The sequence below is a fragment of the Haemorhous mexicanus genome, chromosome 8 (genome assembly GCF_027477595.1).
Source record: "Haemorhous mexicanus isolate bHaeMex1 chromosome 8, bHaeMex1.pri, whole genome shotgun sequence".
NCBI classification, from domain to species: Eukaryota; Metazoa; Chordata; class Aves; order Passeriformes; family Fringillidae; genus Haemorhous; species Haemorhous mexicanus.
The window spans coordinates 31,050,553-31,330,301 of NC_082348.1; the positions used below are offsets into that span (position 1 = coordinate 31,050,553).

Consider the following 279,749-nt stretch of genomic DNA (forward strand, 5'->3'; position numbering starts at 1 on the left):
TCTATATCTAGTTTTGAGGCTCCTCTCAGTTCAAGCACTGACTCTGATTTGATCGCTAGCCCTAAGCTGAAGCTTTATTTCACTAGTCTTCTAGAGGACATAAACTAGAACTAGCCCTACTGTTGCCAGTTTCTAAACCTATATAATTACCTTAGTTTATAATCTCCTGCCATCTGAATCCAAAACCTCAGCAAAATCTCACCTACATTCATTGAACATTGTTGGTTAAACATCTTTACTCTTGGCACCTCATTAAAGCAGCTGAATAAATGGACTCAAATTAAAAGAGCTAGGTTTTGAAGAATCTGCCTTTCAGACTCAAAATCACAAACTAAGCAGAGGGAATGAAGGAGAACTTTCATTTATCTCACTTGTTTCCACCTCTGACAGAAGCTCACAGGTTGTGCAGCCTGCTGAGACCTTTACATCGCTGAGCTGACAAGGCTCTGTGGGCTGAGCCAGCGCTGGAAACCTCCAGATCTGCCTGGGAGCCTTACAAAGAATGAGCCCTACCAGCTGGCCATGGTCAAAGAAGTGACCACTTGGCAACCTAGCTTGCCAAGGTGACTTTCTGATTTCAGGTGATTCCTCATTGGGATTTTTTCTCTTACTCTTGGCAGCTTGAGTAGTGCTGTTCAGACCAGCTGAGAGACACGTGGCTGTAAATTTTTTTAAGATATCAATGCAACTTAGTTCTTTATGAAAAGTAAAAATTCAAGTTGAAAAAGGTCAGGTGAATGATCAAACAGAAGGACCACAAAATATGATTATAATTATAATTATATAATATAAATATATAAATATAATTATATAATTATAATTATAACTCTTACAAGCACTTATTTTAGTATATCCAGTGCCCGTTCAGATCTTTAACAGGAAGATTTTAGGCATGAAATCTTCTAGTCAGCGACAGTCACTAAAGTAGAATTAACTGCAGAAAAGTATACAAACCCCTTGAAGTGTAAGAATCATTTGAGTTCAAGAAGGAAAAAAAATAAATAAATAGTAACAGTCAAGCCAAGCCAATATGAAATGTGGTGACAGGGAAGCAAAGCTGTACAGATTGGACTGCTGTATCTGAAGTGATGAGAGGCCTGGCAGAAAACACAACAGCGTTCTTAACCACTCCACTCCCCACAATCCTAAGGGTTCCTTCAGACATTGCAAGGTCCCAATGCATTTTGCTTTTTTACTCTAGAGCATTTCTGGTGAATGACTACCCCATGAACAGTTGCACTGTAGTGGGAAACCCCAGTGCTGATGGCATTGCAGTCAGCAGGGATGGCAGAACAGAGATGTCTAGACAGGGAAAGGATCAGTATCCTATTTGGTCAATAGATCATCCTCTGATCCTTTCAGAGGTGGGATTGCTGCTTTCTGCATCTGATGCCCAGCTGAGGTGCATCACTTATACTTTGGTAAGTTGGTCATTAGTGCCATATTTCATTTGCTGTAGTTCCTTTTCCTTCATTTGTAATTATTTCAGCCATTGGCTCACATGATGTTAGTCATTCCACAGAGCAAATGTTACACATGCCAGGTCCAGACTGTTCTAGTAAACCACAGGGAAATGGTTTATTGCAATAGAAATGCTAAGTTTACTTTGACTTGATGTCATTACTGAGTAATGCACAAGGACAAATTTCAGTACTATTCAAGACTATCCAACAGAAAGGTGGTAGGCAGCAAAATCTGAAATTTAAGTAAGACTTCGTGGAATTTTAGGTCATTATGGACAGCAAATCTATTTAATGGGGAATGTCCTTTTTGGTATGTCTTTCATCTTGGAAGTGGGAACACTTCCCATTGAGATCAAAGAGAAAATGTTACTGGCACTCACGACACATAGCTAACATCATCAGCCCTTCAGGGCTTAATTAAAAGAAGAATTTTGTCCACAAGAAAAGCCAGTAGTCATCCAAACCATGGTGTGTTTCACAACTGGATTCTCTCAACAGATTCCCAGATACTGCTGAGATTAGTAGCCAAAGCCAAATGCAATACTTAGATAAATACCAGATGCCAGGTGCTTGGTGTCTTTGGGCTTAATATTCCCTTATACAGGGCTACTTTCCAGTTTGTGGTTTCTACTGAAGAAGGTCTCATTTTGGCTTGCATTTGGCAATACACAATTGTACTGCTCTTAATGAATAGATCCCATCTGGAAAACTGCCATCATAAGGCCCCGTTAAGAAGCCTCTCCCTTCAACTGAAAGAAAAATTGTAGGGTAGGACAGTACCTATAGGGTGCCTGTTAAACCAAAGTGCAAGCACTGGTTTCCCTCATGCAATAGTCTGCTCACAGTAATTGTTGTGACAGACCCTTTAGACAGGGAAGGTTCATCTCTCAGTTGCAGTGGCGCAGCTTATATGTGCGTTCCAGTTTTAAGAGGCAAGAGATATGCAAGGTTGTATTGCTTGCTCAAGAATGCATTCAAAACTTTGCACCTTTCCAAACTCTCTGAGTCACTTCTGACTTATTCCAGCATGTTATTAATCACCATTCTGTTAGTGAAGATCATGAAAGAGATTTTGCACATAATGAATTTTTCAAGATTATACAAAAGCACCTATAAATTAAATGGATGGCAGAGCCCAAGTCTTTGAGGGAAGAGATAACGTGCAAGACAGAAGAAGAAATAATTTACAAAATACTAGAACAAATAGTTTCTAACTTCTTGAATTTCTTTTACCTTTGGAGAAAGAAACCTGGACAAGGAGTTCTGTGAGGAAAAGCAGATATGACAGGCACAGATTAGGAGGAAGATGGAGAAGCAGTTACAGAAGAGCAATCAGGAAGGGAGGAAATCATTCTGGAAGAAAAAAATAGAGCGTCACAATTCATAGGAGTAACAAAAGATAAGAAAGACAGAAAACAGTGAAGGGTAGAAATAAGCAATCCTGATATATCCTGAAAATAAGAAATAACAAATTGTCAGAGGGCAAACCAAACTCAAAAAATAAGGATTCAATACAACTCTGCTTAGGTATCCAAAAAGACCTTTACTGTTAATGCTGCTCTTGGCCCCAGAGTTTCTGACTCCTGCTAGTACCAAAAGCAGTGGGAGGAAGAGGCATTTTACTGGCCCTTGGTCTGGAAGCCAGCCAGCAGCACTGCAGAACTTCTACGTTTTTTCTTTTTTAATTGTTTTTGCTAGTGATTACAAATATTTCTCATTACGTGCTTTCTAGGAGGAAGCTTGGTGTAAATAACCCTTTTTTTTTTTTTACTCTGTAAATTCTTCCTCTTACACTTCTTATATTTTGGGTTTCCTTCCACTAAATAGTCTCAAAATATTCTCAGTAATTCTGTCGACCACTGAGGCACAAATTATTCCATGTCAATAGACTGGACTTTAGTTGGGAATTTTATATATAGCAAACATTTAAAAGTATTAATGTATTGCTTGTACATTCACTTACCCTTGTCATATCAAGACTAGATTCTTCACTGAACTTCTGTGGGTGGTTTTTCTCATTTGGTTTGTGACAGAAGTCTCCAAATGGCCAATCTGTTTTTTTAACTATTTCTTTTTTTACCAGAGGTAGAATATGTCCTTCATCAGTTAACTTTCAGTCAATTTTTTCCTTCTTCCTGAGGATTTCTAATAAGTTTGTGGACCTCCAAAGTTCTACTAAAAACTTTGTGTGATTTTTATTCTTTTCAGTACTCTGTGACCTACCCTTTTAAGGCCCAATGTGTAGCCAGAGTAATGAGTTTCTTTTTCAAACACATATTGCCCTGAAACTTCAGGATAATTTTAGTTTTTTTTCTATTTCTCATTTGCAACAACAATGGAGCTCAGCAGATCTGTGGGGAACTGAAATAAACTGGGACAGAGGCCGAGATGGAAATATTTCAGCTGAAAATAAAAAATAAGGGATCAGTTGCAACCAAGTTGGAGAGAGAACCCTTGGTTAATTTGGTATGATACCTGATATTATAAAAATCACAGAGAAGCAGATGTTCCTTATCCAGGAGACTAGGTGTTGAGTGTTCTTGTTTCCAAATAACCTTCCAAGACAGCACGAGGCATGGGGAAATATCAATTTCTTCTGTTTCTGGTAGAAGTTCTTCTGGCTATATGTGCTCCAGTAAATGAACTTGGCCTGAGACTGTTTTTGGGTCTAAATGAACTGGGATGGCCTTTGTCAGTGCTGAACAAATGCTTTCAGTCTCCAAAAGAAGAGGTTCCAGGAGGCCTGCCTGGAGGGAATGGCCACCATAGTCATTTAATTCTCAAAACAACAAAAAGTGCCCAGGAATTGTTTGGGTACAGCGCTGTTTGTGAAAGGATGAACTCATGCCAGGCAAAGCTCTCTTTACCAACACAGATGTTCTCAGCCCAGTGCTCAGAAATGTTTCCAGGCATGCTTGGATTTGGTCATACAGACACAGCCTGAAGGTATAATATTGTCTCAAGGGGGCCCATGTGTTAGAGATGTGTTTTATGACCTTTATGTAATGTAGATCTTCTCTTACTGGTGTCTTGAAATCTCCACGGGAACAAATAAAGATATAAAGGTGTTATCTGTCTTTGTGTAACACAAAGAGAGGGAACAAACAAACATGGGGTGTTTGGGCTTTTTAATAAATCCTTAGTTTGCATGAAGCATGTTCTGACTAAGCCACACAATGGGCAAATTAGAAATCTGCAAATTAAAATATATGTGATTGATGGTGGTCATTAAACAGGTCTTTTCAATCAATCATGTGCTAAGACTGTTCCTGCTCACCTTCAAAGCAGTTGTGAAATTTACCATCTTAATACATGCAAAAGTTTCCTGTTGTGGATCCAGCAAATACTGCTAAGCCACCCACGCCACACACATGTTCACAGGCTCTATAAATTTTGAGATGGTGCAAGTTCAGATCCATTCCAATTGCCAGAAAAAAAACACTAAAAAAAGATCAGCAAATACAAACCAGAACAGAAACCTAAATAAAATACTTCAGAAGGTTCCCTTTTCCCATTGTATTCCAGTAAATTATGTGTACTTTTCTGGGTGTTTTGGCACCAGAAAAAAATACAAATCTGTCTCTTAATTATGCAAACACAAGGAATATGTGAGTCCTTGAAAACAAATCCCATGAGCTGTGCTATGAAACTTTTAAAAAGATTTGTGTCACCCTGACACCCTGTCACTTCAAAGCAAGAACAAAATATTTCATCACAGGAAAACTGGTTTGTTACATTGGGCTTTACAAGTTATAACTAAATCACAGTGCTGTACAGCATCTTTCAGGATTCACCTTGATTTTCTTTTAGAAGTAGAAGCACTTCAGAGAAATGCTTTGCCAAAGCCTCCGTGGTGCAATCTGGACATTTTCTGGTATGAATAAAGACATGCATACATACGGTTTGTGCCTGAGTGTGGGACCTGCAGGAAATGGCTGAAGAAGAAACAGGACTTACTTAGTGGATTGTTATACTTAAGCTCATTAACAGGAAAAATTAAATTATTTTCTACCTTCATCCTAGTTCATTTGAATGTTCTGCTAAATGAAATTGTCAGAACAACAGACTAATTTTTGAAAACCAGGCTGCAATCGGTCTGGCTGCCATTCAAATGTATATAATTGTTTCAGAATGAGCAAAGAGCACGACAAGACCATGTGAGGCCAGCAAGAGGAGAGAAGGGAAAGTTTGGATTAGAGGCTTCCTGTATGGAAAACATCTGCACTGGAGCTGGAGAAGCTCCACTTTCACTGGAGCCTGGGTCAGAATTACAGGGCTGAGGCAGCACCCACTGCTCACCCAACCTATGCAGACACATCACTTTGGGTGATCCAGAGGCAAGAGCAAGCTCAGAAGCTTGTCCCCTTTTCCAAAGGCAGTTACTCTATTTAGTGGTGGTAACTCAAAACAAACTTTTGAAACAATTGTGTTTTATCATCATATCAATTTCCCCCAAAAATAAAATCTTGTAAACGATCCTCTTTATATTTCATTCAGGACAGATACTTGAGACCTGAAGGTCTGCATTTACACAAAATGTAATTATCAGCTGAAAAATGAATATTTTTTGCTACACATTGTAGCCAGTTCTAGTAATCTGGGGAGAATGGTGTTATTAAATTAATGTTTTTAGGAACTTCTCACTTGTCTCTCACCCGAAGCAGGTCATCAAAAATCAACTCACCTAACTTGAACCAACAGCAATAGAGGCCATAAGAACCAAAGAAAAAGACATACAAATCCAACAATTTTCCAAATTTCTCTTGAAAAGTTGTTAACTTATTTTGAATTATCAGAGTCCTTAGATTTTCCATTTCATTAACTACATATTTCTTTGATGATATAAAAACACTGTTAGATAGTTTCTCTCTCTCTATAAAAACACTTTTCACTCAAGTCCTCTCCCCTTTCACCCCAGCACCTCCTTCCCACTCCACACAGTCTATCAAAGTAACAGGAAAAGGAGACAACTTGTTCAAAGTTATGCAGCACTTAATTTCAGGAAGACTGTCCCTCAATCCCATAATTAAGTAACAACAGCATAAGCAAGATGGATAAATGCAAAATAAGATCTAATAAGTGGCTTTTGAAACATTGAAAATAACTAAAATAGAATAAAAATTAAGTAATAAAATCATGAGAACTGGATTTTTTTTTTCCTCACATGTTCAGGTCCTTGGAGATTTTCCAACAGCATTTGGTATCTCCTAGAGCTGATAAAGATGTAGCAGGAATGATGGACTTGCCACTAAGCTTGCTCAGAAGAGGTTGCAAGCCAGAATGGTCATGTTATTCACTTTTGACCTTACCCTATGCATAGGCAGTGCATCCCACATAAGTTGCAAGATGCATTCTGCCCAACAAATGGACCATCTGAGTATGAAGGAACGCCACATGTACAAAAGGATAAGGTCTCACCCTGAAAAAGAGCATTAAGAAGGAGCAGGAGAGGCACTGACCATTCCTGCACTTCTCTCTTCCCAAGGCAGGCAGAGATGTGGCTAAGAGCAGGTGCCTATTGCCAGGGGGAATAACCACGTGGTGAGGGGGAACTGAAGGAATCTAAACACATTTCCCCCTAAAGCCACCAGGTCCCAGTGGAAGGAGCAGCTGTTTTCTCAGGAAAGGTACCTGAGAGCCTCCCCACCTGTTTTCTCATTGTGGTCAATTGAGGCAGAAGCCTGTTCTGAGCCAGCTCTTGGTGGCCTCGAGTGACCCTAGGAGGGAAAGCTGATGAGAAGGAGCCTAGCTAGACAGAGCTTGCCAGTGGGTGGAGCCATGGAGAAATTCCGTGTCTGATTGAGTCCTTGAGTGTCTGCCAGGGATCCGGCATGCCTGGACACTGCCTCAGACACGTGGAGTGCTCAGAGCCTTCGGCTGGGGGCAAACAAGATTGATGCAGCAAAGGATGCTATAGCTTTTTACATCCAACTTGGTTTGAGTCCTCTACATCCAGCTTGATTTGCAAAAAAGAAATATTTCTCTGAGAAACTGCTGAATTCTTTCTAGCTGAGACAAGCTATTTATGTAAATTGTATTGCTCTAGCAAAATCTAGCCAATAAAACATATTTTATTCCTTTTATTGTATATGACATTTACATACTGCGCAACTTCTGATTAGTAACATGAATATAAAATCTAAGATTGATTTCTAAGTCTTTATTGCCATTTGCCATTTTAGGATCATCATTCTACAAAACTGATCCATGTGCTTTTAGGCTGGAGGCATTATTGTTTATATGGCATGAATTGTTTTTCTGAATCATAAAATCCTATGAAGAAACCCCAATTTCTGCAATAATTCTTTCCACTTTAAAAACCAGGTCATTGCCAATCACTCTGACTTTGGTGAGTGACTTTGGAATTGCCTTGTAGGATGAAATAATACCTTTTGTGTTTGATACACAAACAATTCAGTTTAAAACACAGGACAGCATCCTATTCCCTAAACACTGGATTACTGGAGACCAAACTGAAATCCTTTGACTTGAATTCTCTTTCCATTTGAATTCAAATTTATCTCCTTAGGAAGACACAGTAACAAAGAATGGAAAAACAACATTGCATCTAATTTTAACTTAATTAAAAATCAATACACATTAATCTGTACCTGGGATCTTAAGACCTTTCTTTAAGTCTCCTATCACATTACTTCTACAAATCTGGAGACTTTTGATTGCTCTCCTTCTGCACAGATTGTAACTCTTGTCTTGGAAAAAGCCTCAGGAGCAGAAGTAACAGCATTAGAGAGCTGCCTGCTGATGCAGCAAAACTTTGATTTGCTCTACAGCTCCTCCACAAGCAGCAAGTATAATCATATGATAAATCTCCTCTTTTGGCAGTCTCAAAAACTGCAACCAAAAAGGAACAGAAAGTTCTTTGCTACCCATACTCTGCAACATGGAATGTCCCTACACAGATTTGATTTGCTCTGACTCTTCTTGACCACATCTGCCCATCTTTGCTGCGGTGAAAAATGTGATCCTGGAGAAAACATATTGCTAAAACTGGAATAGAATATTGCGTATGATATGTATGTTTCTGAACTTAATCATGGTGGGCTGAGAGCTTTAATTTCGGGACACTTAGAAAAGGCATTGTTTCCTTCATCAGACTGAGGAAGGCTTCAGAAATTAGAGTGAACAAATTTTCCTAAAAGCATAGTCTTTCCTTTACCTTCACTATAGAGAGATGCAAATATTCTTTGTTCCTCCCTCTGATGAAAGAGAGTGGACAGCTCTCTTTATGAAGCTTCTTTTACTGGCCTCTCTTGTTTTCCATGGCAGTTTCCCTGTCTCTTTTGCATGGAAACACTTATTTTCTGCAGCTTGTTCTGTTTTGAATGGAAGACTGAAGTGGAATTATCTGTGACCAACAGAAGGCAGCAGGAAGACCTTTTCTGCTTTCTCATGATCCATCTTGTAAATCAGATCTATTCATTACACTTGCAGCCTAGGAGTGGGGAGACTGGAACTGAAGAAAATATGGATTAGGAGTTGAAACAAAATATTGCACAATTTGGTCTCAATTCTTAAAGAAGCAACATCCTTAAAACCAGATAACTGGGATGATTAAATTCCTGCAGATTATTTCTTAGGCATATTCCACAAAATCAGTCATTAAAATGTATTATTATCTTGGTGAACCTTTGCTACCTGAAGAAAAGGGCAAGTTTTAAAATAAGGCAGGCAGAGTTATAAATAACTGGGTAAGAAGTGTAAGGTTTTGTAGTAGAAGTGCTCTAGCTATACTGGCAGAATGTATAAATCACTAGCAAGAACCTTCGGGGCTGGCAATTTGTCTACATATGACTACATCACTTGCAGTTGTCCTTAAATAACAGCAGAGAATGAGGGCTGGGACACACAACACACAGGCAGTGCTTCCCACCTAATACTGCTCCGGAAAGTGATCTCAGCCTTCTTACAGTAAGGGTTTCAATGAAGCAAAGCAATTGGCTGCTCCTGTGCTGAGAGCAGACAGTGAGCAAAGAAAGGCAAATGCAACAAATCAGCAAGATGTTGAAATAACCTTTCCAACAGGGAAAGAATGTGACACAGAACAAGTTAAAATGAGTAAAAGTATCTGTTGTGTGTTCTTTCTTGGTAGAGAGCAGTTCAAGCTAAAAGGCTAAAAGCACCCTCAGCTCAAAAGTAGCTATGGTTGTCAGCAAGCCATGAAAGTGCAAAAAGCTGCACAGCCCAGAAAAAGTCAAGCCACGTGTCCCACCTGACACCCAGCACAAGGCTCAGAGCCTCACAGCCCTAGATCAGCACATCCAACACGATGGCAGGAGAACTGCCCCAGCTCAGAGCAGAAGCAGCACAGCTGGATTCCTGCAGGGCTGTGCCCAAGCCCTGCCTTCTGGCTGCCTGAGGACAGAGCTGTTCTTTGTCCTCCTGCACTTTGTTTGCTTGTCTGGAACCCCCACATGGGTCACAGTGTTCTGACTGAAGATGCACCCCAACTCTCTGAAAACCTCTGGAAAATGCTCTGTGTGAACACGCTGAACATTAAGGGCCAGGATGGGTGACTGTCACAGGACAATTGCTATGATCAAAGCACTTAGGAATGTTCTTCAGCATTCATTTGGGTTGATGTGGAAGCTTCTAAATCCTGGTATCACAGGAAGGTTTAGGAGGCAGGACATCATTATTACTGTGGGACTAGGCTCCTCTGCACTCTATTGCCTCACTTCCCTGTTTTGCACGTAGAACATGCCTTGCATACCAAAACATATTGGTTTGTTTTGGTTTGGTTTGGCTTTTTTTATTGTAAAAAAGATAAGAATAAGTATATTTATTAGAGTGTCATCCGTCTTTGTCTGGGTAGCACAGCCCAAAAGTGAAAGCAGAATATTCATACTGTGTGTTTCACTATTTTTAGAAAATAGTCTTCACATCCTCTGTAGACTGTTGCAGGGAAAGATACCATGAAGTCCAAAACAAAGTACTATTCATGGTAAAAAGGGCTATTTTGTTTGGGCTCAGCACTTTTTTGTGTTTATAGAGATGGCTGGATCACATTAGTTACTTAATAATATAAAGCTGAATTGGAATTTAATATATCTGGAGGGATTTCTGGTTTCCTTGAAGTGCCAAGCATATTCACTCTTTAAAATTGAAAAAAAGAAGAATGACATTCATGATCCTATTGGGATCTGCCTTATTCAACACAATTTTTCTGATGGCAATCCACCTCTTTAGCTGGAGTTACTCTGTTCTCTGTAGTGATGCCTCCTGCTCACTTGTCACTTCCAAGAGTCTGAGCCATGTTTTAAGGCTGGGGAGAAGACAGGTGTATTGCTCAGGTTTGGGAAGCGGGCCCGAGTGCAGGAGGTGCCACAGCAGCTGCTGGATCTGCTGAACATCTTAATGGGATCTCTCTGCACTGGGAATGTAGAGGCACATTATGGCTGTCCATCCATCTGTCTGTCCATCCATCCATCCTGATACTTCTGCTGGGTGGGTGGATGGATGCAAGGCTTTCCCTGTGACCCAGCCAGTCTATGGCTGTCACCTCTGCAGCAGCACCAGAAGATGCTGTCTGTACTCTGTGATCATCCTCCACTGATTTGCTAATGTTAAAAAAGGAGAAGCTGTCCCTGCCACACACACACACACAAAAAAAAAAAAAAAAAAAAAAAAAAAAAAAAAAAAATTAAGCCCACTTTCACTAAATTACAAGTAAATGTGTAATCAGACCAGGGGAGACCCAAAAGAACAGCCCAGATCCAAATGATGGGCCACTTAATGACTATCAGCTCTGTGTTTCATTAATGGCTTCCAACAAATGCCTTTTTCTTACTGAGTGAGCTCTCTCGTCAGTTAGGAAAAGGCCAATAAAATTGGTCATGACTGAATGTCTCTCAAAATATCATGTGCTTGGTCAGTCACACATTGTTTCAATAAATTAAAAAAAATAATAAAGTCTACAGCATTTCCTCCATAAGGTACATTACATTATTTTAATGCTCTCTTTAAAGACCATAAATTAATCTGGAAATGGTGGTACACATGCAGGGTGCCATGGTTTTTCATTCATAGCCCATATGAGATAACATTAGAGAAAACAGGATAATAGAGTACAGTTTTATAAATATGTACCAATTGTACATTCCCCACACTTTTGTATTTTTATTTTGTTAGCCTGATGTTTGTCCCCTGGGAAATCTGTTTTATTATACTAATCAGGGAATGGTTGCTTTAGTCAAACAGAGAGGTGTGGAATGACTCTCTCCCATTTCTTTTTCAGTGGGGAGGAAAGGAAGCAAGCACACCAAAGTATGAAGTTTGTTTTCATTTCATCTGACCCTTTTTCTGCTAGTTAACAGGTTTTGTTTTTATGTATGCATAAGGCAAGAGATAAGAAAGTTAAAGTCCTGAACTTTTCAGCCCTTGGCTGAAAATATATAAAAGAAAATATATAAAAGAAAAGGAAGCTTGGAATTGCAGTATAAATCAAATCCAGTATGAGATATTTTTAGAATAGGGAAATAAATGAAGTACTAAGGAAAAAAATATACACTTGATAAGAAAACACAAATATTTAAATTTATAATCTTTCAATGCAGCATTCAAAACCTCTCTACCAGGAATGACAAAATCTGTGCCACATCATTCAAGGCATGACCAGAGTTGGTAATTAATTCACCTAAGAAAAAAGTGTTCTTTGACTTTATTTTTAAAGAGTGCTGGGAACTGCACTTCAGACATGGACCATTTTACTGGATTAAATTAGTTTGTAAAATATGTCTTCAAAGATAATTTTTTTCTTAATACATAATGGGAAATTATTTAAGAAATATTTATGTGTTATGGCATTAACTGTGGTTCAAGCAAGGATTTTTGCAGACAGAGAATTTTACCTTATTGTGCTTTAATGATGGCAGCCTGTTTAATGTGCAGAGAGAGACATTCTCAGTAAAGCTGAGACAAGAGGGGAGCAGCAAATGTCCAAACCAGAAGGATATTTAATGTGCTATATCTATTATTGCAGTTCAAATGATAACTTCTTAACTTGACAATTACTTTTCAGGTACTTTTCAGGTTTTAAGCACACTTATTTTTGAACTCATGTTAAAAGCCTGTTTTACCCTTCTTGATCCAGTTTTGCTCTTTAATCTTTCACCTTTTCATTCTATTATGTTAAAATGTACAGCTAAGCATACCCTCCCAAGCTTTTTCTTCATCCCTTACTCATATATACTTAGAAATTCTTGTGATTCACCCTGCTCAAAAGAAGATGCTGTAAAATCTCTTTTATCAGCACTTCAGCAAACTCTGCACCTGACTTCCCAAACAGGTTTTCTGTAGTGGACCCATGTAAATGTGGGTTCTCACCTCTACCAGTCAAAGCTGACCCCTCTGAGGTTGTTGAGGCTTAAGTAGCTGAGTCTCTGAGGAGCTCTTTGCTTGCTAAAAGCAACCCAGACTGAAAAGTGCCATTTTCCTCTGTTTGATGACTCGAACTGCCTCGTGAATTGGAAGCTCCTGTGAAGGTATTTAAATCTATCTATCTATCTATCTATCTATCTATCATCTATCTATCTATCTATCTATCTATCTATCTATCTATCTATCTATATCTATCTATCTCTATCTATCTATCTATCTATCTATCTATCTATCTATCTATCTATCTCTATCTATTTATCTATCTATCTATCTCTCTATCTATCTATCTATCTATCTATCTATCTATCTATCTATCTATCTATCTATCTATCTACCTACCTACCTACCTACCTATCTATATCTCCTGTGAAGATATTTAGACCATGTGCATGCTCTTCCACCAAAGAAACCACCCCAACCAACCAACCAACCAACCCCAAAAAACTCTCAAATCTTATCTTTTTACTACAGATATCCCCTTAGAAAGTCATGATAAATTGTAGAACATAGTACTACTGTTTTAATTTATCAAGATTTATTATTCATCTCACAAAGTTGCGAGATAGATAAAATTGTTATTAAAAGGTAAATTGGAGACTAGCTTTAACTCAGCTGACAGAACAGGAAGAGAAGGCAAGATGTAATTCAAATGCCTGGAATTCTCTTTAGGTACCGTAATTGCTTCAAATAGTTGAACAACAGGATTTAAAAGAAATTAATAGGATAATTTTTTGTATGGGTATTATTGATCTCTGACATTAATCTCTGATCTCCAAGATCTCTGTTCATTTTGGGAGGATATTATAGACTGGAGAACCCAAATATCTACTTTGTGAAATGATTTTCTGCTGTGGTAGCAGAACAAATGACACAGTGAGTGTTCCCCAAAGTGTGGAAAGGTCACAGTGGGCAAAGTGGACCTACAGCTCCTACACTGAAGTGCTTTATTCTTTAAAGAGTCCTCAGTTTGCAGGTTTAACACTTTTAACTGTCAACAACTAATATCCTTGACACTATTAGCTAATGAATTTGACTCTTACTCAAAAAAAATACAAGGAAATGTAAGGAAAAAAAATTGTGTTTTAATCAAATTAGGACTCACTAGCAACAGGGGGATGGCTAGAGAAATTAAAATTGCAAATAAAGTACCTTTTAGAGAAGAGGCTATGAAAGTGATCTAACAAACTGCACATAAAAATGTAAGATTTTGGCCCTCCAAATGCTTTGGAAATAGGCAGATATGTTCTGTGCTGATTACAGCATTAAAGTTTACAGCGTGATACTGATAAAACTATCAAAGATTTACACCAGAAGTGGAACGAAGCATTTCTGCCCATTTAATTAGGCAAGCAAATTGCAATGAGTACTTGGGAAATGTCTGTTGGTGGCTGTGATGGATGTTCCTGCTGTGTGATGATATTCCTGGGACAAGGAGCTCACCAGCAGAAGCTGCCCTGTGTTTTACTGCTAGCCCTGCTGAGGGGGGACTGTGTGAGGCATGGGGTAGCAGGCAGCACATTTCTGTCCCAAATCCAAGAACAGCAACTGATATAACAGCCATTCTCTGTTTACATCTTTATAGTGCTCTGCAGATGGCAGAGACCATTCCCATCCTAAACAGTTCTTTGCCATCTCTCCATAGCTCCTACCTGTGTCCAGTGGATAGCTTCCCCATTGCTCCTGGCAGTCTGCCAGGTGCTTTCACACTTGTGTGAGGCTTCATTGGCTGCTTCAAGTCAAGAAATTCAGGGTGATGAAACTGCCTTCCATGTGGTCATCTCTTTTTAAGGAAAGCAAGGAACTCCCAGCTTCAGGACCTGTTCAGTCATACAAGGCAACAGCATGTGCTGATCCACACTCATCTCTTTGGCTGCCAGGCACCTGGATAGAAACACAACTGCTGTGAAAAATTTCAGGATCATGCCAAATGTAGCTGTCCTATGCATGTCTTTGAGCAAGATACCACCCAAATGAAGAATGGATCACCTTTTCAGCTAGCAGTCCTGTTGTGCAGGATGCTGGAGAGCTCAGATGAAGCGCTGCTTTATGGAGGAGGCTCTTAAACCAGATTTGAAAGAGTCTAATGTTGCTACACAAAGCAATTTAGAATTCAGTGGCTGAAACGGAAAAGCAGGATGCAGAACAAGCTCAGGATCAGTGCAGTGATCAGTCCACCCCATGAGATGGCTAAGACAACACATGAGGTTAATCTGGGCACTTGAAAATACCATCTTAAGCAGAAAATTGTGCACAGGTTTCATAGGAGAGAGCAGGACAGCTGAATGCCAAACAGGGGATCTGCAAACACAAGCAGCTCCAGTGGGACTGAGGCTGGCAGGCACAGTGCTGCAACCCAGAAAACTCAAGTGCCCCATGGAGAGAGCAGGTGAATAACCCAGGAACACCAGGAACAGATTCCCAGCCCTGGAGCACTGACAGGTCTGCAAGTCCAGGCTCCATCTCTCACACTGGCCAAAACTGCCATCTGCATGACCTGCATGTGCTTCCAGCCTTTAAGGGAGTTGTTCTTTCAAGTCTCACTTTTATAGCTCAGAAATATAACATTTCTGTCACACACAACCGAGTTAGAAGTAGCAATAAGCCAAATTTCCTATAAACATGCCAGCTATTGTTCTTTTCTTATACTATTTTTCATTAGGGTTGGCAAAGATTATCTGAGGAGCTGGGTGTCTTTATCACACATTATTTATCCCACACCCAGCACTCAGCACCATACTGACTGTTATGGTCAGCGAATCCATGTTCACCAATTCAGGTCAGCTTGTGATTCTCCCTGTAAAAAAATTGCCCATCAAGGCCCCCTTCTCTCCTCAAAGCTCTTGACCAGCTATAAGCCATGTATTATTCCACAGTCACCCCAAGACACAGCTGTGTCAACGGATCCATCTTTCCTAACATCTTTTTCTGTCTTATTTTTGGATTTTGCTTCTGCATGTCACCAATCTGTGACAGGATTCAGTCTGAAATGGGGAAGGGAAAAATGCCCTGTTCTCTCACCACAGCATTGAGCAGGTCCTACAAGTACCCTGAACGGTCTAGCTGTCACTTGCTGTGTGTGATGTCTCTTCATCTCTTCTGGAATGGAACAGTCTGGGGAGGTCAGTAACTGTTTTTGCACACACCAGTGTTTTGAAGTGTCTTTAAAACACAAGTAATGCACAGAATTAAAGAAATGTTATTTTTCAGACCAAAGGCAATCAAATCCCAGTGTCCTGCTCTACCACTGGTGGCTTGATTATCCATTTTACATGTTTGCAGTTTGTCATTCACACTTTGCACTCTTAGCAAAACAACAAAGTGGAGAAGCACATGTCGACTTTGTCATGAATGGAACATGAATTTATAGATTTTTTTCATCCCTACTGAAATCCCCTATACATTAAAAAAAAAAAAAACCACCTAAAAAGGATCCTGATTAAGAGTTTTTAGTTTATAGCCAAGACTTCTCTCAGCTCTAGGACAAGATTTAAACAAAAGAAGTATCTAATTGGCTTTTACTGCACTAAACTTCTCTAGTTTTATAAACAATAATAATCATCCCAGATGGTGGGTTTGGTTTTTTAGAGTTTTTTGTGGTTTTTTAGGTTTGGTTTGGTTTTTTAGATTTGGTTTGTTTTTTCTTTTTTTTTTGTTGGTTTCTTTCAAATTAAAGAATAAAGCTGAAGTATCCAGTTTTTTAGTAAAATTGTTAATAGAGTGTATTTTTATGTCGATCAAATTCAATGCTATAACTAAAAATGCAAATTAAATAAAGCAAAAAATGAGTGTAGATGAAAAAAGATTGAATTCACTGTTCCAAGATGTTCTGTAAAATGAATCTGTACATATCCTGAGCTTTCAATATAAGTCTTTTCTAGTAGGTAGTCTGGGGTGAATTCTGTCCCTTAGAGCAGTTTTAGTGGAACATGCAATATGTGCAGGATTCTGATGCAGATGAGGAGGATTTTCTGCTTATCAGATGTCTGATTTGGTCTCAGCAATCCAAGCTGACACAAAGTACCTCATCTTTCCCATTGCTGGCTCTGGCCTCCTACACAATCAGGACAATTGTGGGGTTTGTTGGTTCAAATTCTTGCCCATTTTCCATAGGGTCTGACCGTCTTCTATGAGACTGAGATGTTTAGGGAGGAACTCCAAAAGAAACTTGCATGTTTGTGCATATCTACTCATAAAATCTTTAGTGGCCAGAAGAGTGTTTTATATTTACTCCATTTGCCAGTTTTCTATGAAAGCCAAAAGGATCTGAAATTAAATGATCTGCTTTCAATACAAGCCAATAATGTATTCAAGCACTGTTGGATGTTGAAGCAGAAAATAACAGCTTTGCTTGGTAATGATGTCTTTCAAAAAACAGACACCATGTTTTCCTTAGCTGCGGTTGACAGAAATAATTGCTATCGTGGATATATGCAACCTCTTACAAATACATTTCTTTATGCTTTTATCAAACTTGGAGCAAAAGATTTTCCTGACCAATAGTGCTTATAGCTATAAGTTCTCATGTAGCTTAAATAAAGTTAATGGAAGGTTTTTAGACAGTTTAGTTGAATCTATGGACTTAAGACCATGGAGTAACAATATTTAGCACTAGGATCAAATTCACTGTCCCTTTTGGTCACCTAAAACCAATCTACAAAAGAGAAGTAGACCTTTTAAGATCCCTTACTCACATGAGTAGCATGCATGCAAGTGGACAGGCCTTTTGTTTGTTTTAGTCTGCAATGGAAACCACTGAAAACTTAACAATGTGCTTCCAAACTGACCCCTAGCCAAACCCAGTTGCTGTTTTTTTACTAGCAAACAGTGCTGGAGTGAGGTGAGTCAGTAATAAAGCACTGAGCAGGAGACAAAGCTGAGTGGCTGCAGATCACAACATGGGATGCTACAGTTGAAGACAATAAACACTAGCCTTTTTTAAAAATCAGAACATGTCAATTCAAAAACCTTTTAGTTTTGTTAACAAAGGAACTAAATTAAGCAGAAGGATTGCTTCGGCTTACGGATTAGCAGAAAAATCACAGGAAAGGAAACCAGAGTTCAAATAAAACACACCTCAAGAATGAGATGCCACACCAGGTTATAAAGCACAGAGATATTTTTGAATTACCCTCTCTGAGTGATACAAGTGACTTTTCAAAGTGTGTACTGCAGGTCTGCCAACTTGCAAGTACGCATGCGTACGCTTCTGCTCTCTGTGCTGAGCCAGCCCATCCCTCTCAGCCCCTCTGTACATGAACATGGTCCCATCAAAACCATCTGGGTGGAGCTCTGACCACTTGTCAGCATCCCTCCTGTCCTGGCATGGCCCAAATGGGACACAATAGTTATGGTGTGACTCCACAAGTGCCACACGGAAAGGAGTAATGACTTCCCTCAACCAGCTGGATATGTCTAGACTCCAGATATTGTCTGGTTTAGACTCCTTGAGGATGTGGGACTCAGCCTGGGCTACAGTCCAGCCTCTGTGTTCTCAACTTTTCTTTCAGTGTCTCTTCCAGCATTTTGTATAAAAAGAGAAGCTTCTCCTTATCTGCCTCCTGCCTTGGGGTTCCTGCATTTCTTTTCATCCTCCAGCCTGATGTCTAGCCTATCCTTTCTGGAGTCACTCTGCAATGACAATAATTTTCAGCTTTCATCTATCTGACAGGGTCCCAGCCTCATCACATACTTTTTAGTCATGCTGTGTAGCCCAGAAACTGTAAACTCACATGCTTGCTTTATGGCCATATCACATCTTTTCATGCTAAAACATGGAAGAACTTTGTTCAAAACCCAGACATAATACAGGGGTTCCCAGTACAAAAAGCATGTTTGTCAACAGCTTTCACACAATCCCCTTACATTGGAAAAAGGAAATTTTGTGGTATCTCAGCTATTGCCACATGGAAGACTTTTCTAAACTCTTAATTCTTAGTAGTCTTGGGTATTTACCAAGTTGCTATATTCATCTTGGCTCCAAACCACAGAAAATTCCTTTGTCTGATATGTGTGTTTTTGTGTCAATATGGAGGACCTTAGGAAAGAGTCAGGGAAAATAGGTACTGTGCTCATCTGTGGTGATATTGCTTCAGAAAACTCTTGCAACAGAAATGGATGAAAAGTGTGCATACATTACCTCACACAAAATACATTTCTGTGGCTCAGTAACTGCAGAAAAATGCCATCTTTTTGCAATGCATCCTTGGTATTGATACTGAAATCTGAACAAAATCTGTTCCCGCTTCACCAGCAAGTTTTTTCTTCACAAGCTATAACACACTTCTCCTAAATGCAGGAAAACAGCTGTGCAGGATAATTGTAGTTTTCTTGTTAACATTAATGTGGCAAAAGCAATGCCCATACACTCAGCCCTGAGCTGTGGACAGAAAGGCTGGCCCAGTACCTGGCAGACCTTCATGTTGTCCTGCATGGGATGAACGTGCTAATCATGATTATGTAAACCTTGCACCAGGTTTTGCAGGTTTCTCGGTACAATTCTGGTGCTGTAAAGTGCTGCTGATGTTACCTTAGGCCACCGGAGTTTTCCCATATTTAGAAAACAGACATGCTTATTTATAATGCAGTTGGGGTAAATTCCAATGCAGTCACGCTGGCCCTCTCCACAAGGTTTGCCATATTAAAGCTACCTTTGCCTATCAACTATCTCTGATACCTGTGCTCTGCTTTGAACACTGTGAACATCCCCTTGTGCTACCTGCTTTCCTGCTGTGCAGAACCAGAGATGTTCCCTCTTTTTCAATGTTCCCTGTTCACAGACATAAGTGGGCCATCACTTGGGCCCATGCAAATCGGAGCCTTGCGTTTGGAGCAGAGGTCGCTCATTTGTACGTGGGTGTTTGAGAAGTGCCTCTCTGCTTCACGCCTCTCCTGTTGTTTTGTAAAAGCAGCTGGCCAGGGAGAGGGCCCAGGCGCTTTGCTTCTCAGTAATGAAGCCCCGAGAGGTTTCATGACTCACGCCCTCTGCGTTCCTGCAGATGCTTTCCATCAGCAGCCATCAGGCAAGGATGTGCCTCCAGGAAGGCTCCCAAGCAGATGCTCCGCCAGGCTGTTTCTGCTTCTCCAGCACGTCCTTGCCTAGGAGGGTGCTTAGGGCTACAAACGCCTGGAGGGGGAAGAAGGGCAGGGAGAGGCAGCTAGAATTCACCAAAGTCCCAGCAAACTCCTGCAAATCAACGGGATGCAGATCTCACAGGCAAAGCAGAGGAAATCACAAGATGGCTCAGAGGGATTTATAGGACTGCTGGTTAGAATCAGACTTCCAGGGACTTGAGGACTGTCATGAGAAAACTGCAGATCAGTGAAAGATTTCTTCATTTCATTGTCAGAGTCAGAATGCCTGTTCTGCAAATTTTATTGTCCTTAATTCCAAATCTGATTTTGGCTCAGTTAGAAACTGTCTCCACTGGCTACATATTTGAGGCATGAATACACACACATATACATATATATACATATATATATATATATACATATGTATACACATATATGTCAAAATGTTTTTACAATATTTTTGTTTGAACTTGCTGCAAAATGAAGCTATAAAACCTCAGAACTATACCTCAAGCTGAATGTTTTGGAGCAACCTAAACAACACCCAAGATTAATGCAAGCTGCATTAATCCTAAGACAGTTTATATTTCTATTTTTTAAAGCTAGCCTCCTTGTTTTGTCTAAATTTCCAAAATTGGAGTATTTTTTAGCAGAATAGGATGCTTAAGTAGTAAGAAAAAATAATCACTTTGTATTTGTTTACTCTTTTTTCCATTACACTTTAGCCTAATCTTGCTAATCAAGTTTCAATAGCAGCTGCACTTTTAAAAAAGATGATACATGATTTAAATCCCAGTGAAAGGAAATAAAAGTGTCAATATTACATTAGCTTTTATGCTTCCATCTATCAATATTAATTTGCCTCCCGTTTTAACTAAGATTTACAATTTAAGTGATACAATAGCAAATATTTACCAACACAAGCTTTTCCAGTAAGCAAGAACATTTCACTCAGTTTTCTTTTCCCCAAAGAGTTTTACTAGATGATGCTTTTGTGTTAGAACTGATAGCTGTAGCTTTAACAATCAGAAGGCAAAATCTGCTGCATCTGACTATGAATCCAAAAAGACAATTGACAAAATTATTGGTATTGAATGATTTAGGATCAGCCTCATTCCCACCTTCCTGTAGACATTTGACAGCCTTAAATTTCATCAATATTGAGTAAGAAGAGTTTTAAGACTTGTTTCCTTATGTGCTTTCCCCCCCACCCCGGGACTCAAGAACTGATTTAAGCCTGAACTATTTGAAGGCTCTTACTTGCTGCATTTGATTTTGTCTGCAGTTCCCCTATCTGCCTCATAAAGTAAATTAGAAACCTTCTCATGTCTAACAAATTTATGGAAGGCCAGCTTACAGAAAGTTGCTATCTGCATGACACCACTGTCATAATCTGGTTTATTTGGCAGTGCTGGTCTGGAACTTGCCCTTTTTATGTAAAGCAACCTCTTTCTTCTAAAAGTTAAAGATGAAAGACAGGTCAGTGTGGTCCAGACAATCTCTGTGTTATCACATGTCAATAATTATGCTTCATCCTTTATCCCCTGAGTGATACATTCATTAGGCCGAAGCATGCATTGCTTAATGAGACATTTTGACTTTATTACTCTTTCCCAACTGTTCAGGGAAATTTATATTTGTAAGTTTAAAGCACAGCCAAATTGACAGTGATAGACAGTTTGGCATTAGGCACTTTTTTCCAAGATTTAGTCCAACACTGTCTTATTGAATACAGCTGCAGAACTCAGATCTTACAGATGGTCACCACAATTCTCAGAGACTAGAAAGCCAAGACATTGGTGCCAGCTTATGTAATGACCCTTAAAATACTGACATGTACAAGAAAATCCACGTGTCTTTACTGTGCCTTTTTTCGTAAGAAGGCATGGTTGAAAGGGAGACTTTAACTGTGAAATGTTCTCTGAGAGGCTGGTATTACCCAGGATGGATGGGAGGGTCTCACTCTGCTCCTGTGCCCGGAAGGAACAAAGCCAGACTGTTAATGACAGCTTCCCCATGCTGGTGGGAAAGAAGGACAGCAGACATTGCTGGATTAGTTTCTCTCCAGGACACATTGACCTTCTTATGGCAAAGAATGGTAATTTTTTTTTGCAGCTGAACACATAAACACTGTTTTCATTTTCTGTGGGCTGTTCTGCAGGGAAAGAAAAAAAAAAACGCCAAAAAAATCAAGTTGCAGTCAGTAAACCAGTTTTTTATTCCCCTACTCTTTCTGCATGCATGGCTCCTTAGGGCTCATATTTTCATGGAAGACCATAGCAGTAATCATTTGTAAAAAGAAGAGGGGCAGTTGTTCCAAGGTTTCTCATTTTCCTTCACTGCAGTTTGGAGTCCATCTTCCAGTCCTAGTGGTCCCACTCCTCACCCAGCCACTGACACCTTAACATGCAGCTGATCACTGTTTGATGTCACAAAGGGACAGTTGAACAGTGACATAGAAAATGAGAATTGGACAGGCATAAACTTACATTAAAATAAGCAGTCCAAGTTTTATCCATAAATAAGGGTTGTTGAACTTCCTCCTGACAAAATATAATGATCTATTTTTGTCTGATGCTTCTTTGAGGCGTCAGCACCTCCCTGAGAAGGAGGAGGAAACTGCACAGTATTTTGTATGCAGATGATCCAGCAGGCAGTCTCCTACAACCTCCATGCAACACTTTCTCTAGATTTTCACTAAGCAAATTAGTATGAGTGTAGATTTTATATCAATACGATAAAATAATATTCCTTTGTTTGCCCAGTTGCAGAGATCTTATTAAAAAAAATTCTGAGAACTGAATTTCCTGATGTGCTTTGCATTTATTAGTTGTATGTGGTTTAAATATGATTGTGAAATAATATTTAGATTCTTTTTAAAATTCAATATTCTATTTTAATTACAATTTTATTCTATCATTAAAAATGATAGAATTAAAAATGACATGGTTTCACCTTAATCTAATTTGGTCTATTAACTGGAAAATATAGAATTATATCTCTATATATTTTTTTGAGAATAATGTTTTGAGAGCAGGAAGCAGGATGGAGAGCTAGATGCATAGCTAGATTTCTTCAAAACTCAGCTGAATAAAATCAAACCATGCCAATTTAAATCAGCTGCAAATCTGACTTCTGACTATGTTGTTTCCCATTTGGACAGAGGGATGTGCAATGCATCAACCAGTCATATTAAAAAACGATCCAGGGTTATTCAGCCAGAGAAATCATTAAGCTGTTTGATTTTGCTCTGTGGGTGATCATACACTTTTTATTCCTAGAAAGAAAATAAGAAAATTGGTCTAAATGCTATATCCTTTTTGTCTGCCCTATTTAAAAGAGGTTAGCAGCATTAAAAAGTCACCCTTGAACTAAAAGTCACTACCATGGTGCAAGGCTGAAGTCTTTGAGGAAATCACTGGTGCCTGGAGAGGTGGAGAAAGTTTGGAAGGTGAGGGAGGAAGGGGATATGACCATTTGGGATAGAGAGAGCTAGGCAAGGGCAGAGGAGTTCTGAGGAGCTCTAAAGGAGGTCTAAGGAGTTCTTCAGGCTCTAAAAGAAATAAAGGAAGAAACTTGGATGCAGAGACCACACACTTTGTAGGTACCTAAGAATTAGACCTTAAAATAACGTGCATTCGAGACGTTTGCCAGAAGAACGTGCATTTGAGAAGCTTGCTTTCTGTCCTCATTGCCCTTCCACTCATCACACTGAGCTCTCTGCACCTGCAGCCCCTGCACAGGTGAAGCATCCCCTTACCTGCACCCCCTTACCAGAGAGGCCTCCCCCTGCTCCTTCCCAGTGCCCTCCCAAAGGCCCAGATCCCAGACAGCTGGCCTGCTTCTTGCCAAACATCACATTCATGTCTGGGTCACCGAGGTGTCACAGTTAGCACAGCAACCAACCCAAAAGCTCTTCCACAGCCTGCTCCTTGGGAATGCCCTACAGCACAAAGCACATGTGGGTGCACCTCCACACCAATGCTGGCAGACACAGATGAGCCACACGCTGTGGCCCCAGCACCTCACAGCTCCCTGTGCCTCTGGCTTCACTCCAAGCAGCCCCTCCAAAGGGCACATTTGTGCCCCAGCCCCAGGGGCCCTTTGGAGAGGTGGCACCCTCATACCCTGAGCCCTGACACCCTGCTTCCCACCAGGCTGCCACAGATACAACTTTCAACAAACAGAAGCTCCTGGAGCTCAGCCCCTTGTGTTTTCCTCAGCTGGATGTGTCTCTTGCTGTTGCACTCCCCAGGGATTGTGCAGAATATTTTAATATGTCTGACACGGTGGCTCAGTGCTGACCAAAATATTCACGTTGCTTTGTTGCATTTTTTTTTTTTCTATTTTGGTAAGTCATTATTTGAACATCTTTCTTACCAACCTGTTAGATTGAAGGTAAAAATTAGAATTAGAATTTACCCCATGCTACATGGAAAACTGTGAAGTTGTTCACTAAACTGCTGCCATCTGCCAGACGCTCATTTAAATACACTGCATATAGCAAAAGTGGATTTGATTAAACAAGGTCTTGAAAGTATATTCTTACTGTCTGAGATTAAGCCAAATACCTCTTTTCTTTCCCCAGCCCCAGCCTAAGCTTATCTGTACTTATTCCAAGGAATTGTACTGACATGGTCTCCTTAGAGATTTTTTTATAATCTTTGGCACCAGCAAAACCCTTAATAATTTCCTTGACGTTTGCTGTTTATTTAGGGCCAATGAAAGCCATCTATTATATATCCCAATCCTTAAATGACCCCTAAATGGCAATTTAATCACATTTTTCTCAGAATCAATACTGTTGTTGGAAAAAAATCCATCCAGGACTGCTAGGGACTAATATGGTCATCTAATGACTATGACTACTCTAATAAATTCAATCCATTTTACTGTCTTGTCCTTCACAGGGGTTCCAGAAATTGCAGTTTGGAGTCTAGACTAGACAGGTTTATAGTTTTTGCATAAACTTGAGACATGTAGTTTCTCACTCCTCAAGTCAGTACATTTCTGCCACACACAAGGAAGAGCTTCAGCTATCAGATACCCCACATCCTTGTATTCAACTTGCAATTTCCACACCTGGGTCTAAAAAGCAAACTTTTTATGAGTTTTTTTTTTCTTTGTCAGATGCCCAAAGGTCACTTAGAGGCTCCAGTCCTTCTGTTCCAGTGCTCCAACCCCCCCCACCCCTGGATCTGATGACTTTCTGACTCTTCTTGTCCTCTTAATTTCATTGTTCCCAGCATCACTGACATCACTTGGGGTTACAAACCCCTGTTCAGTTTAAAATCAAGAAACTTTCCATTTTCTATTGAAATAACAATTGTGCCATGCTCTGGAACTTATGTCCATGGACCCCTGCTGGCAACCTGGTCTCTCCAGAGATGTGGAGCTGTGTGCAGCTTGCTGGGCTCCACAGGGAAGCCTTGGAGCAGGGGCTGAACAGAGAGTGAGCCCACAGCTGGGACAGGGCAGCAGGCAGGACACTGAACCATGGCAAGGCCTCAGTGGGGACATCAAGAAACTTTCCACAAGGGAACTCTGTAACATTCCTTGCAATAGAAAGTTTCTTAACTGAGAGCAGGGAAATGGCACACACGCTCTCTTTCAAGGTCAAAGAGGGCTGGCAAAGGCTGTGTTCAGATCCTTTTATTTTTATCCATGTCTTTTGAATTTCCTCTGTATCATATATGACCTTGTTCCAGATATTATACAAACAAATCTGATTTTTTGTTTTTGTCTGCTTGCTTTGAACAAGGGTGCAGACAGATCTCAAAATCTTGGCTGGCTTGGGATCCTGTCACCCTTCCTAAACTAAAAGTGCTCCTGTCAGGTGATTGCCAATGCACTAATCTCCCTTCTGGCACTTCCAAGCCACCATATGCTTCCTCCAGAGGGTGACTGCTGCTCTGGTTTGTGTATGATGTGAAAAACATGACATGTGATATGTTCTGTGTTGTGGCCTCAAACTTCTGCAACTTGGACAGTTTTGGATTCTCTATCATCCCCTGGATGTGAGAAGAAAATCTGCTTTCTACACATGCATTCTGAACTGCACCGACTGGCCAAACTCTAATTATTTTATCAGGGTTTTGCTCTGGTCCTGCAGTAGTATCCAACAAAACTTTGTCCTAGATTCCAGTTCCTGTCTTTTATTAGAATTTCAGCACCCTCTTTCCACATGGCTTTTAGAGATTTCTGCATTTTATAACTTTCTTCTTCTCTTTTCCCTCCCCGGATCAACATCACTTATTTCTTGAACAACACACAGAAAACAGTTACTAAAAATTAAAATGGGCTTTGTTTATTTGTTTAGTAAGGAATTTTCTGGAAGAAGATAATTGTTTCATAAGAAATTATCTTGGTGACTTTCATGAAAAAAATTTGAGGCGAGAGAAATCTGGAAAATAAATTCTTTAAATTGAACCATGAGATGAAAAAAAGAGAAACCATGACCCAGAAACTGCAGATTTTCTGCACAGCTGTCTAAAAATTCTCCAAGTATTCAATCTCTAAATGGAGATCTGGATGAAGGTGAAAGATTGTATAGGATGGCTATTATTATCATCTGTGGCAATCTCTGCAATGCTGTGGAGTTTTTACCACTGACTCTCTATGGGAACTTTCTGTGGTTTTATTAAAAGAATAATAAGATTCAACAGAAATGTTATAAGAATCTAAAAAATTTAATTTAGATAATCCTAGAGGATTTAATTCTTGCATATTTTTATTGACATATTTGAATACACAATTATGCAGAGTTCCTGTTTTAGTCACAAGATACCTCATAAAATAGATACAACATAAGAAGTACAGACTAGCTTTCTAGAAGCATGGAAATGCAAATGTTCTTATGACTATTTATTTTCTCACTTGTGATTTTATATACTTACTGCTATTATTTACAGTGCTTAAGTTGAAAGCAGATGTGACTAAAAGACTGCAATCATTGTATTTGCTTACCTTATTTTGCATTATCTAGTGGGTTTTTTTTTGGTACTCTCTGGATGTTACTCATCACTGCAGGTGCTTTCTGCTGGTGTTTCTCCCAGTATGTGTTCTCTGGCTCACACAGTCACTCACATGCAACAGTACAGCAACCTGAAAGTGGATTAATGGAACAGTTCAGGTGAAGTATTCTGATTCAAGCCAAGTGGGAAACAAGAGAGATGGAAAGTAAGGAAAGAACCTGAGCAAAATTATTATTTAAGGGCTCTGCCAGGTTCTGGTAGAACCACAGATGTGAGTGATATATTGATATAAGACAGTAGGACAGATTCATTAGGGCAACAGTTTACACTGTGAGATTCACAACATATAGGGAAGACAGAATTCCTTGGAGCCTCTGATAATGATTACTTGAGAAAAGAAATTAGAAATTATTATGGGGGAGTTTTCTTGTATAGATCTCAAAATCACAAAAACCCTGGTGAAGTATCTCTAAGCATAACTATTTTATTATTACACTTTTTATTTTTTAACTCCATGAGCTGTTCCCATTAATACTTTTTTTAAAATTTCTTGTTTAATTATCTTGTTTACAGTTCTAGTGAGAGATATAGATGAATGGCAGTGCTGGTTTTTCAATTACACTTCAGTAATTTGATTGTGGCATAATATTCCATCTCTGCCTCACAACAGTGAAGAAATCCACTATGTACCAAAATAGATGGAAGAAGACCCTTTCCTCAGCAGGGATTAAAAGCAAATAAATGACTAATTAATACCTCATTTGGTACCATCAGAAAAACCCAAAACTTGGCACCATGACACCCAGCAAGGCTGGGTTTCAGAAGACTCCTTATTGCTGATGCATTGTTTTCTAAAGCTTTCCCTCAAAATCAAAAATCAAAGTGTCCAGCTCTATTTACTTCCAGCTGTATTCTTTACACAGGAACTCTTTGTTTTTATTTTTGTTTTCTTGTAGGGAAAGCATGATCAGATGCAGAAGAGTTGACCTCACCTTCAGCAGGTTTAGGAGAGCCTACAAATCCTGAATCTCAAAAGCAACCCTCAAAGCTTTTGTACAAATCAAAGAATTCTGTTCAGGCTTCAATTCCATCTGTCCAGGAGTGGAAGAAGGTGGCCCAAACACCTCGTTCAGGCATTTCCTCAGAGGCCTGGCACGGGTTGTGTGCCTGCAGTCAGTGGGTGAGAAGAGGAAGGGGGGAAATCCCCAACCCAGAGCACCCAGGAAAAGGCTGGCTGTAGCAGGAGGATGCACAAGCCAGTCCTGAGGCAGTAAAATGAAATCCAGAGGTCAGGCAAGGACTGAAAGGGTTCAAATGGCTCAATGTACCCACAAATACTCAGGTTCTGCCCACAGACCTCTGAGTTGCACCTCTGTCTTTTCACTGCCCTACCTGAACTTTGTTGCACAATCTGGTATTTTCCATTGAATTTCTGTGGAATTTGGATACTAAATGCTCACTGAGTCATGAGAAAGCCACTGGAAGAACATAAGAAGAAATAAATCAACACTGTAAGTATATCTGAGTGGGGTCACACCTTAAAGGAGTATTTTAATGCAGTATTGATGATGGTAATTTTCAGAAGTCTCAGGTTTGTAACACAAGGACTCTTCCAGACAGAAAATTTTCAGAGTGAACCACACAATGGCACTTTTAAAGAATAAAAGCAGGAAGTTGCACTTTCTCTTAACAAATAGAAACAGCAGATGTGCCCAGATAATTTAATAATCTGTGACAATATTAGCTTTAGATCCAAAGCAGTCTGAGAAAAAACACATCGGATTTTCCCCAAGGACATCAATAAAATAAAAATCAACTAACACCCAAATAGAAGGGCTAATCAGCACATCACTACATCTATTCATTTGGTGCAGTGTCACCTTGACACAGAGTGCTGCTGCAGCAAAGGAAGTCCCACAACAAGGGACATCTGCATGTGATGGAAATCAGACTGACTGCCCTGTGGTCAGCATGTCACCAGGCAATTCTTTAGAAAGATTAGATTGGGGGTCTGTATGTAATTGTGTAGGACTGCAGCTCTGTGATGTGCTTTACTGCAGAGTTGTACAACAGTGGGATAAAATGGGCAATCCATCCAGAGAAACAGAAACAACTGGACTGGAGATCCTGGGCCAGTTTAGGATTTTAGCAAGCAGAATTGATAATTGCTCCTTCTGCTCCTTTCCCTGCTGTTCGCAACTGTGCAGCCTCTTACTGAGCCTGCAAGAGGGCTTCAGTGTCAAAATATGCTGCAGCCTGCTTACACATTACAGGCATTTTAAAGTAGTAGGACAAAGTGGCCTGCAGATATTTTAGTGTCTTGAAAGAACCAGAATTACATCCTGGACTCTTCTGATAGGAGTCCTTTAACTAATTCTTGTTCCATCTGCTATAAAATAATGACAGGAAGCACAAGTATTTTAAACCAGCATAAAATCGTAGGATATCTTATTAGGAAACCTTTTTCTTTCATTTTTTTTCTAACTCCAAAGGCTGTTGTCTTTAAAAGGGTTTAAATTTCCTCCTTTAATAGCAAGTGGTTTGAATTATTTTGTTTACAGCTCTAGTGAGATCTATAGATTAGAGGCAATGCTGTTTTTCTCAGAGCTCTTCCTAGCTGTCTTCTCCAACTCTCATCTTTCTTCCTTTCTGTCCTCCCTTTCTGTAAAGGAAACATTCCTGCCCAACTCTCCTCCCTTCAGACTGCTTCACTCCTAATCCCATGGGAAGATCCCTTCCTCATCTGTTAAACAAAAGCCCTTCCCAAATGCCAAATCAACCCAGCAACAACCCCCACAATCGCAGCTTTAGCACACCTGGATGAGAAGGGACATTGCTGCTTCCCAGTACCCCCAGAGGCACTCAGCTCAGCCCTGCTGAGCCACACGATGTCACTGTCACTCCCCAGGGGACACACTCCATGCTACCCTACAGAGGTCAGGAGCCAGAGAAGCTGATGTCTTTCCACACCCCCCTGTGCTTCCCCTAAAGTCCCCTGTGCCTTTGGGCACTGCTGCTGAGCTCTTCACCAGCACAAACACCCAGGTTTCTGTCTTTGCCATGGCCAGGTCCTGCAGGGCCCCCCAGCCAGCCTCAGCCTGGCAGTGCCACAGGGAGGGGGGTGAGACAAGGTTATTTCTGTTTGCAGCTGTTGGAGGGCAGAGTCTGTGGCACCTCTGTGGTTTGGAAGGGTTTCTGTGACTCTGCTTTCACACGGAGGTGTCTCAGCCCTCCTCAGCCTCCTGCTGTGTGCTTAGATAGGATGGGACATCCCAAAAAATAACAAACCACTGCTGTGGTGCCATGGCTGTAGAGTGAGTGATGACCAGATCAGTGTGAGCTTCTCTTTCTGCCAAAAGCTGCTAAAAGACTACAGAAATGGGACAGGCCTGATTTGACTCCCCTGGTGTGCCAAAAGCTTGGGCAGTGACTAAAATAACCTGGGATTTTGATAAGTAAAATGAAGCAGATGCTTGTCAAGGCTTTCCTAGCAGAGCAGCCTGAGATTTGCAAACTGCATGTTCTGACTTAGATCAAAACCACAGAGCATGTTGGAGTTTAGCTTGGATTTGAGTTTTTCCAGAAACAACGGAAACTTGGTATCACTTCAGATCACAGATGAAACAAAGAAGTAAAATCTTCATTGCAGAGTTCAGTTTGTGGTCATGTCATGTGAAAGAGGGTCAGATTACCAGTGACCACACTGAAAGCTTTATTCATAGCTGGGTTCACGTATCATGAGAAGTAAAAAAGCTCTCCAATATGTGACCAAAAATCCATTGCAGCCTAGAAGTATTAATGAAATTAACTTAGGTTAAAATTTGCTAAGTAGATACATAAAGACAGCTTAAATATCAAATCAGAGCAAAGTAATTCAGCTCAACAGAAAAAACACCAAGGAATGCTTCCATTGCTTTTGATGGTTTGGGCTTTTTTGCCTTGAAAATGCTGGCTGCAAATGACCCACATACTTTTGTGGCTAGATTAAATGTATTGCTGAAGGATAAAATTAAAATTACGTTCATGCCATTAGATTATATAAAAGCCTTCTGAACAATTTTTAGCTCTTTGTTCTTAGTATATTTGAAGAAAGAATAACATCTTAATAATGTAATTTTCCCATTTCCCTAAAACACCCCTTCCCCCCTTTCCTTTGCTCCTTTACTCTGCCCTTACAGTGGCAGCCCTGTGTGAAGGAGAAGGAGCACCCTTATTGAAGGAGGTCTAGGGCTTACAACATGTTACATTCAGAAGTTGGTTCTGGCCAATTTACCAGTCAGGCATGCTGAGGAGAGCCCTCCCTGCTCTGTGGCACACCCTGCTCAACCACAACACAAGCTGTTTGGAACACGAGACTCCAGGGATGATGTGAAAGAGAAAACTGGCAAATAACTCTCTAATGCTCACAATTTGACTGATAAAACCTAAGTACTAGGATGTACATATCTGAAAACAGATTCAGGGAACAGAGAATGTACCCTGCACATAATTAGAGTTAGCTTTGCTGAAGTCATGTAATGCACTGACTTGCCTTCCAACAAAACCTTTTGAAAATATGGTGTTTATCCTGACACAATTGCCCTTTCACTGGAACTCCTGATGTGTAATATTTGGTTTTGTTTCTATGTAAGGCTGCATTAGCCAGTTCAGAATAACAGCATGTGTCACACATCCTTCACAACTCGTCTCAACCTGTAGCAAGAACTTTGCATCCTTGATCCCTTTCTCTCACATTCCCCTTTGTTCTTCACTGAAAATGCTAGAGTAAATAAAAATATTCCAATTTTCTCCTACTCTGACCATATCCATAAAGCAAATTTGGCATAAACTATGTATCAAATGTATGTAAGAAATGCATTTAAGTGTCTATGTATATAAATCAACTCATGAGGGTTTCTAAGCTGGTAGATTGTAGCATCACTGATGTGACAGCAAGGAAGACCACAGCTCTTATATCTATTTTTGTGGATACTCACTCTGCTACTGTGGGCTTTTGCAGAAGGTTTTTCTTGGTTGTTTTTGTTTGTTTTTGGTTTTTTGTTTTTTTTTTTTTTTTGAAGGTACATATATATACCTATATATAAGCATCTCCATTTAAACATGTGCATATATAAATATTTGCATGATTAAAGGCAAGAGCTGGAGTTTACTGTGTTGATTAGCCAGTCTTGCCATATTAGAAAGGGAAAAGGTTCTTTTTCTTTTCCAAACTGCAGGTTGATTTCACATAGGCAGAAATAATGATATAATTATGAAATGTATATTAGTTCTTGTTTTCCCTTTCTGAAAGAAAGAAAAAATAACTAAATTTCCTGGAGATGGGATTAGAAACATGTTTTGCTAATTATTCCAGGGAGGAGCTGGCTGCCAAGCCTGGAGGAGCAAAGTATTTACATTATCTGTCAAGTATCTAAGGGTACCTATGGGACAATGACTGGGAGAACCACTGTTGCACTGAAATTTATTATACTCTGTCAATAAAGGTTAGTGTGAAACAATACCAATTAAATTAGATGCATAGCAATCCATGAAAGAGTCACATAAAAACATACTGCCATTCACCACCATAAGTCTGTGTCCCTCTGAGCAAGGGATTCCTTGCAGATAAAATTTCCACAATTAGGATGCACTAAGTGGAGAAGGAGTGCTTTCCCCATGCATTGCCCTGGGCTCTAAACACATCAACCACTGGATATGAAATCAGGCAGCAAGAACTGGGAAGGCAGAGAGGATGGATGCCCCAGTGCCACAGAAGTCCAACATCCCTGTGCTGTGCACATATAACCTCACACAGAATGTGGTTCATTGCTTCTCTGGCAGCTGCTGAAAATGCTGACACAAGATGGAAAGTGATTGAATAATGGAATTGCCCAGCTTTCCCTCCTGCCTTCCCCTGCTCTGTCCTCAGCTGCAAGTCTTTCCTGTTCCTCTCCCTTTTAGTGACACTAACAGGCTGCTAAGGTGAGAGCTGATAATTTTTGTCCCCAACCCAACCTCCTCTCCAGCTCTCCATGCTTACACTGCCCAGCCACAGTGCCCCGACACCAGTTGCAGCCACAACTTCCTTAGAGAGCTGACAAAGCTGTTGGGACCTGACCTGGCCCAGCTCAAGGCCAGGCAGTCTGTGCATGAAGTGGTGGCATCCCTGAGGCACACACTGCCCTCTTCTCCTCAGAGACATCTCTGACTAAAGAATGCTTCACCCTCAGCAGAGATCAGGAGAGCCTCTGGCCACAATGGCACAGACTCAGAAGAAAAACTACTTATACCTAATGCAGTTGAGGAGGGAAGAAGATTGTGCAAAGGCCTGGACCACAAAAAGCTTCTAAGAGCTCTTTGCACTGGATCCTGAGTTTCCTGGAGTTACCAAGAACTGAGACTGCTCTGACAGAGGCAGTGGTCTGTATGGAAATGAATTCATCAATCTGGAGTGCTGGAGGTGAAACTGTAAGCCTTTCAGTCTGCTTGGATGGGTGGTCTTACCCTGAGTTAAGACATAAATTTGGAGGAGGCACTGTTGTTGGTCATTTTTCTGAAATTCCTAGGACACAGCATACAGGCCTTCAGCAATCCACAGGAGGTTCAAAGTATTAGCAGGAATATTGGTCACGGAGAATTGTGTGGGTGGCAGAGTTGGGATGGTGCAGGCAGCCAAGTCTGTGGGGCAGCAATTCACTTTTCCATGTGCATTCAATCTGCCATAGCCACAGACTGGTCCTGAGACAGCCCTGGGGAAAGCAGGAGTACATTTGGCTTGGCCTCAAGCAGCATCTCCTCAGCAAATGAACTGCTGAGGACCATGAAGGCAGCCACACAAAGAAAGTCCTTCCAGACAGACTTTTATGGGAAGCTGGGACTGATTCATCAGAAGTATCTAGTCTGCCTTTCATGAGGTTTAAATGATCATGCTTCAAACAGCAGTGCTGCTTGGAACTCCTGTTTCCCTCTCAGCAGATGCTCCATGGGAACCAATTTAAGCTTTAGGGGAAAAAAAACCCCAACTAAGGGCTATCAAGTGAGAGTCAGGACAGGATTTCTTTTCTGGAGCAGAGCAGCAAGTCCTGTGTAAACTGTTCAAGAGCCCAGATTAATGAATGGCTGTGGCTACGTAAACATGATCCTGGTGTGGGCACAGAAACTGCTGGGGGAGGAAGAGGAGAGCTGAAAGAGAAGAGAGGAATCCAGAGCTGAAACATCAAAGGCTTGGTTAAGTTCAGAGTGGGGTAGAGACACTCCACCAGTTTATGCAAGGCACATAAAGGTGTCAGAGTCCTTGAACAAGGCTGGAATTTCTGGGCTTCCTCCTCCTCGTTTGCAGAGCTGGGCACCCATGTGCTGAGCATCTGAACAGACAAATCCAGAGGTCATAGCCCACCTGCCCTCAAGGTGCACACTGGGGTTCCAAAGCCCAGAGGGAACCCCCTGGACACTGGGGCCTGCTGGAATTTGGCTGCACAGCAGAGGGCCTTGAATGCCCTAATCCTGTTCTTCTGGCAGTTCAAAGGAATAACAATCACTGCAGTGGAACCGTGCAAAAAGATACAACTTATAAAATATAAAATCTTATTTATGTCTAAATCTCAATATGAAGATGAAGGAATGGCCTGACATCCAGTGACACCAAGAGACTGAAAAAGATGTGGAAGCATTTTTCTGTTTCTATCTCATCATACTTACAGTGGTAAAAAAACCTGGGAAACATCCAATATAGCAGTGCAACTGAAAGGTAAACACTTTCCCCTAACAAAACAGCTTTGAAAAGGCAGTTTGTAGAAGACAATCCCAGAGCAGTACATGAGAATTCTGGTAAGAACTTATTTTTATAAAATAAAGGTATGGCAGGTTTACCTGCTTCCTAAATTTGGCAAGGTTTTTCTACCATATCCTTATTATGCACTGATGGGACGAAAACTAACACCAGAACAAAACCAACAGTCACTAGCTGGTTGGATAAAAACAAGGTACACTACAAGGTTGTACCAACATTTCCCTTAAAAATAATTTGAGGCATTACTATATCTTGAATTTTCCTTGCCTTTGGTCAGGTCTCAGGATGCACAGAACTTGCTTCCCTGGGTGCCCACAGGAGCAAACTCCTCACAAACTCCTGCTGTGTTCTCCTGGAAGTGTCCTCAAGTGCTGCTTTCCAGGACTGTAGCCTTGGATCAACTCTAGCCAGAGCTCAAGTCGTGTGATGCTGTTGCATATGGTGTGGGGAGGAAAAGTACAGCTCTAAGGAAACAGGGAGCTGTAGATCACAAACTAGCCCAGCGTTCCTGGAAAACAGCAGGCTTCTTGGGGCCAGCCACAGCAGTTTTTCCAGCTTTTCTTGGAGGCTTATTTGCCCTTTGAAACACCACCATGCAATCTGTGACTCCCAGGAAGAAGACAGGATGTTAGGTCTTAAGAAAAAACAGTCTTGCCACTGTTTCTAAGCAGAAGTGTCAGAATGTTGAGATATGCACCTACGACATATTTCACAGCCTTCCAGAGAGCTCTCTAGGAAGACTGAAATTGTGGAAAATGAAAATGAATTCATAAAACCAAAGCAATTATGAGAAAAGTAAGTAGTATTCAAACAAATAGAAGCTAGAATACTCTAGGGGCTTGCAAATAAGGGCTTGCATTTTTAAAACACAGGGATGTTACATTTTTTATATGTTTCATTAAACTCTCTCCTGCTTATTGTTTTGCTGCTTTTTAATCAAATTTGGGGAGTCAGAATGTGTCCCTATTTAATCTACTTTCTGCCAGAATGTACTTGAAAGTGCCTTTTCCCATGGGTTTCCCCTCAGGCTGAGAAAAAGCAAGTTTTAAATGGTCTCTGTTTGGTAACAGCTGAGAGAGGGGCCAATGTCTGGAGTGCATTCAATGTCTGTCTGCACCTATTTGCCTTGTGCTTGAACTTCTGATGGAGATTGACTCGACATTTCCACAAACTGTCATCTCTGTTAATCTGTGTTCCTGCTCAGCAGCTGCAGGGATGAAGCACCTCCCCACTGAGCCCCCAAACTGCCCCTCCTGACCCCAGAGGTGCCTCAGAAGCATTAGCCTCTGAAGGAAAGCTTGCAGAGCCCCTGATTTGCAAGTGTGCAGCAATCTCATTCCAGTGTGGACAGATCAACGAGCAAATACCATTGGAAATGTTGTAAACAGTTTGTCCACATTTCTCTGAAAAATTAAAGCCATCTGCAACACAGTGGTTTTAGACCCTTGATGGATACTGCTCAGTAGCATTTAGCTATACATTGGCAGAGGCTCTAAATGTCTTCTCAGAGCAGTTAACCATCATGGGAGTGTTTTCTGTGGGCTGTGGGGTCATGCAAACTCAGGATTTTCCTGAGTTATCACCTAACACTAACTTTCTCATCCTATATCAGCTTTCTCACTGCTTCCCTGTATCTTTTCCCACCATAACAGTTTGCTTATGAGCACACACAAGATTCAGGATGACCCCTGATCCAGAATAAAATATTGCTCAGAATGTTGTGTGGGATTTTTTTTCCTTTTGGCATTCAAACTTCTAGCCAGGGAGGTCTGTGAGAGACTGAATCAGTGGTCCCGAGGAAACAAATTGCTGTTTTCCTAAGTTTCAAGTAAATTCATTATGGCTTTATGACTCATGTGGCTTTAATGGCCTTACTGGTTTATTTATTAGAATGCCAAGAGGCAATTTATCTTGTTTACTTAGCTCTCTAGTTACATGTTTCAGACTTAAATAAGATTCCATTATTTTAAAATACCTACTTTTAAAGGGGCTATTAAATAGTGGAATCTTCTATGAGATTATATTACTCCAAATTTCATCCCTCAAGCCTTTGCCATGTTACCACAACACACAGCTGTGATGACACACATCACAGCCTTGTTCAGTCTTTTTACATCAAATGTTACACAATCTACAGGTTCTGTCAAAATACACACAGTGAGTGATAAAAATCCTTAACACCCTCAGGGACAGCGTTTAGTGCAGACTCCTAAAACCTTAGAGATGTGAAAACAGACAAGCAACTTGTAAAGTCAATATTAACACTTTTCATCAGGAGACAATCTGACTCAAAATCTGGAAACAGCCTCATGATTTAAATGTTTTTGTTAATTTTTTTCTTTTTTTTGCTTCTCAGCAGCAGTACAGCAGATCATCAGCTAAGCTACATGAACACAGCCTGACTCATGAGAGCAGCACAGCTGAGCCCAGGCACACAGCAATCCCACGGAGCATTTCATGCTCCTCTACAACTTCTCACTCACTTACCTTGAAAACTCTTACTTTTATTGTCAAGTGTAGTTGCTTATTTTACATCCCAGGTTTACCAACCACAAATGATACGCGATCATTTTACAGGGTTGAAGTGTTTAAGAAGTTTATTCTGGCTTTTTCATAGTATATAAGGTGGCAAAAACAGGGGAACCCCATTTCTCATTGTTTGCACAGTAGGTGACTTTAATCTGCCATTATGGGGGTCTCTTCCACCACAAAAACAACAGCAAAGTATGTACTGGAGTGATAATGTTCTAACATACTCTAAACATTAATGAAGAGGAGAAAAAAATCTCAGATTTCTAATCTACCCAGGCCCTTCGAAGAAGATTTGTTCCTTTTGCTCCTCCAATGAACTCTTATTATATTGAGCCTTATCCCATTGCAATGCACAGAAGGATTTTCTGTCTTTTCAGTGTCAAGGATTGCTTTATTTGAAAACAATGAAGTTCATTTAAAAACCCGAAATACAACACACCAAAATACTTAAAATGCACAATAATTTTCCAAAGACAACCAGTTTAGATCCCTAGAGAACTCATTCAGTTATTTTCAGTGAAACATGTTTAAAATATTCCAATTCTGATATGGTACAGAATTTCAAAAAGCATCTTGTTTTTACTGAATAAAATGCTTACAGAATACAATCATATAAGAAATAAAACTTGCCACAATTTGAATGTCACTCATGGTAAAACCAGAGGTAGCTTTTAGAAGTACTCAAGTTGAACAGAACTTCTGAGTTCCTTTTTGGTCAGAGAAGCTTGTGTGTAGCATGAAGCTGCAAAGGAAACTGAACCAATAAAAATTTGAAAGGGTCTACCTAAGACTCCTCATTTGAGAAAGTTCTTACAAGGAGATTAATGTATATAAAGGTTTTATTAACAGGCATTTAGAAAGTACGGATGACTGTCATGCCTTCCAATCAGCATTAGAGTAAAGGCAATTGGCTAAAGAACTTTTGTGATGGCTCAGTACAGCTTCCTTCTGGAAGCCTTTGTCAGATATGCAATTTAGCCAGGTTTTTACTATGGTACTAATGACTAGAAATTAGGATAAATGCATGAAAACTGGAGCTTGCAGCAAGGAGCATCGTGGACAAGGCTCACTGTGGTTACCTACTCTGTGTGAGGCAATATTCCTTGCTTCTGGCACGCTCCAACAGCTCCAAGAGCAGTTCTTGGGGGCTGCAGACATGGCAAATCTGCTTCTTGGCAGCCCTTGTGCAACCCTGAGATAGCACAAAAAGTGATGGGGCAGAACGAGAGAAGTTCTTGCATCAGTGAAGTTTCACAAAGAAATGCAGTGTGACTGAACTGCTTAATGTTGCACAAAATGATATTTTATTCCCTTTTGATTTTCTTCTATACTTCCTTCCTAATCTGTTTCTGCTCCTTCTTAATCTTTATTGGAAGGCATAAGCTCTGCTGAAATAAACAGTGAAAAATGTGAGGGAAAAAAAAAAACAAGAAAAAAAGAGTGTAAAGGCTGAAATCTGCTGACTTTGGTTACTGTCATTCATATGAGACTTAAAATAAGTTCAGTCCATTCCAGAGTCCACTTTAGGAGACTTAACCTCAGGGTTTATTATCCCCAACTATACAGAAATTAGATTCCTGGGAAATTTCTTAAACACAAAAGTTAAATTACATACTCATATGTTTGGAAAGCTTTACCCCATCATATACATGAACTACATATGCACTCCATGAATCCCACTGTGTCTTGTACTTCCAGAAAGTGCTTTGGTCTGATGAATAAATAAATGTGCAGTTTCTTTAACCTATGCACCACCACTGGATGTATGCTGAAGCATTCCAGGAAGGCAGCATGTATTACAAATATCAGGCTTTCCCTCAGACACTGCCTTACCTTTCTGAAATAACTGAACAAACCCAGAGAGTTGAAATCCTGGTCTCTATTTCATTTATGACCATTGCTCACCAGTTTTTCACCAGCTCACTGTGCAACCCATGCCTCAGTCTCTCATTAAGAATTCATCTAAAAAGAAAGGGGGGAAAGCAGACTAATGAAGTACCAAGGCTCACTTGCTGCCTTTTAGCTGAAGCTCACCAAACACCTATTAGCAGGCATTTTCAGTTGCATTTGAAAACATATGGCCAGTTATTCTGAGGGTTTTTTACTTGTGACTTCTGCATCCTCTAATTTTAAAAAGCAACAACAAAACTCCTAAGTGTGAAATAAGGAAACTGAGAGCTTGCCTGCAATTCTCATCACACCTCCTCTCTTTAGAGGGTGTCCAAAGGGTGACAGTAGTGACAGATGAGATACAGTGCAGATAGGGGCTCTGTGTGTTTAAGCAGAGGTTTCTCAGGCAGTGACTGTCTCCTTTGCAGAAGAGACTCTTTCTGTGAAGCAGAGCTGCTCAGTGAGAATGAGACCATGCTTAGTTCCACAAACTGAAAATTAATCATCATAATGAAGTCTCAGAGCCAGCCCCATTCCTTGGCACATTCAATCACCTCTGGGATTACATGACCATGCTTCTGCAAGTGTGAGAATTTCTCCTTCTTTTCTTCCTCTCCATCTGTGAAGCCAGAATGGAATAGAATTCCTTTCACCACATGAAAGATTTGGTCTTTACCAATTTGAGCAATTTGATTAATTTTATGTTTAGCACAAATCCCATCTGTCACTGGAAGGGCAAGAGCCACTTACAGACCCGCTGAAAGTAGAGTTAGGCCAAGAACATCCTGCACTGATGCTCAGTGATTTATCAAAGGTTAAGAAAGGAAAACACCAACTCACCATACTTCAGCTGTTTGACTTCAGAATTCTGACCTAAGCAGCCCATTTACTCAGGTATACCATGATAGGCAGGCAGGAAGAAAAAAATAGTTCATTTCATAGGAAAACAAGGAATGTAAAGAATCCTGCTTCTTACCATACCAAGTTAATATAGCTTGGTATGACAGGCCAGGAGAGTAGCTGGACATTCAAGTGGAACCAAAATCTACTATTACATGTCCAGAAGTGATACAGCCACAGTTAGCATGGTCAGCAGAGTGATCACAGTTTATAGAAGAAAAAAATAGAAATGGAAGGAAAATGCATCCAAAAGAAAGAAAAAAGTGTTGGCAAAACGGGCAGCATGAAGCTGAATAAAATACATGAAGTATTTTATTTTTGTTGCAATTTAAAAGTAAAAAAAAAAGTCTTGTTCCTGACTCATAACACCATATTTCTAACCTAGTAGATGTGTTTCTCTCTCTCTGTAACAACTTCCACAACCAGCACTACGGTGAGCAGCAGCAGCAGCATCCCCTTCCCTCTGCCCAGAGCAAGAGCAGGGGCCTGGGCTCCTTGGGCTGCTCCCAGACAGGAATTTCAGAGCAGCAGGGCAGGTGTGGCACGGGGTGCTGCCCTGCCGGGGAGAGAGCACTGACAGCAGGAGGGAGGGACAGCTCTGCTCACAGCTCACAGGAGATGATGGCATGTGCTTCTTAACTGCCAGCACCCACTCCCATGGCTGTTCAAGCCCCATTCCCACAAATCCAAGTGCTTAGATGGGTTTTGAGCAATAGCTTGAAGGGAAACAATTACCAGATGGTTTCAGATCACTTCTCTCAGAAGCACTGACACCATCTGCAGCAGCCTGTGCCATTCACACACCTGGGTTACAGAGATTGTTTTCTAAGGCTCAGGAAAACTTCAGTTATTATCCTTCCCTCCTTAAACAGCCAGTCAGCAGCCAAGTATATTGAGCAGAGAAGTATGGGGGAAGATTAGGGCAAAGAAAAAAAGTCAATTAAATCCAGGAAGCACTGCAGAGTTACTCCCTAATTGTCAGTATTATACAGCTGCATTTGGAACAAGATTTTTCTCTGCTGATTGCAGATTAGCCCAAACTGTAAAATAAAAGGGATTGGAGTCCTTTTACCCTGTCTGAGATCAGATCCTTTCCAATGGTGACTTTTAACCCATTCCAGCACTAAACCCTCTTTTGTGGCAGATCCAGCCCAATATTTAAGCACCAGCCCACCCTACCTTCCAGTTGGGCATTTTATTCAATGAACACTGAGTTCCAGGAGGCAATTTATTTAAAAACATTTATTTTAGGCAAAATTAAACAGACAATTGAGATTACATAGAAATACAGTTTCCAATTGGATCACATAAAAATTAAAAATGCACTGTTGTGTTGATTTAAGTATTTTTGTATGTATTGACCAGGTAGATAAGATTCAACCATGCCATTTGCAGTCAACTATCATAAAAATCAGTAACGAAAAAGGTTTCTTAAAATGTGCAAATATTATCTTAGTGTTACCATTGATAATAAATGATCACTAAATAGATGCTTATTATGTAAAGCTTTTTAAAGTACAATAAAAATACAAATTCTATTTGTTAAAAAAGGCCATTGCTATGGCTACTAAACATTCTCATTATACAAATTCGAAAATACTATATGACAAACAAAATTATAAAGACTTTTCTTTATGAAACATATACTATCTATTTGTTAGTGATTTCATATATTTTTTAATATATATATTTCTCTATAATACTCTATATGAATGATGAGCTCAGAATGAAAGAGAGGAAGACAAATGTAATGTAGGATGTAAAGCCCCAGTTCAGCAAGGTACCTGAGGATGTGTCAAACCCAGCAAAGGAATAATCCCATTCTTTTAGAGGAATCCAAAGGTACATGCACAAGTACTTTGTTGAACAAGGCATAAAAATACTCATCATGAAACTGAAAAATGTGGTTTTGGTGTAAACTGTGACTCTTAAGGACAAAACTATAAGTGTCAGCAAAAATCCTCATTGAAAAAAAAAGTGAAAATTTTGGGGCAGGGAGGTTTCCACATTTTTATGTTTTGAAGGGAAAATACCAGAGGTTGGAAAGTTTTTGAATTGAATTCATGATAATAATTTTCTGAGATAGGTTTAAGATGGTGTTTTATTGCTCATGAGAAAGATTAATGAAGAGTATGCATAGACATGTCAGCATTCATCTCACCAGCAGCTGAGGATTTTGGTGTTCAGGTATTTCTGTAACATGAACAGTGGGTACAAAGGACTTAGAGCTGTTTCTCTGCAGAAAGCCTCAAAAGTAAAGACATGGAACACTAAAGAGAGTAAAAGAATTCTACTCAACAGAGCCTGGCTGTAAACACTCAGGTGTTGAAAGTAGTTACAGAACTGAGCCCAGTGCCTGCTTATACACAAAATTATTTCAGCTCCTAAGTAAATGCAGGACCAAAATCTTCCTTTTAAGTTATGGCTAGCATGTAATGGATTCCAGGGTACATACCTTACACTTCAGCTATAAAATATCAAAACAAAGGGCAGCTGCCTTGCCATTCTGCAATTCTTCTAGGCTCATTAAGCACTAATTAGCAGACTAGCACCTTGTTAGTTTCTCAAACATGAATGAAGGACCTAAAATCTGGATTGTATAAACCAATGACAATAGATATACCCATCACACTGCATCCAGATTTACTTCTGAAGCACATAGTAATGGTTAGTATTTTATGCTTTTTTCACTGCAAATTAAAATTTTTGTAGCAGATATTAATAATTTTACTGCTTGAATATTAAATAATACCTTAAAAGCATAATTTCAAAATGCTGCCAGGTAAAGTATTATGTAGAATTCATGCCTGCACATTTGCAGAGAGAGACAGAGAGAGAGATATGAGTGACCTTTCTGAAGAACTTCTCCAAGCAAAGAGTCGTAAAGCATAGTAAACTGAGGAGAAAATGTGACAGAAAGAAACACAACAGCATAATTTCATCCATAATTCATAACAAATACAACTTTTTACATTTGTACAGGGAAAGACTAGAAATAAGTTGAATTTTTACAGAAGCAAGCCTCACAAGAGTTTACATGTTGAAAAAAGCAATTTTTTTGGCACATGGATAGTATCTGCGAGCAAGTGTTCAGAAATAAAAAAAAAAACCCACTGTGGAGGAAATTCACATTGACTTTCTTGGCATCAGCACCTGCTGTCTAGTGGGTCAAGACAAAATACTGTGCCTTCAAGAGTTAATCCCATTTTGAACCCCTCCTGCAATGAAACAAGACATCATTAGTAAAGAGCCAAGGGAGTTTTGGAGGATTACATTCTCCTTGTAAAGACATTTAAATCCAAGCATTTCTTTAGGCAGACAAACTGCAATGATACTTCAAGATTTCACAAATTCACAAATATTTACATTATTCAGTCAGCCACTTTTTAGTAAGTCTTCGTAGTTAACTCCTAGAAGATGCACACCATACAACAGCACAGCTACAGTACGTACATAAAGTGAAGAAAATACTATAGAATAACAATATTGAATATTCTTGTACATAGGTCAACAGAAATCCAAACAAGTTTGACTTGCACAATGTTGTTCCTGAGAAAAATTCAAGAAGATTTATATTAAAAAATGGAGGTATGACATGGACATTGTTACTGATACAAGGTGTCTCCTATGTTCTGTGGTGCTGTAAGAGCAGCCCAACAAAAAGTGCTGACTCCCCCAGCTCAGAGGGTGCTCTGAATTGCTCCCAGTGCAGTTAAATTGACAGGGCTTTACTGCCCACTGCCATCTGAGCTTCATGGAATAGGCAGATAAAATCATTCTTTCTCAAGGGCAAATGAAAAAACGGTGCATTTTAAAGGCATGTAACTCAGTAAACTAAAACACAGTGGTATTTGAAAATGCAGTGAGTTGCTTTAAAAGTTCAGACCAAGATTCCTAAGTTCGCTCACATTCATTTTATTGATAAAAACACAAAGATTAGAAGTTGGATGCTACCACCGCCTCTATGGAAAAGGAATTCATTCTACAAATACTTCTTCTTGTGTATGCTTTCATAGATGTTTGGCTTGCTAAAGGTACTTTGTTCACACCCGTCCTGAAGTAAAAACTGCACTTTTAATGCAGGAAAACCACTCTTATCTTCATTTCTCTTTTTGCATTAAAAGAAGCTGAATAATTGTGGCTTGACCCTCAAAAGTCACCTTGGAGTCAAGAAAATTTCAGTCTGTAGGGTGAAAGTACTTTGAAGGTTTAAGCAATTGGAAATGGGGCTCTGACTAGAAATGCCATGAGAACATCAACTCCATTGGCAGCTGTCTCAGTGCTCTGTTCAGTGAGAGTGCTGATTGTGTGCTGTGAAATCAATAACACCTCCTTTCATCAAGAAAATATCTTGTAAACAAGATAAATCTTTTTGTAAAACCATCTGTGTGGGGATTAGGCACAAACCCAAGTCTTTCCCTCAGATGCAGAGCAGTACCTCAAGACCATACCTTTTGGGTTTAGAAGATAAATCCCATGTCAAACCAGCTTAATTTCAAACAAATTCAAATCACAGGCTAACACTTGAAAAGTATATGAATATCTAATAACCCTGCCAGCTACTGCTATCAGGAGAATAATGTGGAAAAACAGAACCAACCTCCTGGCAATAGTTACTGAACGGTCTGAGAATTTCCAAGTAAAAGCTGCATTTTCCTAAAGGCAGATCCATACCACGAGATGCTGAGCAAGTAGCAGCACTGTGGTGTTAACATTCCTCAAGTGTGCTACCCAGTTCGCTCTGCCTGGGTGACACAGTGCTGCCAAGGCTCACTGGTGTATTTAGGATTTTTTCTTTTTTTTTTTTTTTTTTTTGCATTTTCCAAAGGATTAAAAGGAAGAACATTCAATGCAGAAGACATTTCAAGCGAACAGCAGGTGAAATTCCAAGTGAAACACATCCTGTTACAAACAGACAGTGTTCATTTCCCCAAAGGTAAATTAATTGATGTAACTGCAGTCAAAGGAGAACTGCTTACCCAGAAGGAGAATTCAGAGAATTAGCCCTAGGGTCTAATCTGTTACGTTTTAAAGCCTGCAGTTACAGTGTGCCTAGGATGCTCAGCTTCTGAAGTATCTGAAGGCCGCTTCCAGTTTTGAGTTTGTAAAGGGATAGAGCAACAAAGGATCATTGTTGGTGCTCCAACCTGAGGTTGCTTGATGAGCTCCAACAGCAGAACACCACCAACAACTGTTTTGACAAGGATAGAGACCTTCATCCTGAGCCAGCCAGAGCCTTCACTGAGCATCCATCCCATTCCTGTCCTGCCCACTCTTATTTTTATGTTATTTTTACTGTTAAGCACAGTTTGCTTGTGTCTTCAGTGGCTTCACTTTCAATGCCCTTTTTCCAGCAGGCAAAGAGCAAATCAGATGATGCATTTTGGAAGTACACTCATCTCACTGCTCTTATGCTGAGCATGTCAAGTTTTTTCCACACAAGCTGATATTCTGTCACTTAGCACTTTGCTTGTGTTTGCTATGATTTGACTTAGAGCTATTTCCACTTTCTTGAAGAGCTGTGGTCTCCTTGGCCTTTCCTTCTGCAGCTTCACTCCATCTACTTCCCCCCAGGTGCTGTTTAGTCCTTCTCAAGCTATGATATTTTGCATTTAAAACAATTACATTTCCACATATTTCCAACGTGATCAATGTTAATCTATTCAGAGATTGCTGCTCTTTATAGATGATGATTATTAAAAAAGCTTTTTAACTTTATTACCAAATTGAACTGTCTGGGCTGAAAGAAATCAGTGCTGTGGTTGCCAGGTGCTGTTCCTGAGAGCAATGGCTCATGCACCTTCCTGTCTGTAGCAGGGACATGGCACTTCCATGGTCACTCCTGAGCCACACCAAACCCATGGCCATCAGTGTCAGATTCTGCACTTCCAGGCAGACTCCAACTTCCATGACAACTACAAGGCCAAAAAGCTCAACAGCACAGAGAGGACATCAAAGCAATCCAGCTGGCTAGATGGGCATTCCTTTCATTAAAGGAATGCAAAATCTAGATTTTTTTTTTTCTCTTGGGTATTTAAGTGGAAGACATAAAGTGAATTTTCAGGGAATACTGAAAAGGGCCACCCCGTGGCACTGCCCAGGAGAGGGAACGAGAAGGGCTATGAAGTGTTCATCTATACAGTGCCTTTTGTTTCTGTGTTTGTGTCCACCTCAAGGGGCTTTTTTACTTTAGAGGCATTTTAACACAAGGACTGAGCAGGTTAGCTACCTACTAAGTAATGGTATTGCACTAAGGGATGTGATTGATGCCCTAAAGAGAGGATCAAAGCTTGTTTCCACTCAAATCAGCTCAGACACAATCCCTCTTCCAAAACCAGCCTTTTCTTGGAGTCAAGGATAAAAAAGATGTGAGCTACTCTGGTTAGAACCAGTAAGCAGTATAAGACAAAGAACTTGCACTTTACCAGAAAATAAATTTGCCAGAGTCAACCTTATGGCTCAGAAATTCACTCACTTATCACTTCACAGTGACTTCTCTCAATGAGCCTAAGTCAGCACAAAACCAATGAAGCAATGACAAATTTACTTATCTCTGAAAAGAGCATTTAGAGGGCTGAGCATAACATATTTGAGATGGAAAGATGTCAAGTCTGCTGACTGCTTCAGGGCATGCAGGGAGAATGGCCTGCAGCTCCTGGAAGCTCTCTGATATTAACTACCTTGAGATTTTAATAAATTAGAGCAGCTGCTGCTGGTGTGATTCATGATCCAGGGAAACTTCTCCTCACTGCATGATTTCTGGGAAAGTAGACATTCATTTTATTAATGTCTGGACACAGTCAAAGTAAAGATGAAAATATGTTTTAGCATAAGGGTGCAGGGAAACAGGAGGTTGGACAGGCATCAGAGAGAGGCCTGAGCTATAAAAGACACATCTCGGCAAAGGTTTGAGTTTTAAGCTCTCCAAAAAGATCAACAGAGACTGGACTGAGAAATGGAACAAAAAGCTTAACTGTGAAATTTGGATCCTCACTGAAGTTCAAAAATAAGAGTGTTCCCCTAGAGGCCAGGGAACTTTATCTGATCTCACTAAGTTCAGAACGCAGGATGCAAAGGAAAAGCACCCACTACCCCAGAGTTTATTCTCCAGTGCCTCTTCTGTGCTGGGCTCTCCTCTCCCACTTTGTTCCCAAAAGCACAAAGCCAGATCAGGACAGCTTTTCTGCACACGGGGTGTGTGCTGAGGCACCTCACGTGTTCCTCACAAGAAACTCCAACAGAATCCATCATTATTGAAACCCAGGCTGTGCTTCCATAATGCAAAGATGACAGATTCATCCACTTTGCATTACAGGAAACAAGAGAGGCCCACACTTCTCTTCCACGTCTCATTGCTGGATTTCCAGAGCATGCTATGTTCTGTGCCCTCACCTTCCTCAAAGGCTGTGTCTGACAGCTGTTGAGACTAGCACAGCTGCTTCTGCTCCTTGAAAAGTTTTAAATCACTCTGTCCAAACAAAGACTTGCTCTCAAACATGATTGTGCGAACTCAATCTCTGTAACTAAAGGTTTTACCTAAACTATTTCACTAGTGAATCTGATAATGACAACCAGAGATTTCACAAGAACACAGGGAACACAAACAGCAGTGAAAGCAAAGGCTTAGTATTAGCACCTGCAAGACAGAGTAAAGAAAACAACCATCAGCTGTCCTAACTTAAAGATTGTAGGCCCCTAAAAATGAAAACAGCCCTGACTCAGAGTTCTATGCCCAAAACATAAATGTTGACATTTTTATAAATAAACAAATATACATAAAAATAGAAACACAAGACAAACACATGCACATTTCAACTGTAAATGCTTTAAATACCATTATTAAAATATGATATACCAACCATCGCTGACGCTGTGCACCCAGGAAAGCACAAGGAGATAAAAGAGACATTAGGAAAAACATGTTTTGATCTGTATTTTGCACCAATCACACAGTAAAATAACTGTCCACAGTCTTTGCTTTGGCTCAAACTAGAATATGGGGGTTTTTCATACCCTTGCAGCTGTACACTTGTTCTCAGCTGGATCAAAAATGGCAGGTTTTGTGCCTACATAAAGGCCCACTAATTAATTTTTAGTGAATGGCTCATATGCTAGGGGGGAGTGCCTTTCTTCACAACAGGACACAGTAACACCCTAATGCTTGGGGGTTTTGTTATAGATTGGTTGTCTCCTTTTTTTAGATCAAGAGAGTACAAACAATGATGGGAGATTTTCATTTCATGACTTCAAATATCTTTGATAAATTCATTTAGAATTCCATTCCCTGATGTTTTATGAGGTGATAGCACTCTGTAGTGTTATAGTCAAACAATTCCAAATATTGTCAAAACATTACCTGTACAGGAACTCCTAATATGTGATATTTAAATATTGACATACCCTTACTAGTGGTAACCACAGTTGATACAATTTATTTTTCCTTTAAACAATGGAAATATTGGTAATATCTCAATGGGAGGTGCTGTAAGATTTGGGCTTTGTGTTCCAAGGGCTTGGTAACAACATTATTGCATTCACAAAACACCAGCATGTTGTTGGAATTGCAAAGGAAACAGTTTGGGCTTTTAGCTGCTCTTGGAAATTATCTGGAGGACCAAGAAGCTAAACTTCTTACTTCACTGTGAGTAGAGTTTGTCAGTGGAACCACCCTGAACTGACAAAGAAAAGGAAATGCACTCAGGAAAATGAAGTGGTATTTCAATCTTATGTAAGCCATTTTAAATTGCCTCTGCTGCTCTCTAGGCAGGAGACAGGAACAGAAGGAGCCTGAAAGCAAATGCTCTTGGACTTTGTGGGCTCCTAAGAGACAAGAGGACTGAAAACCCTGAGAACACTTTCTGCTGAGGAGCCAGGATCCTAGAAATTCAAGTTACCATTATTTGCAGCCTCTTCTTTTGCTGGCAGGCTGCTTAAAAAATACTAGAGATAAGCTGGAAAGGAACTAGAAGTTTTGAAAGTCTGACCGCAAAGCGTAATTTGTTCCAAAACTTGAGGACTTTCTCCTAGAATTGTTTCACAATTGGGTCAATAACTGAATTGACAATGTTGAGTGTTTCAGAATCAACAAACATTTTCGATAAAACCACAACAGTTCAGAATTCTTGAATCAATTCTCAGGAGTTTAATTGATCCAGGGTGCCATGGAGCTGTTTTTAAAGGCAGCAAAAAATTGCCATGGCCTCAGAAGCACCTAAGTCTGCCCAATGCTGGGAGAAACCAAAGTGATGGCATTGAGGAGGGTACACTGAGATGGTGGAGATTGCTGTAGCTGAAGATCAAGGGATCTGGAGGGCTCAGCTCTCTCAGTCCCTTCCCATGTAACAGCTCCCAAACCATTTTGGTTACACTGCTGAGAAACCCTTCATTAGTATAGCTGATTGTATTGGTACCAGGTGGGGCTCTTGAGGCAAACCCAAACTCCAGCTCCAGCTCAAAGATCAGGAGATAAACTTACAGAGGGAATGGTCAGAACCAGGGGTTTGTCTGTGCATTGGTGTGTGCTTTGTGGAACACATTTTCAGAATATGGCAAGCACATATTTCAAGAATAGGCACCCAGCCATCAAAACCCACGTCAGACAGCAGTTACCTGCATCTCATCTAGTTTGGACTGAATGTCTGGAGGGAAATCTCCTGCTCCACAGCTAAAAGGGTCAAAAGGTTCTGCTCCAAAAAGGTCTCTCTCTGCAATGACAGAAAAGTGAGTCACTGGGAGAACAGGTATGGGCAACAACAACAGCACTCTGAAAAAGCCACCTTAAATCTCCTGAGCTGAGTAACAGCACCACCAAATATGCCACTCATTAACCACAACTTTTAATATCCCAGTGTGCAAGCCAGCTCTTGGGCAGTTTTCCAAACCTTAATACTCAAATATTTTCCCAAGAACACCACTGGACTTCTGTTTAAGCGTCTCTTTATCCTCCTTTAATGCTTGTGCCTTCTAGAGATCCGGGAGAAGCTGCTGCTCTTGGAAGAGGGCGCCATGTTCTGATGTGTGCTCTGAGTCTGTGTGTAGGAGTTTCAAAAACAAAGAGGAAGCAACTGGACATGAGTTGCCAAATTTCATTTCTACATAATGTCAACAACAAATTCCTAACCAATTAATCTTCGTGTCCCCTGTCTGCCACTCCTCAGGTTAAGGATGTTTTTGTGAGACAAACAAATATTCTTCCTCAGGCAAGGCAAGGCCTTTGTTTGACACAGTTCCTCAATGAACAACTAGCAGTAATTAAAACTAAGAATCATCAGAGTTTGAAAATCTTGGAGAAGATCACATTAAGAAAGAAAAAGCAATTTAAAAAAAAACCCCAAAACCACAACAGGACAAAGAACTGTCATGCTAGAATTCCAAAAAATTTGGGTGCATAAATAGAATGATTGCAAATTTTCACTTTCTCAATACCAAAAGCTTCTCACTTTTTCTTAACTGCAGTTTGCATTCTAGTGGTCAAAGGGAGGGTGATGTTTCTTTTTTTTTGGCTGGATAAGAAGAAACACCTCCAATACAATTGGGTTCTTTTCTCATATTAGACCAGTATAGTTCTTTACATTTGCCTGCTCAAATATTTTTTGGTTTTTCAGGTTTTGGATGTTTTTTCCTTCTTCTTAGTAATAGATTTTTCTTTCCTACAGTCAAAAGTTCCATCTCTAGACACTTTTCCCATCTCACACTGGATTAAACCACAGCAGTTTAAAAAAAATTTGCTAATCAAACCCCACTGATTGCAGAATTCACAGAACCAAGCCTTGTCACTGGTGGAGAGAAAACCAGAACCATGAGGAGATATCCTCTCTCCTAACTTCCATGGCTGCTTAGCAAGAAACCTGACAAGCACTCTACCTGTCTCAACACAATTTCAGAGTGTGACAGTAAGGGGGGCAATAGTAACCCTGAAGTGACTGGACAGCTAAGCACAAAATTCACCCTTAACACCTGAGCTCTGGGTGACAATTGGCTGTTGGAGCCACTCCCCCATGCAGTGTTCCCAGTCCTGTTATCAGTGCTGCAGCCCCTGCCTGCAGCTGCACACCTGGTTTGGTTTCAGCATCCTTAGAGGCAGAATTTTACACCTGTGTTCTCTGGGCTTTTCAACAGTTGTGCATGTCAGTCTGTCAGGGCTTTGCCCTTATCAGTTAGGTGTTATCAGGCTGCACAGCAGGCATTTTAAATTACTGGCAAATACCATCATTTGCTCCCACAATAAAGTACAGAAATCTCCATAATAAAGTACAGAAATTTGAGCAGAACTTGATTGATTACATATTTAAAAAACTGTGGCTAAGCAGCTACAAACAGTCACTCGGGACCAGGAGATGGCCCAGATAAGAGAGCCTTATTCCAAGAGCCCACTAGAGCCAAGAAAAAATCCAGTCTTTCCTGGCAAAGGCAGACCACCTGCATGCAAGAGAGACTTGAACTCAGATAATCTAATGTAAAAATTAGGTTCTCCCTCATCCTTTGCCCCTTTCACAGCCAAAATGGGTCTGTTCCAGTATAACCAGTGTCCTGAAATGCTCTGATGCTCCTAGCAAATAACCTTCAGATGTGTAGCAGCTTTGGCCTGCAATCTAACCTCTACTGGGCAAAAAAGTGATTCAACTTTATAACCCTCAACAGTCTATGGTTCATTATGTAGGTGCATTCTCCTGCTTTGTACCTTTAAAAGGAGCTGACAGTTTCTCTGTGGTCAGACAATGGAAAGCAGACAGTTCCAACACCAAGGCTTAGCAAACATTCTATTGAATGTATTTATGAAAAAACAGTGAAGGACAAAACTCCTGCATGTAATTTGTACTGAATTATGACTTATGACTATTTTTAAAAGCAAGTACTTTCTACACTACTATGGCTATTATCTCATTCATGCTTCATTATCGGGCTTTTATTAATGAAAGCCCATTTGAGCTCATTAGCAGGAGAACAGCAGAAGTTTTAACTCTTTTAATGTCTCTCCTTCCTTTAATGTGAAAGATTTCTGAATTTGTACTGTATACAGTATAAAGCAGAATTTAAAACAAACAGAGTGTGACTTATTCCAAGTGACAGAGCCTAGTAAACCCTGCACAGAATCAAATTCAAAACAAAGAGGCATTTCCTAGCTGGGTTTCTGTGCAAAGCTATTACTTAGGGAATTATCTGTATCATACCTTGCCATCCATTCCAGCTGAAGAAGTTCACAGAACAAATACTTTTCTGCATTTAAAGTTGGAGTGTTATAAGAGAGGCTGCACTGCTTAGAGTCAGGGAGGCACAAAGTTCCATGGAATACTTTCAGCAGAACTGTCATTATTTGCCTTGAGAGCAAAAGCTGAAGAACATGTGTAAAATGGAGAAATGTGAAGATTTCATCCCTGCAGGGCTGGGATATTCCTTGGGATATCCATAGGCTTATCCACCACTGTTCACTCCACTCATTGCAGGGGGTGGGGGGGGAAGGGGGGCTCCTTTTTAGCACAGATGGGATAAATTGGTAACTTTTTATTTCAGGCCAGAGTATTTGCATGAAAATTACCTATAACAAGAATATCTTGCCTTTCACACTCCCCAAAATTACTGTAGCATAGACAGGCATTTCTTTCTCCAATAAACAGCAACCAGGAAGCCTTTGAAAATTATCCTTTCAAACAGTACAAACAATTTCCTTTCCCTTTCTCATTGCTTTCTGGATGGAAATAAATTCACAGGCTGAAAAATTGACCCACAAATTCAAGAGCCATGAAATGTTGATCTGCAGCTCAAACCACAAGATAACAGGAACAAGTACTAAATTCTGGGACCTGACATTCAGGAGAACAAACAAATACTGGAGAACAGCAACCTGCACTCTATGGTAAATTCAAAATTGGCAATTACTAAGGAAAAGTACAAATATTTGGTTTTTCTGCTGCACTTGACATCCCAATCTCTACCTCAGCTCTCATCCAGGCACACAGCTATGCTGATATATGCTTTGCCCAGACGGAGCAGCTGTGATGACAAAAATGAATCACACTTAGAGACAAGCACCCAAAGAAATATTTGGAATAAACTGAGACAGGAAAATCCAGAAAGCCATTCATTTAGCTGTAGGCTACTCCATATTTTTTTCTTTGGAAATTATTACAGCCATTTTTCTGACAAAATACTCTTTAATATCTGCAGAAGAAGAGCACCTCGGAGCAGATTTCTGCATCTGCCACTTGTGACCTTGGATTGTTCATGATGAATTCATGTGAAATAAATATTGAACAACTCAATAGAGAATAATCCTCTACAGTTCTTTTCTGAGATATGAAAATAATTCTACGCCAACAAGAAACATAAGTTAATTGCTCCTTCAATGAAATAAAATCAATGAACTAATTCTGGCCATTCAGATAACTAATAAGAACACTTAACAACACCTTACTCCCTGAGGAAGAAGCAGCATGCAATCTCTAGCATTGCATTTTTGGTTGCATTTTGGTGGCAATTATTACCTAAAGAGTCAGCGTGCATTTGACCAATCTGCAACCTCCTGCACAAAAATGATGCCACTTTACCCTTTAAATAGGCAAACCCCATTTGTTTGCTATGGCTGATACAGCCAGTAGTGAGCATACATTTACTGAGTATCCCCGTTGGAAGACTGCTGAATATGAACTCAAAATCTCGAGATTTAATAGATTTTTTAAAGCCTAAATGCTTTGGAAATAGCTGTCCTTCAAAAAAAAAAAAAAAAAAAGTCACTGTTGCTCTGCTCTAGTGTTAAAAGGTGGGGTATCATGAACTACATGCTGTGACCTCAGCAAAGCCAGAGGTGCCATTTATCACCCCACCATTCTTTTTCCTGTGAAATTACCAAAGGAAGAACTGGTAAGCAAACTTCTAAATCTGGGCATTTCTCTGTATGGGAAGCTGAACTGTTATCCTGGTGCCAGAAATCACCTAGGGAACTATTCCTTGGAGGAATGCAAAGTGCTTGGTATTGCTGCAGGTTTCCTACAAGTGCCCAGGCCTTTCTGGGGCACTGTTATTTTTGGCTGGTTTCTCAAACCGACCAGTGGATGAGTAAGATGAACTTTGGCTTTTAAAAGCACATTTTGCTTGAGCAGCACAAATGCCCTCCCTGGGTAACAGGCCCCACTTAGGCAAAAGGAATAAAATGAGGTGATACTAACAAATAGAGGGAAAACCCTCATCTTTCTCCTTCTTTACTACTGAATGTGAGAAAGCTGAAAGTTACAAAATTATAAAATCCAACAAAATCACCCTGTACTTGCACCAAATCAACTCTGCTTGAGTGCAGTGATAAAGAAAGTAGAGATAGGAAGAGGAAAAAATGATCTCAGAAAATGGAGACCCAAACTTTGGCTTCTCTTGGTTGCCAGCCCTCTGACTTGTACTGGAGAAAGAAATGCCAGCCTGCTAGTGCTGGCAGCAGTGACGCCACAAAGCAATGCATTATTTATTGCACATTGTCACAGTAAGGGGACATTGCACAGCCTGAACAAGCTGATGGGAGCTGAACTTTCTCATCTGGAACAGTAAAGCCCTTGTTTGATGACAAAATATTCCTCTCATGTTTCAATGACACTCTGAAACATGCCAAAAAGCATTAATAGCTGATGAAGACAGTAATTTTCAGCACAGAGTGCCATGACACAGACTGAAAGAGCAGGGATCAAAAGTAGAAAGACCATGATGGGCTTTGTAATCTCTCCCTGAAGTGGGATCTCTGAACTCCATCATCTCAGCTGAAGGCAAACCAGTGAAGTGCAGAAGGAGAAACTACTTAAACAATAGATATCACTGTTAATAAGCAACTTTTTTTTTCCCTTGTATTACAAAACCCACTGCCTAAACAATTACAAATCCCATATAGCTGGAATTTTCAAGATCCCTCAAGACTGACTGCTGACCCCCACAAGATTTCTATGGAACTGAGGTAAGACAAAACGTAAAAAAATAAAATCTTGACCTATAATTCAATTCAAGTTGGCATTCTTGAAGCTGTATATGCACATCAGATTTATTTTATAGCATTGCCTGTAGCTTCAGAAAAGCAATCTTTCAATTATTATTGCAAAGCCATAAAATTCTCTCAATAGAGCTGTTCTATTATTTTATTAGAATATTCAATATTATTTTAAATTATATGAAAATAGTTAATACTGATTATACTTAATAGACATAAAATTCTGTTAGTTCATCTTTTGAGAATGCCACAGAAATACATTAATTATTTCAAAATATTCTCTTTAAAAAAACCAGGGCTCTTTATTGAATGAAGAGTCTGAACATTTACTTTCTCTTTAGAAGGTGACAGACATTCTGAGCCATGGAACCAAACAATGCATCACATATGGGCTCAGGGATGGAAGAAATTCACTGACTGAGGTTATAAAAGGCATTTTTGGTTTTGTGCACAGCTCCCATTCACAGCTGAAAATTCTACATCCTAGAGGCATGCCTCAAAACAGCACAATCTCCCCTCAAATGCATTCCATATGGTGTCAGGCAGTAACATTAATGTCCCTTATCCACTCTAAAATAGGCATCAGGAACAGAAGACACAAACACAGACCCATATTTCATGCACAACCTCTAACATCACTTGTGCATGCCCATGCCCCACTCTCCTCTCCCTCAAGAGATTTACAAAGCTTTCAGAAAGACTTTCTGGACTCCAAAAAGATTTCCAGTGAAGTCAAGAACCTTACCCTAGATGCTTTCAAGCCTTTGCAAAATAAAATTGCTGTTGTTAATAACCGTTTGAAGACCTTTTAGGAGTGGTTGGAGATCTGGAGAGGTTTATCAACCACAGCTAAACAAAGCTGTGCACAATATGAAAAGCAGTGTTGAAAGCAGCATTCCAAGTCTCCTTAAGGGGTTTCTTCAGCTCTCCCTCGAGCATCACCATCACCAAACTTACTCCACCTGCTGCCTTCCCCAGAAATGCAGGCTCTACGTGCTAGAACCATGGCTTGACAAGGAAAGAACTAACAGGAAGTAAAAGTATTTCTTGAAGTACAGAAAAGAGACTGTAAAAGAAAAGCCGAGTTAAAATCCCCAACCCAACTCCTTCCAAGTGTATATGTAACAGTTTCACAGAAAGTTTGTTTATAATGCAACTTGGCAGCAACATCAAGGGCTTTGGGAGGATGGTATAAAGATGAAACAGCATTAGTGAACGTGATTTACAAAGACTGCATTTGGCTTTTCATGCAAAACGTACGTCAAACTTCAAAGATGCTTTATTAAAAAAATAATGTAAGCAAAAAGTAGGTCAGTTGTTACAAAACTTACTGATCTCTGTAGATCTACTGGGCACTGGAGGAGGCTGTGTGCCATTGCGAGTAGATGTTGATGACTGAGGGGATATGGGAGAAAAGGGAACCATATCAAAGATGTCAGTGGAGGGTGATTTAGGTGTCACACTGCCTGCCTACAATAAGGACAATAAATATTAGGGCAATGTTTCACATTAAAAAAATCACAATACTGAATTCTTCAGCATGCAGACAGAGTCACATTTTGAAAAGAAAAGTTAAAAAAAACCATAGCATGCAAACCCCAGCTCCCAACACCAAGCAAATGGCATTTGCAGTACAGACTCTGACACATGCTAACACTCCCCAGTACAAAAGCAGCACTGTAATTTTTCCATTTTCAGTTGAAAATGTATCCCAGTTACACCTGCCAAAGCTGTGACAAGCAGCTCTCTTGCAAAGATATGAGCACAGACACCTTCATGAGACCCAGTCAGGTAATACGGCAACAACAACGTGCTCTGCTCTGGAGAGCACAGGACCAAGCTCAAAGATACAATCCCAGTATTTTTGGTTTACTAATTCTTCTTTACATGGTTTCTTATTTGGCAGCTTAGAGAAACTGGTATGATCAAAACTCTAAATGTGTTTTTCGATAAGTAATAATCTAAACATGATACACTGAATATTAATATCTGCAATAAACCTGTAGTCCTCAAAGGTAAAACTGAAGAGATTTCATTCAAAAGGCACAAGAATTTGGAAGGGTTTAAAAAAATACTGGGCAAGAAAGAAACCCCAAACCCACCAATTACTATAGCTCTACAGCCATATTTGGTTTTGAATGGCTCATTCCTCCTGCCACCAGTCCACTACTTCAGGGCACAAGTGAGGCACAGTCTAGTTAAAATGTATTGAACATTGAAGCCAGAGGATGAAATAGATTAAAACTGAGACTGACAAACTGAAGGCAAAACTAGCTTGCATGTTCATGTTATTGCTGAGACAATACAGAAACCCCCACACCCTGTGTATGAGAAAGGCCAGCCAGGCACAGCAAAAGCCTGCAGCTTTGAAACAAGATTCAGTTTGCACAAAATATCCACGCAGAAATTTTGAAGCACAACTTAAATTAGTCCCATGGATCCTTTTATTCAGAATACACAAATATGATAACCTGGCAAGCAGGCAGTCCTTAGCACTGTTGTCCATGAGAGTCCCATGGATAAACCCTTATTTTGGAATGCTGCTTTCCTCAGTGCCTGTGCTGCACTAGACTTGGCTTAGGGATCTGTGATGTGAGCTATGCCACCAGACCTGCTGGGATAGCTCACATCACAGATCCCTAAGCCAGGTCTACAGGTGGCCCTGAAACACACTTTTTCTCTGTGGAGGTTCTCTGCACTGGCTGAAAAGGAATATTGATCCACAGCCTTCCTCTGAATGCACTGTTAAAAAAGGAAAAAACCACAGGGCTCTTAAGTCCTACATTTCCTATTTCTTGGAGGTTCTCTGATTCTTAGGGGTTTTGAATTAATATTTTAAATTTAGATTAATATATTAAAATTGGATTAAGAGAGATCTGTAACTGTTCAATATCTAAAACAACCTGGGGTATTTCTTCACAGATATACAGAAGCATAGCAAGAAAAAAAAATCTACATTTAACACGCTGCTTTTAATTTCTGCCTTAAAAAAAAAAAAAAATTCTCAGTCATTGCTATTCCCAATCATGACCATAGGTGAATCAACTTCATAAAAAAACAGTTTTCAAGATTTTAACACATCCAGAACTTTTACTGTCCTCAACTTGAATTACTATTGGAATTTCAAAGATCATGTGTTGTGAAAAGGTTTCAGTGCAGAATTTAGACACCACAGGCTCCTGTTGGTGCCCATGGACCTTGCACCAACCCTGCAGAGAACCAGGATAACCCAAGCCTGGCAGAGGGCTGGATGCCATCTGCTCCCACTCCAAGCAGGGCAAGGGATGTGCTGGACCCAAAATGAACACAATAAGGAAGCACACTCCTTCCTTCATCCAAAATTGCTCTGATTATAAACAGGCTTTTGTTGGCATCAGGAAGATGGGATCAGGTTTAGGGCATAAATAAATGCTTACATCAACCTCCATTTCCATCAACATCCATGGGCAACCCTAGAATGACTTGGAGATCATATGTGCTAATGGAGAATCTTATTATTTGCTAAATATTTATGGCTATCTAGAAGAGAGATAAACAGCACTTACATTTAGTTATAAATGTGCCTTTTAGGCAAAAAAAAGAAAACCCAAACTTTAGACTTATTTCCCATTTACATTCAATGTTGTTGAAGTCACTTACTGGCCATTTTGATTCTACTGATATGGTTTAATTAAAACTGTAAGTGAATTAAGAAATGTGTATTTTGAATACATATGAGCGCAAGAAGCATTTTTATTTAGTGAACACATGCAGAAAGCCAGGATGGTCGCTAACTAAAGCAAATATTACTTGCTAATGGAAGAAAAGTTGAGAGTATAAGCACATGAATATGAAAAAGGAGGCAATACCCCCATTTCGTATTTGAGAATAATTTTCAACCTTCATTTTGCACAGTTTTTATAAAGTATTCTAAAAGTTATTTAATGGTTCATTGTTTTTCTATTAATTCCTGGGGGGAAGAAGCCCTTGAAGTTGGCTTCTAAACCTTAGAATTGTTTTGAATTGCTATTCTTTGTATAAAAAAAAAAATTAACAAAAGATTGACAGATAACAGAAATCATTCATTAATGGATTAATTAAAACATGTAGGAAAAATAAGAATTTATGTTTTGGTGATGGGAAAGAAAAAGCTCTGTAGAAATAAGAATAATTCTTCACAAATTCCATATTTTAAGAGTACCCCTAGAGAACCTGAGCTTCATCTGCCCTATCCTTTAGCCACTGTACAAAATGCATATTTTTAATACAAGTTAATACACAACAGAGAATGAAAGAAAGCCAAAAATAAAAAAACTAAAACTGAAAAAGCTTTTGCACAGCAAGATTACACGAGGTCTTGGGCAGCTGTATTCACTGGCAGGCTTTGGAAGACCACTTTTTGAAGGTGGTGGTATTAACAATCCAGGTGGTAGTCTAGAGTCAGGAGAACTCCTAGGAGTAAGCGTAATGGAAGAGATATCTAAACAAGGAGGTGAATCCTCATTGTTACACCAGAAAAAAGTAGAGGGTCTTTGAAACATATGTTCATCATTATCACACTTTATGTGCAGCAGCTGAAAAGGAATCACAGAAAGAGAAAACATTCTGAGGAACAGAACATGGTAAAGTCAGGGAAAGAAGAAAAAAAAGAAACACATTTCATATTTCAAAAAAGCTTGTCAGCAACTTGCTGTTCAGTGCTATAGCTACAAGATACAGAACTTGAAAATACTTCAACAAAATATAAGGATACATTACGAGGTAACCCAGTACCAGTTGGAACAAAGACAGCTTGATCCTTATCATCAGCAAATAAAATGAAGTCAGACATGTTTCCAATAGAGTGTGTGTGTGAGATGCTAAGAAATATCTAAATCCAGCAAGGTATCAGCAGTCTCTCACATCTGCACTTGTAAATTAGCAGTAGGCACAAGTCTGGGGGAAGAATTACTGTGCTGGTTAATGCACAGGTCAGACTTTAACTGACTGAGGAAAAATCTACCATTTATATCCCACCAATGCTGAAAGAACAGCTCATTATTGAACTAAAATCTTCAGAGGACAGATTAATCTTTGGATCTTAACTGAAGGGATTGCACACTTGTGCAGAAAGTTCTTCTTAGCCACAGCCAAGAGTACCACATGGAGAAGGCAGGAATGGCACCTGGGCTGCAGGTGTCCTGCCTAAACCTTAAGCCCAGTCCTGCTTAAACCCCTGTGACTGGCCCAGGCTGAGGCAGTGGCAGATGAGTGCAGTAAGAATCCTGAACCTTGCTTTTGCTCCCCTCGTAGTGTTACACAATAGATGTATCATGATTATTTCATTAGAAGTTTGCATCACTCGGTAGAGCAGGATTCAATTATTTTAAACCAATTCTTTTTCAGTGTTATGTAGAAAACAAAACATTTAATACCATTTTAAAATGAGTATCAGCTTCTTTCTTTACAGATTAACCTGGCTAAGGGTACAGGTGACTAAATGTAGTAACAAATGCCATACTTGAGAATATCAAAACAACCCACAAAATTCCCTATTCAAAACTTACAATTCAGCATTAAAGAATAAAAAAATTATTTTCATCCCAACTTCCAAGATTTCCATACTGGAATTGTGAAATGGAGGGTTTGGAATGGTAATCAATAAAAAGAAATAAAAAAACCTAAAGGAGGGAATTCTGACTATGATTTCAAGAGTATCACTAGACTACAGGTAGAACAGTTGCTGTGCTGCTGTGCATTACTGCCATTGAATCCTTGCTGCTAGACATAACTATGGGAAAAAACCCCAGCCCTCAGAATAATAAATGCTCAAAAAGACTAAACACAGTGTAATTAAGAAAGCCAAATACCCTCCTGAAATGCAAATACAGCAAAGGATAAGTAGTTTTCATAAGAAGGCATGGATGTCACATGAAAAAGTCACACAGAAAGCAGCAAAATGCACATAGGACACCAAGCAGCAAAGCCATGAGGATGATGAACATACATCAAATCCAGGCAATGGAAAAATTCAATAAAAAACCAGAATATACAGCCCTGGTGTCATCTGAGCCCTGAACTGGAGCAGTCACAGGCCTCACAGTGACACTTAGGACACCACGCACCCTGTGGGGTGGTGAGCTTCCTACCACAGTTTTGGGAATGCACCTGCTCAGGAAATGGATTTTCCCTGGGAATTCTTCATTTGCAGAGCAGCACAGAACCCATCAGGTGCTGGGAGTGCTGCTCTGTGTCTCATGCCAGGGCCCAGAAGGACCTGCAAGGCTGATGGGCTTTCTGCTGACAGCCCCCTGGAGCCAAGCAGCCCACAGACACCACAGGGGCAGCAGGGAAGTGTATTTGACAATGGAAAACAGGGAATGCCACCAGACGCACAAAGTGCAGCAGGAGAAAGGCAGAGACCCTTATTCTAAAGAATACAACCTGAAGAGGGTGTAGCTTCTGAAAATTAATACTCTCCCACCAAATTATAAAGGAAGAAAATATAGTAAAAACAATTACATTGTCATTTTATACAGCAACTGTGTTTTGTCTGAGGTTCCCACTCAGACCTGCAGTAATGGTGGCATTGATACAACAGGTTCCAATTTGGGCCTCGTTCCACTGACATAAGAAAACAACAAGAAATGATACTTCATGAAATTAAAATTATCATACTAGTTCAGTGGACTTGGTCTCTTTTATGGTTAGATGTAACTATGTGCCAGCAAATGATTCATTTTTGACTCATTCTACTGAGAAGGGTGCTGAAGATGAGCTCTTGTGCTGCATCATAGAAGAAAATGTAACATGATTGAGGTTTTATTAATTGGGAAATCAGTTCAAATTTTTTTCTTTTTACAAGGTGTCTCTAGACACTGATTGCAATCTCTGTGTCACACCCACACAGCAATCACTTCAGTGTGAATTAGAAAAAATTAGAAAATGGTTTTTTTCCTTAGAATATTCAAATTAGTAACATACAGAACCACCACAGCAGGAAACTGCAGCCATATTCCAGGGAATGGTAAGCAACCTTGACTTGAAAATGATGCATTTAGTCAAGAAGCTGTTCATTTCCTGAGGTTTGGGACTGCTAAGAACACTCACTAATCCATAACATTCTTATTCATAAAATACTGTGTAAGCATTAGCAGTTCCATTAATTAACTGCTACATCTTCAGTTCATTTAGTACTTTTTCAGTGACATGAAATGTGTCATAGGAAATTTCAAATCCATTTTCTTTAACATTATAAATGCAACAGAATTTTATACCTTCACAAAGAGGTGCTCAAACAACTGAACACAGAATATTATAAATCTAAACAAGCTGAAGATAGGGAAAAAAAAAACCAAAAAAACATGTGTATTTTCCCACTTGGCAATCTTGGTGGAAACAGGAATCAAGTGATATGCATAAACGCATTCCAAAATGGTGTTTGAAATCTGCATACAGCTCCAACGTCTCTCTTGGGGTTTTCCTGTGAGTGCGGTGAAGATTTCCAGTGAGGGTCACAACAAAACCTTGGAGCAAAGGGCTAATCAGTGTCTTTAATACCCTGCTTAAAACTGGAGGGGTTTTGCACCACCTCCATGGAGGAGTGTGTATTCCACACTGCATCTTTGGCACTATTTCTGGTGCATGGAAGAACACTGATCCTTCTGGAGCTGCTTCTCTTCCTGCTGCCCTTCAGCTCTGCTCCCCCCCATTTCAGTGCCCTCAGGGAGCCCTGGCAGCTTTGGGCAGCACTGGCAATGGGAACAGCAGCAAGTAAGACACGATGTGAGCCTGCTATGCCAGGGCTGTGCTGAGCTCTGGAGGCTGCAGTTACACAGCAGCAGCATCCAAAGCCTCCCGGGGACACAAACTGCAGCAGTGTCCTCACGGGCAAACAACAGGATGAGAATCCAATGGTCCTCACATAATCAAGACCAAATGCAACAAAGATCAGTGATTAAAGCATTGCCAAGCCACTGAAACAGATGAGAAGTAAACAACAGATACACAAGTCACAGAAACTTGAGCAGTGCGTGCAAAGGAGTGAGACAAAGGAAACATTCCATGCCAACATTTCCCATGGCACATGGAAAGCAACTCCAGAGGCAAACTAAGAAAACTCAGTTTGGGGTTGCATGTCCTCGACAGAGCGACTCAGGACACCAAAAAAAGTGACAGTTCCTGTTGCATAACACTTCTGCACTGGCAAACACACTCATCTGAGGGACTAACTTCTCAAAGTTCTAGGAGGACTGCTCAGAACTGTCAACCCAAATGCAGAGAACATGATCACTAAGCACTTTATTATTTACTGAATGTGCTGAGCAAATGGAAATCTAATTAGCTACAATATCCTGAGAGAAAAAGCGTGAAGATTGATAATTTGATGTTCAACTTTCACAGTATATTTTATGCAAAAGTATTTCATTATACAATCCAGTTTTCTCTCTTTCATTTCCAACTATGATCTCATTGCCTTAATGGCTTCTTTTATGGGTTCAGAAAGAAATTTTATTTTTCCCATAGAGTTTATGAACTGACAGAAAAAACACCTAAATTAGATTGATGTTGATTTGGCCATATGGCTAGATTTAGAGCAGCTACAGGAAAATGTTCCTAGTGATGCTGACACGCAAGCAAGAAGAGAATCCTGACAGCTATTGTATCTCTAAAAAGCAGAACTCGTGTTTCACCCATTTACACACTGCAAAAATGCAAAGGCTAGGTAACTGCATTATTCACACACATATTTTGCACCCATTTCACTCTGTCAGTATTATTTTAAAATATGTCCTCAAATAAACCCTTAGTTGGCCTGCAAAATACTGCAATTCATGCAAGAATCATCAGAAAGGGAGTTTTTGACTGAATTTCCCTTTGCACATCCCAATCAAGCCTTTGACTTGCAGTACTTATCAACTGGAGAGAGTAAAGTCATCCCTAAATTTTTAAATTATTACTGCTTTTAATTTTTATATGGAAGGTTTTTTTGTTTGTGTTTTTGCTTTGTTTCTGATTTTTTTTTTAAGAGAGCAACTGAGGATTCACAATAAACTCCCTAATACTCCAATTCACTATTATTACTTAAAACATGATTTAATTAAAACAATTATGAACAGATATTTCAGCTGGAAAGATGCTCTCTTATGAAATTATCAACTCAAATTATTTTTGATTCTGTGCTTAAAATAAAACTTTAAGCTTACTTAAAATAAAATGCACTGCTTGCATTTTCTTCTCTTAATTAGACCCTGTATGGATTTTTGGACAGGTCATCAATTTGTACACATTTTGATGTGAAGGATTAGCAAATTAAGGTGTTGTAGTATTATGTTTTGCAAAGAAAGTGTTCAACACTATTACTCAAGATTTCAATATGTGAGCACAGGGCAAATTCCTTTTAGAGAAGTGACATCTGTCAGCAAAGCCACACATTGCAGTCTAGCCTGGCATATCACATTTTGTCATAGTTTGTGAAACTACAAAGACAGAATGTTTTTAAAATATTAGAGAAGTAAAAGAGGACCGGAATCTTAAGTATTGATAGTATTACATTTGATCCTGAGCAAATAGTTTTACCTCATATTTAGCTACAAACCTGTTATCAGTGACAACAGGAAGATAGAATTTGTTTCAAATGACAGCCTGGATGTATCTGTTTAGAACTGAAACATGTTGAAACAATTTTTATTTTTTGTAAACATGCAGTGAACCAGAGGCTTAAGCCCATACAAGAATTAAGTTATCCATCCACAGTTTAAAGATGCTCTCACATTCTATTTTCTTTTGATACTGAAGTGAAAACAGGAAATGTAATCTGGTCCTGCTTGTAGGAAAATGATCTGTGAGCTGTCAAAAAGAGCAGAATTGGTTTGCTTTTTAAAGAAAGAAACCAAAAAAACCCATGCCACACAAATCAGTGATACAATAAAAAAAAAAACCTGCTGCTGCACTTCCAATTTCCTGAAGTGTTTCTCCCTTCTTCATTTTATTAAAAACTAACAGGAAGACTACTGTGTCCAGAATGATTAATCAGTGCACCTCAGAAGCAGGAATAAAGAAAATATAGACTGGCACTGCATGCAATGGGACCATGGCTTCCCAGTGCCTGCCAGGTGGGAAAGCCACTCTGTCCTGGATCAGTGCCTTACCACAGAAAGCATGGCAGTGACATCATGTGCTGGCTGTCACAGCTCTGTGTCACACTAGAGATGCAATCAACTCCAAAAGCTCCTAAGTCCCTTCTCCCATTGCCAGCCTGACTCTGTGCCTGCTTAGCCCCCCTGGCTTCACTGGGCTGGGCTCTGAGAGAGCAGAGGACACAGCCCAGAGTGATGCCCATATTTCTGCTGCCCTGTTTGTGCCCTGCCTGCACAGGCCCTGCAGCACCCCCTGCTCTGGGAAGGGGATCCTTGTTCAATCCCATTGCTGGTAGGGCTGTTGCAGCCCTACCCTGCTGACTGCCAGGGGCTGAGCAGCAAGGGCTCAGCCACCAACCTGTGTGACAGGGGAGCACTGGAGCACATCTGCCCATGCTGAGAGAGCACACACAGCATGCAGACAGTCAGACACAAAAAGGAAAGCACAAGCTGTGAAAACCCAAGGTACTGTTTAAGCACAAACAGAAGCAACTTTTAACTGTCTGTAGCTGGCTTCTGAAACAGAACATTTCTTCACAAACTGCTGTGATGCCACTCAAAGGCATGTGTTCTTTTATCACATAAGGTATGGAGGATCAAGGCTTAAATTTTTCTTTGACCACTGAACAATCCCTTCTCTAGACCTCAGCACGCAGAAGTGCTGGACTGCCAGAGAAGGAGCTCCAGCCATTAAAGATTAAAAAATATCAATAAACCAAAATGCTTATTATGGCTAAGAAAAGCTTCAGAAAGCTGTTGTATGGCACTGGCATCCCTGCATGACTCAACAGTGTGATGTGAAAAATGCAAGAAAACTTAAAACTTATAGTTTAATAAATCTGTTCTAAATCACAAGGACAATTGTCTTACTTTCACAGCATGTAATACCAAGACTATCTGCATGGAAAGAAGCTTTCCCTATCCACCCAAAAGTGCTTAGAAAAGGGCTCAAATAAGGTATTATTCTCATGTGGGATATTCAGCTTCATTTCAGCTATTTTATTTCAGGAAATACTATCAGCAGACTTGAAAAGTTTACTCTGAAAATAATCACAATATAGATCTGTTACCTTAATTTGAAGACAGAGCAGCAGCAGTATAGATATTTTTAGTTTAAATTCCAGAAAAAAATCACCAGTTATTTATTTTAAAAGTAAAGTAACCTTTTTCATTACAGAAATTGTGTGGAAATAGGGGGAAAGAAATTTTTGCACCACTTTTTTTTCTGATAGGAATTGAGACTTTGCAGAATCATACTTGAAATTAAAGTTGATTTGAATGAAAAGGATAAAAAAGTAAATCTAAACTACAAGAGAGAATCAATTGTCTTATGAATTGTTTGGAACTTTGCTCCTTCATACATATTTGTTGCTCACATGGTACAAAAGCAGATAGATGTCATCACATTCACTGCTATTCCAGCACATTGACTGATAATCCTTTTAATGGACTCAAAATTCCCCCCAAAAATATATTTATCTAAAATATACCAATTTTATCCTTAATGAATATGATATCAAATAAAATATAACAATTTTATTTATTAATTTGTATAAATGTAATATTTTGACCTTTTTCTCTGCACTGAAGTCACTTGACAGCCTCACCATCCCATTCCTTCATTCATTCTCAACCCCCCAGCTGCACTCCATGGAGCTCCTGCTACAGCAGCACAGTGAGAGCTGTGAGTCACCATCTCCTCAAGTCCTGGTGTGAAAGGACCCCCCTGAAAGCTGCCTCCTGGTGAGGTGCCAAATCTGCAGTGCCTGGGGGGAACGGCTGTGGGCCTGGAGCTGAGACCTTTTCCTAAAAATGAGCTTGCTTTTGGCTGGTTGGTTTTGTTTTGTTTTAGTTTTTGGCTGCACAGCTGACGGAAGAACCCTGTCCAAGGAAAGGAGCTTCATCCAGACTCCTGCTTGAGGCAGGATCCAGTTTGCTGAGGCTGCTGAGGACCATGCTCAGGGAAGGCCCAGCATCTCCAAGAGTACAGAGAGCCCCAACCTCCTGGGCATCCTGTTCCAACACCCATCCATTTATAGAAATTTCTCATGTCAGAATGGATGCAGATATTGAACAGGCTCTCAGGTGGCTCTTACTGCAATTTTAAACATTTGTGACAGGAAATGCTTGGCACTTTCATTTTAAAGATTAAGGAGTAAATAAAGCAATAAAATACAAGTGCAAATTAATAGCCAACAGTGATTATTGAAATGAATTAATTAAGATCAATAATTATCTATAGTTTTGTTGCAGCACAAGTGCTATTTAAGCAATATGCCTATTCACTGTACCAATAGTAATTGACAATAAAACACCCTCTAGGGAAAGAGTTCACAAGTGGCCATCAAATTAACAAATTTAGATCTTAAATCTTTAATATGGAATGCAACACCATTGTCTTGGTGTTAAAAGACACCAAAAATCAAAACTATTAGATACATTTTGGGCATTATTAGTAATTTTCTTTCATTTTTTTTCCTCAATGAAATGACAAAGTTCTTTAAATGAAAGAAAATAATTTCTTGCAATGCACTTAAAAGCCTATTTATTTGCATTCAAATATACATTTAGGTATTGTATTCATAAATAAAAAAAACCTGCCATCCCAATTGAGGAAAATAAAAGATGAAAAAATTTACTAACTTGATATTAAATCTAGAATTAAAATTGATTACCTATCACTTCATAATGCTTCATAAGTGAGAAGACATTCATAATTTAAAATGTTCACTGAGGTGGTTACACAGTATTTATAATTTATGGTGCATTCTCCTCTAAGTAGATTTTAGTGAAATGAAATGCAGTCCCTCATGGGAACCAGCATCCCACCAACACAAACAGTGTGCAGACACTGCTGAGAAACTGTCAGCACCACTGCAAACTGGCTTTTACACTGCCCACATTTCTGAACATCCATGTAAGGGCAATGGTGAACATGCAAGGCAGGAAGGAGGCAGTCCAAAATGCACAGCTGAAAGCAGTTCCTCTTGTACCATTTTGTCACACATACATTAGGAAATTGGATTTTAAGAGCTGCCTAAAGCTGTACAGATGAACACACTTGTGAGAAGAGGGGAGTCATTAGGATCAGTCTGCAGTGCAACCTGCATTGCTGGAGGCCCTGCCTCGGTGTCAGGAAGTGTCAGCCAGCAATTTAAACAATTCTGATTATCTAGAGGACCTGAAGAGCTGGAATTTGCAGAGAGGAACCCACCCTTGCTGCTCCTTCCCAACCACCCAGCATTAGCTCCCAAGGCCTAAGGACTCCTTGGCAGGCAGGTTGTCATCACAGGTGACCATGTGCTCGTGACAAAGGGAGGAGCTCCCAAGCAGCATTTTGGAACCAGATCCTCTCAGTGCAGAGCAGTTTTTCACCCTCAGCTGGCACATTCAGCTCTCTATTCGAGTGTGCATTTATTGTTCTCAGGCAGCAACAAATAGGTATGGGAGAGCCACAGCTGCAGAGACTGCAATTTGCACTTCTGCTGGCTGGTCCCTCTGCCACTGTTACTGACACTGCCCTTCAGCAGGTGTGCTCCTTGAGCACTGCATGTAAATGGCAATCTCTGGGAACAGCAGGGATGCTCAGAATGATCATCAAGTGATTATAAATACAGAGTGACCCCAGACACAAGGGTTATGTCAGGTACTTACTGGAGATGGGTGCACTTGTGTTATTCTTAACTGGTTTTCCAAATCTTGGACTTTATTTTTCAGTTCTGCATTTTCAGTTTCTAATTCTTGAATCTACAAAGCAAGTGGTTATTCAACAGCTATTGGGATAGTCATGGATTTCAACAACAGCATCCACTGAACATAAGTTTCATCAGAGATCTGATGATTTAGAGTCAAGCTTAACTCTTTATCTGACTATAAAACATTTTCAGTATCCTCCATATTTCAAACTTTCTTTTCCATGTCCTTGAAGGACAGCAAAACATGAAATATTTTTTAACAGATTTTTTTTCAGTCTTTTTTTTACCTTAGCGATCTGAGAATAATGCTGGAAAATATGCTTCCATAACAAGCAGTTAATACAAATACAGCAGCATGTACTTTTAGAAAGAACAAAAAAATTCAGAACTTACTCTTTTCTGTAAACCTGCAATTTGTTTCCTTGTTTCAACATCTTTTCCTCCGGATTCCAGAAATTTCCTGTAAGCTAAGTCAAATGCTTGACCAATTGTTAAAGTTATCTCTTCTGCCTTTACATAAAACATAAGACTGAAATTAGTAATTTAGGAATGTTTGCTGGAGATGCTTTAATTTCAGAATATCACAAAATTATTTAACCATGTATCATATCCAAAGGCTTTGCTCCATCCACCATGAAGCCAACACTACAAAGGAGCATCATAAGCACCCTTCAGCAAAATACCTTGGCAAAATGCTATGAAAGAATATAAAAGTACTTTGGATAAAGAAAGGAGACTCAGCAGTATAAATTATGTCTTCAATTTCTATAAACACAGATACCATACTGCACAATGGTTTTTCCTGATGATTTCTGAAGCATTTGCAGGCTGTTCAATTGTGAAATAAAGTCTTTTAGATTTAATGAAATAATGTTTTCATGCCAATGGATATTTTGGCCCCTATTGATTTTAAATCTGGATTCCAACACTTATTTTTGTGAGTACTATAAAAGCTCACTCAGGGTACTGCGGACAAGTATTTAAGTGCCCAATTATTTCCAACTACATATATCCAGAAAAAAAATCCACAGATATTGTATTTGTATGTGAAAAGTATAATAATTTACTAGTTCTCTGCTGATACATCCTATGTTATGGTGTGTTTATACAGTCAGTGCAGAATATCTATGTCAAAAATGATGGGGGTAAAATAAACCTACAAGAAGCTGCTGGAGGACACCCAGGTTTCAGAAACAAGTGATTCCAAAGCAGGACCAATAAAAGGTGAACATATGGATACACCATTTGCTTAGAACGTTAGCAGAGAAAGTAAACAGACTCTCAGACACCAGAGAATGTCAGTTCTTGGTGCAATGACTTGTCTGGGAGTGCTTTGTGGTGCTAAACTTGAGAGATGTGGCAGGGAAAGGGGTGGACAAAGAAGGGAGGACCTTGCTGTGATAAAATAATAAAAAAAACCAAAAAACAAACAACACACAAAACCCCCAACACTAAAACCAGAGACAGACACATCAGCAGAAAAGCCTGCGAGGGTATCTCAGCCCCAGAGCTGCAGTAATCTTTGCAAACAGCTGTGCAAACATCTCCAGCCTGGTGGGATGGAGCCTGTTCTCCCAGAGGATTGCAGATGCTTCCCCCAGGATGGGAAGGGAAATTATCCCAGAAAACCAGATCACTGAAGAAAGGGACTCTTCCTTAATTTAATGCATCTAAGTTGCAAGACACCACAGTGGCATGCCAACCTGTGTCCCAGTGAAAAGGCAGGTTGTCCCCCTCCCTGCAGGGCAGCCCCACCAGGAGCACAGTGCCCCCAGCCCTGCAGAGCTCCCGTGTACTTACACACTTCTCACTGTCAAACACATAGCACAGGTGCTTATTGGATTCTGAGTCTTTGCAGATGAAAGTAAATATTCTCTTGTCAGTTTTGTCATCAGCACAAAAGGATATCCTGTGGAGCTGACAGTTGTGCTGGACCTCCTGCAAACAGAATGGGAATTTTAAAGAAATTCCTGCCCTTGCTGAGGATAAAGATGCACAAAGGAAAGCTCTGGATTTCCTCATAAGAGCAGGCAAGCTGCAGTAATGTTTTTGAATGCCTCTTATTGCACATGAGAGGACCCAAAAATGGACTTAAAGCATAAAAGAAGTTAGCAGACTCATCTAAAAACTGCTCCTGTTTTTACTGGATGTAAACAGGAAGTTTATTTGGACAGCATTTATCTGGAAATGTTTATTTGGACAGTAATTTCTGTTCTAGAAAATTGATTTTACTGTTGCATTGCATCCCTCTGTAATTTATTTAGGGCCTGATTATGTAAAATAATCTTTTCTTTTTCCAGGTGCACAAGATCTTTAAATTTCATCATCTCCCAAGATTTGTTAAAATGCATTTACTGAAATGAGTCCTTACTCTGCTACATTAAATACAGAAAACAGAAATAAAATGACTTTGCTAACCAAGTAAAGAGAAATAAATCTGACACACAAATACTTGTGTACTTGAGGTGCCATATAAGCAGCTTTTAAGCATTATCATTTGTACATTTCTGCTACTGTATTTAATTTTCCATTAAAAAACAATTTCCAGCTATTTAAAAAGCTGCAATGGCACTGCTTTTCAGTTGCAAGAGCTTGACGAGACTGAAATAAACTATCTCAGCTAGTTTTTTTTGTTGTTTTTCTTCGACAAGTCTCTTCTTGGTATTTTATTTTATTTGGCTTATTACATGGGAAAGAAGTATTTGCTTTAAAGGAAAATATGTCCTTTACATGTGAACTATTGTCTATTAAAAATGCACAGCACTGGGGTTCCCAGCTTGCTGCCAGTCCCATAAACAAGGCCATGCCCTCTTTGCAGATAGCCACATAGCCAAAAACTGCACCCTATGGGCAATCTTTTCCCCTTGCCCCAGGTGAGTTCATCTCCTCAGTCTTTACAGCTGCTCTGAGTATCCAATTTCTGCCACGTCCCAAGTGTCTGTCCTGTGATAGCTCTTGAACACACAGAAATAATAACATGGGCTTGTCCTGGCACTGTGAGGTTTACAGATCCATACAATTATTTCATACCATTTAAGGACAGAATCACTTTTCTATAACCCTTTTTTTGAGTGCTAAGTATAGAATCAGGTCCTGATATATGAGCTGGCCTCCTGCTCCTACTGCCATTAATAGTCACTATCTGACTAAAACCCAATATTCCTACTGAAGTGCTTTGTTTGAAAAACACATTGCAAAAAAGAGTTTAATTAGTGCTGATAACATGAAATTGAATTTCTTAAAGCATTTATAAACTGTGCAAAAAGAAGGAAAACTCAATTGAAATTTACATGCAGCTACAAGAAATGAAGTGGGGGAGATAAAAAGGCTGCTCACAAGTTGATTACTACTTGAGTTGTAATAACATTGCTAAGAGATCAGAATGTTCCTACTCCCCCAGGAACATATATCCCACAGATTTCTGCTAATCTCTGCAGGAGGGCTAAGATCTTTTGGCATTTCAAACTGTTATTTTAAAACAGTTTTTGCCAGGATTTGGGGTTTTCCTTATGCCCTACTGCATAAGGAAGATGCAAAAACTCCAATTAAATGTGACATGGATATTTCTTGTCCCTTCTGCTTATGGGTGAGCTGTTGAGTTCTGGTTGTGGGAAGAGCCTGAAGCAAAAATGGGCTGCAAGCTTTAAACTACAGCTACCATTGGAGAAAAGGCACTGCCACGGCCTGAATGCAGCAACTACTCCACAATCAAGAAGCAGGAACAAAAGAATCTTCCAAATTCAATATTCAACATATGTATGGAAAGATTTTTGTCATATGGAGTGTTAAGAATTATTTAGGTCATTGTTTTCATCTACTCCAAAGTTTAGAAGTCCTGCTGTTAAAGGATTAAAAACAATTGAATGCCACATTAGATACAGTGTGCCTTCAGGACAGGACTATCATGTACCTTCCTGGGAAGATGTCACCCAGGTGTTGTAACAAAACATGGGGTTTTAGAACATTTTTTCCATCAACAGAATAGCTTTTGTTATAATACTTTAAAAAATACAAAACACTGAAAACCTTAAAATCAGTGAAACAAATATTTACTAGTTTAGCATGAAAAAAACCCCATGTAAGTTTCTTACCTTTGTTTTTGGCTCTAGAATTTTTACACCATAGATTGAGATTTGTAACTCAACTTTGGGTGTCTTTTGGCCTTCAGATTTCTTGATATGTCTTGCAAACTGAAACACAAAAAGCACAACAGAAATCACATTAATAGAAAGTTGATTTGTTTTTATTACTTCTCATTTTCTCTCAACTCCCTCCACCTGAAGTTGCTTCCTCCCTTTTCAATAAGCTCCCCATAAACAACACCAACTACTCCAAGAATCTCAGCTGGGCACAGACCAGTGTTTCTAACTGCACACTACAGGATGTTCCTAAAATTCAGGGAGAATTATTTTAAAATTACTTAGCATGTTCCCCTGACACTTTTATTTGTTTTTTATGCACTTAATTGAAGATTTTGCATACTGCAAATACTCGTCACTCCCATACTTGTGCATAAAGGAGTATCTGGAAGTACCCTACAAGATATTCCATCAATTGTTTTGAATGGGATCAGTTTGAAAGCACTACAGTTGCCAAGGCCTAAGAAGTACTTGATCTATTTTATTCTCAGAATTTATCTGCCTGCAGCCCACTAGATAGTGGTTAGACAGCACTTTATATGACTGGGTTGGGTAATGATTCCTATCCAACACATTTTCCATCCTTTTCCATCTCCCTTTCAAGACTTACCTTTCTCTCTTTCTCTCATGAACAGTGTCTATAAAATCAGCACAGGATCTCAAATTTGCCCCTGCATGACAGTTAAGAAGTGCCCTACATTTGGGTATCTTTCTTAGCAAATATATGTGATTGTCTGTAGTTTTCTCTGCTACCAGAGCAAAATGCTGCTCTTTTACTCCCAAGCCTTCAACAGCCTGGAATGGCATTTTCAAATGCATAGTAAGGTGATGAGCCACTAAAGGCCAGAAGTTGGAGTCTCTGCTTCAGAGCTCTCTGTTTGAACACAACTATCTCCAACATTCCCATCCAAGAATGAACTGGGTGTGTGATCCCCACCGGCACAAATGCTCTGTGTCAGAAGCCAGTGAGGACAATGGCTTTCAGGGCCAGCAAGAACCCAGGGTGTCACCAAGGATGCTGTCCTAGCAGACCTGGAAGACACAAGCCTGAATTGCCTTGTGATTATGAGGTGCTTGGCTGCAGCCAACTGACACCTCTCCCACTAATCCTTAAAAACTCTGATTGCAATTAATTATTTATTTAAGTGATAGTTCAGGGTTTGGGTTTTTGCTCTGATCCTTTTCCAACTTGTACCTGGAAAATTTTCCCATAACATAAATGGTTTACACAATATGACTGTTAATCTCTTTTATTTCATTTTGCTTACAGGCAGCTTCTTTCATGGCAAATTATTCACTAGTTTGCAGAACCACCCTAAAAACACAAAATGAACCTGTTTTTCCCTTCTTCTCAATTTTATTCCTCATTTTGAAGGCATACTTATTGGACTTTTGATTAATTTATAGTTGGTCCTATTAACTTTACACAGTAACAGAATTACCCAGACACTTCATTACTGATTAATGCACCCTAATAGCTGATAAGTATCACACATTTGGTAAAACAAACAGCATCCTTCCACCTCAAAAACCCCAAACAACTATCCCCCATCTAAACCACTCTGTGCCATTCTCAAAACAAACTCTTAAATATAAATACCTATTTTGCATTTAAACATCTAGAAATGCAACAGTCACTGGCCAAGTATTTTATAAAATATAAAGAATTTTATATTTCATACAGGATGACTTAGTTGTGAAAACTAGTTAGTTGAGAGTCAAGAAAATATAATTTCTAGTTCTGCCTCTTCAGCATCATGGGTATGCCTCTTGCAACACATTCTTTTCCCATTGGTGAATTTAGCTTCAAGCCTATGTCTTGCTAAATACACTTTTAATACACATTAATCCCTGTATCTTAATTAAGGTGTACCATTCCATATGCATATTTTAGGTTTTTTAAAAGAAATTTTATAGAGAATAAAATTTTAAAAATCACAACTGCTGGTTTACAGCATTTTGTCTAATGATATCTGCTGACTTTACAGAACAGTTAATTTCACTACAGAGCAAAAATATGTTTTATTTAATAAAAATCACTCATTAAACCACACAAAATCTGTCCTAAATTTTATATTGCAAATTTAGCCTTTAGTCTGTGCTTAAAGAAAAAAAAGACAGGGCAACTAATGCTTTATTTGAACAGTTGTTTTTTTTTTTTTTCCCAAGATGAATATAAAATTTAAAGTGTCTTTAGATAATTTTCAGATCATGGATTTATTCATTAGCTGCATCCATCAGCTTTCCTCTCTGATTTGTAATTTCCTGATGTCCTTTCTGTGCGTGGGACTTGGAGGACATGTGTGACCCCTTTTCTCAGTACTCTGTACTTTGTGAGGTGAAATGGAATGACTGCAAGATCCAAAGATCACCCAGACAGGTTGGGCATTTCAATCTCCAATGCACTCGATGGTGCCCAGGGAGACACCCAAGGAACAGACAACCCTGGGGCACAACTCATCCTGGAACAGCCTGGATCAAATCCTGACCTTTTGGAAGTGTCTCTTTGCCAAGAAGCCATGCACAAGAATTCCTGTGCAGCAGTGAAGAGAAAGCACAAATACTATTGGATTTTGCTGCATGGTATATGTTGAGAATGATGATGGAATGCTTGATTTTCCAACAGTAATCATCTCAGAGTCTCCCACAACAGCTACAGCATGAAAAAGTTGTAGTTTTTAAAGAAAAGAAGTTTTAAAGAAGAAAGTTTTAAAGTAAGTGAAGTGAACAAGTTTTAGAACAGCTGGCCAAAGCTTGCTCCAAGTAGTCAAGAAGACTTACAACACTGAGGAAGTTCCAGAAGGCAGTTCTGTGCCAATTCCAAAAAAAAAGGGTGAACAAACTGACCCTACCGTGTCTGCACTCTCAAAAAGCAGAAATCCAGTTCAAGAACTAGATAATTCAAGTGAGATGAAATTAATGATGATCAATATTTTACAAAAAATGCAGCTTGTCCAAGTAGACAAAGCATCTGCATTTTGTATGCCGCTTATATTTAAGAAAGTGAAGCTACAGAAAGAAGGTATGAGTTAAGTTAGTTACATTAGTCTCCAGATGTAGTTATAAACAGGAAATTGTCATTGGGAAGATATGTTTCTAATGTATTCCAGCAGGGTTTATTTCTTCAGCATGACATTATTGAACGATGACCAGAAGAAAAAAAATTACTGATACAATCTGCAAGCAGAAAAACTGAGAGGGGAAAAATGGAGAGAAAACGAACTAATGATCTGAAATCTAAAATTGCTACAGAGGAAGCTTGCAGACCACAAACCCTGATGAAGGGGCAAATTACAGAGAGAAGCCTCAACAAGCAGAACAGCACAGGCTGGTATCCCAACAGAGCCCCCTGTTTTCCTACAAGCAATCCTGCACACCCCACATGTGGCAACAAACTCTAGTTCTTGGGAGACTACTCTGTGAGGTTGGAAGAAAGAAGTCTGATAACATTGCAGGACTTCCACTAACTGAGGAGCTCCTCATGAAACCAAAACTAGGGGGGTGTTTCAAAGAGATCCTTAAGATGACAGCAGTGGCTGCACTGCATCAGCTGCTCGTGAGAAAACACTCAAATATTATCTGCTGAGGGTTTCAAATGCAGAAGGATGTTGACAAAACGGAGAACAAATTCACAGGATATTTACCAAAGTTAGCAGAGGGCTGGAAAACCCACTTTAAGACACTCCATAAAATCAAAACCAGGTCATGGTGAAAGAAACCAATCACCAAAGAACCTCCTCCATACAAACATCCAGACAAATGAGCTTTTTAATCAAAGGTTTACAGGGTACAGTGAAAACACAGAGATTAATTCAGAAATTTTGTGGCAGTTCCTTTCTTAGCATTTCCCTGCCCATGGCCTGTGCAATACCAGCACACAGATACTGATCAGCAATGTCTTTTATAGCTGACATTCTCCAGAGTGCCACATTCAGCCACCTCCCAGACTTGTGCAGGGTTTGACCAGCACATCCCATCACTGAGTTAGGTCTCAGGAATTTTCTCTTTTATTTATTTCTACTCATTCCTTCTACCTAAGGAGGACCCCACGGGACCTCTGGACCTGGCAGGCATACAAACATTATATTTTCCTATCAGCACACATTTGAAACCAAATAATATTTCTATCTCACACAGTAACAAGATTATTTAAGAGGGTAAAAATCTGCAGCCTCCCATTGGCATAAAAATGGAAAATTATATAAAATTATAATGAATCACAGCATGGCTTGGGAAGAGACATGATGGGCCAAATTCTTAAACTGTTAGTTTATACATATAATATTCTCAGGCACAAACTCCAGGTTTGGTCCAGCTCAGTGGGATGGGCTAGTTGGTGTTCAACTGCTTCAGAATTAACATTATATTTTCATGGCATTTTTAGGGAAAGGAACAGATACAAATAAACCTATTTTCTACAGTTTGACTTAGCTTTAAAAAGAAAAAAAAAAGAAAAACCATTCATAAATTTTGTAATTTATTAGAGCAGCAGGGGAAAATGCATACTCTGAGAGTGTTATTAAAATTAAATTTGATGTGCTTAGGTATCGAGTCTTATCAAACCACAACCAGCAAAAATGCATGAAGAAAAAAAATCATGTTTTCAAGACAGCCAGGCATTGGAGCTAAAGAATTAATTGTTAAGACTAATTACCTCTATAGATCTATAAATCAATTTAAGCCATGCAATCAAAAACTATGTGCTTCTCTTTAATATTTACACCTCCCTGCACAATTTAAGATTTAATTAAAAAGAGTTGAGACATGAAAAGGGAGATGTTCCTGTGATTTGGGTGCTAATCTTCATGCCAGGGAAGAGAAGACCAGTGACAAGTCAGACATTGCACCTCACACCTAAAATGAGCCCTGGTTCAGGGCAGGGTTGTTGGATAAGCTGGGAAACAGCTTTGTAACCTGTCTTGGAAAAGATGCTTCTCCTCCTTTTTATCATGAAAACATTCATTATAAGGAAACATGTCTGAAAAAACCTCAACATGCCCCATTTCTTTTCAGTGCCTTCACATCATCCAGTTGGTCATGTTATGGTCCAAACTCTCATGGACATTTGATGTGGGCATAAATGAAATTAAGGCCTCTGAGAAACAGCTGTCAAGAGAAGGAAAATGGTGAAATGACATGCAAAATTCAGTCTCTCAATAATCATCTTTGCAGGGTAGAAGCCATCCAGAAGTGTATGTGCATGGAATAGGTTGTATTTTATTTTCCAGACACACAATGGACTGACAGGAATATCCATTTATTAGCCACAGTGTAAAAGACAATACAGTGCAGTCATTTTTCCATCTCTCACTTCCTGACAGATTTTTTTGTTTTTTTTTTTTTTATTTGGGGGTGGGCTGCATTATTGTTGCTGTTTTGAGATCTTTTGGTTATTCTGTTTGGTAGCATGGAGTTTTGGGGGTTTGTTGGGGTTTTTTGATGGGGGTTTTTGATTTTTTTTTCCCAGTTTGGTTGGTTGGTTTTGGTTGATTTTTTTTTTTTTTTTTTTTTTTGGGGGGTGGGGGCAGGGTTAATTTTTAGGGTTTTTGAGAGGCAGGGTAAACAGTTATTTTCTTATTCAGCTCTTCTCATCTGACTTGCTTTGGTCTTCAGGATGTCTTTGACTGGTCCTGAACCACAAATTCTGCTTCCTGCAGTACTTCAAAGAGAGCAGTCATGGCTGGAAGGCTTGGCTGCAAATCTTTTTATCCCAATATTAAAAGCTTCTCTGTACTCCACCCTCCTCCTCTGTCCTTTTAACAACAAATTAAACTGAGCTTTAACATGGGAGGGAGCTCAGAACAATATCCACAGACTGTCCTTTAAGGGCAGCAGCAGGACAGCATCTCTGCATGTGTGTAAGTGTGTGAACCAGCACTCTTCATTCTGTGTATCCTTAGAGGTCAAGGACATGATGTAAAATATTTCAAGTGGTTTCAAAGTGATTCATTCTATTTGCATTTTGTCTGGTCATCTCCACTTACAGAAGAAAAATGGAAGAAAAAAAGGATAATGAATTGAAAGCTGGGTAAGCAAACAGCCTTCGGTTTTGCCCTCACAAAACATCCCTTGAAGACTGTAGAAGAAACAGCCCAAAACTCCAGTGTTTATTCTGGTTTCTCCTTAACACTCCTCCATGCAGCTTTCTTACCACTGCTCTGCTTATGCTGCTCCTTCCACCTGTCCTGCTACTCCTTCTACCTGTTTCCACCTCTGGCAACCCTTCCAACACTTCATAAGAAGGATCAAATTCATCCTTACAGTCTGACTGAGAAGTTACAAACTTCATTAATCAAGACAAGTAATCATTCCATTTGCTAAAATAAAGTACAATTTCACAACAAGTAGACATTTGAGTAGCACAGGCATGTTTGGATACAGCATCTGGGTGCCACTGCTTTAGGTTTTGTTTCATTCTAGAAACCAGTTTGACTAGAAAACTTGAAGGAAAACATGTTCTGTAATAAATTATGGTAATAGCTCATCTTATCTTACAAATAAATAAACAAACACATTGTAAAACATTAGTGTTCAAGCTTCCTCTCTCTCCTGCAGTGCAGCTCCAAGCACTTGGAAAACATAAGGGGAAATCCCACCTAGATAAAGCCACTGGAGAATCCTCTAGAAAAATTAAACATAGTTGCTTGAAAAAAAACAATCTTGTAATTGCAACCGTCCCAGAAAAATGGTCAAGAAAATATAAAAGCTGTGTTTGGGATAAAAGTACAATGAAGCATCAAGAAAAAGTTTGTCCAAGATACTTTAAGTTTCTGCAGAACATCAGCTCCATCTGCTGGGAAAATTCAGTTTGTGGCATGGCAGCTGCAGTTTCTGTGCTGGGCAGCCCAAGTTTTTGTGCTGAGTTAGGGGCTTTTAGATGATTCAGAGAAGTAAACAGTTGTATATCAAATCTTGACTCTGACAGTTTGGTGACATGAGGGCTTAAGAAAAATGCTTTCTGGTGGCTGCACTTCATGGGCTGTATATCACTGGAGCATGTGACTTCAAATGCTTATTAGAGTGATGCATGTCACTTGAAAAAATAGCTCTAAAAGTTAAGAAAGTGTCAGTTGCTTTTATGCCACCTATTCATTTTCATTAAAAACAAATTATGATTAATAACATTGCAATTAAAAGAAAATTCAGATAATTTAAAAAATATACATATGGCATCAGAATCTACATGTCTTCTAAAAACCTCTCCTGCTCCCAAACCACTTTATATTTCTTCAAAATTTCTTTCAATAAGACATTAGTTTTTCAAGCTGTTTTAATTGCTTAAAAATTTTTAATTAGCATTTTACAAAAACAAATTGGGGATTGTTTCAAACATAAAAGTGTTTTCATTGCTCTCTGAATTCTGTTCCAAGATTTTTCAAGTCCTTCCTAAAGTCATGTTTATTTACTTTGGAAGGTCTCAAATAAACTTGTGATTATGTAAGATCACATGCAATACTTGATATCTAAGCTACAATATTCCAGACTTGAAGACAATAATGTAATTCTGGCAGCAGCTATTCAGACTTCTATCTCCAAGGTGGTTTATTTAGGGAAGGTGTGTAGGAAGTTGGAGCAGGTATCTGCATGCTCCAGTGACACCATAAACACACACACCCCCACCACATTTCTGGCTTTGCCCACACCTCTGAGAGCAGCAATTTGAAATCCTTTCTGGACCCTCTCTCAGAGGGGAAACAATTTCCTTGTGTGAAATCAGAGAATTCAACCCACCCAAAACCTCCAATGATCAGTGAGAGCCCAGGCCAGCCTGGGGTTCCACCAGTGAGACAGAGACACTTAACACTTTGTTTATCCAGGAGTCCAATAAAACACCTTTAAAACAGAAGCAAAGCTGCTCCATAGCAAGATATCACTGTGACAGATTTCTGCACAGAACTGATTTTTCTGGGGGCACTGGAATTTTATAAAGACAAACTACACAAAGTGCACACAAACCTGCTTTGCTTCCACTGATAAAATGCTGCAATGCTTAAAAAAAAGGGTCAAACTTAGCCTAAAACTCTTGAAAACAGCTGGGCAATAATGATTCTGACTATCTGCAGCACAATAAAGTCTTTTTGGCATAAAACACTCCAAGAATCAGCTAAATGAATCTTTAAAGGCAGCTGTACTATCTTGGTAGAGTGAAAACAACAGCAAAGAATGTGTTTCAATGCCTTAATAAGATTACTGATCCATCTTGTAAAGATGGCTTTCTCAAGAGAAAACTGAGCCTTGAAAGCTGAGCTACAAGAGTAATCTCATGTTTCCTTCCTGCATTTCTTTAGTATGGTAAGAACACAATCAATTTTTTCAATATTGACTCCTCACATCTCCTGCTCATTTCCAAGGAACCTGTTTAAACGAATAATGAAAAGTCTGCAAGAAAGTTATGAAAAATGCAATACAAGGGAGGAAGATTTTTTACATCTAAGTAAAGTGAAGGGCTGATAGCTCAGAGCAGCTAAGCATGAAGCAATTCCACGGGAACAGGGCAGTGGAGTGGGCTGGAACAATCAGCACTCCCTGCCCCAGCTCACGGTGTCTGAAGAGCTCAGAGCAGCCAAGGCAAAGCCATGTTAACTGAAAACAACCCTCAGCAAGTCACTGCACTCGGGTATTTTTAGTTGTCCACCAAGTCCCTTGGTGCCCAAGCACATGTAGCCAAGAGGAAATTGCAAAAGCCTGATTTTCTCAGCCATAGCTGGGGATGGCAGAGAAAACAAATTCTTGCTACCTCAGTTTGTATTAATGAAGCCCTAAACCAGCCTGAAGAAGAAGCATTAGCCATTGAAATACAGTAACTTTATAAATATTTCTGAATTATTGTAAAATCTGTAGGACAGCTAAATGTTGTACACAGCAGAACACCTGACCAAGCAGACATAATAAGGAAGATGCTACACACTAAAGAGATTAGTAAAAGCAACTACTTCTACAGCCAGTGAATTCACCTAGACAACCTATAAAGTGTCTTAGAAAAGAGGTTAAGAGTACATTCCATTTATGTCTCATTAAAAATTCTTACCTTTAATTTTCTAACAGCATCTCTTACAACTTCTGTGCCTTTGGGCTGCTCCACTTCTGTACTGCCTAGAAACTGAAAAAAATTGTCATTTGTGAGCAGCAAGTTATGCATTTAAAGGCCTCATGAACTTGAGTAATCTTATTTTCCAATTATGTTCAAGCAGCATTTTGGAAAGGCAATTGTGTCAGTAGTTGATAAATAAAAAACCTTCACACAGCTATTTCTAATCAAGAAAATAACAAAAATTACATTCTATACTAATATTAGCATTATCAAAATTGACTTTAAAAAACCATCCTATGCAAATCTGTAAATTAGAAGTTCAAGTACCTTTTTCCACAGGGAAATGACCACTTTGGTAATAACTCATTTTAAAAAATAAAAAAATGCACACAAAATACAGATGGAAGATCCTTCCCATGAATCAACACGAGCCAATCATTTGGATTCTGTCCCTGAAACATTCATACACGATGTAAGATAAATTAAAGGAACTGATTTTCCTCTCAGAGCTGCTTAGTATAGTAACATATAGGAACTAGGCTCCAGCTTATGTAAAAGAAGATTCATATTCAAGTAGTTTCTATTACAATTGATGTTTTTACCAAGTAAGGCTTTAATGAAAACCAAACATATGTTTTCATACACAAAACATAATATTGCAAAAGGACCTTATTTCTTTATTTGTACACTGAAATACTTTTGTTTTCTGTACAGTCACACTTGCCTTCTACTGTGCTGCTACAGAATGTATGATAATCCTGCCTGAAGCCCATCTGTGTGATACACTCATTGATTTTCTGTTGCCCAGGTTTCACACTGAAGTCACATCATGTACATGTATATGTTAAAATAACTCCAAGAAAAGAAACCCTTCCTTCTTTCCTAAAGTACACTTTTCTGTGCACCATGACACACAGAGGCATGTACAATTTTTAAGTCCTAGCCATTTTGAAAGGGATTTAAATTTGCCAAGATACAGACAACTTAAACAGAGTAACTCTGGAGTTTTTAGTTCTACTAAACCTTCCAAACATGTTTAGTGCTCAAGGTACTCCTGCAAAGAAACTCTGCAGCTCCACCAATAATGAAGCCTCATTAGATAATTGCTACTGACTCTGAAATATGTAAATCAAAACACCACACACATCTGCTGGCAATATTCTCTGACACTTCTCTAGCCAGGAGACCAAGGCTTTGGAAGAACAGAGCAGAAGGCTCTGCTATTGATTTGATGTCCTTCACACAACATCTCTGATGACTTTAGACCGAGAGGTGATCTTGCCTGGAAAGTGATGGCTGCACAAAATGCCTGTAGAGAAGGAAGAATGATTCTTGGACATGATGGATACTGCACATGGCAGAGACAGAAAGGGAAAGATGAGTGAATATATGTGAGCAAAAAGACCCAAACCAGCAGGTAAGATCAGATAAGAGTCTAAGAGGAAGGTTGAAGCACCCACATTACCAGATATCTGCACACAAGCAAACTTATATCCACCACACCTGGCAGAACACAAGAGGCAGAAGTTTAATTGCTGAAAGTTTGTGAGCACCTCAATGTATGTGAGACACAGAGCAGGAATCCTGCAGGACCACAGGAAACAAGAGCTGCAGGTGTGGACAAGGCTCAGGGAGCAGAGCAGAGGTCACGGCTGCCCATGGAGAAGCTGACACAGTTGCTTCATCCCTGGCTGTTTCCTAATCCTTGTGCTGTTTTCAAACTGGCAGCACCAGCACCAGTGTCAGCAGCCCAGGAGTTCTCAATGCAGATTCAGGCCTCTGGTGGAACTGGGTCATGCACACAAAGAGATGCCCCAGGTTATGCTGCCTTGCCTGCAGCTGCTTCTCCAGAAGGGCACAGGGCTGCCCTACAGTTTTTATTTATTTACTTCCATCCAGATGACCAAGCTCTGATAAAGCTAAGAAAGAATCAGTCATTTTCCCAGAACTCTCCTCTGCTTCACAGTCCAAGAAGGATGAAGGTATCTTTGCTGTATTCAGTAAATCCCAGCAGCAGACCAATCTTTCCACAAACAGTACCTTCCACAAATACAGTTTTCCCAGAAACTTGTACCTCATGCTAATTCACACTACTGCCTCAGAAAATCAAACTCCCCAGCCACAGCTGGAGAATCTGTTAAATGTCACTAAATTTTAAAGCTTATAGTAATGTTCCCCAAATCAGAAATTACCATTTATGATCATGGAGGGGAGGGAGAAGTAGATTTCTAAGCAGAAAGATAAACTGCTGAAAGCACTTTAAAATACTGACAAAACCTGAAGCAAAAAATCAGTGTGTTTGCTCAGTAAGTTACGAAAGCAATAAACAACCAGGACTCAGAGAATATAGAAACACCATGAGCCTTAGATCAGCATTTACAGCACAACCCACTAGAATTCTGTAAGTCATTCACTCTCTTCCAGATCAGTGTTGGTTTTGACATTAAGCATCACCATTAAAATTTGAATTGCTCTCAGCAGTTTTGAGCTGGATGTGGAATTCAAGCTTGTGCATAATAAACTATTAAGCAGAGGAAAATAATTAAGATACATTTAATACAGACATACAAAGAAGAATTGTAGCTGTTAATACCAAGAGAGAATTCTAGTGTTAATACCAAGAAAAATTACAAGGCTATACCATGGATTGCAGTATTTGTATCTATTTCTAACTCTTTCAATTGCAATTGTACTTTTTGTTAATTCAGGTGTGTTAAAATTGCTTACACATTTCATGCTTGACTTTCCTTCTTAATTTGGTGGTAAGAGTAATAAAAAAAACCCCAACAGTTAAGGGGAGATATTCTGAATATTTGTATTAATTGGACCATTCTGTTTGGGGAAAAATATAAACAGAATTTCAGACCAAGACAGGTTTGTAACAATAGAATGACTATGCAATAAAGCCTTAACAAGCAGCTAATGTTTTAATGGGAGGCTTTATATTGCTTGCTTCTTTATATGCTCTGTACCTTTTCCATTTCATCTATCATCATTTTCTGTTTAATATGAGGTACCAATTACTGTGGTATTACTGATGATAGCTAAGCTAAGCAAACAGATGCATTTGCAAAGTTGGGGCTTCAGGTGCCAAGGTCACTGTGCAGTTTGTACAACCCCTGGCACAGCAGACACACTGGCACCAGGGTTTCTGGGGGAAGCCACCAACAGCTAACTCACCACCCTCATGAAATGGGAAGGTGGCCATTTCATCACGGTCCTTTCAGCAGATTTTTCTCACCAAATCTCACACAAACACAAAGAACAAATATTTCTTGTATCAGGAAGTCGGTCCAGCTGTGGCATGAATAATACAATTATTCAGCATGGGAGAGTTTCTGCAAGAAAAATTTCAGAGCAAAAGGGGTAAATGTGAAACCTCCCTTTCCAAGCCCAGGCTCCTTTAGGAAGTTTTAGATGGGAACTTGGCAAGTCAGTGCTTGTTTTCAGCATTGGAGGTTCCCTTCTGCAACTTGACTCATGCAGAACAAGCAGCATATGAAATCTAAGTGGTTCCTGAGAGTCAAGCTAACACAGCTCCTACACTTCACTGCAGAAGAGGGAAACAGAAAATAACAGTTTCCCTTTAGATCATTCACTATTAATCCTAAATGCAAACTAATAAACACATTAAGTGCTTAAGTGCTCTTTACATAAGCAATGTGTTCAAATACAAAATACACTGAAAAATGTTTACATATGACTGCTACATCTATTTACTGTCTGCAGCTAGCAGAAAGATTATTCTTGAGGTTGGTGTACTCCATGCATAATATGCCTACTCAAACAGACACAATACATAATTTAGGCACGCCACGAGACTCAAATATTTATGTGTTGTTTACTGTAAAGTTCATCATGGTCATACAGAATTTTTGTTCGATACTTAAAAAAGTTGGAAGATGACATTTAATATTTTGTATAACATAAAGCAAGCTAAAGCAATTTTCTTTACCACACATTCTTCACTGCAGTCTGCCATTTTTCCAAACATATTCCTGACAAAACTGACGAGCAGTTATTTCCCTAATATATTACTCATTCTTATTTCACTTGCAGCTGTCTGCAATCAGAAATAACTCTTTTGAGGCCAACACTCCTATCAGTCAGGACCATTTAAGTGTTCCTTTAATGTACAGTGATGTTTGCCATGAAGAAAGTGAGCTGTTGGCCAGCCACATACAAGACAAACTCCTCAGATCAAACTGTTTCTGATCTAATATTAGCAGACAACCAGATGTGTTCACTCCACATGCAAAGATCTGCAAGATAAAGAAGCTGCAAAGAATTAACAGAAACTATTTCAACATATTGAATCAACAGAGGTTTTATCACTGGCAGCAACTGAGAGAAAATTCAGCCCTGTAATGGCCAGGAGGGCTCTCTAACACAACAAGCTATCAGACAGACCCTTTGTGAGGAATATGTCAGAATGTAGGTGTCATTTCCCTATGCATGAACATGAACAAGACATTTTTTGGTCCAATTCCATTGTGAAGTTATTAGATTGCATTTAGAGTCGTACTTTGGCTGGAGAACCTATTAAAATTAAAAGTAAATAATCTTTTACTTTGCTGCCTCAATTAAAAGGCAATTGAAATGTAAGACAACTTCAAGCACCCAGAATCCCTTACATTTCTGACAAGCCTGCTTCTGCTCTGATGTGCCCAGGAGGTCTTAGTAAGGCCAGCTGAATTGTTAAGGTTAGCAGTGCACTTTCTTTCCTTGACATTAGCAGGAGACTCCAGTAATTCTTCCCCTGGCTGTTTAGATTTTGAACCTCAACATTTTATTGGCTTTACATGCAAAGCACATCCAGGTGCTTTTCATCAAAGTTTCGCGGGGGGAACAACTCTATACATGCTTAGGAAATGTCAGTTTTACCAGACTAAAAAAAATTAATAGACTTGACTCTTGATTAAGAAATAGTTCTAGGTGCATTTCTGAATATTTAATGTAGACTTCCACTCTTCCTGTAGAGAGCAGTGTAGGATATTTTAATAATAAAACAACATCTGTTTTCCTTTGTCATCACATTTCAATCTTAAAAAAAAAAACAAAAACAAACAGTCTTTTACAGTGCCACATTTCTTTTTTACTCTGAAATTCCTGACCAGGGAAGTTTCTCTTTTATGCAGACTTAAATGAAATGATATGAAAACAGAACTTACCAAATTCATACAATAAAGAAAGGGGGGAAAAAACCAATGCAAAATGACAGGATACCTGCTGCCAGCTTTTGACAAATTAGCTCCTTGTACCTCCTCAGTTCTACAGGGATGCTGATTTACTGATGAAAGGAAGACAAATGTATCCACACTGAGAGAACACCAGAACAACAGTGTATAACACAAGAATGAAAGAGAAGTGGGACCAGTTTTGAACAAATGTCTAAGCTGTTAACCACTCCATAAGCCCAGGCAGACATTTTGCTCAGCCTTGCACTCGTGAGCCTTCTCCATCACTCAAACAGCAGAAGGACAGTAGGGACCATAAAACAAACAAAACTTGGTATTTTGGGTTCCTTCTCTTTCCCCACCCCACAGTCCAGCTCCTCACCTGCAGCAGCTTCCCAGGCTCTCTACAAAGACATGTTTTTGCCAGAGCACATAAATGTTTGGATTTTTCTCCTTTGAAGAGCACTTTCCTAGTGCCACCTTAAAAACAACTCCCAGGCATGACTGCCACTCAAATGAGAGCAGAAATCCAACTCACCACATGAGAGTATGAGGCAAAGTGGCATCAGACCGACTCCCTGAATATCCCCTGTCTGTCTGACATCTAATGTTCTGCACAAATGGTGGCCCTGACACAGGAAAGAAATCCGAGCTATTTTTTGAGGGAGTGTTCAAGTGCTACTGGCAAAGAAGAAAGATGAATGCACAATTAAAAACATCAAAAAAAAAAAAAAGGGTTATCTAATGGAAATTAAATATTACCAGGTATTTCATCCATCAATAGAAAATATTTACAGTAATTAAGATATGATGAAAGAAAAATCTATTCAATAAGTTATTGAATTATTTGGGGAGAAAAAGGAGAGTGTTACAGAAAGGATCATAAAATAATTAGATTCAATAAGCTCCACAGGCTTAATTTGTACTTTCTTATATTCTGTACAACTGCAGTAATTAAGAGCTCTCCTCCTTCAAATGTACAAGCAGTTATTTCAGTCTTTCAGTCTTGATTTATAATTAATCAGTAATAAAAAACATGATTTGATAACTAAAGTCCAACATATCTTTGAACACCTGACAGAGACAACAGACATTTCCCTGGAGTAGTGCACCTCACCTGGATGGTGGCTTCCACCCAAATGTCTGGAAAGAGGAATCCCTAGAAATATTCTGTCAAAGCTACCAGAGGAACTGAGGGCATGTGGCAGCCCTAATCCTGCCTATACCTGTCTCCTAACCCACATTCAGATTTGCTAAGAAGAGAAATTATTGAGCTGCTGACTGGAAGAAATCTGACATGTGGGCCAAGTCAGCTGATTGCAGCTTAGTGTAACCCTAAAGGCCAAGGAATGGAATAATGACACAAGGTCACATTCCTCCTCAAGCCCCACTGCAGCCAGAAGGGAAAGTGGAAATCAAAAAGAAAAATACCACAGGAATATATATATGTTTGTATTACCAGAACCAGCTTGTTTGTAAGCAGAACCTCAGAAGACCTTAGGACACACTTGGTAAATGACCAAAACTTAAATCTTCTCCAGTGTGGTCACATACTAATGGAGCTATCAACAAGGATAAGATAAAAAATCAAATCCAATTGCAGCACAGCTGTCAAAGCTGTGCTCTGTACTAAAGCATCTAATTCTAAAGACAAAATGATGCTAATACAGGTAGGGCCACCACAAGGCAAATAAAAGCAGGCTGGAGTACAGACAGAGAGTAAAGGTAACACATGTGTGTTGTCAACTGCCACTAGAGAAAACACCAGTTGTACAAGAGAAACCAGCCAGCATTTCTTCAGCCCATCAATCTCCCCAGCAGTTCAGAAGCACAGCTCACACTGAGCCATGCCCTGGAGAGCTGTCAGACTGCACCTGAAGATCAGCCAGGCACAGGGGGTGGTGTACCCTGTTCTCCCATTGCACACACCCCCAGCAGCCACCCCACAGCTACCCAGACTACAGGCAGAGGCTGACAGCAGCACGGCTGCCCCAGCATGGCTCCCACCTCAGGCACTGAGAGCAGAGAATGTTTCCCTGGCCCTGCTCCACACACTCCTCAGCTGGAGCTGACTGCTCACTCCAGCTCTGAGTGAGGAGGCAGAACCAGGAGGGTAATAGGGATATTTCTTAGGAATAGTCCAGCTTGGAGGAGCAAACTGAAGCCACTTTTAGAAAATTCTTAAAAAACTCTGATGTATGGGAAAAGGGCTTAAAAAGGGAGCACTTTGCCAGTGCACAAATGGCAGTGATGCTAATACTAGTAGTATATCATGCTGAAGGCCTGTTGTCCTTTTAATCCAAGATGCACTTCCCATAGCTGATAAATAAAACCAAGGATAACATTTGGCATGTAATAAACAAGGGCAGGAGAAAATGGCAGCGAGAGCAAATTCATCACTGGAGAACATAATTTCTCATCATATATTCCCTGGCTGTGACTGGGTCACACAGGTTCTTTTGATAGCATTCTCTCCTCATGTGTGTTGCAATGTTCTTTAGCTTTCACATGCAAGAATCCTTTGCTTAGAGGCTGGACAAAATGAAGGAGCAAATTAAAGAATGACACATTTTCAAAGTTCATCTATTATGCTTAAATTTGGACATACTCTGTGTTTCCAGTTTTGGCTTTTGACATATGTGAAAAGAGGTTTTTTTTTTGGTAGGAGAAACTGTCAGATCCTTTTACTGCAGCAGGAGATACCTGAGTAACCCAAAGACACCATCCTCAAGTTCTTTTACATCCTACAGCTCTTTTACTTCAACCCACACGCTACTGACACACCAAACAATGGCATCTTCTGCTCCTCTGCCACTACTCATCAGCTCTGTAGAGCCTCCCATAGCACAGCTGTATACTGCCTCAAAGTTTAAGGATAACTACCAGGAGAAAACCCATCCAATAAGTACAGTATTGACAAATGTCATCTAGCCTGACCCTACACGTGGCCTGAATTGCTTCTGACCTGTGCAGGAAATGACTGAGCTATCCAGCCACAGATGCTCAGTAACATCCTGGTCAGCTCCTGCAACCCTCCTTTGTTACTTTCATACTATTTTAGATTCCATTTAGTTTGTGCCCTCCTAGAATTAAGAACTGGTAGTTTTAAACTGCAGTGCATCTCTAGTTCTACAAGAATTTTCATTGCTGAACCAATGTTCAGTGAAGGTGTGCACAAGAACCATTCTGTAACAAGACAGGACAAACAGACCTAATTATCAAACCTGACACTTCCTTTAGAAAGGAAAAAGTCTGATACTAACTGAAGACACATCACACTACTTGAATGCCTCAATTAGAAAATTTATATTCCTGACTGGATTGTTTCCAGTAAAAAAACAAAAATAAATTAATTTACCTTCACTGAAGAAAGCCACCTAAAAAGAATTCATATTCACTATTCTATACATCAAAGTTTTGAGCTTCAGAAATAAAGAATAACAGAGTGGACAGATTTTTCAGCTTTACATGTTCATAATTAGACAGACTTAGTTCTGCACCACAGCACCTTGATTTAATTCAAGCATAATTTCTTCATGAAAATTGTAAAGTCAAAGTAGGCCCTTGAATCTACTAAAACACTGTTTTTCATTAAGTCCCAGATATTTTCAAATATCTTAATGTAACAAATTTGACACCATTTGCTGCTTTTTACTTTTTATTTCCATAAACCAGATGCCAATGCAGTGATTTAATTTACCTTAACCATAAAAATGAAAAATTGCAACAACTCCTACATTCTTTGTACAGATGTGAAATGCAGTGTTAGAAACTCCAGAGCACAGAGGCCACTTTGCTTCACTTCCCCCTTCAGCTCTGCAGTTGCCAGTCAGAACCCTGGCCATTCAGCAGGAACTTCACTGCACTGCTCTACGAGAAAACCTTTAATTGTTACTACTTGTGTAAAGCCACTACCCTACCCAAGCTGAGGTTAAAGATCATCCTCTTCAGCACTCCCAAATGGAAAAGACAGATTCCCACATCCACTGGCCCCTCAAAAAACACACACCCCTCCAGTAAAATGCTACAATTAAAGGTACAGCAAGATTAAGATACCAAGTTGCATCACAGCGACCTGAACACACAGCATAAGCCATCCAAAGCTGCTGCCCTAGTTGGACAGTTTGGCCCTGCTGAATGATCACCCTGGTTTTCATAACCCCACTGCTCCTCTGAATGCAGCACCTACTGGTTGGCTCTGTATTACCATCCTAAAACTACCTCTGTTTTTCACAAAATACAGCAAGCTGAAGCTTGAACTCAGTCAAGCTCCATCTATCCTGCTGACTGTTTTTCCTGATACAAATATTAGGTCTATCTCCCCAAAGCAGAGTGGAACCTGAACTGAGACAAAAAGCCCTTATGAAGAACCAAGATATGCTGTCAAGAATTTGATAGCAAAGCTATCTTAATTCAGAAAACTGATAGAACCACTCTGCTCTACCAATAAAGAGAAGCTTTCTAAAACCAGGAGCATTTTGATGCACTCAGAACTTTTGGGGTGCAGCTCGGAGCCAGGGGAGCAAAGAGGCCATGACACCACTGAGAGCAGCTGCTCCTTCCAAGAAATGTTTCCCAGATGAGTTCATTGTTAGGAAGGGCTCTGAGCACAGGCTTCAGATTCTTTCTTTCATAACAACTTGTACCAGACCAGCAGGAGTTTCCATGTGTCAGTTCAAGGTGGGATTGTGCAATTCTGAGCATTCAGCTTGTAGCAACTGAAGCTGGACACAAAATTCTTACAGTCTTCCTCTGCTCAATGTAAATAAATTCTACAAGTTCTGGAAGAAATTGTGATGTATTTATGTAAATATAAATAGTACATCTATGTTAATAAATACAAATCAAAAACTATTGCAGTTATTCTTGCAGTACCAGAAAACACTAAGAATATCTTACAAAAGCAGAGATGAAATTCTGCAGACGTTTCCCATTTGTGGTTAAAGTTTATTTTGATCTAATTTCTACGTCCCTTGTCCTTGACTAACATAATACTGAACTTGTACTATCATGGCAATACAACCTTTGCCATGGCAACATGCAATGACATTATAAACACAGATACAGGAATTCCCTGTGGGACAAAAACTGAAGTCACAGTTAGGAACAAAATCCTCATTCCAACACAAATAGCCTCAGTAATAGGAACAAATAACTATTGTCCCTGACTCACAGTTTATTAAAGACCTTTTCCAGTTTAATGTGAAATAAGAAATGGCCTGTTTTAAGGACACTGCATTGCTTCTGAATCAGGACTTTTAATACTGCAAGGCTTTCTGCACCATAATTAGAATAAATGACTCCTGATTTAATTCTTGATTCAGGGAATCGATGAGCTGTCAAACAGGGGACAAGCAGCACACTAGGAAAGGACTATTCTGAAAAAAGAGCCATGAATGTGTGCAGCTAATGCTTTAGCAGCTCGGAAATATAATATAAATTTTGGTAGGCTTCTCAAAGGACCCAAAATTTTGGACAGAGCCTCAATTTGGTTTTTTTTAAGCTATCATTACCAGAGAAGATCACCCTTAAAATCTAGTATCTTAACTTTGAGTGCAATAAATAATTTATACATACATTCTGTGGGCAAGATAATAGACATCATGGGGCAGATACAGGTGCTGAGGAGTGTTAAATGACAGGAACATGAAGTGTGAAACTTTGTTGCTTTTTTTATTGGTTGGTTGATTTTTTTTCCCTAAACTGTAGATTTCCTACACTAAGAACCACTTAATTTGTAAAAAAAGACTAAGCCTAATGTTTTATTAGTAATGTAACTTCAGTGGGAAAATATGTTGAGTCAGTATGCAAAATATAATTCACAATCACATGGCTAATCTACATGAATATACTAAATTAAATACTATATTCACAGAAATTAATATCAGCATTTCGATACAAGTGGAAAAGAAAATGTCTGTATTCAACTAAAGAGGATTTTTTTTTCTTTGCTCCTAGAAACTACTTCCTAAGCTCCACTGCTTCTTTAATGTCTTGCTAGTTTTATATAAATGACACATATAGACATCTTTCTCACCTGCTATATTCACTGAACACTCAGAAATTTTCAGAGAGTATTTGACTGGGATAGCCAAGTCAAAATCAAATTAGTTACTTGTGGAAGAAACTAATTCTGAAGGGAGAAAAGGTCCATGCAGCAGATAAATACACAGGGCACAAAGCAGATGCCCTTAAAACTGCATCATGATTGAAATTCTGACAAAATGTCTTTATCTGGGTATATCTGGGTATCTTGGAATAAAAGAAAAAGGACAGGGCAACCTGCACTGGTTCTGAGTGCTTTGATTATTTGCACTGAAAAGGGGCAATAGCAACAAGACAGCACTGCTGGGAGGCAAACTGGAGAAGCAAATGAAGAGCAGGGGCTGGAGAGGAAATGGCTCTGCAACCACAGCAGCTCAACAGGGTTTTCTTCTACTGTGGGTTCATGACTACAGCACAAGGTAAGCTGGTCAAGGATTTTTGGGAATTGCATTCAAAATTTTTATGGGAAAACACAAACACATTAGAAATCTTCCTTTCCAAGTCTGGGAATGTAGCCTTAACACACCTCTGCCTCATTGTTTGTGCAAGGGCTGCTGCACAGAACACAAACCCTGCTCTAAATCCCTCTTCTTCAACTCCAGCACAGATTCTGGAAACAAGGACAAATTAGGAAATGGGCCTCAACAAGAAAAGCACTTCTTCCATTGGTTTAGCTGTCCTGGATCTTCCACTTTTCCTCCAGGGAACTGGAAGTGTCTTCTCTTGATGATTTCTGGGCCTATGGGGTTTTATGGGCCTATCTATATTGGGTTTTATGGGCCTATCTATATTGTCTCTCATCAGTTTTTCAGAAGAAACTCCCTTCTTTACACATAATCTCTCATAAAAGACAGCTATAAAACAGACTTGACCACCATAATTCAACACCTGGCCTTCAGGCACTTGAAGAATATCCATAACACAGTTTTTTTCTGACCGGATAAGAGTATTTTAAAAAATTGTTTGGAACAGAAATAACTGTCTCTTTATGTTATCATTTAACAAATGTGAAGAGCACTACTAAAACACAGGTGATAGTTTTCCCACTGAACAGTATAAAATAGAAAGCTGGTTTTTCTTATTAGACTGATTATTTTAGCAAATTGCAAGAATATTTCAACCTGGCAACATCAGATATGAAATGAAACCATCAATATCATGACTTTAGATCTACCAGCAGATGAGATGAACATCTTGGATGAACTTTTTAGGAGAACATAACTGAGATGGAAAGTAATCTAAAAATTTTTTTTCAATGGCAATTAATCCAACAAAATATTGGCTTTCACTTCTTACTTCATAAAAAAAATTTTATTTTCCAATAAAAGACCTCCATTTGGTGCTGAAGTGTTAAAATCAATCTAGACTAGATCATTACAGTGATCCTCATGTCATTAGGTGAACATAGAATCAGAAAAGTCTGATTCTGTATTTAAAAATCCTCCACATAAGGATTTGGAGCCTTCCCTAAATAGCACCCTATCCTTTTCACTACAAGAGCAGGTATTGAGAAGACATTTAATCTTGAGCTCAGGGTATAAAAGCAGAGTTCAAAATTTGGGGTCTGATTTGAGAACAGAGATTTGGGGCAGATAAGTAGAAAACCTTCAGTATTACCACTGTTCCTTATCTTTAAGCTGAGGATAATAAGTCACCCATTTCTTATCTGCATTATCATTTAATATCCCAGCTGAGAAGAAAGCTCATGAGAGAAGTCCAAGGTCTTCTGTTGCCTACTTATTCTGAGCTTTGATCTATGACTATTTGCATCAGGGTAGCACCTACAGCCTCTCTCTCATTATTCTAGAGGCTGCACAAACATCAAAAAGATAGCCCTTAGCTTCAAAGAATTTATGATCTAATGAACTGTGATAAATTGCAGTAACCCCTTGGAAATGCACAGCACAGTTTCAGTTAGTACCTCTGAGTGTTACTGATGAAAATCAATATAAAACATCGACCCTATTCTTCCTCATACACATCAAACAGCCAACACTAACACAAATAAAAAGCTATAACCAGCACAAAATTAACAAAGTGTTCTGTCACACAGCACACACTCAGAGTGCTTCAGCAGATTTCAAAGATAAAAAAAAACTGAAGAGGTCCCACCTTTCCACCTGCCTCTCTTCAAAACCCAAAATTTAACCCCTAAACCCATACCTAGTTTTAAAGATTTAGGATTATTCTGAACATTAAGTATGCACATGCAATTTTGGGGATCGCTTTTCATTTTGAGAATGTGTTTGCCTTTGAGAGTTTCAGGTCCTCAATGCCTCATAAAGTGAGGACATGGCCTCTAAACTCTGACTTAAGAAGACCTATGAACTCCTGATTGTAATGGATTTTTCCACAATAAACCTGGAATCATGAGTAAACTAGATTTCCCTCCCAGTTAATCTTTTAGTTCTAATTAACATGATTTGTTGAGTTACTTATCTGTCCTTGTAGTTTCTCCCTGCTCAGAAGCATTGGGAGCAATAGCAATAGTACAAGATAGGGTTAAAGGGCCTTTCTAGGTCATGCTTCAAGTTATCTTTGCCTTCAAGTGCAACCCTTGGTTCTAGACATTGCAAAGATTTAATGGACATTCTTGTTTCTACATTTTCCCTATTTTCAGTAATACTACAGCAACACATTGAAAAACAACTTGTAAAGCAAAAGGACCTGCCCCATTTAAAATTTCCTTAAAGATTCAGAATGAAGAGAATATTAGTTATGAAAATACTGAAGAAAAAAAATGAAGGTTTAGACCAATGTAACCCATAATTCCCTTTTAGTGGCACATAATAATTGCTAGTGAAAATGCAAAACATTTCAAACAAAGCTTTACAAATAACTTAATGTGAATATTTCTCCTCTGCTATGGTCCAAACCAGAAATTACTAGTTTCTCTATTAAGTTACACCTAACATTCTCATATTCAAAGTTCAAAATGCTTGTTAAAACAGGCCAAGATTGGTTTTACCCTTTCTGAGCCAGAGAAATCAGAAGAAGGCATTTCTGAAATATTTATTGTCGTCCAGCATCCACAGCTGACTAGTGTACATTACTATTTTTTTTCATTGGCTTGGAACAGGCAGATCACTCCCTGCTCTTTAGTCAGGGAGTGCCTGCTCTTATCCAGGGCTGAGGAGCTCATGACTCTGAGTATCACAGACTTTAGAAGATTAACAATCAAATAATAACTTAGTCTTTCTCTGAAGAATAGGAAAACGACATTGTAAAAGCTGCTATGAAGCTTCTCATGATTTTGTGATTTCTAATGATTTTGTGACTTTTGTCTCAACAATTTCATTGCTCACCTCTTTTGAGACAATACCAGGGAAGGCCAGAGATGCAACTGTTCAGAACATACTTTTAAACTCATAGTTAACATGGTATCTTTACAAATATGCTTCAGATGCTGCGTTCAATACTAAATCACAGAATAAGTTAGGTTGAGAAGGGCCCCTAAGATCATTGGATGCAACTGTTAACCCAGCACTGCCATGTCCTAAGGGCTACATTCACATGGTTTTTGACCACTGTCAGGGCTGTTGATTCCACCTCTTCCCTGGACAGCCTGTTCCATGCCTGACTACCCTTTCAGTGAAGAAAGTTTTCCTAATATCCAACCTAAACCTTCCCTGACACAAGTTGAGGCAATTCCTCTTGTTCTGTCACTTCCTACCTTAGAGAAGACACCAACCCCCACTTGTCTACAACCTCTTTTTAGGTACATGCAGAGAGCAATAAGGTTTTCCTTCAACTTCATTTTGCCCATGGGGAAAAAAGCTGGGGAGCATCTGGTGCTCCCTCAGCGGCTCCTCATAGGACTTGAGCTCTAAATGCAATATTATGAACTGCTGTTGAGAGTTGCTATTACTACTACAGAAAAACCTCCACGTGTCTTTTCTATAAAAACAAATACATTCTACTTTCAGAATTTTTTGGATCAACACCTGAACACATGGCTGTTCTTCATTCCATCAAACAGCGCCTCTACACCAAGAAGCACAATTAAGAAGAATAATCTAATAATCATAATCTACATGAACAATAATGAATTATACAACAAAAATAACTTAATGAGTATACCTAGCATAGGTTGGGTCTCAGGTGCTATGTTGTTCACCAATGTGCCCTGTTAATCCCACCATCCACATAAGTCTTCCATGCCAGAGAAATCAATACCACAGAATGCCCTGATGTGGATTTTCCAACTCAACCAAAACATTATAGATACTTAGGAACCCAAAACTTGTATTAAAAGGTTGAAAAAAGCTCTGAGCCAGAAGGAAGTTTGCCATGCATGTATAAAATATGTGCCACACAATCTGCATAATTCCCAAAAGCATTCCTTCCTCCCTGAACAGCTGCCTGAGCATCCAGCTACAGCTGGCAGAGATACAGAGGGGAGGGCGTGGAATGGGATGTGGCACAGGCAACATGGGAGGAATACAGATATCTTTTCCAGGCATGCAGGGATGAATTTAGAAAAGCCAAGCCTGAGCTGGGGTTGACAGCAGTGAGGAATCTGACAGAGAAGGTGATGGTCAGGAAAAATGGAGCTGCACTTGTTCAGTCTGAGGGGGATGAGCCTGGTGTACACCCGTCGATGTGCACTCATGGCTGAGAGTCACAAGCTGAACAAAATCACAACCAGAAATCAGGCAAAAGAAGTTAAAATGGTAGGGAATATGTCCTGGAACTGGCTGCCAAGAGATTCTGAATCTCTGCCCTTAATGGCATTTAAAGCTCAATTGCATAAGGCTCTGTTTTGTACCACCTGACTTTGAAATAATTTCTCAGATGGGAATCAGCTGGATCATCTCCAGAGGTCCTTCCAAACTACATTACACTAGATTCTTCCACTTAATTCCTAAAGCAAATCCTAATCCAAATGCAGGACAGCCAAGGGACAACTCCAACATTCAAGGATATATAGGGCATTCCCCATTCCTAAAACTGAGGGTGTTTCAATGTTCAACAATGACCTCAATCTTTTGCAGGTTTGTATTTTCAATCCAGATTATAGTTGTTAGAAATTATATCAATGTGTGAAATAACTGATTTTAGAACTTTCTACCAAAAAAATTTATCTCAAGCTCTTAAACTGTTTAAAAATATTTTTTCTCTGATGGGAGGGGTGCAAATTAGACTGTTTAAATCAGAGATGATGAAAAAGTGTAATTAAGCATCCAGGTTGCTAAATAAATGGATGTGATGGCAATTTACTTGAGAGAAGCAAACTTCCTGGATACACAGGAAACCTAATACTTGCTCAGGGTAGCAAATACTTTAGGGCTGTGGTGGATCACACATCAGCTTCAATGTAGACAAGGGGCTCTGTCTCTGTCCTGGTTTATGACATTTTTAACATCCTACTGCATTACTGAGAGAGGGACTCCAATGACTTCTCAGACCCTATGCTGAATGCCATTAATTGGTGTGAAGGATTTGTGATTCCTGCCAAGAAACTCCAGCCCCCATGACTTTCTTGTGCTGCAAATATTTCGTAGTTGTAACTGAAGTTATTCACACAGGACTCAGAAATTTCAAGGAAAATGGAGCTTATGAAAAGCCCAAAGGATGACAAGCAGAACATTAAAGAAGATGACAGCCTTGGAGAACAGATCAAAACCTACTGGTGTGTCCTCCAGTAGGAGTTTATAAAGTATTGACAAATATGACCGGTGGGTTTTTGGAATTCTTTTTTTTTTTTGGTTTCTGACTGGAACCTACCACAAATATTTCACTGAAACACATAGGTTCTGTTTTTTCCTTTTCCAGAAAAAGGAAAGAAATGAAACATCATCCATTATACCAAAGTGCCTTGCATTACTATACACAAATGGACTTTAAAGAAGAAACACTGGAATTGCTCATAAATTTGATTCTTTTCTTGAAGGAGACCAACTTCTGGAGAGTACAAGCAATCAAACCAAGTCTGTTCAGAGTACTTGTTGCAGACATTAAATATTTTATATTTCATTTGCATTTTTATTCCTCTTTGGTATAATGAGCCCCCATCTAATGACTGTAATGTATCAGAAATAACTAAGAGTTCAAATTTGCATTGCCTTGTAAAATTACAATTTTTTGCTTTCCTATCTCCTTTGGGTATTTTCACAAAACTAATTTTTCTTGTGCCTAAACTGTAAATTAATTATGATCACATGCAAGACATTTTGGAACTCTAATGAAACTTAATTGGTATTAAGTCATTAATTCTACATATAATAAATTTAAAGTAGTAAAACTCATTATTTCTCATAATTTCTCTTCCACTGCAGTAGTTTCTAATTTTTTAAATTTTTGTGCTCAGTTTGAAACATCTTTCTGTATCTAACTTCACCACTTATCTTAAATAGTGTGCCTTGTAACTCTGCTGACTTGGGAAAGCCACATACAATTTGCCATTTGACATCTTTTCATTACTTTTAATGAAAAAAAAAAGTCATGATCATTCTGCTGAAATGCTGACTGGATAGAAAAAGAGAATTTGTATAGCAATAGCAAAAAAAAAAAAAAAATAGAAGTGCAGTTTATGCCATAAAAATGTGGCTTTGGTAATACTGTTCACTAATGATAGCAAAATGCAAATATTCAAAAGCCAGAAACGCACCTAGAGCCCTGCAACCATAGTGACATCATTTGACCAAAATGCCTGCTCCACAAGAGTATTATTTGCCATTCCATGATGATAAAAAATACATCGAATAAGCAACAGCGTATAGCTGAGAATCTAAATAAACTGTTTATTGTCCTACAGTGAAGACTAAGAGTTTTAGGTACTGCCAAGGGAGGTCTTTTGTTACAGACTCACAGAATCATTGGGTTGGAAAAGACCTTCCAGATCATAAAGTGTGACCAACACTTAATTCCTCTTTTGAATTTTGCATCTAACTCTAAGCTTTCATAATGAAACTATTACATCAAGAATCAAATCTGCAGCTGACAATATAAAAACTCTGAGAGTGTGAAGCAAGCATTAGGCCAGTGAGCACTGGGAAACTGTGACATCTCTGGGTGAAACACCCTCCCAAGGGTCTAATGTGCCCTCACTTGCCATGGAAGGGAGCAGCACTTCTGCCTTGTGCAAGGTCAGAGCCACTGACCCCTGCCTTGCCAGCAGCCAACATAAACACCAGGCTGGCAAAGCACAGCCTCTCTCTACAGAAATGGAAAGCTGTGCATGTGGAAGTGTGATCTAAGCCTAAAAATAAGCAAGTGACTCCAGAGGGGATTGCAGACACAATTACTGCAGAGGGACATAGTAAACATGGTTGGTTGGGGCAGTTTTGAGTGGCAGAAAGGCACCACTCAGGGGATGACAATCAACAGCCCTTTTTTAAAGGTTGCAGTCTTATTCCATTATAAACTCACACTTTGATCACTTTTGTTTTGCAGAAAGGAAGCTGGCCTCAAATCAAAAGAACTGCCTTAAGGGCAAAAGAGAGCATTATCTTTGCAGTACAGAAAAAGCCACAAATATCCCTTCTTAATTAAGGACAATGTTAAAAAAATTAACATGAGAGAATTTTGGGGTAGCATTAGAATTTTATATCTGGGTGATATCAAAACTGTCATGCCACCACACCAATATTTGGTACTGTATTATAAAAATTCTAAATTATCTTTCAGGGCGGGGCGGGGAAGTATGACCAATATGCTTTCATTTGTAGTGACACAGTTAAAAAAAGTATAGGACCACAAACTGATGTCAAAATTCTGGCTTCATTAAACAAAGGTCACATATTCAGAGCATGCTGAAGTGTGAGGAATCCATTTATCAGTGCCTTCTGATAAACCAAGATATTAGTAAGATACGGAAAAAAAAAAAAGGACCCAAGAAAAAACACTAAACAAACACAAAAAAATGACAGTAACAGAACAAAAGCAAACAAAACAAAACTGAAGAAGGAAAATAAACCCCCCTGTCCAATCCCCCCTACTCCCCACAAATAAAAAACCCCAAAGCCCAAAGACTGATTGGTTTACACCGTGCAAAACCATGCCAAAACCAGCTAATTTCAAAACAGCAAAGGAGGAGTGGGTGTGTTGGAAAAGAGAGAGAAATTCAAGACACTTTTATATTTCAGGGCTTCCTTAGGAGACTCAGGTTTCCTGGATTTTACTTGCGGAAGAAACAACTCAGCTCATGTTTTCTTCCAAAGAGGATTATAGCCATAAATCATCCTGAGGGTGCATGTTCTAAGAGATAACATGACATTATTAATTCCCTGCAAAAAAGATCCTCTCCAAATGGTAGAGAAAAAAGGCCACTTGTCAATATTGCAGGTTTCTTTTAATTTCCAGTTAAATTTGCTAGGAATTTTTTTTTAGTAACAGTCAACTCATGAACTGCATTTTATCAAGAACTGTCTTAGGAATCAACAAAACCTCATCTTTCCCAGTAAGCTCTGCCCATGTTCTGATCATCTCAGATTAGTGTCAGAGAAACTATTTTTGTGTCTTATAAATAACAGAAACCACTTTTCCATCCACACTAATCTGCATCCAAAAACTGAGGAGTAGAATACAGCTCACTTGCTCATGGACAAATGAGATCTCTGGTATTACTTTCCATCAAACTGATTTGATTTTCTGAACACGTCATTCTTCACTCACATGATTACTTTTTAAAATAGATCAGATCAAGTGTTGTCTTTTCTTCCCAACAAACATGGAAGACACATGAACTGAAGGTCAGAGAATTGGAACAATTTGGGCAAAAAATCAATGAGTCCTGTTCAATTCTTGTGTTATGAAGGTTTTCTGAAGCTTTTAATCATTATTTCACAACATAGTTAAAAGTTATCAAATCAATGAGACATTTCACTTAAAACCCAAAATGCTGCAAACCCCAAATAAAGTACTGATGGATACATACTTTGCTCTTAAAGTGAAAAATACTGCAAAATTTAATGAGAATGATACTTGAAAACTGAGGTGGAAATATCATCTAGATTTATTATGGTTATGCCTGCATATGCCAGCTGAGTTCATAAAAGCTGTGTGAATTTATTCCAGGTGTCCATAAATAAACAGGGTAGGGAATCCCATACCATTACACTCCAGTTAAAGAGCAGAGCAATTTTTTGCTTGCTTTGAATCAGATGACTGATAGTTCTAAATAAGAATTTTCTACTGTGATCCAAATGAAAAATGGGTTTAATTTCTTTTAAAAAAAGCCACCAAAACCCAACATATGGCATTAAAATCTCAGTTTCCTACAAGTGTTCTGACAGGCCTTAGAGGCCACCACAAAGGTGGAGGAGGTCCTGGAATAAACAACAAACAGGAGCAGGACCGGAGAGGACAATTGGGTACATACCAGCCTAAATAATTTGAAAGACATTTTGGACCAAGATTCTTCCTTTAAATTGGAATTCTCCATTCTTTTCTTCTGCTCCAGAACTTGCTGATGCTGTTATTACTACAGTTAGCACCATCTTGCACCATCCTCTTTATTCTAATTCTTTTTCTGCGCAGCTGCACTGACACCTACTCACCAGATCTGCTCTTAGGCAAGACAATGAAACATGAAAGATCAAGGAGGTTTCTTTTTTCCCTCAAAGACCAGAAATTAACAGACATTGTTCAGTGCTTTGAAAAAACTCATGCCTTCAGCTTGCTCTTAAATCAGATGGCACAGTCACCACAGCAAGAAATCCTCCCTCTGAAGAAGTGTAATATAAAGCCAAGGTGTCTGGCAAAGCTATTCAGTTAAATGGTAACACATCCTTTGGACAAGAATTCACCTGGAGAACACACAGAATAAAAACACATCCAATACCTGGCTACTATGAGAAAGAGACTCAGCTTCTCATTACAAATTCTTGTTCACTCTGTGGCAATGCTAAGCCAAAAAAAATTGCAAATACAAAAGCAGAGAACACTAATGTGTAAACCTGAGTCCTGGCCCAAGAAACAAATATTTATGTGTGTGTATATATATATATATATATATATATATGTAAAAATTTTGATACTAGGAATTTTCACATTGATTTTTATTGACTATTTTAAGAAAGGTTTTTATATTAAGAAATATCAATCATAAGAAAACATCATCCAGAACAGACCACAATAGAATTTGATTGAATTATACTCTCAGTTTGAGCAAATAACTGCAGATTCCTCAGTTTACTCTGAGTTATGTTGATGGCTGCATATTCTCTCCTCCTTTTAACAAACTATCTTCTAAGCTGGTATTTAGGTAAGTATTTAGGAACCTTTAAGTTCTAAAGTATTGAGGTAAGATGCATTTCCTGTCAAGGGATACCATTAGACAAATTCAACTTTTTACTTTCAAAATTACTTATATAAACTTATCTCACTGTAATTGGGATAAGAAAATTAAAGTAAGGCTTCTGGCAAAAATGCCATTATTGTTCTACTACATTTCCTGAGTATCTGACATTTCAATATATCCAGCAGAAAGGGTTGTTATTTGTTGCCTTTGATATTGTTCAAAATAAGTTTGTGCCATTAATTTTAATAATATTGTTAGCATGCAGCCTGATGTTAAATGCCTTTGCACTCAAAACCTCCATTCATTTACAAAAACATCATCAAGGAGAGAAGGAACACTAATTTGCTTTCTAGTAAACCATAGCTCAGAACAAGAATCAACTGGCCATTAAAAACAGAACACCTGCAAAACAGACATTTACTAAGCTTGTCTTCATTATTTCATCTGGCAAATCTGTCTCTGCAATCTTCAAGTTAAAAACATGATAGAATGTGCTGCATTCTAAAGGTATGAGGAGAAAATAACTTCATATTTTCTTACCTTTGCATTATAGGGAATATAATGCTTTGATAAGGCTTCAGGAGTGTGCATCCATGTTTTGTCTACAGAAAAGCAAAATAAAAGAAGCACTGAATAGGTTATTCAATTGTTGACTTATATATAATAGTATCTCTGTGGACAAGTTCAACAATCATCCTCTTACTCAAAAACCAGCTGTCTGAAGTGGTTAGAGGGGCTGGAGGGAAATATCTCACACCTTCCCAAACACTTAGAAGAAAGAATCTGCTTCTTTCTGTTGGGCACATTTCCTATTTTAACCAACATGGTTTTCCATAAGAACTGCAACTTCTCCCCACAAATGTATTAATTGGTCTGAGGTTGTTTGCTGGTTGTTTGCCTCAGATCAGGATTTTCTGCATCCTGCTGTTTAAAGCACTGACTGCAGCTTGTGCATCTAATGATGTTTTTTGATGAATTTTGTGCTTTTTTTCTGATGAATTATCAAGACATTAAAGGAACAAACAAAAAATTATCCAAGTTGCAACTGACAGAAGAAAGCCTTAATCCATATAAAGAAAAAAATTATGAACACCAGATTCATAAGTTTTAGATCTGATTTATAAGTTCAGATCATCTGTAATTTTTCCATTCCTATGCTAAACAAATTTGCATATTTACCCTTTAACTTTCCCACTACAATACTGTGTTATTCTCTTACTTTTCCTCCTGCATGGACCTAATTCTGTAATTATTGGTCAAATACATCTTCTCCTCTCCCTTTAATGGCCTTTTTGAATGTTCTACGCAATTTAAGATGGAATTCCAAACATTAAGGAAAAGCTTCTTTTTATTACAAATCTTAGAAACAAATTTTCAAAGTTTTCTCATTTGAGAGAATTTAAGAAAACAAGAACATTCAGAAATGCTAATTTTCATTACCACACATTTGGGAGAATCTGTAAATCCAATTAATGTTTTATATGAGATATATTGAACATTTAGTAGTGTTTTCTAACTTGAGACTATCCTGGTTTAAACGAGCATGAACCAAAGTCATAGAACTGGAACTTTATTCAGTTAAGTAACAGGATAACAACTTAAAGCAAAATTCTACCCTTGGATATTCACAATTCCATTTGTCTTTAAGGGCAGTTGCAGTTACAGTAATTACCAACTTTTTTGTTAGTTATACTTAGGGACAATAAAATTCTGTTCACTTCAAACTGTTGAAGAGCAAAAGCTGTGACACTGATTGACACAAAAGCAATAATTAAATATTTCAGGTTATGCAGAAGTAAGAAAAGGGTTAAACAAGTTATTCACCAGTCACCACAGTAACAGGATCAGAACTACAAAGCTGGGAGAATTCTTTTTTCCCTTAGCAAATTTTATTCTAGATGGCAGCAATGTTCAGCTCCATTACTGAAGAGTGATATTATCACTTCTTAATTAAGGAAGAATGATTTGCCCATTCAGCTGCACCCAGGAGGATGATTAAAGTGGCTCTTCCTTTTAACTGGTGCTTGTGACTGGACTTCTGGAACCAAGAAATCATTCCCAGAATATTTTAACATCCAAAAGCTGATCTCCTCTTTAGCATAATATCAAAGGCTGATGTTATCTGAAAGTGCAAAATAACCATCCCAGGGAATTTGTGAGTCAGGCCAGGTAGGATAAAGCCTGTCAGGCCAGGAGAGAAGCTGAAGCCCAGCCAGGCAGCTGGTCACCAGGCACGGGGGAGCTGGCACTCAGGACAGGAGTGCTCACTGCCTGCTCTGTGAACACCTACACAGGGCCACTTTCAGCTCCTCCAGGTGCAGCCACATTGCTAATACCAAGGGTTAATTTACCTACTTCCTGCACATCACTGTTTACTAGCTTCAATAGAGATACAGTCCTATTCATACATGTATAAAGGAAAATGTAGTGAAAATAGAGCACTGAACCTCTTAAGGAAATCGCAATAGTTCTCCACTCATTTTATGCCTAGTACCTGCCCAAACATGTGACAGAGGGGTAGCTTCTACAGCAATTTTACAAGCAGACAAGTGGCTAGACAGGTGCCATCAAAACTATTCCTTGCAAATGTTTTTTACTCCCTTCACTCCATTAGGGCAAATTCCAATCTGAAAAAAATATTATTTAGTTTGGGAGTCAAATGTGAAGTGCTGGTCTTAATTCAGCATCAGCTAATCTTTCGAATTTTATTATCATGTACAAAGCTTTATTTGAAATGTTTCTGTGAAATCAAGTTGCCTACCAGCCTCCAACAGTAATGTGACAGAGATTCCAGCAAGGAATAACATTGCTGGGCAAATGTTGCTATAACTGCTGGTGCCCCTAATCAGGAGGAAGATCAGGAAATATGGACAGGTGCTCTCAGCTCAACATGAAATCATAACTTAGAGAGGTACCAAAAGACACCTGGTTCCAGGAGCCTTGTGCTATTGGTTAAAATAGTCCAACAGTCAGCTGTAGATCCACAGACACTGCCACAGCTACTGAAGATTTCCTCTGAAAATGGAAGTCCTTTTCTTAGAGGCAAGTAACAATGACAGAGTGGGGATGGTTTGGAAAGAGCTCTCAATGCTAAACTAAATCAGTCCAAGGCAAAACTCAAGCTGATAGCAAAGATGTGCAAAAAAATCATACAAGCTATTATGAGGTAGTTTTTTTACCAGCATCTCCTTCTGAATTGTGAGGTCTGATTATGGACTTACACTACCCTCAGCAGCTGTTTGAAATACTGCTTGGAATAAGCTTGATTTCACAGCAGTTGAGAAAGACTACATTTCAGAAATTTTGCATGCAATAAACCAGAAAAACATGAAAAAATAAAACCTATAAAAGAAGTATTGGTCAAATATCTGATGCAGATATGGATTGTGGTTTTTATGATCCCTCACCTAATTTAATTTTTAGAGAGTTTCCACAGCTTAAAATTTAATTATTCATTCTGAAGCAACAAGCAAAATTTGAAACCCTACAATGAAAATCACAGTTCATATTATTATTTTAGTAGTTACACAGACACTTCCCTGCTAAATAAAACAAGAGGTCCTAAAGAAAGGACTGAAAGCCTAGATAAAACCAAACCTAACAACCTGCATCTAATGCTAACAGTAATAGAAAGTGAAAGGACTCATGCTGTTACACTAGGTGAAAACCACAGTTATTGTAGATCTTGTCTGAAGTTCTTAATCCAGGCTGCCTTAGAGTTTACATTAAAGCTTAAAAAAGTGCTCAGTTGTTTTTTGAGAATTATGAGGTTTTGAGAATTATATATTTGAGCCAGAGTCCAATAGAAGATATGCTAAACTGAGGTATGAGAAATTCTGAGCAAGTGGTGGTTTTGCCACATTTGCTGGCACTGCGTGGAGCAAGAGGTATAAAAAAGGGTCACCACTGTGATTTAAAGAGTATGGGGTAAACCTAGCCCTGGTTAACCAGGACTGGCAATCCTGTGTGCAGCTCCCCCTCAACAGCTCAGCATGTGCATAGTGTGCTCAGTATGTGGCACAGGCACAGGGAGCCCCCAGAGCAGCAGCACTGTCCAGTTTTTAAGGGAATTTGACTTGGGTGAGAGCTTCTCAGGTTTTATTCCCTGCCAAAACATACCAGTTTGCTAAGAGAAAACTGCACCAAGTTAACAGTGGGAGACTCAAGGGTCTGAAAGACTTAATTGCAAGGGTGGAGACGGGAGCTGGGCACTTCCATGGGCAGAGGTGTAAGGCTGCTAAGAATTGAGCCTTCTCTCTCTTCTCACCTGCCTGAACCATGGCAGCCCCTTCCTGTTCAAAGGAGGAGGTTGCTTTCCAAAGTGCATTTCACACCTGCTGGGTCCCCTGCGTGGGCCAGGGCAGAGGGACAAAGGTGTGATGACAAATCACACACCGAAGGCAATTGACTCGGGGACTTCATCAGGGGCCCTGAAGTGCAGTGCTGCACTCAGGGGAGCTTGGCACCAGGTTAGATAACAGCACAGTGGCCGTTTATCTGCCAAAAAGGAAAGCACTAGCAGTGCCAAGAAATTGTTCTCCCTTTGAGATTAATTTCTTGGCATGTTACTGCCCTAAGAGATTGTAGAATGGCATTTTCACAGTGCAGCTTTAGTTAACTGCCTCCCTAAAGCCCACTGGCATTATTAATTCTTTAGCATTAAGTAACATTTATTAATTATTGTTTCTAAAATGTTTATCAAAGCATATTAGACCTAGCAGCCATTCATTTAAGACAATGAACAGAGAAAAAAACAAAAAGTCAAAATCAGAGTCTAAGTGCCATAGCAAAAACACAGTAATTTCTAAAAGGTAGAAAATAAAACCTTTATTCTTTACTGGATTAGTATATTTTCACATTGATGGATCCTTTCGTTGTTAACAGAAGAAATCTTGGAACTGTCTTTTCTTCCTGTTTTATAAAACTTGTAATGACAAAAATATTTTTTGTTACAAGCAGCATAATAAGATTCTCTCGAAGAAGATATCCTAAGAGATGCATAATAAATTTAGGTATTACTGCCTCAGGAACACACAGCTTACTTGCTTCAGTGTATGTACACAAGTGCTCTCTGCTTCATTATTCCTAGATTATCTATTCTTCTGTAAAGAAAGAAAACCTTCACAACAGGACATGAAAGAACTGTCACCCTGTTGAATAATTTCCTTTATTCTGACTGCAGTAGAAACAGGCAGGTGCTCACAAAGCCTCCTTATGCTGGTCAGACAGCAAGGTAGAATCTGATTTCTTAACCTCTGCAGGCAACACATGAATGGATAGGCTGAGGTCTGAGACAATGCTTGGCACCAGAGTTTTCACCAGAATGCAATACCAAAATATTACTAACAAACAAATCTACCCATATTACTGCATTGTTCAGCTGCAGCATTTGTTCTAGCCACCTTCTAGAGCTATGGCTGAGTAAAGTCTGGGTGTCTGATACCAGTAATTTATTGAAGTTATTAACAGGCTACCAAGACTAAGGAAAGGAAATTATGAGTCAGAGCCTTCCCTACAAACACATAGAGCAAAATTCCCATCAATACACATAGATCAAAAATACTTTTGTTATTTCTTTTCCTCTCTTTTTCCCCAAACATAAGATATGCTTTGGATGCATATTTAGTCTTTGCCAAGAAAAGAGCCATATCTCCCTAGAACAGAGTGAGCTTGGCAGAATTCTTTGCCTGTGTCCTTATCCCCTAATATTTAGGACCTTGTATATGGTTTTAAACAGCTAATTGCTATAATTGCAGAATGGTGGCTCAGAATGCTGGCTTGGCATAGTTACAAAATGAAAACAAGCCTGATATTTGCATTTCCCTCAAAAGTAACATCCACTGCATGGCCTACACATTTTACAGAGATATGGATGTTGATATAGAAGTTCTGACAATAAAGGAAAATAGGATGAAAGTGTTAGTGCAACTGACCAGTGATTAGGAAATCCTAGCTTTTGCACTTTTGATTTGTTGATGTTAAGAATTTTTAACAAGCTCATATTTCTAAACCAAAGGGGAAAAAAACCAAGAAAAACAAATCTGAACTATTTAGCCCATACCTTGTATGTCTTCTAGTTACAACAAAAGCTCCACTGTCTTTGATAAAAGCTTCTATTTGAAGTCACAAAGGGATTACTGGCATAACATAATTTAAGTGATCACATTTTACAAGTTTTCACTAATAGATATGTAATGATCAAACCTCTAACTTTTTGTAGTCTTGTTGTAGAAATAGAGTTCAGTGAACTGTTCCAGTATTGCTATAAATGAATTTGGAGGAGTATCAATTAAACTTGTAAAAAATGTTTAAATAGCAAGCTTTTGAAGAATTTCTTGCTGTTAAAGAACATTATGTAAATAGGTCAAAACAAAAGAAAAGGAGCATAAATTACAATCATAATATAAAATTAAAATATAATTTTAATTTTCTGATTCCAGAACACTAAAATAATGTGATATTAAAGTTATAATGGAGCTTTCTTTAAAATTCAAACTGGAAGGAGAAGAAAGGAGTTTGAGCAATCAATGAGAGCAACTAAAATATGCACATCTATGGCTTCCTCTTGCTTATGTACCTAAGGTACATCCTTTTATGTCCCAGAAGGATTTGATTTCACAAAACAGTGTTTTCCTGAGTGATCTATTTGGGATGTTCTCTGCAATTTTCCAACAGCTTTATAAGAAAATCTTATGAAATCCAGTAGCCATTGTGATTCCTATCAAGGTCTGGTTGTTACAGCCCTAATTTATTTCACACAGGATAAGATATTTTGCCTTGAACTAGATACCCACCAAGTAATCTCACAGAGTGCCTGTGTAACCCAAGTATTTAGGCTGTGGCTAAATTTTAATAGAAGCCAAAAAAAGCTTCAGACTCCCAGTGTTTGTGCCCATGGCTCAGCAGCGCAGATGCCTCCTGGAAAGGAGTTCCTGAGCTTTGGGAGGAGTTACAAAAGTTACTGCTGTAAATGTCACTGTTAACCCACCTAGAATATTCCTTCCAGCAGGCAAGAGATAAGAACAGCTCTGCAACACCTTTCTGAAGATAATGCAGATAAAATAAGCCACAGGAAATTTTCCTCCTATTCTTGTGGAACCAGAGAGAAAGGAAAAATCAGGCTCAGCTGCACAGAGCCAAGGATCCTTCAGAGGTTTCCAGAGCACCCTCCTCATCTGCATGCCTCCTCTGAAGACATATTGTGACCCTTTTTTTCCTAAACAATTAGAGCTGAGCCTTCTGCTTTCAGAAGGTGAATATACTACCATAAATATGTGTCCAGCTGCATACAGATGCTTACATACACACACAAAGTGTCAGCCTGAGCACAGCCCAAGAGAAGACCACTGGGTCCTTGCCAAATGAAGGTGGAAACCCTGCAGGTCTCCTTGCTGCTGGGCTTGAATGGTGCTGCCACAGGCTAAGGAGAGCCATAGCACAAACAATACCTCAAAAATCAATGCAAAAATGGGACTTGGCCACTGAATATTGGTTTTCCACATGACCCCACGTTTAGAAAAACAAGGAACAGTAATTGGAATAGATATGACTTCTTTGTGGAGGTGTTATAAAACCATTCAATGATTTTTTGTGTCAAGACCAGATGAATACAGAAATATTTGTTATACCAAAAAAAGCCCCCTCTTTTCCTCCCACCCTTCACTCCTGAAAAACATTTTGTTCAAGAAAACCCTACAAACATCAAGCAGCAGCTTTTTAGCAGTAGGGGCAGAAGAGCTTTAGACCTAGGTTTGGTTTGTTGAATTGTTGGTTTTTGGGATTTTTTTCCCCCCTCTCCCCTGTAAGTTGAATGCTTTTATGAAAGGACAAAGTGCAACCACAAGAATATCTGAAGATCACAGTGGGGGAGCCTGTGGCTGCTTACATTCCTTTAAAACTATGTGACTATATCCTCTTTATGTTTTTTATCATTACTCCAAATGTGGAAGTCCAGCACACAACACGCCATTTGTTTAAACCACTGATTTAAACAAATGATTTCACTGATGTGAAATAGGTTCTGACAGAAGGAAAATATTTACTTTAGGACTGTACTTATCCCATCACTTTTTTGGCCCTTTGTCATTAAGAGATAAAATATAAAACAAAATATTTTTCATCTCTGGAATGCAGCATATGTTTATTACAAAAATAAAGATTGCATTATAGCCAGTCAATTCACATAAAAAGAACATCCTATAACATTTGATTGCAGTTTTTTAATATGTCAGCCCCTGCCCATTAAATGCACCTGTCTACACTTTCATAAATAAGACTCATAAAAAGCCATTTCACAGAAATATCATTGCTGAAGCTGATGATTTTAAAACAGATCATTCCTTCAATGTATTCTCTTTAGCATTACAAAGACCATCTATATCTCAGGAGCTGGTAATTGGCAGCAATTATCCACCTTATTAACTGCTATCATATGGAAAAAAAACCCAGAAAATTTAGATTTCCATGTACATTGAACTTCATGTGATAAGAAAATGAAGGCTGACATTCTTTATAGGATGAAGGAGGACCATTGGGGCATAATAAAGAAAAAAAAACTAAATTCAACTGCTACATCTTGCACAACCTCACCCACTTCAGCCATTGTAATTCAGTGGACCTGTATATCTACATTTTTAGCACTGTTCTGTGTCACTCTAAAAATTTCAATGTTTTGCTCAAAGAGGGTTTGGATTACAGTCATTCCTTATTTAGATGTGTCTCTCTCTGGAAGGAATGGGAGTTTTCTCTCACATTTCTGATGGGACAAAAGTAAGGAAACACTAGTTATTTTTCCTTACTTATTTGCACCAGTTCTTACACTAGCATCTTTTAATAGAAGGATGCAGGATCAGTAAAATGTGCCAAATTCAGTTATGTGAGGCAACTCCATTCACTAAAATAAGTAAAACAAAATCCCCAGAGTTATTGTTTTCTATTTTGTTCATGCAAATAAATCTTGTCACAAAATCAAGTCTAAACTAAGAACAAGTAAGTAATTCAGTTTAGATACAAATATACTAAGAATGAGAAAAATTTACATAACAATATAGCTTTTAGAGAGATCTCTTACAGGAGAATTACATTAATATCCCTAAGCAACTTAAAAGAGTGGCTGAATTTATCAAAATGCAAACATATTTCAAATTGAACAGACTTCCATCTGTACCACAGACTTCTGTACCACAGCATTTCAAAGTGAGCATGTGACTTTAAAGGAAAAATTGAAAACGAAAAGGAGGACTCCTCAAAACCCCTTCCCCAGAACTGGATCACATACAGAAGCAAGATTCCAATAACGTGATAGATACACAAATGTTTTCACAAGCTTTGTCATAACAAGAAAAGAAGGACATATATATTGTTCATCAATTTGTTTTCGTGGGAGAAGGAAAAAGAGCCTTAAAGAAAAGATAATTATCATTTCACTGTAATTTACTGCATTCATTGATCAATGAATGGAAAACAGAATGCTTGCTTTTGTACAGTTTGTAGAGTCATACAGTATTTCTGCACTGAGAATTTTCTCCATAACACACCTATTTGTTAGTCCAACCAAACTCTGCTGAAGCCATGAGAGAGGCTAGGTTGCTCTGAATGTTTTTTTTAAATCCATATTTAAACATGCAACTTCAACCAGCAAGTGCTGGTATCAGCTTTAAATCTGAAACTAACCTTGTTTTCCATATTACAGCCTACAGCTTGTTTCCCTGTGATACAAGCTCATGGGTAACATCAGACACCAGATATCACAACCTGGACTGCTGAAAGATCTCATTTATTTATCATTACCTGGGTAAGTACCTTCTGGAGAAAGATGAATTTTCTTAAACTTCACATTTTCTTATATTTTTCATTGCTACTATTGGGATGAAAGATGAACAGCTTGATTTTTTTCAATTTGAGATTTAAGCATATCAATTAAGCCATCAACCCAAATGACTATCAGACAAGTAAAGATAATTGCCGCTGAGATACAAGCAAACTCACCAGTTCTGGCTTGTACTAAATCTTGGGGAGTCAGGCAATGGCTGTACCTCTTTTTTAAGGCCAGACCACCCAGCACACCTTGCCAGCTGAAGTGGCTATTTCTTGTCCAGACCATGCCCCTCAAAAACCAACTTACAGTGGGTACAGGCTGCAGATATGACACCGGCAGTAAAAATTGTGCCTGAAAATGAAGTACTGGTAATGCTGAAAGTGGAGATGTGTGCTCTCAAGAGCACTGCTCTCACTTGTGAAAAGCTGCTCTTCCCATAACAGATTCTCTCCATAAAGACTCATGCCACACATCTTAGGAGACTTTTGCCTGTAAAGGATCAGAATTAGTTTTAAAAAGAGCTTTCTGTCTTAGCAATTCACATTTCATGGCAATTCTTTTGTGAAAGCACAGGCTGCTATCCAGCCTCCAACAGAAGAAAAAGGGGGAAAAAAATGAAAGAAAGCTTGCTTTTAGTGTTTCCTTTCTTGCCTTGTCTACCAATGTCTGCAAACTAAATAACTTCCTGAACATTTAGAAGAAAAATTCTGGTGCTGGGATCAGGTGATGGAATGAGAACACAGCTGACCAGCAAGAACAGAGGAGTCCCAGCCATTCTGGCATCCAGTTTGCCCAGTTCAAAAGGGTGGGAGCTATGGCATGAGCAACTACCTTCTCTATGTGCATCCTGATCATCACAAGGAACATCAGGGAACGTTTATTCTGTACATCTGCCCAGTTCAGATATAATCTCTGGCTATTATCCAAGAATCACCTATATCTGCTTAAATTCCCCTCACAATCCTATGGATTTAAGGCTATTGTTCTTGTAGCTTCAAGGTAACAGAGCACTGCAAACTTGGAATTCACACAAACCCTACCAGACAGCCAGCTGGAAACTAGTTTGGGTTCAGCAAGAACTGCTTGGGAAGCCACAGCAGTCACACTGTTAATGCCTCAAACTATCCACACTCTTGTGGGCAGAAGAAACCCACAAATAACACATCAAGAAATGGAAATAACTGTATCTGTGAGATGTGGGGTGAAAAATCAAATACTATAAAGGAAGTTCAGCAATTGAAACTGTTTTTAAATGCAGTTATTATGCATGAACACTGATTGAGCCAAGTTCTTCTGAACTTCAATTTGCATTAAAAATATGTAATTTAAAATATGTAATTTTCACTTGTTCTTGACAATTACTTAACTGAAACTTGGCTTTATTCCTAGGGTAAGAGAATGGAAATGTCACGAGTGATACTATGAGTAAAATAAATGGATGACAGCATTGAATGTTCTGAATCATTGTTAGGAATCCACACTAATTGCATTTCATTGTGCCTGACAGCTTTTATATGATACTTTTTTCTTGTTGGGGGAAGAAAACAAGACAAGAAATTAACAACAAAGCAAATGTCTTTGAATACAATGAAATTCCAAAAATATAGGTAAGGACTCAGTAAGAAATTAGTAAGAACTGAAGAGAGAAGTTGAGACACCTCAAATGATCCCAGGAAACTGAGGATACAACTTCACACCTGATTGTAAAGACAAGGTGCAGAAACTGGCAAGGGCAAGATGAAATAGAGACAGAGCATTTTAGCATTCTGGGTTCGAGTCCAAACTGTGAGAGAATTTCTAGTAAAACACAACTGCTGTTTCTGAAACATGGCAGGCTGAGCTACAAACATTATCAGAAGTCATTAGGAAAAAAAAAGGAAAATTACATAGTCTCTAAACAAAACAATCTACAATACCCAAATTTCTTTCTCAGTTCTGATAAATCAATCCACAATGAAAGAATAATCAAATGGTTTCTCCAATGATCTGGAAGAAGTCTGGCACCACTATCAAGCACCTGAAAGATGCTATCTCTTGATAGCAATATTGCGATGAGCTACAAAAGAAAACACATCAGTGCTTAAGGATAGCACATGCTATGGGTTTAAGCTTATTTTCTCCAGCTGTCAGGGTATTAAAGGATCTTTCATCCTATTTTTCAGCTTTGTAAGTGTCTCTTCCTTTTGTGGTCACGTGCTGATATTCTGGACTGCTTCTCTTACCTGGATTCACCTGGCTTTAACAAACAAATGCACTGGACACACAAGGATGCAGTGATGCTGGCATTCCATGTTGGCCTAAGTACACAGACTCCTTTTATTTCCAGCTTTGATATTGACACCAAAGCAGAAACTCTTGCTATGTAAACAAAATATTTACACTCAGTCCAACTGAGGTTATACCTACTTATTCATGCAAGGGCTTCATCTCAGTGTGTGCCCCACTTAAGGACCTTTAGCACTAACATGGAAAATAAAGAAATGAGTATTTTCTACCTTAAAAACAAACAGGGGAAATAGCAACAAAGCTGTCAGTTAAAAAGCTTCACCCCTAATGCTCCTCCTAAAGACTTATGTTTCATGAAAGTGACTAAGCAAGCCAGAGGAGCAACATATATAACTCTGAATATTTAGTGCTTTGATATCCTTTTGGAAAGCACGCCATTTCAGATTGCTACAAATCCAGAACAGCTTCTTACAGCTAAAAATATCTTGCTGCATGAGATATTTCAAGTATATTAAACACAGTTTGAAAAAAAAAAAAACTTCTCCAAGAAGAATCCAATGAATATAAAGAAATGTCACTGATTCTTAGAAGTTCTAAAACCCTCAAGAACCTCCTTTAGTATGTGCAGGCAAAAAAATAAAACAGAATGTGTATTTTATGTTTATGTATTTATATGTGTGCGTGTAAACACATCCTGCAATAAAAAATACACAAAATTCAACTTCAGCCTTGGAACGCAGAAAGCTCTGTAAGTACCAATCAAGAATGCTTTGCTCCATACATCTTCTAGAAGGGCTGCTCATTTTTATCTAGATAATTCAGTGCAATGATTAAGTTTTTCTTTGTATAATTCTTAATATTCCAAAGAAGCTTTACAGGGCATTTATGTCTCCATGAAATATAAGCTAAATTACCTACCTTTCTTCCTGCTAAAAGCACGATTCATGTTGAAAAATCTACCCAGTCAATGATGATTCTGGGTTTGGTTTTTTCCTCCCCACTTTAACCTGCAGAACAACATACATAAGAAAACAGAAAATTCCATTATTATAGTTGAAATTCTATCTATCTATCTTCATATTTAAGACACTGCAAATGACCTTAAGAATTGTGAAATAATGCTGAGGAAGCGGGGATGTGCTTTGCTGAGGAAGAAATTTCAGCATTAAGAAGATCTATGTCCAAAACACCCAGAGGTACTTCATACAGAAAGACATTTTAAGGTTCTTTTAAGATGTTCTCCCAAAGATTTCAGAGGCACAGAGCAGTTGGCATGATACATAAACATGAAGACAAATACCACACACAAATAGGTTGGAAAGAAAGCTTTAAAATGAATGCTGGCTACAAGATTCCATAAAAACACTCAGTTCACATTTGCACTGTTTTGTGTCATTTAGGCTGTCAGATTATTTCAAGCTAGGCTTTCTTCACATGGGCTTGACACTAGGGAAAAAAAAATAAAAATCACAATGCATAGACTCTTCTTCACTCAGGGACTCAATACTGATAAAATTGCCTTCTATCAGTGCTGCTACACCCTTGCTCCCTTTTCCTCAGATTGTACAGTAATATCTGTATTTTCTTCCCTTAAAAACATGGATCCACTCTTAAATTCTTATTTAATTTTTGATTCACAATACTATTTTTGAATTTTATTATTTACCAACATAAAAACCCCAGTAATATCCACTACATCCAAAGCTATTCAACACCATCCCATTCTGCATGACAGAGCTTTTACTTTTGCAAACACATGTAAAGATATTCCCATTACTACTTTTCATTCTGTTCAGATTTTCAATTCTGAACAATTTCACCAGTGTCCTCTCTCTTTCTCTGCTCTCCAAGCAGTCCAGACAAAGGAAAAGAAAAAAAAGGGGATGGTAAAAAAAGAAAATCAAAACACTTTGCTATCAGATGATTTTTTTAAAACAGTAAATGATTTTTTTAGAACAGTACTTTTGCTTTGGACAAAAACAAAACTTAGGCCAGTATTTCAAATGCCAGCATTAAGATGACAAATCCATTTAGGATACTTTATGCAGCTCATGAATGCTTCTTGTTGTGCTTCTTGTCTTTTTCAAGTTCAATACCAATTAAAGCAATTATAAACAAATTTCCATGAAAATATTTGATTTTTTCAGATTGGAACACATAGGAGATTACAGCTAGGTAAAAACCCCAAAAACCAACAAAAAAACAACATGGCAAAACAACAAAACCTCAGTTTTATTTTCCACTAACCACTGATGCAGCAGGACTTCCCCACACAGTCCTGTGAAAATGAAGGGGCAATTCTTCTTTAATTAAACTCACATAGCACCCTGGACATAAACCCAACCATTTGTTCCTTAAAGCACAGGTACCAGATCACTGTTTTACAGATTTTACTGAGCATTTAAGAAGGGAGGGCACGACAATCAGCACAGGCAGGAGTTACCCATGCAGTTTCCATGCCATGAGTTTGATGCAAAGCCCAGACTGCATTTGGTGCCCAACAGTTCAAACAGCAGGGCTGGGGAAACCTCACCCAGACCCAGAGCCATCCCCTGCCCTCACTGTCATCAGCACCCCACAAAAGCTGGGGGACACAGGGGGCAGTGAAACCAAAAACCACCCACGAGTGTGTCCTAGGAATGGTTGTAGCAGCATCCCTGGAAAGAGCAATGGCATTACTGGAGGAATTCCAGCACACATCAGGGTTGCCAAAAGCTGAGAATGCACGAGCAGCTCTCCTGGCAGGGCAGGCAGTGTGGGGCTTTCACAGTGTGAGGACTATTAACTCAGTTGACATAAAGTAATAAGGAAGAACGTTAGAATTCCAGCTTCTGAAACAACTACAGGTGTGTTTGGCTTTCAGGTTTAACACAGGAACCCTGCTGGATATGCTTAAGATGTTAGATATGCTTAGGATGCATAAGCAGCAGCACAACTTTGTTCAGGATGCTCACCCTCATGAGTTACCACAGTCAGTTTTGAGTAAAGAAACTTCCTTTCCCCTCTAAGGTACCTCTGGCAGTTGTCTTGCACAGCACTAGACCAAACACTTCAGTTCTCCTCCATGATGGGATCATAACATGCCTTTTTTGGAATGTCTTTTTTTTGTGTATTCCTGTCTCATCCAAGAGACTGCTAAGGAACATACTTGAGATGGTTACTGCATAGAGCATCTTCTAATTAGAAACTCTGCAGGCACATCACAGCTGGCCAGCCACATTTCTAGAGCTCACCATTCAAGTATTTGTTTAAAACACAGTGTAACTAACACAGTGCATGTTTCTTCCTCATGAGCAAGGATATATTACCTTTGAAGTAACTGATGCTAATAAAAGCCAAAATGTATTGACTACTTAGCTAAAAATGGCCAGTATTGCTGAAAGTATATTCATAATTTCAATTCCAACATAACATCAGTAGAACAAAACACAGATGTGGTTTAGGCAATAAACAATATCAAAACACTTAATCAGTGTACTTCCACTTCACACAGAAAATGTTATTGAATAGGGAAACAGAATTAGCTACATGTAACTGCATTGACAATTCCCTCAAACTCTGATATGAACATCATCATCAACCTCTCAGATGCTGAAAAAGCAGATGATTAAATGCTCCATAAAATTTTGGTATTAACAAAAGACCAAGCCAAACACCACCAGGTTCACTTCAATCTCTTCAGTAGGGCTTGGGATACAAGAGTGGCTATCAGACTGTTGCACACAGCACTAGGAAGTTTTCAATCAGAAAAGCAAAGTTATGTTTAGACATATCCTGCAATATCTTTGCCCATGATATTCAATGACAAAGAATAAAACTCTTAGGACCAAGCAAGCTGTTCACTGGTAATGGAAGGTAAACAGGTTTTTTGGCAGAAAACAACTGAGCTTCTGACAAATCTCAGCACGCCAAACCACTGGAACAGAGCAGTCTGTTAAAAGCCTGTAAGGAGCCAAAAGAAAGGGAAGTCAGAGAATCCCATTCTGGTGCAGGGAGCCCTGTGGACAAGGGGAGAGTCCTGCCTATAAACCACTCAACTTGCAAGGGTGAAGCAGTTGTAACAATCAGAGGCATTAGGGAATAGGAATGTGGACCAAACCATTCCATTACTCATCACTCAGGAAGATACACCTAGGTAAAGAATGTTTCTCCACCTTACTCCAAAGAGTTTTCTTCAGCTTTGTCCAGAAACCAAGTCCTCTTGGGAAATAGAAACCTGCACAGGATTCCACAAAGCACTTAACTGAAAAAGAGTGAAGAGTTGTGACAGGTACAAACTAGGGAAAATCTGGGTAATATTAGGTTATCTCCTTCAGGACAGAGATAAAACAAAAAAAAAGAAAAAAATTCTAAGTCTATTCTCCCTTTTATTACAGTAAAATATTTCAACGACAGATAAAAACCCTGAGCAGGAGGCATGACACCCATGGTCTGAACACCAACATGGCCATATGTCCTGGGCAGGTGGGTGTTTAGGCTGTCATATCCAACTTTAAGCAGTCACAGAGAAAGCAAACAACCATCTGCTTTTTTTATTCACTGTCATTAACCCCTTGGTTTTCACCAGGGGGGGTCTTGTCACAGCAAGGAGGAAACTGCAGAATGGCAAGGGGAAACAAGTGGCCTTGGTGTTGGCAGGTATTTGGACTGGGGAGTGCAAGGGTGGCAAGATTGGAAGCTGAGATTACTGAGTAATTACTTTTTAACACTGACAGTCACGTTGGTGGCTGTCTCCTCTGCCTAATGCAGCAAAGGCAGTGAACAATGAAGTGGAGTGGCAGCCTTCCAGCTGCCAGCACAAGGGCTGCAGCCCTCCCTGCCTGCTGAAACAACACAACAACTTCCACACAGGCGCCTCCACACGCCTGCGGGCTCCTTCAGAAGGCTGGGGTTTGATGTGTTTTCTAAATTTAGAGCTGTCTCAGACAAGCCAAGAGAACACACTTAAGAAGGGGAAAAAACAAGCAGTGAATGTAACTCATCTCCTTTGTCTCTTATTTCCTCTTGGAAATATTCCTGAGGACTTATTTGGGGTTTCCTCCCCAGTCAGTCCCTTTGAATGGCATGGTCTATAACAATTACCTGGGCTTAGGTCTTGGATTTTATGCTTCTTTTTCATTCCACAAATAATTACAACAAAACCTCCCTTAAAAGTCCAACTTGCAGCCATCCACTCCCTGTAATAAAAAATAGAATCCAGTCTGTCCCTTCCCTTACCCACGCACACAGAGTTTCCCTACAAAGGCCAATTTAGCTTCAGAAGACATGAAGATTCAGATGCTTCCTCCTCTCAGATCCCAGCCTTTAAAGCACACTGGGTAACATTCCTTAAAGGATGAAGCACAAAATGTCTTAAAGCCTGTTTTGTAAGGGCTGCAGCACACAGGAATGTGTGATTCATTCACTTGAAATGAAATTTAGGCTTGTAAAGTTATTCTGAAGGAAAGATGAGAAACTGGACTATAATAACAGCTTTGTAAGTATTTTTCTGATTTATACCAAAACTCCATGAAAATATTGCCCTAATATGACATGGGGAATTACAGAAAAAAAAATTATGATACTACAAGACTGCATTGAGTAATACACAAACCCAAGAACACATCTTAATATCAGGAGGCACTTTCCCTTCCTTTTGTATGAAGGTAACTAAAACATTAACCTGCCAAAACCCTTTTTCCTCTGAAACAGTAAAATCATCAAGAAATGACACATCAATGAACATATTTTGGTGCAGACCCAAACTTGCACTGTCATGCTAGGAGAGCAGCAAGCACTTTCAATCATTGTTATGAAAACACATATGCCCTTTATGTTTATAAACAATAATAGAATAGTCTGTAGGGCTGTAAACCTCAAGAGCATTTAAATAGAATTTAGATCTCCAAAAACTAGCAGGAAAAATAACTTAAACATGAAACAGCTCTGTGGGTTCCACCAAAATTGAAAATCTTTCTGTCAAATAAAGTTCTTTGATTACACTTGTTCTTTACAATTCACAGAAGCACAAATGGAATATAAAGGAAAACAATCAGTCACCAGAAAACTTTACTTTCCAGGTTTTATTCATCACCACATTTTCAAAGACATTCATTAGCCAGAGCCAAGTGGCAGCCATACATTCCTCCCGAAAGTGAATCTGCAGAAATACAAAATTACTTCTTGCAGTTTTTCAGCTTTGCAGAGGATAGGGCAGGACAGACTGTTAAAGAGCTGGTCTTCTATCTATAGTTCCCATCTTCCCACCACCAAAGCAGGCACTGCTGTTGAGATGACAGAATTCCCCATGGGACAGAGCCCAGACAGCTCTGCTGGCCTTCGAGCCTGCAGGGTGTGAGTGAAGTGCCCAGAGGTGTCACTGGGGCTCACCTCGTGTGAGTAGAGAGAGGACAGAAATGATCTGGACAAACACCAAAACAGCAGGAAGCCACAGCCCTAGAAAAGAGCTCACCTTCCAACATACTGGTTTTCCTTCTGTGAGTGGACTGGGCAGGAGCAGCCCAATCTGAAGGCTGAAGACCCTCCTGTGGTCTGACTGAGACCACCCTGCTCTCCCCAAGCTCCTAAAACCACCAGGAAAGTACAGGAGTCACACATGCCCTATATTTTTCTTCTCCTCTCTCAAGCAGTACAAGTCTAGTACTGCTGTGGCAAGTGCTTTCCAGCCCACAGCAAGGAGTCTTTCAGACTACAGGTAAAGCATTTCTCAAAAAGGAGATCTGCCAAAAACTATTCGCAGAAACCAAGGACAAGGAGACAGTAGTGTTTTGCTATAAACATCAATATCAAAGAGAGGCCAAGAAGCAGAAAATCTACATGAAAATCATGCATTTCATAGCAGTTTTCACAAAACCTTTCTAGGTGATTTTTTACTGTTCCATTTTCTAAAATAATCTGTTCCTTTCAATGAGAAAAAAAAATGAAAATAAAGATGAGTAAAGCGGGGACAAGGGGAAATCACTCAGCTGACAGCAAAAACAATTCCTTAGGCAAGGTTATCACTAACTTTTGTTTTACAGCAAGAAGAACTATCAACATCAATAAGTATAAAAAGAATAAACTTCAGTATTGATATAGAACTATGAAGAAAATGTGTTTATAATCTTTACGAGCACCAATAAATCCTCAGACAAGTTGATAATGGAACGACCTTAAAAAACCCCAGACAAATAGAAAATGTACTTGTTCCACAAAAATAGCTCTCTGGGTGTCTTTTAAAGTGTTAGGAACAATGTAATTTGAAAAAATATTGCACTTTTCAGCATATTTACTGGTAAGTAATAATTTTTTTTATTATGCATAATTATGCTGATACATATTAGTGGATTACATGACTCACTGAACAAACTGAAGTTTACACTGTCCAAACAGAAAGAGTCATTGCAAACACAAGTACATCCTCTTCTTCAGAAACCAGTTCTATTATTTCTATTTTCTATTATTTGGTTCATTATGACAAAATAACCATAACAAGATATGAGAGAGGAGCTTTCTTTTTCCACAGCCCACAAGCACCAGTGAGTCAGATGTGAAGAATTTCAGGCTTGTCAGCCTAATTCTTCCTCCACTGTAGAAGAACTTAAAAATGTCAGATGCTCAGAGCCAGCAGAAAGGCTTTATGTGTGCTCTCTCCCAAAGAGCTCAGACACGTTCATCTGCTCCCAAAGGACAGACAGATGGCAAACATCTTGCAGACAAGAGTATTCTGTATTTCACATCCCATTAGCCATTTGATCAGCTAGATGGAATCACAACAAGATTTCTGCTTGTCCCACTACTTTCAGGTGGATGATTGAGCACCTGGGGAGCTTTGTGAGTGCTCTGTTTTGAACAGCAACAGAGTTCATCACTGGGGTCTACCACAGACAGGTAAACACAGAACAGCTCTTAAAAACAAACCAGTTCTGGTGGAAGGGATTACTGGATACCTGAGATTTTGACCCACAGGAGGAGTAATTTTTCAGAATTTGACACGCAGTCCTGGCTTGAATAGACAGACACAGTCAAATAAAGGTATTCCTTGACACAGAGTATGGTTACTTCCATGCTGGCATCACTGTTTTTTCCCCTCTGGAAGAGCTGATTGCTCTACAGCAACCTGGGGAAGCTATTTATTTAGTTGCTGGCAGATGATTTTCAAACGCACCCTTTTATTTTCTTTAAGGAGGGGGGAATGTATTTGAAACTTTCAGGTCTCAAAACAGCAGCAAATTTTTGTTAACCTTCTGAATTTTTTCCAGTTACATTCATGCATTCATTGCATTTTTGTAATCACATTGCAAAAAGTGCTGCTGACAGAAAAGGCAGAGACCAAAAGACTCATTATTGTTCTGAAAATCAATCTCCAAACAAAGCACACTAATTTCAGAAATAGGTTTAGATCCACTTAGAGTAAACACTCCCCATATTTAGCAGATCTGTTATAGAGGCACGAGATTTTAACAAAAGACATCATTTTTCTTTTCTACCAAAGCATACTTGGCCAATCCTGACAAGTGCACCAGACATACCATTGTGCACATGTGCTCAACAGGTCCCAGAAGAGCCCTTCATGTGCTTCCCTCAATATGCATTAACCTTAACTAAGTTCCAAAGCTGATTACTGATGTTCCAAAGATGATTAAGATGAAGAGAAAGCCCCCGATGTCTGTTTAGACAAAAACAACCAGGAAAATTCTGGGTAGGTACCAGGGAACAACCTGCAAGAGAAGAATGAGAAGAGATGTGCCTCCATCTCTCCACACATGCTCCTGTATTTTCGTTACTCTGGTGCAGCACACACTAGATATTTTTTTTGTGACAGTCCTCTCAACAGGCTCATTCTAATTTATTATAAATGCAAAATGAAAAATGTAATCACCTTTTCCTCAAGGGATCTGAACTATGCCATTCCAAATGGTTTCCTCAGTCTCTGAAATCAGTTTGGGTTTTTTCTTCTAATTACAAAAGGTTTTGGGCTTTAGTTTTTATTCAGGTATGTTTTTAAAAGTAAAAGATCAATACAAAATTAGCAGAGATCATCCTCTTATGGAAATGAGGATTACAATACCTCATCATTATTTAAATCTAATTTATCTGCAGGACTTAAAGTCCATGCTTTAGTTTGGGGTCTCTGGTCCCACAGCTATCCCTCAAAGGAGAACCAGAGCCCTAAGCATACAGACTTCTATGCAGGCTATATATGCTGGCTTTCTTGTCCTTTACAGTCCAGTTCCTACCAGCATTTAGCTACAAGGCTAAAGGTTATATGATGAAAAAAAATCACTATCGTAAAAATGTCTAATAATTTAGTTTCTCATCATCAATTTATGAACATATTACATACTTATGAAACAATGATATTCACTTAACAAGAGTTTAAGAAGTGTCAGTCACTCCACAAAGAATTAAAATCCATGATACTGAACACAATCTCTTACTTTAAAAATCAATAGATTTCTCATTAATATTAATGCATTCAGATTCCTCACTTTAACTGGTTAGTCTCAAGGACAGTATTAAGTTTTATTTGTACAGATCAGATGGGCTTTATTAAGTGATTTCAACAGTTTTCAAAATTGAGAAAAGTTGGTAATATCCATTTTCTCACTTGTACTAAATGAATCTCAGAGGGAGTATCTTGTAAAAAAGATTATTACATTGGTTTTTAGGATTTATCACTTTACATTCCTTTAGGTCATCTGAATATAGTCTGAAGAATCCAGCCATTTTGGTAAGGTGGTGGTATGAAGTTAAAAGAAAAGATATGCAATTGACACAAAAGCATGGGAACCAAAATCATATTTATGACAAATTAATCTCCTCACCTCTGTCTTTCAGATCGAGTGTATATTCAAATAGTTCATTACAGTGGCTATTCAGGAGAAACATTCAGGTTTTGCACACTATTACAGTCATTACTAATCTTATTTGAATATTTTGGCAAGTGATCCATCCTAGTAATTTGCTGGAAAGTACTGAAATCTAGACTAATACATAGGAGTTTCTAAGCTAGCAAGTGCTAGGTGTGTCTTGTTACAGCTGGGACAAGGAGAATGTGTAAGTTTTTGAAAACATGAGAGACTATCAGGTTTAGACTGAAACACTGATCACATCACACACAGAATGGTACTGGCTGCTGGGGACTGGGACAGTTCCAGTCCCTGCTCCAATTAACATCCATGTGGTTGAAACGTGCTGCAAGTCATGTTCACAGTTTGCTCAGCTTCACATGGTTTAAAACCCTCAGCAAGGCAACTTCAATATTTGGTAAGGAAAGACTGCCTCGTCCCACCCTCCACAAGCATATTGAACCACTCCCCACAGCAGCTCTGTCTCCAGGCAGGCACTGGTCTGGGCTGAACATCCAGCACCAGAGGAGAGAAAGAAATCCAGAATCATCCTCCAAAGTGTTGGGAGGTAATTGAGGCACCTGCTAACATCACATTCTGTGGCAGAGTCCATAACTTAATGAGTGGATGTAAAAGAAGAGGGATGTGAAAAGTGGGTACTAACACCTGCTATGTTTTCAAAGAAAGGAATTTTTAAGTTACCCTCCTGAAACCTGGGGGAAGTGGGACCACAGGCAGAAAAGGGGTAAAACCCCAAAACAACACAAAACAAAATCAGAAAACGCCAAACCTCAAAGTTTGGAAGCACAATGTTAAAAAAAATGGAAATGGACCCTTGCCAGAGTTTCATACTGAGTACCTTAAATGCCTGTGCCAGGCATTTCACTTTCCTTTTTTTTTTTTACAGCTCTGAAATACCAGGTCTGGTCTACAGCTCTGGGTACAGTGACTAAATCTGCAAACACGGAAGCAAAACTATAATCATTTTGCAGCAGCTCAGGTGTCTGATAAACTTAAGCTTCACTACCAAGGCTTCAAGAACTCACTGTGTGAATTCACGGTGTGTAGGCGTGACTGGGGGTAGCACGGTCGGGACGGACGCGAGAGATCTCTGAAGCCAAGTCGTGGAACTTGTGGTTTATTGCAAAGGGCGTGGGTACAGGGCCCTGCTGGGAGCTGCCAGCTGCAGCTCGGAGCAGGCCCGAGAGAAGAGAAAGGATGAGAGGGTAATAACGTAAAAAGGCAAGAGCTAAGAGCAAGAGTAAAAGCAAGAGAACAAGAGCAAAAGCAAGAGCATAAGAGAGCGAATTTCCCGTTACAATACAATAAATTATCTTTTGTGTTGAATATTTTGATTCTCACTAACCAATCTAGTACAGTATACAAATCTTATAGCATTTACATACAGCTTATAAGAATCACTACATTACCATATTGTGCTACATTTTAAACTCTAAAACTTACTCTTCGGACTCCTTCTGCTAAGCTGGCAGGGTCTGCTCTGACTCTTGGACTTGCTTGCTTGCAGAGGGTATTGTTTCATTAAAAGGGGATTACTTTCAGTTGGCTACACCATTGTTTTCTTGTTGTTTAGTAACTAAGGGATGTTAAAGCTTGCTTTTATTTCAATCTCGCTTATAGTTTCTATATTTTCAAAATCTTTTGCCAGGCAATCATATTTGTAAGGCTTTCTTGTTTCATCTTCCCCAACAACGGTGTATCAATGCCTTTAGAGTGAGATTCTCAAATCTGCTTGTGCAGGTGAACACTGCAGGCTAGCTGAACTTAAACACTGTTCAGATCTTTAACATCTGTCCCTACCGGCTGGCACAAGGCACCTGAGCACCCAGGGTTGCCTGATTTCCTTGGGAAGCACAGCTCAGGGCTAACAGCTGTGCTCTGCATTTACAGCACAGCTCCAACAGCACCACTGACTCCTTCATGATACCCAGTAACACACAGCCAGACAGAATCTTCTCCCACACAGTTATCAACTCTGTGTTCGAGGGGGAAACCACAGAACACAAAGTGCACTCATGCACTCGAGAAAATGCTTTTGTCAAAAGCTAGGCCTAGGAATCAGCTGATGAAACAAAAGCAGCACCATTATCATGAAACTTCAGCCTGCATCCCACAATTACACCAAACCAAATGCACATCTCCCCTACTCCATCCCCAACAGCATACTGAATTCAGCATTGCTGAATTTATGAATCACAAATAACTGTTCAGACTCCTTAAGTTGCTTCCAGGACAATCACATGCAAGTATTACTAGCAGTCACCAAAGAAAATTCAATTACTTGATGTTTTGGATTTGTACACAAACACAGCTTCACAGACACTGTGTCAATACTGCTTTTCCAAAAGCCTCTAATGTTGCTTTACAGTCAAATAATGACAATTCAAGAGAGCAAGCTGTGCATTTCTTCTGGTATCTATGCATTTCACAGTTCATTTCAAAAGAAATAGCTAGGAGTACTGAAAAAAACTAAGCTTGTGTGAAATTACCATCCTAAACAATCTTCTACTGCAGTTGCAATTTTTTTTTGGTAAAAAATGAGCACAAAGATAATAATTGAGAGATGCAGAAACATATGAGGATTTCTTAAACAGGGCCAGTGTTATAAATATCCTGCTCAAAGACATCAAATCTTTACCTATATTTTTCCACACTTGTCTAAAACCTATTGTATTTTAATAGCAAATGTATGCAAGAAAACTGAAGCAGAGCTCCTTCTTCTCTGGAAATTGCTACATAGGCACATACATAAATGTGCACTCTCCTCTGTCTCCTGCAGGTGGACAAAAAGGACTGCTACTGAATTCTTTCATCTTGGACTCTGCTTTTAAAACAAAAAAAAAGAGGCAGCCAAAGAACAACAGCATTGAGATCACCTGAGAAAAACCTTCTTTCTTGAAGATAGAAACCTCAGTGTAAATACCAATGTAAACTGCAACACAAATTTCTAAATATAAAGAAAAAAAACATGAAGAAATATTGGGGGGGGGGGAGGGAGAGATTAAAATAAAAGTGACTAATTAGCAGTTTCCTTGCAAACTGAAAGCAGAAAGCATTATTTAAGCTAGAGAAAATTAGCTGTGAAAATCCATGCCTTGATAAAATGAAAAGAAACGGAGGAGGGAGCAATGTTGGAGGCTGGGAGTACTGGAGCCTTAAGGTACTACAGGGTATTTGTGGATGGTAATTCCCCACCCATCTCTCTGCCAAACCTCCACTCCTTTTATTTCACTTTGTTTACAACTGTGACATGCTATGCCTTCCTTGACAGAAATAGGTATTCCATCTTTCAAATGGTCTTAGCTGACCATCCAAACTGAAACGAATCTGTTTGATATTGAGGGCAGCTCATATTCCCTGCTGCTGCTCTATGAACAGGGCACTCACTCATGCAAGGTCCTGGACAAATGATACTCTTATTTTTCATCTAAGAAATTTAAAACCAAGAGCTTTTCCTCCAAAAGCCTGAAAAAAAAGGAGGAGCAATTCACCACCATACCTTCAAATCTGCTCAACTATCTGCTTTAGGAAACAAGCATATATTTATTATTCCACTTTCTTCACCTATTTGTGGCAGTTTTGGATTAATTGTGGTTTTATCACTATTTTATGATATTAAGTCACTATCTTGCTGCCACTGAGTTATTTAAAACATGAGCAAGATAAAGATCTTGCAGACTGGTTTGAATATGTGATACAAGTAGAGGCTTGCCCTGTTACAAAGCTTCCTGGCAAAAGGATGGCACCTTTGAAAGTTTTCTTTTCTGCTTTTTTGGCTAAGGCAAAAGGGACCAAACACATGGAAAATCTAGTAAAAGTTAGCTGAGTATCCTCTCTTAGGTTATGCTTCACGAGATACACAGTTCTGCCCTGAATTCTCACCCACATAACACCTTCAACTCTATCTCACAGCTCACACTAAACAGGGGGTTTTGGGTTTTTTTGTATATAGCTGTATTCCAGCACTACACTAAGGTTTCCAGCACTGAATATTCATTCACATGAAAACAAATCTTTGCTTTGCTCAGGGTCATGAGCAACCTCACTTGTGACATTTACATCTATTGATCTGCCTGTTTTGGGAGTATTCCTTACAACATGCTGATCAAAATCATAAATCAATATTTCATTGCATTAGAAGATCTGCACTTTTCCTCTCCAAGTCAAAATTTTTTTTTTTCAACTCATACAAAGAATCACCCTTTGATACTTGTTTTTACTTCTCTGTATTATGATAGTTTCAAATTGGTACATTTTCAAGGCTCAAAAAGTCAGTAACCAAATGACATAGAATTTCCTTGGTGATAAATGGAAAGTTGCTGGCAGACACTGCTACTTCCCCTTGTTGAAAAAGTTAATTTTTTGAACTATCTTTATTCAGTAGACTGCTAGCCAGAGATCTGAGCATCCTCATCCGCAAGAGTTAATAAGCTGGATTTCTGCTGTATAAAAGATACCTACCCAGCAGCATCCAAATGTGAGCACAGAGGATGACCATGAGTGCAGTCCAAGGTGTTTAAAAAAACAGTCTGGTGTTATTGGCAAATAAAAAGTCAGTCTTATCATGTTATCAGTAAGGGATATTTTTACAAACAATGAGATCCACTCTCCAAAGCAAAGAAATTAAAATTATAGACTTGCCTTTAAATATGTATCTAATTGCCACTTTGACTCAAGGTTAAAATTCCATGTTTTATCTTGTACTTGTCAGTAAGCCATTATCACTGCAATTAAGTGGTTTATCTGATTAACAGAAATTCTCTAAACTGCAGTAAATCATTTCTGTAGGGTTGTGGTGGAACCTGGTGCGTTTTGTTCATGTTCTGTTCACTAAAGGGCTAAAGATAGAGGGAATAAAACACTTAGACCTAAAACCACGTGTAACCAAAACCGCATACAATCACAAGTATATTCTTGCTTAATAAATGCTTGCTTAAAATATTCTTGTTTAATAAATTCTTGCTCAATAAACCATAAGTTCTAGAATTTTAGGCATGACCACTAAATAAGGAGAAGTCGACCAGAGGACGACTGAGGAAGACTAGCAGCCTTCATCAGACGACTCCCAGCAGAGGAGGACCCCTTAGCACCAAGAAGACACGTGGGCAGAGTACTTTCTGGACACGACCCCAACGAGAAGAGATACAGTATAAAAGTTAGACTGGATCGAACAGTGGGTGCGGCAGTCCTTGGCGAGCGGAGGCTCCCCTGTCGCCCAGCGCTGATTTTGCTTATGCCTTGCTTGCTGTAATTAATAAATTCCAATTGGACTAAGCTTATTGGAGTTTGCTTCAATTCATAACAGGGTGAATAGCAATTGACTTACTAGAAAATCACCTGGCTTAGCTATCAGTTCTTAAATATCCACAGAGCTGCCATTATCACAGTATTTGACACCTTCTTTAATCACATAATAAAAGCTTGCCCCCTTCATAGCTCACTTTCATTTTAGAGATGGGAGGGCAGAGACGCAGGCTGATGTTCAGGAGAAGACATTTCTGCCACCGTTTAGCACTCAAGGATAGAACACTGGAGAGATCAGATTCACCAGCATGTAGAAAAATGCAAAATCAGGCGCTGGGAAGCCAACAGCTGGAAACACACTCTGTGTTTTGAGTGAACACTCACAGAGTAGAACAATCAAGAAGTGCAGAAGAATATTCAGAGGCATGTTTTAATTTTGAACTCCTCAGAGGAAGGGAAGAATAAATGGAGTTTTAAGACTGGCAGTTTTAGATGAACACTTGCTCAGGGATCTGTTGGAACGTTGTGTGAATGGCAATTCAAACACACAGTGCCTCAGTGAGAGAAAATTGCAAAAGCATCGAGCCATGGCAGTTATTTAAAGGTGGCAGAGAGCTCTGTCACACAGCAGCCACCCCTCGGGCTGTCACCACACCCTGAGCTGCTGACACTGCTGCCAAAGGTGCAGGAGCACTCTGCCACAAATGCTTTTTAAAGGACCTTGCATATTAATGTCCACTATGGCAGAGAAAGCACATGATAATGGACGTGCCAGAGAGTTCCTGTCAGAGCAGTAAGTCTGCAAAAAGCATTAAATTCACCCAGGAAAATAAAACCTGCTCAAAATGCAAGGGATGCAGGCAGAATGAGGAAGGGGGCCTGTGACAGAGTCCCTACTTGCCACCACAGAGCCATGAACCTCAAAGCAGAAGCTAAAAATTTCATTTTAAATACTGTTAGTTTTCATGTTCCTGATTTTTTAATCTTTTTTTTTTCTTTTCAAAATGCTTTTATTATCGGTGTGACAAAGTTCAGAGAGACATTGCAATTTTTTTTTAATGTCTTAGTGTAAAAAAACTGTAACACAGCAAGTCTTTATTTTCTATTATTCTGCATCATTGAAACATGACTTATTTGGGTATTCAGGTCTGATATCCTTTAATTTAGGGGATTTTTTTAACACACCAAAACTTTAATGTTCCTGTCAAAGTAGATTTTGGGTTAAATTTAGATGTATTAAACTTACATTTATTTAGAATTCTCCTTTGGTAGGGTTTTCCATCTTCATCTCAAATCCCACAGTAATTTAAAAATGCAAAATATGGATGTTTTAAAGTGCACCTATGTTTAGAGAAGAAATTAAGTAAAGTTTTATTCATCGCTAAATCATTTATCAAGTTTTTGAGTTTTCAAAGTAGAGACTTACTCTCAAAACACCCACACATTAGCTCACATTGGTTTTCAAACATTTGTAAGTCTAGCTGGCCTTTGTACTTCCACTCCAGGAGCAGGTGTAAGTGTCCCAAATACCAAACAAGCTAATAAAAATCAGAAAATAAGCTTACAGAACTGTGGAAACATCAGTTCCTATAGATCCAGGCCCTTGAATATGCTTTGAGGGGCTCCAGTCCTCCCACTCCTGCAGTACAACTGCTAAAGCTGAGCATGAAGCAGCAACTTCCTACAGAAAGGAAGCACCCAAAGGGGGGCAAGGGCACTTCACTGCTGCAATACCTAATAGGAACCTTTGTTTAAATTTGGTTAGAATCTCTTCTGTCTATAAAAGAATAAAATAGCCTCAAAACCTGGATTGACATAATAAACAAATGAGAAATTTTCCAGTTCTGAGAGTAAATTACATGCAGTTATTTATAAATATAAGACCAAATACATCAACTATGGGAGGATAAATAAAAGACAAATTACAAGACAGTACCTTCAGTCTTAATAAGAATATTTTGTGTTTTCATACCAAAGAGAGTTACAAAATGTAATTATTTCCCCTCTCTCAAGAGCAGCAAATAAAAGACTTCAGTTCATTTTTTCCTAAAGGACAGGAAAAAATAAAACCCTCTCTATGCTTGCTAGGAATGTTAACTGTGGGGAGAGAGATCTTAAAAATAATTTATAAATGAAAATAACAAGTGGCAACAGGTTGCATTTGAAAGTTGAGAATTAATTTCTCAATTTAACGTATCATTTAACCAGTGTCAGACCAAAAAAAAAAATTCCTTATAAATAATATCTGCAGTGCACAGCCACTGAGCTGCTGACCACAGGTGGATTGGCTTGGCCATGATTCAGAAATATGGAAGAGACTTGCAGTTAAAAACCAGATTGGGGGTTAGGTAGAGGGGCAGCTGTGAAACTCCTCTGTCTGCACCTCCACTACAAAACACTACAGAGCTGTTTCACAAACCTGTTTGAGGTGGCCTCTGATACTGTGATTTGTCTATTTACTCCTGGAGAAAGTGCAGCTCTATAAATGCAGGAAGTGCAAGCCACTCTGTATTTCTAATGAGCAAAAAATAAAACAAGGATCAGGACCAGCAGGAGAATGGAATTAACCCAAGCAATCACTGAGCAGGCTCATGATGGAATTTCTTCCAAACACCCTGCCAACAACATTTGTGGTTTGGGGAGGGCAGCTGCGAAGGAAGACAAACATGGGAACAAAATCCATCAGATTTTTGTTTGTTTGCTGTTTTAGTCTCTGATTACCTGTATTCAGACTATTGACAACCTTTTTTGGCAACCACTTCTGACACACATCTCCACCTGGAAATGGACATGGCTGGGACATCATTTCATTCCTTGGGACCTGCATAACATCAGCTGGGCTACACTGCTTGATTACAGCAAATTGTAAAGATGCAGCAGGGCATCCAAAAGCTTTATCAACTGTAGCATGGAGATTCCCTGTTGCTGACACTTCTGAATGACAGAGCACATCTAGATATTGATGAAGCCCTTTCTTCCATAGGAGAGGCCTGCTGTCTTGTGGTGATTTAAGTTAAAAGGGATAAAGTAGCTAGAATTGCATCCCAAATGTACCTTAAACAAAAGGGCATACTTATATTTTGACCTTACATATTATGCCAAAAGGCACTGCAGTGCACACAGTTATTTTAATAATACACCAGATCATTGGAGATAAAAATATTTCAAAATTATATAACTGCCCGGCCTTAAGAGATGCTAAAGCCTAATGCTGAACAAAAAATAAGCATAATGCAGACTAGATGCAGGTTTAAAAAAATGATAATTGCCTATCAAGTAGAAATTAATTAGAGATGTGGCAGAATCTTCACCCCCTGCAAACTCTCAGAAGTTTAATGGCCCTGTGAAAAGGAGTGACTCTCCCAAATGGCAGGATGCCTGTAGGAAAGGTGACTGCAAGAAGCTCAAGGTAAGGCACTGAAGCAGACCTGGAAGACATTTTACATTCCCAGTCGTTTGGCTGCAGCCTTGCCGGGCTCATTGCCCGCACCACAGGCAGTAAAGGAACCAAGACAAAGCAGTGCTAAAACCAGCCTGGCAGTTGGGGAGGCAGAGTTCCAGCAGCAGACAGACAGCAGGGATGGGGGCAGCCCAGCACACACAGCAAAGCAGAGACACAGAGCTTTATACACGCACATTGTGGTGAACAGTAGGGAGCACACAGATCTTTATGGGTACACTGAAACTCCTGTCCCCTAGAAGCAGAATTCATTTTCGAATCAAGAAAATCAAGCACACACAACAAGAACAGAAAACCAAAATCCAGTCATGCAAATACCTTGCAGTTAAGACTGGATTTCACTACTGGTTTTGAAGCCTTAAACATCTATAGGAAAGATTTTCAGAATCCAGACCGTGTAAATAACTCTGCCCACCTACTTGAACACCATCTTCATACATCTTGCTCATACTTAGAACACCATTCACATTCCCTACATAAAGTTTTCAAAGCGCTTTAAGGGAAAGATAGCTTTTGAATGTACATACTTACTAGTTTTACATGCTTAATATTGCATATGAAAACATACTGCTTCATGTTTTTCCTGAGTTGGAAGAGACCTACAGGGATCATTTAGTCCAACTCTGGCCGTGCATGGAACAGCCCCAAGAATTTCACTGTGTGTCTGGGATAATTGTCCAAAACCACTTGAAGCCAGGCTTAGTGCTTTTCCCTGGTGAGCCTGTTCCAGTTCCCAACCACCCTCAGGGGAAAAACCATATTCAACCATGACCCAACATTTTTGTTATCACCCTATGACAGAGAAGGTTTTGTACAGTTTTGACTCAATCACATTAAAGTTCAGCTACTTAAAAACACCCAACAATCAAGGTGGTAGCTTCTGTTTCTTTAAAAACTTTGCTAATACACTTAAGTTACAGTCACCACCACACAGGCTGAAAGGCGTTCTGCAGCAACACAGCCATCCAAACACTGCAGATCTGATGTTACTCTTTCATTAGTCACAGGAATAGCTTTGCATTTGATTTATCACACTCCTGGAACAGTTGTGCTCCTCACTGCCTTCTGTCCAAACATTTGCCCCTACTCACACTGCCCTTCTGCACTGGCACAAACAGGTCCTGTAAGGAAAATGTGTAGGAAAAAAAGCAAAAAGCCCTGCAAAAAAACTGTGCTGAAGTTTTCTCCAATCACACACTACAAAAAGTAAGGTCTGACAATAAACACTGGAAAGGAGAAGAGCAGCAGGACTGTCTCAGCCACCTTCTACCCTGCTGTGTGCTGTGGTACTGAACTGGAAATCCCAGCCTCTGTGAACATCAGAAATCTTTCAGTAAATAATGGCCTCTTCTTAGGTGCAGCGGCAGTCACACTTCAGCCCACAGACAGGTTGTGCTAAAATAGTGAGAAAAGACATGAATTCAACTCATTTATGCTCAATTTGCTGCCTCTAGAGGCATTGTGAGACATCAGCTCTGCTTGACAAAACCATTTAGATGCTATAGGAGAGACAGATCCCTGTATCTTAAAAATTGTTTAAAGTAACTGGAGGCAGCTCTGCACTGAACTTATACAAAATGTAAAACACCAGTAAGTGCAAAATTCAGAGTTCATTAGCTTAATCTAAGCACATGAAGACATTTTTATTCTGCCCATCACTATTGGAATAGGCATTAAAACAAACCCAAATACAGAATCTGGGCAAACAAATATGGCAACTCTGATGAAACAAACCTTTCCCAATGAAACGTTAAATGCCAGATTTACTCTAAGTGAAACTGCTTTCTAAATCTTCCTTGAGATTTTAACTTCACTTGCCTGCTGAAAAAGGAACACAAGAGGCATTCCACGTCCCACTGGCCTCTCCTGCAGGTCTCTAAAGAGTGCTTAACACACAGTAATTTATGGCATTACACTCTTGGACTACAAGTACCTCAAATTCCACTTCAGGGTATTAGGCCAACTGCTGTTTAAATTATGTGTAAACTAGCTGAATCATGACCCTCCACTGGAAAAGTCTGCCTTATAGATCATGTCCTCAGGGAGTTGAATGCTGTAATGACAACTTACCACTGAGCTAATCAAGGATCAGAAAACAAAGTTACAATTAACTAAAGCAGAGGCACTGCAAAAACAAATCAATAGCGCTACCCAGCTGAACCAGGTCATGCATGCCAGAACCTCATACCATTTGCTATTGATATATGACTGCTAGAGTAAAAATAAACTCTAACCCTCTACAAAATCACTGAGGTTTTGAAAGTTGTCCCTTTACTCTACCACAGTGAAGTCAGAAAGTCAGAACTTGTCTGCTATTTTGGAATTTTTAGATTCTGTCACTGGTCAGCACCTGACTTGGAAAATGTCAGTGATTAACTCTGGTCTTAAAGTTTTCTGTAGTGTTGGTCTGTGCATTTTTATGCAATTTCTGCTCTCACTTTACAATGATGCATGCTTCATTCACTCAATAAATGACGGACACCAGAAATACACATACCTTTAAAAGCCCAAGGACTCTTTTTTTTTTTTTAATAAAGCCTTTATTAATAACACCAGATTTGCCTTTAAAATTCAGAATTCCACACACTACATTGGCCTGCTGCAAATCAGCAAAAGAATTTGTATCTAAGAATATTATACAAATCTTTTCAAATAGGTCTATGTTTACAAAATGATTCTGTGCTGTGGACTGGTAATGAGTCTTATGAACAACAGTTTCTGTAAATGGGTCTGGCTTTGCCCCTTACTGGGGAAAGACAAACCCATCTGGAAGTCCTGAGTGCAGAGCTAGAAGGTGAATCCAGAACAACCATGGCATAGATGTGGAATTGCTGCTGTCAAAAAAAATGAACAACCAAGTCATAAACATAAACTGACTTCCTGAAAACCAGCAGTAACTGAAGTCCTTCTACAAGGTAATGCCACAGCAATAATCCAAAATCCAAGGAACTTTTACTTGAAATACAGTATTTGCATACCCCCTTGACCATGGTGCTGCAAGGAGCTCAAGAAGGAGCTGTACCTGAGTGATGTGTGTGGAGCAGCAGGGGAGTAAGGGGGGTGCTGTGCGGAGGCTGTGACATCCCTGCCAGAGCCATCCCGGGGTCCTGTCAAACACTACCTTTGGGAAAGCCAGCAGCGTTCCCAGACAGCCTCAGCCAACTTCAGCTCTATGCTTTGAGAGGTACTTCAATGGATTTGGGGATTTATAACCAAATTAATCACTTGCTATAGAGCACATTGCAGCAACTGAAATAAACCAGCCAAGAGAAAGTTTTTGTTAACCACTAGATTGCTAAACAAAGGCTTTTGCTTATCCTTGCTAAAGATCAATAAAAAAAATTGATACATGGTTTTAGCTCACCTTCCTTTCACAAAGCTAAACAAATATTCAGTTTTCCAGAGGCTCCTAGTTCCCCGCCCACACTTAGAAATCATTTAAAGCATTTAATGTTTTTCGCAAGTATATTACAGCCACTTTTATAAACTCTTATACACCAGAGCACTGCAGAATCCCAAATTTTGCCCTTTTTTTCCCTAGTCAATCAATGGAAACTCACAGCTGCTGTCTTTCCTTTATCTAGGCAAGCCTTTCTCTCTAGACTACAGAGAAGTGAAGCAGGGAGGCTGCAGCTCCAGTGGGCTGTAGCAGTGCCTGCAGTCGAAGCCCTGAGTTATCAGCTGCGGACAAGGGAGGGATATAAAAAAGGAAAAAAAAGAGGAAAAGCCAGTTTGTAAGTGTCATGCCTGCAAGCATTATTCTCTCATTCAGCAGCAGGGCTACTGGAACACAGATGCTTGGACTGAGAGAGCTTTGGGTCAGAAACTCAGTTTTGACATACACTCAGTGGGTCTTGTGTCAGGGATGCTGTTTAATAGGGGAAACAAATGAGCATCTCTCCAGCCACCAACGTTTATGAACCTCTGACTTATTTACAGGCATTTTATACGGAAAAGAAAACAAAAAATCCAACTGGAGTCATTTACTCCAGTATTAGAAACTTCCTCTACTCAACCATGAAAAAAATTAAAATATTTGCTTAATCCTTTTCTGCAAAACATTGCGCAGCAACAATTTCACCAGCTTACCATCCAGCATTCCAACTTCTTGCCAAGGTACAGAGCAGACACTAATTCTCACGAGGAGCAGATCTCTCATTTGCCAACATTTTTCAACCTTTGTTACTGCTGCTTTATAGTTTCTGATGTAGCAGAATAAAAAGAAGCAATGACAGATCTAAGTTCTGAACTAGAGTATTATCAAAGCACAGTAATTGTTATCTCATTTTAAGAAATGTAATGCAAACAGCTCAATGTAAATATATTTCATGTAACTTAATACAGTTCTGCTGGAGAAGTGTAAATCAAACTAAAATGCTGTGAGCAATAGAACTGTATTTCCAAATAGGAATTATGATACATATATTTCAACATAATTTCCTCCTCCACATCTGCCCTACACCAAATAAATAACCACCTAACACACGGAGCAGTAGCTTGACCACTTTTTAAATAAACTCTACTAAATATGAGTGCAGAATAGGAAAAGAACTCCTGGTCCTTTAAGGAAAAACTGACTGGCAATTTCATAACTATAAAAGTGAAAAATAAAAAAGAATACTGCACTCCCACAGTTTGTAGGAAATGTATATGCAGAAATGGTACCATATCTTGTTTCAGCATAAGGAAGTTCAATCCCCTCTAGTGAAGCATTGAGGATTTGAAAATATGCCCTTTACTGAATGTTTGAATAAGCCATCCTAGTTTGAATCTTGATATTTTTGTTGATTTAGTCTGAGCTATTTAGTTATACAATTTCCTTCAATCTTCTTGGATCTCCTAACTTTCAAGTATCAAGACATCAAGACCTAGAATTTTACCTTATCATCAAGGGAATATTATTTCCCAGATCCATTAAAGGAATAAATTACTTTACATCCTCTATATACTCCTATCACTGATTTATCTTGTGCTGCCTTAGTGTAAAAACTATCTTTCTGAGGAATACGAATTCCTGCTATTTCTTTTCCTTCGTTTCTTGTTTCTCTACTTCATCCCACTTCCCCTGACATGGCTGCTTTTTTCCCCATTCACTTTAAGGAAAACACCAGGAACTTATATTATGCAGTCCTTCATCACCCTGTACCATTTTCTCTATTAATTGCCACAGGGGTTTTTTTCATTAGTTCTCAGCTGAGTTTCACCAAAATCAATCCAATTAATTATGTTTTCCCTTTTTCCTATACAATTAGTCAAGATGGCAAGTAAAGCCAGGTGAAACCAATGCCTCAAGCATATTATTTAACAATTTCCTACAGTTTGATATACCTTTTTTCTTTTTTTTTTTTTTTTGCAGTCAGTTGTTACCAAGAAGATTAAGTTCTTGCATTCAAAGATTTCAAAACAGGTTTTTAACCACAAATTGGAGAAACATTAATATCCAAGGCTTTTCAGCTACAGCACAGAGCCCACCAATAATAATTACAACCTGATACCTACTCTGTACAATGAATGAACAGGTGATAAAATCTGCAAGTACCCAATTCCTTATCAAACATGCAATTCTTACCATTAGATCACCTTTTCATCTTCATAGAAACACAAGAAGAAAAAGTGAAAAGACAAATTACAGACTTGATATTACATCATAGTCTGAACTATTATTTTATTTTAGTCATCTTTAAAACTTTATAATCACACATGCACTTGATATCTATGAAAGGGAAACTGATTTCCATTGTGGACTCAATTCAGTAAGAAAGTAAAGATCATAGTAAACTTCAACCTCTGAAGCCCCATGATCAAGCATTACTCAAATCTATACCTACATTCTCGCCTAAAGTTTATCTGAGGCAAAGGCACTTTTTGTTGATTCAAGAAGCAAAAGAACATTGGAGGCAAAAAGGCTTCAGGACATTGCATCAGGTGCTTAATTATTCTGTTTACGCTACCAGGGAAAAAAATCAGAGCTACCAAGCACAATTTACTATCTTTGAATCCTAATATCCCAAATGATTTCACCTAGCAAGTTCCTGATAGGCTCAGCTATCCAGGCACTTGCCTCACCAACCCAGTGGTCAAGACCCCAAATGTATAACTAATGATACAGGTTACTATTAGACATAAACCAAGTGCTGAAACATCAGAAAGCTTCCCCAGCAGGCTGTACACTGCCACACAAGATTTAACTTCAGTGCTTTGTTACTCTGCCAAACAAAACATGAGTCAGTTTTAGTAATTATCCAATGCATCACGCTCGCCTGTTTCACTTGCTTCTATCATGCCTTTATTGGGATACCCAGATCATAAATGCTGAAGGGAATTTGCCTAAGAGAGTGTGTTCTGGAGCTGCAAGATGCTTTTTCCCTTGATCTGATGTGAGATGTATCCTGTACCATTTCATCATCATGACAGAACTGAACTCAGCACACCAATGCTGCACTCACACTGTGATACTCAACCACTCCATTATTTTTACTAAAAAAGCTGCAAAAAGAAGAGGAGGAGGAATTTCAGCTTGTTCATGAATGGATTTTTGTTTCTAAGCTACAACTGTGCTTATTAAGAGTTTTATATTCCAGGCAGAAGATAAAACCATTAACTATTCCACATGACTTTGTGACCCTACTTGAGACTGTACAGCTGAGCACCTCCTGTTCCCCTGAAGACAGAAGCTCCAAATTCTCAGCCTCCCCCTCTGCAAATTTAGGTTTTAAAGACAGCATCCACTCTAACATTTTCTTGTCAACTGACACAGGATCTGACCCAGAAGACAAGAGTGTAATTCGCACCTAGATTGACACCTCACTCTGAGAGTCAAAGGCTGTTTAATAAAACAAAAGTGTAACCACTTTTACTTGGCTCTCCCAGGCTTTTTTTGTAACAATATGGTAACAGCATCCCAACTGTGCTTTCTGTATTAAAGCAGAACAAGAGAAAAGGTCATAGAACACTCTGGAAGGCAACACTCATTAATGTAGTGTTCAAGGTTAGATCAAAGGGAGCAGGGGAACTGGGATTACACTGACTCAAACGGCTCTGCTCCTTTTTTTGCTTATTTGCTGTTCACCCCATAGTGCCTGAAGCTGTTGGCACAGCTGCTTGCCAGCAAAATTTATTTAGAAACCCCTTCATATTGTACTGTTCACAGTCACTGTAACCAATATTTCAGGAATTATATTTACAGAGCAGCTGTCAGCAAAAGGACTTGGATGTGCAGCAGAAAGTTACAGCAACTCCCTCTTCATATTCAAGGCACAGTCATTGCAGAAACCACACACAGAGAGGTTCTTCAACTGAATTATCAGAGAAAGACATGGAAGCACCCTGGCTGTGTTCTGTTCTCTGACAGTTGCCAAAAATCAAAGCCAGTACTTTCTCACTTATACATACCCAAAGCAATCCTGCACAGGTTCAGTAATACCAACAATCACAAAACAGCATGTAAGAAACTCAGTTTTCAGAATACATTTCAAATTGTCAAAGTCCCAGGATGCAGTATAACTTCTTCCTAAATACTCAGTTTTTCCTTTTCCTTAAAGAGAGGGAGGATGCTTCTTTATAATTATAGCTTAGTAGAAGTTTTGCCAGTTTTTGAAGACAATAAACAGCATTTACTGAAGGCTATAAAATCTGTGAGGTACAATATGCTCGACATCACCTCAGAGCAAAATGTTCCAAATCATTTCAACCTGTCTTTTTGAAAACTCCAGATAAATAACCACACTTGTCCTAGTGGACTTATATAGCACATCTGGGGCGTATACACTTACCTTGGATTATGCCATTTAAAAAAAAAATAATTCCAAACCTTAAATTCACAGCAAAGTCCCCCACAGCCACAGCTAAGCAAGCAGTCTTTCCAAACTTGTTTACCCCATCTCTATTTTCTCCAGTTCATAGATGAATTCCCTGTTGAAATATTACAGAATTTTAATGTGATTAATAATCTCCTCTTTGTTCTGCAAAGTACTTAACCTTCTCCTTTTGCAAGGTCATAAAAATAATTGTTATAAATACTCTGGTTCAACAGACCTGAGAGACTCTGCTTTTCTACAGATGAGAATAAAAGTCCTGTATGTCTCAGGAACATGGTATCTATGTATTTCACAATACAACTGGATTTACTTACATACCCACAGAGTAGTGCTGACAAGACAGTTTCAAAATAAAACCGATTGTATCTGTGGTGTTACGTGAAATAATCATGGAAAATTGATAAAGTTAATACGTAAAGGTCTAAAGTAAATTCCACTGCGGGTGACAGAAGAGAGAAAGCAAGGCTATACTCAAAGGAATTAAACCACCCTGCAATATAAATGTTAGAGTAATCCCATAAAACAATGAGCTATAGCAGATTATGGAAGGAAGCAGCCAGACCATGAATTAGATATCAGTTGAAAAGAAACCTCATGAAAAGTCTAAGGTTGCCTAAACAACCTGCTGCCCATGCAGGCTTTAAATACTGTATGCAACTTGGTGGTAAGAGCTTTCAATGAAATAAAAGGGAGTAAAGCAACTGGTAAAAAAACCCTAAATCCACTAAGCCAAACTATTTTCTTAAGGTTAATTCAGGGAGCAGGAAGTTAGAGCATCTCAAGGGAAACCAGCTATGACTTTTTACACTTCAAAACCACATTGTCCTCTATAAAAAGAAAAGACTAAGGGGGAAAGAAAATAAAGTTCCCAAATTAGACATAGTAATTTCTCACACTTTAGGTAATAAAGTATCTGCAAAGCTGAGACTAAAGATGCAGTCACTCTTACACAGGAAAGTAACATCCAAGTAGAATATTGCTTGATTCTTCTGCATGAGAGAAATTTCTGCCAGGAATATTCTGAAGGTATCTTTGACTAGAGAAACACGCAATATCCCAGGACGTTACATCTCCATTTTATTCCTACAGGTGCACGCATTTTGGTTTGTCTCCCCAGGTATTCAGGCAGTGCATCACCACTGGCAGGTCAGCAGCTGAGGGACTCCAGAGATCATTCCTTTGTACTCCCCTACTGACACTGGGAAGGAGCACAGGGCACTTCAGTCAGCTTGCAAAAGTCACTGGCTAATGTGAATTATTCTGCTTAGCACAGACAGCTCTGTGTGACTCACTGATGAGCCTCCACTGCTGTGATCAGGGTTGAATTAACTGCCACAATGAACAAAACACTCAGTGAACCCATCTTATTTTCGGACAATACATTTCATATCTTGTTTTTCTTGGTAACATCATTACATTTTTTTCCTGCTCCTTCCACTCTTATTCTCACTCAAAAACAACCACATAGACAAATTATATGCTGCAAGAATGCTGGACAACAGAATTTTTCATTAAAAAAATGAAAGAAAAAGCATAAAATGCAGATTTGAGAGTTAAGATAAAGTACTACACTTCTTATGTGACCATTACATGTCATCTATGCCTCAGACATGAATAATGGAGAGTGTATGAGCACATCAAGCTTCATAAATAAGCAAAATACTCCTGGAAATATTGGAAAGAGACTCAAAGGAATTTTCAGCTGTTGGTGGCTGGTATTTAATTGAGAGTGCAAGTTAAATAGGGAAACTGACAGAAACTGGATTATGTTCAGCTGTATGATAAGCAAGTACTATGTACAAATACAAGTCTTTCATTACTATACCTCATTTATTAATCTTCTCCAAAAATGTTTACAAGGAATTGAATCAAGCCAGTTATCAAACAAGAAATCCATAGAGCTCTGCCGGGACAGCCAACACACAGCTCCTGGCTTTACAATGGACAGCAAGCCAGCTCATTATCTAAGAAAAGATCACCCAAGTTCTCCCTCCACAGCCAGTCCTTGCACACCTACAGAGCCCTCATTCTCTTGTAAGCCAATGTGCAGATACACATCTGCTAGAGATAGTTGTTTACAAACAAAGGCAAAAGCTCATCTCAGTGCATTTTAATGGGCATTACAAAAGATGCCACTAAACCAAGAAAAATTCCCTGACCAGCCAATATTTATATGCTGCTAGACAACAGCAGGATGAGAAATCTTAAAATGTCTATGGTATCAGTAAAAAAAACCAAAAACAAAATCTTGGACTGTTGGAACATTTTCATCCATTTTAAAGGTTTTAAAAAAGCTTTTTTGATCTATGCCTACCCACATGCCAGCTCCAAAACATCTATGAGATGAAATAATTTCAAGCAGTTCATGACAGCCTTGTGAGATTGAAAGAACATGACAAATCTGCACCAATACATCACTCTAAAAAAAAAAAATGCATAAGGCAGTGAATTACTTTCCCTTATGTCTTTAAAAAAGGAGTGCAAGGTGCACGTGCAAGCATATATTCCTGTGTGTGTATACATGCAGAGTGCACCAATACACAATTTCTCTGCATTGTGTACTTCAGGCTGGGTCTTAGCAGCACTATATCCAGGAGAGCCACAAAAGCAGGCAAGCAATCTTTCCTTCAGCTAGTCTATTCCCTGACTCCAGGCTGCAGAGGGACTGAGATGGGGAACAATGCAAGGCTCAGAAACAGTTGTTTTGCAGTCAAGAAACACAGAGTTCTCGATTTAGAAGCTGGGATTCAGAACTCCTTCCTCTCTACAATTTCTAATGTAATTATAGTATTGCTTGCAGCTCCAAATGACTCATGCAGGACCATTTTGGAAAAACACCTCTGTCTCCCAGAGCAGCTTTTCCCTCTAAAACTGTTGAGCACTGTGCTGAATTTATTCTCACAGGGCGCCTCCTCACTGTAAGAAAAGGTTTATATTGTGACCCTGGGCACTGCAGGATTTACCATCTGGCAAGGATGGTTTCCTCATACAGCTGCTGTAGCCTGGCAAGCTCCTAGCACTGCTTGCATTCCCCTGAAATGCTCCTCTTGGATATGGACTGCAGAATTCATGCAGGCAGCTGAAGTCAGCCCAGAATATGCCACACTCGTGGTGCAAACAGCAGTCTCTGCAGCAGGGAACACCAGTGGTGCCGTGAGGACACGCTGCAAATCCATCCCTCTGACCAGGAAATGTGGTGTAGGGGTAGGAAAGTCATAGAACTGTCAAACCAGGAATCAAACACTTCAGAGGAACTGTTACACATTTAACGGGAACTTTCATGAAATATCACTAAAAAATTTCATTTGGAGATGGAAATCACCAAAGAGCCCCAAACAACACTACACTTGTACTGAGAGATTTCTGGGTGTACTCCAGACATTATTTGCTACATCAGTAGGTAAAGAAGACAGTGATTATAAACACTGTCTGAAGACACCTGTAGAGGTAGAAATAGAGCTAGAGGAGACAGGGAAGGTGAAGGATAGACACAAACAATGCAGGAAGTGTGTGGGGAGGGAACCTCATGTATATGACTTGAGTTAATTGATTTCCCAGCATTGGGAAACGTTTTATATTACAAAAAGGATAATTTTGTGCTTAGTATCTTAACTAAACAAAGCTGAAAGTTAAGAGCTTTAAGAGGAACATCCATAAATTACCAGCTTGCCAAACTGACACGCAAATAGAAATGCAAGGCTGTGGTTAGACTCAACTACTCAACTCTCATACTAATTATTCACTCCCCCATGGTTTTCAGGCTTTACTGAATTCCAAATCACTGTAAATAAATTAAGACTGTTTTAAAATAGCCAACACAAGCCTCCATCATGTATGGTAACTTCTTTTTGATTGGACTTCCAAACATCTGCACATTGGAGGCAATCCTATGTCCAACCTCAGAACCCCCCTGCCTAAAAACATATTTCAAGGCATCATACAGACTAAGCCTGAACATTTCAGGAAGCAAAAACTTTGTTCTATGGCTTACCACAGTTTGATTATTTAAAACCTTTGAAAAGCTAAGGGACTGATTGGCCCCTGCTCCTCACCCCCAGAGGAACAGCCACATCACTATATTTAAGCAGCTGGACACACCAATTTTTCAGTGCAGGTTCTCTAAATGTAGTAGTCCATGAAACCAAAACTGGAATTCAAGCCTCTCTTTGTAAGCCTGCCACCTGCTTGCCTTAAGTTGATTTAAGGAAGCACAACCTTTTTTCCTCCTGTTTAGATGGAAATTTTGATTGAAACATTCTGACAGGTTAGGTTACTAATTTGGGGCCAATTTTAAAGAAAAGCATTGTTTTTATCTGGTGATAAAAGTTTGGTTATGTTTGTGATTTATAAGAAATTACTTTAAAAAGGCCAGGTTGCAGATGACAGTCTGCCTACACACTACAGCCCACAGCTGCATAAAACAGAGTAATTGCACCATCACAGCCCTTGAAACATGATTAATGGTGATTTCATCTTTCCACAAATGGGTTTAGAAAAAGAACAGAACCGTTATGCCTGGAATATAAATTTGCCAACAAAAATATTGTAGCCTAAGTCATTTTCTAAATGGACATGTTACTTCCCAGTAATAAACTAGACTTGCTCTGTATCCAGACAGAAAGTAGTAAGCAAATGCATTTAACATCAAAATATAATTTCAACTCTTCAGTCCTGGGTTTACTTAGGAAAAGAGCTCAAACAATATAAAGTTTTCCAATCAGTAAATAATAGATTAAGATCTCTGAATCACACATAACTCAACCCCAGCTAACTGATATCTCTTATCACAACATTGATAGTGAACACATTGATACAGAGTGGGATTTGAAGCAGCTGATAGTGTCATGACCTCATATGAGAAAATGCACTCAGTACAGAAATCATCCCAAGAATAAAATTTATCTCTAATGATACATTAGATGCTGCTACTTTAATTGGTGCTGCTATCAAAACTCATGAATAAAAGTGATGTCAACACTCAGTAATAGTCATGATTATTGATCAAAAATGCCTTATTCAAACGAGAGAATTTTGTACATTGACACTTAACCAACTGCAAAGGATTGGCAGGGTTCAGAGATGAGCCCTTGCCATCTGCACATGAATATGTATCAAAGGTTCATTTGATTAGTAACAAACAACTTACAGTCATTACAACAACCATAAAGAGCACCATGTAAAGAAGGAGTAAGGGAGTTATTTCAGCCTACAGGATTCCTCTGTGAGATAGTGACACCTTCAGAATATGCAGAGACACTCCAGCAGCGCATCACTTCTAATCAAGCCTTGGAACAAATAACAATCAAATCAGGATGGACAGGCTGAGACAAGCAGTTGCTAACACGAAAGACTAACAAGAGTGCATGTCTGAAGGTAAAAAACCATCCAAATTTGTAATCTGATATACTTTCTTTCCCTAAAATCTGAATTTACATGATTCAAACTGGAGAATGATTCTCTCTCTTAGTAATCTGAGATGATTTAGTGAATGCTGGTGCCACATACTCCTCATGGAAAGCCTTCACCTGAGCTTTCAGGCTGTCTCACATTAAGGTTCCTCCCACAGCCAAGTCTCTGCTGGGCTGTAACACTGCACCCCTTTAGATTTTCCTGAAACACCAGGTTTATTGCTATTTCACTATACTTGAAAACACTGTTGTTTATTTTACTTTTGCCATCCTGTAAGGGTCTAAAGCACACACCTCTGCACCACTCTCCAGTCACAATCTAAATTTCCCTAATGCTTTACAGTACCTCAGTTGAGGTTGGAATCACACAGGACCCCTATCTCACAGCTCTGAACTGCTCCTGTGGATCGAGGCACACTGGACAGCATCTAAATTCTCAACCTCTATTTAATTGTTCCATGTTATGATCATGTAATAACACAAAATTGATAGGTAAGAGAAGGCAAAAAATATTCCACAAGTAACCAAGTGGAATCACAAAGAAAACAAAATTCAAGTAAACAGGGACTAAAGCCTCAGGTGTCTAATGAATACTAAATTACTCTGGAAAAGCAATGGCATTTTCTCTACAATGACCTAGGCTTTTAAAGACCCTCAGTTGCTCTCTCTTGGCTCCACTTCATCCATAGGACACAACAGTATTATCTATTCTCGGCTCTATCCTCACTGCCCTTAATTACAGGCATGGTGCACCCAACCAAGAGCAGGACACAAACCACAACTGCCTTGCAGATGGAAGCAATGCAAGGAATGAGGGTCATGGGCTTCACTTCCAATCTCAGAGTTTTGCAATACCACAAAAGCATCACATAGCAAACTTGATCCCCATCTTAAGGAAGATGCTTTGGTCAAGGCATGACTATGTAAGACTTGAGAAGCACCACCCAGCCTCATCCTGGGCAGTTCATGTTGTTTTTCAGGAATAACCCAGGAAAGAAAAAAACAAAAGTGCAAAACTACAAGTTTCACAGCACAATGCATGGAACACTGGAGCTTAAACCTTTCTGGCATCCACAGACACTTCTCAAATTGCCGTGGCCATAGAGACATTCTCTTTTAAGAAAAACCCAATTGCCTTTAGACACAGGTGGTGAATAACAGCTACTTGACAAACAAGTCAAACACCTTCTGTTTCAGCTAAGAATCAGCATTCATTTGTATGTGATAATATGGTAGACAAGGTTATATACAGAAACTGAAGTTTCAATCTTGAGACATGTTTTAAAAGTCAACAAGTATTGAGGAACAGGCAAGTGAGGCACTACAAAAAACAAGACTGCCAAACTACAAACCTACAATTAATGATCAATCACTAAAATATAGTATATGGCAATAATGTGTGCTTCACTGCATATTTTAAACTAAAATAGAGGTATTTCATAGATACTAAAACTCTTTTTCAAAGAATGTGGAACAATTATCTTTTTAGAAGTATTTTAGATGGGTTTCTCAACCATACCACCTGATAGAGATTTTTAACAAATGTAATATATTTAAGGTGGGTAAGTTCAATTTTCATCTGAATTTTTAAAAGCTCTCTCGGATTTTTATTTGCCAAATACATTCCACCACAGGAACTGTAATCAGTGACCTAAAAGCCAGATATTCTCCAACTTTGTCTTGCAAATCACATTACATAAAGCAAAGATAAGCCTAAGTCATAGCGAGAAAATATATTAGATGGATAAAAAACTTTTAGATAAGAGGCTCAAAAATTATCCCTGAACCAAATCTAGTAATAGGATTAAATTTTAACCTCTCTCACAAACAAAAGTTTCAAGCAATGCCAAGTCTAGATGCTACACACAAGAAGCTCTGTATAACATTTTTTTCACCACTCAACACATTTAATAAAGATGCCTTGAGCAACCTGAGCGCAGATACTCGGCCATGCAGACTAAAGGACAGTTTCTTCCCCAAGGACTCTGAGCAACTTCCCCATTTTCCCAAGCAACCCCATGAGTTCTGGTGAAGGAAGAGGCATTTTGCAGTGCTTATGTCTATCAGGGAGGCTGTTTTCAGTTCCACTATTAGAAGATTATGTAGAGTACATAAAAATGCTTCTCTCCTCCTCTTTAACTCCACTGCAGCAATGACCTCTAAGAAAGCAGCACAGTTCCCCTGCCGCCACAGCTGCATTTCACAAGGACATTCTCTGGTTTTGAGTAAACCCACACACACCAGAGTGAGCCATCCCCAGTCAGGCACAGGCAGTATACTTTATCTTACTCCAGTTCCAAATGAATACCTAATGTATCCTGTTGAAACCCAGTGTTTGGCTTTGCCACAATTTAGATGCAGTGACCCCTACGATGGCTGAACAGGCCGAGGTCATTCAGCCCTGCAAATGCATTCAGTCTCACCTAGAACCATCACAATAAGTTAATAAGGAGAGAAAAATTACATATTAAACATCTTCCTTCAACACTAAAGCTTGTTTTGATCTTTTAAAATGGATGAAAATTATCTTCACAGAAATTAGGAGTTCTTTCTGTTTACATTCTTCAATAAATTTAACTTCATGAAATATCATTCTGATTCTAGAGCTCATTTTGCAGCCAGTAACTGATCTCCTACTCTCTTCCTACTCAACGCCATTTACTTTTACTTTTTATTCACCTTTTACTTTTCCCTCCTTTGTTTTCTTGGTTAAAATCTCTGTCTGTTGAGATAGCAGCAATCAACTTGTGCTGACTGATGATGGGAAATCAATACACACAACAATCCACAATTTCTGGAGGGGACCTTGTATTACCTGCTCTTCACCACACTGCCATTGCTGCCTTTGGAGAACATGTTATTCCAGTTAAACACCATTGTGGTCGAGTTTTGGTGAGGTCATGCTTGGCAAACACTTAACTAAATTAGGGAATATTACTTCTAAATGCACTCCAAACACAATTCTGTTATAAAAAAGGTCCAAATGTTGTACTGGCTGTTTAGAGAGACCAATAGATTCAAAACCTGCATTGCCACTCCACAGCCTTTTGTGGAGTAATCTTAATAATAGCTTCATCCCATCAACTTCTTCTTGCCAGGTTAGGGTTTGAATCAATCCCTCCTTTCCTAATGAGATGAAAAGTTTATCAGGTATTCTTTCATTTGGTAAACTTTCTAATTAAACACTTTCCACCTAGCAAAAAGAGTCAAAGGACACCCCTTTTCATGTGCATGTTACAGGGATCTCTACTTCAAACACAGGTTCAACCCTGTAACCATTCACTTTCCCATAAATATTAGAGCAGTAAAAACCTGCTGGACTCATTTGGACAGTTCTATTTTGCTTTTCTTAAGTCTGTTGCTAGATATTCTGCCATATTCTTTAAGATGTACACTGTTTTTTTCATTCCTAGAGGAAAAATGTATTACCAAACACCAGGAAAAAAAAAAAAAAGAAAAAAGGTATAACAATAACTCAGGTTATACTACAAAACTGTAGTCTTGCTAACATTTCCTAAATTTCAGTTAGACAAAATATTGAATTCACTTTCACGAAGACTGGTATTTCATTTTTACGATGGACAATGCTCTTGCACACACATAATGAGCAAAAGCACAACTGCCAAGTGGGAAAATTCCATCTTGAGTTCTGAAGCTTCTCAAAAGCATGCGTACACCAATAAATATACTCCAAACCAGGAGCAGATGGAGCTCCTTTACTCTTCAGACATTAGTTTGAATCCACAAGACCCAGGTGTTCCAACCCTACCACTCCAAGAGTTCCCACAGGGAGGGCTGGTGAGGTATGGTCATACAGGCACTACAACCAAAGAGTGAAGCTCCTACAAGCCCAGCTCCACGGGGTTTGTTTCCAAGGAAACAAACTCCAGACCCAACACAAGCCCCCACTAATATGCCTGAAAAAATTCCACATGATCTCTGTTCTGTCTTGGCTGTAAGCTGTTCTACAGGAAATAACCACTAAAAAAAACCCCAAAATCAAAAACCCCCACCAAATCTCTGTATCTTTCAAGCTCAGATTGGAAGTAAACTAAACCTGCAGTGGACAGAGCAAACTTTTACCTGTTCAAAACAGCCAGGAATAAAACCATGAATCATTCTTGTCATACAGAGGAAAACCACAGATAGCATTTTTAAATATGTTTTGAGGTGATTGCATGTATTAACATAGTCCGAGAGCAAACAGATGTTTCTTCACAGAAGCCTGGACTGCAAGTGCACGAAAAACCAAAAATGCTGAAAGAATGCAGCTGACCTTCTCTTAGGGCACAGTAATGACCATACAGTCACAGCCAAGAGAAATGCAGCCCAACTGCAAAAACATTAAGATATGAACACTTGGGGAAAAACCAGGATACAAGATACTTAGTAAAGACTAGCAAAATATGGAATCAGCATTTTATAACAGTGAAGTCTTTGATAAAGAAAATTCAGAGTCCCATAGTACATTTTTCACTTGTTTTACTTACTTTACTGGCTATTAAGTCACACTTCCCACAGTAGGGGAGAGCATAGGCCAGGAGAGACAGAACAGCAAAAACTACAAAAGCCATACCTAAACATTCATGAAACCGATATGGGACCCTAAATAAAGCTCCCCTGCCCTCATTTCACCAGGCTACATTCTATTGTAAAACACTGATGTAGCTTTTAAAATTTAAAAGCAGAAACACCCACACCTAAGCCTGTTACAACCAAGATAACTTTCTACAGAGCTCCTACCACAGAACCAGCCCTAAGCAAGGCTGTTGGGTGCACAAAGGAAAGGCTCTGATGTGCCACAGCAAGGTGGAACGAGACATGAAAACCTCTCACCAGCTCATCAAAGCCTCTGCAGGTTATCAGCTTCCCTATGTGAGAAATGCCCTGGATATCATCTGAAATCATTAAAAAACATGGGTTTAAGCTCCCCTAACAGGTAGCTGGGGCATGGGAGGAAGATGAGAGAAGCCCTTCCCTCTAGCCAGTTATAATCTGAATCCTGCCTCTGATGCACTGCAGACCAAGATAGAGTATTTTCCCTATTAACAACTCTCAAAGTGATTGACATATACATGTCGGTAATCATTAAAAAGCTATCTTCATTTGAAAACCACTTTTCATTTGGTATATCTATAGGATGAAATTATCACAGCTTTACCAATTAGTGGCCACATTTCAAAATGGGTTTTCTGTAACCAGACTTGTAAACAGAACAGAATCCCAAGGATACCCTTGTGTATCAAATCTATACCACTACCACAAAAAAATCACAATAAAATAGGTTATTTGTTGCGCATGAAAACATAAATGAAAATAAAAATACAAGAGGATGTGAGAACTGCTGCTGTGAACATTCAATTTCCATAAGTGATACCAGTTAGATCAAGCATTGACTTGTATTGTGCTGGAAAAGCTGGAATTACAGCACAAAGCTGTTCTGCATGGCAAGCTTCTGAAGGCAATCCTCCTGTATTATACAGTTCTCTTCCAGTACAGCCATTCTGAGCAGGGTTTTGAAGATCAAGGGGGTTTTTAGTCAGCTCCTTTCTCCTACTGCCAGTGTGATCCAGCTGCTGCTCCCTTCCCATGGCTGCTACAGCAACTGTGAAAAAAAGATGTGGCAATAACACAAACACCTTAAATTTTTTTTTTGCTTTCTGTCTCAACAACTGCCAGGAGTGCAACATCTAATCTTGGCATTTACAATAAATTCTTTTCCAAGCTTCCCTTTTTGGTAAGGTATTTGCTATCTAAGGCTTCTAGATATCCCTGCTCACATATCAAAAAACGTCTAAAACTGCTGCAGGGACATTTCTCTCCTCTCTTATTTCTGCAAAAATCTCCCTGTACAAACCAGAAAAACCCAAGTTTTGGAGTTTTTCCTAGAGCACACATACTTCATCTTTTTAGAGTGATAGAATTTTTGGAGCCTCATTTGAAAGACAATTGAATTGACTGAAAACGACAAGCCGAGTACTAAATAAATCAAATAAATTCCAATATTCCAAAAGTTAAGTCCGGTATGACTCTCTCAATTTTGTAGCAGCAAATCCTCTGAATTCACACAGGTCCAGTTCAAACTTGTCCTTACATAAAATATGGGACACTGATAGATATCAAAATGATTTCTAGCAACCATTTGTTTCAAAAATCCCACAAAATTTCTAAGTTAATTCTAAGATGTTGCACATTTCCCCCTGCATTCTCCTATGAAGACATGGTATGGATTTTACAAATCAAGTACCAACTGCTCTTTTTTCATGGTGCATAGAACTGGAAAAACTATATGACTCCTTTGATTTTTAATTAAAAGCTGAACAGCCACTACAATACCTCTGTTCTCTCACAATTCAGCTATTCACTACATTTCCTACCCAATGGAATTACATTCAATTTGCATTATTGTGCTCAATTTCCTTTAGGAAAGTTCCTACATTCCTGTCATTACTCTGGAAGCAACACACCATTTAAGTATGTATGTAACTAGCAGAACTTCAGAGCAGCTTCCTCTGTTATACATCAATGATTTAACAGGAACAAAAAAAGAGTCATATTATGCCTTGGAATAAAAATGCAATTTACACCCCCCCCGCCCCCCCGCCAAGCTACAACATACAGCTACAGTTAGAACTAGCTATTAACCAATTATTTCACTTGGTGTGCTGGACTGTTGAACAGATATACACTAACCCCTTAAGCAGTCAATTAAAGTCCACATGCCTAATCAAAGAGTACTGATGTATGGCAACTGTATTAATGCCATGACAATAACAATTCCCCCTGCATATTCGATACATTTGTATACAGACTTTCTAGCTTAGACACTGATAAAAGCTCATGGTTTTGCATGTTCCAAATTTTCAAGCATTCAAAAAGTGTCTGAACAAACTTGTAGAGGTAAAATATCCATCCAGTTCCCTTAAGCACAAAATAAATCTTCTTTGATCCAAGCTGTCCTTAACTTACACATCACTAAGACAGTAACTGTATGCTATTTCATTCTTACCTTCTCCAATAAAGAATAAAGGAGAAAATGAGTCCATATACAGGACAGCACAAAGAGTATTAATCTAATTCCACGCAACTATTAAAATTTTTAACTCTTGACATGGGTACATTCCACAGCAACTACAGATTTTGTAGTCCAAGTCCTGAAGCACTTGAGTCCACTGCTCCTACTTAACTGCTGTGTGATGCTCTCCTAGAACTCCAAGCTGGCCTGGGCTAGAGCTGAGTTTGTCCTACAACAAGTTACCAAAAATAATCCAGGGGTTGCTAAATCCAAAAATCTAAGTTTCATCAAAGTATGTGTTATTATAAGTCAGCTGAGAAAAGAGAATTCACTCAACCAAAAAAAAAAAGCGCCTTTTCCTGCCCACTGGTTCCCTGCCAGTGAATCCTTTTGGGCTCAGCAGGTTTGTCATTCTGTAGATTAATTTAGCTGCTTCTCTTCCTATGGAGTCTCTGGGGCTTCTCTTCACTGCTGTTTCCATCACTTCACAGGAGCTGTGCCTTTCTGCAGCACTTGCCAGGAGTCCTGCTGTCTCTGGGAACTCCTCTCAAAAGGAAAATTCCTGTGCCCCAAGGAAAGGAGCTGCTGCCCATCTCCCATTTAGCACCTGTGATCCACACTCTTTTGACAAGGATTGCAGGCATGCAAGAAAGTGAAAAGGAAAGAAAGCAGCCTGTCAAGTCACAGCCACCATGCCAGCCTGCTCAGTTCTGCTGTTAAATCTCAACTATAGGAATTTAAAACTACCTCTGATACTACATCAAAATCCACACAGTGGGGAAGGAAATGAACCACTACACAAAAAACTGGTAAGATTTCTATCCCCTCAATCTCCTAGGTCTTTTAAAAAGATAGCTGAGCTGTCAACCTTATAATAATGAGAAATCTCCACAATATGAAGAATTAACAGAGAGTTATATTAGGAGTACAACTTAATGCATTGGTGAAGGCAACAAAATATTTCTGAGTACAGCCTGAAACCATAAATAAGAAATAGTTAAACTATCAGTAAGTTAAAGACCAAACCCTGTTTCTAATATGGCTTATTGCAACAAGAAAAAGGACAAACTGCATCCACACCTGTCAAAAGCCTAAGAAATGGCTCTTTCCTAAAACACTACCACAGGAAGTTAGTGAGTTTTGAACAATGTGAAAAAAATCAAGAAGCACAAATAAAAGAAAAGCTGCCTATTAAAGACATTTCCGAAGAAGGAAGAAGTTTCTGCAATGCCAATATGTGACCAGTTAGTGTTCTGAGAGTTGATCTCTTAGACCCTTAGGTCAACATCACACTTGAAAAAAAACCAGTAAGTGAAGAAGACTGTTCCAGATGGAAAAGGCAACAACACATCAGAATGCTAAGCTAGGAAGGCAGAGCATTTCTAAATTTCATGACCAAAATTACCTGCTGCACCTGTCACAGGCCATTAAATTTCATCTAGGAAGGATTTCCACCTTTGGAAAGCTATAGCAAAAATTTACATTTTCAATTTCAATGTCTCAATGGATGGCTACAATGTTTTCCCAAATGGTAGCTTGTCCAAAAGATTAATCATCTTCATTGTCAAAAACATATGCCTCACCTCCAAAGCCAGTTATTAAGCATCTGTTTTAGTGATTGATACTTGTTATGTGTCTCCCTGCAAAAGAACACAAGCATCACAACCTGCTGTTTTCCTATATAGTAAAGGCATTTGTAATTGCTCTTTCTGAAAAGCATTAGGCCTCTAATTGTCAAACTTCTGCACATTTTACAGCTCTTTTCCAGTCATATGTTCTCAAGAACTTTGTAAGGAGGCATCATGCTCATGACTATATTTTAAAATCCAGCTTCATTAAAATGGAGACATAGCAAAAATCACCTATTTCATTTCCATTTCACCTCATTTTCTCTCCCATCCTTCCCCACCTCTTGCGAACACAGAACAATGATGCACCTCCAGCTGAGACTCACAGGTGTCACAGAGGGCAGTCTCCTTACAGATCCATTATTTCAGACATCAGTGACTGAAAAGACCTCAAAAGTCTGATTCAGAGAGACATCAACATACCCAGACATATCAGAGTATCTCACATTCATTTATATGGGCCTGAAAAAGCCCCAGATCTTCTAGAGGATCGTACAAAACACAACTGCTCACAAACACAGGTTAAGAAATAGCTGACCTGAGACTACTGGGACAGGAACAGGTATCTGGTGCATGCCGTCACAGTCAGGGGTACCATCTGCTGGAACTCACCTGTTTCATTTAACTCCTCTTACGTAAGGTTGACAAAAACAGAAACTGTATTTTGAGAGAAACAAGCTGTGCATTGTCAAATGCCTTGGCTTCCAACATTGTCAAATATGCCATAATATACCGTCAGACACAAAGTGGCTGTAGCATATTTCTGCTTAGCAGAAAATCTTCATCCCTTTATATCAGAAAAACATTTGCACTTCTCTGGTTAAAAAACAAGAGGAACATTTTGGAATAAATACTTCCTTTTGTTTTTTTTTTTATTTTGGCAGGACACAAAGATCTTGCAACTAAACAGACTGAAACATGCCACCCAGGAGGCTACAAATAAAACATTTTCAATGGAAGCAGCTGCCAAGATTCATTCACCTGGATGATGCTGGACCCTATTAAACTTCATTCAAGCGAGTCACAGAAGATCATGTATCTTTTATCAAAACAAACCACACATACTGTGACTACAACCTTCAGGCTGCTAGTTTCTTTGAACAGCAGGGACAGTGCTAATCCTAGTGAGCCATGGAAGTGCACTCCTGTAGCAGCCCTGCTTTGCTTCTCCTCTTCTTCTACTATTCTCAGTTCTCTCAGAACATCTTGAAAGAGATAAAAGCTCCTTGGATTGGAAGCACAATGTTTCTCAGAATGTAGAAGTCTCAGAAGAGTATTTCCATGGCTGTTATTAAAGTCTTAGCGTACATCAAGGGGAAGAACAACTGATGAGCCTGAAGAATTGTGATACAGGGCTCTTAAAATAAACTTTGAGTCACATGGAGCTGTTCCACTTTGTATTGACACCCTGTAGATTTTCAGCTCCAATTTGGCCTCTAGCAACTCTAACCACACAAGAAAACCCTTTGACTAAACCTTTAACCAGTGAAGAAATTCAAGAAGAGACAAACTGGATTAGCAGTCTATTTTTTTTTTTTTTTATTACCACCATGTTTCATAATGCATGGAGATTTTATGATGCTGAGTACACATCCTTGAGAAAGAAAGGAACTGTTTTACATGTGTCCTCCTCTAACAGGAGTATTTCCCAATACAGCAGCATGGGGTTTCTAAGTGCATGTTGGGCAAGCCCTTTTTGTACACTTAAGTTCATGACAAACCATGCCTAAAACATTTGTATAATAAGGTACTCCTGAAATTTTAATTCTGCCTTCTCTTTAAAACAATAAAAAGAAAAAGCTCATCCTTTATTTCCCTAAGTTTGATGATCTCCAGCAGCTGTGAAAGGGAAGACAAGAAGTTTGGGAGACTCAGATGCCAAATTTAAGTGACCTTAACTACTGCAGTTACAGCAACACTTATTTAGCAATTACTCTGATAAGAGAAGATCAGAAATATAAACAGATTTGTTCACGCTCTTGCTAACATTGCTACTACTACATGAGGAGAGATCTATGATAAGGAGCAGAAATAAAGCACTAAGTGGTGTCTCCTCCAGGTGAGGCCAAACCCCAGAAAATACATCAGCAACACAATACAGATACCAGGTTAGCATGGTTAATTGGAAGACATAAATTTTTTCAGTTTCTCCTGAGTATTCTTTATTCACTTGGAAGGAAAACCAAATGAGCTACCCTTATTAAATGCCATCCTTACCACAACTGTTTGAGGCACCACTGTGGGTGGGTGATCAGGGTCCACACTGTGCAGCAGCAGTCTCTCGTTACCTTGCCTTGCCCAAATTTACACCTTGGCTACCCAGGACACATTTGAATCATGTCAGAGGTTAACTTTTTCCCCCCCCCCCATAGAAATAGAAAGAAAGGGGCATTCCTGTTAAGAAAAATACTGGACAAAGCACTATTGCCCTTTTCTGTTACATGTCAGTATGGTTTTGCCAGACTTACTGCACAGCAAGACAAGTGCCCCTCTTGCACAAGAGGCAAGGGACAACCAATCACTCACTCTTTGTAAGAAACGCAACTTTTTTAAAGTCTGGAAAAAGAAGTTTGTTAGAAGCCATCCTATTCTTTCCTCATAACTGTCCAGGAAGATTCACAATGAAGACTGGTTAAAAAAAATGGCACTTTACCACAGAAAAACTTCATAGAACTTGAAGGAAAAGCAGCTTGGGGCGGTCACATTCTGAATGCAGACACACAGTCATATCCAGGAAAAATGCCAGCCATACCAAGACACCACAGAAAATGACTAAAGACAATTTCCAAACAATATTCATTGCAATTTCCAAACAATTCATGCTTCTTCCTTGAGTCAGATCTTAATATCAGAAACAACAGAAACATCTGCAGAAAGCATCAGGTACAAATAAAGGCAAAATGTAAGAGTTATTTTCATAATCCTTAGCTAATTTTTGGCTAAGTCACTACTTGGCAGACATTAGGAGACAGCATTCCCTCAGTTTATGAAAACAAGGAAGTATTGGTAATCCAAAGCACACTAAGCAATGGTATGGCAATGCCATGGGCACTAGAAAACTGCATGCCTTATGCCACTCCATTGCTTCATTGGGTAATAAAATGTTGTGTTAACTGCTTGATCAAAAAATATATCACAATGGTAGCACAGAGTCAAATTCTGAAGCATCGATCTACCAAGAGGTATAGTTGTGAAAATGCAGTAGGAACATTCCATATTCCTCTTTCCATGCACTGGGTTTGTTACTTCAAAAATCAGAGAGAAATTCTAAAGAGTCTTGTAAAGAATCAAGCGGAAATTGCACATTCCATCATCCATCCGTTGCTCTAGCTCTTGCTTAAAATGTAATTGTACAACTATGTCTGTCTCTTTCACACACAGAAAGCAAGAACAAAGATTTTGCCAAAGGTCCACCCTAAACTGGATGGATAAATTTTAGCTAAAGCATCTCCCTGAACATTTTAGATTTCTACTTTTTAAATTTTAAGAGAGAACACAATATTCTGCATATAAACCACTAATATATTCATTATTTCTACATGGATCTGACATCCATGTTGCAAGCAATCTACTGTTTGTTCCACAATTTATTTCCCATAAATCAAATGTTTAGAGTTGATAACCTCCCAACACAGGCACAAAATGTATTTCATACCCACATTCTCTTTCTGATCTCCCCGAAAAGATTGTTTATTTAGTTACTTTAAAATTTCTAATGCATGATTTTGTTCAAGAAATGTCTAATATTAACAACCACCAAGGCCCCAGGAAATAAGGTTGCAAGTTCCTGATTAGGAATACACAGTTTTAGCATTATTTCAATTAAATCACACCAGCACATTCCATCACTAACTGCATGTTCTGCAAACTGTACAGGCAACACCTTACCCTGTATGTGGCACCATGTTAAACTGGCCCTTTGAGCCTCAGTGATGCAAGCCATGCTCCCCAAAAGCTGCTGATCACAACTACTTGAGAAGGGAGAAATGCCTTCTGGATGCCAACAGCCTAGTCTTACACAGGATTTTATCAGACCACAATTACAAGAGGATACAAACACCTTGCAACGGGGTTTTAGCTGCTCTCATAACATCGAGATGAGAGCAACAAAAGAAGCAGGAATGCATTTGCAAATTCAGAATAAGATCTAAACAAACCTTGCTTCCTAGGACCATAGAAGTATTTAACTCCTAAACTCGATACTTTATAAAGTAGAACAAGGAATTTGAAGCACCCTGTACTGATGTACAACAAATTAAGAACCTTATTCAGTTTCACTGAATTCAAACTGTAAGGGAAGTCTGTTCTACAATTCACCTTTCTGGCCAGTCTGGAAGTCTAAATGAGGTTCCTACTTCACCTGAATACTTTATTAAGCCACTGCTCAGCTGAAACATTCTTGGGAAAACTGCACAGAGTACACATGTGTATCAAGATATGAATATGTCTACTGTGGAAAATATTTTTCAAATACTGGATAATAAAACTTTTATTACAATAAGGATGAAAACTTTGCATTTATAATTACTATGTCAATACATTCCTGTAAAACAGAACTCCAGCTTTGTGATTAACAAATCAATTCAAGCATCACAGATGATAATTGGTAAACACAAGGAGTTTCAGACACACTAAAAGTACTTATTGTCAAGATGCTGCTGCTTAATGAATACAGTCTCACAAAACCTATTTGTGAAGTCTTGGCTTTGAATAATGCACTATTTGGTTGTAGAGAGAACAATTCTTAAAACTTAACCCTTTAAACAGAAGTACAGCACTTAACAAGCAGTTCAAATATTAGAACTGCCTGTATTCACAGAGCAACACACACTGAGTCTCACAGGCCTATCTCCTACGAGAGAAATCCCCATTTTACAATCGTTTAGGACTTTGCTGCACATGCAGATACTTTATGATTATTAGACTTTCCATATAAAACTTCTGGCATTCATCTTCCCAAGTCCATCATCAGACAAAAACAGCTGTTCAAAGTTCAGGTCTCTTTAAGAAACAGCTCTGAAACCTGCAGGGTTAAACTCAGTATTTGGGTATTGGAAGCCTTTCTTCCAGCAGTACTTCAGACAGCATTCTTCTTTTACCAAATCAGCAGTAAATAGGACAACAGAAGCTCTCCAGGAGCTATGAATGTTGCATATCAAGTTAGATAAGTGTCTTTTCCAACTGTTATCCTCTGTGAATCTACCTCCACTCCACTATGGATTTTCCTCTCAAATCTCCCCTCCACAGCTTCCTGACCATTTCTTTGGGAGCAACATGATTCTCTTTCCCAGGGAGCTGTCAATTTGCTCCACAGAAAAGTGAGGGGCCAATATTTTAACAACTACTCCACTGAAATGTATTTTTTATCCTATATTCTTAACCGACTACATGTTTAGCAGTTATATAGAAATAATTTTTTAGATATTAGAAATGTACTATATTTGAGTATGAAAATGTATTTCCTTATTAACTGTGTTATCTTAAAGATATTTCTGAACTTAGAAACAGATGATCATCTAAAATTAGAAAAATATTAGAATTACTAAGTGTTACAATCCACAAAAAAACCTACTAAACCCCACACAGAAAAGAACTAAAAGCAATTCACTTGCTGCTTGTCAGGCATAACCTGCCAAGCTATTAGCTCTCATTTTGAAGGCTTGCATTTGCTCAATGGCTGACCTGCACATTGCAGAGCCTTAGCATGAGAAATGGCTTTTAGGCTCAGCTGCTTTCTAAGTGCCATCCATCATCAGGAAAAAGAGATTATTCCCTTTACAGTCGGCTACTTTGCCAAATTCTTCTGGCTCTGTTCCATCAGTCACACCCACGGCACCCTGGGGAAAAGCAAACCCTAGCAGTGTATCACTCTGCTCCTGCTGAAGTGCAGAATGAACAGCAATTAGCATTTGATGCCATCTAGGAGGAAAGTGAGGTGAGAAGACAGCTCTATCATTTACCAGGCCCACTCCCTGCACCAGCCAGCAGCTCACAGGGGCACAGAGAGGCAGGCTGGGAACTTAACCTAGAGGGGGGCAGAGCTGGAATATTCCATGGTTAGTATGACAGAACTATAAACAAACCCACATGAAGCAAGGGGCCCTTTGGAAGCCCTTCTAAAAATACATGTACACACACATTGTCACTGATGCAAAACACCAGGGTTTATTATTGCTGAACCAGAAGATGGTCCAGGAAGGCTCTTTTGCTTTCCAGTAAGGCTTCCTCCCCACACTTTGTTTATACTGAAGAATTATAAACAAGATTCCCTTTCAAATCCAAACATCCACTCTTTAATTCACAGCACAATGAATTCACTGCAGAGCAGATTTATCTGCATTGGTAAACCAAACCCCAAATGCCTCCAAAGGCGGCCTTTGCCTGCCTGTTATGCCCTAAAGACTGCAAAAAGGTGTGCCAGGTTAAACCTTCACCCCCAGTGTCCTGTGAGCACAGCTCACTGCAGAGCTACAAAACCACCAACAGAGCAGGTTTCTATGTAGAGGGGGATCTTGTCCCCCAGTGAGTTGCAGCTGGACCAGTTGCTGAAGATTGGAGGTGGGCCTGATCTTGACAGACCACACCTGCAACCAACAAGAACTAGTGATATACAAGAGTAAGGAAAGAGAAGTGAGAGGAGTCAGATTACTACTGCAAGGACCTGGAACAGTCAGTGTGTAGAGGAGCTGCCTGTGAGGAACATCAAGAAGGTATGAAGCTCTGACAATATGAAATCCTTGCGCAATGATGACGCTAGAACTTGTGTTATCTAAGACAACATTTCTGCAGTCAACAGGCATTAAAACAGATGCATCCCAAGGGTTCTAGTTTCTTCCCCTCCAAGAAAAAGGGAGAACAAGAAAGAGGTCATGACTATCAGCCCATTGTTCAAATCCAGGTCAGAAAATTTGGCTTTTAAAACAGCCTTTGCCTTTCTTAACTGGACACATAAGAGGCTAAGGAGGAAGATTACAGCCACCACTTCTCTGTTCATGGTCTGTGTACAAAAGAGTGCAGTCACCTTCTGAGGAAAGGCACAGGCAGCTGGGCTCAGTTCTTCTCTCCTTCCCTTTAAGTTCCAACTTCACTCATGTAGACACTGGCATGCAGTTTCACAGTAAATTAAGGATGACCAGATCTCTTTGGGTCTCTCTGCACTTTCACTGCAATCTGTCTGAGTAACACACACCATTAACCTGCTCAGTGAAAACCCAGCAGGAAAAACTTGAAAATATTATCCACTAACTGAGCAATCATTCAAAACATTTTACCACTGGAAACACAAATCTAAACTTGTGTTCCTCCTTTAAAAAACATATGCCCAAACCACATTCCAAAGACATTTCCAACTTCAAATGTTACTACTCTTTACTGCCACATTTAAACCTACTGTGCCAGCAAAAAATAGAGGTCACAAGTTCAAAAGATTCTCAAGACCCTGACACAACAGGCTTTGAAACTAAAGCTGCCACTAAAAATACAGTGTCCTCTACTTCACAGTCAAATAGTAAAAAACAACGAAATCAGCGCTCTGGGTTTGGGTTTCATGAGGGAGGAAGTGATGGCACTTAATCCCTCCTAATACCCAAAGCAAGGTGTTTTCAGCACCAAATTTCTTATCTCAAAGTCAGGCAGTGGACAAAAAAATCAGCTTGAAAAATCAGAAATCCTACATCCTAGCATGGCCATCAGCCTCCCCTGCTCACTGATAAGTGAGAGGGAATACCTCATGCTCCACCAGCCCTACACCAGCTGCCCCTGCCAAGGCAGGGCTTGCACTTGCAGGAGGAGCTCAAGGCACTGAAGGACTCCTGTGCAGCTGCTCTGAGAGAACCTTTCTCCAAGCAGCAGGTGCAATCAGCACTAAAAATCCACAGCCAGGGCAAACAGGCAGCATAGGACTGGCCCTTTCTCACAAGAGTCCCCAGATGTGACCCCAAACCTTCAACCTTGTCTACAACTGTGACCAACAATGTCCTCTTCTCCACTGCACAAAGGGTCGTAGCTCCAGCCCAGTCTAAATCCTGGATTCCTTCATTCCTATCCTTTCTTCAAATGAAAAGTTCAGCAGCTACCACACAAAGAGGACATTTTTTGCCCAGTGCCTGACATCCGTGGGGCTCCACCAGCAGTGCCTTGGTGTCTTTCCTCCTTTACCCATGGTGAAAAATTGATCAGGACACCACAAAGAGCTTTCCTTTCCCCACAACAGGTGGATGCCTTGTACATCTAGTGAATCTTGACTCAAATCAGAGTGAGGAAAATGACTCAACCTCTTCCTTAATCCCAGACAAACTGCTTCCCTGGTAGCTGTGCAGCAGTTATTGGCAATTCCTAGGTAGTTAAGGGGAAGTAAACAAGCTGAGGAGAAGCAAAGGGCTGGAAATCTCAAATGTAATAAAGGAGGGGATATTGTCTTATCTGCCTGGTTGTGGCTAACTAGGAACCAAAGTACACTCCAGCTACTTTTGACATTTTTTTTCTACCAAGATGACCTATTTCATTTAGAGAAAACTAGTTGCCTTTGAATTGATGACAAACTTCAAAAAGAAAGTTATGTTAAACTAACAAGTTATAGCAGAGAGAGTGCATTAACATTTTTGACAAAAATCCCCATACTCAAACCCTTCCCCAAACCGAGCAGACTCCATATTAATTTAATTGCTTTCAATTAATTAAATTCCACATTAAGTGGGGCTAATCTATGCTGTTTCAGCCTAATTACTATCTCAGTTCCAAAAGTTGGTGGCATTTTTTTCTCCAAAAGACATTAAAATGGAATTTATTCTTTAACATTTTAAGTCTCCAGCTGTCTGTCAGGTCTACAGAATGAAGCCTTGTAGAACAGTAATATGGACACAGCAGAAACTTCAAGGCTAAGTCAGTCTTGCTCTGCCTGCATTTACTCTGCATTTTGTTTGTTATGCTAATTGAGGCTGTTAGCTAATGACTTCAGTACACTGTTAGTAATTTGAGCTTTTCCTTTGTGAAAACTAAACTAAATTGCCTCTAAATCTAAAGGAAGGACATCCATACATGACACTGAAAGGAACATTTCGGTTCTAAACACAGGTTTATCAACACTCATCCTCCCTGTGCCAAGGAATACTGCCTACTCCAAACTTTAGTACAATTCAAAAATCATCACGAGCTGGCCTAGTCAGAGGTTTGCCAGCTTGTCCTTAAAGATGCTTTAGTACACCTAGACATCCCAAAGGATGAACATAAGTCATGCAAAACTACATCTGTTACAGTGAAGGTTTATCTTATGGTGAGAACATCTGGATGTGTAGAAGGGACTGGAAACTTCCTTTTTCATTCCATATAGGCTCCACAGTTTTTTTTCTCACTTTAGATAAATGTAAGCATCATTTTATAAAAGATAAAAATAAAAATCACAGAGCTTGCCTTTTTATAAACTTAAGTAACAGACTTTTTCCTTTTCAATTTTGACCTAATAAGCATCCACTATTACTGTGCAAATTAATAGGAAAGACAGATGGGAAGTGGGGAAGACGACAAAGTCTTGCATGAATGCCACAGGTGGGGTTAAAGACACCAAGACAGAGCTGGAGCTCTGATCAATGCCACTTACAGTATATTTGCCTACCCCTATGGAACCATAAGATCACATCAGCACACCAGGCTTTGTTCAAGAAATAAATAAATAAACCAACAATTCACAAGGCAGTTTTTCATTAGATATTTGGAATGCTAGTAAGAGTAATCAGGGAATATAGATATAAGCAACAGCTTTCTACTCATTCTGTCCCAATAAAAAAAAAAATAAGGCCCTGGACTGCTCCAATGAGACTGCTCACTGTAACTAAATGTATCTAACAATTTTCACAGTGCCAGTATTAAATTTTGAGGCTTTATTCTTAAGCAGAAAGGCAAAAGCCAGAAAAAAAGGCAAGTAAGTGAAGCTCACACAGACTCTTACACAAAGAGTGACTGTCCCATGTGACAAGCACCAGCAGAAAGAGCCCATTTATATTTCTCTGTCTCCAATAATCACAGCTAAAGTGTATCTATCTTTAGGAGCCTGATCTGAAGTTCAGAAGACTTTCAATATACTGCTGATTCTGCAGAACTCATATTTCTGGGTTCTTTATCATGTCTCCCTATTTATGCCACAGAACAACATAATCTGGTGCCTGGGAACACTAGGGCAAGGGCTGGAGACATGCAGAATTCTGCCTTGAAACACCACCTCTTTATAGATAAGGTGATCTACGTTAAAAACAAGCCCCAAAAAAGGGAAAAAACACACTAAAGCCCCAAATGAATCCAAAACAACTTGAAAAACTCCAGCAACCTCTTTCCATAAGACTTTCATTGAGCTAAGAGCCCAAAGCTCATGTTTAGAATATCAGACCATCTAGCTATTTCTGATTTATTTCTCAGAACTATTTTACTCAAGAAACTTCAGCTGTGATGCTTTACAGGTGCCAGAATATCATCACTTGTTACCCAGTGTAACTCCCCCCTCTGAGAGCACAGCCCATGTTGTTTACCTCTGCTCATGGCAGTGCATTTGAGTATATTGTCCTCTTGCCCCACACTCCTTTATTTAATCACGTGCTTTGGATCAAAAATGCAATTATATTCTTCTAACAAACCACACAGATTTAAATTCTGCTTCCTCTTGAGAGAAAATAAATAAAAAGGTTTGTAAGGAAGTCAGGTAATAAAAAAAATCACAGTTTTATGGTAAGTCTTGCTACGACTTCATCAGAAACAAATCCCTCCCTAGCTTCGTGTATATCTTTAGCACATAAACTTGTTTGTCAAGTTCTAGAAGGGATTCTTCCTTCTCAGCTCCCCAGAACAGAGCCTGCAATTTATACCAGTAACCAAAATCCTACAGCAAATCCTAACCACAGTCCTACTAATTTCAAAATCCATCTGACCTAGCCAGTGACACTGGTTCCTTGTACCAGAATCCAACAACTTGAATGGAGATGAAATGAACAGAACAAATTCAACAGAAGTCACAAGTGTCATTTTTAAATTACTACACTTCCCCAAGAAACTGACCCAGTTAAAAAGCAGATTTGTGTTCTCTCAAAGCAGTGATGACAACCTCACCCTGAAGACACATCACCCAAAGCACTGACAACTACATCTGCATGCTCTGTGATCTAACCCAGTCTAGCACTGAAATAAAAGTAAAGCAACAGATAAAATAATCAGCCTGTGAAAGTGAGATAAATAATGGTCAAGAAAGGGCACATCAAGGAACCATGAATTAGTAATAAAAATTGACATAGATATGTGCTGGACAGAAAGATTTTAACTGCACTCATGCAGGGTAAGGATTAGCTTTCACCATTCCACAATTATTACAGTTTTATGTGCCCTGCAGTGACAACAGAAGCATTCAGATAGCAAAAGGGCCATGGGTGTTTACAGACTTCCCTCTGGGTAAACAGCACACTAAAACCTCCAATTGGAATATTTCTGTTCCAGCAACAAAGAGAAATTAACTCTATTCACATCAGATCACCACTATCAGGGATTAGCTGTTTGTGTTAGTAAGCACTTTTATGTGATCAAATGTAGACATGCAGCAAACCACAAAAGGTTATTACTGAACCTGATCTAGTGGTTCCTTCCTCTCCACGTGTCTTGCATCTCACCTCGAAGGTATCTGTCAGAAAGTTCAGAAATCACAATCATTAGATTAAACTTCCAGTAACTCATAAAATTATTTTTAAACCTTCAATCCATACTTGCATATATTGCTAATACTTTGGACATCAAGTCTATCTGGCCTAATAATTTGTCAAACACGAACCAAGAGATGGTTGGAGGTATGGTTGAACCTTTTTAAACACACAGAAGAAAAATTTGCCAGTGCCAAGGACTAATTAACTCCTGAGGGTTGAACATGTAAGAATTTTGGGGACATGTGTTCTCTAGGACAAATATCCACTACAACTGTCCCAAGAATTTCCAAGGCTTCTATGAGATCTTATGACAAATCACTTAAGTGCCTTCTTTGGGCATTTTACCATGTCTAGTACAGAGGCTTTGTATATAAAAACAGCACAAAGTGTTGAATACTCTTACATCAAATGCACTTTTTCCCAAATATTACACATTAAAATGGAAGTTTCCATAAGCAGATATATTTCCTCTGAAGTTATCAAATGTAGAGAAATAAAACAAAAAAGACAATTTTCAGTGGCCTGAAGAGGTCCATGTTAAAAAAAAAAAGTATCAACATTCCCCAGAGAAATTAAAAGCTTTCCAGTGATGAAAGTGATGTGTTCACCACAGCACTGTGGGCACAGAAAAGCTCAGCAGTCCTTGCTCTATGGGTTTATGTGCCTGGGATAAGGTCTACAGGTCATTTTTCATACTTGTCACAGGAACTTGTTTTCTGCCACCTGAACTCAACATCCAAGAGAAGTCCTTCATCTTTTTCACCACTAGAAAAAGTCAGTATTTCTGGGATCCAGCCAGTGAAGCCATGCAAAGGCATAACAGTGACAGTTAATTACTTGCTAGTCATGCTTTGGTTTCAGGATGAATGCCACCAGAAATACTTCGTTTATTCTTTTCATAGATATTAGACACTCATTGTTACAATTACAGAATTTAATGTCAACAATTCCAGAAGACTGTTTCTATCTGACAAATACTTGGAAAAAAGCTCATTTTAGTGTCTGCAGCTTGAAGAGATCATTCCACAAACCCCATGCTGTTCAGAGCTTATGTGCAACCGAAAAAGAAGTACGGAATTTGAGAGAAGCCAGATGGCAAAAGTAAAATATTTTGGTGTCAAAACACCCATCACAGCCGAATTCAAACTTATCACATTCTTCACACTTTTGAGACATGAGATCCAGAGACTGGTCAGAAGTGTGCAATCTTTCAACCAATTTTTATGGACAAGGGTCAATGAATTATTTTTTCTTGACAGGAATATGACATTTCAAAGTTTCCTCTCACCACAGAGCCCTCTGTAATTTCAGAGCAGACAAAGAGATTGCATATTTCCTTTGTTCACATAGTCAGGCAATCAAAAAACATTCCAAATAATTTCAGAATTAATAAGACAAGCTTTATGTAAGCATCAGCATAATTTCATTTCTAGACTCACTTATGCTTAAAGAGCTCTAACACTTGAATATGCTTAATATGAAATGTTAAACATTTACATCCCAGCTGACAATGACCTTGAGTTAAATTAGGAGGGAACAACAGAACAGTTGATGTTTTCACAAGCATGGGCTAGGACTGGATATGCTAGCAAACACAAGTGGCTGGATCATTACTGGGCCATAATTAATGGCCACTGCCATACACTGTGCTCCAAACACTGCCTGTCATCAATATCTATTAGCAGAAGGCTGCAATATAAACATTTATAAAGCAGACACAATACACCAGCTAAACCACTAATGCATGTAATTGCTAACACAGAGCCATATGCTGAAAATTCATCTCCTTTTACATGTAACTTTTACAACCTAGGCAAATCAGACAACTGTCTAGCCCACAGTCTTCCAAAATTGCTTACTGAATAGAAAACTGTAATCAGCTGCCAGTTCAATTGTTTTTACAACATTCTACATAAAACAAATGAGGTCTGTTGCCCTGACTTGTGAAAGAGTTCCAATAAATGCCAATTGCAAGAGCAATTAGGGGATCAAATCTGACATCACAGGTTCCTCTGTAAGATATTAGCTCAATGACTTTTTATGAGCTAATTAGTCATGGACTCTGAACAAGAAACAGATGATCCAAAAACAATGATTCTGCAAAAGTGTGTGTTGTCAAACCCCATGAGGGCAATAACCCCAGCTTTCCAGTAGGAATTATATCTGTGACTGTCAATTCCTTCAACTATATTAACAATAACAATCTAAATTATGAACAAGAACACATGAAGTATTCCAAGCACAATCACCTTCTGTAAAGTTCCTAAAAAAATTCCTAGATTTACCAATATTTCCTTTGTCAGAAGCCAGGCTGTTAATCAAATATGAGAAAAATCTGCAGGGATTGCACAACAGGAAGAAAGAAGGAATTCCCCCATAATATAGTGAACTTGCCTCTTCCTCAAGGAACAGAGGGCATGGCAGGAAGGGGGTGCTTCAGTTGAAAATTCCTGTCACAAAGAGGCAAGCCTGGCGGCCAGCACAATCCAGGAGAAGAAAAGTAGTTTGATTTTCTGAAAGCTGAAGTCCTCTGTTGTAAAATGGCAAAATGATGATAATTAGGATTCCCTTACATGTAACCATAATGACAGTATGTGATTATGCAATGACACTTTCTGTAGGCAATTGCCTTGTTCAGTCCACAAAACAGATGCAGATTACCAAATGAGCATCTTGTCTGATGGTCCTTTGCAAAGCCTGGTGCATTATTTGCCACAAACCCCTCAAAGTGCAGTCTGAAGCCAGAGGACACCCACAAGAGACAGCTCTCTGGCAGCTCTCACCAGAGCACTTCATGGTCCACAAACCTGAGTGTGTTTAAAAAATTGTGTTGTCTTATTTTACATTCAGCCAGTGTAGCAACCCAGCATAAGAGAATTGAGGTTCCCAATCTGAAATGATCATCAAGCATTTTGCTGTCTCCTCTACTGAGAGGCTTAAACTCAGCTACACTCAAACTGATGTGCTGAAGGTGCTAGTAAAACCTGGCAGAAACTACAGAAACAACCTGCCAAGGAAACATGTGCAAGCCCTCAGGTGTTATTTCCTAAAGAGCTATAAAATGTGGAGTATTTTATGATCAAAGCAGGCTGCCCTTGATTTCAGGTATGATAGTCAGCACTTGTTCAAATCACAGCCAAGAGCTAGGGGCAGGTGTTCCTAACATCAGCAAAAAGTTTCCTACAGGACCTTGACCACTATGAATTAGGAAAAACAGGGTGGGGTTGGGAATCACATTCCCCAGAATTATATTTGACTGGTTAAGTTCTATTTCAGGGTCTGGAGAGGGCAGTAAGTTTTCAAGGAAGAAATTCTGCCTTTCTATGCTATGTAAGGCTAGAAAGAATTTGAGTTTATGTGTGGGAATGCACTGACTTACACATGTACACATCTTTTTGGAAAAAATTGCCACCCCACAGAGATGCCACATCAAACCTTTACGCTACTCCTCACACAGGGGCAACCGAAAGCAAACCAGGCCACACAGACAGAAGTTTTATATCAAGCCACAGCTTTCCTCAACCTAATGTATAGGCATAACCCTTTTTCCTCATTAAAATTACAACCTAGCTGATATGGAAATTAACCTAAAGGCCTTTCTGAACATGCTTTTCCAAATAACTTATGACTAAATTATTCCAGATATCTTACAACACATCAAATATGCAATAACACAAGTGTTAAAAAATCCAATAAAACTCTAGCAGTAACAACAACAGTCAAGAAGCTACAAAAAGATTCTGACCACATTCATGTACTAACAACAGATGCACAGACAGCCAGACAGGGCACCAAGAAATTCAGAAATACACATGAAATAAGCAGAGAGGCAGCAGTGTATGGGTACAGCATGGAAACTGGATATTTCCATGGGCTGCCTTTCAACACTCCATTTGGGACTGATGTCATGAGACCCACGTGACCTCTGAAACCTCACACTGTTTACAGCCCTGCCTCAAACACCCTCACACTCCTGAATTGCCTTAGGGGTGAAGCATGCTGACATGGCTCTGGAGGTAAATACATGGCATTTCTGGAGTGGAGCTCTTCCTGCTTTGTTTAAACCACAAGCTGATGTGTTCAGTTCTGTCTGCACGCTGCAGTGCAAGTTCATAACCACAGGTATGGGACTGGACATTTTTTCTTCATTTAGGAGACTCTTCACAGAGTCACAAAAGTTGTCATTATATGCATATTTATTTTTCCTCACTTCTTTGTTCCTGTTAAGGAATGTGCTGGTAACCATATGATACTGCTGCATTGAGCGTCAGGGTTCAAGAAACACAAATAAACATAAGCACATAAAAAGAAGTACCACATGCACGACTGAAAAATCTAATTTCAGCAGAAGACTTTCGTACAGTGTAACTATTTATTCTCCTACAACCAATTCAAGAAACAATATAAAAACTGAAATTACATTGGCTTTACTACTTCACTAATCAAAATCTTCATTAGACACATCCCATGCACAGCCATCCACATCTACAAAACTACCAACTACTCAGATTTATCTTCACAAAAGCAGCTCCTTAAATGAATCACAATCACCTCAAGAACTGTTAGTCTGCTAATTGAGACTGGACATAGTGGCATACTTGCTAGGCAGCATGGAATGATATTTTTGTTACACCTGGATTAAATAGAATAGGACTGAAAATTCTGGATTTATAAAAACCAAGGTTTCTTTTGGGGGACCAAATGTTTTCAACTGAAGCTTACAAATACAAGTAAAACAGACTTCTTATTATAACTAAGAAACATTTTTAAAGTAACCAGGATCTAGATGATCAAGTATTCAGACAATAAAAAGTAGAAATATTGAAATGTAAGAATAGACATTTTGCATAATTTTTTGACTGTAATATACAGTTCAGCTAGGCAGACTGACTGAAGCTATCTAGAGCCCAAACACTGAATTGTGTGTTCATATAGAATATAATATGCAGAAAGACTTAAGAATATTTTCTGTTTTCAAGCAATAAGTATAAATTCAAGCTGTGTCAACAATATAACCAATGGACTAAACAGATATAGGTGCATGAAGCTTAAAGAAAAAACCTTTACTTCTCTGCCACAAATGTCCCAATTTGCATCATAAAAACATCTAATTTGTTCACTTGTGCAGTTTGGGCCAGGAGCTGTCTTTTAATCCTTGTTTCACCACAAAGAAATCTTCCATCATATTCTTTTCATTTGCAGTCCAGAGTTCTGTACAATCCCATATATTCTCCTTTCACAGGTATCAGCACATTACATGTGCATTTTTGGACTGGAAAAGAAGCAGGACACTGATGACACTATTATTTCAAAGTCCAGGACATCAGGGTTAATGTATTCCATTCACTCATATTGCTTATAAAACAAACAGACCAACAAACTAAAAACCTCCCCCACAACTATGATTATTGCTATGACAGAAGTGACAGATTTTTTTTTTTTAGTTGGATGGTTGTTTCCTTGTTCTACTTGAAAAATGGAGAAAAACCCATTTTGAGCATGTAGACCCTAATAGTTACCATAAATCTCCAAAAAGACTTGCTGAAACTTGAGATATTATCACTTCACATCTTAGTGTCCTGCTTGGTCTTTAGATCAGCAGTGTATTTCAGCTAAAATTATACACAGCGTTTTCTTCAGGACATTTGTATTTCTCATCACAGAAGAGAACAATAATAGGAAAAGCCTCCTTTGTAAAACGTATTAAGCATCAAAAAAAAAGAAAAAAAAAATCACAAGAGGCTAAAAATGTCCCATCCATGAGATCATCACAATGCAGCAGATGAAAGGAAAACCATTTTGAACAGGACTCATCTTTCCATCCAGAGGAGAACACCGGCTCATATTTAAACCCAGGAGGTCTTGGTACATCTCAATCACCTATCATGTACATGAGAAATGGAAATCTGAGTTTGTGGAGAGGCACAAAGTGGTCAGAGGAAGAGAGTGAAAAACCATAGGGATGGAAATTGCATCCTCGTTGTTTGAGTCACACCTATTCCTTGTTTTCTCCTGAGCAATTCCAGGAATCAGGCACAAAGAACAAATGTGGAGATATTCTTTCAGACTTCCAATTCTTGCTTTCATCAATTAGGTTATCACTAACTTCTGTTTATGAACTGGGAGATGCAGATGGACATGCACGTTCAGTTTCCAAGATGTGGTGGAGAATTAGAGTTATAAAAGGAATAATGGAGAATATAAAGAAAAAAAAGCAGCTAAAACAGCTAACTGAAAAACACATGAAAGCAAAATTTAATGTTTTAAAAATTTATCCAATTGAAATGAATCATAAGAAGAAAATAAATCCTTGCAAGCATGGACAAAATTAACAAAAATCAAAGAAAAAGCAGAAGAATTACTGTATAGAAAAGGTACCAATCAAACAAGCACAGCTGATGAAGCAACCCAGTAAACAACAAGATCCTAAAATTCTTTCATGTAGTAATAGTAACCTTCAAAGCCTCAAGATGGACATTACTACATAGCTGCTTGCAAGGGGAAAACAGAGGCAGCACACAAGATTTCCTCCTTTAGTTTTTGGTTTTATTTCAGAGCACCAAACATGCCAAGCCATAACCCCCCCCAAAAATAAATACAAAAAAAAACCCTGGCGAGTCTGAATCTTGTGCAGTTAGAGGAAGAGGTTAGAATATTGCTGAACCAAAAATATTGAAATGACATCTGAACACAACCAAACTATGCAGCTTTAAAGATGTCCAGATTTGTGAAGGAATATTTGTAAGAAAACTTGGCTGCAGATCCTGGGAGCATATGGAATGCATAGAGGCCACCTACAGCAAACTGAGAATTCCATAGAAAAACAGGTAAGCTATTTGATTGATAGCCCACTGCCAAAAAATCTGGAACACTGAAGACACATGGAAAAAACAAGGAAATTTATGTATACTGTACATATATTGGATGTGACATGCTAATTCTGCTGAAGCACAACTGAGTAAAAGACTGTCTACTGAAAAAACAGACTGAAGAGGGCTAAAGCAAAAGTTTCAAGAAAACAGAATGTGCTAAAATGTGATAAAAATAGAAGATAAATAACAGAAGGCTGAACTGCATGAGTATGATAAATAATTCACAATAAAATTCACAATGTTATGCACCTATAAGGCCCCTCCAAAACAAAGTGCTGGAAAGGTTGCATCCATTATGATAGAGCTTAATGGACTAATCTTCATGACCAAGAAAAAAACCAACTTTTTATCAGAGGCTTTATTACAGGTAATTGCCACTAAAACTCAGCACATTTGAGTGATGAGCAAGAATTCACTGTTTCAACCACACTGTACTCCAGTCAGCTGCATGTCTCCTACAGGGTCAGTGACATCAATCTCTCATTTCAAACAATTCATCAGATTTTGTGAAATGCATGAAAATTTTATTGGAGGACTCCAACAAGATCCAAAATCATTGCCAGAGAGAGAGGCAAAAGGAAAAATGGGACTACTCTGCTGCAGCCCAATTCCACTATAGACGAGCTCAAAAAAACACAGTTTAAAAGGTCTGTCTTCTTTTTCAAGATCAGTCCCTTGAACACCTGAATCCTCCTCTCTTCCAGCACCAGCAACACCATAAACACTGAAAAAAGAAGATCTGCCAAAAGGCAATTAAGTTCTGGCAGGTTGTTCCATGCTATGATAAACCTTACAAAAGTGGAGATTCAAAGGAAAAATTCTATCTTTAGCAATATCATATTTTAAATGGGGGTGAGCAGGGGGCAACAGCCACTGGACAGGACAGAGCCACCACATTGTTTGCTGCAACTTCTGTTTCTTTTCTGTTATTAGTTAATAGATAAAGTCTATTCTGGTGCATTCAAAAGTCAATACATTGCTCATTTTTAAAGAGAGGTGAGAACCAAGAAAAAAGCTTTTCTGTTTGTTTTGTTTTGTTCTGGTTGAGCTCAGCAGGAAAACAAAAGAAACCTTCCTAATACACACATGTAGGAACCTGGATTCAAGACAAAGGTAAATAAACTGGATACAGTAACAAGGTTTCTACTTTTCTGCACTATAGTACTGTTCATCCTCATTTATTGAAGTGGGGTGCCCTGCACAAAAGTGAAGGCCAGATAGAGACTATGTCCCTGAGGATAAATCTGTTCTGGTTGTGTCAGCAAGAGCTACACTGCAAGCACCGAGGAAACCAGTGTATGACAAACCAGTGCCTGGGTTTTATGTCTGTTAGGAAAAGCATCTGTGTTGTATTTTACTCTGTTGCTCCACAGTCAGACTGAACATGTCTAAATTAATTTACTTCTCCCACTTCCCAGCTCTTGGTCATACTTGATCCAGTTCCCATACCAAAAATACCTGAGCCACTACCCAAAGAAAGGTGCACTAGACAGTAAAAGGATTGCAGCATATGGAGAAGTGCTTCAACCACCATCTCAGGAGCATCATTTCACTCTAAATGACTTCATTGTCCCCACAACTGCGGGGTGAACATCTTGACACCTCAAGAAGTCACATAGACATGAGCAGGGTTCTTGCACACAAGACAGAACTAATGACCATAAAATTTCCATCATTCACAAAGGAATTTTTCACATTTCAGCTCTCACACTAGCCAGTTCTTTGCCACAAGAACTGGCAAATATCCACATGCCAGGGCAGACTCAAATACTTGACTCATTTCCAGATAAGCGACAAGATAGGAGCGAGCAGAGAACATTCTCCCCACCCTTCACACTTCCACAGTGTCTGAGGCTCAGAGTTATTAAGTTCCTTTTTCCAGACATGCTACAAATGTATTTGAGCTGCAACATCTCTTTGAAGATCTTACCTTGTAAAATGTTCCCAGGTATATTGTGAAACACAAATTTCAGAAATATGTCAAGATACATCAAGATTCTGCCAAGTTTGTCAGCTAAGAAGAAATACGCTTGATTCTACCTTAGACAAACACAATTCTACCTTAGACAAACACTGCCTGGGACTTATATTTGTGTCACGTTTTCCAAATAGCCGCTGAAATAATACACAACTGAAAACTGCTGTCTGGGGGGAAAAGAAGTATTTAGACCATAAACAAACAGGATCAAATTACCCAGAAGTACACATGCCTTGCAGCAAGCACAAGAAACACAACAGCAAATAACACACATAAATATTCTTCAAAAGCATCTGGCAAAATTCACCATAATGAATTCAAAATATTCAAGCAATTATTTCCAGCCAACCACTTATTTCCTTCAGAACTGAGATCCTTAGCATTTTATTATTTTCTTTACTGTCAGGGCATATTTCTTCAGTAGTTTGACTTTTTTTTTCTCCCCTACCATTTGGCTAGGCAACTAAGTAATTTATTCAGTAACTTCCAGACGACCTCGCAAATGAAATTGATTTGGATTAAATAGCAACAGATTATTTTAGTGGTTAAGCAGTCACAGCTATGCCAGCAAAATAACACATCTCAAGTATATTCCACTAATCCTATCAAGTATGCTTTTACTTATCTTTCACTAAACATCTATTTTATGGTCCGTTTCTTCATACCTTCTAATCACAGCTCAGTTTCAATGTCAAAAAACCTGAAATCCCAAAGTGAAAATCACACAGAATCACAACAAAGATAATTTTCCAAGTAAGAGGTACATAAGGGACTGCTGTGGAATTACTGGTGTTTACAACTATAAGCAAACTTACTGTTTTCCATCCTTTACAGGACAGATTTGTTACAGTTGAAAGCTCTCCTTTCAGGGCCTTTTAGAGAAGCACATATATCCCACAGATATGCCATAACCCATGAAGCCATCTCAGCAAGGCACAACACAACTGTTCTCCTGGGGTTTTCTGAGAGTACAAGGGCAAGAGGAGGAAAGGGATGTGGAAAAAGGAAGGAAAAGGTGTGCATGCAAGAGAGGGAAACTATACCTCTAATTTAGAGCTGAAAGGACTTAAACTCATCTAAACCAGAAATCTTTTCCATTCCCCACCTTTTGCTTGCTCAGATTTTGTTTATTTTTCTGACTCATTACTCAAAAATTTCCTAGATCCTAATCAAGTCTAACAATGCTTCAGAGGAAACACAACTCCAAAATGGGAAGGGGGAGAAAGTCTTATTTAGGAATTCTTCATAAGCCATTAAGTTATAAAAACTCAGGATATCCTCCAGGAATGGTAAAAAAAATGCTAAATAATAAAGTATAATATCTTTAAGTCATCAAAACATGACTTGGCTCTGAATTCTGGATGTCAAGAGCTTAGATGGTGACTGTTCATTCTTATATTGCACTTCTGTTTGAAGTACCCCAGATTCTTCCAGGAGTGGAGTTTGAAATGAATTTAAGACTCAAACCAAAAGTATCACAGATGAGGAAATCCTGAAACATATCAGTGGATCAGTGGTCAGCAAAGATATCTGGACACACAAAGTATATGAATCACACAAAGTCTCCCCAAAAAGCCTGTTGTGACAGAGCCTCCAGAAGAAGCATCCTTCTACTCCATTTTAAATGATCACCTTGGCTGACACCAGGCTACACAAGATGTACTTCATCAAAAGCCTCATCCATGAGCACTTGAAAATTATTCACTTTACCCACACAATGCCACCTCTCATTTTTATTAGCTCTACATAATTTTCTTATCTGGCTTCAAATAAAATACACAAGCAAATGATGTTGCATCTATTTTTATAGTGATTACATAGAGTGATTTTTCCATCATGGAGATTTAAAAATAAAGACTATGTTGTTGTTTTATTTATGAAATTTGAGAATTTAAAAGACAAAACAGACTAATATGAGAATAAAATTCAGATAAAGATATTTTGTAAATGCATTCTAGTTCAACAAAATAACATTTGCTCCTAAGATATCCTTTATCCTATTATATTCAGCCTTGGGAAAACTAGTCGAAGACTGCAAACTTTTCACTAAAGCATGTCAGTCTTTTATGAGTCTGAGGCTGGGTTTAGAATGTAAGGTGCAAACTGTACATTTTGAAAACAGAGAAGACTGAAAGCTATCAGTTATACAAGAAACAAGTTAAGTATGTGTATTAGCATGTACATGCTAGGCTTGCCATCTAATACTAAATGCCCATGCAGGATAATCTTATTTCTTAATAATCTATTTTAATTAGATAGCTACATGAAACTGGGTGTCATGGCAGCATATTATTGCTAAGTAGTCACACCCTGTCCTTCTCCTCCTCAGAAAACACAACAAGAGAAGCGAAAATCTAAGCAGAGTGACAACTTTACATCTACTGCTGTGGATAATAAACCAGCATTTCCACTTTTGTGCAAGACTGGAGAAATGAACACCATACAGAACACCAGGCATTAAAGCAGTTCCTCAGAAGTACAGCACACTGTCCTTGCCTACCGTGACACAAATCCTCCTTCCTCGCAGCAGCGCTGTCACTTGTGCACTTAAATCATTTTTGCCTTGCCAATCAGTACCAAAGCCAAGCAAACACCTGCTTGTTTCTAAGAGAAATAATCAGCAGTGCTGTCAACTGCACTTCAGTTTCCTGACAGATCACTGCAACACCCATGTAGGCTCTGCTTGCTCTGAGGTTTCCACACTGGCAGATTTGCAGAGGCCACCAGCTATCTCATACCACCCCAGTCAAAACCAGTGAAAAAAAGCACCTCATATCTGTACTGACAGCTAGGACTATCACCCATGCAAGCACATCAGTCAGTGTGGCATGGCTGAAAGGCCAGATAATGATTTGGGTTCGGGAATTACTCTTCATATCAGAGAAAATTACTAATACAAAACCAGTCTAACAGCATAATATCTGCATTCAATATCCTCATCCATAAAACACAGGGGTTGGAACCAAGACCTCTGGGAGATGTACTTAATTTTGAAAGAGAAAACAATACACAGCTCATATGCTCTTTTAGATTATCACATTTGCTGTTAATGGCAGAGTGCTTGTGACAAACACATGGGATTGCCAGTCAGTATGGCCAGGTTAAATCACAGCTTGCAGATTCCCCTGTCTTTTAGGGCAGAAGCAATAGGCCCTGAGAGAACTTAGCCTGGGAACTAAAGTTCGCAAGTGCCCTCTCCAAGACTGGCTGGTTTCTTAGGTACAACTTCAAATTCATGGGGACTAAACCAGAAACAGAGCTCCCCTCACAGAATGGGATGGGAGGGAAGAATCATTTTTACAAACTGGAACACTTCTAGGTGAGTTCTTTTGGTCTCCAAAGAAACCTAATATGCTTTTAAAAGAATAAAAAGTAGAATTAGCAGTGGAGAGCCCCACTGAAGTAGAAGAACCACAAGCAATTTAACAAGAATTTTAACCACTAGCACACTAACAGTTTCAAATGGCTGTGTAAGAAAATGTTACTGTGCATGTCCCTTTCCCAGACCCAGGCATTGGCCCCTCTCCTACCTTACCTCCCCACAAAGACAAACCAACCCCTCACCAAGAAAAACCAGCTACAAACTCTGATTTACAAGAAAATGTATGAAGCACTGCATTGGGAGCTTCACATGAGCTGTTTCATCCAGTCAGGTGAAACCTGGAGAGTCTCTCTTTCAAGAATATGAGCATTACTCACACTGGCATACCTGTTCAGCAGTGTTGACATACTGCATCTCACACCATAAAACACAGCAAAAGCAAACAATTAAGTGCAATTACTACATGGCACAGAAAGATTAGGGAATTAGTAACTGCTCCAGCTGCCCAACTTGTTGGAAAAGTATTTCTTCCATCCTAAGCCCATTTGCACAACATGATAAATTGAATATTAATACAACATGTAACTCACAAAATTAGTAATGCAATTTTTAGGCCGCTGGAATCAAGAAGAAGACTGTCCTTATCTCAGACATTAAAGACCTTTGTGTTTACAAATCCACAGTAGGCTCTACTTTCGAGCTTACACATGTGAAACAGATTAAGAGGCACCACAGTGGGGGTTAATGTCTCAAACTTTCTGCTGGCTCCATCGTCAGTCCCCTGCTGCTATTTTCTATCCCAAGTAAAGATTCAGCATCATTTACCATATACACTTCACCTCTCACTTTTGCTTTAACAAGTCTCCACACATTAATCTTAACTACAGTTACTGTAAAGCAGGTATGACTTGGGCATATGACACCCTGCAGCATGAAATCACCTTTAGCTTTGATCCCAAGTGTCCTCTGCTTTGGAAATGATGGTTCTGCCCCTTTATCAATCAGGAAGCAGAAAAGTGAGAAAAGCTATCAGCTGCAATATTCAGCAGTGGGGCAAGCCTCACAAGAGACTTTTTCTTGAAGACCCAAGTCCTAAAATTTGGAGTTTGTGTGAAAAATAAATTGTTTTCAATACAAAATGAAGTTCAGGTCTACATACCTGTGTAAAGAAAAAGCTTTAAAGAAGGAAAACAATACTAAATGTTCACAAGGAGCCTGTAGTATTTTAAATCTCATTATTTTTAATATTTTGTTTTTTAGGGAACCTGACTCATGATCTTTGAATGCACTCAGCTGCCAACACAGCGTGTAGGAAGAAGGCATTATAGACTGCACATATCTGCACAGCAAGGCATTTGGAAGGATGGCCTGGACAGACATTAAAAAAATAGGTTTGAGGACACAAGAAACTTTCTTAAACAACTCCTAATGTAACTGGCATGCAAAGATGATTGCTGTTCCAAACAACATTTTGAGATGTGACTGCAGGAAAAATAATCTATTTTACTGGGAACACAGTCCTTTATCTAGGCTCATTACCTCACTTCAGTGATACATTCCAGAAGATTTCACAATAGATTAAGAAGAAAATGCTGCAGTTTCAAGAGACACCTTCTGTAAAAGATGTGCAAACACAGACACAAACCCTAAAAAAAAAACTCCCAATCTGACAAAAGAGAAAACATATTAATTAATATCAGGAGTACCTTTGTGTGCAGGAAAGCCAATAATTATACTTTAGCAGACATAAATTACTAGCACAGAAGAGACTTGCCAAAACTGAGCAGACCCAGTCTGCAGCTGGGAAGAAACCAGCACTCTGCTGGGACCCCTGCCACAAGGAGAGTTTCAAGACCCGGGGGAGAATGAGCAATCACCTCCCTTTCAGATATCTTTCTCCACAGCAGGAGCAACCTCATCCCAGCTTTTTGACTAGTGGAAAACAATTTTGATTTTGCCTAGACTGCTGAGATCTCTGAAAAAGCCTTTAAGGGCTACAGGGATTTAGAGTAGATCACCTGGAAAGTTTAAGCACAATGTGATAGGACATCCGCATGTAATAGAAGAAAAATGGAAACAGAAGAGAATATTAAATGTCACAACAGGTACTATGTCAGAATCCTGATTTGCACACTGTGGTACTGCTTTTGGTCAGAATTTTCCCCATTAAAACTAAGGGGATGGAGAGAGCAGAGGAAGAATTGAAAAAAAGAAATCACATTAAAGAACTTAAAATATTCCAGAGAACTCCACAGTCGGGAAAAAACAATTCCATTCTATCTGAAAGTAAGGAGGAATTTACATGCAGTTTTACAGCTTTCATGTTATTTTGGGAATTATGAGAGGATGGAAGATATAAGGCTTCTGTATCCATATCTATTTCCAAGTACTGGAGTACCCACATAGCCTTCTCCACAAAGCAATAAAGAAAGCTAGAAACAGCCATCACACACTTTTGAGTGGCAAAGGATTTGCCTAATAATTTCCAAATTTTTCAACATAGAAATGTTATTTACTTGCATTCCTCAGGATATCTGTACAGCACAGGAATAACCAGAATTTCCACAGATTATAGTTCAAATTTCTGGTGACCAAAAAAACCCCCACTTTAACTCTTTCAACAGAGCCAGCTGCAGTCTCTAGCCAGTGCATTATTAAGAGAATTGTTTACCAATTTACACTTGTGAACACCATTGCAAGGCAGGGGTGTTGATCAGGTATTGCTGACAGAATACACAGAAAAACATTTGGCTGCACAGATGTTGCTGAATCTTTATAACTCCAAGTGATATAGTAAATGGAGAAAACACAGCTCAGTTCTCATAAAACCAGAATATTCAAGCTTAGGGTGCAACATTAAATAAATGCAATAGTAATCAAGTGATTATATACTAATAAGATGAATATGTCACACTCTGGAATTAAAATGACAATTTTTAACGGCTGCCCTTCAAAACAGAAAAAAATATTGCAGAAGTTAAAAAAATCCAGTGTCTTAATCAAAGAGGCTTTCTAGTGCTTTTTGCCAAATCATCAAGCAGTCTGTGTGAAACTGTAGGTGTTACAGCCTGAGTTCTGCTTCTTGCTTCAGTGAAAACTACTTAGATGGCTCTCAGAAACCCAGGTGTTGTCTGATCTACAAATACGTTTGTTTTCTTCAAGCTACAAAATTCTACATTCTCTCTGTCTTTGCTGCTATGTAATTACACATCAGAAATGTAAGTCACCTCAGCCTGATGAACAATCATATTTCAATTCAGAGTGCCCTCTTAGCCTGGTGATAAAAACATCTTCTCAAACTGGCCGAAGAGAGGAGGAATGGAAGTGGAAATTCATGATGTGTTTTCAGCTGGATAAATTCTCTATTGGGATCCTGGATAAAATCTGTGGTAACATCACTTTGGACTCTTGATGCTCAGTTTAGTGTAACAAACGTTCTCTAAAACCATACGGCAAGGGGGTCCTTATGGGAGGACTGTCTGCTCATTACGTGCAGTGGAGCTGCAGCCTAGATTAGAAATGCATTTTAAGTGCATTAAAATGCTTGATAAAACACATTTTTAAGACTTAAGAGCTACTACTGACAATCCCCAGAGTCTTTGTAGTGCCCCTGGGCAGACAGAGTGGCACAGGCAAGGTCCACAGCTACATATCTGAGACTGAAAGGATGGGCAGTGATGACACTACTGTCCTCAGGGGACAGACCACAAAATACAGATCATTAAATAAGCCTACCTCCTTCCTCCTCCCAGCCCTAACCAGCACAGGCTGTGACTGTAAACCCAGATCAAGGCTATACATTCAGTGGCAGTAGTTGGCCATCCCACAACAACAAAGCCACAGAACTACTTGATGAAGCATTTAAGTCACAAGGAATGTTCAGGGGAGCACGGACAGTGAGGTAGCAAAGCTATCTGCATGAACAAAGCCAACATTCTGATCTCAGGGATTTGGGAGATACTAGGAAGGAAATTACTTCCAAAGGTATTCACATATATGTCTGCATGCATAGATACGTTCTGCAGGTAAGAGAACTAAAAAGAACATTGTTAGGTAGCTATGCAGAGGCACTGTGTGCTCTAACAGGGCCAGTATTGTTTGCTCTTTTCTGGATTACAACCTGAGTCTCTAAAGGAGCTTATCCCTTCAAAAATCAGATTACAGTAAGGCAAAAAAAGGCAACGGGGAAAATGGTTTTTTCTGCCTAATTAGCATATTCTTGTGCAACAACTCTATGAAGTCATGAACTAATGATCTTTTTGCCCTGTCTCAAGAGCTGATGTACCTGGAACACAGACTCAACTTCTGCCATGCATTCCACCATTAATAATACCTGAAAAGTCTGAGGGACCTGCAGTTCCTTTGAACAGAACCGGGTGGACTTTTCAGGTCTCAGTGTTTTATTTGTTCTCTTGAAAAAAAAAAAAAAGACAGAATTAGAATCCTGACAAAAGCCATACTAGGTATGACCAAAATTTAGCAATATGGTAGTTTCTCCCTCTGTTCTCTTTCAAGATATATGTTCCCCAGTTCAAGCTGAAGCTGCCCTTTAATTAATTCAGCTGGTAGTTCTAATTATGTTCTTATGACATGTTCAAGCATTACACTCTTGAAGGATTATCTCAAGAGGAAAAACTAATTCCATAATTGTAATACAAATTCCAGTTTATTGTATTAGATGTCTCAAGTGCTTCATGCAAGTCTCCTGACTATGCCTTTTAGAGCATCCAGCAATGTTTACAAACATTGTACACTACTAACAATGTTTACAAACTGCTACTGAGCCATGAAATTTAACTTAGCCTACATGCAATAGACCAGCAAATTAAAATGAGCTTGCGAAGGAAATTCTGAAATGGCACATCAGGTAAGTGTTTTGCAGAACAGTAGATGCACGATCTTTGAACTCTAGAAAAACCCTCAAAAAGGTTACAAAGTTACCTCCCAAAACTAAGGAGGCAGTACAAACCAGTAGTTTGTAACATCCCCTCTTGTTTTTCACTTCTGTTAACTACATCTTCCTCCTTGCTGGTCCTCCAGTAGCGGGGGATTTCCTATGAGATTTAAAATGCTTTCACAGAACATTGTATCACAGTTCACTGTTGCAATAACTTTAATTTCTGTACTCATCACTCACAAGACACACCCAATCACGTCATCCTAACTTCTCAGGCAACCAGAGATGTATTTGCTTCTGCTTATTTCCAGCCCCCTTTTGTTGATATTCCTCCCACTGTAGCTCTGCTGAAAGTATAACCCAAAGTTCTCCCTCGCACATTTCAGCACTGTGCCCTAACACCAGGCTTTTAATCCCTAAATCACTCTCTTTATCCAAGCCATTCATGTAAACATACACCTTTAATAATATCTATAATTACTAACGCATTCACACACTTAAAATGCATCCCAGAAAAGTGTATGTATAATATGTATGTATAATAATCATGAAATTATTTTTCCCCTTTCTGTTATTTCTTTCTCCAAGTTCAAGTAGATAATCTCCAAATATCTGAAGTTGTACCTGACATACTAGAAATACTACTGATTGACAAATCAACCAAGTAAGTCTACAACTGAAGCAATACTTACTTTTCATTCTGAAATGACCATAAGAATAGAAGCTTGACCTTCAAAAATATATTATTTTCCTTTCTGGTAAATTGTTTTGTCTTATTTTGATTAAGACCCTAAGGGGCTCTGAAGTACTGCTTATCCCTACAACAACTGAAAGGTACCACTCACATTACATGTTCATCTAACATACAGGGGAAGAAAATCATGGAAAATAACTTCTAAAAGGAGAAGTATTCACATAACACACAAATACAGATGCTTATTTATATTTATACTGAATAAACTAAATATATTGCTATTATATTTTACACGAATCTCTGCACATTCAAAGCACCTTCATAATCACCTTCATGTATGCCTTGTTTCCAGTTTATTTGGGGCGGGGGGGGGGGGGGAGGGTAGCATCTTTTTATTTGTGATAACTTCTTTCCATAAAGATGATGTTTTAAGAACTTGGAACTGCAATGGAACTGTAGGAACTGAAAGATGCATGCTATTTAACTTAGAAATCTAATAAGTGTCTCAAGTTCAAAAACAGACCCCAGAAATCTATTTCTTCAGAAGGGAGCCAGTTCCTTTGTATGAAGAATGCAATTAACCTTTACGGTCTTTGATTGACTCTCGGTGCCCCCTAAGAAATGAGAAGGACAGTGAAATTAAATGAACAACATACTTTTACACGTTCCTCTAATTGTCATACAACTTTTAGACCCTCTCAAACTGAGAATTTCTCCCTGAATCTCCCTCCCGACTCCAAGGCAGAGTTGCAATCCTTGCTCAGACTTCTCTCTATCCGCATGATGATCGAGCAAACTCCTCCAGTACTCCACCCTCCCAATACACGCGGAGTTAAAATTATCTCGGTGGTTTGGGTTTGGTTACGAGCCGAAGATCCTCCCTTGTACAACAACTGAGCGCTCAGCAGCCCCAGCGGCGAGCTCGGCTGCCACCCAGCACCGCTGGGCTGCCACGGCGGAGCCTCACGAGGAAAACAAAACCTCCTCTCGCATAAAGGCTTTACTGTACTTACAACGAGAAAAAAAAACCCAACCCCGAATGAAAGGAGGCTCATTATCCGCAGCTACTTGAAATTCAACAAGCCCTGCCCCTGTGTCCGAGACCCCCGGGTCCGTGCGGGCGCCGGGCTGGGAGCAGCCGCTGCCGGCGGCCCCGGAGCGGGGAGCGCAGACCCCGCGGCAGCGGCACCGCCACGCAGGTGAGGCCGGACCCGCGGGAGCGAGGAGCTGCCCCGGCGCCAGTCCCGCTCCGCTCGCCCCGCGAACGCGCCGCGGCACCCGCCCCTGCCAAGTTCCGCGCCGACGGTAGTGCGGGGCGACGGAGCCCGGGGCAGCGCTCGGCCGCGGCGATCAACAGGCGCTCAGACCCCCGTGCCCCCCTCCGTGCCCCGGGGGCTGCCGGCCGCCCCTCTGCGCAGCGGGGCAGGGGCTGCCCCGGCGCGGGGCCCCGCGGTGCCGCCGGGCGCGGAGCGCCGCGTACCTGCCGGGGATGGAGCAGCCCGTCCCGCCGCCTGTCCGCGCCGCTCCCGGCGCCCGCTCCGGCCACGGCCGCCCCGAAAGTTTCCTGACGTCAGCGCGGGCGGGCGGGCGCGGACCCCGCCTGCTGCTGGGCTCGCCGCCGCCGGGCCGGGCCGGGCCGCCGCCGCTGCTCCCGGGCTCCCCCTGTCTCCCGCCGGCACCGCCAGGGCCGGGCAGCACGGCAGCAGCGAGCGGCGGAGAGAAGGCGTGAAGAGTAGGCGGCAGTTGAGAAAGTGAGGAACGCGATTTGGTAACTCTGCACTCGTAAAGCAAGCATCTCCTATGGAACAGATAGTAGACACAGTCGCGCTGGTTGAAGCTGCAATGAATTTTGTCGGGTACAGATGTGCAGCACCGCACTTTGGAGAACGTCTGTGGCATGCACTTCCCATTAATATGTGCTTCAGAAACACCAGAACGGTGTAACACCATATATTTTTATGGCAGTCATGGTATGTGCAAGTTAGGGACAAAGCATTTCGTGTTGAAAGGCAAGGAATTCAGGTCTGCCATGATTTCTTTTATTCCTGGTGGGCTTCCGCCAATAATAGGGCATGCAGAGTCTGTGGAAAGGCAGGAAACTCATCCATTATTCCTCCCTGTTTTTTCTTAACAGCACGTGAAAGATGCCTTTCATTTTGCATTAATCACTAGACAAACCTCGAGAATGGCCATTTAGAGAGCAGAACAAAACATGTCACTGAAATCAAAGCAAAGGCGTTTTGTCTGCAGCAGGTGTATCCTTGTTTTAAAGACAAGATGGAAAACAGTTCAGAGTTGCCATTTATGGTCCAGAGTGGAAAGTTTCACGACAGAAAAGTAGAAGTCGGGAGCAGGCAGCTTTTTAAATCAGTAAGCTCTAGATAATTACATGCAGAAATATGAAATATGCAAAAATTTGATTCATCTGGCTGCCTTTTCCATTCACGATTAAAATAAAAACCAAAACCAATCAAACTCCAAAATAGGTACACAAAACCCAGGTAAATTAGTAGTTTTTCTGCTCCAGACATAAGAAAATGACTGAAATTTTCCATCAGTTTAGTCTCTCAAGTAAAGGAAACAAATACAAACTTTTCACATTGTTTCAGAGTTATTTGTAAACTTTACTAGGGAGCTAACGAGCTAAATTCCAAAACATGAATATAAAATAAATTCTGAGAAAGAAGGGAAATGGAAAACACTTGGGGAAATTGTATGAACTTTAAATTCTAAATAACATCAAATGCAGGAATTGTTTTCGGCTACTGCTTTCATATACTAAACCTTAAATACTTTAGGAGGGGAAAAGAAAACCCAAACAAGAAAAAAATACCCCTACTAAACCTGTCTACAGCAGTTGAAGGAAAATCTGAGCAAAACACATTTCATTCATTCATAGATAATGCACGGGTCACCATCAGAAAGAAACTTTTTTTGACTGTTGTTGTTACTGACAGCTATTCCCTTACACCTTTCTGCAGCATCTGGTTGGAGCTGACAACTGCATTGCATGCATCTCCTCAGCCACTTGTCCCTGTCAAAAACAGTGACAGAGAGGATGGGAAGAGAGATAATCTAGGAATTGTATGAAATCATTGAAGAAAAGTAAAAGTCAGCTGCTGTCCAGAACCTTATTTTTTTAGAGGTTCTCAAATATACAAACACAAATTCATCTAGTACATGTTTCAAACATCGTGATAAAACAATTTAGGCTTCAACTGCTTGTTTTTCATGTTTGTGTTACTGGTTTTTAAAGGAACAAGGCAGTTCATGCAGTGCTTCCTTAGGCAAAATTGCAGTTCATCTCAGTGTCAGGAAGCATCTTCTCTATTTGGCATTCCACAACACACATCTAAAGTTGGTCTGTGGTTCAGATGATAAACAAGTGCTCAGCCTTATTCTGTAAGTGTACCAGTTTTAGTTTGAGTAGACAAGCTCAGCTGTCATCTGCAAAGCAGAGCACACTCCAGACAAAGAGAAAACATTCAGGCTATTGAAATAAATGCTATGAATTTTTCAAAGGTGATGCAGAAAGTAAGAAAAATTAGGGACACTTAAAAATTTTTTTCTGGTGCCATAGCAGATTTTACACCAGAGGAAGCTAAAAATAAGTTATTATGCAGGAATGGGGTTTCTCTACATATTCTGAAGTAAAATATGCTTGATGAAGTCAGGGTATATTTTTTCTAAAATCAAGTTATACCATTTTAAATGCAATAAAATTACATGTATAGAATATATTAGTCAGGAAAGGACATTTTTCAAAATCCCTTCTGCATGTAAAATTTTTTTCTTAAAGAAAGTGAGACATTTTATAACACAAGAGAAAAATACTCAGGACATAGGGAGCTTTCTAGCTCTTCTGTGATATATTTTTTACATAATCTGTACTGAAATGCCTAAATAAAAGGAACATAGAGCAAACCTATTTTCAATTTAAATTTGCTGCATAGTATTTGAAGAAAAAATAAGAAAATGTGACATCTTTCTTCTATGATCAGGGTCTGTTTCCCCATCAACAGCGGTAACCTCGGGGTGGAATGAGGACATTATTTGAGAAGAAAATTAGAGGAAAAATATTTGAACTCTCTCATTAATACCTATTCCTCTTAGTTTTTAATTGGTGTTGTCCATAAAGCAAAAGACTGAGAGCAAAAAGAACCAAATCCTGCCTTGCTCAGTAGTCTAGATCTCCCACAATCCAAGAGGACGAATTCAGGTCATTACCAAGACTATCATACTTGCTATAGAGAAGTTGAGCAAAGGACTGGGCACACAAGAAATGAAAAGAGGATACTCAGAGAAAAAAAAATCTCTCTCAGAAACACATAGAACAGTTTGGGTTGGATAGGACCCTAAAGATCATCCAGTTACTGTCACCTGCCATTAGCAGAGACCTTTCACTATGCCAGGGTGCTCAAAACCCCATCCAGACCAGCCTTGAACACTTCCAGGGCTGCAGTGCCCACAGCTTCTCTGGGCAATCTATTCCAGTGCCTCAGAAGCCTCAGAATTTCCTCCTAGTATCTAATCAACATCTGCCCCTCTCAGCTGGGAGCCCTGTGTTCTATCACTGTGTGCCCCTATGAAATGTGCCTCTCCATTTCAGGCTTGCACCCTGGCTCCTACATGAATGATCTGGTTTTGTTATTCTTCTGAGACTGCAAACATAAGTCTTGTAAACAGATGGTGATGACTGGGTGAAGATCATAGAGGATGAACTAAAGCAATACAATCAGAAGCCTTTTAGACTTGTAACTATGCCAATGTCAAAGGAAAAACACCAATCTCTTGCCACAGCACATGCTGCAGTTGAGACAGCCACAATACACAGAGTACCACAGCACAATTTCAGAAAGCTTCAACCCAAACAGAGTAACATCCTACCACTTCATCAAGCTGCAAGCATCTGCTCTTCTTCTTTAGCCCAACCTTTTATCCCCTCATGTTGATGCATGGCACCTGTGTGCCCTCTGTTCCCTTTGGTTGTTGGTCTCTGCTGTCAGTGCTGCTCACCTGCTGCTCACAGCTGTGCCCACTGGGGATGAGGCTGGGCCCAGCCCTACTCCCAACCACCACAAACTGTGTGCCTATGACCACTTGGACTGATTTGCCAGAAAATAGTTACTAGACAAGACAGAGAGTAAAGAATTGCTCCAATTACAGAACCTGAGAAGTTTCCGCACTCTTCTGGGTCCTGTCTCATCTCATAGGCCAAAAGCTACATGATATTACTCTGCAAGGACGTGAAACAAGAAAGCAAAACAACTCTTGTTCAGTCCTTCTTATGAAGAAACAATACCAGAGAAGCTATTCCCCGTTTTCTATATAACTTCTAGGTCCTTTAATGTTGTTATGGTAGTACAACGTACATCCCCATCTAAAATTTTCCTCACCTTGACAAAAGAACTGTAAATGCCACAATGTAAACAGATATCACAACATTCATCCTAATGACCTTAGACTATACCAACAACAACAGGAAGCCTCTATTTCAGCAAAGAGAAGGACATCATTAGCAGTATGATCATTTTGGGCATCACAGATGGCAAAGGCCAGAAGGACCTGAGTAGCCTGCAAATTATTTGCCTTATCTATAGACTTAACTAAGCGCATAACAAGGCTACTGTTGGTCAGCTCATCAGAGCAGATGCTCATCTCTTTAAGGCAGCTGTGTAGCATCATATTGCCCGAATTTTCACTTTGATTTGGCAATACAAATCAGAAGATATGATATGGAGACAGTTAGGAAAGAGGGAAAACATGAGTAGATGTCTTTTCTAGCTTTATTAACTGGGAATGTAATCATGTTTCAAAGATGTGAAGAGTTATTCACTCAAAACCACACTATTTCTTGTGTTCCTCTTATGTTCCCCTTTATTTAAAAACTCTTGCCAGATATTTGATAGTTTTTCTGCTTGTTATACTGTTACTCTTTTTTTCCCATTTTGTAAAACTTTAAGAGCAGAAAGAACTATTACAATACTTTTATTTGGTAGGTGCCATAGGCTATACAATTTTAACCAGATGTCTTAACTATTGAGTTAAGGCCCCCCCATTCAGGGCCTGAGGAAACCAGTTGTAAATGGATGAGAAAAACAAGCTGCTGACAATGCTGGAGCGCAGGTGGTGGTGACTGATTTACTGTTGCTTGTTGCAAACCTGAGCTGGTTATCACTGTGTAATAACAAGATACATAAAGAAGGTCCTTTATGTCATAGCCACTAGAGTTTTCATCCCAAAGGCTGTCAGACTCTGTATCCCTGAAGCTTTTTCTGGGAGTATGTGACATTAAAACTATTATAGTCACACCTACAAAATATTTCTAAAATAGAAAAGCAGTATTCTATGAAGAACTTCTAGTCACAGACTAATGCTTGTTATAAACCTCCCATCAAAAAGCCAAGAGAAACGAAGGGGCACTTCATTCTAAGGTTTTGAGAAAAGGAAGAAGCAATAGAGAATTTCCATTAAAAACTAAAGGGTAGCATATAGTATTCCTTGCACAGAACAAGAGCAAGAAATACTTATTTTGTTGGGGTTTTTTTCTGAGCCAGTCATCCTTGGAATTGCGGTAGAACATCTACTTCTGAAAACATCTGAATGGTCTAAATTGCTTAGTCTATGACAAAAACCTCGAACATTAAGAAGGCCTAAAAAACTAACTGTGCCACTGGCTTATGACAGAAAGAATCAAAGAATCTCTACACTGCACATGGACCTAAGGTTTTTAAAATATTTGTGGTATTAGGAAAAAATTGCAAATAATTTACTTAAGGGTGTGTAAACCAAAGAAAAATTTCAAGTTCTCTCCCACAAAACTCACAAGGATTTTTCCTGTGGAATTCGAAGAGCACAATATATTAATAAACTATTTGAACAAGAGTAAAACTTTGAAATAGAAAGCCTTTGCTTTCAGGCCTTCTAATTGGCAGAATGTTGGAAGGACATCTGGAAGAATTTCTAAGCTCCTGACATAAACACTACAGCATCTTTCAACAGGTAAAATGCAAAGTGAAATCTTCAAGGTTTAGCAATATAGCTGAGGCAAGGCCTCACAAAAATATAAGTATTATTTGATGCTTTTAATCAAGACCAAATCAGTATTTTATATAGTTGTGTCATAATCTAAACTTCCCTTTCTTTTCTTTGTGTAATACTTCATTTACTGAATGCTTCTTTACTGAAGATTGGATGTAGATGCATATGAAGTTAAAGCTGAGTTTACTCATTCACATTAGACACAAATCACAGCCTTGATGGACAATAGGAGTGCTGCATGCATTCAATATGCACATTAAAAACCCTTGGTTTACTTTCCATGTATAATTGAAAAGTTACAAGAAAATAAATTTGGTAATACTTTTAAAAGGCATGGGGAACTATATGAAAGCTGAAGGCAGCATGGGATTAAAACTGCAACAAAGAACCTAACACTGGAAAAAGAAATAAAATCCTGATACACACCACATCTTGTGATCTGTAGGAAAAAGAATAAACAGCCAGTTAGAACGACCTTGTAGCTGAAAGTTTGGAGTGTCATGAATTATCAGCATTATTTGTGTGCTGCAGAAATGAACCTGTTTCCTTTGTAGTCAGCTGTACCATAAATTTTTTAGCCCACTGCTCTCATCATTGGTCATAAATACTAGACAAAATCATGATATTTCTTGCTTACTTATTTTTCACAGAAAACATGTTATTCACAGAAGTTTAGCACTGTAAATATTTTTAAGTATACTCTCTGTTTGGAATATATCTGTCTGGAAAGAGAGAGTGCCATTAGTCTCTTTCAGCAGAGGTGCCATCTAAGAATCCTCAGTAAATTTCAGACAATAAATTTTTACTTTTAGGTAAAACAACATGAAGAAGCATCACTTTGGAGTTTGGGATTGCTAACTGCCAGGTTTTGGTATAGACTTCCCAGCATAAATAGGTGCCTTCTAGCAAGGAGAGCAGAACACCAAACCTTTTAGTGGAAAGCAGGCCCCTGAGCTAGCATCTGCAAATTGAGACTTGGAAGAGGCTTGCTCAGATATTTGAATCAACCTCCATGTTTCCCTCTAGGCTTCTTAGCTGTTCTTCTTGAGTTAGAAATGAACAACAGAATTATTCCTTTGTTTGTAACTGATACATGTTATTTATGAACACATTCATAAGTCTTCATTGCTTTCACCAGGCACAAATTCACACCTTTCCATAGCTATCAGACCATGAAAGCTTTGTGTTATTCTTTGCCACCCATTTCAGACCCATACATTCTTTCCTTTTTCTTGGTAAATATCTCACAGCATTTTTCCTGGGTTTGTCCTTTAATAGTAATCCTTCTTTCTTATGCTTTAAATGAAAAGCAGCTGAGCCTGTTGGCAGATTATAAATGAACTTTTATGTTGCAGGCAAAATTCAGCTCTTGGCTAAAAGGTAATAGTGCATTCTATAAAACAGAGTAACAGGCGTGAAGAACTTGTGCAATCCAGAGAACACTACAACATACCTGCAAATCCATCTCTAACTGGAACTGAGCTGAACTCTCTCTGTGTTGTTTGTGTTGGAATTGTTACTCTTGAAGAGCTACACTGGGGTTTTTCATGCCCTGCCTTCAGGAACAGACAAGGCAACTCTTACCAGTACCATTCACATGCCACAAGTGGAGGTTAAAAACTGCCTTCCCTTCACCAGGTGCAATTAGCATTTTAGTTCAAGCTTTGCTGATGATAATGATCTTCAGATGATCTTTTCATTAAAAAAAAGAATGATAAGTTAAAGGAGTAAAAATTTGGGCCATATGTGAGATAGCTCTATATCTGATAGAGCTATTGCTTAAACTAATCTGAAACTGCTCAGGCAAAAAGCCCAGGTGAGCTTTCAAAAGAAATGCCAATGAGGATGTATTTAAGTTTATATTACACAGAGAGCAATATTTTCAGGTAAAGTTCAAAAATTGCTCTTGATGAAGCAATCACATTTTAATGCTGTGATAAAAACTCATGCAAGATGAACCCAACTTCCATCCAGAACTCCTACATCCCCCAAGTGACTATTTAACATTCAGCACACCTCAGAGTGGAGTCTAAGCATCCCTTTGAAAGCAATAACTGTTCTAATTTGTAAAGGTTTAGGTTATTATTGTATTACTTTCAAAAAAGTCATGGGTGCTTATCTGTTGAATAAAGAGCAAGCAGATCACAGAACTATGGCAGTACAACATGTGGCAGGGCAAAACAGAGCTGACTATTTTAACCATCCAAAAGGAAAGAGGGGGTGTGCTGTTCTGGATGCTGCAACTTTTAACCTCCCTTCACCTAAGGACACAAAGGGGAAAAAACCTGTCTTTGATTTTAATGACAACAGTAATCTGTCATTAGCCTTCTGCAATGACAAGGTATTTTTCCATCCACCCACTTCTTGCTAGGTAAAGCATAGGGAATAAATTAATTTTGTATGCTAATGGTTCCTGCTGTCAGCTCAGCAATTGATCCTTAGGGCTGGGTAACAAACATGTGCTTTCACACTCCCACATAGGTTGGTGGAATGGCTCTCTGCTGTTCACTGCTCATTTCAATACCTGCCTCTGGGCAGCCAATCCCACCCATGTCAATAAGCAAGTAAACAACATATTTGTTCCACCAAGCAAAAGATAGCCTCAGTAACAAAACTGGGATAAAGTTCCTAAAGAAAACATCAAAACAGTAAAATACCCATCTGTTTTGGCGTGAAGCTATATCCTGTCCGTCAGCTGTAACAACTTCCTCCTTCCCTTCCCCCTGCCTCCTTGCCCTCTTCCTAATTGCTGTCTGTCAAGTACCACATTCCAGTAAGGGTGTCGTGTGATTGGCAGAAGTTCAAAAGATGCTTCTCAGACCTGGGGTCATTGGCCTGTCCAGGTGTCATTGTCCCCTGAGACCTCCCCCTCCCACCTGGTTGGTGGCTCACCTATCCTCTCCCTCCCCCCTCTCTGTGGGTTTAAAAAGTACTGGAACCATGCAGTCAGCATTCTGTTGGAGCTGTTGCAAAGATTCAGAACTCTTGTGACTCTGGAATAAACTCTGGATTTAACCCTCCGGCAGAATCCACTCTTTTCTCTTCACCATTGCCTGAACTTTTTCCACTAGAGGTAAACTGAGTTTCTACTTTGCTTGGACTCATTCTGAGTGCCTAACTCCCAGCCAATCAAGGGTGTCTCTGAGGTGAAAAACCACAGCTGCTACCTTTGAGCACTAAGGCTGGACAAGCCCAGGCACGCTCCACTCAGCAATATTGGGATTGTATCCTAATACCCATAAGTCTCCTTTCCTCTCTTTCACTCAACTATTATAGAGAATTTCTTTGCTGTAGAAACAAAGCAGACAATTCAGCACGATATTTTATCTTCCTTTGATCTCTCTTTGGAGTCATTCAGCTTTGATGTTCAAGAAAAAACTAATGTACCCATATGGCAAATAATTTTAGATTAGTATATGGCCAATATTAGCAACACAAAGCAACAGTGCCCCTGAGAAACCTCCTGCCGTCCCACTACAATCTCTTATCTACCTTACCAAAGCTAAAGGATGTCTGCTAGGACAAGACAATCCTGTTCACCAATGCCAACAGACAAAATAAGCTTCCCTGAAAGTGTCTTTGCTCCTAGCTTCCTTTAATCATTTGTCTCTCTGCTTCTGCCTCCAACTTAAAATGATTCCAAATAATTCCTGTTGTGGCAATGCCTCTAAGTTGTTTTTTTTCTTCTCATATCCTAGTTTTGGTTATTGTTCAGCTGAAAGCAGTACCAGTTATTCCTGCTTCAGTTTTTTTCTGGTCACAAGTTGTTTTTCTCTTACTCATATTTTTTTATTCTTCTATTAGAAACCATTAAAAACTGACCTTGGGTTAATGTTTTCTGATATCTTGTTTGCTTGGGAATCCCCTCTGTCTTGTGTTCACACAGCACAACTGTGACAGTCTGTCCAAAATATCCCTCATCTGCCTCACAACTGTCATTGAGAGACCGCTCAGAAGACCCCTTTGTCCCTTTCCTAGCCACAGTGGACACGCCAAGCCAGGGGGGTTTCATGACCTGAAAGCGTTGCTGTTTCCACAGGTGCAGTTCCCTGTACGCTACACCAAGCACGTTGAGATGAAGGAGGCACTGTGTCCTTTTCACAACAATAATCTTGGAAACTGTACCACTTCTTGGCCTGGCTGGACTTTTCCTCCCTGAGTTTTTGGGTGGTCTCCCACAGAAGACCCCTCTCGTTCATCTACAACCACCGTGACAGACAAGCTGAGATGATAAAAGCCTCTCCACCAGAGAAGACCCTGAGAAATCCCCATGTGAGAAAAGGCCTCCCTCACACTTTCCAAGGACTGGATCCCCCAGCCTGGGGGAGGTGCATGGGGGGAGGCGAGCTGACCAAAGCAAGATGGATGACTGCAGGTGCGGGCATTGGACCATGAAAACAATGGCCTTCATCCGTTGCAAGGTGGACTGTGTGTACCCCCTTTCCAAATACCATTTTATACAATAGATTCGGTTTCGAAATAATCCTCTTCCCCCTCATCGAAAAGGGTATGATTGGAGTCCAGATGGACTGCATTTCCGAGATCTCCCCGGGACATGAACTGGTGAACCTCTTCAGCTAGACACCGAAGGACCCCCGCCATTCTCACGTTTTGGTAGCTATAACCCCCCCCCTTTTTTTTCCCTTCTTTATTTTTCCTTATTTTTCCCTCTTCCCCTAATTTCTCCCCAACGCATTTTTACTGTGGTTGTTTCAATAAAGTCCGTTGTGTTGATTAACCTGCAAACCCCCTTGAACCGTGTCGGTTCTTTGCACCCTGAAATCAATCTAAAAGAACCTCTACGAAGCCTGCCCATAGGGACAGCTCATAACAACAACACAAACCAACTTCTCAGCACCCAACACTGACCAGACCTGAGCTCTGAGCAGAGATCTCAGCACAGTCAGATGACAATAAGTAATCAGACCAATTGCTGACTGTTCCCCAGAACCTCTTTATTCCAAGTAGAGACATGTGCACCTGCTTCTCTGTTTGCTGGAGAAGCCTAAAACATGCTCAACATCATTTAAGTGTCAACAAGAAGAGCACAACTAGTTCTGAAGTCAAACTTGCCAGCTGACTTCTGCCATTTTACACAGAATCAAATTCCTGCTGAGTTTCAGCCTCAAGCAGCTTCTGGCTATCAGACCTCCTTGTGTTCTCTGCTAAATGCACGAAATGCTGATCAGTTTTGCTTTTCTATGTGTCTGAAGGGCACAAGATTCCAGGGGAGTTTTAGATTGAATATTAGTAAAAGGCTCTTACCCCAGAGGGTGGTTGGGCACTGGACAGTTTCCCCAGGGAAGTGGTCACAGCACCATGCCTGACAGAGTTCCAGAAATTTTTGGGCAATGCTCTCAGGTAAATGGTGGGATTCTTGGGGTGTCCTGTGCAGCGACAGAAGCTGGACTTTGGTGATCCTTGTGTGCCTATTTGAACCGAGGATATTCTCTGATTCTGCAATTCCAAGATGGAGGCCTTTTTTAAAATTTAAACCACAACAGAAGAGAACTGCAACCACTTGGCAACCAACATACCAAGAAGTAAACATACAGCACAGATTAAATGTTGCTGAGATGAATGCCAAATTAATGGTTTCAGCAAACATCTGCCTTTAATCTATATTGCTCATTAGCTGGAAGTATTGCATGCTTGGGATTAGTTATTGTAAATAATACTGAAATACATTCAACATGGATAATGTTTCCCTGTATTAATGTGACAACTGCAAGGAAACAAAAACCAGAAAAACTCCCTTATTAAAAGCTGCTTGGCTGAAATTTAAGATATGCACAAAGGATCGAAGAAAACTATGCAATTCCTAGGATGATTCCTGATTGCTAAAAGCATTTTATAGGATGACTGGTTTTTACCCTTAAAAACCTCCTTTCTCACCTTTTGTTCTGCTGAGCTGTTTGTGTGGCCTCTTTACAAGTTTAGAGCCACATTTTGTATGTTAAAAGGAGCACCTTAGAACTACAAGGGTTCATTTTTTCTTTTTCAACTTGCCTATTTGAGAGCAGGGTCTTAAAAATGACTGATTAGGACAGCTAGAGAGAGCAAACTGCAACTGGGAGAGACAAGAAACAGATTAAGATTTCAGAAGCTGTTTAAATCAGCTGTAGGTTGACAGAAGTCATATGTTGCAATGACACTGTACAGTGGGGTATTTATTTACCTCTTCCATGTAAAGTAAATTACTCTAGTTTTAGCTTTGCCCTTGATCTGATATCACCCTTTGTTTAAACAGACGCCTAAGGAATGCAGGGTTGGCTTCTCTACATGAAATGCAAATGAACAAATTTCTTGGTATTAGCTGCAAAGTCAATGATAAAACTTATCTATTCGAATGAGAGGGACAAGGTTTTTAAAGTTATTATTTTTGGGTTTAAAACCATAAATTCAGCTATGAACAGCTCACTTTCTACCACTTTCTGCCTTTGTTCTTTTCAAACAAAAATCTTTTCTAATCATTAATGTGACATTTTGGAGGATTTAATTAGTTCTTTTCTTCTTAGAAATACTGTTTCTCAGTGTACACCCACGTCAGTCATACTTATGTTAGAGAACTCATAGCATATAAATTATATATTTAAAGCAAATTTTAACATTCTTTATTATCTTGTTGGAAATCTAGCAAGCATACACTCACTTCAAAAGAATGATTCAGCATCTCCAAAGAGATAAAGTTTCAAAAGAAAATGTTGGGACTTTAAAAATAAATTTCTTTTTCATATTTAATACAAATTAACATAAGAACTGATAGCATTTGTGTGCATAACTTCACAGTTCTCTAGAAGTACAGCAGGAGTTGCCTCTTGGATTAATCTGGCTAGTTAACTCATGTAGGTATTTGGGATTTTTAAACTCAAACTGAAACTGCAGCAATACATCCAGAACTGAGGAAGCAATAAGCAAAAAAGCAACACAAATCAAAATCCTTGCTTTTGCTGAAATTGGAGCAGAAATATCCTTTTCTTATAGCCTCTTGTTGCCATGTCTGGCTGCTCTCTTGCAGCCTGAAATCTGGTAATGCCATATGCCAGCAAATGGGGTGAAGGAAGCCTCTTGCACAGCTGACAGCAAGAGACTAAAATAGCACTGCCAGCAATAAATGGAGTCTGGCAAACACTCATATCCACAAGCTTAGGGTGAACTGAAAGGAATTTTACAAAAGTGTATATATAAAAATAGAGAGTAGAGGGGACTCTGAAAAGAGTTAGGAAAGGAAGAGGAAGCAAGGACAATGGGTAACAGATGACCCAAAGGGAAGAGATAATAAAAAAGATTGGATTTACAAGGACACACTTTACCTATGGTTTATGCACTGACTGTTTACTATCAGAGATTGCCAGAGGAAAGATCTCAACTTCAGCAGCAAAATGAGTTGATGTTCCCCTCCCTGACAATTGCTAAAAAGAGCAGAGTATTTGAGATGAGGATATCAGCCTACCTTTATGATTTTCCCTGTACTAATCCTGCCTTTTATGCCATACCCAGCCCTGTCCTAAGCCAAGTTCTAGAATGGCGTACTGAAGACTACTTAACATCTACCTTGCAATTTCATTGCTGTTTTCCACTCTTGTTTCTCATACATTATGTAGTATGAGTTTTTGAAATCACAATCCTAAAATATAATAAAGGAGAGGAAGAGAAGAAACATTGTAGCTTAGTGGATCTTCATAACAAAAATTCATAGCAGTGTTTGTGAATCTGAATTTAGGAACTAACATCACATATCACTGCATCAGTCTCCTAATCATGGATCTTGCATACTACACAATGCCAAAGAAGGTGCAATTGTTCAAAGATTATGCATTTAAAACTCACATTCACAAAGGCACAGCTATTTTTGCCATCTTATTGCAGTTTTATTGTTTTGGGGACATCTTCAGTGCCAGCATAACTGGGAGGGTTCTTGTACCATTTTATTAAAAAGGATGGTTGATGAGTGTCCTCCTTTTGAAATCAACACCAGCTGGACTTTATGTCCTACTTGCAATGCATAAAGACTGCATGTGTTCAGCATTCGACTAGAAGAACACAGAGGTTCTGTTGTCTATTTATTTTTATGTGGCAAAGAGAAAAAAGCATTATAAAAACAATAATAGGGGGAAAAGGGAACATGAGAAACAAAGCAGCTTTAAAGTTTCAAGTTTGAACAAAGTAACATCAATAGCAGTCAAAAATACTGCTTAAGTCTGTGCATTCATTTCCAAAAAAAACTTTTCACATTTAACTGAAGTATAGCAAAACAGACACAAAGTGTCCAGAATCACAAGTTTAAAAAGCTGTTTTTAGAAAGAGGAGATTTACTTTGCTGCAGAAATATTTTTGTTTGAGAAAAGGAAAAATTCCAGAATAAAAAAGACCACAGTTGCAAGTCAGCAGTTTGAGTTACAATTACTTTGATGTCCTTGGTTATGAAACATTAATAAAAATGTTTAGAAGGAAATAAGTAGCTTGTCTGGATACCCATGGATGGATAAGACCTTTCCAAACTACCTTGTTCTATCAAAGCAGAGCCAATCTTTCAGCCAGCTCTATTGAAGGAACACACAGGAACAAAAGCAGGACCATTCTGCTGTAAAAAGCCCCAAAAGCTCAGATTTGTGTAAGAAACAGAAGCTTGAAAGAAAAAGTCTATTCCATCCCCAAACTGTAAAGTGTACATTTAGAACAGAAAATGAGATAGATATCTCTAAATTATTTTATGAAAATAATCATCATTGTTTTATTTTTCCTTTTATATCTTGGCTTGCATTAGACCAACAGAGCAAGCAATATGTTATCTTCTATGCAAGGATACTCCTAATCAGGAAAAAACTTCCAATGGCATTATTTTTCTCCTTCTTTAATTCATAATACATTCACAATCATAGGAAAGGGAGTAAGAGACACTTTCTAGGAGAAAAAAATCCTCAGCTTTCATATAATTAAAATTATTTGAAGTGTTTGGAAGGCTCAGTTGCGTTGGGGTTTTTAACTGAACTTGCTGTTCAGCACTAATTTCTCCTAAGAGCTGGGAGAGTTTAGTGCTACACAAAGCTGACCTTTCAGACCAACTCTGGTTTAAGAGTACAGGTTGCAGTAAATTGACTAATATTATTCTATCATGTTGTGTTACAAATTTGTCATTAACTAGGACAAAGTGTACTCCCGGATGTATATTTTCACCAGAACTCTGAGTTTGATTTTGTGTTCTGCAAAAAATTTTAGATGACACTCTCATCCAGAGCAAGGTCTAATTGTGGGGCAGAACAAGCAGGAGAAAAACCCTCAGAAAAATAAAATGTGAGCACACTGAGGAATAAATTTATTTGGATCTTCAGCTGTATGCACTGAAAGCACAACAGATTAGATAAGGACAAGCTAAAAACATCTGGCAATTCTTTCTGAATATGTGTGTGATTGTCTGAGGGAAAATTGCTCTATAACTTTTTTTGCATTTCATTTAAGATTACAGCTAAAAGAGTCCAGTGACATTTCAAATAAGGTAAAAAAACCCAGATGCATTGGTGGAATAAAAGGATGCATTTTACTTTTTAATAAAATCTGGCAATCAATACATGCTATGTGCCAAAAGGGGGTTTTGGCATTTAAAAAAACATCAGAAAACAGCATTCAAAAATTGCATAAATTATTTCCAGTTCAAATACTGCAAAATTATGTTAATGCATAAGAACTTTGGCCCTTAATTTTGTTGCAGCAGCACTGAATACTTAAATTAATATTTTAAAGATACTGATTGGACTCCATTCCTCATTCTAGATGTGTCTGCAGACTGAAAAGAAAACATCCCTGCTCTTCCCAGTCCTACAAAAGGTAAAGAATATAAACAACACTATTTAAAAAACACTTAAGACTAAAAATAAACTTAAGTAAACACTGCAGACTGTTTACAGAGAGATTCAGCTATTTCCTAGTGAAGCAATTTTTTTGTGAAAATAAAAAAATCTCATCATAAAGAAATATTAATACAGTATTTGCACAACACAGCTGATCATTTTGTGATATTTTATTACTAAATGTTCCTTAAACTGCACTTTTCCCTTGACATGATTTTTTTTGAGTGGCTTGACTACTAAAGCAGATAAATTACGTTACAAAATGGAAATCAGGCAAAAATGTGCTTTAAGGCTCGTCCTGGGCAAAACATGTCCTCAGAAAAAGGTCTCTCCCTCTTGGAGCAGGAGCAAATCAGTGCCTTTCCTCAGAGCGCAAAACGCCTTAAAATACATCCCAAGCCCAAAGCACAGATGAGGTTGTGACCCTTTTCATTACATGATTGCAGAACAGACTGGATATTCCTTGCAAGCCAATTGCACTATGTATAAACTCTAATTTGAATTACACTTACACCACTGTGAAACTGATTAAAGTCACATTTAACTTGAATGGATCTGTGCGCTGCGATTTTGCACACAAACTGCATTTGCTAGTAGGAATTTCTTAGATGTCTTCCAATGTTCCCCAAATTCCATGCAAGTAAAAGTCTGTGCATTAATTTTAGATCATTGTTGCACTGGCTGCAAAATATGTCTTAATATTTTATCATTTGAATTATTCACTTCCTAGTGTCCTAGTCTTAAAATAGATTACTTCTTTCCTATGGCTTGAATTACATTCACCAGTCACAGTATTTGCACAGCTTTCAAACATCAAGAAATGGGGAATGAGAGGGAAAGTTTGCACATTCCCATATTCAGCAGAGACTGAGTATCTTTGAGAAATGCAGAATTAGACACTACTTTTAGAATGGAAAAATATGGCCCCACATTAATCTCAGGGTGATGATGCCCAACAAGTCTGATAATTTCTAATAATTTCTTTGATCGACATCTGTCAACCAAGTGAACTCCAAAAAGTCAAAGTCCTACTGCAAGTCACTTGCCAAACATACACAGAAAATGCTGTCAGGAGTTAAAACACTGACTCCTCTCTCATCTGAACACTTTCCAAGCCTATGCAGCGTATTTTGAAGCCGGGGCAGTTGTTACAGCACTTCCACTACAGGAAATCCTCAGAGAAAGTCAAGTACAGTGAGGTTCAGACAAACTCCAGCAGGATGATGGAGCGGTACAAAGCAAGCAGAAAATAAGAAAATTGGATTATGTGCTCAGTGAACCTGCCTTAGATACAATTCACAGCCTTCCCTGAGCTTTTGGATGAGCCTTCAGCAGGCAAAGCTCATATTCTCTTTTGTGTTGGCAATCTGCCTCAGCCTGCAGGAGGATAGTTGCTCTGGATAACCACTTGCTTAAATGAAACACAAATTCACATGTTTGTTCGAGGAGCAACCATTCAACTGCTAATCAATTAAAAGTTGCTTACCTGTCTCTGGGAGTGGGCATGATACTTCCATTACAAATTCACAGCAAAGAAGTCACTGGGGATTTTAAAGTAATTGCTAAGTTACTTTTGTACCTGGCTGTGCATTAACCTCATTATCCTCTTACGGGTAGTTTTAGGCACAAGACATCACAACAAGAGAGTTCTCCTGCCTCTTTATCTCCCCTCATCTCTAATTTGATGACAGTAAAATAACCCCCATCAATCAGGCATGATGCAGCAGTAAGTAACTGGTGTCTGGCTAATATGATTTTTCTACATCACTAAGTCCTAAATGGGGAGAAAAATCTTCCAGCCCACAAGTGGAGAAAACAGAATATGGTAGTTCAACACATGGACTGATTCTATGCATTTTAAAACAATTTATCAGTTGATGTATGTTGTGCTGTCAGGGAGTAATCTAAATTATCTTTGTTATTCATGGTCGGAACTGTCGCTTATAATAATGCATCCTCTTATTACAAGCAAAATTTGGAGCCAGAAAAATTATTTTCCCCTCTCAAATATTGTGGATTTGTCCCTTTTGAAACAAGTTTTAGATTTGTTCAAATAAACAGCAAAGGAAAAGAAAGCAAACAAGAAATGTGTCCTTTGAAGAAGATTGCTAGAAAAAGCAGCAAAATGTATTGATTTCTGTTAAGTTCAAGAAAATATTCATGCCCCATAGCATTTCCTGATAAACCAAATTGTGGTTTGATTTCTTCCCCCTACTTTGTTTGGCATATTTTATTATATTGAACTCTAAAAAATAAAGGTTACTAGAGAGCAGAGATGGAATAGCTCTGCTTCAGTGCAAAAGCAAACTAAATACAGACAGCTCTTCTTGGGTATGGGCAAGATTTCTGAAATTGGTTCTTCATAACTTGAAAAAAAGAGACATGGGATTAATTATTTTTAGGTTTTTAAATGAGTTATGTGAAGTATCTAGGAAGATGACAATTTTTAAAATTATTTTCTTAACTTTAAACTTGCAACAAACCAACCCCAAACTCTTCTCTGCTCTCCAGGTTATTTTCTTGACAGCTATAATCCAAATCAAAAGAATCACGATACTAGGGGAAAGTACTAAGAGAATTGGAAAAGATTGGTCAAATGGCCATTGTGTTGTACTTCTTACAGAACCCTGTGGTTTTTCAGGCTATCAAAGTACATCAAAATATCATGCAAAAAACATGAAGATCATAAGAATCTAATGGACTGGGGGAAGAAAAGACTGTACAGCAAGTGATAGAGAGAAATAAGTATCTTCCCTAAGGCAGATTTTTCTTACAGAAAAAACCACTTTTCCTTCTGTTTCTTGAAAAAAAATCATACATATGATATGAATAAAGATCACCTGTCTTTGCTAATTCTTTGGTAGAAGGAAATAACAGAATTTCAATAAGAGAAAAGATCTGCTACCAGCATCACAATGGATTCAGAAATTTCTAAATTCACTTTAGCCCAAATTTTTCAGGCCAAGAAATATGATAGTTACTCCAGTCAAAGTAGACAGTTTAGTTGCATAGTCCTCCTAGGACACCTTATTACATGGGTTTCTTTTTTAGGACTAGAGAAAAGTGTGGGACATTTTGGCAATTGGTGTCGTCCTTCCTGAAGCAAAATGTCTCCACAAAGAGCTTATTTCTTCTCATTTAGAATCCAGATGATAAAAATCACTCATGTTACCCTTCTGGACTATTCCCTATCATCCACTCCTTATTATCACTGGCAAAGGTCTCAAAAACTTCTTGAAAAAAAAGGTTTCTATTTAGTCTGGGCACACAAACACTTTAAAGCAGCGTCTCTAGAAACCTGCAGAATGTAGCCCTATAGGAATTATTTCTAGTGCAGTAACTTAATCATGTACATCATAAAGCATTGGTATTTTACAGTGGTAAGAATCCCTTCAATATGTAAGGTAAAGCCTTGAAAAGATTGACCAAACTGCCATGTAAAAATTGTAACATTGCGCCATTATGTGGGACTGACATTTTTATTTACACAGGGAGTAAACTCATGTTCATTCCTCCTTGCCAAATAAATACCTTGTAAATTTCATGTAAATTTCATATTGATTTCATATTGATATATTCATATCAATTTCATATTGATTTCAGTATATTAGCACCAGGATGAAATTTATAAGCCAAATTTTTTGGCCCAATTTGTCAGGCTGCACTTGCAATTTGTATGGGCCATGGGCCAGTATTTTGTTTTAGAAAACTGAAAAAATCTATAAAGTTGAATTCTGTTGCATATATCCTGTACTAGGAAAAAAAGAGAAGCAACCAAAAAAAAAAAACCATCAAATCATGGGGGGGCTGTTTTTTTTATGCTAGTCTTACTTTGAAAATTAAAATGTTGCAGGAGTTTTATTTCTAGGATATCACACCCTTACTAAATGTCTCAGATGAGAAGAAACTGCTGTAGAAACATGAAAGACAAATTAATAAATACCTGCTGTCCTGGTTAGCATGGATGGCAATCCTTTGTCATAAATTGTTCAGCTACAAATTCCACCTGATGCCAAGAAAAAAGTGAAGCAATCTTCCTTCACAACACACCCTTATTATACTAGACAATAGGTGTTAGAGGATATCAGCATTGAACTTGTTTCTTGTCAGTTCCAAATGCATTAGAAGAATTATTCATCAATAACAATCAGAAGGCAAATATGAGCAAAACTGAGTAAGTTGAAATGAAAAACTTCAGTCCTAAAGGTCGACGGACCTTGCATTCAGTCAGCAGAGCAATGTATGACAAATAGGTATAAACATTATTGGATTAGAACAATTTGCTAGCTACTTGGACTTTTCCATCTTTCTTTAGATCTCTAGCAGAATCTGAAATAAATGATTTTTGGTTTTTTTTATCTGAAGTTCAACTAATGATCATAATAGTTAGAATAGCAATTAGCACTGTTGAGAGGAAGACAAAGCATGAGAAATATAGAGCAGTGTCTTTCCACAAAGCAGTAAGAGGTTTTCACAACCTCAAGTCCATCCAATTCTCAAACATCTAACTACAATGCTCTCTATTGCATTATTTTTCACCTGTATATGCAGCTCTTACATGGAAGTAAGGATACAAAGCTCTTTCCGACATTTGTTTTGTTCCTACAGAAGTGAAAATCCCTTTCCCTCCTTAAAATGCTACTATATTTTGTTTCAGGGTAAAAGCATAAATTTTCATATTTCTTGTTAAAAGACCATAGAATTTACCCCAAACTGGAAAAAAAACCCCAAAAAACAAACAAACCCTCAGAACCTTCTTGTATACTTCCATAAAAGATATAAATCCACACCATTTTAAATGCAATTTATTATCTGCATGACAACTTCTCTAGATTTCAGTTTTCAATTAGTTTTTTCTTCAGCTTACTGCAAATTTGCACCACAAGTTCATTACAAAAGTAAAATCCTTTTCCACTTCAATCTGCTTTGTTGACTGCTACAGATTATTGCAAAGAAGCCAAGGAATGTACAGCAATTAAGCTGTTCAATTTTTCCATTTAAATTAGCTTAGGAAAACAGCTTTGGATATAATTACCTTATTATTTTACTTTCAGTTTCTAAGACATAAAACCCTAGCCTTGGAAAGAAGAAAAAGCCTTGCAAACAGAAGTGCTAAAGTAGCATTCTGAATGCCGTATCACCAAGTCATTGAAATTCAAATGGAAAGCTTCAGATTCTTAAACCATGAACACCCAATACAAACACCTCAGCACACTTTATACAAGGACAGTGACCATCTCCAAAGACCCCCAGACTACAGGGTAGAGTTGTTAAATGCAAAATATCCCACTCTACAGAGATATCTCGTAAGACACATCTGTCCTGAGGGAGCGATTTCTTGCTCTTGTGAGTTCAGTATAACGTTCACAGCATTTTCAAGTTTCATTCCTTTTGTTCATGTCAGATGAAATAGCCATCAGAGCAAAAGATAATCATAACACAAAACTATTAGCAATATTCATAACTACCACAGCCTAAGTGAGGTACCATTCCTCACATACCACAGCCTCAGACACTGTGAGGGCCTGGCTCCTGCTCTTTGGCTATCTGACAGGCTGGACTGTAGTTCTGCACAGCCAAGAATAATTAACTTGCTAAGTAGAAAAGCATTTCATGATCTATGGAAGATAGTTAGAAATAAGTATTAACAAAAACCCCCTTTTTCAGCCATTGTCTTTGCAGTGTAGCTCCTTGCTTCCATTTTTTTTCTTTGAGCTGCAGCAAACACCAGCTCACAGGCTGATCCTGTTTTTTAGAGCCCTGCGCAGCAGTTGATACTCTAGCTGAGCTGCAGCTCACCAGTCCAACCCTGCTTTCACATTTCTACCCCAAGAGTGCTCAGGGCCTCTCCCCTAACACTCTTCACACCCCTCCTGCCCCAGGGACTCACATGGTACCTCCCTGAGAGCACACACAGCTATTTTTTCATCTCTCACGCCAGGTAAAACCAACTGTTAGAGATGGTTTTGGGGGGATAGGGGTGCCACAGGAAGAGTATTGTTGCTACTGCCACCACTACAAAAGTTATCAAGCATTGTAACATCTTGCTGATTAAGCTTTAAAAAGTAAATGTGTGGTGTCATTTGGCAAAGAACTAGCATTGAAATCTTAATCTGCGTTTCTATTGTGATACCTGGACAAACTGAAAATGGGGTAACAGAATCCAGGCAGGGCTTGCCTGACAGACTATGCAATTCCTGAACTCCCTGCTGCAGCAACCTGCAGGGGAATTGGACAGGTACTGGAGGCTCAAGGTAGAAAGACACAGCACTTTCAGAAGGAGTCTCCCACAAGAAAGTCACATCATCAGAGCAGATTTTATCATTAAATACGGCATCAAAATACTTCATCTGTCACAGTTCCTTTACTGTCTTTAACCAGGCCTTAAAACATCACTTTAATTTTTACATTCCTGAAAAGAGAAGGTCCTTAAAGTTAAGTAAAAAAGGTAAGTCCAAATTTCCTAGCTCAAAACCAAACTGAAAAGAAACAAAAAAATACCCATATACAAAAACATGGATGCTGTTTTCTTTGAACGAACCCTTTGGAAAAAAAAAATAAATTCCTGTAACCAGCTAATTTTCATATGAAATCAATACTTGAAGGCAGAGCTGTGACTAATAATGCATCAGCTATTACCTTTTTATCACTATTTGATAAAAATTATTTGTCTAGCATATTTCTGGTCTAAAAGGCTTCCCTCACTGATCACCAAAAGCATTTTTAACATGAAGATTCCACAGTCAATAGTCCACAGCTCATTGTGGTTTCCCTGCTCTACCTGAGAGGTTGGATAGACATGACATGCTTGAAGCTTAAACAAACAGAAGTATCTAAGAACTAGTCTGATTTCTAATGTCAGATGCACACAGGAGTACCTCAGAATGTAAAGTTCTAGCCCAAATAACCCATAAACCCCTCCTATCATTTAGCATTCGGAAGAGTACTGAAGTTTCTAGAGATGTGAACTTCTTGCAAAAAAATTGGCTTGATCAAGTAGCTGTGTGAAAAAAAAAGCAATAACCATGTATTTGAGATCCAAGCTGGTACAAGTTGTCAGTTTTTCCTTCTTTTCCTTGAGAAGCAATTAGATAAGAACTATGTGTATCAAAGTCTTTATTTTAACCTAACCTGCAATGAATGTAAGCTCTGCTATGTATCAGATAAAGCTATTTTAACTTCAGTGCTTTGCACAGCATAAGAACATGTTTCAATGTCTTGTAAAGGCAGTGTAATCAGCACTGAGTACCCATGCCCCTCACCAGCCCAGAAAAGTGTTTTGTTTAGTCCTTAGAAGGAAGGTAAAAACTGCTTGTCTAGTCTTCTCAGGGGCACACTCCCTTGTGCCTAATAACCCATAACAAAAAACTGTAAAACTTATCCTCTATAAATTACATTTAACTTGACCACAACTATTACTGTCTTTTCTGATCCATACTAAATTATTTTTCCACCCCCTCCCGGAGATATCTGAAGTCTTGCCTTTTGCAGGCTAGATTTCCCAACAGAAAGCTGCCATAACCTCTGGTGCTACCTCTGGACTTGATGTGGGGAAAATAACCTGCTAGCGAAAGGCAGTAATTGCTTTTTCCACATGGCTTGTGGAGCCTTTAGATACTGAGTCAAAGAAAGCTGCTCCCCACATGTATTTAGTTAGAAAAATCAAGATGAAATACTGTTTATACATAAGTGGGCAGTAAGAGTGGGACCATTCCCTCAGGAAGGCCAAGGCGAGCTCTGAGGGCAGCCAAGCACGGTGTCTGCCTCACCCGCCATGGTCACCCCCACAGCAGGTAACAGAGAGAAGCAGACCTCACCTGCCATTGGGGGACCCCCAGGGCCACACCACAATACCAAGGCCACCAAGCACCAGGAAGATCACAGGGAGCACAGCCCAGTCTCTCAGGGGCAGAGCGGCCATGTCCCCAGCCTGGGTTTCAAAGGAGCCGCCTGCCAAAGGCCTCAGGTGAGGCTGCAGAAGGCCCCAGCTGTGGCTGCTCAAGGCCCTCAATGCACTCAGCCTTTGGAATTCCTCCCCAAACCCCTTTTCCCAAGTGCTGTGTGTTTGTTCTATTGCTTTGATGATGTGGGACCTTCTTGCGGGTGACTCCTGAGAGTGCTGTGGCTTTCTACCTTGAGCCTGCAGTACCTGTCCAATTCCCGTGCAGACTGTGCAGCAAGGAATTCACGAATTGTGTCTGTCAGGCAAGCCCTAGCTGCATTCTATTACCACATTTTCAGTTTGTTCAGGCATCACAATATGAATGTAGATTAAGATTTCAATGCTATTTCTCTGCCCAATGACACAACACTTGTGCCTCTGAGTACTTTGCTTAATGGTGCAGTTGCTGCTGCACACCTTTGGTGTGGGGGCAGTGGAGTCTTTGCAGACAGGTGGCTTTAGAGTGGGGTGAGTTTTTTCCTACAAGCTGCTTTGCTGTTTTGGTCACACAGTTTGGGGTGATCGGGAGTGGGGCTGTGTCATAGGCACAGTTTGGGGTGATCGGGAGTGGGGCTGTGCTTTAGGGGCACAGTTTGGGGTGATCGGGAGTGGGGCTGTGTCATAGGCACAGTTTGGGGTGATCGGGAGTGGGGCTGTGCTTTAGGGGCACAGTTTGGGGTGATCGGGAGTGGGGCTGTGCTTTAGGGGCACAGTTTGGGGTGATCGGGAGTGGGGCTGTGCTTTAGGGGCACAGTTTGGGGTGATCGGGAGTGGGGCTGGGCTTTAGGGGCACAGTTTGGGGTGACTGGGGCTCATCCCCAGTGGGCTGCAGCTGTGCAGGACAGGTGAATGCTATTGAAGGTAACGAGCCATGGAGTTCCCAGGGTCAGTGACCAACCACCTAAGGGAACAGAGGGCACACAGGAGCCATGCATCTACAGGAGAGTTCTAAAAGACTGGGTTAAATAGCAAGAAAGAGCTGATGCTTGCCGTCTTCTGATGTGCTAAGCTGGTACTCTGTATGGGCAGATGCTTGAAGCCTTCTGGAGAAGTGAGGTGTTACTTTGTGTGGCTGAATGCTTAAAGCTTTCTCAAATTGTATGGTGATGCTTAGGTTATTGTGACTGTCTCAACTGTAACACATGCTGTGACATGTTATCTTCTCTTTCTCCAAGTGTGTTTTTGCTATGTATTTTATCATTATGACTGTTTTCAGTATATCAGTCCATAGTTCTGTAGGTATGCCAAAAATGCTTGTGAGAGTATAATTTTCAAGTTGTTTTTGCAGTGTCTTAAGTACCTGCGATTGCTTCTGTGTGAGCTACTAGCTTAGTTTTGCCCAGTAAAAGTATATTTCCTGGTATTAAACAAACTTTGTGGCAACTGAAATACACCAGCTTTGTAGGTTTTCTATGTTTTGAAGGAGTTCAGGTTGACATTTGTAATTTGAGTTCATTTTCAGTGAAAGCTAAGTAATGTCTTTTTCAAATGAGAGGGAGATTTTCTGGGTTTTGTTTTGCCTTTATGTCCTTTGTGATTTTATTTTTTTTCTTTGGTGCTGTTGGTTTGTTTGTTTGTTTGTTTGAGATTTTTTAAAAATTCTTCCTTATTTTTTTATTTCTCTGGGTGATTTTGGTCATTGGACTGTGTTGTTTCATTTCTGATGAGGCTGCTGCTATCGTTAGGAAGTTGACAGTTGATTGTAATAAAAGCAAACAGAAGGAACTTTTTTCTGTTTTGTAAAATGGTCACCAAAATTCACCAGCAGATTATATGTAATACCACATAGTCTAGCTACAACAGTAACATAAGCATCTTACTTCAAAAACCGTCTATCTCATTAAAGCATCTCTACTAGTTTCTCCTGCTCTATGAAGCAAGAAGTATGTTCTTTTAGTTCAATGGCTTTGAAAACTGAACTATCAAAAGTGTTGAAGAAGCAATGACAAACACTGATGCTTTTGTGCCTCTAGGAGTAAAGTCATGTGGAGATATCATGTTTAATTCCTGATTAAGGCTCAGAGACAGATTTGAGATATGCGAAAAAGCTTTGAAGAGGACTCAGAGACAAGCACATGTTTTTTAGCCTATATCCAAGTAAGAACACAACAGTATGGTTTAGCTCTGGCATTTTTGTGCTGACTGATGGGTGCTATAACCACAGCAGTGACCTCAGACTTTGAGCTGGATTAGCAGCTAAAATACTGACCAGGTGATTCACTGGATCTATGCAGCTGATGCTTGATTCTTTCAGCACTATCTAGGGGTATACTGCTGTTTGAATATTAGTGTAAATGTGCTGTAGTTCCACTTCATTTGGCTGTGCAGACACATCTCTTTAGAGGAGCATGCTCCTCTCAGAGTAGGTGGAAAAGGCAGATGTTCCTATTGTGGAGATCAGAGATAGAGCCTTGTTACGAACCTGCCTGACATGGTTTTGTTTTGATTTTGTCAAATCACCCTTGAGTTAAAGGCTTCAGAGTCCTACTGGGAAAGAATGGGGCATGTGTAAGAATATTCCAAATCTCCCTGTCAGAAGTCCTGCAGCCTTGTACTTGAGATGATTTGCACAAGCCTAAACCTAATCTTGTTCTGAACAGACATGAAGACAGCTTGGTTCCTCTCAAACTCTCATCTTAAGCTACATAGTGTTTGCTTTGAGCAGTTCTCTGGTTTCTCTGACTAAGCCTGGGTTTATCAAATCCAGTGGGAAATATCAGTGCAGAAGGTATAAAATATGCCACTAGCCCTGACAAATCACTCCCAGTTTATCCACTGAGGGGCTTGTCAAAATCCCTAGGAGAAAGCCTTTCAATATACAACATTTTGATGTACTTATTCCTTGTTAGCCAGAGAAAATGTGGTGATAGCTGGAGTAAAAGTAATTAGTGCCTTCAGGTAAGACATTATCTAGCTGTGCCAAAATGTGCAGGTGAGCTAAGTATTCTCAGCTGCAAGGAATCACATCAACTTCAGCTAAGAGGGGATGGAGGGTGTGGTGGTGATTGGAGGTCTTGGGTATAGCAATAAAGAAATGCTAGAATAGTTTATGAATGGTTGAGGTGATGCTGTTAAAACCATGAGAAATACTGGTAAAAAGGAGGTGGAATTTGCACTTTATAAAAATGGTGAATATCTTCTTCTGCCTGTTATGTTAGTAATGGGAAGGCTGCATGTCCTGATTATACTGCTATCATTGCTTTTGTCTTTGACAGGGAAGAAAATGAAATGTTTCTTATAATTAAAGATTTAGCTCAGGAAAAAAAAATTTCCTTGGTGTTATATGACCTAAGCAAATAACTGCGAATGTAGGTGAAATTGTGAACAGCTCCTTTCTAAAGAGGCAAAAGGTGCAGGAAAATACGTGACTTCACTAGTATTTAGTTAATTACTAGATTTATGACAGACTTATAGACTTTTTAATACTCACTGTGCTACCTAAATAATTGTTCTTACTGTCTAAATATCATAAAAGTATATGGTGCAGGAAGGGTGCTACCTGGGGTAGTGATTCTGCAACTTAATTAGCCATACCCAAACACAAGTAAAATATTCATTAGTCTTTCCATGTCTTTATGTATGAACTGCATGTTCTTTTCCATAAAAATCCTCTGCATACCAAAATAAAGTGTTATTGCTGATTAAATAGGTAAACTAGACCTACAGAGTGCACTTTTTTACTCATTATTACAGTAGAATTAAAGCTTTGGTCAGGAATTCACATGAACAAAAATGTCTGCCAGCTGTTAAATATCTAAAATGTCAGAAACTATATCTATAAACTGTGGAATTTGTCTTTTAAAATGTGTGCAGATAAGGACCCAGTGAGAAGACTCATGTGTTGACATGCTTCATTAAGGAGTTTTAAAACGAATTGAGGATTCTCTAGCCTTACCATGTAAAAGCTTGCTGGTATATCTTGGTTATTCATCTCTGAACTAAGATTACCTAAACTTTACTGCTCTTGGATTATACATGAGAATTCTTGAAATCCTAGAAGCTCATGAGTGTTGCATTAAATAATTTCATTTGACTCTTTTTTGGTTAAACTGCTAGACTTGTAGCTAAAGAAAAGTCAAATAATTAGAAAATAAAAAGCCCCAACCATATTTGTTTTCCATGCTGACAGTTAAAATTCCCACTGGGAGATCACATTTCCTTGCTGTTGCACATTTCAAAGGAGCCAGACTAGAGTAGTGCCCTTAGCCAATCTTTCTTAGTCTGCTTGTTCTTATTGCAAGGTCTTGCCTCAAGAATTTGTGATTGGAAAATTGGTCTATTTCCATTATTACTGTTCTCTGGCTTGCTGCTAATGCTGCTGACCCAACACATTTTTTTAATTTCTACATTATCCATAATAATCCTTCCTTTTATAACTTCTGAGTAATACATTATGGTTTTAGCTCTCAGTTTTATCTGTTTGTATCTTTAAACTTCCTCTTCCCAAGAAATTCTGCTTGTTCATTATTTATATGTACATATAACTTTCATAAAGTAGCTGTGGGGTGCTGAGTTACCAGCCTTGATGGGGACAGAGCTGGTGCTCTGAGGATGTCTGCAGGGAAGAGGAGGGTTTGAGTGGTTAGCTGTCCTCTTTGGCTTCCTATGAAGCAGCTGTGAATTTTCAAATTTCTGTGGACCGTACTGTGGTAGCTGCTAATTTGTACATTAAGGACAAACATTTAAGGTAGGGAAAGAAAGTGATGGTATTAGATCTTAATGGATTTTTGTGGTTTCTAAGTTTTTTTTCTTTTTAACTTCTATACTTTCAGACTTAGCTATGAGTCCTACTTCTCCTATACACCTTATTTTAAAATACTGTATAAACAAAAGTTATTGGGAGAGTTGAGTATTGTTAGTACTATGCTTATAGATTTTGCTTATAAGTATCTTGCAGCAAACTGAGTTGCAAAAGAAATAAATTGTACACGAAGAAAATAATAAATCTGATCAATTCTGAATCATTTGGGTGATGTGTGGTGTTTGTTTCCGTTTCATTTTACGATGGAGTCGTTAGTGAAGGCTGCCTGGCTGAAGAAAAGCAGTCAAAAAAGGGCATGAAGGCCAAGACAGTAGTGTGAAGCACTTTTTTAATGCAAACACCAGCAATACAGAGTAATGCAAAGAGTAAAGCTTGTATTGGTCTTGTTCTCTCTGAGTTATTTTGTGTTATATTTTCATATTGCTTTCAGAGGTTATTTTTTCTGGTTTATGTACATCTGAATTGTACTTGAGAGGTAAAGTGTTGTAACCTAGGCATGTGTGTAGATATTTCTAGGATCTAGGCCTGGCTTTTGATGGGAAGGCAGCATTCAAATTAATAAAGGAAAGAAGTTCAACTGTGAAATGTGAAAAATTAATAATTTGCAGACAAGGGGTTTTTTTTAAGGGTTATAAACTATATAATTGAAAGATGTCTGTGATGGGGAGTCTTGGATCTCAAATGACCCATTTATCCCCATCTTCATGAATTATGTAAATTAGAATAAGAGATTCAGTAATATATCTCAACTGGTAAAACTGAATAAAATCAGAGCTCCTACCCTTACCAAGAGTTTGGTAGTTAAGAATCAGCAATAAAGAAAATACTCACAACTCTGAGACCAAGGGGACTGACGGAAGGCTGGATGTAACTGCACTGAACCATAGCTGAGAGTTTTATACAATATCATACAACAGATTCATCTATAGGGTTAATCGGCACTGCACAGGGTACAATGAAGAAAGTATTAATGAGAACACCAAAGACAAATGATGCTTATGTGATGTGTAAACGACTTGAGAGGGATATTAAACTTGTGATACTTCTAATCATTGCTAGTGCTGATGAAAACATCTATAAGGATATCTTAGCACACTGATAGCTTAGGGGTTTGTCATTGGAATTGCACTATCAACAGCACTTATCTGTGGGGTAATTATTTTTGTAAATTAATAGTCTTGCACATGAATATGTTTGGTCATGGGGAAGGGATTGTCATTCCTGCTTAATTTTGGTTCAGGACAGAAGAGTACAGCTGTATCCTATTTCTGTTCATGGTGAATGTGTTTTTTATTGCTGTAGAAGAAATCTGTAAATGATTATGTTGGAAAAGATCTTTGGGTAAAGTTTGTTTAGACATTTTTGGTACTATTTTGACATGAAAATCTAGTAATTTTTTTTTTTCCCAACATAAGTTCCTTCAGTGAAAGTTAAACTGGGGAGAAAGATGGCCAACTTACTGGAGTGTCAAAACTAGTCATTGCTTATTGATGGTGTTAAGATTAAGGGAATAATAATTAGGTGAGGAAATATATTTTCAGATATTCATGGTTGTGTGCTTTCTTACAATATTTTCTAGCTCAGTCCAATATGGAGAATGAGGTATTTTCAGCTAGAAAGTCAGGCCCCCTTTGAGGTGAGACTCTCAGGCTGTGTTTGGATTTTATTGGGTGCTGCATGTTTTGCAGGGAAATGTAACTTAAAACACAACTTAGAAACACGTCCATTTTGGTGAATAGTTCACGTGTGTTGCTAGTCCATAGGCAGCATCACCAACATGTAAGGGTTTGGAGATGGTTTAAGGCTCTATTTTTCCAAATGGAAGTCAAAATGATTTCATGGGTTCAGTGCATGCAGGTAATGTTTTCCTCTGAGGCAGCACAATGAAAATTATGAAAATTTACTTGGTAAAGAAGAATTCGGAAGATTCAAAGCTGCATGTCTAGATCTAAAAAAAAATTTCTAAAAAAAGGCCTTAGCAATGGAAAGGCTACAGTCATGGGAGGTGTAGATGCTGCAGCTGTTATGGAACATTTAATAATGTCTGGAAGCAAAGCCGAACTAAATTTTGTTCAAATTAAATTTACATGTTCATAATGTTTGTCTTAGACAAAGTCTGTTTTGCTATGGCTAGAAAGAAATCTGCTAAGGCTCTTTCTAGGATGGTGTGGATGGCAAGTAGGAACACACCAAAAGATTAAATCTATCTTGTTGAATAATCTGATCTGCTTCAAAAGAAGGTGTGATCAGCAGCAGAGACAGAATTTCTGACACATTTGTGGAGGATCAGTATGGGAATGGTGGTGGTCGGATGAGAAAATTAGAGCCATGGACTATTATGTATATGGTTTATATGAAGAAAATAGTTCATCAAAAACCCTGTTATACAGCAACCCAAACATTCCTTTCTTGGCTTTTTGTGGTTTTCCTTGCTTCCCTGAAATTGCTAGTAGGTGTTCTAATTAAAGCAGGTGCAATTGCTTTTGTACTGAATACTGAATGATTACTGAAGGATAAAGGTTTAGGGGTATGAACCTGAGAAGGGGATGTGTATATGGCTGCTAATAATCAAAGTTGCCACATTCTAATTTGGTGAGGGGGCATGGGTGGGGAAGTAGGTGCAAGCAGAAGAGCTTGGTCCTTGCTTCAGCAGAATTACTGAATTAAATTATACAATTAATATCCTGGAAGACTAGGTACTGTCTTGCTAGTAATTTGTCCACAAAGGAAACAGAATTTACAGCTAGAGATTTGTTTAAATGGCCTCAGATTCTGTGTTTGTTGATACTTACTTCTGTAAGCGTGGCTGAAGCAAGATGTACCTTTTTAGTTGTGCTCACTGGAGACATCTGAGTTCATTGTCATGTAAAGGCTGAGTGACACACCAGCACCACAGAGACAACTGGTCAGTCTTTCTTACCTGTCACATGCAGCAGGGTCTGTAAGGGCAAGAGTGAAGCCTCTCCATCTCAGGAGCTGAGCGCACTGAAAGTGAGTGAAGTTGGTTCATTAGAGCCTCAGGACAGACAGGTGGGGAGCAGGGCTTGTCCTCCTACAGAGCAAGAGGGAACTGCTGATAATGGAAAACAAAATACTATGGGCGTGAAGGCTGTTGGGTAAAACTTGCAATCTGAACAGTCTTGAACAGAAGACCCTTGTTTTGTGGACGTGGGGCCAAAAAATTAAGCCATGAAAAACTTTCAGCTTGGAAGCTGGTGTCAGAATAGTCCTTGCACATTGAGCTACAGAAATAGCATGAAAGAGCTTACAAGCCGTTAGAGAATCTGTTACAGTAGCTCTGTTGGTGTTATGTTAAGCTTTAAAAACAAATCTGCTTAATGCTTGTTTTGCTTCAATTGAAATTGGAGGCATGACCTGTGGAGCAGGGTCTGCCTGACTCCCAGAGCTTTCAGTTGGAAATTTAGTCACAATAAATTAATTACACAATTAAGTGTGATGTTAACTACAGTAACTCATGCTAGCTATCAACAAAGGTACAGTGCTTTCAAGAAAGCTGAGGATTATTATGCAAGGTGAAAGCTCTGAGTCTGTCTGAAAGGTACTAGTAAGGTCTGTCTGAAAGCTTAATCACCAGATTTTATATGAAGCCACATGCTTCAAAATTATTTCAGTGAACTGCCTGGTCAGTTTTGAAGAAATATCTTCTTGTAGAACTGCATATTAAGGGATGTCTTAATCTTTTAGTCAAATTATGAGCAAAGCAGATGAGCAAAAGTGTTCTTTTGAACTTTTGCATTAATTATTGTGCTGAATGATAGATAAGATATTCACTAGAGGATGTAGACTCCTGCCAGTTCCAGGTTTGTGCAAATGGAAACTTAATGACAGAGAATTGGGTTTTAAGTAATATGCATTAAGGTCATTAACTTCTTCTGGGTATACACAAAGATGTAATCAGACGCATCCTTGCCTCCAAGTTCCAGGCTGCAAGCCTAGAAACTATTTATCCCTCTTCTCTGCCCCAAATACAATAACATGTTTAAAGTTTGTGGGCTGTTAATGCAGAAATGAGATGAAATGGAGCTGTTTGTCCAGTTAGATGATGCTGGTTTAAGACTGATAGGAGTAGTGCCACTGAAATGCTGAATATGAGGGACTGTGGTATACCAAGATTTACACACAGCAGTCATTCCTATGGGCTTGATTAGGTGCATAAAGGATCTGAGTGCTTCATAAGTGGCATAATTCTACTCAAAATGGTGCAGACAATAATTACTTGTCATCTGGCTTTTAAAAGTAAGCTTTTACTTACTGGACTGTACTCTGCAGACAGAGGCATAGCAGACAGAACAAAGAATAGGGAAAAAATGGAATGTGGTGCTGGGAACTGTTAAATGAGCTCCAAAGTGAAGGCTGCTAACAGGTTCTGTTATTTTGAGAGACTAACCAAATTATGTAGACACTAACATCAGACATGACTCTATTGTAAATGTATATGTTAAGCTCAGGAATACTCAGAAATCAGTTTAGTCTGAAACTAATTCCACCTCTTCCAAAGTATTTCTGCCTGATTTCCATGGATTTTTTTCCAGCAGAAGAGTGGAATATAAACTAGATATGTATTCTTATTATTTCAATACACTTGGAGGTTTTTTTTTTTTTATTCTTATGCCCACTGCTTTGTCCTAGAAATTGGATCTTGATAGCAGAGTAAAATGAAATCTAAAAATAATGCCTAATTTGATATGGACTGCTACAGTGTTTATAAGTTCAGAGATGTCCACAAGATTTCAGTGAGCCCTAAGTTTACCTTCTTGATAGTTTTAAGGTTAGTATTGGGATAAATTCCTTTTCCAAGGCCTTGTTTCTTCATTTTCAATATTGAAACCTTTCTTTCATCTTGCACTTAGTCTGAGAGTCAGAGTTAATGTGGTTTTGCCTGTTCCTTTGCTCTGGGCTTGCTGGATAGAACAGTCTAGATCAGGGTGAATTGCACCCTGGAGCTGGTCCATCAAGAGTTAAGAGCTCTCTGGGAACTTCAGGATAGGAGTAAGCATAAACAATCTGTCTCTTTCTGCCCTCCAAGGAGGGGGGAGGGAAACTTTCTGGCATCCAGGTTTTCTCTCTGCACCAGACTTGGCACGTCATTTATTTGCCCTCAGTTGATGTTTGAATGGTTTCCTTTGCAGAATGGGTCTGGAAGGCTTTCTTCCCTTCAAAGCATAGAGTTTGTAAATGCTAATGATTCTTATGTGAGAGAAGGGGTTGCTGTGTCCTGCTCCTTCTCCTTCCCAATGTGCCAGTGAGAAAGTAAGCCACTTAGTGTTCTTTGAGTTTGCTTCCTGAAGATTTGCTTGATAAGGATTTTCCAATCTTAACTCATTTGATTAGCTGCAGTAAGTTCAGTTCCTCATTCTTTTCCTTTCCTTGAGCAGTCACAAAGGAATACAAGCTGTGTGTTGTGGGAAAAGTACACTTTTTCTTTAAAAAAAGCTCTGCAGAACAAAGCCACCTTGTAATGTGATTAGAGAAACTCATTCTTCGCTCATTTATTGCACCAATTGACATGAATGGTTCACCAAAGACTTCTGCAGGGTCAAGATGAATATTATGAACTTAGTGTTTGACAATGTGCAGAAGAACCAAAGGTCTGCAGGGATCCTGAATATTCAGGAAAAAAAACTTTTGGCATTAAATGCATCTGAATAATATTCTATTGGAATGATACTTTTGGGATGGTTTATTACATAGCTGTAGTTGATAGCTTACATTTTAAGAGTTCAGACAGTACTTTTGCTAAAGGAAAAAATTGATTTTATTCTTTTTATTTTACATCCAATGTAAAAAGTTAAAGTCTTCCAGACTATTGTATAGGATATGATAAAACAGATCTAAAAGCCTTACTTTCTCAGAAAAACCCACAGGCTAAAACTAGAAATTATTACAAATGCTTTGAAGCTGATGCTCAGTGCTTTTCTCTGAATGATGTAAGAAACAATACCATGCAAGATATGGAAGAATATTAACAGTAATGGGTGAAAAGTAATAAAAAATGTCCAGGTAATGAATTTGGTTCAGCAAATACATGTTTGTATGTGGCCTTTGATCAGTCTCACATGGCCTGGGTGCCAGGTGAGCATCTGACATGGTGAGAACCTTGAAGCACTTCCAAAGAACTGTTCTGGCTGTGGGTTGAGCGTGAGGAGGCTCTGTTGGGGACCTTGGAGAAGGGGATTTCAAACCCTCTGAGTGTATTTAATCTTGTACTTTTTAACAGAAACCAAATTGATGCAGAAGAGCAGTATGTAGGTCAGTATTAATTCCAGGTCAGACCTCTGGAATTGGTCTTTTAGTTGCTCAGGTTAAGAAGTGTACAATGGGAGCCAATGTTTAACATCTTGGAAAGTGAGAGAACTTTAAGCCATGGATGTTTCCTCCTTCTTAAAAGGGCCTGAGAGAATAAAGCAAGGTTTCCCAGTACAGTGTATTTCCCATAGAGATAAAGAATCTATAGTAAACACAGAGGCAGAGGTTTAGCAAAACTTAATGGGATCTAAACTTGGTTCAGTTTGTTTGATTTCATGTTTCCTCAAACTGATTTATGAGCTAATGGCACAGGGTGTATTAGGATTTTATTTTACTGGATTGGTCTCTTCATAGGGCAGTTGGTAAAATGCAAAATGATCATGCAGAGCCCTCTATTTTCAATTCCATACTTGGAGACAACACTCAAAATGTAGTAATTTTGTTCACTGTAAAATGAGAGGGTGTTTTTATGATCCAGTGCAAACATCTAGTATAATAATTTCAATTCTACCTTCATGTTCATTTGTGTCTTTAAAGGAAGCTTTGACTCATGTTTTGGACAACCAGTCCTGCCAGTAGGTTTGCTAATATATTTAAGAAAATTATGTCAAGAGCTGTGAGAAATTCATGCCACACTTAGACAAGATGTGTTAGCATAAGTGATGTAGAATTTGCTAGTAATAAATAGCTTGAATAAACCTAGTTATTTACAGCATGTTTATGAACTTGTTTCACACTATTTGCTCTTCCAAGAAGTGGAATATTAACTCAATTAAGCCTTACCAGAAGTAGATGATATGAATTCAAAACAGACAAAGCCCCAAATTTGTGGTGAAGCTTATTGTTATAGATTGAAAATAAACTTTCTTCAACAATGCAGTAAATCAGTGAACACTTGCCAGTTCCCTCCTGCCTGAAAATTGGAAAGCAAAAATCTCACACAATAGGGAGCAATTTCTTTATTAATATTGAAATGTTACAGAATTTCTGGAACTAAATTTTGCAAAAGTAGCAAATGTGTGAGCAGCTTTGTGCGAGCACTCAAAGCACATATCAATGTTAGACCTGGAATCTGGGGCTGTTGATTCTGAGTCCTGAGAGGTTTGTTCCATTCTTAATTCTTTATCTACAACATTTCTAAAGAATAGCTATACATTAGAAAATATTATTTGTGTAGGGGGGAGTGGATTGGGGCGTTTTTGTTGTGTGCTTTTTTTTTTTTAAATTCTGCAGTGGTAAATGAAAGAAGAGGGGTGTGCATTTTTTTTTTCTTGTGGATAATCTGATCTAGAAAATAATCTGTCTAAACACTTGTTGTTATTTGCTCAATCTCCTACTTTCATCTCATGCCATCTTTCCAGGTTATGATACTCATAAAAGTAGGAGAACCATATTTAATCTGCAGAACAGGGAACAGAGCATGATAAGCAAAAATAGCCTAATCATTGACTGAGATTAGATTAATGTGTGATTTATTTCTTTATTTTGTATGTCAGAAGGTAATGGTATGTTCTTGTGATATCTATGAAAATATAAGTTCTTTATTGTAGATACAAAGTTCTATATTGTAGATATCAATATTGTAATATTTGTGATATCTTGGACTTCTCAAAGGTACTTGTTTTGGAAGACTTCCATTTAATTTTCTTTTCCCAAAATCAAGAGAACAGTCTTAAACATAAAACTTGAACCTTTCAGCAGTAGCTTTTTTATCTTTACTTTCCATCAATATTCATAATCAGGTCTGACTATTGGGTAATTTCCCAAGTGAATGAATTTGGGTTGGGTTTAGATTTAATAAACAATTTTGCTTCTGCAGAAAGACCCATCACTGTCTGAACCCAGGTGTGGATTGCCATGTTATTTCAAGATGTGTTTTAGGAATCTCCTAGACTGCTTTAAAAGGAATGCCAGTCTTGAGGCAGAGATTGCTTTGGAGAAAGGCTTGGCTCTTGTATCAGTTCCAACAGGTAGCTAAGCCTCTCTGATCCTGATTCCTGCCTGCACAGAGATGATAATTCTTCTTTTCCTCCCTGCCTACAGTCAGCTCTTTGAAGAAAAGAACAAGAGAGCATTATCTGAAGGGAATAGAATGGAAGATAAGAGTGTTTGTAATACAGATGCTACAAAAATTTAGCTGGTGGTGTACTTGTACATAGCAATAAGTTGTAATAGGTTGATGTGCAAAAGAGGAAGCCTTGCAACATTAAAGAAATGTAATACTATGCATTCTCTTAGTCCCAAACTCATTTCATAGCTGTGCTCTGGAGGCTTACCTTATAAAGAGTACATTTTGCAACAGGTTAATTATTTAAATATTATGTAGAAAATTATTATCTAAGACTTAAGGCTCTGCAATAAAGTATCGTAGGTTGCTTAAAAATCCATCAAATCTTCAGTTGGGATTTATATCTTCTTAAATAACTTGTTCAAATCTCATTAAGATGAACAAGAAATACAAAAGAGGCACTCTTGGGGAAAAAAATGGACATGAATTTAAGGGAATATATTGAGTGAAAATTACCTTCTAGCTTTAAACCTAGAGTCTACAGAGTCAGAAATTTTCACTGTAAATAACTCTGGTAAATGAAACTAAAATTTTTATTAAGATTGATGCGATGGTCATCCTGTAAAAACAGGATTACACTTATGGTATAAATAAGAAAAAGACTTTACAGTGTGCGTGGGAAAAATGTTTTAATATGAAGAGCTGTCTTTGGGCATCAGATGCTGGCCCACATTTATGGCAGGGTAATGTTTTGCTGTAGTCATGGTCTGTTGGTTGTGGAGGGTGGAGGAGTGACTTCAGCCAGGCACAAAGCACAAGTGGGGTTTAAAAAGTTTTCAAAAGAGAAGCAGAAAGGTGTGAAAAAAGGTAACCCTTGCCCTCTTCCCTTCATTGTTCAACAGATGGAATAACTGCCTCAAATGAAACAGAACAGCAAAACACCAAACCCTGAAATAAAGCCCTTGTCATCAGGGGTGATTAATTATTTCTGTCTTTAAATATACCCTGTAAAACACAGTGCTTGATTTCCTAAAAGCTGCAGTTTCTTAATGGTAGCTTCATGTGCAGTATCTTTTCTTTAGCAATAAAAGACATCATGGAAATAACCCTTCTCCTGCTGCTGGGGGGAGCAGGGAGCCTGCTTGCTTGTTCCTTGGATTATCCCAGTTCTACAGAGACTTGCACTCTTCATGATGGTTTTGTTCTAGCTTCTGATTTAATGGCTTGATCCATGAAAGAGCTTTTAGATGTTTCATGGTTCTGTATGCCACATTACCTATTCGATCTTCAGCTACTGTGGTGGTATCAAAATTTCAGCTTAGTATTTTTTCATTTGTTTGTGGGGTTTTTTGGGTTTGTTGTTACACAGGAATACTTGAAAACTCATAATCTGTTCTTTTATACAATAAATGTACTGTCCTTACACATTCCATATCTCTCTTTCAAAAATTGAATTAAAAATAAACCTTTTCTTTTTTGTAGATTGCTTCTGATTACAAGTTATCAAACACTGCTCATTTTGAGTTTGTTACTTCCTAAGTTATCTCAATAACTGACTTTGAATGCATCATGATGTTTATAAAGAATTCTCTGAGAATTAATTTCAGTTTGATTGTAGATTCTTTGCAATCATGATTAATTTAGATTTCCTTACTGGAATGAGAAGGACAATGAATTTGGCCCCCAATTTTATGTTTGGTTTGCATTATGCTGTTCAAGAAGAAAAAGTTTATCACTTAATCAGAGCGGCTTCATAAACTTAGCAGTTTAGTGATATTGCAAAAATTGTCTTAAATGGTGTTGCAAATTCTCCTTCAGACATGTTCTTTCCAGATTCAATAATTAAAATATAAATTATGTACCTTTATTGAACAGAAACCTGTTGCCTTCTCTAATGACAATTTGTTTGTGTTACGGAATCACACCTTTAACAAAAGATCATCTCAGTCTGACTGCAGGTCAGAAGTAACCTTTGTAATCAAGAATTCTCAGAAGATGCAACTCAGTCATTAAATCGGTGCTCTGTGGCAGGTCACCAGAGTGGGTAGTGTCCCCTAGCTTAATGAAATAGTAAATCAGTAGCTGAACTTTTGACCCATCTTTGCAATAAAGTATACTAAAACCATTTTACAATGAACTTCTGGTGTAGGCATGATGCTTGTTTTCTTTCTGCAGCAGACACAATGTGGGGGGGCTATTTCCTTTTTTTTTTTTTTTTTTAGTGGAATGCATGTCAGTTCAAATTTTATTTCTTCAGAAACATAATTTGTAATATGGGCTGGACTCCGAGTGACAATGGGGTGACCAGCACTCTAAAAACCTCTTAATGTTTTAGATGAAAAATTGCAAAATGCTCTCTGTCCTGACCAACAGACTATTTCTAGGTCCCTCCTTATTGCCAAGTCCTAACTAACAGTGGGGGAAAGGAAATTTCTGAGAATCTTGTGGGTCCCTCCCAGCTCAGGATATTAAAAATAAACCCCCAATATTAGGGTTATAATTGTATCACTTTTCCAGGCTACTAAGATTTGAAGTTATATTGTGCACATGGGTAGAATAGGCTCAAAATGCTATTACAGCAGTCTTCCACTGAGGTTTTTTTGTGTTTAGGCACTTCAAAATTGGTTTCCAGAGAACCCTTTAGAAATGAAATTGCTTTCTTGCTTCATACTGTGTATCCTGCTGTGGTGCTGATAGTTGCAGTCAAGCACCATGATTTTAAATATCATGGACCATTGAAACATAACTTTTTCTCATTTGAATTATATATTATAAACATATTATACTGATGGTAGCAGACTTCTCAGGTGGGTTACGATATTTATTCATGAGACAGGAGCAGTGAAGGCTGCCTTGTTGGTCACAAGTAATGCACTGTTGGTTATGCAACAGCTCTGCTTTCAGCAACCGAGTACCAACCTTCCTGGAGGACTTGCTAGAGTAATTAAAATTTAGGGGGGGGGGTGGGGGGGGGGGGGGAAGGAAGTGTCAAAACTTTTGACTGATTGGCTTTGTTTAGTGTTAAAGTGATATTGATGCATTTCAGTTGGTCTTGGTGCATGTACATCTTGGATACTAGAGGCAAACTTAGGAAAAGAATTCTCATTCAACCTTTTTTGATGTACAATTTTCATTATTTATAAGGAAGAAGAGGAAATCTAAGTATTCAGTGTTTGGTTTCAGCTGAAACATGCTATGAGGATACTAGTTTGTATTCACAAAGGAAATTTTTTATTGTGTGCATCTCAGAGAAAGTTTATTTTAGTCTGCCCTTGACAAATTAATGTTTGTTTTAAAGGAAAGATTCTTGCAGGAAGTTAGTGGCTCTACAAATAACGAGTTTGGAAACAAATTAAACCTCTCTAGACTTGAGGCCTTATTGGTTTTTTACTGACTCAAAGAGGGGGGAGAAATGTCTAGGAAACATAGCTGTTCCTTGGCTTTGAAAGAGGCTAAATAATCATCTAGCATTATGAGTAACTCAAAAGCTGCTCAGTAGTTTCATATTACATTTTAAACATAGGTTGATGCTAGGAATTTCAAAAGCTACATGAATCATTATTGCCTTCATTTTTGTTTCCCAAAACTTTTAAGCCCTGAATTTTTGTTCATTTTTTTAATAATATAAACATTTGGATTTAATAAAACATCTAACTTCATCCCTTGTAATCTAGTGATCACAAAAGGATCTTTGGTTATGCTTAATTTAGGCCGTCACTTGATGTATGCAGAGCTTAAAATTAAATTCAAGAAAACTATTCCTTTCAAGTAAAATAATGGTATTTTTGGCTGGTTTTAGGGATTTATTCTTCCTCCTACTGCAGCTTTAATATTTGTATATATATGGACATTTCATGCATATGATGTAACATCTTGTGTGTGTTATATATACTTAGTTTAGTTTAGGACTTATACAAATAATGCAAAGATAAAAGCTGTGTACCCAGTTTCCAGTAATTTAATCTGTATTAGAATTTCTTCATAACTTTCCAAAATTTAGTTACTGACTACACAATTTCTGGGTATAGTGATGGCAAAACATGATCAATTATGCATTTTTGTCCTGATGAGGGTAGGATATGTATTAAATCAGAACAGATATTCAGTAAATCACTTTTGAAAGGAAAAGAGGAAATATTATCTGTCTAAATCTGAGGTTTTTTGTACGTTTTGGTGAATTTGGGGTTTTTTAGTGTTTGTTCTTTGCTCCTTTTCTTTAAAAATGTCCCATTTGGACAACAGTGAGTTTTTCAAGTTGTGTTCAAAGTCTTGTATGCAAGTCTGTGCCTTTGGGGTAATGAACAAGGCATGACTAATTTCTAGAAATTTGGTCTCTGGACCATGTCCTGGAGGGCTAAAATAGTCAGATGAAAATGTTTATTTTTATCAGCCTCTCCATTGCCTGATGTTTCAATTACAGTAAGTCTTAACTTAGCACTCTGACTCCTGTCAGACTTCATCTGTATTATTTCTGTAAGCCTGCCAACAATTTCCAATTCTGCTCACTCTTAAACTTCAACCCACAAAAGCATGGCCCCAAACCTATGCAAGCCTTGCTGCAAAGCCAGTGAAGAACTAAATACAGCTGACTCTGTTCATTGATGTTCAGTGTGATTGGGCATGAGAAATAGCCTCTGTGGGCATCACTGGGGTCTGTACATGTGGGCATGCTGAAATGGGGTGACTTCTGTCACTCTGCATGTGTCACATGTTGTACTACTTCCCCAAATTAAATTCAGTGTCTGTGGAGCAGAAGGATGAAACTAACTTAATTTGAGTTTTGAGGGTTTTTTTTAATTTATTAATTTAATAGCTATTTTAAATGTTACACTTAAATTTAAAATATATTGCCTGTAGAGAGTTAGAAACTCCATTGTGGACAGTTTCCTGGAATTTTCTGGATTGAAAGCCCTTGTGTGTTGTCAGACTTCTCTTGAACTACATCTTGTCAAGGGGAAGGATTACACTGTGGTTTGAGCTGTGATTTCCAGATGATTTAGCTAGAAGCTCTGGGCTTTTCAGCTCTATGTAGGAGGTCTGTGTGCAAAGGAAAGGAAAAAAATTGTCATTTTTGATAAGGCTTGACAAAGCTGTTCTGAAGCATTAGTTCAGAGCTTGATGCCTTATACATCCAAATCTATCCCCAAGTGTGTCCTCTGAAATAGCAGCAAAATGATGGGTGGGGCTGTCCAACATGCAGTTTTAAAGAAACCACATTTAAACAAGTGTTCTTTCATACACCAGAGCTGGGTTAACACTGGTTCATGAAAGCTGTAAAAGGTATGTGAGAAACCAAGGTAAAATAGTATCCTAGAAATACCAGTGGTGCAGCAAACAGATCATACCCCTTGACTGAGCGAGCTCAGTCAGCTATTGCTCATTATTTACTGATAACTCCAGTTACTATTGTGTCTGAAGGAACAGTTTGGAAAGCGCATCTCTTAGGTGGGAATAGTGGCAGAACTTCTAGAAGAGAGATAAAACCTCTTAAGTAATTCAGACTCAGACTTTTTCCTGTCTGTGTATGTGATAGTAAGCTACAGCTCATTGCTCAGCATTTTTTTTTTGTTCCATCTTAAAGTATTCTAACTCATTACTCATTGTTTTTCCTCTTAAATATTTTCATGTATTTCTATGCATATAGATGGACACAGATATTAATTTGTATTCTGTTTTTTTTAATCTTGGTATCTTGTCTGTGTATTAGCAAGGTAATCTGCAGTTGTCCTTACTTTAATTTAGTCTGACTTGTTTGGCTCTGTTCCTCCAGAAGTGCATTGCCTGATATTGAATTCAAATGTGAGACTGATGGATGATTTTGGTGCCAGGCAGCTTGCAGGATATGGTCAGCAATCTCTTGGTTACTATACCCCCTTCTGGGTAGTCAGGACATGGGGTGACAATACCCAAGTGAAGTGGCCAGGATGAGATGACAGTAGTGTGACTATAGCGGGTCCTCCTGTTTTGGTACCTCTTGGAACTGAGAGCTGGATGAAAATACTGCAACTGTTTGTCATGTTTGCAGACTGTCCTGTGGTGACTGCTTTAATTCATAACTTTACCAGAGTTCTCCTGTCCTTAAGTATCTGTCTAAACTACTTTTCCAGCTCCAGCTTGTACTTATGTGCTCAGGATTTCAGATGTAGAGGTTGTAAGTATCTGTAATGATTTGATTTCTAATGTCAGACCTGTAAAGTGTCTATGATTATTTGTGTTTTTATAATTATTCTATAACCCCCTAACATACGTTTAGACTCTATTTCAGAGTCCACTGACATTTTTATATCTCTGCATTTAGTCTAAACAGATGCTTTCTTTGATAGTACTTGAGGTTGTAAAGAAAATGCAAGTTCACAACTAGGAGTAGAGCTTATTCCTCTGCACTGTCAGAGTCTGCCTGCAGACCTAGGGGTGGTACAAGGACCAGAAGGCAGGGACTTACTGAGGTGCTTCTGAGGTTCTTCCCTGGTTATGTATAACTGAAAGGACTCCCACCCACCTGTTCATGATATTTAACATCTCCAGATGAATCCTTCACCATTGTTGTGATGCAGGGAGCAATCTTATGAAGGAAATACAAAAATCAAGTTTTTGGGGGCATGAGGTGCATCTCCTTGTGCAACTTTTTTCCATGTGTTCTTTGCTGTCCCTTTGGTTTTTGCCATTTTTCTCTAACTTTCTCCCAATATTTTAACCTCCTCACTGAATACAGGAATGGAAGCTTTATCATTCTCAGAGGAGAAAGTGAGCCATTGAGTCATTAAAAAAAAAAAAAAGTGCTTTTTGCCAGACTTCAGGTGCAGTTATTTCCCACAGATGGCTCTCAAAGTAAATTGTTTTTAATGCTGGCAGACAGATTTCTTTCTGAATCATCCAAAAGAAATCTTATATCTGGAATTATTTTTTCTGCTTCCTAGGTCTTTATTCTCTCATCCCCTGCCAGTAAAAACATTTGGGATAATGATTATTGTGATAATGTCATACAGACCTTAGTAGGCCTATGCTCTCATCTTGTCTTTCAGGATGGAGAAGGAAAAGCCAAAGAAAAGAGCTTTCCCCTTGATGAGTTTCCTTTTGTGTTGCTGTTTTGTACATCAACTATACTTTATACCTCATTCTAGCATTGAATTGTGTCTCATGTCAATGTGGTGGTGTACAATCTGCCAGTTCAGATAAATGATCCAGGTCTGTCAAGGAGTATTCTCTTCAAAGACTTTGTTTAAATGCTATGCTGACAGAATAAATTTCTCTTGGCTTTGGAAAATTTAGTAGCAGTCTTCAAGTTGAAAGTCACTGTGTGGTTTAGTATTTTTGTGGAGCAGAATATTTAGAAGTTAATTTTCTACCACATACCATACTGCTGTTCTTATGTGTAAATTTATTTCTGCTACTAGCAGTATTTTCTTTTTTAGTTTTTTTTCCCCCTCAAAAACTCATGAAAGATTGCGTTAGGTGGTTTTGAAGACATTCATCCCATGAATAAGGCTTGGCTTGGTCAAAGTTTCACCAGAAGTTGAAACCTTGCAAAAGATGCGTGAGGGGACAATGAGGTCTGAACAGCAAGTGTTCATGTAAAAGGGCTGTTCAGGGTAGTAGGAGGTTGGTACTCAAGTATTTAATGTGTTCTGCTTTGATGTCCTCAGTGCCATGGTAGAAAGAATGACACTTCTCTCTCCAGCAGTTTCATAATTTTACATTGAAACAGTGGATGCATGCTGAAGTTTTTTCTATTAATAAAATTTAGTAATGCAAAAATAAAAAGAAATGTTATAAAATGTGGGCTAAGATTTTAGCATGACAACTAAACCTGCTGCACCTAAATTTAGAAAAAAATCCACAAAACACTACGGCTTAATCTTGCCTCTGCACTTGCCACCTGTAACAGATTATTTTTAGTCTTGCCTGAAACACTTGGAGATTGCTTTATTTGTTAAAAACTGGCAATGTGCTAAAGCAGTCCTTTCTGTTAAGTGTGCCATTAATTGCTACCTTACATTAATTAAAGTAAATGCAATCATGAGGGCAAGCTGGCAGTGTTAAAGTTAATGACCCAAGACATTATTACTTAGCACAACTTCGAAGTTCATTCAAGCGATTTGGAGCTGTAGGAATTAGATTGAGCTATGTGGACATAAAATTCGAAAAGACACGATTTTAGCCTTTGTGTGAAACTCCTGATGGATTTCATGTTAGCTTGAATGAATTAAGAGCAGCGATAATTGCCCAATACTGGCCTTTTTGCAAAAACTTGAATTTGAAAGAATGTACCTGCTCAGACTTTACCTAAACATGTGAAGTATGTGTGCTGTTAAAGGCAAATGGACTGAAGTACCCCTTGTGTTAAATGCTGCATCACCTTTAGGAAGCCACTGTCCTCACCTGAGATGTCAGCAGCAAATTTAATATAAGACAAAATATGTGAGCTAATATCAAAAAGGGGAGGGAGAAGTAATAAAGCTGTGGTTGTAGATGGTATAGGCCTGAATTAAAGCTTATTTGAAATAATGTGTTCTGAATCATCATTTACTTCAGGCTTTGTCACTCCTCTCAGTTTTACCAATCTGAGCTCCACTTTGAATCACATTTGAATTCACATTTTCTAGTCTGTTTCACAATTTCTTGCAGATGACTTTAGATTATTAGAATACAACTCTTTGGAACAGTGGAGCGATGCAATGGAGACTGCAGAATCTGTCTGGTTCATTTATGATCATGTTTTGTGATTCAAATGGCTATTCAGTGATGTCCTATTTTTTGGACTACTTAGAAGGATTCTGGTCTTAAACTATTCTTGATGCATTTGCATTAAAGGTGTAATTATAAGGAGACCTATTAAAGATCTGTTTAACAGCCTCTTCTGAAGCTTCTTTGTTTTGGGCACTATGGCTCTTAAATTTGAAATTAGCAGCGTAAACCAGACAATGATTAATGAAGTCATAACAGCAATAAATTGGAACAAATTAATCACTTATAGATTTATGCAAACAAAATATACTTGGTGTGACTAGAACAGGCTGGTTAAATCAGGGTATCTGTGTGCTGTTTCTCTAGCTGTGGGTGAATACAGTCAGTGCCCTGAGCTGGTGAGTGAGGTCCTGCTCGCTTTGGTGTCTCAGTTCACTTTCCTCAGTGAGAAGCACCAAATCTGATCTTTGTTTGTAAAGTAACCTTGAAAAAATCTATGCTTCAAACTTCTGCACTTAATGTTTAAATGACGTCGAGGGAGATAAAAAGGCTTATGCTGACAGAGGTGTGTAAGATTAACTTACATTGTTCTAATGTTTTACAAATTCTTCTTATATTAAAGAGAGAGAAACTAATTGTGAGCATTTATTTGTGAAGGAAGGAATGGGGAATTGAACTAATAGATTGTAAGAATTCCTATGCTAACATTTAAATATTGACTCAAAACTCATAATCTGAGTCTGATTTCCTTTGTTCTTAATAAATTATTAAGGATTAAAAGGAGAACCAACAACATGACTATCCTATGGTAAAGAAGTGAGCAGAACCTCATATCTGATGGTTTTATGACAAGCCATTGCTGTCCCAACCCTAGAACATGTTAGACATTGCACCCTTTCCTGTAAGAGCAGCGCACTTACACCCAGGATCTCCCCTGTGTTGTAGGAACATCACAGCACCTGTGGTGAGAATTCTGAGTAATTATGATGCAATCTTCTGTGGTAGTTGGTACTGGAAAATAACTTTGGAGGGGGACAAAACTGCCCTTTTCTGCAAAATTACTGCTAGATGTCTCTTTCATGACTATTCTGGGTATGTTTAGAGTGTTGGTACAAGATTTGCCTGGGCTTTTATTGTGTCTTCTGTAGGCTGTAATTCTTTTTCAAGGCTGCTCTCTCCAAGGATCTATTACTTTCAAACTGTCTATCTTGGCTTAAACATTTTTTTTAAGGTTCAAATATCTATCAGAGAGCAGAATAACTCAATGTGACACATTTGCCGAAAGCACTCAGCAAGAAATCCTGTGAATGATTATACATGTCTTGCAACTTCTTCAGGAAGCAATGAGGGAAATAAGCGAATCCTTGCTGAGGACACATTGCTCAGACTTCCTGCCAGCAAATGAAAAATCTGATGTATGCAGCACATAAAGCTCTACTGAAATGACAGCCACCTGATGAGCTGCAGTGTGGTGAATAGCTACCCCATTAGAGATGCTGGAGGGAGAAGGCACCAAGAATGCCAAAATATACTTACTTACAGCAAGAGTGGGTGGTGGAGGGAGGGAAGTTGTGAGAAGAAATGAGGCTGTGTTGTCAGAGCTTGAACTGGACAAAGCTTTGGTGGTCCTCAGCCTGCATTTCTATGCAACTGCAACGCTGCAGTAAAACATTTGTTCAGTTCAGGGGTCAAAATATAGACATGTTCATGGTGAGATTGATTTCACAGGGCACTGCAGATGTCTAAACAAAGCATCTGGGAGACTGAAGCCATTCTAAAGGGGTTTGTTCTTTTTCTGTTAAATGCACAAAGCAAGGAATGTGAAGAACCACAACTTTGTTCTGATAAATGTGCCAATAAAGAAAGGATTTTCACTGCTGCTCTGTGGATCAAAAGACATTTTCTTAAAGTTCAGAAATTTCTGTCATGCTTTGGGAAGAGATGAATGCCAGGGAGTGTTCTTACACTTCTATTTTCCCTGATAGGTTTCCCAGAAAATAGAATAATGTGACCAATACAGTCCTGCTATCTGAGTTAAAAAAACAAACCAAAAACTCAAACCCACAAAATAGTACAAAATAGCTCAAATATAATGATGTATTAGTGTAATAGTTCCATTTGGGTTTGATACTTGATAGTCTTACAGACACAAGATATATTTTTTCCAGCATATAATAATGGGCCTCTGATTTTTGGGTGGAGTTCAGTGTCTCCTCAGAGGCAATGCTGATGATCTAGTACAACAAGTGTTTAAATCTGTGCCTGATATATGTAGTTTTGTGCTGAAGCGTCACTAGTAAATGCTAAACATCTCAAAGTAAAGAGAATTTTAAAAATACCACCTCTATTTACTGTGGTTGAGTGCTGATTTGAGTGCAGTGGTAGTGGTGGTGCAGCTGTGTTTGTAGCACAAGCTGCCCCAATGAGAAACAGAAATCTGCTGGGTCTATTTCAGCTTCACATGTTCCAGCCAGAGCTCCAGACCTGCTCACTCTGCATGGCTGAAGGACTTGCTGTGATACCCTAAATACAGCCTGCAAGAGTTAGGGAGCTGTAAGTTTGGGGTTTATTATTCTTCTAAATCTTGTTGTTTGTTTATTTTACTTTGTAGTATGTGTGTGTCTGCAATATGGAAATAGATGGCTGTTATCCAAAAAGTAAGGTGTCAAACACCTGCCTTTCTATTTAAGTTATCTGAGGCATGTCTCTTTTTATTTCTGTTTATGCCTTTCCAGTCACAGAAATTCCAGAGTTAGTAGGTTTTATGACAGCTGTGTGCAATTTGTTTCAAGCAATGTGGTTAATTGAAATGTCTGGGGACATCAAACCATTTTGTGCAAAAGTTGGTGTCATTTCTTAGTAATATGTATAAGCGAAGAAATTTAGTTCTACTTTTTCAATGAATTTCTAATTTCCTCCTTTCTACTCTGAGAACCCTGTCTGTCTCTCTTTCCTACCCTGCATTTGAATTCTTAAAGTTCAAGGCAAATTTCTCAAATTTCCTCTGGACAGAAGTGTTAAAAAAACAGTGTAAAAAAAAAAAAAACACACAAAAAACCCTCCACCAAAACAAAACAAAAAACCCAGAAATCAAGGTAATAGACCCCTCACAACCTGCCCATGTCAAGAAACCTTAGAGAAGATAATACAATAATATTATGGTGGTGTTTTAAGGGGAAGAAGAAACAGAAATAAACGAAAAACACACAACTAAAAGAAAAACAACAAACAAAACAAAATCTGCCAAAACCCAAATAAAACCCAACAGAAGATGTTGGAATACTTAATTTCTCTGTTAGACATTACACTGTTATTTTACAATGTTTAGTGAATTTAAATCTGGTTTACATTGCCATATTTACAAACTTTTCAATGAAGAACTCTGAAAATTTTTTTTTCACTGTCTGAGGGATAATGGTATCAGTGAATTGCCAGTTTTCAGTGCTAACTGTCCTGGCCTCAGGCATTTAAACAGGTATTTTAGAGACACTGTTGCAGTTCAGAAGGTAATGTCAGCCTGTATTTGAGACTTAACTGTCAGTGATGCTGGTTGAAGATATACAGCTTATTTGCATTGGCATTCAGGACCCTCTTGATGCCCAAATCTGCATCTATTCAGATGAATCCCCTACAAACTGAAATACCAGGGTAGCATGGCAGAGAATTACTTTGTGCATAAATATTTTAACAGCTTTGTTTTTATGACCATATTACTCATGACTTGTACACTAACAGAACAGTAGGAAGACTTATGCTGCAAGTTAAGACTGTATAATGTGGAATTTGCATTGTGTGTATTTGCTAAGAAAGAAAATGTGCTGCACTTCTCTTGCTTCCCTCTATGAACTGATATGTATTAAAATATAGGATTATGCTGGGGTCTTCTATGTGTGAAGAGAGCACCACAATCCCCATGCAAAACAGTATTTTAATGTGTGTTTCAAGTTTTAATAGGAGTGCCAGAGCTCTAAAGATAATTAACCAAGTATTTGAGAGTTATAGACCTCTTAGGTTTTAATATAGAAATGTATATAATTCAAATAATTCACTGTTCAATTATTAAAGGAGGCAAACAGTACTGACTAGAGTTTGGAATGATGTCTCTTCTAAATTGCTGAGGCATTCCTTAGCCAAGTGAAATAATAAATTATATTAATTGTTCATCTGCTGATTTCTTGAATTGAAAAAACAGGGAAATACATTATTGTTCTAATTAATGTTGGCCTTTTTTAACATGATAACTAGGATAACATCACATAGGAGACACCTAGTTGATAATAACACTGTTAACCCTTGGTCCTAATTTTCATAAACTTCTCATCACTTTCTATGTTTCCTGATCCTTTCTGAGTAGGGGAGCATTCTTTTTCAAAGCAACTGAGCAAGTTTGTGCTCTGTCACAAAGTTTCTGACTGTAAATTAGGAGACAGTCCTTGTTACTGGGGCATGAACTCAAGTAATGCCTAAGTTAGTTTTGCTAATAATGAAGTAAACTCTCGGAAGATCTCCAAGTTCAGGTATTATTTTTATGTTCAAAGAAGGAAAGATAGCCAAGACTAGCCCTATTTAATCTGTGCTTTCAAGGCTCTGTGTGAGTGAACCTGATTCTTGATTCTGTAGCGTTTTATCAAGAGCCTTTCCGGGGAATTAACTGTAACTCCACCAGTAGGTTGCACCCTGTCTTTTTTAAAGACTGCTGGTAGTTTTAAAGTGACAGCTCTTGTCTTCACATCTTACCAAATACGAGAATGAAAGAGCTGACTTGCGAAATCCTTGTTGCAAATTTAGAAAGATGTTGAGAATTAAATGGATTATGATATTGTATTAATATTTATAAGCAGTTTTAGAAGTTAAATCTTCAGTTGTGTAGGAGGCTTTTCTACAACACGGTATGTCATGTTTAAATATATAGGTTTTCATATCAAGAAACCTGTTCTGTTTTTTTTTTTTTTTTTATTCTCACTGTGGTTTGATCTTTAACAGGTCAGAACAATGCTAGTAGCTTTATGGGCTTTGATATCAGCTTAATTATCAGATTTTAGTATGCAATCTACTCCTTTAATTAACTCAGCATACAGAAAACTTTGAGCTCTGTCTTGTGTTATGCTGCCCTAGAAAATGGGTTGTATTGGTTGGCTGGGTGAGGTAGGCTTTCTGCTCCTTTTCAATTAAGTTGGCTGGAGGAGCCAAGTTAGCTCTTTGAATGACTTTATTCTTGGAAGGCATGCAGTATTTCCAGTTGAAGCATAGGTGAAGGTCTGCTGAATTATGCTGCCCTTGCTCCATGTAGCCCTATATTATGATTTCTAAGGGAGTGCTAAGGTAATTTATGACGAACTTAGGAACTGAGCTGAATCACTCCCTGTGTGCTTTTATTGAATAGCCTATAGCATTCTTTTTGCTGGAACTCTACAGAATAATTTCCAGTGCTTTTTCAACTCTTTAGATTTTCCTATTTTCTGTTCCTTGGGCATTTAATGTCCTCTAATTGACTCTGAAAATATCACAACTTCTTTCCTATTTTGAAACATTTTATCTGTAACTCTTTAGCTTATCTATGTGTTCATAATCTTCAGAGGAAAGAGTTCCTGAATTGCTTCTTATGGAATGACTTAGTCAAAATTTGTAATTAAATTCTTAATTCACTTGAGAATAATGTTAAGAAAAGATGAGTTGCTGTGTCTTCAGGTCGAGTGTGCACTCCAAACTCTATGTAACTTCACTTTATTTCATTACTGCAGCTATACACTACAGATATCTGTGCAGGAACAGAAAACCCTCACTGGGAGGAGTTGATGGATTTAGTCTGACCCATACTGTCTTTTCTCTCTGAAGTACTGCTTGAAGGTCACTTGTTCCTGATTCCCAGGATATGCTCCCATGTGGATCTTGGAGACGAGTGGGGGGTGGGGGGGGGAAGGAGCTCTTCTCTGAATACTTTTTACTCATTTTATTTCTGAGAATTTCTAGAATCTAGCCCTGGCAGCCCTGTATTGAAATTATGCTGCTTAAGACTGGGAAGGAAGCAATCAAAGCTTCCACCTCAGATTTTGGACTACTGCTTTCTCTCAGTCTCTCTCCAAACATTCTTGTCAATCCTATACAGCAATCCGAAGATTACCTTCCATGAAAGTACAGATTAAACTCTTAGTCCCAAAACTTTCAGTATTTCTGGAGATATCCACTAAGGACAACCACCAAAATTCGAAGTACCTCAAATAAAAATGTGGGGGGGAAACTACAAAGGACTGTGAAACTGGTGCAGCACAATTCGTCTATTTACACACTATTGCATTAAGCAAGAAAATAAATTGAGGGGGGAATTAGATATTATACAGACTATAAGTAATTACTTCAATTCTAAAACATTTCTAGTAACCTTTCCCTGCTACTTCACAACTGTATATTCACATTTTAGCTCACAACATTTGCACTCAATTCCTGCCTTATTTGGAAATAAAACAAACCACCTCCTCAGAATTTTTGATAGAAAACAATTGGATTTCTCATGAATTTGAAGTCTCTGTCAGTATTGCTGCTGCATGCACTTGAGAATTTTCAGATTACCTTGCAAAAGGTAGCAAGTGACAGACAACAAGAAGTTCCCAAGTATCCATGCTGTGCCACAAATTTTTCACACTTGCACCTGCATGGTTTTGTACAATGTCCTCATCAAATATGTGACTTTAAAAAGTTAATAGGTATTAAAAAGTTAATAGGTATTGTGTGTAAAAGCCTAATCAATGTAATAAATGTGGACTAGAAATAGGTTTAAATATTCTGCACTTGGATTCTTGGACAATTGCCACTAATTTCCTTTGGTAGAGAATGTCACAGTTTTCTCTCTGTTTATTTCTACTCACACATTTTCATTCTCAACAGTCGAGAACAACATGAATTAGTACACAAGAAAAAAAAAACCACTGGAAAATATTTTTTAATGCTTTTCTAGTTATTCTGTATTCCTGTACTTCCAAGCTCTTTAACTCAACAGGGGAGGGGGTTTTGAAACATGTTTTTTCACGTCATCCCTAGCTTTTATAATCCTTTGTGTGACTGTTGGAGTCTGAATTAAGATTTTTCACTTGCAATATGGTAACAGAAAAATTTTGAGTCAAATACTTATAAGTTTATTGCTCAGTACTCCAGAGCCTACATCTGAATACAATGCCACATAAATTTCAGAATCCTGGCCTGGGTGCTTGAAAGATGGAAGAATGTTGGGAAGATTTAATAATCAATTTCTCATCATGTGTTTTTTGTTTTGTTTTTTTTTTTTTTGTTTTTTTTTGTTGTTTTTTAAGCATTTTGGGGACTGTCAATACCCACGTTTCTCTGACTTTCTGGCTGTGTACCTTCATTAATAGACACCAGTGGAAGCTTCATTGCCCAGCACTAGCTTCAGTTGCTAGGTTTCCTCTCTGTGTTCCAAGGTGTCCTAGGTTGCCATTAAGTCTACTTCACTGACACCTCCTGAAGTGGGCACCTAACTCCTGAAATTGAAGCAGACTTCTGGAATGCTTTTGAGTACTGGGTGCTCAAGATGCTTGATCTTGAGTTCAAATTTGAACCACCTCTATTGAAAAAAATTCTGATATATGTCTGGATGGGGCTTGTCTGGCCTTGTCTAGCCTCTGCTGCTGACCAAAAGGCAGCACTGCAGTGGTTTCACCTCAGAGACACCTCTGGCTGGCTGGTAGCTGCAGCTGGCACTGGAGACAAGCTCAGACACGCATAAGCCCCAGTTTACCTCTGTGCAGGTGCTTTAAGGCGAGGTGAAGGAAGGAGTGGATTCTGCCAGAGTTCCAATCCAGAGTTTATTCAGACGGCAGGCTTCTGAATCCCATAACAACTACTAACAGAGTCCTGAACCGCGTGGTCGCTGGTTCTTTTAACCCTCGGGAGAGGAGGAGGGGAGGGGTAAGGAACCCACCAACCAGGTGCAGGGTGGGCAGGTCTCAGGTGCAAGGGACTCCTGGGTGGGCCAATGGACCCCCAGGGATGCAGGGCATCTTTTGAACTCTGCCAATCAACTCGATGCCCCTCTGGAATGCTAGGACTGACAGACAGCACCCAGCAGGGGTCAGGGCGGGGAGAGGGGGAAGTGATTGACACCTGGGAAAGGACAGGGATACCTGAGATAAGCTATGACATCACACTGCTACACACCTCTATAATTCAGGCTACAAGAGTGCCACTTCTCAGCTATAGCTGTAGCCATCCTTCTGAATCTAGCTTCTCCTTACTCTGAGATTTGCTAGAAAAGATTTTGTTTAAGTTTCTGCAATGTTTACAATTACTGCACATTAGAGAAAAGCTTAGGTCTCTCATTCTGAGATTTCTGGTGTGATATTCAGCCTTCCTGGCCTGAATGTTGCACGCCTGCTTAATGTTAGCCCTGCCTTAAAAGTGGCTGAATGAATCAGGAGAGAGCTGAGTGATTATTTTCCCTCCTGAAGTGTCACACTGAGTGTTACTGTTCAGCAGAATGCTTTACCTTACTGCAGGTTTATACATTTAAAAAGAAACTTGTCAACATGATCTATGTCCCCTTGGTGTGTAGGCATCACAGCAAGGGCAGGTGGCTGCTGTATGAGAAGCATTGACCACTCTAATCCAGCAAACCAGCAACAGACAAAATACCTTCTGGATTAAATGGTGTGTTCTGCAAATTTCTTTTTCCTCAATACTAAAGTGACTAAATACTAACAAATTTAATTTAGGGACTGTAGGCAAGACTGGGGGTAGCACGGTCGGGACGGACGCGAGAGATCTCTGAAGCCAAGTCGTGGAACTTGTGGTTTATTGCAAAGGGCGTGGGTACAGGGCCCTGCTGGGAGCTGCCAGCTGCAGCTCGGAGCAGGCCCGAGAGAAGAGAGAGGATGAGAGGGTAATAACGTAAGAAGGCAAGAGCTAAGAGCATAGAAAAGTAAGAAAGAGCAAGAGAGCAAGAGTAAAAGCAAGAGAACAAGAGAGCGAAGTTCCCATTACAATACAATACATCATCTTCTGTGTTGGATATTCTGATTCTCACTAACCAATCTAGTACAACCTACAAATCCTATAGCATTTACATACAGCCTATAAGAATCACTACATTTCCATACTGTGCTACATTTTAAACCCTAAAACTACTCTTCGGACCCCTTCTGCCAAGCTGGCAGGGTCTTCTCTGACCCTTGGACCTGCCTGCTTGCAGAGGGTATTGTTTCATCAAAAGGGGATTACCTTCAGCCAGCCACACCATTGTTTTCCTGTTGTTCAGTAAATAAGGGATGTCAAAGCTTGCTTTCATTTCAATCTCGCTTATAGTTTCTATATTCTCAAAATCTTTTGCCAGGCAATCATATTTGTAAGGCTTTCCTGTTTCATCTTCCCCAACAAGGGACTAATCTATTTGTGTAAAATATAAATCAAAAAAACTATTTTTCTGAAGCTCAAATAAAAAGCAGTTGACTTCTTTGAGGCAAAAGCCCCTCATTTTCAGGTAAACTGAACTTTTCTTCTTGGATTTCCTGCTGTTATTTACTATCCAGGTTTGGAAAGCAAATCTTTAAAAACGTGAATCATAGGAATTGTTCTGACATGGGATTCTCATTTTGTTTCTTTCCTTCCCTCCCATGTTCAATATGTTATTGATTTTACCAAGAATAACTTTTTCCTGAGTGGAGATGAAAAATCCGAAGCAAAACTTAAATTTCCAGAAAAGTAAATTGCATGCCAGTTCTTTTCAAGTATAGTTTTGATCCATAATTTATATCTCCACACCAAATTGGAATACACAGTGTCTATTGCTCACTTCTAAGGTTCTTAAATTGGTTCTTGGTGTTCTGAAAAATATCAACTGCAGCTCTAAAAAAAAGGGCATTTGTAGGAGAGGGTACTTAAAAAAGGAAAAGGTGGTACTTGGTTCATATTCAGTATTGGAAGTTGTGAGGCTATTGCTACTTTCCACTATGTTATTTAATTTTTTCACCATGCTATTTTTTCATTTTATAAGTTTATTTTCTTGTTAACCTTTCCTCCAAGAACTTCACAAAGTCTTACACCTGTGATCTTTCCTGTTGTACCTCCGTGCTACTTTGTTCAGTACATTACAATGTCTCTCCAAAAGTACTGAATACACTTTGGAGCTGGAATACACACTTGAAGAACTTATTTGCTGTTAAATGCTTTCTGAAAATTTTTTAAATAGTGCTGTAGTGAGAATCAGTGTGATGCATCCTCAGTTAAAGAAAATTCCAGTATTATTTCGCAAGTCTAATTCTCTTACAGACTTCTGTATTATGATGCCCTCATAAAGCAATGAACACATAACCCAATGTGTCTCTGTTGGACACTGAAGGTTTTCTATGGGTCACTTTAAATACCAGCTATTCACAAATACAGGATATTGCTTGGCAATGAGTTCAAAGCACTGTAGATTCATTAATTTATCAATTCTAAAATAGATTCTTTTGCTGTGAATTAACTTAAAAATGCTTGGATTCTTCTTACTCTTCAGGGGTTATAGATCAGGCAGAAGGAAAAACTCATTCCTTCTCCTACAGGTAATAGATGTTCAGCATCTCACAAAGAACAAAGTTTACTTGAGGCACTAAAGAACTCCTGGCATTAACCCTAAGCCCCCTCATTTGATGTATATCATAGCATACTCTTCCAATGACTGATAATATTTCATGGGTTGCTTAAACATCTTACCATGTCTTACTGCTGGTTCCACACTGTCAATCTGTCTCCAAACTGTAATTCCTGCCATTGTAATGTTATTTTTGTCTAATTCAAACAACCAGCTTGGTGCATATAGGAAAAACTGAGTAATTCACAACTGAGGAGGCTTTAACAGACCTGGCAGTTTTTGTGCCACTTGGGGGTTTGGTACCTTGGGGTATTGTGCCAATTAGAATAAAAAAAAATAATAGAGAGTTTGAAAATGTATTGTAACTGGTTTGTCTGTTCTGCTTAAGCTTTCTCTGGGAAGCATTAAATTGAGTTACAAGGCTGCCTGTACAGTCACATTGCACTAATGTGGCTCTTGCATGCAATCTCTCCACTTCATTAATAGCTCCCCACCAATTTTGCAGCCTGTGAGCCATGAGCAGCTGTACACTGCTGAAGTTCAACAAACTCAATGTATGAATACTTTAAACTAATTTGGCACATTTGTGAGCAATTTAAATAAGTGCTATTAAATAAACTACCAGAATGCCTCTGTTTAGAGTTTAACAATACCTTTCTTACTGTAGTGCAATGACATTTGTGGAATACTAAAAGTTTCTCTACAGCATATTATATTTTTAGCTTAATATTTGTCATGCAAAGCATACACAGCCTGAGTTGTTCGCATCAAAAACCTCCTCTGAGGCTGACTTTAGGGTTTATTAAATAAATAAAAGTTGGTGTGTGTGTAATAAAAATAAATTTAGAAAAAGACCTGTTGGCTTCCTTCTTTAAGATGTAGCTCCTCTTGCCAAAGTTTTCTAGACTCAGGTAATTTTTGTCTGCATTACTCTGATTCCTGGTTGACTTCAGGGCTTGCACACCAGACCAACATACTTGGAGAACTGAGATCCAGCACTGCTTTCTAAGGCTGCCTATTGCTTAACCTCCTGCACAGTAAGTCCTTCAGTAAGAACACTTCCAAAATGTGTTTGTACTTAAAAATGTCCTCACAGGATTGGGAAGTGCCTGTCTGTCCAGCTGGAAGCTTTGCCAGCAGCCAATATCTTAAAAATATGAAAAGGTTATAAAATATTACTGAAATTTGCTGAAAGGGTCTTAGTCATCCATTAGGTATGTTAAGGAAAATAATGGATTTCATTTCTCAAGCACACAAATTATAGGAGAGTAGTGCTAGTGCTGAGACCTGCACTAATTGAAGCAACTAGGTTATCTTGGTGCCTTCATAACCTTGATGGTGCAAGGTAATTTCCATGTCTTTGGAAAGTTTTTTAGGAGAAAAAGGTACATTGCTGCTGGTGGCTGGCAGAAGGTATGTGTCAAAGCTTAGAGCAACCTCTCATCTTTTCTCTTTGTAGCTGATTTGTTATTTATACTCAGTAATATTTACTACTGAATTAAAACACTCAAATTTTAGGTGTATGCTTGCACATTTTATGACCTTTGGTCCTTTAAAAAGGTCTTTGTTCTCTATATGAAGCAGGCTTCTTATTTTATGACTAGCCATACCCTGGTGCAGTGCCCATTTCTGGGATGCCCTGGGGAGGGGCTGCCCAAATCCAGGTCCCTGGGCAAGGCTGTGGCTGCCTGGCAGCAGCTCTGCTGGCTGAACTGGGGCACTCCAGGGTCAAGTACTGAAGCACCAACCACACCTTTGCCATGCTGGCGTGGGACAGGTAGGGAAAGGCAGAGGGCTGGCACAGGGATGAGCAGATCCAAGAAGGGTTTGCTGTGCTGTGCAGCAGAAAGGGAACCCCTCACATGTGTGAGCTCCCTGCTCCTCCCAGCAGCACAGCATGCTGGCACCTGCTTAAGTAATGCATCTATCCTCTTGCTGGGGTAGCCCATGAGGATTTGTGACTGGATTGAAACTGAAAAAGGAAAAAGCATGGCATTGGTTTGCGTTCACTTGGTCCCAAATCCTCCAGCATTGGCAGAGGAAACGATTAGTTCATGTTTTTCCTCTAAATTATTTGCTTGATTATCTACTCTGTCTGGAATTGTTTTTTCCTCTGAGCTCTACTTGCTTTCTTTTCCTCTTTTTCTTTCTGTTTTCCTCCTCCCCACAGAAATAGCAAACAATAATCCTTTTTCCCACAATATTGCTTTTGTGAGCATGGCGAAAATGAGAAGTAACGTCCTGGCTACAGTAAGGTTGACCCCTATTTACAGGATTTTCAGGTTGAGAACTACACAGTGAGGAAATTAGAGGATTGAATGTAGAAAGAGCCTGCCATGGAGTAAACACCAAGCAAGGTGGCACTAAAAGTGAAACATGGCCTAGATTTACTGGGGACTGAAATTGGTCTGGTGTATCTTTGCACCTGGATGCCAGAGGAGGCTGCTTTTCCTGTTCCATCTATTTCACAGATGGCAGTGTGCTATTTCTCTTCCATAAAGAAGGACTTATGTGAGCTCACTTGTGCCTTATCTAGCAAAACAAAGTAAAACATTTATGCTGCTACAAGAATGTTCTGTCAGGAAAAACATGAGCACAAACCAGGTACATTTTTTCCCTTTTAAATCCTGGATATTTTGTGAAATATCAAGAGGAGCTTTCAGAGGCAGCTTGCATGGGAACAGCTAGCCTCTCGCCATTTTTAGCACTTATTTAGATATATTTTACCAGAGTTCAAGCCCTTATTACTCATATGTGAGTCCATTCTGTCTTAATCTGGGAGATTAGTAAAATTGCTTTATAGGGTGTTGATACTCTAACAGCTTTTCTCTGTTTAAGTCTTCATATAATATCAGCTAATACTGAACCTCAGCTTTGGTTTCTCTTCAGGGGCTGATTACTATGATAATTATCTGAATGAATTTATCCCTGATTAAATAAATTATATTTTGCTTCAAGACTTCATGGCCATAAATTTCTGTGATCACAGTTTAAATGGCCCAAGCCCTGATTTATCTGTCAGGCATTTTATAAGTGAGTTAAATTTTTGGCACTGTATTACATCCCAAATTGCAGTAACTGCCTTCACTGACATTACAGCTAGAGTTACAGCAGCTTTTCTGCTTACTGGTTTATTCCATTTAGCACCAGAGAGACATCAATGTAGACAAATGTCAGAATAATTCAATACTTAAAATAAAAATTAAAATGAACAAGTACTCAGGGTATTTTCCTGACAGGAAGTTCTGCTTTATGAATGAAAACCATTTGATTTTGATGATAAAGTTGAACATCATCATGGAAATAATAAGGATTTTTAAAATCAAAACATATGCAGAATTGTTTTCCCCTGCTAAATATTCAATAGGTTTGTAGGTTGGCTACATCTGTGGGGTTATTATGTATCAGTTGGTAGTTTGGGCAAGTTTTCTTGGGTATGTTTTCAAAAAGATTTGTTTTTCTGGAAAGTTACTGGATGTTGATTGTAAGAACAAGTTAAATGGTTTTAGGAGTAGTTTAAGGAATTTTGGGTGGTTGATTTGCCCAGCTGAATGAAGGCTCTAGTTGGCATTGGCCCATTGTAAAATGCACACACAACCCAGCACTCACTTAATTTTTGAAGGTACTTCTCTCTGATTACAATGAATTATATGCCCTTAATAACTACTTGTTCATATTAATATTGTTAATATTATTAACTACTTGTTGATATTAATTAATATTTTTTCAAATGTAGGGGCATTTGATGTCTATCTCTGTTCCTGAATGTGCCTCTTAACCAAGTGTGTGCATTGCTGGGTACTTGTGCTTCTCTGTCTGCTGCTTTAAAATCCCAGCAAGGGCAACCTAAACAGTCTAAGAGCAGTGTCCCCTTTTATTATGACTAAATTGTTTTTTCTTTTGTCTCTCACCAGAAATTGGACTGCCTTTTTTTTCCCCTTCTAGAAATAAATTCTCTTATTTAGATGCTTTACTGTGCAGTCCTGTACACAACCTCCCAAATGCTATCCCTAGGTTCTAATGTGATTTAACTTAATCCACAGAGATTTTGTCAAGATTAATGGGCTCTGAGCCTATAAATCCTGATTTATTTGTTGTCTTAAGCACACACTTAATTATTAATAGTGTTCTACCTATATTTGAGGAATCAACTGTAATGTTCAGATAAGGATGTGAATAGGTGAAGAATGTAGAGAAAATTGGTAAGAATGTAGACAATATTTTTCTTGAAGGGCATGAATGAAAGTAGAACGAAGATGTGGAAAAAGTTTATCAACTGTTGGGAGCTATCTTTAAATGTGTGCTCTACCACAGAGGAGTGGTGGGTTTCTTTACTTGATTTCCCCACCCCTCTCATACATCCCCCAAATACTTTTCTCAAATTGTGACACAATTTCCTTTTTTTTTGTAATGAATCAATGGAAGTTTTCTCTGTAAAACTACTTCAGTTAAATTTTTTTTAGCTGCAAAGTCTGTGCTCATTTTCTCTGTGGAAATAGTGGATTGTTTCCTGAACCTCGTGGAACTAAATGCTTGGAATTGCAATAATTATGCAATTAAGAAAGAATGCAGGAATCAATGACTTCTACAGAATTGCCAGACTTTTTAAAAACAAAACCCCATTAAATGTACCAGTCACATCTTTCTGTGAGGAACAGCAGAAGGCATTTTTGTAAGCTGACAAATCTTTAACAAGTTTGGCAAAGTCTCTTTCAGACTCACCTCTTTAATTTGTATCTTTAAATATAGTATCCAAGAAAGTACTCATTATCAAGAGAGCATAATTTTTTATTATTTTTCTCTTTTAATACACATTTGTATTTAAGCTGTTTTTTAAAAATTCAGTATAAACATGTAATAAATCAGAATAAATAGAAATAATTCTGAATTTTGGGTTCCAAAAGATGGTCGCTGAAGATATGCTGTTTTATCTACATTAATTGTTGAAATTAAATGGTCATCTAACAAATGCCAAAAAATATTCTTGTCATTGAATTACCATGATGAAATATTGTTTAAAAAAAAAAGACTGTAATTTAAAGTTTCATGCTGTAAGAGTTTTTTATTTTGTTGGAGTTTTGTGCACCTTAACCTCTCAGTACCAGGATTCTACTTTAGGCTGCTACTTCCCTGTGATAACTTTAAAGACAGTTTCCCAGTTCTATTTTGTCATATGTTTGACTGGTTTTTTGGAGTTCTTATACTTCTGTGGTGTTCCTTTCTGTTTCCTGTGCTGCTCTGTGGAGTAGTCAGAAATTCTTCTCAATATTTACCTTCAAAATCCTTCTTAGGACTTGATCCTCATGTGGTACCTAGAGATACTGCGTAATGTTATACATGGTAACATAATCCAGCAAATCTGGGAATTTTTAACTGTTGCGGGCTCCTTGAGAACGTTACAAGCCCCTAAACCTTTGCAGGTTCTGAAGAACTAATTCTTTCAGATTTGAAACCAAACAACAACAAAAGTGCTGACAATCACAGTTGTTCTGATGACAGGAGTCTGCCTTTTGACTAGCAAATATATAGCTCCAAGTACAAGATGTAAATTTGATGGGGGGAAAAATAATTTTAAAAACCTGTCAACATGGCTTTTGTGGCTACTGACTCAGGGACCTTTGCCTTCTTCCCTCTTAGTATTGATCAGGGGAAATAATAATGCTCCTGTGTGCTGAAGAGATGAGCGTACAGAATTTACAGCTTTAGCACTGGCACAATCCTTGCTTAAGAGCCTTTGTTAGGCATGGGAGAGCTGTACACCTGTCCTTGATTTTCTGAGTGGGTGATTTAAGCTAATTCCTCTGGACCAGTTTTATGTGCCATATGGGGCTTAGGGTTATTTTTAGGCAATTGCAATTAAAAGGAATTAAGCAGTTGCCTAAAGAAGAGTTGTTTTTCTTTGCATGTCTATATGATTTTCATTTCTTGTTTTTTTGTTTTTATTTAAGAAAATGACAATAGTAAGAGACAAGTCCACCTTCTTTCACCTATGGCTACTAGTATGTGTAAGATCAGAGAAGTGGGCTTAATTGGAAAATACTTCCATACTGCTAACTGTGCTGTAAATGACAGCAGAAAGTTCATGTTAGGAATAGTTTTGTGCTGTAGATAAAAGGAATTGCTGATTGCTAGATAAGCAGATAACAATGAACACTGGTTCAGACCCATAATGCCTAATCTTCTTTTATGCTGACAATTTTCAGACCAACTACTGTTTGCTTAACAAAGCGTACGTTTACAGCAGTAGATACTCCAAATGAGCAGTGTGACAGCTACTGCGGGGGAAGCAAAAGGCTATTTTTCTCTTTAGATTATCTTTTTAGCTGATTAAATAAGCCCCTGATCTCTAGTTTGGTATTTAAGTTTTTGAAGTTTCTGGAAGTATTCACCACCTGATGTACCCATATAAACACAATGTTTCTTTAATGCTGCCCACTGTGGCGATCATAGTTTAGAGGAATAAGGACACAGAGCTTGCTCTCTCCTGTTAGCTCTTAAATAATTAACCTTAGAATTGTGTTCATTTAAGAATCACAGGAAAATGCCCTAAAATGTAGTGCATTTCAGAGCATTGTCTCCATCAGTCACAGCTGTGTCTATAAAAGCAGAGACAGAAGTGGTAGGAGTTGGCCACAGTGTCCCCTGACTGGGGTTACAGTCTCCAGAGCCACTGAGGGGAATTATCCCAGTAGGGAATAGTCATTTGTGCCTAGATGGTATCAGCCTCCACAGCCATGCTGTAGCTCCCCTCTGAGCTGCAGGGACACAGCAGCAAGCAGCCAGCTTTCCTCTAAGCCATCTCCAAGTCAGACAAAAGAGTGACAGGGGCTGGCGCTGTGCAGATGGTAATTACTTCTATCTGCAGGGGTCTCTACTCTTCCAGTAAACACTGAGCATCCACGGATTCTGGGGGACTTCTTCTCTTAAGCTACAGATCTATTTCACTGAATGTACTACCAGTCTGTTTTTCTCTTGCTTTCAATATACTTGTTGGATGGATTATCATTAAATGGCCTCCTAAAGTATTTGAAAATTTGCCTGGAGCAGCTTCAGATCTTATTGTGTCTCTAATGACTGTATTTTATTGGAAGTTTTGTGGACAGCCAGATAAGGGAAGGTTGTGAATGTGAATTTCCATGGTATCACAGTACAAAAAAAAACCCCATAACACAGAACAAATAGAGTGAACACTTTAACTATAGTTTGTCAACTCTCTGGGTTTTTTTTTTGTTTGTTTAATTTCTACAGGCTTTCATATGGCTACTAACCTGTAGGACCTGTGAATTTTAGCGTTTTTGGTGTCTAATACTAACCATTTGCTGCTTGTGGCAAAAATTGTAGCTGTTTGCCTACTTAAATCACTACTTACAGTAGTAGCATTGAATATATACCAAAGCCATATTAAATACAAGATATGTATTTGTAAAGCATCATAGTGAGGAGTAGAAGTCTTACTACCTGCAAGGTAAAAAAATTATATTAACAATTCAAACTTATCACCTCAGCATGTTTTACTCTAATACAAACCCATTAAAGTATTGAACCCAATGAGATCACTGCTGGTCTAAATATACTTTGAGTTAATCCTTATTCATTTCAGTGTGACTACATATTTTATCTAGTACTTATTTAACTGAAAGTAATTTTCCTTGTCTTACTAATATCATTGAAAAGTCTTTTTGAAGTATGATTCTATTTTAAGAAGCAGATTTCAAGGTTAATGTTAATAGAGAAAGTGAAAGCAAGCTGTCAGGTGTGTTCAGTGGTATAGAGGGAGCTGATGTTCTCTGTGTATGGGCAAATGCACCTCAAGTCTCACCAAAATGAGTAAATCATTAAGCCAACATGCTATCTGCCTGTGGAATTAACATAAGAGAATTATTTGTCATTATTTTTTTTATTTTTATTATGTGTTGCTCAGCAATTAAAATGTGCTGTTGAAAACAGGAGAATCTTGCCGACTCCACAGGAACATTTCCATGTTTGCCATTTTCCCAAGAGTGGGTCATAGCTAAAATTGTATCTGTAATAACCTCTGAAGCAAGCAGTTCAGCCAGTTAAATCTCAGTAGAAACCTAAAAATTTTGCACTGGTACTCCAGATTTTCTCATTGGTGATTATAATAAAAGTGGACTTGGGCAAAAGAATCTTTGTAAGTCCTATGACACAATTCTAGGTGAATGATAAGTTAGCATGAACACTATTTGGATCCTATGATATGTAAACCATGAGAAAGCTCTAAAAGCTCTGGAAAGGGCAGGTCTCTAAATCAAGTTTGAGCAGGATGATTTTCATTTCTTTCAATGCAACTTCCTGCATTCTCAGGTGGGGCTTTTTCACATTTATTGTCCTGTTTTAGAGATTAAAGTCATGGCCTCTGATTTCAGGATTAAAAATAACCCAAACAAACGGAACACTTAAATAAATCCTTAGAATAAGCTTTTAGTGCTGCAACTAAAGTTTTAGCTGTCTGATGTTCTAATTTGGTCAGGATTTAGCAGACAGCATTGACATCTTTGCTTTGTGCACAGTGTGTTGTGTGAGCTGTTTTGCGGTTAAGCAGTAGTTCATGGCCAGCCTTGTTTCACACTCTGCTTCATAACTTCAGCAAAAGCCAGCTTTAGCCACATGTGATTCGGACCCTTCTCACCTTTATGGGCAATGTCATGTAGTAAAAATTAAGGTCTTTAGAAAGCAAAAAGCAGAGATAAGCTGAGGGGTTATTTTTGTTGTAGGTTTGGTATTTTTCTTGCTTAGTTGCGAGGAAATGCAGTTTCAAAGTACAGTCTTAGATTTTGGAGAAGTTGACTTAACATAGGTCATCTATTGTTTGAATTTTAAAATGGGACTGTATTCTTAGTACCACCAAATTGTGTGTGATTGCAAAACCTAATGTTTTTCTTCTTGATGAGGCCTGCCTTCAGCCCTGAGGTAGCTTTGTAGTGCTGGTGAATAGCCCTGGAACTGCAGTGCTCATCCTGGGAAGCAGGAGTAGGGAATAAACCAGGCAAGCTCTGTGCCCCTCAGCTCTTGTGCTTGGAATGGGATGGAAATTCCTGCAGTATCTTGGCCGTGTCCCTGTGGCAAGGACTGCATATGTATCTTTGAACTGCTTTGGAGGCATTATGCATGTCTGGTGGAAATCCTTTGTATGAGGGTGTATTGAAGAAAATCATGTCTAAAGATAGTGGACAGAGGAGTTGATTGCTAGGTACTGCTGGTTAGAGAGAGAAGTAGTATCATTTCATTTCTTTTTCCAGTTGTATTTGACAGTTAAAGCCCTGGTGTTACTATGGATTGCTGCTTATGCTTTCTTTTTCTTAGTTATCTGATAAGGACACTTAAAAATTGGAATCCCCTATGACTTTTGTGTGGATATTGATATGGAAGTAATTAAACTGCACTTATGAGTGCACTTGACCCTCATGTGCTCATAAAACTCTGTAAATGTTGGGTGAAAAATGGAATATATCTAGTGCGTTAATTTCTGCAGTTTGTAGAAATCAAAAGGCTTAATAGAAGTTATTCTTCATTTTTGCTCTATTGAAATATTGAATCTATCAGACATCCTGTCAGGATACCCACTGGAAAAGATAAAATTTGTGAGAATGTTGAAGCTCTTGGAGAGACCAGACCCTTGTCTGCCTGGTCTTCTCTTCCCACATGCATTTACAGGAACTGGGCAGTGCTGGCTGTATAGCACTGATCTATCCCTCTTACCCACAGATCACTATATATTTAAATGCTTTTTCTGACCTGGTGACCTGCCAAGTGTCTGAGCTTTCTTCACTATTAATAGAATCAGTCAGTTTAAATAGGTGTTGAGATTTTATTTTTTCTTTTTCCTTTAATACGGGAGGCCAATAAAAATAAGTTCTTAATTTAATTTTAAATTGTACATCAGGAATGCATTTTTAAATGCTACTTGTAAAAGTTAACATGTTGTGCAGTTAACTTAAAGAACAGAAAGTTGTTTTCAGCAAAGATGACTATTGTGAAATCTGCAAGAATTTAGATGTCTCTTTCTAGCATTCAAATTTTTTTGTTTTGACAAATTTGGTAGTGTGTAAACCATAAACTTTCATTTTTTAATTTCATTTATGGTTACATGGTGTTTTGTTTGTCCTAACCCATTTCTGCTCTTGATCAGAAATGTGAGCTGTCTGTCTCAAATACTGTTTCAGTTTGTATAATCAATAAATAAAAATAATTATTTAGGACTAGATTCATATTGTGTAATCAAAAGGACATTGAAAGAGTTGCAGGGGTTTAAAAAAGGTAAATAGGAGTCTCAGCTGGAGTGGTTGAAAGAGGAATGGTTATGCTATGAAATAAATGTTGGCATTTTTTGTGTGCTGTGGGATATATTGATGTCTATATTTCTTTGCAGTTTAAACTAAGAGAGGGAAATATGCAGCTGCTGTTCCAGTAGTCCTGTGTGAGATTTTGATCTCCGACACCTTTCAGGGAAGTGCCATTGTAATAGGTACTCCTCAGGTAGTGGAGGGGTGCAGTAAGAGACATTGGGGGTGGAAACTTCCACAAATATCTGTACACTGATTGCACTAAAGAGCAAACCATTATCCAGCAAGCCTCTTTGCATGTGAGGTTTTGTAGGGAACTTTTTCCAGCTGTGCTTTGACTTCCCCAAAGCAAAGCTAATTCTGTTTACCTCCATGCCTATTTTATTTCAAGGAGAGTCCCTGAAAGGTTTTCTCACAGCTACTCTTAAAGGAAGCAGAGTACTATTTATGTTTTTTATTGAGAAACAAATAGTTGTGATGCACAAGTGGTTCAATGTGTGAATCATTTCTCAGGGAAAGTGCATCTTTTCCAGATCTAGGACTTGAGTCTTCTGTAAATAACCAAAGCAGTTTTATGTAAATGTTTTCATCGTTGATGTTTGGCATCATTCTACTTAAATGTTTCACACAGGAATGTACTATTTATGTTTGAGGTTTTGGTTTATACTTCGGCCTAAGGGCAGGGATTTCCATTTCCTATATCTTTTTAATTTCCATGAATTTGCATTTGTCCATTTACAATATAATAATAAGCATGCTTGAGGCTCCTGTGTGGATAAATCTAACAGAAAAAGGAAGGCAGAGAAATTGTGGACATGTATGTCAGGATGGTTAAATCACAAGTGCTGGCTGTAGCAGTATAATGCAGAAAGGTTGATCTCTGAGATGTGATCTGCAAATTTCACTAAGATTGATTTTCTGAGCAAAAATTGCCTTATGTAAGATCAATGGCCTTAAGTCTGGGGACCAGTAAATATCATATATGTGAATATTTGTTATGACTGCTTGGTGGAAGCTAGTTAGATTGGTGGATTCCTAACAGAAAAATGTATGTCAGTACAAAACCACAAGAGCAACTGGAAAAGAAAGACTGTGTACTTGATTGTTTTGATGTTGATAATATGCTCTGCGCATTTGGTCAGCACAGGATGTAATTCTGCCTCAGTGGAGGGTGGTCTGTGTACATATTTCTGGTTTGGTTTTTCTCTCTTTGCTGTACAATTCCTTATTCAGTGTTCAGTTTATTTTTTATGCAACAAGTCATCCTTTAAGGTGACCAACATAAACAGAGGGTCTGTGTGATGAAATGAAAGGGAAGCATGGTGCCGTGAATATGTCTCTAACTTTGACTTATATTTGTTAGACTCCAAGAACACCTAGTAGTTTTCTGCTAAAGAAAGCTCCTTGGTTAATGCTGTTGGAGGCTCTTGAACTGTGGCCTTTGCTAGGTTCCAAAAACAGGCTGTGAAGGGTACACTTCATAATGTATAGGTGAGGATGTCTTGAACTCAGAAAAGCAGCTTAATGCATGTTGTCTCTTTGTGCATTATTTTTAAAACTGCCCACACCTTAATGGATTAATATTTATATAGAAAAACTGATATTCACCCTACATTTTTACTTTTAATATTTTTCTATTTTCCCTTTTCCTTCTCTCCTCAGTCTGTGTATGATCGTAACTGCTGACTGCTGAATTACAATATTTCTGATTAATAAACTAAAGGAAACTAACCTGATGTTTGGGTCACTGACTGGATTAGCAAGAGTTTTTTTTTAAACTCCAAACCCCAAAAGTTCTATTGCAGGTGTATCTTATCGAGCTGCTCCTTTTTAGCTGTTTCCCTTCCTGGGCATCAAATGACTTTTGGGCAGTGTTTTCAAAAGTTTACCTCCTGTTTTGGCTTTCTGATGCCTTTTTCCAGAGACTTGACACAACTTGAAGTTTTTGGTATTGTTGGACTACTGTTCTGCAGGCACAATAACAGTAGACTTACAACTGTATTTCCAGGCACTGATATGAAATAAAAGCAGCTGGCTTGCTAGCCCAGCCTTAGCAAATGAATTTTGATGCCTTGTGACATTGACTGATGCAATTTTGCAATCCTAGTTCATTTTTGAACAAAATAGTAAATAAAAATAACTTCCAGAATAATGCTGGGTTCCGGAAATCCTACCTGAGAAATTTTGGGGAATAGAGAGGAGTCCTCTAGCTTAAAACCTATGCACTATTTATTGCAAACCTGCTCCATTGAAAATGTTTGGGAAACCTTAACTTGATACATGGGAATACTGCAAAACTTGTGTAATTTTTTTTTTTCAGCATGAAATGGTAAGCCTTTTAATTTATGACTCATAAACTCACTGTGGCAATGACACTGAAGTCTGTAGTTTAAGTCTAGGATCAAACTGAAGAAAGGAAGAGCAGAAGTTAATGCACCAAAAAATTAATTCCCTGTGATTCCCTGAGTGGTTTACAAGCAGCACACAGTTTAAAGATGAAGCTGAGGAAGATGAAGTACGATAGGAATGACTTGACTGTCACTTGGAAAGAAATTTATAAATGCATGAAAGAGAGGGGGGTGTTTCTGTTTGTGCTTGAGCACATTGCCCTGTAGGGAGACATGTCAGATGCTATGGAAATAAAAAGCAGCTTCTTTGGCATGCTGTATATTGATTGCTCTGTCATGGACAGTGATCTCTGAATTGTTCTGATGTCCTGCCAGATTTCTTGTCCTGTCCTTTGCCTTAATGCAGCACTAATAACAGTTGTGATAAATGGAAATACTACTCAAATATTTTTGATCTCTGCAAGTAAGAACTAATGTGTCATCAGAGCAGAAGTGTTAGTCAGTGTTGTTAGTGCAAACTCACGCAGTGTGAACACGCTAATTTGAGCATTAGGGAACTTCTGTCTCATCATATTGTATGTGTCTAGGCCATGTGTTTTTATTGTGAGGTATAAAAAAGCATCACACTCTGTTTTAACTTCTGTGCATAGCTGAACTTGTAGGTCTGTCTCTCAAATTTTCTTTAATGAGTAGAAGTACATTTAATTTCACATTTCCCAACCTCTACTCCATGTAAAAAAATGAATTAAAAACATCATTTAAAAAAAAAACAGATCAAAATATTTTCATTTTAGTCTCTACAATGATTTCAGGAGGTTTTAATTGAGTAGTTTCATTTCTTTTACTGCTTTCAGGTAAAAAATGTGCTAGGCTTATTGTTCCAGGACTATATTCCTGTGTGATGCATTCTGTAGCTCTGTGGAATGTTTGCCTGCCTTCATATCACTCTCTCTACTTAATATGCTTTTTCTGCTTATAAAAAAAAGAATAGAAGTCTTTCTTTTACCAAACATGCTTAGAAGTTCTGGGAAAACCATATATGAAAGACAGAATTAATTTGGAAAAATTATTTTCCAATTGATGGTGAGGCCTGACACTAAACATTGCGTAGGAGCTATGTGGGTATTGGAACACAGACTGCATTACACAAAGTGCTGGCAGATGCTGCTTTCACAGTATTTGGTCATGTTCCTTAAACACAAAATGCACTGCCTGACAATTCTTTGGAGCGGACTGAATGTTTATTGCAAATTGCAATAAACATTATTATTATTATTATTATCATGTTATCTCATGGAACAACTGGAATCTGGCTTTCTGAGGAGTAAGGGGAATGCAACTTCAAGTTCTTATATCAAGAGTTAATTTCATATGATTTTGCCATTATGGCTAGAGTGCAACTCAGTTGGAAATAGTCTGTGTAACACGCGGTCTCTTGGAAGCACTCCCATCTTTGGGGAGCAAAGGCATGTTTAATTTCATGGAAGAAAATCCCCTTTTCCTTCTCCCATCTCTTGAACTTAAGCAGGCACTTAACATTTTTTCCTGCAGAGCTTTTTATATCAATGACTGGTTTGTTCAGAAGATGCAAAAAAAAACTTCTAATGATTACTTCAGGATGTAGCTTGTAAATGCAAAATGGATCACTCATTTCCTCTCCTTGGAATGCTGCTCAGTCTCCAGTGGGTTCTGGGTTTATTGCAGGCCATTTTCTTTGCAGATCAAATTGTTCCCGAGGCAGTTAAGAACCATAACTTATATTAGTTGTTATGTTTCTTCCTTTCTTTTGGGAAGAAACTAGAATTAGAGGCTCAGCTACAAAAATACTCCAACATTCTAGTTTCTTTTATTTCTTAATTTAAGAAAATCTTGTAGGCTTTTGAAGAAAAGGATCTTTGTATCTTCCATTATTTATAACAACAGGGATTGGGACTTCTTTCCCTTGCAGCAGGGCCTCTCTCCTGTCACTTGTAGCAGGCTGCAGTCCCCATGTGGCTCCTTTCTGTGGCCATCAGCCCTTGGCTGGTCAGCTGAAGGCAGCACTGTAGCTGTACCAGTGCTGGGGAGGATGAAGAGATGTCAAGAGAGCTGCTAAAGAGAAGCTGGAAGTGTTTGACCAAATAACAGGGATTTTAAGGACAAGTATTGCAGAATACAAAAGCTTTTAGTTTAATGAAGTTATTCGGAAAATAATTTTCATTTCCTGACGTGGATATTGGGAAGGAGCAACACAACAGGTGTGTTTGATTTCTAGTTTTGCTCTTCCCTGGAGACTCTTTATCTTTCCTTCTGGATCTTTTTCTTCATAGCCATGAGCTGCTTAATTCCTTCTCTCTGTAAATGTGCAAATTTTGTGAGAAGGCTGCTGTGTTCCCAGTTGGGACACACCCTCCTCTTTTCTGAGGTCTGACTATGCCAGAATAAGTTCTGAGTCTAGGAACAAGTCAAATAGAAGCCTCCAGAAGGTAAGATTTGGGATGTAGTGGCTTCTACTGAAAAAAGGAGTGTTTTGGGGCTTGGACATAGTGCTAAACTTAGCAGAAATTTTTCTCTTTATTTTCTTTTAATTTTATTTTTCTAAGGGCATGGCTTCTCTTAGGAGCTGTTCTTTAGTTCATAAGACAAAACCAGAAGTATGAGGGGAAGGATTTGGGGGCAACAGAGAAGAGGAGAGAGTAAAATGGGCACAGAATCAGGTCATTGTTAGCTTAGCATACTGCATTCAGTGCTAATGCACCTTATTCTGAGATGGTGAAGTTGTATCTTTGATTTTCTTTCTCAAATCTGTAAAAAGTATTTTATGGGAGTTTGGGAAAAATTACTTAGCACTGCTATATTGTGAAACTGAATTATTCACTTATTTGAAGTTGACTTAGAGAGAATAAAAAGATACTAAGAAATAGCATAGGTAAAAAATAGATGCCCTGATCCCTTTCACTGCTTTTCCTGAACATGGTTCAAAGAAACTCAGTTACAGTCTTTTCAGGAACTTGTCAGGTACTTGCATAATTGTTCTCTACTAATATCAGGTAAGAGTTATATTGCCAGCAGCAAACAACAAATTCTGAGTGGTGCAGAGAGGTCCAGCTTCAAGAACTGTCCAACACTGCCTTCTCAGAACTTGTAAAATCTATCCAAATTTCCATTTTGCACACAATTTTCTAGTCTTTCAATGATGTCTTATGTTTCAGATCTGTCTATAAAAATTTAAGTCTGACGTTTACACTGAATTGAGGTATTTGACAGAGGCTTTGCTTTGCACCATTTTGCAAAAAGCCACAAACATATTCAACTGTTAAAATCTAAGTTGATGCTTAAACATTTTTGATCATCTTCTGCAAGGCAAAACATGTTATACTCTCACACTAGAGTTTCTCTGGGTGTCTATTTAATACTATTTCTTGAGTCAGGCTATGCCTCCCTTCTGCAGGTATAAATCAGAATAGTAAATGGAAGAGAGTGGGAGACAGGGCCTCTAATCCCCAGTCTGTCAGTTCTGGCTTTAGGCAAGTCACTTAAATTGTGTCTCAGACTCCCATAAAATGGGATAACATGTCTCTGGCTCATCAGGGTATTGTATGAATCGATTCACACTTGGAAGATTTTGCAGAATGCTTCATGTTGCTGCATTTCACTCAACCTCCTGCTGCACTCCCCACCCCCTGCTGATTTCTGGTTTTGCACTGGCCAAAAGAGACATAATGAAGAGAAAGAAGTAATTCTAATTAATATTTAGAAAGATCAGAGTAAAAATGAATATAAACCAAAAGATGCCACTTAGAGCAATATTGTCACAGGAATACAAATCCACAAGTCAATAAAATTGCCCAGGCTTATTTTTATCTTATTGTCTCTTGTCAGGAATCTGATAGGGAAAGGAGATGTGTGCTGAAATTTAGCAGACACTGTGAAAGGTGTGAGAGCAGCAGGCTCACTATGCTCTGTGCTGTGCCAATTGCATAACACTCACATAATTTTTTAGCCAGTGGATGCTATGGCTCCTACAGGGTAATTTTATCCCTGTTCTGGAATGTGTCCTCTGCTATGGGAGTCGTTTACACACAGCCCTGTCTCCACCACTGAAAGTGCAGCTGCAGTGTGCTGTAGACACAATGCAGGATATCTGCTGGCAAGCTCCAGTGACAGGCTTTGAATGATGCCACAGCACTTCCACTATATTTTTCTTAAATTTGAATTGTCTGGCCCTATATTTACCTGTCTGGAACTCAGCACAAATTCGAGATGGGTTGGGAAGGACTCATGAACCATTTAATTACCTTTTATGAGCCAGAATAATGATAAGCACAGGCTGGACCATCTTATGTAGGTGACTATGGCTGCAGATGCAATTGGAGGCAAACCCGGTTATCCCTCTAGTGTAGATGGAGCAAATGCCATCTGAACATCCCAAATACTAATCAGGCAAAATAACACTTCTGTAGGGAAATTGTCTATATCAGAAATTCTGATGAAGTCAAAACCTGCTGAGCAGTATATGTGATTTGAATTGAACAGGTGCAGCTTCATCAGTAAAACTTGGAAATGCAGACCAAGACAAAGCCTTAATCTGTCTATTAGTTTTCAGAAAATACTCCCTGTGTGTGCATTTTAAATGCTAATTTTAATCAGTGTAAGAAACATCTAAACTAGTCATGGAACTGCAGTCCTCTTGAGAGCAATAGGGTTTACAGTGTAGCCTGTTGTCTGATGAGCCTCCTCAGCTGTCATATGAAGAGATGCCTAAATGAGAGAGTATTGTATTTTAGAAGATTGTGACTTAGAAAATGTTTCCAGCTGAATTTAAATTTAAATTCCAGCTGAATGTTTCTCTGAATTTAAAATACTAAAACCTGTAAATTTCTGAGTATTTGGGCATTTGCTGTGAGAGAAAGCCTTGTTGCTTGTGGTACTCTATGTTCAGGGCACTAAAGCAACTCCTGGTCAGATAAAAATAGGAAAACCTAGAAGGGGGAATAAGAAAGGAGTGTTAGGAAAGAACAGAACAGTTGTGTGCCATTATATCATATGGGACTCAGCAGTGTGCTACAGGAGAACAGCAAATAGCATTGTTTGCTGTGACACGTGTGAAGAAAGCTTTCCCTTCATGTGCCATCACTGTAATAGCTGTCTGCATGGATTTATTAATGTTAATAATTATTTTATAAAATATCACTCTGATCTGAATTTTTTTTTTTATTCTCCAGCAGGAAAAGTGTAAGAGTGTCCAGAAATAAAATATACGAAGTCTTACTGTCTATTCTTTCTTCTAATCCTTAAAATATTTCTTAAATTAGCATTACAAAATAATGTCAGCATCTATAGTCATGGTCAAATTAATCCTGACCAAACCCCTGCAGGCCTTGGTAGCAGTGTAACTGCACTACTCTTGAGCTATTGGAGTTCAGAGCTCAAGAATAGTACACAGTTCAGAACTCAAAAGCCTCCTAGAGGTGGTACTGTGTTGTCAGCTCTTTGAGTAATGGATGTATAACACTGTGGTTTTTCAGGAAAGGGCTGTGTAGTTTAAATACCCAACAATCTTCTGATATCTGCTCAGGAAATGCTGATTTGAAAATGTTTATTAAGAGTAGGGACAGCTGAAAAACAAAAAGATGAAAAAGTGAGAAAAGCTGAATAAATTCGGAAAAGATAAAATGATTGAAAATAAAGACCTGTTTAAAAATTTAAAAGTCCTCTGTGGTTTAAGAAACTCGAGATAATATAATTCAATTGAACAAGAAAGCATCACGAAATTGTGCCAACACCTTTGATTAGTTGTGAGATGAGTGTCTCTTCAGAGGGAAATCAGATAAAATTTGAATAGTGGTAGTGTCTTTAATGAGCTATTTTGACTAGTCTTTGTTTTGAACTTGGATTTCTATGTATGTGAAAATACATTGCATTGGCAGAAAAAGGCATCAAAAGCAAAAATATTGTCATTGTAAAAATGAAATTTGTCTTTCACAACTTTTGGTTATATGTGGATATTCAAAATTGAATCAAAATTAATATTAAAGAAGCGAAGAGAAATCATAAATCTGAATGACAAAAAACATGACAAGAGTCCTGCTGAGTCTATTTTGCTCAGTATCCTCTCTCTGACAAGGGCCAGCAACAGATGTTTGGAGAAGAGGCAAGAGGAGAAAAGCACAGAATAATTCCCAGTCTTTCTAGAGGGAACACTGGCAGATTCCAGAGATTTGTGATTCAGGATCTTCCTGCTGTAGAGTAAGTCACTGCTTTCTAAGAGAGAAATAACGAGATGCTGTGGAATCTGAGTTTGTAAATTACTGTAAATTGGTTCAGGCGGGTTTTGTTAGATCAATTTCTGCATAGCCCACAGGAACATGTGTGAATTAATCTTTCTTTTTGCAAAATGGCACACTAAGAGAAAAATAGGAGAGAGAATTTGAATTGCTTTTTTGACCCCAGAACTAAGACTTCTTTCAAAATTCCTTGAGACAAAAGTGTTTCTTACAGGAATGAGTAATAACTTACCAGATGAATAAAATCTGTATTTACTGCTTAAAGAGATGTCTGATTGACTTGATTCAATATAGGCTCTTTGAAAGCTGAAACTTTATTCAGTCTTGATGTAGATTAGCCAAATGATCAACAAACACTAAATATTTAAATGAAGAGCAATATAAGCTCATTGTGGGAAATTATCCAGAAATAAAACAATGGAGGGGAAGCTTGAACACAATTAAAAACTAGTGGAGGCCAAGAGGTTTTCTTCATTAAAAAGAATTGCTGAGTCAACATTTTATTACCTTTTCCATATCTTTTTGCTGTGCAGAGTGTGCTTGGGAAGTTTAGTGGTGTTGGGGATACTGTGATACCAGATGATGGTTAGTACAGTTGTCCTATTAGTTAGGTCTTAGACTTGAAACTATTCTCATTTTAAGTAGTGCAAAGAAATAGCATAAAAGGTAGAAAAAGAAATAATTCCAAATATTGGTTTTATATTAAATATATATTTATTTATTTATTTATTTATTTATATTAAATACATTATATATATTTATATATTTATATAAACTAATATATTTATATTAAATATATATATAAATATATATTTTATATTAAATTGTCTGAAAAAGAGATACTGTATGTATATTTGCATATTTTATGGAAAAGTTACCTACAGGAGCAGAAATAATTTTATTGATTTTTGTAACACACAGCTTCTGAGTATATTTTTCTAGCTCTAAGACTGTATTTCTTATAAGGAAGACAAGGAGTATAATCAGTCCTAAGGATTGTTACTAGCACCATTGTTTCTTTAAGTTTATTTATTTGTTGTGATTGTCTATGCCTTGATATTTTGCATGCCAGACTGTTGTTCTGCACTCTTGGATGTATGTGAAAGAGGGGAGTACGTGCTGAGTACATTTCCTAATAATTCTGAATAATTGGTGCTCATTTATTAAGCAGGCACTTCTGCAATTGATGCCCAAGGGATGAGGAATGAGCTTCATGGGTGATGGGTGAATGCTTAGCACTGTGAAATGAAAATGTTTAATTCATGTCTATTACTTTTTCATTTACTTACATGAGAAGCAGTGTAAAACAGAGCTGAAAAGTTACTCAGTTTGGATTGCCTATGAGCAGATTTATTCCAGGAATAATTACCTCAATTGCCTGCAGTTTTCCCTTCCCAATTTTATTGACACTGACTGGAGAATACTGTCACTTGCTTTCAGTTATACACAGGAGTTAATCAGCACAAGTGCTCTTAAGATCAGGCACTGTGTCTCAATGTAGGATACGTGATTATTCACCTTGATACGATGTTCATCTTCTCATCTTTGCCCCTTCCAAAAATAGTATACAGGAGGAAGCACTTTAACTTTTCAGTGAGATGTTTGCTGGTCTTTTTTCCTTTTCCTGTTCTAGTTTTGTCCTTCCTTCTTAGGTTCTGGGCCATTTTCTAGGTACATTTTTTTAATGCTGCAATCCAGGAAATTTGGATAACTTTTGTTACATAGTCAAAATTTGATCCCTTTGTATTTTGGGTTCTGTGTTCCATGACAGAGGACAATTTATTTTGCAAGTTTCCTTTCTATTATCAATTTTTTTTCCTAAAAATCCAGGGTGATTTGACTTGATCACTCTGATATTGATTATTCCATGAGCTTTAATGACATACTTTGTAATACACTATGTGCTCTAAAATACTGAACAGGTGTCAAGAATATAAAATCAAACTGATTCTAATTAGTTACTCAGCTTTTCCATCCCAAATAATTGTGGAACTTGTCATTTCTTCAAATGCACATACAGGATGCTAAAAGTATAGGCCTTTTTCTGAAGTTATGGGCAAATAAAGCCTCCTGCATCATACATGTGTCTTCTATGGTATTAGGACAGTGTTCTGAGTAACTTCACATTTGTGCTGGCTGACCTCAATAAGCATTATTTTATTTTGAAAAAGCTGAGTAAAATATTGAGGAATGCCTTGAAAAATGAAGTCCATCAGCACTGCTTCAAACAATTTCATCACATGCTGTTTTGTTTGACTACTGCAGAGGTTAACAGCAGTAATTGTTTGTAGGATCTCCAGTTGTTTGCTGATTGATACCCGTAATGGGGTTACTCATTTATGAAATCTCTATACTGAGAAGATTTTTGTTGAATTTCTTTCAATGTAACCTGACACCTTCCCACTTACCTTCTTGAGATCACACCTGCAGCACAAGGGTTGTGTGCCTTGTTGCCAGCATAGCACGTGTGGAGTCACCAGGTGACAGTGCTGGACTCATTTCATTAATCTGGAAATTTTGGTGTGATCAAGCTGTCATCCTCACCATGAATGAAACCTGCTCTAGAGTTACTATCTCTGCATCATTTTAGTCCTTATGGTTTCAGCACTGCAGCAAGATCATGTGGCAGGTACTCAACAAAAGCTTGGAGCAAGTACAGAGACACAGGAGGTATCTGGCTATGTCATAATTCTTTCATGTTGCAGCACCTATCGTCAAAATGTTAATTAAAATATTACTTCAGGTGTACTCAGATGTATTAAACTTCTTCCTTAACAATTTGGCATAATTTAGGTTTTTTACAAGAAAAAAAAAATCAGCTTTGAATGTACCAGCAATAATGTTGCATTACAAATTACCTCTTTCAGCTGTGACTTCATTTTATTCCTGATTTAGTTTCACCTCATGTGGAAAAATTTGATTTAAACTCTGAAAATGGTGCTATCATTTTCTCACTTCTCAGTTGCATTCAGTTTGATATTTTCAGGACATGATGTGATTGGAATGGGCCTGTTGGAAGTGGCTTGTTTTGTGTCAGCTTAACTCCATTTCAGCCTTCATCTGTGTGATTCCCCAATCTTTGAAACTGTTCATGCCATTTTTAATGCTTCTATCACTTATTAATGAGGCCCTTGGCATATAAAGAAAGTTGATTTCTCTGTCTGTGTTCACAATAGCTGAAAGTGGGTTGTATTTGGTGTTGTTTTGGGGGTTTTTTTGGTAAGAAACCTTGAATACTCAAAGGTCAACGTTTAAGCACTTGTTTAACTCCTTGTATTGAAAGGTACTAGTATTGGCTCCTGCATTTCTTCTGAGAGAAGGATAGGGGGGCTGTGCATAAATATCTTCAGCAGTTTTGGGGCAGGAACTCAGCTTTAGGCAGGCCCTGCAGTTTTGACTGCAACACCAGGAGTGGATTCATCACATGCAGAGGACAGTTGAGTCCTGTGGTTTGGATGAACCTTTGCCTGTTGCTGCTTCTGCCTGCTTTTGACTGTCTGTCTCTTCCCATCCCTTCAGCATTGCTGCAGTTCTCAAATCTTTAATTCCAGCCAATATTTGTCCTCTTAAAGCTGCCTGGAAAGTGCGAAAGAGGAATTACTCAGTGAATTTTTTCTTTGCTGAGCAGGTGCAGTACTAGCAAGTCTGTTTTGTCTGGAGTGACAGAGTTGATGCAGCTCCCCTTGAAGGAGCTCATGGTGAGCTGTCCTCCATCTGCAGAAGAAGGCAGACCTGGGACCTGAGCTTGCAGGGAGAGAGTTTTACCAGTCTCTTGGAGTCTGGAATTTTTATTGGCTGGAACAGGTCATGTTGAACTGCCTCTAATGCAACTGCTGCAACTCATAGCTCTAAACATGAGAAATATTTTCTGTAGAAGCTGTATTTTGTAAGAATGTAGGACAATCCATAAGGAGGACCCTCTAGTCGGAGAAGTTTGAAAGCAAAATGGCAAGAGGTTGAATGTGGAACTTTAACTCTCATGATAAATACAGGAAATGCATCATTAAACTACGAAGAGATGAGCTGTGCAAAGATGAAAGCCATAAAAACACTCTGTGGCAGGAAAAACAACAGAAAAGTAATAGGTGCATGGTCTGACTATCAGAGGTGCTCAGCACTTCCATCAGTCACTGTCAGGAAGCTCTGCAGCTCATTGGCACATCCAAAGCTACCAGAGGCAGTGAAAGACAGACACAATTTTGGTTCTAATTTTCAAAAAATCAAAGAACATGAAAAATAGTAGCAAGTGGGTGTCTTGCTGTCTGCTGCATGTAAAATTCCTAGCATGTTGCTTCATGAAGCCTGCAACGTGTGTACTTCCAGTGCTTACAGATTCAAAATGACAATTTGTTCCTTTGACAATTTACCACATACAACATCCCTTCATTATTTGGGAATGAGCATCATCAGACTTCTCATAAAGACAGGAAAAGCAAAATTAGTCTTTAATTTAAGCTGTAAACAGCAGGTCTTTGTTCCTGTTTCACCTTTACTGAAATAACAGGTTAAAGCAAACTAAATGCAAGCATTTCCCTCAATTGACGGTTGAAGAAGATGGGGTCTGCAAGCAGCATAGGCATATTGGTAGATTTTTCTTGTACAAAAGTTGTCTTTTCATTGAAAAAAATGTTTCAAGGCATTAGTAATAAAATTGAGAAGTGCAGTGAAAGTAAAATATTTAATATCGTTGCAGAATAAAAAAAGCTATTAAGAAATATATGTGCAAGGAAGATATTAATTTTACCACTATACTTCCAGACTGATTGTTCCATTTCCTCCCGTTCTGGGAAAAGTACTAAAACAAAGGACGGGACTTCTTTGTAAGTGAAAAATTAGTTAAAAAAATGAATTAATAGAAGTTATTATTCACAAATTCACATAAATGCTGTAGGCTTTTCAGCAGAAAACAATTTTATATCAGAAGTGCAGCAAATAGCTTTACTTCTGCATGGAATTTTGATACTCATTTCAGCGGTATAAATCAAAATTTTATTTAGACCTTCTATGAGAAACTCAATGTATTTCTGCAATATATAAAATGTCTTTGGAGACATTTTACAACTTGAGCTGAGCTCAGAGTGACTAAGAAGATCGTATTCAAATAAATAGAGGAGTCATTCATCAATAAAATCCATTATCTGAGATCTAATAGAATTGGAGGAAAAGAAGTATCAGGATACTAAGGGCTGATCATGGGGGCTAGGCTTAAGAAAATATTCTTGTCCAGCTTTGTGCTGAGCAGTCTCAGGTCTCTTGTTCCTGCAGGTGACCAGAGCTCTCTAACCAGGGAAAGAACCTTCACGTCTGCATGCACAGATCTGCTCTTGGGCAGGCTCTGGAAGGGAAACACTGAAATCTTTGGATTAAGGAAAAAGTGGTTATAGGGAAACAAGGGGAGCACACTGAACTTGGAAATAGGCATTATGAAGGCATTCATTTTTTCATTCAGCTTGAGCTGATGATGGAAATGTCCATGTAATATTAATGGAAGCCAAAGGATGTTGGCTTCTGCTATTAGACTAAAAATGCACATTTGAGCAATGAGTTTTTTCTTAAATGTAACTGTCATTGATGAAGAACTAAAAGTCTTTTTAAAATAGAAGGAAAAAAGCATTAAGTCCATTACTCGTGAAAACAAATATTTTTCCACTGCCTTTCCCTGATGGTTTTTAAATTTCTACAGTAACATCATGGAAAAATTTGGCTTTTAAAAATGTGTCACATTGCTGGTAGTTATTGTTCTAGTACAGCCATTTTAGCAAATACTCATTTTAATCAGTGTAGACATATGAAAAAAAAAAAAGAGGAAATTAATAGGATTGGATGTCACCTATGTTCTAATTGTCATGTCTGCAGGTCCAGATTTGCACACAAAATTTTATTTGAATGGAATTGTTTTCAGTTGCCCTCATGTATTCAGCTATTTTTTGATGGTCATGAGTTTACTGATGTGATATTTTGTAATGATATGTTGTATTTGTCTACCAAAATTAGGATTAGAAAGGCTGAGTAATTCCCTCCTATTCAAATCAGTTTTGTTTGACAGGCCCAATAATTACTGTCTGTTTGCAAACAGTTGTAGCTTTACCTTAAATAAGTTAAACTTTCTAATTTTTATGACTGGAAGAGGCAGTGCATATTAAATCTTTGGAAGACAACATTTGACAGAATGAGTTTGGTTATGACTGAATTTATTTTCAAGTCTTGTTTATCCAGCTGAAATGCTCTTTTTAGCTGATGTTGTAGTACTATCTCAGGTACAGAAAATAGCTAGCCTGTCAGAAGTTCTGTTATGAAACTGCTTAGGCCTAACTTAGTCAATCTTCCCAAAGTTTATACTATACTAATCTCCCAAAGTTTAAACTAACTAGTTTATACATCTTCTTACTACTATACATTCCATATGTTATATCGTGTTCTTTGTAAGGACTGTTTTCAGCAAAATTTAGCTTCCTGTGTATTAAACTCAGCACAATCTATTGGTAGCAGCTGTGATTGCCCATGAAAAAGGAATGCAGTCAGTATATGCCAAATGTTTGAATTTAAGTCAGTTTAGACTGAGCCACCTGCAATTTCCCAGCTCTGCTGCCTTCCTCAGAAACGGAGCTAAGCTGTGTGCCTCAAGTCAATTTGCATTTCTTGGAAATGCTTGACACAGTTAGTAATCTCAGCATGGAAATGCTTTGCTACCTTGAGAATACCTTGGCTGCTGGTGTCCCTCTAGAACTGGGTACTACTGCATGTATTTATCCTAGTATTTTACCTGCTGCACACTTATTTTGTGGGCTAAATTATTTCCCTTGTGAGCAGGTGCACCCTACCAACAGTGGTGGAAAGAACACACCTTGCTCCTGTTTTAACAGGCAGCCCCCTGAAGAAGACTGCTAACCTAGATCTGTCAGCCATGACTCTTCATCTCCTTCCTCCAGGCTAAAAAGCCCTGTTTAAAGTTAACCTAGTTCTAAGCTGTAAACAGCAGGTCTTTACTCCTGTTTCACCTTAACTGAAATGAGAGAACACTTTTAGGATACTATTAGTGAGGCTTGCACATGGAGATACTTCCCTTTGAACTTTAGAAATTACTTTCTTCAGAGCAAGCAGAAGCAAGCACCACCTGTTGTAAGTTTTTGTGTAAATGTCTTGCAGAAAAAGGAAACTTAGGTAAAGCTGTGACTGACACAATCTCATGTCAGTCATGATTTAACTGTTCCCTGCTGACACCAATGGAGAGTTCTTCACAAATCTTAATGTCATAACCTTGCTTTAAAATAAGCACACAGGCCCTGAGTCCAAACACATTAAATGTTAATATGTTGATAAAAAGAGGCCTGTGGTTATCTTGCTAAAAGCTATTCATAGGCAAATAAGATGTATTAAAGCATAACTGTTTTATTGCACTCAGATGACTAGAACAGCTCCTAATGGTGTTTCTGCAGAGATAAAATACAAAACAGAATTATTATACCTAATGTGCCCATAAATTTGTATGACAAAGATTCTCCCCAACAGCAAGTATAATGAAAAAACCTCCAGAAGAATGTAAAGGCTATTTATTACTTCAGTGGACTAAGTATAGATTTTGATGTGGCTTATTTCCATTTGTTTTATATTGGTGAAGACAATGTAAGGGGACTCAGGAGAGCAATACAAATGATGTGTGATGGCCTGGGAAGATGAAGTGGAGAAGAAATTCTTTTTAGCATAGCTTTATCTATAGGGGACTTTGGACAAATACCATTGATTAAAAAATTGTATTGAATGGTTTTGAAAATGCATAAGATTGGACAAGTTTGAAAGAATGTTTGAGTTGCTGGGGAGATTTTTAATCTTTAACTTACAATTTTTGTCACAAGCATATCTGCCATTTGTCCCATTGACAAGAGTCAATTATTTGAAACCAGAAGATTTATAGCCATGAACAAAAAATTAATTACACACCATATAACTCATGTGCATCACTATTGACTGAGTTGGCTTTCCTGTGGCCTGGTAAAATTGGATGATGAAGTGGATGGGTTTCCAAGGTGTGTAGCACTGTGATTCAACTAATTAGCAGTGTTGTTCCAGTGGACAATAAATGTGCAGCTCTCTCCCTCAGAGAGAGGGAGTAGTTAGTTGGCTTTATTGCTAGGATCAGGCTGTGTGATGGGGAGCTGATTTGTGCAATATTTTGACTTTTCCATTGAATTCCATTGATTTCCATTGAATTCCATTGAATTTTTTCCAAAATTCAGGGTTGTGACTTTCACAGAAGATCTATAGAAAAGGTAGGTGGGGAAAAAAATCCATAGAAATCCCTCCATAGAACCATCTTGCATTATCTATTCAAATGCTTCTTGTATGGGACTTTATTCACGCTATATCACTTGGAATAAGGCTCTTTGGACAGAGAACTGTGTATTTATAGCATGCATGAATTTAAGTCAGTTTTGCCTTATCTTGCCCATAGTATGATGGGTATGAGGTTTGAAACATGGAAAAGCAGTAAAGCTTGTCATGGTGGCATTGTTTCTTAAACAAAGAAAGCAAAAATACTATTGTCACTCACTAATTTCAGTCAGGGGTAACTGCAAGCAAATGTTAATTTAAATGACACTAATACAATCACAAGACCCAATAAAATTGGATTCTGACATTGTAACTGGAGTAGATAAGGCACTGAGAGCTGGATGTAGTGTATGAGAATTATGATATGAAGCACAGGGGGGATCTTTGTCTTATTGTGAAGACCCATAATACGAGAATTCTTTGCCATGCAACTATAAACCTGAGTCAGGGGAGACTTGGTCTCTCTATAAACAAAAATGCAGCAGGAATGTGAGAACCTTGCAGAGTAACAGTTGTAATGACAGGGATCTTGATGTGTGTGTATCAAGAGCTTTAAGTAGTTAATATTTTTTTCTTTGCTATTAAAACATATACAAAAGTCATTTTAACCAGTGAAAAAAGCTACTGAAAAGCATTTCTTTTTCCTAGGCTTCTGTTGCAAGTATGAATTACTGTATAAAGGTTTGAAGGCTGGTGTTGCAATACCAAATCTGACATTCCTCCTAAACAAAGCCCACCTTGCACTTCTGAGCCACTGTAAATCCCACAATAACGCAAGGAAAGAGAAGACACTTAACTGCAAAGCTCAGTATTTATGTTTTTATAAATAACACCAATTTGATTACATAAAATACCAGAATTGTTGCTTAGGTTTTGGATAGGTGCCATCCATCCTGCTTGTCAGCACTGGCAAAACTACTCAGGAAGAGCTGGGGCTGGTAATGTGCTTTTAAAGCACTTTAAGTCAAAAGCTCAATTTTGCAGTATTTCAGAAGCTCTGATTTAAATATATATGTGTTTGCCTCTACCCAAATGCATTTCAAGTTACAAATGAAAGACATAGTTGGTATTACTTAAATTGTTGCCAACAGACTAAAGTGTTTCCTCAATTTTCATTGAGACAATTTGGATTGAAATGAAATCAAGGTCATGCCATTTACTGTTAATGTTTATGAATGCTGCCTATTTTGACCTCCTTTTTTAAATCTATTGGAAGATTTTTTTAATTATTATTATTTAAAACTGACTTTGCAGATTTTTGTAAATAGATTTTATGTTCAGATTATGCCAATATTTATTTGTCAATCTATGCAGAGATTCTGAAGTTATGGCACACATGTATCAGGATGACAAAAGTTCATTAGCCTTTATTTTAGCCAAATCTGAACCTCTGAAGTGATAATTCAAACTGTCCTCTAAAATGCTAATAAAATTGAGATTATGCCTGAGGAGAATCCCACTACAGTCTGCTTTTTGTTCACTGCTAGTAATTTACAGACTCCTGAGACTCTCTGTCTCTGTGTTTATCTTTATGCATGATTTGCAACTATTCAGTATTCTCCAATGTCAAATTTTAAGGTGAGGAGGCTAGAAAAGGTAATTTTTATGCAATTCATTGACATCTGCCCCCTGTTTCTGGCTTTTTTGCAACAAGTTCTTTTAGATTTTTCCTTCTCCTTTTTTTCTTGCTGTAGATGTGGCTGTACCATATTTTATGGTGAAATTGCATGATCTGAAGGAATCAGATCATGCAAGCTCATCACCTCACAGTAACTCACCTGTTCTGAAGTAATATGGATGCTGAAAAAAGTATCTTAATTTACTAATAGGAATTTCAATCAAAAGATGATATATTTGGTTATGTGTGCACTCTAAAAAATGCTGGAATATGATTTCATTTCTTTTGCTGTACAAATATTTAAATTATATATGTTTGCTTATGTGTTAATGTTGTTTGTGCTATGATTTAAATGATGTAAAGTGGTTGCCTGACTAATGCTTTCTCTAGCTGTGGTAATGAGAATTATCCTTAAATAAGCTAATGCCTCTTGTAACAGTAATTTGAGGCAATGTTTATTAAAAAACAAAAAAAATTATTTAAATTATGTCAGTTAAAAACCCCCAAATCATGGGCATTGCCTGCCCATTAATCATCACTCTTCTATTCCAGTCCTGCTGTAGTACAAGTGTAATATTCTTCCCTATTTCAAAGGGGAACATTGAACACCTGCTTGAAAGGAGATCTGTCAAGAAAAACACCCCACCAACCAAAAAAAACCCAAACAAATTCCCTTACCCCCATCCCCTTTCCAGGGAGCCACTCTGGGCTTTGGAGAGGCTTGGTTTCCATGGTGTGGCACCCTGATCAGCCAGCAATTTGCATTGAGGGTTTCTTAATGCAGTTGGGGCTTCTTAATTTGTAATGGCTGAGGAAGTAACTCATGCCAGTTTGGAAATGGTTGTTAAATGTGATTTTACAGTTACTGTTCTCACCATTTTACAAAATCCCACTGAGATTAATTAGTGCCAGGGATAAGGCAGGGCAGAGAAGATTTACAAAGCTTCCAGCACTGCATTCAGTATTGATGGCTAAAAGCATTGTGTTTCCCACAAGGGGAATTGTGTAATTTGTCTGAGCACTTGGTGTTTGTAACGTTTCTGGGCTGTTTTCTGCAGGAGCTGGGTTCTTGCTGGAACAGATAGTGAATACCTGATGCAATGTCAGGGTGGGTTTGTCAGCTTGGCATTGTTAATATAACTTTGTAAGTAACCCAGCACCCTACAGAACCATTGCTCTCTGGTTCTTTGCCTAAGACTCCCTCAGCTGCAGTTCTCCTTCAGGTGCAGTGATCTTTAGAAGGAAAAAAGTCCTTTTTTCTCTCCTTTCAAAGACCAGTGCAGGTAGGTGAGTAAACCTACTTCTGGAAGGTACCTTGCATGGTTTGAAACTACATGATGATACAAATAGAATATTTAATTCTCATACAAGCTCTGTACATGTTATTCCAGAAGATGGGTTCTGATCCTTTATTTTAATATGTAATTACTGGTGCAGCTTAAGGGCTCTGGCATATTGGCAGTGGAGGCCATCAGTATTGTGCAAGGATTTTTAAACAGATAAGTAGATTTTTCCACACTGAGCTTCAAGACTGTTGGAGCCCTAAGTCTGTTCTCTGGAGGCTCTTGCATCACTTGTGAACTTTGCAGCACTCTCCATTAATGAGGTTCATTTCTGGGATTCTGTCTGAAGTTCAACACGTGTTGAAATGTGTCACCAAAGCTTTTTGCTTAGCTTGTGTCTCCTCATTGCCTTCTGAAAGTTTCTGCAGAACTCAAGCCACCACCAGGCATGAGAGGAACAGTTCAGCTTTTGTTGGTGTTGTCACTAAATAATATTGGAATGCAGACCAAAAGCTTTCATTTGTTTAACCTGCTTTGCATTGCATGAGCTGTGCCATGACACAGCCTTTTCACCAGCTGGGGCTTTTGGGACCAGTATTCATTCTTTTATAGTTACTAGTTGTTCTATTATTTACTAGACATTGTGTGCACCTTTGTTCCAGGGGCCGTCTTTGATCAATAAATGTGTTCAGTTGCTTTTTCTTGCTTATCTAAAGCCTTTCTGCATCTGTGCTTTGTGTGGCTTTGATTACAGCAGCCAGGATGATTTGGTTTTCTGTATTTTTAGAATTGAAAGGATTTCTTGTAACTCAGAGGTAGAGGGGCAACAACTTAAAAACAAATCAATGCCCAAAAAGTCATTGCTTATATGCTAGGTTTTGAAAACAGTGATTTTTGTTGACACACTTCTATTTTTTCTCTCAAAGATCGCAAAGGGTGTGATAGTCAATTTGGCTTCTTGAAGCTGAGTAAGTTGTCTTCCTTTCCATGCCTTTGCTCATACAAACAAGATGTCTGGATAAGTAAAATAAAATAATCATTCTTAACTAAACTTTTTACATAGAGTTCAGGCTACACAATAAAATATTCTTGATTATATGTGATTATATGCTTGCTTTATGGTTATGTATTAATGGTGAACTGGGTTAATTTATTGAACTTTAACATGAGAATTTTGAGTACTTTTTTTGTTTGTTAGGGTTTTTTTGTTTGTTTGTTCACTTTTCCTTGTAACACCCTGCCCTTGCAATGTCCCATAAGGACAAGTTGGAAATCTCAAATGAATTCCCTTCTTGCTGCTAAGGTATCATGAGGCATGTAATTGTATTCCAGGTGCTTTTTAAAATCTGACAGAGATAAATTTAAGTTGTTGGTACAGTAAAATAACAACAGAACTTGACAGATATTTAAAAAATAAAGTGAAAAAGTTTCAGAGACTGCTCTGAATGGCAGCAAGGTTTCTCCTGGTTTTAATTTCCCTTGTTGTGCTTCCTACTATCTTCCGACTTTTCATTTGAAAATTTCCAAGTTTGCCTACAGTGAGACTTGGTCACACAGGGCATGTGGATGAGGCTGTCCCCAGAACCCAAACAGGTCATAAAATGCAGGCTGTACAGGTAAGTCCCTGACAGAGCTGCTCTGTGCAATGCTGATTCTGTAGGTTCTCTGCACTTTGCTGTCACAGCACCTCCAGGGAAGCCTGTGCTGATGTGTCCTTTATGTCCATCTTCTGCCTTTAATGGTTCAGCTGGCATTGCTATTAATAACTGGACTATTAAAATGAATTAATAGACTGAGCACAACTAAAGGGAGTATTTTAATAAATTTACAATTAAGTGCTACATGTCAGTTTTGTCATGCTTTCACCAAATAAGTGTTATGTTTTAACTTTATGGTCTTTTATGATCTACAAATTTTTGCAAACAATCCAGAGGAAATGTCTGCTTCAGATGTTAAGTCTTGTTTTATGTAAGTGATACTGAAATTCTTGAAAGTAAGCAGAACCTGAACAAAAATAGGCAAGAACTTTCTTTCAATTTAAATACTTCTAAAAGTGAAAATGCTTTGTTATGGCTTTAATGTGAAAGTATGGTTTAAAACTTATTTATAATACAAGGACGCTGTCAATAGAGACAGTGTCAATACAAAAAGAATATTTGGTTGTGAACATAGACCTGAGACCTTCAGCAAGACATGAAAATGTTCTCTGCCTCAGATGGAGCTCCTGTGCTGGGCACCACCAGTGACCCCCTCCACTGCTTTTCTTGGTAATATTTCCACCAAGATTTATACCCAGGAAAGGAAGTGTAAACATAAACAGCTTCTTCAGATATTGTATGTCTGAACAGTAATTATTTATCAAAAAAGTATTCCACTATTTCTGTCTAATAAATTGATATTAAGAGTTATGAAAGGAGATAATTTGTGGTGACTTGCTCCAGGCAGCACACTGGCCTTGAGTGCCAATTAAAATTCCCTGGTAGAATTCCCTGGCAGGGACTGTCGTGTGTGGTGGGGCACCATAGAGTGAAATATTGAGTTAAGAGTGTTACCAGCTCCTTTCTTGCACATTTGAGGGGTTATCACTGAAACCATTCCCCCTCTGAGATGTTTTTCTTTTTCCAAAGCAAAAGGCACTTCCCCTCCTCCCCTCCTCAAATTTTGCTTTGATTTAATTGTAAATTTTACTGCTAGGGTACTCCAGCCATTTTAACACTCTCAACCTCAATCTCAATGTGCCACAGCAGCACCAAATTATTTTGTCAGTTTGTATTCTAATGAGAGCTAGGATCTAGTTGAAATTGGAATTAGCTGCTGTAGTTCATGGCATTCAATTTTCCTAGTTCCCACCTCATCAAAATATTCACCAAGCTGCTTCTTTCAAACTTGCACTTTACTACTTAGGGCATTTACATGAATAGCAATGTAGCTACTTCAGGGATGAGCAGAATGTATAACTTCTGTGGAGGAGGATAATTCATCACTCCTTTTAAATTCACTTATGGACATCAGCACCATGAAGTGCTTTCTGTCCTCTCCTGTGAACCAAAGTGGAACTAGCAGCCACCCGATTTGATGGAACAGCTCTTTTGTTTCTCCCATGCTCTCACTACCACTACTGTGTTTCTCCCACAGTAGTCCTGTTTTGCTAATTCTATTACTTTTTCTTTGTCTGTGTTTTCTGCCCTAGAGCCTCGAGCTGCCCTGCAGAGCTGGTTCAAAAGCTGTCAATTCAGCAAAACAAAAAAGCACAAGGCAAGCTAGATCCAATTGCTAATTACAGGGTGAGATGTCAGGATTTGTGAACTCCAGCAGATGATGAAAGAGAAAATTGTACTTAAAATCCGGGTGGAAGCTAGAATGTCCCAAGAAAATGTTCTGTATTTAAGAAACAGGGATCCAGACATAGGTACCAAAACAAGTTGGGAGAATCCAAGTTCCACGTTTCTCTTTGTTTCCTATATTCTTTATTTTTTTATAGCATAAAAACCCAGCTCTGTAGAGTTATCTGATGGCTATCTATACACACAGGATTTCTTTCTGAATCACTGGACATGAACAAACAATGGGATTTTTCAAATATCCAAAATAGTTCTTTTTCACTCTGAAGTTTATTTCATGAACAGTAATGATATGACATTGTTAAACTGATATTTAGGCATGTATTTATAGAAGAAGGTAATTGTATTATAATATTGAATCATTATTATATTTAATACTAAATTTATAAACCATCTTAGGTATGCTCAGCTAAATGAACTGTATCAGGACAATATGAAATTAATTTTTTTTAATAATGTACCTTTTTTTCAATTTTCTTTTTGCGTGTGATTGTTATAAAATTTAGTGTTGGTGGTTTTGTTTTAGTATTTGGGAAATTTAAAGGTGTTGCACAGGCTCAAAAGGTATTTTTTACTGTTTCACAGTGATAAAATATGAGGAATCTTCTCACTGAGTGGTTACTGGTAAATCACAGCAGCCTTAGCATAGAAATCTGGTTTCTTCAGAGGCATTTTCCTAATCTTTGATAATGTCTTTCCTGTGGGATAATATGTTGCTACTTCAGTAGTTCCACAGAACTATAAGCCAGGGCAAATAGAGCTCTGTGATTATTTTATGTGCTTGTGGGTTAGCTTATAGCAGTGCAATCCATTCTGGGAAAAGGACAGTGTGTAACCATAAATTGAGACTGAATTGATTCCCAGCTCTTTTGTTGTGTTTTATTTTCTGGGTAAAAGCTGAAACAACTGAAAAGCAGATTGTTTTCATCATAGCTGTGATGCATAGCTGCTTTATGATCAGAACCACTTTAGTCTGATTTTTTCTTTTCCATTTTGCATTGGATGAGGCAGAGAAGAAACAGCTGTGGCTTGTTTGGTTCAGGGGTCCCAGCCATGTGCAAACTGTGAGCATACAGCCATGCAGAGCCAGCACTGTTTGAGCACTGCAAACAAAAATGTGTCGGGAAGCTGGGGCCAAAGGAATCACTGCAGTGCTGAGCAAATACAGATGCCTGGAAGAGCTGCAGTTACAGGGCTTTGGGGGATGCTCTGCTGTGAGAAGCCCAGCTCAGCCAAGGAGCCATGTCAGAGTCCCCAAGTGCAGTGTCAGTCTCTCCCTTTGGGCTGGGAAGGTGACACCTTGTGATACACCATGTCTTGCAGCTATAATACTTGAAACACCTGTCACAGCATTCTTATTTGGAAAAAATAATTTTAACTGTGTGCGAGACTGTTGCACAATTACAATGGAAGTCTCTTCTCTTTTTTATGTACTGTACACTTCACAATTTGTAAAAAAAGCTTCCTATTAAGCATCTGAGAAGACCATGCCATTAACAAAAATGAAGCTTATAATAAAATGGAGTGGCTAAGCCTTTTCTTATTCTGAGTCCCTGTGACTGAGGGTAAAGGCACAGTGCTACCTTTCAAAAGTTGCAGTGCCTCTTAGTAAAGAATAAGCTCATTTGCTGTGCTGATTTTGGCTGAAATAGAGTTAATTTTCTTCACAGTAGCTGGTGTGGAGCTGTGGTATGCAGTTATGCTGGAGACAGTTTTGATAATGCAGCAGTGTTTGGGTTATTGCTGAGCAGGGATTGCACAGTTAAAGCCCTTTCTGCTCCTCACCCCAAGCTGCCAGCAAGGAGCCTGGAGGTGCACAAGGAGCTGGGAGGGGACACAGCTGGACAGCTGACCCCAGCTGACCCAAGGGACATCCCAGACCATATGGCTTCATGCTCAGTGTATCTACTGTGGGGAACGTGGGCTGCTGCCTGGGGGCTGGCTGGGCATCAGCCAGATAGTTGTTTTTTATTTGCATCACTTGCCTTTCTTGGCTTTTATTTCTGTCTTTGCATTTTTTTCTTTTTGTTGCAATTTATTGTTTTGGGTTTTTGGTTTTTTCTTAATTATTGTTTCATTTATTAAGCTGTTCTTACCTCAACCCATGAGTTTTCTTGTTTTTCTAATTCTCTCCCACCCTGCCAGGGCAGTGAGTGAGCAGCTGTGTGGGGCTGAGTGGCTGGCTGGGGATAAAGCATGACTCTGGAAGTCTCATTCTACCTTCGGTTTGTAATACTCGATTCCTAGACTGTAGGGAAAGTGTATTTTCAAACCAGCTTCTCACTGAGGTAATTAGAATAATTAGAGTTCACTGAACTACAACTGCAATTTTATATGAGGACACAGCTGTAAAATTTTCCTTAGGATTTTATTAATGATCATTTGATACCTATATAAAACTCCCTTTCTTATCAAAAAAGAAGTAAAATAGACTGAGGAGCTTTCACCACATAAATCAATATAACTTAAGAATTAAATCAATGACAGCTAAGCTATTAAGTGTTAATTCTTTACTTGTGCTTGCACTTAAGTTTGTGGAAATGTTTGTGACTGTACACTTGCACAGACAAAAAATAAGGAACTGTCTTTAAAAAAGAAAAATCCATTGTTTCTTAAAATTCTGCCTGCTGTACAAAATTTCCTCATTTTGTCCATGGCAGCTGAGAAATGAATGTCTCCTACAGAAAGGAACAATGTTCAGCAAATGACCTTCATCATTAGTCATCCATATCTGTTTGGCACTGCCGATTGCCAAAAGAGAAATAATTTCCTGAGTGAAAATATGGGTAAAATAAGATTAACATTTGCCCCTTCACAAGTCAATTAATGTGAGCTCCCTCGTTCACAAACTGAAAATTGTCTGGAAACCCAGTGAACATTTGGTTTCAGGAAACCTGGAGCTGCTGCGCTGTGAAGTTCCTGTCTGGAATTCAGTCCTGGGTTCCAAATGAGCATCAGCAACAATCAAGTCTTCTGAAGATCATTATGACCAGCCCTGCAAAATTTTTTTGAGAAGGGAATATGTGCTGCTAAGAGTTATCATCTGTTTTCAGTGCCAACTGTCACTTCCAGATTTCCTTTCCCTTGATTTTCTAAGGCACAGCAGATCTGACACCTTCAGAGTCAGAGGAGGAGTGATACTATTGAAGTCTTATAACTCTTTACCACTGACAGCAAAATCTTGTAGATTTAGAACAAATGTCTCTAGTGCTTTCTGAGGTGAAAAGGTTTTTTCTTATTCTTCAGAGTAAAATAGAAACAATAACTGCACAATACACAGAAATAACCTGGGTGCTTTATGAGAAGTCACCACAAGGAGCTGGGTTTCTTTGCTGCCTTCTAGGCATTTGTAGAAGGTGTGGAAGTATCAGAGGAATGAGGTATTTTTAGAGTCGTTTACCTGTGGGAGACCGAATCCTGCAAGGAGGAATCCTGCAAGAGGTAAAAGACTGTTAGAAAGTATTTAGTAACTTTAAAAATTATTTTGCATCCTGGTTAAAAATTAGAGAAATTTATTTCCTCTAAATTTCATAATGTCTAGTAAAAAAACCAAAACAAGATATCCTGATGTTTAGAGGAGAGGTTTGTGGGGATTGTTTCTTAATGAGTATAGTTGTTGGTTCTTTTCTTTTAGGGACCATGTCCTGGACTGTGGCTTTCGATATTAGGTCACAGTACTTTGGTTAAAATTCCTATGCTGTTCATATAGGGCTTTTAGTGCCTTCTGTTATAATCGATTTGATTCAAAACTCACTGGAATTACTTCTCATTGACCTAATTTGTTGAACTATGGAGTCAGAATTACTTAGGCCAGAAGTCAAAGTAATGAGTGCACCTAAATCTTTTT

General features: G+C 38.8%; 1 protein-coding gene across 4 annotated transcripts; it reads right to left on the reverse strand.

The window, feature by feature from the left end:
• Nucleotides 1–41,222: 41,222 nt before the first annotated feature.
• On the reverse strand, nucleotides 41,223–186,890 carry GULP1 (GULP PTB domain containing engulfment adaptor 1). 4 transcript variants are annotated; one of them, XM_059853462.1, is made up of 14 exons: nucleotides 186,763–186,890; nucleotides 167,447–167,500; nucleotides 151,481–151,537; nucleotides 116,343–116,431; nucleotides 103,922–103,983; nucleotides 81,914–81,985; nucleotides 72,838–72,936; nucleotides 70,547–70,684; nucleotides 69,140–69,256; nucleotides 68,706–68,798; nucleotides 59,283–59,507; nucleotides 56,286–56,424; nucleotides 49,605–49,699; nucleotides 41,223–43,213 (listed from the first exon to the last, which is right to left on the reverse strand). In XM_059853462.1, the coding sequence occupies exons 4-14, from the start codon at nucleotides 116,368–116,370 to the stop codon at nucleotides 43,142–43,144; spliced, it is 1,140 nt and encodes a 379-aa protein (XP_059709445.1). In that variant the 5' UTR covers nucleotides 116,371–116,431; nucleotides 151,481–151,537; nucleotides 167,447–167,500; nucleotides 186,763–186,890; the 3' UTR covers nucleotides 41,223–43,141. The 4 variants fall into 4 exon arrangements, with proteins under 4 accessions (XP_059709445.1, XP_059709444.1, XP_059709447.1 ...); XM_059853461.1 differs by lacking the exon at nucleotides 151,481–151,537; XM_059853464.1 differs by lacking the exons at nucleotides 59,283–59,507; nucleotides 151,481–151,537 and having other exon boundaries at nucleotides 186,763–186,888.
• Between the last annotated feature and the right edge of the window lie 92,859 nt (nucleotides 186,891–279,749).

What these genes read in the sequence shown, in the direction of transcription:
- GULP1 (XM_059853461.1), bottom strand. Translation starts at nt 116,370, where the DNA reads ATGAATCGTGCTTTTAGCAGGAAGAAAG. An exon ending in TTCTAGAGCCAAAAACAAAG is followed by an intron (nt 70,685 to 72,837) that starts GTAAGAAACTTA and finishes TTCTGTTTGCAG; the next exon opens with GAGGTCCAGCACAACTGTCA. An exon ending in ACAGCTGCCCAAGACCTCGT is followed by an intron (nt 56,425 to 59,282) that starts GTAATCTTGCTG and finishes TCCTTATTGTAG; the next exon opens with GCAGGCAGTGTGACACCTAA.